The sequence below is a fragment of the Prionailurus bengalensis genome, chromosome A1 (assembly GCF_016509475.1).
Source record: "Prionailurus bengalensis isolate Pbe53 chromosome A1, Fcat_Pben_1.1_paternal_pri, whole genome shotgun sequence".
In the NCBI taxonomy this organism is placed as follows: domain Eukaryota; kingdom Metazoa; phylum Chordata; class Mammalia; order Carnivora; family Felidae; genus Prionailurus; species Prionailurus bengalensis.
Window position 1 is genome coordinate 129,337,194 of NC_057343.1, and position 288,358 is coordinate 129,625,551.

Genomic DNA, 288,358 nt, shown 5'->3' on the forward strand with positions numbered 1-288,358 from the left:
GCTGTCAGAACGGAGCCCACTTCAGATCCTCTGTCCCCCTCTCTCTGCTCCTCTCCCGCTTGTACTCTCACTTTCTCTCAAAAATAAACAAACGTTAAAAAAAACAAAGATTTTTATTTTAAATGGAGCTTTTTCATATAAACCGAACAGAATGCTTCAGTTAAGAAGGTTTCTTTTGTGTGTGTGTGTGTGTGTGTGTGTTTTCCATTACAGTGTTTCCTTAATTATAAAGAAAAGGCTTAATAGAAAGTGTAACAGCTTATCTCTGATGCTATTTTCGGGCTTGCTATTAAACATAGGTTTAGGGCTCTGTCAATAAAACGTGCATTTATTATTTCTGTTTTTTAAAACTAGGCATTTCATGTGTGTAACAGGAATGACTTCAGTTAAAAGTGGGATCAGTTTGAGGGAAGTGAACAATCAGGTTAAGTATTTTTTGAAACATGGTATGATACAAGCACCCTCCATATCCAAAATACACATACTGTTAGCCAGGACATGGTGGAAAGACACGTTGTGAAATGTAAAAAGCCTCAGAGAGAAGTCTAAGTACTTTTGTAATAGGGTCATTGATATCTACTGTCAATAAAGTCTGGACAAATATCAGTGGAATGAAACAAAAGTTTCAAGTGGAAGCCTCCATGAAGCTTTCATTATTTTTCCAATATATTCCGCAAATGTTAAAAAACAGAACAAAACAAAGGTTTAAGGTGGAGAAAAATACAAAGCAATAATTTAAAAGCCTCTTTTGAATGATTACAGTCAGGCCTGAATTAATGACCTCAAAAATTAAGTGCAAAATCTCCAAGTAAACAACAGAAATAACAAAGCAAATATTTACTGAGCACCTACTATGTGTCAGGTACTGTTCTAGGATTTTTTTTTTTTTAAAGGCAAGCAGGAAGGAAAAGATTATGAAGGAAAGATCAAAGTAGACTTTATATGCAACTAGGTAATTTAGAAAAGGGGAAAAAAAGGGAGGAGAAGCAACAACTAAACAAATATTAGAAGAAAATATCCCTGAGCTGAAAAAAGGATTGAGGCTTTCGATGGAAAAGCTTGTAAGAGGTCCAGGAAGTGGGCATCTGGGTGGCTCAGTTGACTGAAAGTCCAACTTCGGCTCAGGTCATGATCTCACAGCTCATGAGTTCGAGCCTTGCATCAGACTCTGTGCTGACATCTCAGAGACTGGAGCCTGCTTCAGATGCTGTGTCTCCCTTTCTCTCTCTCTGCCCCTCCCCTGCTAGCGTTCTTTCTCTCTCAAAATAAAATAAACGTTATTAAAAAAAAAAAAAAAAGAAGTGGTAGGAAGGCAGGGGAAGACTTATCAGATATCTTGATAAATTAAAGTACTCTAAGGATAAGGAGAAAGAAAATCTCACAGATGACAAGCTTCTAGCTATAATGAGTTCCCTACAAAGGGAAAACAAAGTGGTTTTGGAGTTCTCACTTGCAATAATAGGATCTAGAAGTGGACATAATAATTGCACACTAAAGAAAGAAAAGGGTTGCCACCCAAGAATCCTACAGCCTGCAAAATGATCATTTCCTCTGCTAGAGGAAAAGAAGATATTTAGTAACTACAGATATCATTCAATACATCACCTAAGGAAAATATAGTGCAGTTCACAATCTCTAGTACTATACATGTGTCCCTAAGTAGGGGAATGGCTGAAAAAAACTGTGGTACGTTCACAAGATGGAACATACAAGAATCACTTAGTGTGTTAAACTTTGCACCTGGGATTTGTTCTAAGACACACAGACATGGAAATGATTGTCATGAAGGAGAAAGTATATACACACAGATCCCTAGAATGAGGGGGCAAGGCACACCATGCCATGCAGTGCCGGATGGAGAAGGACCATGGCAAGTCAGGAGGCAGAGAGGGAGGGCAGAGCATGGCCCAAAGCCTTTGCTAGGGTTTTGTGGGAAGGAATGGATAAGGCAGGTAGGTACGGTGAATAAATTTAGGATTAGATAGTTTGAATAATTTTGGTGGTCTCTGGGCTATTGGGGTGGTTCCTAGTCATCTGCTTCCTGACCCAGGGGTGATTTAGGGCAGTAGGAATACTGCATTGGTGTTTGAGTTTGATAAAGGAGATGCTTGAGGGCATGGACTGTGGAATCATTGGTTTGTGTATCAAAGACTCATTCCCAGGGGAGTCAGTCATTTGCTGTCTGCGGGAATTAGTCTTGGAAGTGGCAATGTCGTCAGGAATGCTACAAATGCCAGAGTATCAAGAATGAAGAAAGTAAGAAAATATAATCAATACAGTTGCCTTGTGATGCTTTGGCATCATTATCAAGGAACTTAGAGGTGATGCTAGTGGAGGCTACAGTGTAAGTTGCTCTCAACAGTGTAGAAAACACTTTACTATGCTAGTAGAAAGGAGGAACACAAGTTGAGGTTTAAAGAGTCCTTGTTGGCCAGCCCTTAAATATATGTCCTATTTATGTGGCATTGGCTAAGAAAATTGATCTGAAATTCTTGTGGTCTATAACAGTATCTTGGTGGAGTTGTAAAGTATGTTAAAAGTATGAGATCTATACTTTTATCTATAAAAGCATATACCTGGGGCGCCTGGGTGGCTCAGTCGGTTAAGCGGCCGACTTCGGCTCAGGTCACGATCTCACGGTCTGTGGGTTCGAGCCCCGCGTCGGGCTCTGTGCTGACAGCTCAGAGTCTGGAGCCTGTTTCGGATTCTGTGTCTCCCTCTCTCTCTGCCCCTCCCCCGTTCATGCTGTGTCTCTCTCTGTCTCAAAAATAAATAAAAACGTTAAAAAAAATTAAAAAAAAAAAAAGCATATACCTATATCATGTGTGTGTGTGCGCATGTGTGTGTATATATATATATGTGTATATATATATATATATATATATATATGGCAGGTCCAGCAGTTATTTTGTTGCAGGGTATGATTAGTATGGTGCAGGGTATGATTAGTATGATTAAATGGTATGTTAGTAAAGTGTATGTAAAGATTTGTGATATTGTGTGTAACCAAGGGGAAAAGAATGGCTGTGTTGGTCATGGTGGGAGATGCAAAGTGAGAGAAGGAAAAAGTCTTGGTAAGTATGTGATCCTCTCCCCAGAGGGTTGAAGGATTTTTACTGTTATGAGGCAGGTGCCTCTGGGGAAAGCAATGATGTCCATTAATATTTAGAATGGCACAGACAGTAGTAACATTGACAAGATTTCTCTATGGGCATGGGAGGGTGGGAGTAGCAGGGAACAAAGAACATGGCTGGATCATGGGCTAAGCAGACAGTAAGCTCATAAACATCATGGGATCCCTACTATTAAAGGAAGAAAAGCAAAAATATCCTGTGTCCAATTTTTGCCTTAAGAGAGGCAGCCCATTGGCACTGCTGAGGCCAAGGTTTTAGTGCCCGATATGAAGTCATCTCCCAAGAGTGAGGTCTTGGACTGGGGCAATACTATCTAGGATGTGGAATGGGGTATCCTTTCCAAGGGGGTACTCACTTGATGTGATGTGGGTCTCAACATTTGCCATGTTTGGTTGAAACAATGGCTTATTTAGAGAATTTGGACCTCCAGATTGTGGTTAATTAATGAAATTAATGAAATCATGCAGAACAGTGATCTAAGACCAACAGTGAACAGTAAACAGTCAACAGTTGACACAGTTTTTGTTTTCTGGTAGAAGTTTAGGCTCAAATGAGTCACATATTAGATGAACAGCTCTCTGGTCCATGCAATCTGGTTAATGGGTCCCAGAAGAGTATGCGCCCTTGAAATGGCCTTTGGCCTTTCTGGGATAGGAGAATGATAAAAAATTTATAAAGATAGGCAAAGACATTATAAAAAGGGCCTCATAAATAATGAAATGTTTATATACATGGAGGCAAGACACATCTCCCTTTAAATATAGGAAAGGGCAATGGAAAAGTTTTCTAAGCTGGTGTGAGGTGTAATTTGGCCGAAGGGTCTTGAATGAAGAGGAGAATAAACTCTTGAGCAAGAAAGAGACCCTTCAGGGGTCCATTTACCTGAATGGAATTTGAAAAGGAGTTATTTCAGAAGGCCGTTATATCTCCCAATCAAACCAGCTATCTGGGACCAAGAAGGGACATGAAAGTTCTATTGAATACCTTTTCCAAAAGACTAGCATTGCATATTTTGGGGAGTAAAATGCACAGCTTGCTTATTATAAGTAGTGTCTATAACTCCTAAGGTAATATGGAATGTCTGGGCAAGGCATTGTATTGTGACCTTAATACAGCTGGAGATGTGTAATTGATTTAGATTTTGGCTGTGAAGCAAGAGAGTCCTAGAGTTTGCTTGTTTCTCCCTGAAAGGGACAATTTTTAGGCAATGGCCCAAAAGTTTATAACTAATGTGAAGATGAAACTACTGATTGGCTAGGACATCCAGCACTAAGATGACTGCATGAAGTTTGGCCAACTGTGTTGTTTCTTGGGCCCTGTCCTTTATTAACGGACATCTTGGCCAAGAGATGAAAAGCAGCAATATCCGCTGACTCCATCATGTATGACAGGTAGCAGTGCCCATTGCTGTTCATTCAGTTAATCCCAACTGTCTTCCCAGGTGGTCAAATGGTCTAGGGGAGGGGTAGCACTCTCCAACACCATGGCATCTGGCAAAGGACTGAGGATAGGGGCAGCCACCTTCTCCTGCAGGTGCATTATACCAGACAGCCCAGGTTTGGCTCCATCTTATCTTGAGGCCTTGGTAGCTATACCGAGTTTCCAGTGTGCCGTTTCCATGACCTAAAGAGTAACAGGCTGCTGGGTATGAAAGGTGACAGGTCTGCGAGAGCCTCTATTTCCCAGACGCCCTGCATATATTTATTTGTTGTTTTAATGAAGTATAGTACAAGGCTAAGAGGGGCAGTTTCTTGCATCAGAAGCCCTTGGGCAGCTTATGGATATCCTAAAGGTCCAGAGACTCCTGGAGGCATGACGAGAGGTTGCCTTTAGTGGAGTCCTTGAGAGCACTAATGGGAGTCCCTGTTGATTTTAATTTGGAAGTAAAATCTATAAGTAAAGAATATGTTGCTATTAGAACGCCAAAAGTACTAAATGTTGGAATGTATATCCTAAATGAATGTATCAAATGAGTCTCCTTGGAAGAGGATGCCATTAATGTAAGGTCATATCTGTGCTCCTGGAAAAAGGCGGATGCAGTTGAGATCTGGTCTACAGATTGTATGCAACGGAAAAGCTGTAGGGGTACCTTATGGGTAGCCTGGAAAAGACTCCTTATGTCCCTGTAAGGTGGCAGCAAACTACAGCTGAGAGGCTGTTGAAATAGGCACTAAACAGAACACACTGACCAACTCTATAAGAGCAAAATATTTACCAGTATTTGAATAGAATCAGTAATCCTAATATTTAGTATTGGGTATGGGGAGACCAATAGATGAGACCACAACACTAATGCTTATAGTAACCCATCATAAGGTGACCTCTTTATATTTTTGTTATACAAATTCTTCAGTATATTAATCTTAGTATATAAATTTTGGATTTCCAATTGGAGTATAAAACTTTCTTTTATTATTATATATGTATATATTATTTAATTACCTTTTACTTTCTCTGCTTGTATTTAAGGGCCTGCTTTTTTTGTTAAAAAAATTTTTTTTAGTTTATTTATTTTGAGAGAGAGAGAGCATGCCCAAGTGAGTGGGGTAGGGGCAGAGAGAGAGACAGTGAGAGAGAGAATCCCAAGCAGGTTCTGCACTGTCAGCATAGAGCTAGATGTGGGGCTCGAACCCATGAATCATGAGATCATGATGTGAGACGAAATCAAGAGTTGGATGCTTAACCGACTGAGCCATCCAGGCGCCCCTTGCTTTTGTTTTTATATCAGTAAGTAATTTAGGACCAGCACTGTGTTTGCTAGACTGGTATTTGCTTAGTATCTAAGACTGAAAGTCCCTGTTTTTTTCCCCTGGGCTTGTGACTACCTATAGTGGCAGTCATTTTTCCTTTGTTTTCTCCCTTTTTCAGGCTTTTGCCCTCTGAAGATTCAGTTTTCACTTTCTTTTTCTGGCTGATAAGAGGAAAAGCTGGGCCCAAGTATCTCTAGGCAACTTTTCCCTGGGATGGCCCAGTGCACAGAGTAATCAGTCCTTGCCTCACACTCCCACCTTTTAAAAAACAGAATCCTTTAGAAGGACTTGTATTTCTAGGCAGCTCAATTTTTTCTCTTTCTTTCTTTTTTTAAATCTTCTAAATGTTGTCCAATAAGCTCCCGGTGGTCTTGAGTGGTGTCTGTTGTGAGCCGCAGCGCCCTTGTCCAGGACGTCCCAATCAACCTTAGAGGAGCTACAGTCCACATCTTGGAGAACAATGGTGGCATCAACTTTACCTGTAACATTTTTTTGTTTTGAGCATGAGATGCTTTGCATGCTGATAAGCAGAATCTCTTAAGAGCTTTCCTTTCCTCCCCCTTTTCATTAAACAGTGTATATTTATAGAATTCCAGAGATGGGACCTCTTACAACCCAGTGGTTACAGGAACAACTCACTTAAGACAGCAGCAAGTGGATGCAGACGATTATGCCCTAGACACTAGGTACTTCCATCTCCATGACTCAGATGGCCTCACTGCTGGTCAGTGCTACCCAGTCAATGGATTCAACTCCCATGGCACTGGGAGGGTGGTCACCCCTAATCCCCTTCGGAGGGAACTTTCTGTCCTGGACTCCGGGTGGTCCACCAACGTGGGGAAATATATCAAGTGCTCCCTTTAGATTGGGATATCAGGGCAATACCCAACAACAAAAAAACAACGCAATGCAGAAGCCACCAAGCTGCAAGTGCACCAAAATCAGGGGTGCCCTTTCAGGCAGGGGCTACTGACTGTTAGATATAGTTTTAAGCCAAGAGCAGTTTGAGGGCATATCATTTCCATTTGGTGTCAAATCACCCAGCTTGTTGTGCCAACTGTGTTAAGATTTTTACGTGGGATTTGTTCTCAGCAGGTATGGTAAGATATACAGACACAGAGAAGATGGTCATGATGGAAGAAGTTTATACTCACAAATCCCTAAAACCAGGAGACCTGGCACACCATGCTATGCAGGGCCACAGGAGAAGGGCCAGGATTGGTCAGGAGGCCTCCTCTCAAAGGGAAGGGCAAAGAATGGGTCAAAACCTTTACTGGAATTTTTGTGGGAAGGATTGAGTGAGGCAGGGTAGGTACACCAAGTTTAGTGTTGGATAGTTTGAATAATCTCAGTAGACCGTGGCATACAAGGGTGGCCCTAGGGTGAATTATGGCAGGGAGAATATTGCCTTGGTGTATGAGGGTTGGGGATATGGACTCTGGATTGGTTGGTTTGTATATGAAAGGCAGGCTCCCAAGGGAGTCCTGTGTTATCCCTAGGAATTAGCTAGTCTTGGGAGAGGGCAGTGTCACCAGGATCAAGGACCCAAAGGCCAGAGTATAAGGAATACAGAAAACAACAAAAATATAGACAAATGCCTATTTATACCAAATAACAAGGACTCCTATGAGCTTTAACTGGAAACAAAATCAAGACAGAACTGTATATATTCCATTTTTGCAAAATAAAAATACTTCCCCATCTATATCTATATAGGTCCATATAGGATTGTAAAATGTGAAAGAACACACACACACATACTTGGTTAATAATGTGGACTGTCGTCAGGGATGGGGAGAGAGATGCTCATGTGGGAGGAGAGGAACTTCCATGACAGCAACAACATGCCAAACATCCCATTATGTAAAATTATGTTATAAAAAGATGCATGGAAGAATGGCCACCAAAATGTTAGTAGTAGTTACCTTAGGGTGATATGGTTCCAGGTGACTATTCAAAAGTCATTTGAATTATTTATAAGGAGCATGTATATTTATGGAACTAGAAAGAAGCAATACAGTTATTTGTGGCTTAGAGGAAGACTTCTTTTTAAATTAAAAAAGAAATTCCAATTTTAATGATAATTTAGCTGTCACTGGACAGTTAAGAAGAAAACAATACCCACACAAAACAGTCGCATTTTAAAAGTTTCATCAACAGAGACACAGAGGTACTCAGGATTGATGGTCATCCTTCCTCATCACTGCTGCTCCATGCATCTTCAAATGCTGGATTTAACTGTGATTTGGTTGTAGGCTAAAAAAGGGAAGGAAAAGGAAAATTTGATTGTCTTACCTCATAATTTTAAGCTCACAATAGTTATGAAATATATCAAATGAAAAGCAATTACAGTATTTTGAAAGTAAATAAAATTGTTCATTTAAAATAAAATACAATGTATGTGGGCATTATGAACCAAATTTGTGTCTTATTCTGCAGCTTTTACATTTGCTACAAGAAACACCCCACATACAATGTAAGGCAACGTAGCTTCATTTTAAATAGGCCAGAATTTATACAAATTATCTGTGTTTCCTTCAAAGTAGTCACCTTACAAACATATACATAAATGCATTTATGTATATACCATGATGCTGCTATGTTTCTGCACGTCTTTGGAATTATGTGAATAAGACAGCACATTAACATCATGTTAATGGATGCTAAGAATGGACTCAGGTCTACAGTCTGACCTGATAGCCCAAGATATTAATGTTGGCAACTTTTTATTATTTAAGTGGACTTGACTTTACAAATAAGCAAATATCCATATAAGGGGAATAAGATGTTCATCAAACTAAGTAACACCATCTTTGGTCCGAAGACCAAAGTTATTAAGTAGTGAGGTTTGTTTGTTTGTTTGTTTGTTTGTTTAGATAGCTGGTAAAGTAGCTCAGAAGTATATGAAAAATGTGTCAAAAATGGTAACATATTTGTCATCGGCATATAGGTTTTCCAGGGAGTTTTCTTTTCAAGATAACATGCATTTGGATGGTGTTTATTTAAAACAACAAAACAGGGGTGCCTAGGTGGCTCAGTTGGTTAAACATCTGACTCTTGATTTTGGCTCAGATCATGAGCTCATGGTTTGTGAGACTGAGCCATGAGTAGGGCTCTGCTGACAGTGCAGAGCATGCTTGGGATTCTCTCTCTCTCTCCTTCTCTCTCTGTACCTCCCCCACTTGTGCTTGCTCTTTCTCTCTCATTCAAAAAAAAAAAAAAAATATATATATATATATATATATATATATATATATAAAATAAAACAACAAAACATCACAGTATTCTTATAAGTTTAGAGTTGTACCTAATAAAAGTAATCAGCAATTAGAGGAATATTAATTATCTGTGACATTTCAAATCAATTCACTTTCTGAGGAAAGTTTTTGTTTTTATTTTTTTTAATGTTTATTTATTTTTGAGAGAGTGAGCAGGGGAGGGGTGGAGAGAGAGGGAGACACAGAATCTGAAGCAGGCTCCAGGCTCCAAGCTATCAGCACAGAGACTGATGCGGGGCTCGAACTCACGAACCGTGAGATCATGACCTGAGCCAAACTTGGAAGCTTGACTGAGCAACACAGGTGCCCCGTGAAGAAAGTTTTTCAATAGCAAACTTCCTATTCTGGGGCAAATGGCTCAAGGGCTTTAAGAAGGTCTCATTGTTTTTGAGTATCTGGGTATTAAGAACCAAATTTGTGTCTTATTCTGCAGCTTTTACATTTGCTACAAGTGTGTTCAGACCCCAAACCCAATAATGTATTAGCACCAAGGCTACTCTTAAATAATTTGAGATAGTGCCTTGTACAACATACAGCAATGTTTTATGTTAAGAGCAACCCCTGTGTCTAAGCATGCTCATCACCTTTTTGATATGATGACTTAGAATCTTATAATTTAAACAATGATAACAGTAGAAAAGTGAGCATTTCCAGTAAATTCCCCAAGTATCAGTCAGGATAGTTAGAAAATGACATATTAATTTAAGTATTCTTTATGGCTGTTAAAGCTATAGATCAGAATCTATTACTAAACCTAATGTTTGCTATTGTCACCATTATTAAACCTTATGTTGGCTATCATCACTTAGTTGTATAAACAAAATTCCATTATATCTCAAATGTCCAGATAAAAAAACTATTGCCAAACCTCAGCTATCTATCAGCAGTCCACTGATATGCAGTCAATGATTGTAACACACTGAAGTCTGTTCATTTATTTTTTCATACAAATGTTCACTGAATTTCCTATCTTCCTAGGTTTATAATTTAACTATTAAGTTAGGTTGTTTAGTGAGTGTTAATTTAAAGATGTATATCTCTTAACTATAGAGAACAAAGTGATGGTTACCAGAGGAGAGGTGGATGCAGGGATGGGTGAAATAGGTGAAGGGGATTAAAAGTACACTTATCATGATGAGCAATGAGGAATATATAGAATTGTTGAATCACTATGTTGTACACCTGAAACTAACATAACACTGTATGTTAACTATACTGGAACTAAAATTTAAAAAATAAAGATGTATTGTCCTTGGGGGTTAGGTGATTTCTTCTCCCCTACTCTATCTTTAGAAGTCTTTAACTCTGCCTTAGATATGTCCCCAAAATGTCCCTTAGTGGATAAGTCACACAAAGGTCATGCCTCCTAACTCTACTATGGAAGCCCAAGATATAACTTATTAGATATTTAAATTTCATTTGAAGACTCAAGAGAGATGCAAAATTACATTTTATTGTAAGTTATTGTTATTACAGTGAACAAAGAAGTGAAAATAATTATGTGAAAATTGAAATGAAATACTGATCAATTTTGATAAATACTGTACTAATACACAAATACTATAAATTTTACTGTTTATAGTAGTAAAGGATAATATAAATGCATTACAGTACTATCATTACAGTTACATTTTATTGCTAGAAACATCACAAATAAGACACACTTGTAATTAAAAGCTATAGTAGAAATGTTGTATATAGATATGGTACCCATATTATTGTTGACTCACAGATGCAGTATAGCTACCATCTATTATTTAAGTTTTCTCTATAACATCTGCTAGTGGACATCCTTTCCATGCTTGAACATATCCACCTCAACCTCACCAGGTTGCCTGTTCTACTGACAGATCGTTGTAAATGTTATGGAGATAGAAAACCATGATTTAGAGTGGATCTAGTCCAGGTCCAAATAATGGGAAAGGAGAAGAAAACCAAACCTTACATCTACCCCATATACACCTTGATATATTCTAAATTTCTCATTGGTCATTACTGAAAATCCTCTACAGACAGAGTACAGGGCTGTCTATGTCAGCAAGTGATTTTATAGTCACCCCTGAAAAACAGGACTTTGAACTATTTAAGTCCACTTATATGCAGATTTTTTTGGATAAATACAGTACAGAATTGTTCTGTTTTTTTAGTTTATTTTGAGACAGTGCATGGGAGGGGCAGAGAAGGAGAGCAAGAGAGAAAGAGAGTTCCAAGCAGGCTCTGCACTGTCAGTGTGGAGCCCAATGTGGGATTCAAATTCATGAACCGTGAGATCATGACCTGAGCTAAAATCAAGAGTCAGATGCTCAACTGACTAAGCCACCCAGGTGCCTCATACAGTACAATATTGTAAATGTATTTTCTCTTCCTTATGATTTTCTTAAAAGCATTTTATTTTCTCTAGCTTACTTTATTGTAAAAATACAGTTTATTATACATATACAAAATACATGTTAACTGACCGTTTTATGTTATGGGTAAGGCTTCCGATCAACAGTTGTCTATTAGTAGATAAGCTATGAAGGACTCAAAAGTTACATAAGGATTTTTAATTGCATGGGGGTGTGTGTCAGTATCTGAATCCCCCTGATTGTTTAGGGTCAACTGTATATATCTACAAAGTGGTAAATAAAACATCTATGTACTGTGTGACTATCAAAATAAAGTAAGATTCTTTAAAAATTTTTTTTTAATGTTTATTTCTTTTCGATAGAGAGAGATATAGTGTGAGCAGGGGAAGGGCAGATAGAGAAGGAGAGACACAAAATCCAAAGCAGGCTCCAGGTTCTGAGTTTATAGCACAGAACCCCACCCGGGGCTCGAACTCACGAACTGTGAGATCATGACCTAAGCTGAACTTGGATGCTTAACCAACTGAGCCACCCAGGCACCCCAAAATACAAAATCAATGTACAGAAATCAGTTGCATTTCTATATACCAATAATGAAATAACAGAGAAATCAAGAAATCGATCCCATTTACAAATGTACCAAGAATCATAAAATACCTAGGAATAAACCTAACCAAAGATGTAAAAGATATGTATGCTGAAAACTATGGAAAACTTATGAAAGAAACGGAATACACAAAGATATGGAAAAACATTCCATGATCATGGATTGGAAGAACAAATATTGTTAAAATGTCAATACTACACAAAGCAATCTACACATTCATTGCAATCCCAATCAAAATTGCACCGGCATTCTTCTCAAAGCTAGAACAAACAATTCTAAAATTTGTATGGAACCAGAGAAGACCCTGAATAGCCAAAGTAATGTTGAAAAAGAAAACCAAAATGGGAGGCATCACAATCCCAGACTTCAGCCTCTACTACAAAGCTGTAATCATCAAGACAGTATAGTATTGGCACAAAAACACATAGACCAATGGAACAGAATAGAGAACCCAGAATTGGACCCACAAGTGTACGGCCAACTAATCTTTGACAAAGCAGGAAAGAATATCCAATGGAAAAAAGACAGTCTCTTTAACAAATGGTGCTGGGAGAACTGGACAGCAACATGCAGAAGAGAAATTGGACCACTTTCTTACACCATGCACAAAAATAAACTCAAAATGGATGAAAGACCTAAATGTGAGACGAAACCACCAAAACCCTAGAGAAGAAAGCAGGCAACAACCTCTTTGACCTCAGCTGCAGCAATTTCTTGCTCGACACGTCTCCAAAAGCAAGGGAAATAAAAGCAAAAATGAACTATTGGGACCTCATCAAGACAAAAAGCTTCTGCACTGCAAAGGAAACAATTAACGAAACTAAAAGGCAACTGATGGACTGGGAGAAAATATTTGCAAATGACATATCAGATAAAGGGCTAGTATCCAAAATCTATAAAGAATTTACCAAACTCAACACCCAAAAAACAAATAATCCAGTGAAGAAATGGGCAGGAGACATGAATAGACACTTTTCCAAAGAAGACATCCAGATGGCAAACAGACATATGAAAAGATACTCAACATCACTCATCATCAGGGAAATTCAAATCAAAACCACATTGAGATACCACCTCACACTGGTCAGGGGGCGAAAATCAACAACTCAGGAAACAACAGATGTTGGCTAGGATGTGGAGAAAGGCTAACCCTCTTGCACTTTTGGTGTGAATGCAAACTGGTGCAGCTGCACTGGAAAAGAGTATGAAGGTTCCTCAAAAAATTAAAAATAGATCTACCCTATGACCTAGCAATAGCACTACCAGGAATTTATCCAAAGGACACAGGAGTGCTGATTCACAGGGGCAGATGTACCCCAGTGTTTACAGCAGCACTTTCAACAATAGCCAAATTATGGAAAGAGCCCAAATGTGCATCAACCGATGAATGGATAAAGAAGACATGGTTTATATATACAATGGAATACTACTTGGCAATGAGAAAGAATGAAATCCTGCCATTTGCGACAATGTGGATGGAACTAGAGGGTATTATGCTAAGTGAAATAAGTCAGTCAGAGAAAGAAATAGATCATGTTTTCACTCATATGTGGAACTTGAGAAACTTAACAGAAGACTTTGGGGGAAGGGGAAAAAATAGTTACAGAGAGGAAGGAAGGTAAACCATAAGAGACTCTTAAATACAGAGAACAAACTGAGGGTTGATGGAGTGGGGGTAAGGAGAGGGGAAAATGCGTAATGGGCACTGAGGAGGGCATTTGTTGGGATGAGCACTGGATGTTGTATGGAAGTGATGAATTACGGGAATCTACCCCCAAAACCGAGAATACACTGTATGCACTGTACGTTAGCTAACTTGACAATAAATTATATTAAAAAAATAAATAAATAAGCAAACAAACAAATAAACTTAAAAAAATAAAGTATGATTCTTGATGAGAGGTCAGATTTAAACTATAATGTAGCCACCTTATAGGTCTTAGGCAGGGAAAAATGGTTAGGAGTTATATAGGCTTGCCTTGACCATGACCAAGTTTCAGGAAGAGGACAAAAGGAAGGCAGAGTACTCAGAATATAAAAAAACAATCTGCCACTTAAATAATACATTAATCTATGCTTAAGATCATAAAACCTGTTTCTATTACCCAATGCCCTCCAATTTCTTATGGTAGCTAAATTCCTCCTCTATTTTGGATATCAGAAGAAATACCTCTAATATGTTGGTTGATAGGGAAATAAATCTAATCTCAAGGGCGGATTTGAAAGGAAACTGAAGAACAATCTGCTTCATGATTCTGGTATTTGGTGATATCGTAAACCTGTCCCTGATCCATAATGGATGGCAAAACAGGGATTCAAACCCAGTTACCAGTATTATTATTAGTTTACCTAAAACTGAAGACTAAGTGAGTGTGTGTGTATGTATGTGTGTCTGTGTTCTGTTGTGAAGCATATTACTGCACATTTCTTGGAAACTGCAGCATCATTTACTTGATAGCTGAGATACAAACACTTAAAAATATGAGTTAAATAGTAAATACACATGTGAGGAGTAGGGTTTGGTGAAGATGGACTTCTCCTGGGATCTGCATCATGATCACAGTCATGTGCTACCTACATTCACAGGAATCTTTTGAACTAAAGTTTTGTGAAAATAATCTTAGACATACCATTTTATGAAAATGATGTCTACCTTAAAGCGTATAAACAGATTTTAAAAGACAAGGTTTTTTTTTTGGGGCGCCTGGGTGGCGCAGTTGGTTAAGCGTCCGACTTCAGCCAGGTCACGATCTCGCGGTCCGTGAGTTCGAGCCCCGCGTCAGGCTCTGGGCTGATGGCTTGGAGCCTGGAGCCTGTTTCTGATTCTGTGTCTCCCTCTCTCTCTGCCCCTCCCCCATTCATGCTCTGTCTCTCTCTGTCCCAAAAAAATAAATAAACGTTGAAAAAAAAAATTTTTAAAGACAAGGTTTTATTGCTCTAAAACTTAAATATAAGGCTAACTTGTTTTTCGGGCATCTCTATTTGCTTTCCTACTTCAGTTTAATTTCCCATATGCAAAAATCCTTCTAGATGAGGAGTTCAAACTATCACTACAACTACACAGTAAGAAATAAATAAGCCACCAGAGGCAAAGACTACCTTCATAAATTAAGCAATTTAGTTTTCTTCTAATATCCTTTCTCCATATGTAAGTCATAGATTTAATTTATTTTTATTGTTTTCATTTGGTAAATGATTGTTATACTTCCTAACATAGGCTGTAGTGTTTTAACTTGCATTTAATGTACACAGTAATTCCCAAACAGCAGGACACAGCAATTAAATAATGCAAAATAAATGGCTAAACCAAAGTATTTGGCCATATAAGCTTGCTACAGAAGAGCATCCAGTCATTTAAAAGCAGCTGTACACTAAAACTAATCAAAGCCATAATAAACCAAATTAGACATGTGGTGAAATCTGACAATATCCATACAGCATTTGGCCAGGTGCTTGAAGATTCATCATTGTATTTTTCTTCTCTTTCATTTGGATTAGGGCCAAAAGAAAATAATTCACAGGCTTTCCACTGCAGTAACCAAAGCAGTTGCAAATTTAGGTATGAAATATATTTTTCAATAGCTGCTAAATGGCATCAACTACCCCCATAAAAACTCATTTCTATGTGATTTTGGAGAGTCATGTTTTCATAAAGGAACTAAATATATGAAAGATATTTTCAGAATTTTAAACTTGCTCTATCAATAACTTTCATCTCCATTTAGGATGCTTTGTTTTTATACTATGACTTGGTAAGATTAAGTCAAGGTGTTTCTAACTGAATTATTTATATTTTAATCTTTAAAACATTATATACATAAATGTTGGCTTTAGATATCTGACTTCTTATATCCTAAAACTTAAGATAAACAGGGATGATTAACAGTGCTTAGTAAAAGAATCTTTGGTGGGAAAGATATCACTTTTGGACAGCGTAATACAGAGTAAAAAAAAATACAGAAGCTACTACCTAAGACCAGGGAGCATGTCCTATTCATCTTTGTTTACGTACTGCATTTTTTAAAAGTTAATTAATTTATTTAGAGAAAGAGAGAGCATGCACATGTGTATGCACACAAGTGGGGGAGGGGCTTATGTGACATAGGGGTTGAAGTGAACATAGAAAAATCCCAAGCAGATTCCACACCATCGGTGCAGAGCATGATGCGGGTCTTCAACTCATGAACTGTGAGATCATGACCTGAGCCAAGATCAAGAGTTGGAGGCTTAATCGACTGTGCCATCTAGGCATCCCTATCTACTACATTTTATTCCCATGATCATAGGTCATATTTATACCAATTTATACTACTAACAGACTGCTCTTAGGAGTGTAAATTGGTAAAATTTGAGAGTGTGAATAAAGAGGCTTAAAAATGTTGTACATGGTAACTCAAGACATAAAATCTACTTCTAGGAATTTATCCAAATAAGCAATCAGAAATATAAACAATTTATGAACAGATATTTACCTTGATTTATTTATAATTATTAAAAGAAATGTATCCTAATATGTAAATATTTAAGTAAATTGTTATATATAGATGAAAGCATGCTATATTATTAAAAAAAATTTACAAAGAGTTATTAATGACATGGAAAAAAGACTCATTATTGAGTGAAGTAGAATGCCAAGTCCTATGTCCAAGTATATTAACTATGTTTAAAAAAAAACACATATGCATAGGGAAAAAAAACAATGAAATAAATGAAAGTTTTAATAGTAATTCAATTTTAGAAATTTATGTCATTCTTTCAATATTTTTCTGGATTTTCCAAATGTGTTATAACAGGCAAATTATTTTCACAGTCTGAAAACAGCAAGAAATACCTTAAAAGTCTCTCTCATATGAACTAAATTAATAAATCTACCTTCTTTATGATTTACAAGTCACTGTATAAGTTGTATAAATATGACTTACCTCATCATTATCAGGAACTGGTTCATATAAGGATGGAACCCAAGCAAGTATATTGCAGTCTCTGCTACCACTATAAAGTTCCTGTAACACAGAAAGGAAACGTGATTGTGGGTCAATTTAAAGCTGGTGCCAATCTGAAATGAACTACATCATTTAAATAATTAATTCTTACGTTAGACCATTTAGATTAATTGTATTTCTACTCCCCAAAGAAAGTGAGCTGATGCCCTTTGTTTGCTTACTTAAGATGCAGTAAAGCCGTGTTCTGTATTTTAAAATATTGTTAGGATATGTCAGAGCTTGCTAATGTGAAAATTTCACAAGAAGATTCAACAACCTAGTGGTTTTTATCAATCATAGTATTCATTTATTTCAAGTGTCAGAGTAGAAAGAGGAAAAAAAATGGAATTAAGAGTTTGTCCTTCTCTGCTAACAAATGAATTTTAATAAGGACATCAACAAAGAAACCATATGAGTTTCTAGCTAATAGGCCAGAAGTTCACAAAAAATATTATTTAGCTCATTATTTAGCTGCCTAACTAGCTACTGTTCAACAGAAGAGCTTTAAGAACCATATGCCATGCTTATTGAGAAGTTTCTTTTATAAGGGAAAGCTTGGGCTGATGCACAGTCTGTCAATGTCTTTATGAATATGCTGTTTACACACGCCTGAACAATGTTCATTCCCTTCCCCAAAAGAATTTAAAGAATGGGGTGCCTGGGTGGCTCAGTGGGTTAAGCATCCAACTTTGGCTCAGGTCATTACCTCATGGTTCATGAGTTTGAGCTCCATGTTGGGATCTGTGCTGACAGCTCAGAGCCTGGAGCCTGCTTCTGATTCTGTGTCTCCCTCTCTTTATGCCCCTCCCCTTCTCATGCTTTCTCTCACTCAAAAATAAATAAAAACATTAAAAAAATTTAAGAATTTAAGGAATGTCATATTGCTAGTACTAAAAACATTCCTATGGGGCAGTGAAATAGATACTCTCATATAAAGATGGTATAAATTGGCATGATCTTTTTGGAGAAGGGAATCTCAATACATGTCAAAAGTTTTTGTATGCATTTCTAAATTTTTTTAAACATTTATTTATTTTTGAGAGTCAGAGAGAGACAGAGCACGAGGAGAAGAGGGAGACACAGAATCCAAAGCAGGCTCCAGCTCCGAGCTGTCAGCACAGAGCCCAACGCAGGGCTTGAACTCACAAACTGCGAGATCATGACCTGAGCCGAAGTCAGTCGCTTAACTGACTGAGCCACCCGGATTCCCCTGTATGTGTTTCTAAGAAGTCATGCCAAAGACATGCATGAAACTCAAGGATATTAGCAGTATTATATTTAAATAACAAAATATGGAAATAAATGTCCAAGAGTAGGGTAACGGTTTATATATAAATTTATGTTGCATTCATAAGATGGGATATTATATAACCATTACATTTGCTTTTATTTTTTTTAATTTACATCCAAATTAGTTAGCATATAGCGCAACAATGATTTTAGGAGTAGATTCCTTAACACCCCTTACCCATTTAGCCCATCCCCCTTCCCATACCCCCTCCAGTAACCCTCTGTTTGTTCTCCATATTTATGAGTCTCTTATGTTTTGTCCCTCTCCCTGTTTTTATATTATTTTTGTTTCCCTTCCCTTATGTTCATCTGTTTTGTCTCTTAAAGTCCTCATATGAGTGAAGTCATATGGTTTTTGTCTTTCTCTGACTAATTTCACTTAGCATAATACCCTCCAGTTCCATCCACGTAGTTGCAAATGGCAAGATTTCATTCTTTTTGATTGCTGAATAATACTCCATTGTGTGTGTATATATATAGATATACACACACACACACACACCACATCTTCTTTATCCATTCATTCATCGATGGGCATTTGGGCCCTTTCCATACTTTGGCTATTGTTGATAGTGCTACTATAAACACTGGGTGCACGTGTCCCTTCGAAACAACACACCTGTATCCCGTGGATAAATACCTAGTAGTGCAATTGCTGGGTCGTAGGGTAGTTCTATTTTTAGTTTTTTGAGTAACCTCCATACTGTTTTCCAGAGTGGCTGCACCAGCTTGCATTCCCACCAACAATACAAAAGAGATCCTCTTTCTCCACATTCACCAACATCTGTTGTTGCCTGAGTTGTTAATGTTAGCCATTCTGACAGGTGTCAGGTGGTATCTCATTGTGGTTTCCATTTGTATTTCCCTGATGATGAGTGATGTTGAGCATTTTTTCATGTGTCAGTTGGCCATCTGAATGTCTTCTTTGGAGAAGTGTCTATTCATGTCTTTTGCCCATTTCTTCACTGGATTCTTTGTTTTTTGGGTGTTGAATTTGATAAGTTCTTTACAGATTTTGGATACCAACCCTTTATCTGATACGTCATTTGCAAATATCTTCTCCCATTCTGTCGGTTGCCTTTTAGTTTTGCTGATTGTTTCCTTCAATGTGCAGAAGCTTTTTATTTTGATGAGGTCCCAGTAGTTCATTTTTGCTTTTGTTTCCCTTACCTCCGGAGACAAGAGGCAAGAAGTTGAGTAAGTTGAGTAAGAAGTTGCTGTGGCCAAGATCAAAGAGGCTTTTGCCTGTTTTCTCCTCGAGGATTTTGATGGCTTCCTGTCTTACATTGAGGTCTTTCATCCATTTTGAGTTTATTTTTGTGAATGGTGTAAGAAAGTGGTCCAGGTTCATTCTTCTGCATGTCACTGTCCAGTTTTCCCAGCATCATTTGCTGAAGAGACTGTCTTTATTACATTGGATATTCTTTCCTGCTTTGTCAAAGATTAGTTGGCTATAGGTTTCTGGGTCCATTTCTGGGTTCTCTATTCTGTTCTATTGATCTGAGTGTCTGTTCTTGTGCCAGTACCATACTGTCTTGATGATTACAGCTTTATAGTATAGCTTGAAGTCCGGGATTGTGATGCCTCCTGCTTTGGTTTTCTTTTTCAAGATTGCTTTGGCTATTCAAGGTCTTTTCTGGTTCCATACAAATTTTAGGATTGTTTGTTCTAGCTGTGTGAAGAATGCTGGTGTTATTTTGATAGGCAGTGCATTGAATATGTAGATTGCTTTGGGTAGTATTGACATTTTAACAATATTTGTTCTTCCTCCATTACATTTGCTTTTTAAGAACATTTAACAACATGGGCAAATATTCAGTATCAACAGGCAAAAGGAGGATATAAACCAAAGAGTCATAGTGTGAGGGAAAAAACTAGATGGACCTTCCAACAGGTATGCTTTGATTTTTCATTGAAGTAACCCTGAAAAAATTTTAAAAAGGGAACGGTGGTGGAAGAAGTCCTATCCCAATTATGCAAACATTTCTAATAGTAAACTTTTTTCCTGCTCTGCTGGTGCAATTATTTTTTTTATTATTGTTCATCTCAAAAACTATTTGAAGCATGATACAATTAATATTTTTCTAAAAAAAGAGGAAAGTTTCTAGATAAAAGGAAAATAAGATAATAAAATTATTATAGGAAATATAAATGTAAAAATACTAAAGTAAATTAGATTTAGCTGTACATTATCAAACTTCCTAAAGGGAACAAAATTCTACAGACTGCATTGTTAAATCTAGAATATATAGTTACACTAATTGTGGATGATGCAAAGATATTTTCAAATGTTCAGTGCCCTTGATCAATTTAATTTTCTGAGAAGGCAAGATACACACACACACACACACACACACACACACACACACTCACACACACACACACACACACACACACATCTCTAAGGTAACTTGGTCAGATAAGTTTACAAGGCAATATGTTGTTAAGTATTGCCACACTGGTACAAAGGAAATTCTGTAGATGTTCAAAGAAGAGAGCTTACAAGAGATAGCACTTAAATTAGAATGACTAATAAAGACTTCAATTAAATGGAAAAAATTTGAAATACTGAAGTTTTGGGGATAAGTGTAGGTATTCATTTGGGAAATTAGATTAAAAAAAAAAACTCAACATGTGAGACTAACTTGACAACCAGTCCTGTCAATCCTCAACAGTTGAGTATATATTTCCTTTGAATAAAGAGATTCTCCTATACAATTACAATGTATCCAGCAAAATATAAAAATTCACCATGTATTACTGCCAGCTAATTCTTAGACTCCTTTCAAGTTTCACCAATTGTCTGAATAAATGTCCTTTATAGCAGAAGGGTCCAGATTAAAATCACATGCTACACTTGGTTGTGATGTCTTCTAACTTTCCTTCAGTCTGGAATAGTTCTTCACTCTCCCCATTGGCTTTCCTGGCATTGACAAATTTGAAGATACACACCAGTTATTTTGTGGAATGTCCTTCAAATTTTCTTGTTTCCTCATGCTTAAATTCAGGTGATGCAGCTTTGTCAGTACTATCATAGAAGGAATATCATGTAACTGGGTTACTAATTTTGATTATTTAATTAAGGTAATATATGTCAGGCTTCTTCAAGATAAAAGTACACATTTTATCTTTGCAATTAATATTTTGCAGGGAGGTACTCTGGGACTATGGCAATATCCCACTCCTCATTAGACTTCCAATTTATTAGTTTACTTACTTATACCTGAATGGATTCATGGATTCCTATTTTAGTCAGTGGGTAAAATCCGTTATTATCATTATCTATTTTGATGTTACATATATCTTGTTAGATTTTTATATTTATGATCGAATTACTATAAATATCAATTTTGTCTTCAGATAGTAAATTCTGTATAATATTTAATTTGGAAAAGGGTTCTGATGCTAAATAGATGCAAAGTATTATCCTATTTTATTTTTGAGACTTATTTTCCTTTTCAAAAATCCTAATAGATATAATGGGATAAGAGTTGGAAGCTTTCTGATATGGTGCAATGATTCAAATAGGAGTGCGCAACGCCTACAGAAATGGTATTAGGAGGCAACTTGCCTCAGGTTCCTGGGTGTCCCAGCTTGTCTCAGCTATCCCAGGAACTGGTGGGCATCAGTATCTTGGCACACTTCTAGTCTATTATAGGCACACCTGTTAGGAAGTTCTGATTTGGCGGAAAGCAATAATTTATAGTCAGGATACCCAGTTTAAAATCTTAGCTGTATCTCTATGTGGCTCTGCACAAGAACAGAGGTATAGTATTCTAAGAATTTCTTTGAATAGATAACCATGCTCTATGAATAATTACTTGCAGCTTGGGGCAAGTCATGTCACTTCTCTGGTGTTTTAGTCTTCTCTCAGAAGTAAAACTAAATTAGAGCAGCACTAATGACAAAAGCCAAAGTATGGAAAGAGTCCAAATTTCCATCAGCAAATGAATGGATAAAGAAGATGTGGTGTGTATATATATATATATATATATATATATATATATATATATACACACACACACACAATGGAGTATTACTTGGAAATCAAAAAGAATGAAATCTCACCATTTGCAACAATGCGAATGGAACTAGAGGGTATTATGAAAAGTGAAATAAGTCAGAGAAAGACAAATATCATATGACTTCACTCATATGAGGAATTTAAGATATAAAACAGATGAACATTAGGGAAGGGAAGCAAAAAGAATATAAAAACAGGGAGGGAGACAAAACATAAGAGACTCTTAAATACAGAGAACAAACAGGGTTGCTGGAGGGGCTGTAGGTGGAAGGGATGGGCTAAATGGGTAAGGGACATTAAGGTAGACACTTTTTGGGATGAGCACTGGATGTTATACATTGGGGATGAATCACTCGAATCTACTCCTGAAAACATTGCACTATATGCTAACTAACTTTGATGTAAATTAAAAATAAAAAAATAAAAAAGTAAAAATATTTAACTCTTACATCAGGATACTGACCAATCAGAAGAGATAATAGCCATAGAGTGAGAGCAGGGTCCTGAAGGTCCCTGTTAGTTGCTGGGCTGAGGTATAATCTAGGAGGCCTCAGGAGAGGGGGTGAAGCTAGAGGCCACCTAGGGGGCTTGGTGCAACAGCTCTTTAACAAACAGTGAGATATGTATTTGAATATTTTAATACTGGCTATTGGCATACTGATGTGTGCTGGCTGAAAAATAAGCACTGTGTCAGACACAAATTAAGTAATGAATAAACGATTAAGAGCTTTACCAGGTGATAAAATCCTTCCTAGCTCTAATAATCCATAATGTTCATTATATCAGTATTTAATTCTCATGAGCCTCAATTTCTTTACCTACAAAATAGGGAAAATACCAATATTCTTGCTCTATAAGAGACTCACTTAAAGGAACACAGGAGGTAATCTGCGCAAATATTCTCTGAAAAAAATAACCTGATTCCTTGGTAAAATGAAAGAAAAAGGTCAGGATGTTAAAACAAACATCCATAGGTTTTTAAGCATAGGTATTTAAGAAATTATGTAAATTGCATCAACTCAAAAGGAATCTGACTAGCCCCCGGCAGAAAATAAAAGAAAATCTGAGACAGATTCACATATACATAAATCAAGATACAAAAACTATATTTTGCGATTAGACACGTAGTATTACAGCTTTTCCCAAAAGACTGCCTGTAAGACATTATTTTAATTTGCTAGAGATTTTCATCTGCCAAATAAATGGAGCCCATATGCAGAAGAAAAGACTTATTTCAGTCAAGTTGCACAATATTATATTGACTCATACAAATATCCCATACTATCTAAAAATTTATCCTATATTATCCTCTATTACATAAACCCTAGTTCAAATGTGGATTAAAAGTATAATTCCTCAGACTGAAATGACAATTTACTTTTTTATATACAACTAGCCTAGCAAGCTAGCTAACTGAACATTTTAAATTCCCTTAAGTAACATTCTTACCTGGAAATGAGACTGAAATACACAGCAGTCAACACTTTTATAATGTCCCTTAAGCATAGTTATCTGTTCTCCTGAGTAAATTGTATAAACAGCAATGGTGCTACCATATGGCACGAAAACAAATTCTGAACTGCAGCCATCGGAGACAGTGAATTTCAATGCTTTTCTACTGTCATTACAAACTTTTCCATAGTTTACCTGTAGGATGTAAAATCATAGCATTACTCATTTCTTAAAGCTGAATTAAAAAGACAACAAAGACTAGAAGAAATATTTACTTAAAATATTATAACATACAACAGAAAGGGTTGTATTAAATCTAAAGAAAATGATCAATGTCCTAATAGAAACAAGGGCCAATGACATAAATGTACATTTCACATAAGAGGAAAATACAAATAGTAAAAAAAAAATCCACAAAATCAAATGTTAAGGCAGAACAGAAATAAAATGCAAATTAAGGCAACCTTGAATAATCATTTTATGATTTAGCAAACATTTCCAGAAACTATGAACTAGGGGTGCCTGGGTGGCTGAGTTAGTTGAGCGTCCGACTTCGGCTCAGGTCATGATCTTGCAATCTGTGAGTTTCAGCCCCACTTTGGGCTCCGTGCTGACAGCTCAGAGCCTGGAGCCTGCTTCAGATTCTGTGTCTCCCTCTCTCTCTGCCCCTCCTCTGCTCATGCTCTGTCTGTCTCCCTCTCTCTCAAAAAATAAATATACATTAAAACAATTAAAAAAAAAAAGAAACCACAAAATACTGCATACTGTTACAAGTGAGATAAACATGTTGGTGGCGCTGTAATTAGGCTATTTCTTCTAAAAGGCCAAACAATTTATTATGCAACAAAATACAAAATGTTTTTTTATGGGGGGTGGGGTGGGGAATCACCTTTTTATTTTAAAACATTTTTTTAACGTTTTATTTATTTTTGAGAGAGAGAGAGAGAGAGAGAGAGAGAGCAGGGGAGGGGTAGAGAGAGAGAGAGCAGCAAAGGGGCAGAGAAAGAGTGAGACAGAGGATCCGAAACAGGCTCCGTGCAAATAGCAGAAGGCCCGATATGGGGCTTAAACCCAGAAACTGTGAGATCATGACTTGAACCGAAGTCTCACATTAATTGACTGAGCCACCCAGGTGCCCCTATTTCAAAACATTTTTAATTGTGGTAAAGTACATACAGCATAAAATTTGCCATCTTAACCATGTTTAAGTGTACAGTTAAGTGACATTACATTCACATTCTTGTGCAAGCATCATCATCAATCTCTAGAACTCTTTCATCTTGCAAAACTGAAATTCTGTACCCATTGAGCAAGAAAGATATTCTTACCCTCTGACCAAGAAACTACTCCTGGGAATTTATCTTAGGGGAATAATTAAACAGCAAAAACCTATATGCCCAGAGGAATTCAAGGCAGCATTATCTAGAATGGCAAAATAACTAAAAATAGATGTAAATCCCTAATAATGTTATAACAAATCTTCAGTTTATATAGTAATTAAAAACCATAATTATGAAAATTATGCCGGAAATAAGGATAAAACTAATGTGTAAAAAAAGCAGAGAACACAGTATGTATACAACTGCAACTCTATATAAATAATTATGGATTTAGGACAATAAAAATTCTGCAACTATATGCCAAAGGTGCAAACCCAACAACATCCGCATCTCCTCAGCAATTGGAAACGCGAACTTTCAGCTCCTATCCCAATCCTACTGTACTAGAATCCTCATGTTAACAAGATCCCTGGGTGACCTATAGGCTCATCAAAATGTGAGAAGCTTTGGGCTAAAGAAATTGATAGTCAGGGGGCACCTGGGTGGCTCAGTCGGTTAAGTGTCCGACTTCGGCCTGGATCATGATCTCATGGTTCCTGAGTTCAAGCCCCACATCGGGCTCTGTGCTGACAGCTTGGAGCCTGGAGCCTGCTTCAGATTCTGTGTCTCCCTCTCTCTCTGCCTCTCCCCAAACACTCACTCACTCTCACTCTCTCTCTCAAAAATAAATAAAAAATAAACATTAAAAAAAAAGAAACTGATAGGTTTACTTCCTGCTGATAATTTAGATTTAGCAGTTTAGGGTAGGTATAAAATGAGTAGCTAATCATTTGAGAATTATGAGCATGAAGATCACCTATGTCTCCCTTTCCTATAGTTAATACTAGGGTTTAGACAGTAATTTACCTTTTCCTCTTTTCAGAAAGGTTAGTTGGGAGTGTGTGTGTGTGTGTGTGTGTGTGTGTGTGTGTATACTTCTATATTAACAAATACTGAGGTGCAAATGGACATGTGCTGATAATGTGTGGATACCACACTTGCCTCACCCACCTTCAGGTTCACATGTGACAGAGATGAGCATACACCTTCAGCTATCCCACCACAGCAGTGGCAAAATGAAACATTAGAATATTAAACTTATAGTCTGGAGACTTGGGTTGTAGAAACCCACTCCATTACCCAACCCCCCTGTCACCTTTTCTTTCTCTCTCTCTCTCTTTTTTTTCTTTTTTTGCCCATTATGAGTAATGATAATGAATGATTATAATGATAATGAATGATTATAATGGAGGCTAATGAATGATTTAGCCTCCAAGTTTCATTACTCTAATCTGTTAAATAGAAATAACATCATTTACCAGAGTTACTGTGAAAAACCAGATGAAATAACATATATGAGAACACCTAGAACATAAAGGTATCCAGTTAAGTCCCTAGATTTATTAATTCCTATATATATTTAAAAGTACAACATTCTCTCATTTGTGTCTTTGATCATATAGGTGCAATGGTTCATAGAATATAGTGTCATTCTACAAATAGTTGCATGTATAGAAGGAGTGTGGGGAAAAAAACCACACATCTTCTCAACTACAAACTCTCTGTTCCTGCTAGAAAAATTCTGAACTGCTTGACTGTGATGACCTTATTCACATTCATCAGATGACCTACCTAACTATATTCCTTCTCAAATATGAACTGGGAAGTGATGAATGAGGTACGAAGATTGAACCAGCTCTCTGACACATCTTTCTTCTTAGGTGTCCCTATTCCAAACCATTCTGCAACTTACTATCCCATCAATCTCCATAAATCACTGCTACGGTCAAATCACTTGTGGACTAAAAATTATCAATATTTTGATACATATTTTGATGATAATTTGGAATTACCAAATTTTCAATACCTGTGGAATAAAGTTCTAATAACAGGTTAAGGAAAGGAGGAATCTATCATTTACTATTGCTTACTATGTGTCATACATTATACTAGGTGACTGTCTAAAGTTCCCATTTTATGACTATGTATGCTTACTATAAAAAGCAATGTTTGATAAATAGCATGATGTCTATTATTATGAAAGTACTGTAGAGGAAGAGGCTACTTTTGGCTATGATGTGTTAAAGGTGATACATACAGACTTTGAAAAGATTTTGATAGGGGAGGATGATATGGGACTTTGGACAGGATGATGGCAAATCCAATTCCCTATCTTATGAATCCCTTTTATTGTTCCAGGAAACATACATCTGGTCACTAAATGAATACCTGTAGTGATACAGACTCCATCACAAGGCAGCTCATTTTATTATTAAACAATGATCAGCATAATCATAATAATGATAGGTAACATTTACTGAACATCAACATTTGCTGTAAATATCAAAGTGCTAAATGTTTTACATGTGTTATTTCATTTAATACTCAAAACAATACTATGAGATAGTCAGCATCTCATAGGTCTTTGGGCCAGCACATGACAGAATCAGAAAGTGAATCTAGACTACACTAATCAAAAACCACTATGCCACAATGTTGTAAATTATTCTTCCTTCATTCCACTAAGTGATGATCACAATGCATTCTAATATAAGTGAGCACTGGGTACTTGAAGGCATCTAAGCTAGACTAGAGGAGTTAAGGAGAAGTTGTGCCTGAGATGAACCCTGAAATCTGAGAAACAGGACAGGAAGGAGAACAGTATTCCAAAGCAAGGTCTGGAGTTTGTACAACAGAATGGAAAAGCAAGAGAGCAAGGTATTTTTTAAGACCTCTAAGTAATTCAATATGGACAGAGAAAAAAAATGGGAAAGTGGCAAGATATAAAGCTGGTGAGTTAGCAGATACAACTTATAAAGGCTTTGTGTGCAACAGGCAAAAGCATTCGGTTTTAATAACCTGTAAGCACTGAGGAAACAATGAAAGACTTCCACTGGGAGATAAATTTGGGACAAGTTAGAATGTTAGAGTAATTAAATGGAGTAATCATGAGGGCCCAGAGTGAGGCAGGAAGGGAAGACAGATATGAAAAAAAATGAAGAAGGAAGAACTAAGGAGATGTCTAATTGATTTAATAGGTGGGATAAAGAGCAGGGAAGAATAAAGGATAGATTCCCAGTTTTAGACATTGGTAATAGTGAATGATAATACCAGTATCTAAAACATTCAATACCAGAATAGCTACTATAAATTTTTTGTTCTTTTGCTGTGCCAAAAGCTGTCCCTCTGTAAATTTTCCCTATAAGTACTTGTTACGTTCTCTAAGGCAATGGTTTCCAGAGTACGGTTCACACACCTCAAGAAGCCTGCAAAATAATCCATTAAGGTATTAGAAGAAAACATGAGAATTTCAATTTTTAATCTCATTTTTATTAAAAATAAGAAATTAATCTTTAATTAAACCTAGGTTCACGGTAGTATTGTACAGAAGATATAAATAATAATATATCTACTAGAAGCATGCACTTATATATCTTTTTAAAATTAAAAAAATTTTTTCCATTGTTTATTTGGTTTTGAGAGACAGAAAGCATGAGTGGGGAGGGGCAAAGGGAGAGGGAGGCACAGAATCTGAAGCAGGCTCCAGGTTCTGAGCTGTCAGCTTACCTTAACCAATTGAGCCACCCAGGTGCCCCTGTCTTTTTAAAATTTAATTTTTTAAAAAATATTTTAAGTAAAAATTTCTTCACTTTCTCAGAATCCTTATACATTTAATACTGCTTATAATTTATCACAAGAATTATTTCCCAAAAATGTTACTCACAGCTGGATTGAAAGAGTGGAAAATGTGACAATGTGGTTTTTATATACCATATTACAAAACAAAAGCAGCAAAAGCTATTGAGGTAGGTCCAGAGCCTTTAGTCACAATGGGGAAGAGGATGAAAAGTATCTCTGAAGAAGCAGAGTATCTAATCCCCAAATCAAAAGTAAAGAAAATTACTCAAAGACCACATTAAAAAATAAGCTTCAGGGGCACCAAGGTGGCTTAGTCAGTTAAGCTTCCAACTCATGATTCTGGCTCAGGTCTCATAGTTCTTGAATTTGTGCCCTGAGTCAGGCTCCATGCTCACAGTATGGAGCCTGCTTAGGATTCTCTCTCTCTCCCTCTCTCTGTGCCCCTTCCCAGCTCTTTCTCTCTCAAAATAAATAAATAAACTTAAAAAAAATAAAAATAATAAAAAATAAGCTTCAGAATTTTCTGAAGAAAACAAATGTATTTACAACCTTAAGGTTAGGAGTAGATTAAATAAACTTTTCTTATTTAACTTATGTCTTTTTTCTTGATACTTATTTTTAAGATTTAGAAGTATCTACTGAAGAGCAAAAGGATAATGGAGATGTAAAAGATGAATCCCTCTTAAGAGCAAAAGGGAAGCAAAAGAAAAAACATAAAGATTTACCTAAAAGATAAAAAATACAGATTCAAAGGGGCACACAAACTCCAATGTTTACAGTACCATTATTAACAATAGCCAAACTATGGAGAAAGCTCAAACTGACTTTCCATTGACTGATAAATGGATAAAGATGTGGTACACACACACACATACACACACACATATACAGACAATGGAATATTACTCAGTCATCAAAAAGAATGAAATCTTGCCATTTGCAATGATATAGATGGAGCTAGAATGTCCTATGCTAAGCAAAATAAGTCACTCAGAGAAAGACAAATACCACATGATTTCACTCATATGTGGAATTTAAGAAACAAAATAGATATGAGGAGAGATGGGAGGAAGAGGAGAGAGAAACAAACCATAAGAGACTGTTAACAATTGAGAAAAAAATGAAGGTTGATGGAGGAAGGTGAGTGAGAGATAGACTAGATGGGTGATGGGTACTAAGGAGGAGACTTGTTATGATGAGCACTGGGTGTTGTATGTAAGTGATGAATTATTGAATTCATAAAAGCATACAATGGGTGAAGAGGTTATACCATTAAGAGTACTATCAAAGTATGTCAACGGTACAAATTCTATTGTTGCCAATGGACACAATCCATATATATCATTTTAAAACTAACAAGGGTCCTAATAAGGCAATATGATACAATAAAAATAGTTTATGGTATACCTACTATTTAACAGGTACAGTACTACTTTTGACATTCTTTTAGTATCCCTAAAATTATTGTTTAGGTACATAATAACCCCTCTTTACAAGATGGAGACACTGAAACTCTTACCATAGTCCTTCATAATGTCACCTTAAACAAACTGACTAATGTCCCAAATTACTAAATAGCAGGACTAAAACTGGTTTCCAATTCTGTCGGACCATTCTTTAAATATTTGAAAACAGTGTGTTTCCTCTGAGAATTGCTTTTCCTGGGATCAATCCCCAGTTGTCCTCTGAAGGTGAGTTTCTGGACTACTCTAGTCATCTTTTACTTACATCAAGTCAATTTAAAAATGTATTACATTCTAAACACACTATTCATGAAATGGACTTGCTAGCAAAAACCTATAAGGTCTGAGTATCATCTTCAAGGAGAGAAAATGGAATAAAATCATATTAACAATTTATATATATATATACTCAATACCATTTATACTTATCACATTCACCTTTGATGCACATGCCAACCTACCTTTCCAAAGTGACCCTATCACTTCTTCACTCAAAGGCTTTTAGTGGCTTTCTACTTCACCCAGAGAAAAAGCCTAAGCCCTTACAAAGGCCTCTAAGCCTATATCATCTGGTGCCTGTTTCTTCTGTTCCTATCTCCTATTGTTCTCCTCCTTGCTTCCTCTTTTTCAACACAAGAGCCTCTTAGATGTTCCCTGGGTATCCCAAGCATGCTTCTGCCTCACAGTCTTTGTATTTTCTTCCTTCCGCAGCCTGGAATGCTCTCCTTTCCAGTTATCTGATGGCGCATTCCTTCATTTCCTTCAGGCCAAATGTCATCATCTTCTGAGTGAGACATACTCTGACTGCCCTATGTAAAACTGCAACTCCAATCTCCCAATACTTTCTATGCTACTTGCCTTGCTTTGCTTTTCTTAATAGCACTTGCTACAGCTAAAAGTTTCTAGTCTGAGATATGATGCAGAAGCAGAAGTACTTCATAAAGCACATGAGAAATTAGCAATCTAGTGTAAATAATTTTGATCTTATAAATTATAATTTAGTAATAAAAGTGGTACTAAATTATAATTTAGTAATTCTCTGAAAGAGAATTAGTTAGAAAGGATGATTAAATAAAGAAATATGGAATGGGGCACCTGGCTGGCTCAGTTGGAAGAGCATGTGATTCTTGATCTTGGGGTCTTGAGTTTGAGCCCCAAGTTGGGTGTAAAGATTACTTAAATTAATAAATGAAATTAAAAACAAAAAAAGAAAAGAAAGCAATATGATTAATATCAATACCTACCTTAAAGCATTAGATAAATGCTTTAAAGGGTTTGGTAATTCATTGTTGCAATAGGAGTGGAACCTAGAGTCAAGTTCTGTTGTTTTTTAGCTGTTTTAACTCACACTAGTTATGTATCCATTTATGTCTCATTTTCTCATGTGTAAAATGGGAATTTTAACAGTAACTACTTTCATAATATTGATGTGATGATTAAGTAAGACCCTATATGCTTCAGCACATATATTAAATGTTAATTTTTATTAGCACAGTATCTGACATATAAGCTCTTAATAAATATTACCTACTACTATTACCACCAAATTACAAACTTATTAGCTTATTCTGAAAGTTAATGAACCACAGGCATACCTGGTAAGACCCACAATATAAATTTTAAAAAACTATTAGAAATTAAATACCAAGTAAGAATCTAGGACATTTAAAAGACATTTATTCTAATATTAAAGTACTATATGTTCTGGTACTATAACATTCATTTTAGGCTGTGTTTACAAGTCATATATAGTATAAAATTAGACTATTTAATCTTATAAGTTTAATTTATATCAATTGTTCTCAATCTTTTCTTCTCCAACATACCTGAGAGTTATGGCACACTCCCATTATGCACAGTGGCTCAGTAGAGCAGTAATTCTCCACTAAATGGGGAGAATGTGGTGGGAGGGTAATAGGGTGAGTTGTCTTGTGTCATTAGTTCATGTAATAGAAAAATACAAAAAGAAAACTGTGATTCAGAGATAAGAAAAAAGTTAAATCTACAGAAGAACATTAAGTGTATGTCACAGATCCATTTTTTCAATTTGTATTCAAAAGGTCGGAGATACTTAAAATCTCTTACTAGTGTGTTTTCTCCATTGGAACTATTCCAGAGTCTCATTCGATTATCCGTACCAACAGTAAGGAGGTGAAGCCCATCACTTGTAAAACATAAGCCATTAACTTTCCCATTATGAGCAGTGTTTGCTGCAATGAAAAATACAATTCAGTTAATCAGTTATTGTATTCAGGACACACGTAATGCTTCATGATACAGTTATTTAAACATATTAATATAGGACAACTCTCTGAATTGCTTAAAATATACAAGTTGATTATGTTTAAAATTATTCATCCCTGTGGATTATTTGAATACAATAAGCTATATAAATTAGAACCACAAAAATAGAGAAAAACAGGAAAACCAAAAAGGAAAATATATATTGCCAAATATAATTATATTGCCAAATATAATTTTTCTTAAGAGAGTAAGTAAGCTGTGCTATCAAACTCAATTAAATGCATAGCCTGACATTAAAATTTTAAATTAAACACTTTTCAAATTTCTTTTATACTAATTCTATTTTTAATCTAAAAATCACTCCATGGACTATTAAAAATCAATAATACTAGTATTTACAATTAAAAATACTTTTTTAAAAAAATGTTTATTTTTGAGAGAGAGAGAAAGAGAGAGCGCAAACAGGGAGGGCAGAGAGGGAGACATAGAATCCAAAGCAGGCTCCAGGCTGTGAGCTGTCAGCACAGAGCCCAACATGGGGCTCAAACTCATGAGGGGTGAAATCATGACCTGAGCCAAAGTGGGACATTCAACTGACTGAGTGACCTAGGCACCCCCGAGTTTTTTTTTTTAATGTTTATTTATTTTTGAGAGAGAGAGAAAGAGAGAGCACGAGCAGGGGAGGAGCAGAGAGAGAGGGAGACACAGAATCCAAAGCAGGCTCCAGACTCTGAGTTGTCAGTACACAGCCTGATGTAGGGCTCGAACTCATGAACCATGAGATCATGACCTGAGCCAAAGTCGGACGCTTAACCGATTGAGCCACCCAGGTGCCCCTAAAAAAACAAAAAACTTTAATAGGGAAAGAATACCTCTTCTAGTTTCAACCAAAATTTGTATTGCTGTCAAAATGACCAACTTTGAGAAAGCATAATTCTCAATAGCTTAATTTAATTACAAAGATTATTAAAACAATCATAAAATTGTATATAGTTCATTCTAAGATTTTTCTAGTCTGGAACTAATTCTGAATCAGAATTTTATCCCATAAAGATATTAAATTCTATCATAAAAATGCAACTGAGGCACTTTGTCACCTGGATAGCAGCTGACACATTTAACACAACTTGCACATTTTATTCTCATACAACAGTCCCAAAATGTTACTATTCCTTCAATTTACTATAGCTTCCTAAGGGGCACTGAATTTGTATTAGCTGACCTCACTGGAGGAAAAAAACAAAAGTAACTAATTCAGAAAAGTTTCTGCATTTGAAAATTTAGGAGATGAAATGTATCTTGAAGAAAAACAATCGTGATTTAGTTATGTACATTTAGAAATTGATTTACTATGAATGACTTTTGACTTTTTCTAAATCATAAGATTTATAATTTGTCAAGAGACATTAATTAGTTTTAATTCAAAATTTTCAATATAAACATACTATCATTGGCATGTTTCTATAGTGATGTATTCTTCATTACCTGATTCAACAGCTTGTGACTTTTTTCCATTATGCTGATCAAGAGTAAATAAACATCCTGATGCTCTCCTGACATCCCATAATTTTACTCTGCTGTCAGCACTAAGAAGAAATAAATGTTACACTGACATATATAGGTAGGACAGTGACTACTCTTGCACCTAACCTTTCCAGTATTATGGCACAGAGAGGTCTCGGTATATCAGTGCAAATATATTTGTATATTTGGGTTGTTGTATTTTGCCTTTTCATCTAATATTCAAAGTCAATAGTAGCAAAAGGCAGTGGAAAACATAGCAAAAAAAAAAAAAAGAAAAAAGGTAACCTTTTTTACATCACAAGGACTGAATTCTGCTGGTTTTTATGAGCATGTTCCTCCTCCAAAACTGGACAGCTTTGAAGCTGGTTCCTTAGCAAGTTTGTTACTACATCTTTTCTGTTTGTTATTCAAATGTTTTCTGACAATCAAGCAGGTAACTAATTTTACTTTTGTTTAAGAATTCATTTGGCATGAATCTGGTGTTTCCTTTTTTATGAAAAAATTAAGGTGGATAATGACAATATATTTATGTTTGGTTTCGTATACGCAAATCTATCTTTGCCACATATTCAAGAACTAAATTTAATGTCTCTCAGATATCAGACCCTTGTATTTATCTCAAGTAAGTGAAAAGAAAGGCAAAATACCATGATCACACATCAATTTCAGCTTCTTTTAAAGATCTGTATTTTTTTTTAAGTTTATTTATTTATTTTGAGAGACAGAGTTCGTAGGCAGGGGAGGGGGGAGGAAAGAGAGACAGACAGACAGACAGACAGACAGACAGACAGACAGACAATCCCATGCAGGCTCTGCACTGTCAGTGTGGAGCCCAATACAGGACCTGAACTCACAAACTGAGAGATCATGACCTGAGCCAACATCAAGAATCGAACTCTCAACCAACTGAGTCACCCAGGTGCCCCATCAATTTCAGCTTCTAAACTACACCTAAAGAAAATAAATTAGTTTAACTGATGCTATCATGTTCTCAAAAGAGACCTCAACAATATTCTAACCCATTGGGTTTATCCAAGCCCCTTTAATTAGAAAAAGCAATACAATGAATTTTATAGGGGTACTTGAGTGGCTCAATCAGTTAGGTATCCAACTCTTGATTTCAGTTCAGCTCATGATCTCATGGTTCATGGACTGAACCCCACATTAGGCTCTGAGCTAATAGCACGGAGCCTGCTTGGGATTCTCTTTCTCTCTGTCTTTCAAAATAAGTAAATACACTTAAAAAAAAAACCCTCAATGCATTTTTAAAGCCTATTTCTAACTTACAAATTTTTTTTTTTACATAGATACAAGGCTTAACTCTTCCTATAATCTTGATTCTTTTCACAGATCACCATCAAACCCAGCTGATTAGAATAGCAAGCAAAAAGCTAGCATTTCCCATTTTCAAAATGGTTTTCTTTCTTTCCAGCTGGAGAAGGTCTGCAATGGGATGAGTCTGAGGATTTAAGCATTTTCTTTTTTTTTTTTTTTAATTTTTTTTTTCAATGTTTATTTATTTTTGGGACAGAGAGAGACAGAGCATGAACGGGGGAGGGGCAGAGAGAGAGGGAGACACAGAATCGGAAACAGGCTCCAGGCTCTGAGCCATCAGCCCAGAGCCCTACGTGGGGCTCGAACTCACGGACCGCGAGATGGTGACCTGGCTGAAGTCGGACGCTTAACCGACTGCGCCACCCAGGCGCCCCTAAGCATTTTCTGAAACAGGTAAGATTTGGACATATCTGGTTCCTAATGCCGATTACTAGGTCCATTCTCATACTGATTCAAATTCCTGGTGTACTCTGAGAATTGAAAGCCTCTTTCTTAGCTTCCCTATGAGTTGAGGAAAACCAAACTAGGCATAAACAACAGAAATCCACCTTAGTATAGACCCACAACCAGCACCTAGCCCCCCACCTTAATACCTCATTAGCCAGCCTTCTTACAGCTACATCCTACACTTGTTCTACTTCAGAAAGCACAGATTTCTTTTTTTTTTAATTTTCTTTTAACATTTATTTATTTTTGAGACACACACACACACACAGAGGGTGAGCAGGGGAGGGGCAGAGAGAAATGGAGACACAGAATCTGAAGCAGGATCCAGGTTCCAAGCTGGGGCTTGAACTCACAAACCATGAGTTCATGACCTGAGCCAAAGTCAGATGCTTAACCAACTGAGCCACCCGGGTGCCCCCAGAAAGCACAGATTTCAATATCACATTCTGCAAACTATTAACAGAAGCTTCTCTGGGGACTAAACTGCTTGGTATAGGGTAGGCGGTTATTAAATATTAGCAAATTGAATCAACAAATAAATGTTGAATCAGATTCAAAATAATTCTGTATTAAAGGAAATGAATAGAAATGCTATTATTTTTAAATTAATAGTCTTATACTTTTGTAGAAAAAAATGACACGACACAGTTGTTTTATAGGTAATACTAGTAGATTTGCATTGCTACAGAGATTCTCTTGTTTCCTCTGACTTAAAAGGTGAGCACCTTCAAGATAGACAGTGATGCAAAGGAAGATTTCTTATGGTGATATGACATAAAAATTCAATTATTTTAAGGACCTAATTAACAAATAAATATGCATCTCATATAAATAGTGTTCTCAAAATTCTTATCATTAATTTTGAACTTTGAAACCAAATAATTTGCATGTTACCTTGCAGTTGCCAAGATATATTCACAACGTGGCGACCAAGAAACTGCCAATATTTCTTGTCTGTGACCTGCAAATACAATCGTATGAAATACTTTCTTGTCTGTGACCTGCAAATACAATCATATGAAGTACTATAAAATACTTGAAAAATCAAAAGATACACTGTAATTTAAATATGTCTGATTTTGAAGAAAGTAAACACTATTAAAAATAAATTGATATGATCATCACTTTTTCACATTTATAATAATCCGTTTAAATATTAACATGAAGTCTGTGGGGGCATTTCTCACACATAGTATCTTATTATAAATGGCTGGGTTTTGCATTGGAAAGGTCAGAGCAAGTGAGTATTTCTTTTTTAATACAGCTGTTAGATTAGAAAGTAAATGCTTTAATAAATGATAGATCTCAAGCTCATTTACTTTTATCTACAACAAAAAAACACTGCAACAAACCACTCAAGATAAACATTCTAGAGAATAAAAATGGTTTCTAACTTTTCAGAAAGTTGTAATAGAAAAAGTTTTCTAAATTCATGATTGTAAAAAGCATTTATGTAAAAAATTTTTTCTAGAAAGCACAGGTGATAAGTTCATAGGATAACTTCAGCATTTTAATTCACTTTTGCCTAAACGAACTATTCAAACTAGATATTTCATCTACCTTACATTATTAGAAATTCATTATAAATGTAAAACAAATGCTATCCATCTCACCAAGTTCTCTTGATATATTATGTGCTTCTAGAGATAAATAAAAATATATATATATCTGAGTTACATCCCATCTTTTCATTGTTTAGAATCAGATGGTCTAATGCTGATAAAAGTAGGAAAAATATTTAAATTAATATATCTTAACCAAAATGATTATTATACTGCCTTTTTCTAAAATAGTTGCAATGAGGGGAAAAAAAGTACCTAAATATTAGGAATATTTAGTTAGCCAGAACAATATTAAACAATGCTCTTAACACAAATGTACCAATATAAGTTTCATAAATATATATATTTTTTTAAATGTAGAAATAAGACAAGGTTTTCAGCCAGACTTTCCATATCCTTTGAGCTTACCCTATGGCCATTGTTTATATAAATGTCTCCTCAATAGTTCAGTTTTGTAAGAATAATGCACAGAAGGATCTTTATCTCCTTGTTGACTTTTAACAACTAGCACAAAATACATCAGTCATGTCAACCACAAAGAATACATTGTTAGTAGTGTTTCTTTTAATTGAATGGTTTACTCAAAGTAGTTGTTGTTTCAAATTAAAAAAAAAAATACCCTGTAAAATGTGGGAACAGGATCCAGACTTTAAGTCACAAAGTTGTACTTTGGGCCCTCTAGTACCGACTGTAAAAACAAAAACAAAAATGGTTTAAGATAATTTTATTATAAATCATCACCAAAAGGAAATAAGAAACTACTGTTATGAATCATGACATTTTCACTGCATCCATGTAGAAATCTAAAAAAAGTATGCTAAAGATATACTTCAAATCATTTTTAATGCTTATAATTAGAAAATTTAATTGCAGTTATACCTTAGTACAAGGAGAACCCTATTATTGTGTTATTTTTTAACATTTAATTTTGAAGTAATTATAGATTCAAGGGAAGTTGCAAAGATAGTACAGAAAGACCCTGTGTACCTATCACCCTTGTTGTTCCAATGGTTGTTATACGAGGTAAAACTATACTACAGTATCAAAACCAGGAAATTTGTATTGCTGCAATGTGTATGTATGTATAATCCTAGGCTATTGTATTATATCAAGTTATTTTTTTAATACCTTAGTTTTTCCATAGTAATGATATGCTTCCAATCAGAAACTCTGGACACAGACTGAGTGGACCTCAAAGACAAGTTAGTGTCCAACTGTTCTTCACAGATGAAACAGCTAACTGGCATCTTGAGGTGAAGATGTTCATGCAATGCCACACAAATAACAGAATCACAGGGACCTGGTATCTGATACCAGAAAAACATTTTTTCTTTCTCACACATGAGAATTCTTGTTGCATGTGCTTTCATAAAAATTGAAGTTTAATTTTAATAACAGTCTTAGAGTAAAGGAATAATTTCCATTTTTGCACTGTGTTGAATTTAAAAAGTTGCCAAAATTTGTTCATGTACAATCTTTGAAGCTTTGGTGGGTGAAAAGTAACTCCATAGGGAATAGAAATGTGCTTTCTTAATCTTTGAATCCTAGCCACTAGCACAGTGCCCAACTTACACAATAACTGTAAAACTGAATGTAAAAATGGCATATACTTAAGCTTTTTTCTTTTTTTAAAGAACTGTGATATTCACCTGGGTAAAAATGTCAAATCAGAAGTAGGTATTAAAAGGGAGCAAGTTTCAATACGTTGAAAAGCAAAAAAGGACAGGTACAAACCTGCTACCAAACAGTGCTTGGTGGCAACTGGAGACATATGATGACTATAAACTGTTTCTTCAAAATTAAATATATCTGCAGTCTGATAATCAAAAGACATTTAAAAAGTGTAAGTTCTAATTATAATCACAAAAGCAGTTAACTTTCTATTTACTTATTCCCAGATTATCAGTAATTTTTAAATGACTGTTAGCAATTTATTTGACTTAAAACATGAGAATTTTTTAAGTAAAAAACCTATTAATTTAATTTAATTTAATTATTATTCTTTTTAATGTTTATTTATTTTTGAGACAGTGAGAGACACAGCATGAGCAGGGAAGGGGCAGAGAGAGAGGGAGACATAGAATGTGAAGCAGGCTCCAGGCTCTGAGCTGTCAGCACAGAGCCCGACGCGGGGCTTGAACTCACGAACTGTGAGATCATGACCTGAGCCGAAGTCAGACGCTTAACCGACTGAGCCACCCAGGCGCCCCAAAACCTATTAATTTTAAATCCTTTGTTATTTATAACACTCTTGTCCCTTTAGTGAGAAAAATAGTCTTTTGGTAATAAATTCCAGACATTACGAAGACACAGCCAATGGCTCACCATCTTCTTCTCCACTCCATTCAGGGAAACTTCATAATATGTACACAGGTCATCTAGCCAGTATTCTGCCTGTCAGTCCCACACCCCAGACACCCTCATCACCTAGATTTGTTCTTCCTTTGAAATCATACATTTCATGTATGTCACGTGTGACCACAATCTTCCATCATTTTCAGCTTTATTTTTCCCAACTACTTCTAAGACACCGAAATAAAACCCAGAACTCCTATCAGTTCCTCTTGACTTTGCTTTTTCCCCCCTTCTTCAGCTTGGATTCCAAGGTTCAATTCTTCAACTGCCAATATCTTCAACTTCAACCCTGGATGACTCCAAATGTTTGCCTTCTCTGAACCTATATCCAGGACAATCTACACCAGAGGTCAGCAAACTTCTGTAATCAGCAGACTGTAGTATATATTTTAGGGTTTAAGAACTACTACTCATTTCTGTCATTGTAGTGTCAAAGCGGCCACAGACAACAAATATGTGTTGCAATAATGCTTTATTTTACAAAAAGAGGCCATGAGCCCAGATCTGGCCTATGGGCTACTTAGTAAGCTGACCTCTGCTCTACCCAAGAGAAAAGAATCTTCTAGTATGGCAAACTGGCATCACTATAAAAGATCATTCATCTCAACTGGGCTTTCAGTATTGACTGCCAGTCCTATCATATTATAATACTATTCCCTGCAATATTCATAGCTCTTTCAAACTTCTCCATTCTCCACAAACATGACCACTCGATCGACTGTAACCAGCAATCTGACCTTTTATTACAAAGAGAAAACAGGAAGTCATTCAATGAGAATTCTCTTAGTGTCTTATCAACAAACCTACAAACACATTTGCTTCCATCTATCCTTTTTCCTTCTTCATTCCTGTTATCATGGAAAAATCATCCTTTCTCATATTTAAAGTTACTATCCCCACGTGTGCTTAGATCCCCCTCACAGCTGTCAGAAATCTCGCTCTATACATAATATCCTCTATCTCCAAGATATCTATAAACTCTCCCTTCCTACTGGCTCATTCTCATCAGCATTTAAAAATATTCATGATTTGGGGCACTTGGGTGGCTCAGGCAGTTAAGTGTCCAACTTCGGCTCAGGTCATGATCTCATGGTTCGTGAGTTTGAACCCCACATCGGGCTCTGTGCTAACAGCTTAGAGCCTGGAGCCTGCTTCAGATTCTGTGTCTCCCTCTCTCTCTCTCTCTCTCTGCCCTTTACCTGCTCGTACTCTGTCTCTTTCTCTCAAAAATAAATTAAAATATTTTAAAATAAATAAATAAAAATGTTCATGATTCTTTTTTTATATATATAAAATGTTTAAATGTTTATTTTTGGGAGACAGAGAGGGAGAGAGAAGAAGGGAGGGAAAGAGTGGAGGAGGGGCACAGAGAGAGGGGTCACGGAGGAACCGAAGCAGGCTCCATGCTGACCGCAGAGAGCCCAATGCAGGGCTTGAACTCACAAACTAATCGATCACGACCTGAGCTGAAGTACGATGTTCAACCAATCGAGCCACCCAGGCGCCCCCATGATTCTTTCATCTTAAGAGTAAAACAAAAACCTTTCATTCTATATTCCTCCTAATTAATCTTTCTTCTTCAAATCCAAATTTTGGCCATCTTTGACTTCCTATCTCCCACATATTTCTCAACTCAGCACAATCTTATTTTTATCTATACTACTCCAATTCACACTACTCTTCCAGTATCACTGATACCTGCTGTCATCAAGCATAGTCTTCACCTTACCTAACCTGTCGGTATTACGAAACACAGCTGGATACTGAATTTTCCTTAAAACAATCTCTTCTGCAGGCTTCCATGATACAACATAGTCCTGATTTTCCTCTTACACTCTCTGGCCACTCCTCTTCATTGTCTTTTGCAGGCTTTTTTTTGTTCCTTTTCCTGTCTTATTAATCTTGTCTTCCTCATGGTTTTGTTCTATGTATTCTTCTCTTCAACTGCCACTTATATGGTATTTTCAGTGCAGACTACTTTCCTAAATAGCAGGAATCTATTTAGGATTATTTTCATTTGGATTTCCTATGAATACTTCAAATTTAACAAATCTAACATTTAACTCAACACCCACCTAAACCTTTCTTTATCTTAGTAAATGACAATATAATCTCCCCAACTGCCCAAGTTAGTGAACTTGAGGATCATTCTTTTTTTAAATAACAGCTTTATTGAGCTATAATTGACATACCACACAATTCATTCAAAGTATGTACTTGAGCAGTCTTTAGTATATTCACAGAGTTGTGCAATCATCACCAAAATCAATTTTAGAGTATTTTTATCACCCCAAAAAACCCAATTCCCATTAGCAGGCACTCCCCATTTCTCCCTACCCTCTGCTCTAGAAAACCACTAATCTACTTTCCATCTCTATAGATTAGCCTATTTCTTGACATTTCATAGAGATGGAATTATACAATATGTGGTCTTTTGCAGTTTTTCATTTAATGTAATGTTTTCTTTTGTCTTCCTTTTTTCATTTCCTTTAGCATAATGTTTTCTTTTTTCTCTTTCCATTTCATTTACCATGATGTTTTTAAGGTTCATCCACACTGCAGCATGTATCAGTACTTCACTTCTTTTTATTGCTGAATAATATTCTAGTTTATGGCTATCCGCTAATCAGTTCATGAACATTTCATTTATTTCCACTTTTTGGATATTTTGAACACAAACTCATTGTTCATGAGTTCGAGCCCTGCATTGGGCTCTGCACTAACAGCTCAGAGCCTGGACCCTGCTTCACATTCTGTGTCTGCCTTGCTCCCTACCCCTCTCCTGCTTGTATTCTCTCTCTCTCTCTCTCTCTCTCTCTCTCAAAAATAAGTAAATAAACATTAAATGTTTTTAATGAATAAGATTCTTGAATATATTCAACAGTATTTATTCAACTGTTACATGTTTGAACTAGGGATTCAACTGGCATGCAAAATAAACACTGTCCCTGCCCTATTGCAAGGAGCTTCAGTTTATCAAGAAAAACAAATGATTAAACAAGAAATAACAGTAAAGTCCAAAAGGGACTATAACAATGAAAGTGTACAGTGTTTTAGCAGGGCCACATAACCTATAGAGAATTCACAGAAGTCTTTCCAGAGCCAGTGATGCTCTGGCTTTTCACTGAGATGAAAGTTGATGAATAGAAATTGGCCAAGTCCAAAGAAGGAGGATGAGACTTCTAGTCGAGGGAACAGCATGAAGAAACTCTTTCGGGTAACAGTAAACATGACATTTTAAAAACTGAAAGATGCTAAGTATGACTAGAGTGCCAAAGAACAGTGGCCAGAGATAAAGCCAGAAAGATAGGCAGTATATGTATCATGAGGGACTGAGGGACCTTATAAATATTAAGTAGGCTGAATATTTTCTAGGAAAAAGTAAGCTTTTTTTTTTTTATTTAAAAAAAAAAATTTTTTTTCAACGTTTATTTATTTTGGGGACAGAGAGAGGCAGAGCATGTACGGGGGAGGGGCAGAGAGAGAGGGAGACACAGAATCGGAAACAGGCTCCAGGCTCTGAGCCATCAGCCCAGAGCCCGACACGGGGCTCGAACTCCCGGACCGCGAGATCGTGACCTGGCTGAAGTCGGACGCTTAACCGACTGCGCCACCCAGGCGCCCCGGAAAAAGTAAGCTTTTAAAGCAATGACAAAAAACAAAAAATGAAAACATCAAATTGGCATTTTAGATATGCTGCCAATTGGTTAGAAGGTGGCCAAGAGGAGGGTAAAGAGACCAGGTAGGAGGTTGCAGTAATCCAGCACAAGTCAGCAGATCCTGGTTTGCCTAGAGTAATGGCAATGGGATAAATAGATATGAGAGGTTATTTACAGAGAATTGACAGAAATTGCAAGTTGATTAGCTATCAGGACTAGTGAAAAATCAAGAATGGCCTCCAGGGAAATGCAAATAAAAACCACAATGAAATAACCATTTCGTTCGTATTAGAATTGCTGAAATCAAGGCAGACGATAAGTGTTGAGTAGGATGCAGATAAACTGGAACCTTCATAAATTATGGGTGGGAATATAAAATGTTTTGGAAAACAGTTTCTCAAGGGTTAAGCATAGACTTAGCATATGAGGCAGCAATTCCACTCTGTGGAAAACATAACTCCACACAAAACTTGCGCATTATGAACATTTGTTTGTAGTGGCACTCCAGAATTTTATTCATTTTTAAAGAACATGGCCTGGATACCGACATCTGTATTTTCTGATTTATGTTCCATTATGCAAAATTCTAAGAAAACTCAGAACGAGAAAAAGTTGTTCTCTATCCTAAAGTGTTATAGAGAAGACTGTAGAAAAGATATCCCTTTAAGCCATATCATATGCTCAAGCTAGAAAATACACTTATGGAAAACTCAGATGAAGTAAAGGTATGATAGATATGTAATTAGTGACAGGGACAGAGAATGTGGAGAAGGACAGTATCACACCTTCTTTATCTTTCTTTGTACCAAGGAAGAAATTATTTGTATAAGAATTTATTTCTTATTGGATACTTTCAAAGTTCTTGTTAATAAAATGCTTTGTCTATTTCAGACAGAATTATGAATGCATGAAATACTATTTTGAGTTGGCAAAAACATTTACGTTCTAAAGAAGTCAATGTTAATGAAAGAAAATGCAAACGTATGGCTTATTAATTTTAAAACAATACTGTTAACTGAAGTGTAACAAACATACAAAAAGTCTACAGATCATAAGTGTACAGTTCAATGAATTTTCCCAAAGTAACCACCACCTGCATTATAAGATAGAATATTATGAACATTACATTACTAGCACCCCTAGAAGGCTCTCTAGATCCCGTTTCAACCCTCAACAAGAAAGACAATCACCATACAGACCTCTATTAATCTAGATTAGTTTTGTCTATTTTTGTTTTTTTTGTTTTTTTGTTTTTTTAATTTTTTTTTCAACGTTTATTTATTTTTGGGACAGAGAGAGACAGAGCATGAACGGGGGAGGGGCAGAGAGAGAGGGAGACACAGAATCGGAAACAGGCTCCAGGCTCCGAGCCATCAGCCCAGAGCCTGACGCGGGGCTTGAACTCACGGACCGCGAGATCGTGACATGGCTGAAGTCGGACGCTTAACCGACTGCGCCACCCAGGCGCCCCAGTTTTGTCTATTTTTGAATAGGAGTTATATATTAGGCACTCTTTTGTGTCTGGTTATTTTTTCCAATGTTATATAAAATTCATACATTTTGTTGATAAAGAAGTGAGTGTACCCTTGTCAATGCTGGACACTATTCCAGTGTAAAATTAAACAGATTTCATTGGAATGTTACTGGACATTTGGGTTATTTCCAGTTTTTGGTTATCATGAACAGTGCTGCTATGCGCAATCTTATAAATGTCCCTTGGTGAACATACGTATGCATTTATATACTCAAAAGTATATCTTTAGGGTAAGAAGATATCCACATATTTGGCTTCAGTTGATAACAAATATGTGTACCAATTGTAATCTCATCAGCAATAGATACACTTGTCATTGCTATCAGATCCTTTAATTTTAGCCATTCTGGAGGGTATAAAGAGGTATCTCATTGTGGATTTACTTAAAATATCCAGGTGCTCAATTAATAAAGAGAAATGCATTTATTTATTAGCTATTTAGATACTCTCTTATTTGAAGTGTCTATTCTAATGTTTTGCATGTGTCAGATATATCATCTCCCACTCCATGGTTTACTTCTTTACTCTTAATGTTTTTTGATCAGTAGAGATTCCTAATCTTAATGTAGGTGAATTTATCAATTTATCTCTTTTTGGTTTAAACTTTGTTTTTATCTATCTTGAGTCATGAAGATATTTTCCTATAAGCTTTATTGTTATTATTTTTATTTTTACACCTGTCATCTACCTAAAATTGGTAGATTTCTTTTCTGTCTGGTGTGGGGTAAGGGTCAAGATTAGTTTTTTTATAGATACCTGGTTGATCCAGCACAATTTATGGAAAAGACCATCATCTTCACAATGCACTGTAGTGTTACCTGTGTCATAAATCAAATGACCGTATATGTGTGGGTGTGTTTCTTGATTATCCTGTTCCACTGTTTTGTTTTTCACTTGCAATGATCTCACATCAACTTAATTAGTGTAATTAATTTACAGTAAGTCTTAGCTGGTCACCTTCCATAAAAGAATCTGAAAATTTTTATTACAAGTGCATTGATTCTATAGATTCTTGGTAAAACTAGTATGTTTACAATATTGAGCCTTCTAATTCTTTTTTTTTTTAATGTTTACTATTTTTGAAAGAGAAAGACAGAAAGCAGGGGAGGGGCAGAGAAAGATTCCCAAGCAGGCTCCATGCTGTCAGCACAGACCCCAAAGCACGCTCGAACTCATGAACCACAAGATTATGACCTGAGCCAAAATCAAGAGTCAGACACTTCACCAAATGAGCTATCCTGGGACCTCTGTGGCTTCAAATTCTTCAATATGGCATATCCCACCATTTATTTAAATCTTAATTTCTGTCACTAATATTCTCCAGTGTTCTGTGTGGTGTTGAGTGGTCTTGAACACTTTTCAATTTTTTACTAGGTATATGATTTTTGATGCAATGGTCAATAATAATACTTTTGAAATTTCCTAATTCTTTGTGCCTAAAATTCAGAAATACAACCGACCTTGTATCCAGCAGCTTTGACAAATTTAGTCATCTTAATTTTAGTAATTGGCTAGAGATTCTTTTGGATTTTCTTTGCTCATAATCGTGTCATCTATGAATGACAGTTCAAATTCCTTTTCTTTCCTTCCATTGCCTTATTGTATTGCCTAGGACTTCCAGTATAATATTGGATGCAGGAGGTAATAGAGATAACTCAAAGGAAAAGCTTTCAATAACTTACCAACAAATAAAATGTTTGCCATAGGTGTGTTTTTTTTAAAGTAGATACCCTTTACCAAATTAAGAAATTTGTAAGTTAAGAATTTTTAAAGAATCAGGTGTATTGACTTTTATTACAAAGTATGATTTTTTTCCTCAACAAACTAAATATAGACGCAAAGTACCTCAACATAACAAAGAATACACACACACACACACACACACACACACACACACGACAAGCCCACAAGCTAACATTATGCTCACAATGAAAAGCTAAAAGTTTTCCTTCTAACATCAGGAACAAGAAAAGGATGCCCAATCTCACCACTTTTACTCAACATAGTATTAGAAGTCCTAGCCAGGGTAATGAAACAAGAAAACTAAGCAAAGAGAGGTGCGTGGGTGACAGAGGTGGTTGAGCATCCAACTCTTGATTTCAGCTCTGGTCATGATCTCATGGTTTGTGGGATCAAGCACAGAGTCTGTTTGGGATTCTCTCCCCCTCCCCGCTTTCTTTCTGCCTCTCCCTCTCTTGCATGTGTGCACACATGCATCCTCTTTCTCTCTCAAAATAAATTTTTAAAAAATTTTTCAAAAAAGAAAAAAACAGCACAGAAATTAGAAAGGAAGTTTTAAACTGTCTCTATTTGTAGATGACATGATAATATGTATAGAAAATCCCAAAGAGTCCATTGAGAAATTTTTGAACTAATAAGCAAATTCAGTAAAGTTTCAGGATATACAATCAATATACAAAAATCTGTCATGTTTCTATACAGCAATAATGAACTATCAGAAAGAGAGATTAAAATAATTCCATTTACATCTGCATCAAAAAGAATACAATACCTAGAGATAAATCTGACCAAGGAGGTAAAAGATACATATACTATAAACTATAAGATATTGATGAAAGAAACTGAAGACACAAATAAATGAAAGGATATTCCATGCTCACGGGTTGGAAGAATTAACATTGTTAAAACGTCTATACTACTCAAAGTAATCTGCAGATTAAGTAGAGGTGCTATCAAAATTCCGAGAGCATTTTTACAGAAATAGAAAAAAAATGCTAAAATTTGTATGGAACCATAAAACCCCAAATAGCTAAAGCAATCTTGAAAAAGAAGAAAAAAAGCTATAGGTATCATACTTCCTGATTTCAAACTATTTTACAAAGCTACAGTAATCAAAACAGTTTAGTATTGGCATAAAAACAGACACACTGATCAAGAGAACAGAATAGATAGCCCAGAAATAAACCCATGCATATATGGTCAATTAATTTATAACACGGAGCCAAGAACCTAAAATGCAGAAATGATAATCTCTTCAGGAAATGGTACTGAGAAAACTAGACAGTAACAGGCCCAAGAATAAAACTGGACCACTTTCTTACACAATACACAAAAATAAACTCAAAATAGATTAAAGACTTGAATATAAGACCTGAAACCATAAAACTCCTACAGGAAAACAAAGACAGTAAGCTCCTTGACATTAATCTTTGGGAGCTGATCTTTTGGATTTGACTCCAAAACCAAAGGTGACAAAAGCAAAAATAAGCAGGTGTAACTACACATCAAACAAAAAATCTTCTGTGCAGCAAAGGAAACCATCAACAGGACAAAAAGGCAACCTTCTGAATGAGAAAAGATTTGCAAATCATGTATCTGATTTAAAAATGGGCAGAGGAAGTGAATAGGCATTTTTCCACAGAAGACATACAAATAGCCAACAGGTACATGAAAAAGTGCTCAATATAACTAATCATCAGGGAAATGCAAATCAACACCACAGTAAGCTATCACCTCAAACTTGTTAGAATGGCTAATATCAAAAAGATAAGAGATAACAAAGGCTAGTGAGGATGTGGAGAAAAGAGAACCCTTATGCACTGCTGGTGGGAATGTCAATTGGAGCAGCCACTGTGGAAAACAGTATGGAGGTTTCTCAAAAAATAAAAAACAGAACTACCCTATGATCCAGCAATTCCACTTCTAGGTATATATCTGAGGGAAACAAAATCACTATCTTGAAGAGACATCTTCACCCCCATGTTCATTGCACTATTATTTTATTTATGTATGTATGTATTTAATACTTATTACAGCCAAGTCATGGAAACAACCTAAGTGTCCATCTGTGTATGGAGGGATAAAGAATATGTGGTATTTTTATACAAGGGAATATTATTCAGCCACCAGAAAGGAGGAAGTCTAACCATTTATGGCAAACAACATGGAAAGACAGAGGGAATTATGCTAAATGAAACAAGTTAGAGAATGACAATTACTGTATGCTATCACTAATATGTGAAATCTACAAAAGCTGAACTCACAGAAATAGAAACAAGTGGTGGTTACCAAGGTTGGGGGGGGGAGCAAAATGTGGAGATATTGGTAAAAGGTACAAACTTTAGACAATTAAGAAAAAGTTGCACAGGGAAAGAGATTTGAGGCAGGGAATATAACACTATCAAGATGTGATCAGAAGACAAAAGATCAATTTAGAGATAGCAAATAATTTAGGCTATAAAGAGGGAGAAGCTAAGGTTAAGGGAGTAGGGATTGAGGTTAGGGAGAACTTAGAGTGCCAGGCCGAATTTAGCCAAGGGAAATCCCTTGTGGGTTTGGGTAAAGACATAATGAAACCACATTATAATAAGGCTAATTTTGGGGTAGAGCTTACCATGGTAAATATGGGAAGCAATGTAATGCATTGGGAGTTCTGAGTAGTAGTCTAGATGTACAGCGTTGTTGAGAGAAATAGAAAAGAAAATGAGAGAGCATGAAGGAAGAATTGCTAAGATTTGAAGAGTACGTGGATGTGAGGAGTGATCATGTTCAGTATGAACATGTTATATTTGAGGAGATTACCCCACATTCAAGTAAGAGCGGTTCAGTAGACAGGTAGAGAAACATGGGACTAGAGCTTAGGGAAAAGATTAGCACTAGAAATACAAATTTAATAAAATATCACAAACACCTATTTTTTATTGTCTACCATTATTTAGTGTCTATCTTTACTAAGCAATATTAGTAACTTTCTTTTCCTTTAAGGTTTTAGGTCAATAGAAGATAAACCCAATTTTCTTCCTTAGATCACTAAACAATAGTTTTCAAATAATGAAGATAATAATAGTTCATGGTTTTTGCTAACCACTCTTCTGGGTATCTTACATATATCAATGTATTTACAACCATTCTATAAAGTAAAATCACTACCCCCATTTACAGATTTTCCTTCAACCTATTGAGCTAATTAAAAAGGTTTTAATATACTCACTTGTAAGGTATTTGTATCCCACACTTTCAGAGTTTTATCAAATGAGCTTGATGTGAACATGCCAGTGTCATGAGGATACCACTGTACAGTCTCCACACTGTATTTGTGAACATCAGGATGGTTTCTACAAAATAGCAATTAAACTTTAGGAATACTTGACTTAGGTGAGTTTCAAAACTGATACTATATTAACAAGTAGCAGTCTCAAGTAGGACAATATGAATGGCCACGCCTATATCACAGGTCTACATCCCAGCTGTCCAAAGAAGGACAATGTCCAGGCACTTCTACTTTCAGCCTTCTCTAGTGTATTGCAGAGGCCTGCTTCCCACTAAGGTTTATAAAATGGAGAACTTCCTATTTCTGTACTTGAACCTAGAGGAATTAGCTACACTGGACCTCTTCCTGGAGGGGGCAGTGATTTTTCCTTACTGGAAGAGATACCTATTCTGGTTTTGGATTTGCTTTTCTCAAATACCGCTTTATTAGTACTATGATTCTTAGAACTGTTGAATGCCTCACATAGATCCACAGTATCTCACACAATATTGATTCTGATCAAGTAACTTACTCAATGACCTAAGAATGCAGTTCGCAGATGTCTACGGCACCACTCTTTTGTAACCTATCAGCCATAGAAGCATGATCTGTTGAAGACTTAGGTTATGATATCAGCTACAATACAACATCTTTTGAGGGTGATATACTAAAGGATGCAGTATGTATTCTGAACCGGTGATCAACACGGTATATGTGTCACTTTACTAAACCTAAATTCACACAAACTGGCTGTTAAGTAACACTTATCAGACAATGATGGAAATTTGAACTCCAAGTAGGTATTAAAACCTGGAATTACTGTGTGAGATACCAGTATCATGGCTACATTTATAGACTTTAATTTTTAGAGATATAAACAATTATGAATGAGGGGTGCCTGGGTGGCTCAGTCGGTTGAGAGTCTGATTTCAGCTCAGGTCATAATCTCACGGTTTGTGAGTTCAAGCCCCACGTCGGGCTCTGTAAAGACAAGCTCAGAGCCTGGAGTCTACTTCGGATTCTGCGTCTCTCTCTCTCTGCCCTCCCTTGAGGTGCTTTGTCTCTCTTGCTCTCAAAAAAAAAAAAAAAAAAAAAAAAAAGAATGAAAAAATATGCTTCCGGGATTTGTTTCAAACAATACTCAGTGGGTAGGTGGCGTTAGAGATGAAACCAGATTCATTATGATTGATAACTGCTGAAGCTAGGTGATGGGTACCTAGTTCATACACTATTCTCTTCTTTTGTATATGCTAGAAATTTTCCATAACAAAATTAACAAACAAAAGTTAACAGAAGACTACTGCAATCCTATGCAGATAGGACATCATGGCTTCCGATTCCTTATGATGAAGGTTTGGATTACAATAAACAGTAAAGGACCTTAAGCACCTGAATGAATGAGAACATAAAGAAGGAAAGCCTTTAAGTATTAGTTCTGGCTTTGAGAAAGCCGCAAAAATACAACGGCTGTAGTGTCTACCCATAATTCCATTCTATGTCACATATAATTTATATATTTTAACTGATTTTCCTTTTCTTTCCTCTCTCTTACCTCCATTATTTCATATAAGTTAACTATAAACTGATCATATGTAAAAAGTGATCATACATATAAAAGATCATATGTAAAACTAGTGGAAAAATGGACATTATCTTGAACTGAAGCTGGATGTGGTAAGTAGACTGAGGATCTTTCGGGAAAGGGATGATTATATTTTGGTTGTGTAGTAGATACTTGCCTTTTTGGCTGCTTAGTGGATAGGTGGACATTTTTTAAAAGTTGGATCCAAACTCTTCCTATCTGGGGGACATCTCCTTTGTTTTACTGTCTTTACAGAAAGCTAGGGACTCCAGATATTCTCTTTCCCTTTCATTTGGCAGTAATGGCATCGACATGTGTCCTAAGCTTTCTCAAGCCTGCCTAGAACTCTAAAATTCCAGCTAGTAAGGCAAAACCCAGGGATATTTAACAATTATTCATCGTTGTGGAGTTAAGAGTCTGCGTTGGTGACATGTAGCAGAATCCAAACTAAATTGTTCCTGTGGTATGATCCTGACTGTTGTCTCCGCCATAGTTTCACTTACCTTCTGCTCATTTTTCACACTGATTCTCCCACCTTCCTACCAGTTACATGAGATACTAAGTATCTTTCCAATAAATTTCTCTTTAAAATAAGCAGAATTGACTTCTATTTGCTCCTAAGAATTTTGATGTATGCCAAGATTTTCTGGTTATAGTAAGACAAATCTTTAATGCAGCGATTACAAATAAAAGCTCATTTACATTTTAAATTTAATTTTAAAATAGGTCAGAATATTAAATTATTATCTTACTGTGAATGACCCGTTATTCTCATTCACATTTAATGAATACACACATTAAGTAACACAAAAATAAATATCAGCAATCTGAGCCACATTAACTTCATAAAATTTTTTAGTAAAATTATTTTGTACAGTTAGATTATAAAGTGTTTGAATATAAAATGCTACTTTAACTCATTTTGCAAACATGCTCACTGTATGCCCATTTACATTCAAAGTTATGCTTTTAAGGACAGAGATTGAATCCAAGAAGAATGTCATGGTAAAACAGAAGACTGACACACAAAGCATTTACTTGACTTTATATACCAGAAAGTAGATCACAGTTCCTCAGGATAACAGTAAATACATGTGGTATACAGGAAAATGAATTAATATGACTGTCTTACATTTTAAAATATAAGTGTTTTGGCTTTTTGTTTTTTGGGGAGAGTGGAGTGAGAGCATAAAATGGTGTAAATGGCCTCTTAGAAACCAAGTTTCACACTAAATGAGGTGTTATCTTTGTTCTGTACCAAGCGACCCTGTAACTATATTGCTTTACGGTTTTTAACATGCTTTTTAAAAGACAGTATTTCGTTTAAGTCCCACAAAAAACTTACAAGAATGAGAGGACAGGTATAATTATCTTTAAAAAACAATAAATAACCTGAAGTTCAGAGAAATAGTTTCCCAAATCTTTATTTTCAAAGTGAAGCACCAGAGCCAAGAAACAATTGTAAATCTCCTCCCAAATTTCGCATGGACTTATGTATCTACTCAAGTGCTTTGGGAACAGCATTAATACAGAATGGCTGTTGACATTAATGTTCATGAAGTTTTTCCTTTTGAAAGCATTTCCCCAATACCCATTCTCTCTGTTAATTCAAAGCTGTGCTCAATATTGGATCAGATACAGGTGACAAAAAAGAACTAAGCGGCCATTACGAACAAAGTACAATAGTCAGAAGACTAATGACAAAGAGAGGTATGTTAAGTTTGGCAGCTTTGAGTAAGTATGGAGATAAGACACTTGCGTGCAGGTGTGCATAGGTGTGTGTTTGGTGAGGGACTACCAGTACATTTACTGCTTCTATCCATTAATCTTTTAAACTTTCTACCCTATTAATATCAGTTGAAAAAATGTAATTCATGTTTATAATTAGCTGAAAGACTTATAAAAAGTCTTATGCTAAATGGTACTACAACTATAATGAGTTACCTGAGGTGTGCTATGTAGGTGTATAACAAAAATGACATAATCAGAAGTTTTTATATAAATTCCTTTTGAAAACTGATACCAAAGTTGTTTTGAGGAAGTCTCATGTTAAAAACAGCTATGCCTGAATTTCAGTTGTTATTTTCAAAAAAAAATGTCAAGGGATATCCATGTAAAAAATGTCATGTGAACAACCTGCTGGAGACCATCATATGACTGCTATTGTTATGGTTTGTATTTGATGCAAAAGTACTAAATTGTTTATACATTCATGAATTACATTTTTAATACACACCTGCCAACGGAACACACTGCTTTACATGTGTAATAAGGTTGTCTGCTGGAGTTCTCAAGGTCATAAAGTACAATCACACCATCTGAACCACCTGATAACATGCTAATAATAAAAAAGTGCACATTAATTTATCATCTTAGGTACCGCATTTACTTATTACATATTTTTGAAAATTAGTGATCTATAAACACCCAAAGGTATTATGCCCACAAATACAGAGTAAATTGTCATTAGCATAGACTTTAATAAACTAAAATTTCTCATTCTAGTATTTATAGAATGAATACAGAAAGATTCAATCTGTGATCATTTAAAGTTTATCTTTATAATTCCAAAAAGAATGGACAGTAGAAACAAGATGGCAAAAGATTTATCTTAATTATTACGAAGTCATTCTTAATGTCCTAATTAAAATTGTGCTAAAAGGAAAATGCAACCAGACAGACTAGCTGTTAACAAGGAACGATCTGACTCTAAGCAAGTTACTAAGCCTTTTAACTTTTGTGAAAAAGGGTGCATTTTCACCCAAATCATAAAGAAGTCGTGTAAGTTAAACACAAGTGAAGGTTTAGATGGCCTCAAAGAGATAAAGGATCAATAAATGTTAGATTCCTTCCCTCTATTATTTTTTTTTTCTTTTCTTTTTTTTTTTTAATTTTTTTTTTCCACATTTATTTATTTTTGGGACAGAGAGAGACAGAGCATGAACGGGGGAGGGGCAGAGAGAGAGGGAGACACAGAATTCGAAACAGGCTCCAGGCTCTGAGCCATCAGCCCAGAGCCTGACGCGGGGCTCGAACTCACCGGCCGCGAGATCGTGACCTGGCTGAAGTCGGACGCTTAACCGACTGCGCCACCCAGGCACCCCCCTTCCCTCTATTATTAAAAACACATTTACTCACTTCATTCAACTTTGAGCACCTGCTAGCATAACTGCAAGCAAGGCAGGCATAGTTTCTGTTTTTCCAGGGTCTACAATCTACCACAAAAGACAGAGAGATCTATGGACAAATAAAGTATTGCCACTTGTTACTCTCATTACTCATAGTCAAACCTCATGTTTCTGTCTCTCTACTTGTTCTGGCTCTGTAATTTTACTCTCTGGTAAATTCCTAGGAAAGGGCTAGTGAGTGCAATAGTCCCTGAATTCTTGTATGTTACTGACAATTTGTCTCTTCTTTTGTACTTGAAAATCAGTCTGGCTGGATATCCAATCCCTGATTCACACTATTTCCTTGAAGATCTCAGACAAGAAACTTCATTTCTTTGGTATAAAGCCCCAAATCAGTTTTAGTTAAAATATGATTTTCTTTCCTTTATATGTAGTTTCAGATCTGACTTATTTTAGGAAAGTCTTCTTGGATTATAGATTTAATATTGACTCTATTCTCCTTTGCGTTTCATCTCTGGGAATTCCTATTATATGGGATGCTGGCTATTCTTTGCCTATCTTCCAAGTATGTCCCTATCTCTTGAATCCTTTGTCTTTCTCCATTTCTTTTTGATTGTTAGAAATTTCCCCCTTTCTACTTTCTATTTCTAGGGTACTACCTCTTGTATTCATTTGCTTATGTACCTTACGCTTTAATTTTCATTTCTGAAACATTTTTCTTTTATTTATCATTTTTTCTTGAGTTTGTTCATCTCATTTACAAGTTTTCCTAATTCCAACTTGTTATTCTTTCACATCTTGTATCTTTTTAAAATGACTTTTAGCTAGTTTTGAAATATTAGGTTAGGGTTTTCACCTATTTTGTGGGTATATTTTTCTGGCACAACTACTATAAGGGTATTACTTAGTCCCTTTGCTCTTACACTAATTTTGAATGGAGTTTGATTTTAATCCTATTATTTTGCTCATGTTTATACTAAATTTTCTTCAACTTTCAAAAGGGAGGCTTGGTTTAGAATAATATTTACATTTTTTATCTCTAGGATGTCCTCCTCTTTTTTTATAAGATGGTTCAAAACATGGTAGCTCACTTTCAGAGAACTCTTGGTTCTATTCACCTCCCCAATTTTTACCTGGGCCATCTTTTTTTGTTTCTTTGGTCCCTCTAATGCTCAATTTGGATTCTATTCCAAACAGTTTCTCCTCAGTTTTGTCTTTTAGGAAATCTTAAGTTGATTAGGTGGAGAGATTACAGGGCCCAGACTGGTCCAGCCCCTTCCAGTCTTACTGTGAACCCCTTAATGATTGGGAGTATGTCATCCTCTCCAGTGTCATCCACTGTGGTGAAATTAGCTTGCTAAACTTTCAACTAACTCTTATTTTGGAGTTATCAGGTCTATTAGACTGGCTTTCATTGCCTCTTTCGACATACAATGATACGACACGGACCTAGTAGTTATCAGTGATTTGTTCCCACTCATCCATATTTTGTGGTTTGGGGGGATATCTGATCAATTATACTTGTTAGAAGTATTATACATTCATTTTTTTATGTTGCCCTCTTCAGTTTGTTATTTAACATGCAAGATAAGGATCTTGTGCCAGAAATGAACACAATTCTTTCCTCACTGAGAAAATCTTGCTACCAAAAATATCTCAGCTCATCTAAATTGTGTGCTTAGTGATATACTAAATTTACATTCTGGTACAAGCTCCTTATCTTGTACACCAGTTATAAAGGGTTCACAAGCCAGGAGCGTGTTCAAGAAGCACTGATTTATAGACTTGTTTTAAGAAAAATTCAATACCAATTTGTAGAACAATAAGGTTAATTTAAAAGTAGTTCTTCAAAGTTCTTTGCTGAGACAGTTCTAAAAATCTGGTCAATGATGGGTAGTAAAGAAAGACAGCAAGTAATGCCATGCTAATGTGTTCACTATAAAACTTTTGTAGTTAACTAAGTGTGTATATAGGAAAATATAACTTTTAACAACTACAAAATTAATAAAATTAACTTAGAAGAATTTAGAAGATATCAAAGAAAATTTGAGCTTCATAGAATTGTGTGCAAATGTACTTTATGCAACTGTACTTGTTAAAACATTATTTTCAGGTAGACTTCTTAAAATAACTCCTAACTTTGGAAATAAATCCTTCTTTATCAGATGTGTATATTCTGGTTTCGACTCTGGTTTCAGTGATATCACAACTCTCATGGTGGTTGGAAAATATTAAAAAGCATTTTGAACAAATTACATGTGCACTGGTTTTCTTGAGAAAGACATCAATATTTAATTTTCCATTAAACATATCTTTTTATTACTCTTTGCTGTCAAAAGGGTTTAATGCAAAAAACAAGTCTTAGCAAACATCTGAAATAGTTACAGATTTTTACCATTCACTGGGGAAAAAACTGTATTGAGAATCTTGACTTTTCTCAATATGCTCTGTAAAAAGACTCCTCAGCCTGTATTTTCCACATATTTTATGCACATATAATCTGTAATTTCCCATATTTCTCATTGACTCTGTCAACTGGTAGCCTACTAGCTTCATGTACTTCACAGGTCAGACAAGTGATCTCTATTCCAAATGGCTGGCTGGAGAAGCAGTACTTAGTATCTTTTCCACCAGCACCCATGACCAAAAAAAAAAAAAAAAAAAAAAAAAATTAGCTATCACTTACTGTTCATGTCATTATTTTATAAGCAAATAGCCCACAGTGGACCTTGAATGGGAGGTACTATGTTGCATGTGGAAAAGTTCAGAACAAAGGAAATAATTATCACAGATCGCCTTTTAGATTTAACCATGCGTTAAAGTGAGAATGTGTTCACTGTACGTGTTTCTCATATACTACTAGGTGGGACTATGACAAGTAGCTGAAAATAAAAAACAATTCTATCGAACCTATCTGGTTGATTTTAATGTAAATAGTAATAACACTTCATTATAATATAAAAATTCTGGGGTGATGTTATATGTAACGTGACACAACAAACCTTAGTTACTTTACAGTTGTTCTGATTACAGACCACATGAAGCTTTTTGAACTTTCTTGTAAAACAATGTGGGATCAAGAGGAGTTTTAAGTGGGTGGATGGCATGTTGATATCTGCATTTTTTAAAGCATCTGCTGCTGTGTGGAGAATGGACTGAAAGGAGTAAAAGCATAGGTGATAAGCTTTTGATTAATAGGAGTGGGGGCAACCTCTAATGATATGCCAGGTCCTATGCTAAGCATGTTACACATATAATCTCATTTAAATGACAACAAATTTGTAACATAGTTATTATTTTTGGCATTGCATAGCTAAGGCAACTGAGAACTAAAAGGGTTAGGTATGTTGCTCAAGGTCACTCAGCTGCCAAGTGGTAAAGACAGGAGGAGCTCAAATACAGGTCTGGATTTTTCAAGCTTAATTCTCCAACATATACTTTCACTTTTTATATATGTTTTCCCATCAGACTCCTTTAGAGTAGCAACTCTGTTTTTTCTTCATATTTGTATTTCCTTTACTTTTCTTTTCCCTTTCCCTCCTCTCTCTGCAGAGAGAGGAGGAAACAGGATCGGAAGCAGGCTCTGGGCTGTTGGCAGAGACATCATGCGAGACAAATGCTGGGCTCAGATTCACAAACTGAAATCATGACCTGAACCAGAGTATCGTGACCTAAGCCAGAGTCTGACCTTTAACCAACTGAGCCACCCAGGGCCCCCTTTTATTTTTTTTTTATTTAAATTTAAGTTGGTTAACATATAGTGTACTATTGGTTTTGGGAGTAGAATGTAGTGATTCGTGACTTATCAGTCAGACTTACCGGTGCTCGTCCCAACAAGTGCCCTCTTTAATGCCCATCACCCTTTTAGCCCATGCCCTTTCACCTCCCCTGCAACCATTAGTTTGTTCTCTATATTTAAGACTCTCTCATGGTTTAGCAACTCTATTTTAAAATGGCACTTAAGACACACAATCCAGCACTTAAAAGCCCTCTGCAATCAAAAAGTTTCAATGTCTGTTGACTTCACAATGAACATTCTCACAATTTGTGACACTGAGCCCCGCATCTGTCTCTGCACTGACAGCACAGAACCTCCCTGGTACTCTCGCTCTCCCTCTCTCTCTCTCTGCCTTTCCCCCGCTGGCACATGCACGGCACACTCTCTCTCTCTCTCTCAAAATAAATAAACGTAAAGAAAATAAAATAAAGTAGTCTGGAAATATTTACCTGGCAACATTTTAAGAGTGTAATGTTTTGTGCTTATTTAAATCAGTAATGTCAGATTTAAAATGCTACAATTTAGAAATTTTACTAATTTTTATGGAACCATTAACATAAGTAATCAGAAAGCAAGATTTGACTGCATCTCACTTTGACAAAAAATGTATAAGTGTAATAAACTTACTATCTTGCTTCAACAGGTTCAATGTCAAGGGTATTAACTCCACTGCCATGGATCCTTTCAATATCTCTGTCTTTGTTTAACTCCAGTCCCAAAACCCTTGAATAAAATATAAAAATGGAAAGGGGAGGGGGGAAGAAAGACAGAACAATAAAAAAGTAATTTAAACATTAAAAACGTCCTTATTTCACCAAAATTACACATATTGCAAAAATTGTAAGTAATGTTTAAATATTCTACCACACATTCAAAGATATTTACAGATTTTTAAAGACCTTACATGAATTTAAAAAATATCAACAGTACTAACACTTACATATATGGAATTTCTCCTGAAGCATTATTTTAAACTTCATTTAAAGGGTGTACTTTGAGGCACCTGGGTGGCTTAGTTGGTTGAGCATTCAACTCCTGGTATGCCACAGGTTATGATCTTCTGGTTTGTGGGTTCAAGCTCCACACTGGGCTCTGTGCTGTCACTGTAGAGTATGCTTGGGATTCTCTCCTCTCTCTCTCTCTCTCTCTCTCTCTCTCTCTCTCTCTCAAAATAAGTAAATAAACTTAAAAAGAAGCTTAAAAAAATAATGGGTGTACTTCATTAAGATATTTATAGACTGAAATGTTCATGAAGAAAAAGTTAAATTCTGGTATCTTAAACTTAACTGAGGACACCTAGTGGACAAAAGCTTAAATTACAGTATTTAACAAAAAAATCCTTGGTGTTTCTTATGCCTTAGGCAGAAATACATGATGAGGATGTTTAATTCAACAATTAAGCACATTTTTAAAAACACAATTAAATATCTATAAGTCAAAATAGTTAACAAGTACTCTTACAAATTAAGATGAATGAAATTTCTGATATTATCTAACTGTAAGCTATCCTTATTCTGGAGAGGATATTAACATTAAATGAGTTAATACACAGAAAGTGCTCATCACAATGACTAGCACATAGTAAGAGCCCAGTGAAGGTTAAATATTAGAATTTGTCTTAATCTGTTGGATGTTAAAGAACATTTACATTAATTTAACCAGAATGATTTCTAAATTCATTATTGATCAACATGATGCTAACTTACATGAAAATTTTTAGCCTAATTGGTAGTTTTATTTAAAAAAAATAACAATGCACACTGCTAGAAAAGATACAAACTGATACTTTTATGCACTCACAGTAGCAGTATTAGTAATTGTAAACATTTTGGTAACCATTTTAGCAATATCAAATGTTTGATTTAAAGATATACATGGATATGTTAACTTGAATTTAAATAAAATTTAAAAAATAAATAGAAAAAAATAAAGATATACATGTGGCTTTGTCTTCTGGAACAAGTTTAGCCTTAGGTTCAAATATCCAGTCTAACACTTACTGTTTGTCTGACCTTGATCAATAACAGTTACAGCTAATATTAAAAGCCTATTGTTCACTGACTCTGTAATTAGTGGTAATAGTAAGTGTAATAAGTGGTAACCTAGGTGGTAGGTTACATTATTAACTGCTTTTCCTGATTATAAAACTAAGACATAACTAATCTTCCCAAGGTCATACATCTAATAATTGGATGAACTGGATCTGAACTCTGATCCTTTTTCTCCAGACCATTATGCTGTTCTGCTATCTCTGAGATTCAATATTTCACCACAAAATAATTTTTCACATTTTCCATTGAAATTTCCATTTCTTCTTAAAATGTTTTTCTATTTGATGACTTTTCAGATTATATCATTAATGTGTGCTTCCTGTAACCAGTAAAATAATATACAAACATAAACAAAGGTGATCATCCCTTCCTTGAGTTCCTTTCTCTGAACAGTGAGAAATGTGGCTCTCATTATCATGAATATATTTCTTTGATCAATATCATTATATGTAACCGATCTCCTGTCACCAATATCATCCCCATCCCCAAAAAGAATCCTGCTCACCAGGCTTGGGCTTTGATTTCTACCTCCCCTAACACTCCATTGCCTGGGCTGGTCAGTCCCCACACTTAAGAGCACCTCCTCAACCTGGTTAGGGTCTGCATTATCACTTTAGACCAATCTAATCCCTGCCAGTGTATGGAAGCCTACTTCTGCCCAAACTAAAGACTTTAGGACTGAAGTTTTAATGAACTAAGAGGGGTTAAACGAAGGAAAGTAGGAGGGTAATGCGACAGGGAAATGAGGATATGGTGTGTGTAGATGGAGACAAGGTGTGCAAAAAGAGTTAATATAGCAGGCCAGAGACTGCTATCCTTAGAAAGGTCTACCTACAAGATTGGCTTTTCTCTGCTTCTGGGATTTCAGGAGGGTTCCCATTATTCCTGGATATGAATGGTTCTCTGTGCCTAAACTCTGTGGAGTAAACAAGGTGCATTGTGATGAATATCTGAGAGTATGGAGTTTTGCTACATGTTAGGAACATGCATGTTCATGCTAGGAATTTTGGTTCATGTTCTAAAAGAAGAGCTAAACAAAGTTCCTCAGACAGAAGGGAAATGATACAGGAAGGAAACCTGGGACATTAGGATTGAAGAGAGAGCAAAAGAAATCATAAATATCTAGGCCAATATAATAGACATCTCTCCTTACAGTATGCTTGACAGTTGAAAAAAATGTATAACATTGTCTTATGGGGTTCACAATATAATATGTAAAGACAACAATGGTGGAGGGTTAAAAGTGGTAAAATTTCTATATGCCAAATGAAGCAGTAAACTACAGATTCTAAGGAGAGAATGAAAGTGGGTATTTTATAATTCCTAGAACAATCACCAAAAATATCATATAAAGAGATGTCACAAGAGATTAATTAAAATCAAATATTAAATAATGTTTAAATAACCCCCCACCCCCCAAGGAATGTGAGCAACTAGCACACTCATCCACCACTGGTGGGAATGTAAGTTTTTACAAAACTACCAGTTTCTTAAAAAGTGAAGCATAGGGGCACCTGGGTGGCTCAGTTGGTTGAGCCTCTGACTCCTGGTTTCATCTCAGATAGTGATCCTGTGGTTTCATGGGTTTGAGCCCCATGTCAGGCTCTGAGCTGATAGGGTGGAGCCAGATGGGATTTCCTCTCTGTCCCTTCCTTGCTGGCGCTGTTGCTCTCTCTCTCTCAAAAATAAATAAATACGGGGTGCCTGCGTGGCTCAGTTGGTTAAGCATCTGACTTTGGCTCAGGTCATGATTTCACTGTCCGTGAGTTCAAGCCCTGCATCAGGCTCTGGGCCGGTAGCTCAGAGCCTGGAGCCTGCTTCCGATTCTCTATCTCCCTCTCTCTCTGCTCCTTCCCCACTCATGCTCTGTCTCTGTCTCTCTCTCAAAAATAAAAAAGAAAAACATAAAAATAAATAAATAAATACTTAAAAAAAAAGTGAAGCATATACTCTAGTCATTCAAAAATTAGGCATGGATCCAAGAGAAATAAAAGCACAAAGATATGTACATGTATCCACACAAAGATTTGTACATGAACATTCACAGAAGCTTTATATATAATAGCCAAAAACTAGAAACATTTAAATGTTCACCAAGAACTGAATGGATAGAGGCACCTGGATGGCTCAGTCAGTTGGGCATCCGACTTCAGCATAAGTCATGATCTCCCCGTTCACAAGTTCTAGCCCCCACATCCAGCTCTGTGCTGACACCTCAGAATCTGAAGCCTGCTTCGGATTCTGTCTCTCTCTCTCTCTCTCTCTCTGCCCCTCCCCCGCTTGCACTCTGTCTCTCTCAAAAATAAATAAACATTAAAAAAAAAGTGAATGGATAAACTGTTATATATCCAGAAAAGGCAATATTCCTTACCAATAAAAAGGAATCAAAAGGAGAAATTTCAAAATAATTATGCTCAATGAAAAGTCAGACAAAACATAGTTTCATTTATACAAAATTCTGGCATATGCACAGTAATATATGCTGACAGAAAGCAGAGGAGTGGTTTCCTGGAGCAGAACAGGATGAAGCAGGGAAAGAAAGAAAAGGAATTATGATGAAATTTTTGGCTTATGGATATTTGTTATCCTGATGGTAATGGTTTAAAAAGTGTATATGTATGTCAAAACTCATCAAACTGTTTTCTCTAACTAAATGTGCAGTTTATTATATGTCAAATATACCTCAAGAATGTTGTGAAAAAAACTGGGGTTAGGAATTATAAACTTTGCAAATCAGTGCTCATGCTTTTGTCTTTAATCATTGACAAGGAAGACCTTGAGGCAAATTAGAGTAGACATCTTTAAATAAAATATGACTATGCAGTTGTTTAGTTAAGCAAAGACATCACTTAATGAGGGGAATCTTTAAAAAGAAGCCCTACTTTAAATGCTTTATCTTAACTTAAATATACAAGCAGTCCTCACTTTGTACAATCTGCAAACTAAACAGAATTTCAGGTACCAGGATTTAGTTAAATACCAGACCCCCAACAATGTGGCTCAAAAGTCATTTACCGTATGTTACCCTATGTTAACCGTGACTAACAGCACAAAACACAAAGTTGGATACTACCTTTTCAGTCCAAAAATCACTACAAAAATAACATGCACATCATAGCTTGTGACCAATTTACATGACTTCTTTCAAAGTCTGTAGGTGGTTACTGTGCATTTGTTATTCAGTTCACACACAAACTGTAAATGTCTGTGCTTCTGAGATAATCCTGTAAGAAATTTTAGAAAAATGGGTAATTATAAGAGAGAATTGGCCAACAAAATGAAAGAGCACCAAAGAAACGCTAAGTGATAATGCTGGAAGTAAAACTTAAATGGACTGCAAATGGAAATACAGAAGAAATAGCTGACTGTGGAAATATTGACACTATGGCCACCTGACAAAGTCTAAAGAGGCACACTGAGGAAATCAATGCAGGTGAGTGAACCTACCCAAATAAATGATGAAAAGTGGTTGTGATGAAAAGGCTAAGGATGTCCTAGAGGAAACAACACTGGCAAAAACACTCACATTAAAAACAAACAAACAAACAAACAAACAAACAAAAAACAACCTCTCAGAGATATTTCACGACATTGAAATGCAAAGGATAAAATGTTCAAATCTGATTCAGACTTAGAAAGAATGATAATTAGGCAAGATATAGAGAAGATGCTCTACTTGTATTATAAGTTATACAATGAAAATATTCAGAGAGAGAGAGAGGGTGAGCAGGGGAGGGGCAGAGAGAGGGGCAGAAAGAGAGAATCCCAAGCAGACTCCCCACTGTCAGCACCAAAGCCTGACATGGGACTCGAATTCACAAACAGTGAGATCATGACCTGAGCCAAAATCAAGAATTGAACACTTACCCTACTGAGCCACTCAGGCGCCCTGTTTCTTTTAATTAAAACAAAAATTTTTTTTTAATGTTTATTCACTTTTGAGAGAGAGAGAGAGAGAGAGAGAGAGAGAGAGAGAGAGAGAGAGAGAGAGAAAGAGCATGTGCAAGACAGCATGAGTGGGAGAGGGGTAGAGAGGGAGACAGAATCCAAAGCAGGCTCCAGGCTCTGAGCCAGATGTGGGGCTCAAACTCACATACTGCGAGATCATGACCTGAGCCGAAGTTGGATGCTTAATCAACTGAGCCACCCAGGCACTGCCCCTGGTTTTTTTTAATATAAAGAGAGAACTGTAGTTCAAATTGTTTCTAATGTTTTACAGTAACGTGTACTAAAGGTTTACTGTTTTTTTCATTTTTTATGTATTTATGACTGACAATAAAAGGTTAGTGTTTGACAAAGAAATTTTAAATACCACAGAATAATAGTTTCTCCACCGATTATTAAAGTTACCTTTCCTAGGTTCAGGTAGCACAATTAGTTTTATAGATGTGCACCATTACAAAAAGAAAGGACTACCTGAATATTTATATGCCAATTGTCTGAAGTAGAATTAAATGTGCTGAACAGAGTGCCATATCATCTTTCCTTTATAAACCATACCCATAATTACATGATTCTATGATTTTCAGAGATTTCTGAAAATGTTTTATTAACTCATTTTATGATTTCAAGTTTTTATTGAAATTCTAGTTAGCTGACATATATGGTGACATTGATTACAGATGTAGAATTCTGTGATTTATCACTTCCATATAACACTCAGTGCTCATCACAAGTGCCTTCCTTAAAATCGATCACCTACTTAGCCCATTCCCCGCCATCTCCCTCCATCAACCCTCAGTTTATTCTCTATAGTGAAGAGTCTCTTATGGTTTCCCTCCCTCTCTATTTTTTGCATTTCCCCTATGTTCATCTGTTTTGTTTCTTAAATTCTAATGAGTGAAATCACATGGTATTTGTCCTTCTCTCACTTATTTCACTTAGCACAAAACACTAGCTCCATCCATGTTGTTGCAAATGGCAAGACTTCATTCTTTTTATGGCTAATATTCCATTATATATACCACACCTTCTTTATCCATTCATCAGTCAATGGACATTTGGGCTCTTTCTCTATAGCTTGGCTATTGTTGATAATGCTGCTATAAACATTGGGGTGCATATGCCCCTTCGAATCAAAGTAAATTTTGAGTTTTTACAGTCACTGAAATAAAACTTGGGTTCTTGGAATTATTGAAATAAAAAACTCTGGATATGTCTATATGCTTTTATTAGAATGGATCAATGAGCTGAGTAGGAATTGCTGCCTACCCTGCACTGACTGGGGTTGGGGACAAGGGGACAACAGTGGATGCAATATCAATCATGTTTAAAACTGATCAAAGATCAGCTTGCTTAAAAAAGATTTAATGTTTACTTATTTAGTTAAAATTACATGCAGTATTTGAAACATATTTTCCCATTCTAAAAGCATAATACTAAATATAAAGCTGATGCAACATTTTAGAATACAAAACACATAAATTGCTTCGTGAAAACAAGCAAAAGACTATTATCATGCATTACAATAGTTTATTATTTTTGTCTGTTTGTAATCGTGGTAGGACAGGATAGTCCTTTGCTTTTCCATACAAGAGTAAGCTTAGGAATGCTTTACTTCCTTCTAGATCTGGCTGCCTGTAGATATAGACCCTTTCCTCTACTGCCTTACTGCCAGTTTCATTAAATACAGTATATGATAGAAGTTTATTAATACTGTACTGTAGTCAACATCCACGTGAGCATATACAATGGTTCCCATGCAGAAAAAGATTACATTGAGTCAATAGACAGCAGTAATTCCATTAGTGATAGTGAGAGTCATCCTACACTATAACCCTCCTGTCTCGTCTCCCTCACACCAGCCACAAAGGTTTTCAAAGTGCAGGTTCATTTGTTTATTTTTCTTTATATTTTGTATTCTTTATTATTTCGTATTATAATACAATATCGTTATCATTTTTATATGAATATTTTTGGGTTGTGGAACAAATTATCTGAGTTTCCATGATTTCCTATGGGGAAATTCACTTTGATATGCAAGTGATTTGGGTTACAAGCATGTTTCCGCAATGAATTAAGCTCACAAACCAGGGCTTTACCGTAAATCTTTTGTTGTTTTAAGCTGCTAAGTTTTGGGGGTACTTTGTTACCCATCCACTGATAACTAATATAGCAGGTGAGTTCTTCTTTTGGGATATTAGAAAAAATCATATGTATCAGTTTTCAGTAACTAACTATACTCTGCTTTTCTCTTTAAAGAGAGAGTCGACAATTAAAAAGTCATTAATGTTGGCAGTTCCCACTTCTTTTCCTCTGTCATTCTCCAACTCACTAAAATCTTATTTTTATTCCCACAATTCTTCTGAAAATACTCTTCTCAAGGCCATCCGTGACTACCCTGCTGTTTAGATATAATGTATACTTTTAATTCCTCCTAATTCCTATTTCTTGAATAACACCATCCGCTTAATACAAACTCTTCTAGGCCTCTTTTCTCATGTCTTTTTTCTCATAAGGGTTAAGAAAACAATAAACTAATAAAAAAATAAATACATAATACAATTTCAGTATTAATAAATTGAATAGAGAGAATAATGGGATGGGGAACCACTGAGAGCAAAGAAGGGCGCTAGGGCCAGCAAACGACACATTTCATGGCTTCCTCTTTAAACAGTCTTCTTTTAGTGTACATGACACTTCATCACCCTGGTTTTCCTTCAACTCCTCTTTGAAGTCTTCTTCCGCCTAACTTTATTTATTTATTTATTTTAATGTTTATTTATTTTTGAGAGAGAGTGTGAGCGGGGGAGGGGCAAAAAGAGAGGGGGAGACAATCTGAAGCAGGCTCCAGGCTCTTAGCTGTCAGGACGGAGTTCAACATGGGGCTCAAACCCCCAAACTCAAGATCATGACCTGAGCTGAAGTCGGATGCTTAACTGACTGAGCCACCCACACACTCCCCAGCCTAAGTTTAAATGTTGATTTTTTGGGGGCACCTGGGTGGCTCAGTCAGTTAAGCGTCTGACTTCATCTCAGGTCATGATCTCAGTTTGTCAGTTTGAGTCCTGCATTGGGCTCTGTGCAGACAGCTCAGAGCCTGGAGCCTGCTCCAGATTCTATGTCTCCCTCTCTCTCTCTGCTCCTCCCCTACTTGCACTCTGTCTCTCCCTCTCTCAAAAATAAACATTTAAAAAAATTAAAAAAAAAAACACGTTGATTTTTCTCAGATTGTTTGTCACTGAACTGCCTTTCTTACTCTACCAATAGTGCCTAGGTGATCTCATTCCCACATCACTTCACATACTATCTCACATTAAAGATCTCTCAATTTTTTCTGAGCATCAAATATATATCATGAAGTTTGTCTTCCTCTCTCCAAGTCACAGGTTCTTCAAAAGTAATATGGGAGGGGTGCCTGGGTAGCTCAACCGGTTAAGCATCTGACTCTTGGTTTCAGCTCAGGTCATGATCTCATGGTTTTGCGAGTTTGAGCCCCACATCAGGCTCTGTGCTGACAGTGTGGAGCCTGCTTGGGATTCTCTCTCTCTCTCTCTCTCTCTCTCTCTCTCTCTCTCTCTCTCTCTCTCTACCCCTCCACCACTCATGCTGTCTCTGTCTCAAAATAAATAAACTCAAACAAATTTTAAAAAAAGAGAAAGTAATGTGGAAAAAATCAGTATGGGCAAAGTTACAGTAAAACTTGTTTCCCCCTTTGGAAAGCCCTATCTACATGAATACCATCATCATTCACCCTGCTATACAAAGCAACTATCTGGGAATCATTGTTGACGCCTTTCTTTTCACCATTTATTATATATCCAAACAATTTCCATAGCTCGTTGATTTTATTTCTTAAATATTTTTCATATATCCTCACTGTCATTGACCCAACCGCCGCTACTTCACTGGCTCAGGCTTCCACCTGCTCTCTCCTGGACAACTAGAACAGTTACCTAACTTGACTTTCGCTGCTTGCTCTCAATTTCAATCCACTCTCCAGGCAGAAGACAAAATCCAACAGGTGTCACCTTATTATCCTCTTCATACCTCTTCACCAAGCACACAAGGCTCTTCCTCACTGAACTCCGGACTACATTTCCAGCCAGCTTCATCTCCTGTCACCGCCCCCCTTGTCTGCTCTAGTCATGCTCAACTTGGTTCAGTTCTTGGCCTACACTCCGCTCTTAGCATAACGCTTGGCTAAAAGTGGGAGTTCACTAAGTATGTCGACTGACTGAATGAAGGAATCTTTGGAGAGTAGCTATTCCTTGGGGAGTGGAGAGAAAACGTAATGTGAGGGAGAAGGAGTAAGGTAAAACGAAAGGATTTTCGCCAGAACCCGAGTGCGCATCCACCTGCTTACAGGAATGTAAAGGGTATCTTATTTTCGTCGGCCGCAAGGCAGAAGAGATTAAAGGCGAGTATGGTGGAGGTAAAGTGATAATGAAGCGGGAAAGTGAGAGGCAAGACTCACATAGCCATTGGTCCAGATTTGAATGGGCTATTTGAGAAAAAAGTAAGGTTTTCTTTACCTCCGTGTGGACTCCGCTCTCCGGAGGCGAAGAGGGTCTTCCAAACCGGTCTGTCTCGCTGACAAAAACCCTAACATCCTGTCCCTTCACACCGGCTTGAACACCGGACGCCGCCATGACAGAGCGCGGAGGCTGTACCAGTGGGGTCTCCCATTGGTCAAGCCAGATGACACCCGACCAATGGTGAGCGCCGTTACTAGAAGGGCGTGAGGCTAAAGTGGGTGGGCGGGGTTCGCGGCTAGAGAGCTCGTGTGTTTGGGTCCTGGCGGATCCGTCTGAGATTCGCGCTGAAAGCCGTACCGACTGCATGGGTTGGTCTCAGGATTTGTTCCGTGCCTTATGGAGAGCGCTGTCAAAGGAAGCGAAGGAGCAAGTCGGCACAGACCGGTTCGGGAACAAATACTACTATGTTCCGGAATACAGGAACTGGAGAGGTGAGATGACAGCGAGCGCAGCGGCTGCTTGGTCAGTAAATAGGGGAAAGTGAGAGCGTCTAGTCAACTAATACAGTGTGCGACAGTTGTGATGTCATCTAGGGGGACAGCGCAAGTTCGTTCACCTCGCCAACCCCTTCACTCTGAACTTTGCGCCGCGGCCCAGTCGAGTGTGTGCCCGCCGTCCCTGGGTTGCAGTGCCTTGGTAAGGTGCGCCCCGCCGCGACCCGCGAGAGCACCGCACAGCATACACAGCTGTCCTCCCCACGCAGAGAGCCCACAGGCGGAGGACGCCCCAGCCCTGGTCCTGGTCTTTGGGCGACGCAGACAGGGACAAGTCCACGGAGGTCTTTTACCAGAGGGCCTTGGGAGGGCAGGAAAGTAGATTTTCTTCCTCTTGTGCTCTCCTTGCGATCAGGCCAGCGTTCTCTAACTGAAGCGGTGTTATCTTGAGCGCCTCGGCCTTTTCCTCTTGGTGTTTACCTTTTTCAGCCGCTCGGGCGCTGGCCACATGTGTCACCTTACTCCAACGTATCAGAAGTAGGTCTCTGCGCACCGTGAAGAGATTCTCACAAGGCTTCAAGTTACCTTCCCCACGAATTTGCACTCCAAAACCCTGTAGAGCTCACTTTAAGATCATTGCACTAGCCGTGGTGTTTCTTAAGATTCATACGAAGTAGTGGAGTTTGGAAAGTTAGGGGACGTTCCTGTCTGCTCAAATCCCGTCACGTAGCAGCCGTGATAACCTCTTCAGTGTTGTTCCATCATCGCAATGCGAAAGATCTCAGGTTTTGGGGTCGGATGGGCTTGGATTAGAATTTCAGCCCTGACACCTAATAGCTGAGGGAACACGGACGAAGTATTTGTCCTCCCAAGTCTCATTCTCCTCATCTGAAAGTTAGAGACGATATTAATGGTTGCATTGAGAAACACTAAGAATTTTACTAAATTGTGTTCCATTCATTTCCTTTAACTCTAGTCAAAAGGAATTACTTCTTCCTTCCTTTCTCTTAGAGCACATGTAAAGTGCTTTCCATGATTTATCACTCAAAGTTGTTTTGCCTAGCCTTTTTCTGTAACTTAGCATCTTAGACTTGTTTCCCAAGTGAGCTTCCAGACTCTCAGGGCAGGGAATATATCTTTCTTTCTTTTTTTTTTAAGTCCACAAAGAAACTACGTAGCATGTTGACGGTCTTTCTTCACAGACTGCAAGCAGAAGGAAAGATTTTTCTTTTCCATAAATTGTCAGGAACATTAAAGAAATATGCAGAACATCAGTTGACTTTTTTAAAGTATAATTTACATACAGTAACACTCATCCTTTTTGGTGTGTGGTTTTATGTTTTTTGATAAATTCATAGAGTCCCGTAGCTATCACACAATGAAGATATGGAATGGTTCTGTCACTTCCCAAATTCCCTCTACCCCTTAGAAGTTCATTCCTTCACCCCATAACCAGCCCTTGGCAATCACTGATCTGTTTTAGGTCCCTATAATTTTGCCTTTTCCAGAATGTTATATACATGAAATTACATAGGATGTAGTCTTTCAAGTCTAGCTTATTTCACACAGTATACAGTTAAGATTCATCCATGTGTCTGTAGTTGTTCCTTTTAATTGCTAAGTAGTATTTCGTTGATGGTTTACCACAGTTTATCCATTCACTACTCAAAGGACTTGGGTTGTTTCTAGTTTTTGGTGATTGTGAAGAAAGCTATAAACATTCACATACAGGATTTTATGTGAATCATTTTCCATTTTTCTTGTGTAAATACGTAGGCGTGAGATTGCTGAGTTGTGTGCATGTGTATATACCTTTATAAGAAACTACCTCACTTTTCCAAATTGCCTATACTATTTTACATTCCTGCCAGCAATGTTAAGAAAATTCTAGTTACACATCCTCAGTAGCACCTGGTATTGTCAGGTTTTTGTTGTTGTTATTACTTATTTTTATTTTATCCATTCTATTAGTTGCATAGTGGTGTGTCTTTGTGGTTTTGATTTTCATCTTCCTAATGACTGATAATGTTGAGAATCTTTTTATGTGCTTATTTGGCATCCACAGATCTTTAGTGAAATATCTGTTCAAATCTTGCGACCATTAAAAATACAGTAAAACCTTGGATTGGGACTAACTTGTTCTGCAAGTGTTCTGCAAGACAAGCAAAATTTCTAATAAATTTAACATGATAAATGAGTGATGCCTTGCAACATGAGTAGTACGTGATGCTGAATGTCACATTTTCACAACGCCAATGGTTCTTGAAATTTGCTTTGATATGCAAGTGCTTTGCGTTACAAGCATGTTTCTGGAATGAATTATGCTTGCAAACCAAGGTTTTGTTATAATTTTGTATCAACTTCATTGTATCATTTCAGTGAAAATATAATATCATTGAAGAAAGATTAAAATGTAAAAAATCATGTATTCTAAGAACATAATTAGTGAGTCAAGGTATATGTTGGTCTTTAACCATCTTATAACACCAGATTGTTTTCCAAAGTGCTTATACATTTATACTTCTATCAGCTTGATATTTCAAATTCATGTACTCTTGGTTGTGAGAAAATTAGGATTTTATTGATGATGTAGGAGAATCATTGTATGCTGCTATATGATATATCTGTGTCATTCAGTTCTTAGATATTTTAGGCCTGTGGCACAGATACACATTACATTCTCTCAATATCATTACACATTTCCTAAGCCTTCCACTGTAAATCAAGGGGAAAGATCCTTAGTTTGTTTTAAAGCAAGTTTTCAGAAAATGAATCATTGAACTTTCTTATTTCCTTTGTATAAAAGACAGCACTTTAGAGGTCTCCTTGAGTTTTCGTTGAATTGAATAAATTGTTGAGCATTTAACATGATCACTGAAGAGTATTTAAGAACTCTTCAGAGGAAATGACTTTTTTCTTTTAGTTCAGTTAATTAGTGTGGTGCCAGTCATTAAAGAACTACTGTATTTTCCACATAGGATATTATTTAATGAGAGCGAAGGTAGTTATGCAATTTAAAATAGATCTTGTACACCAATGTTCATAGCAGCACTCTCAACAATAGCCAAATTATGGAAAGAGCCTAAATGTCCATCAACTGATGAATGGATAAAGAAATTGTGGTTTATATACACAATGGAATATTACATGGCAATGAGAAAAAATGAAATATGGCCTTTTGTAGCAACGTGGATGGAACTGGAGAGTGTGATGCTAAGTGAAATAAGCCATACAGAGAAAGACAGATACCATATGGTCTCACTCTTATGTGGATCCTGAGAAACTTAACAGGAACCCATGGGGGAGGGGAAGGAAAAAAAAAAAAAAAAAGAGGTTAGAATGGGAGAGAGCCAAAGCATAAGAGACTGTTAAAAACTGAGAACAAACTGAGGGTTGATGGGGGGTGGGAGGGAGGAGAGGGTGGGTGATGGGTATTGAGGAGGGCACCTTTTGGGATGAGCACTGGGTGTTGTATGGAAACCAATTTGTCAATAAATTTCAGAAAAAAAAAAAAAAAATAAAAAAAAAAAAATAAAAAAAAAAAAAATAGATCTCTTGAGTATTGTCCAGTCAGTTGAATTTAAGTTTAGAATTTATTGTTGAAATTTTAACTTTTTAAAACGCATTTTGGCATTTCAGGAAAAGAAGATTGTGAATATAGCATTATTAGTTGGCATTTTTTAATTAAAAGATGTTAATTAACATATTTTTATTGAAAGTTTGCTTGCTTTATGGTGGAGTACTTAGCAAAAGAGTCCCCAAATAAACTTTGTGTAGAAATTTCCTTTGATGTTGCACCCTTTTTATTTATAGTATCTCTGCTTTTTTATCCATCTAGTTTCATTTATCTCATGTTTCAAAAGGAGTTTCTTCCTAAAGTAAATTCTTGTATACTCGATTCTGACTAGAACCTCTTTGAACCTTGTTTTATTATTTTCACCTTTATCTTTTGCACATTTATTAAAAATCTGCAGCCGGTTAAAAATGACAAGTTTATTACTGAAAGACTATTTTTGAGTTGTTAATTTGCTAATAGACATTGTGAATGTCCAAATTTGGGGAGGAAGATGAATATCATGCATAATTTGCAAAAAACAATATTTGAAGTATTGTGTTTGGCTCTGGATATCACACTTCAGGAGAGATCCAGAGTGTCCAGACAGAGGTAGTGAAAATGATGAAAATTTCTAGAAATCATATCTATGACTATTAGCTGTGAGTCTTGAGGAGATTTATCCTGTGAAGAGAAGATTTAGGAGTAGCTTCACATATTTGGAAGATTGTTGTACAGAAAAAGATTAGGCTCATCTGTGCAGACATTTAAATTAGAACTCAGGTCATAGGGGACATGTTTATCTTTTTTGTAAGAAATAACTTTCAGACCATTAGAGCTATGTTATAAAAGGAAGAGAGTGCCTTGTGTTTAATTGTAGCCGAGAGAATTTAGGGAGATAAGGAGCTGAACACATTTGATCAGCACCTTGAATGATAAATACAATTTCAGAAAGAATGGTTTAAGAGCATCCTTTGTCCGGGCTTGGAAGGGGTAGGAAATACCACAGACATTAGAAGGTAGTCCCATGCTAGTGGACTTCAGTGTAGAACTAGAGAAAGCTAGTGAGGGGATAGACAGGGTCAGATACTAAAACGCCTTGAATACTCTAAGTTTGAAGTTTGCACTTTATTCTGTAGCTGGCAGGTAGCCATTGAAAAGCTTGTGACATGATAAGAGCTGCTGGAGAAATAACTCCAAAAGCCCTGTAGAAGGTGAGCTAGAGGGGAGAGGGAGGAGCTGAAATACTATTTGATGGGAGCATTTCTAGATTGACCTTGATCCTGGGAAGAGCTCTTATGAGACTGAAGTGATGTGAATGGAAAGAAAAGTTTTGATTTAGCAAAACTTTTAAACTTGACAATGACTTAGACTGGTGGAAGGGGAAAGAAAAGATGAGAGGCCAAAGATGATTTTGTTTTAATTCTGGAGAGCTGGTGGATTGTGGTGTACTGATTCATGCAAATAGAGGCTAATAGGGACACATGCAAATAGAGAAGTAGGCTTTGGGTTGGGGGTGGTCAAAGAGTAAATGGAGTTTGTTTGTTATAATAGGACAACTGTATAATCAGGCAATTTTATATTCAGATCTGCAGCTCCAAAGATGTTACTGATTAAAATACAGATTTGGAAGCCACTTTTATATAGGTGATCATTAAAACTGTAGGGATGTTTATTCAAGCAGGGAGAGAGTAATAACAAGATCAGATTAAGAGACACGTATTTAGAAGTGCTATCATTTTAGTGGTTTCTCAGTCCAGGAGGAATAGATCCAAACTACCTGGCTGACGTTCATGACCTTTAAGTCTATCCTGAAAGTGACATTTGTTTATAATCTAATCTGTAGATCAATAATTTTGTAAGAAGCATAGATATTTATATTAATAGAAATCAAACCTGAAAGTTTACATGATTTTTACCAGGGAGTTGAATCAGATAATAGTTATTTACTTTTCAGCATTCAGAAAAAAATAAATTAAACTTGATTGAATACAGCCATTTAAGAGTTGTATCTAGTTTGTTACTGTTCATAATACTGAGTTTAGTTGATGTTCCCAAAACAGAATTGGTTGGGGGCCAAGGCAGGGATAGCAATGGGCAGTAGGTAACGTTGACGTCTTCTTTTAGAATCCAGGACAAATGTTTCATCAGACGTGGTAGCTAGATTTATTTTGGGGATACATTTTTAAAAACTGTATAACCCTCATTAGGGCTTTTTGCATAGTGAATTGTTATACTAGGCTACTAGCAGTGATTTTAAAATTGTCATATTTAAATAATTATGAAATAAATCTCTTCAAAATTTTATTAGAAGATTTTACATTCCAAAAGATTTTTTTCATTTTGTTCTCAGTTTTTTTAATGAAGCATTATTTGAACATTTATGAAACTTGTGAGCAAAGAAAAGTTTGTGCTAAGATTTTCATGAAAGCATTTTACTGCCAAATTATATTTTATATACTTTCTAATTTATATGGATACATTTAGACTCACATATTATCAGTGTGCTAAGTACAGAATTTATAATAACATTTCCTGAATTTTTTAAATTTTAGAGTGAGAGAGAGAGAGAGCGCAGGGGAGAGGGGCAGAGGGAAAGAGAGAGAATCTTAAGCTGGCTTCACGCTCAGCATAGAGCTGGATACAGGGCTGGATCCCACAACCCTGGGATCATGACCTGAGCTGAAATTAAGAGTCGGGTACTCAACCGAGCCACCCAGGCACCCCAACATTTCCTGAAATTTGTATTTCTTTTTTTTTTAATTTTAGATAGCATACAGTACAATATTGGTTTAAGGAGTAGATTTCAGTAATTCATCACTTACATACAACATCCAGTGCTCATCATACCACGTGCCCTCTTTAATACACATCACTCATCTAGCTCATCTCTCACCTACCTCTCTCCATCAACCTCAGTTTGATCTTTAGGAGTCTCTTGTGGTTTGTTTACCTCTTCCCTCTTCGCCCCCTTCCCCTATGTTCATCTGTTTTGCTTCTTAAATTACACATATGAGTTAAATCATATGGTATTTTTCTTTCTCAGATTGACCTATTTTGCTCAGCATAATACTTTCTAGTTCCATCTACATGCTTGCACATGACAAGATTTCATTCTTTTTGATGGCTGAGTAATAATTCCATTGTGTGTGTGTGTGTGTGTGTGTGTGTGTGTGCGTGCGCGCGCCACATGTTCTTTATCCACTGAGTTTTATATGTCAAGCTTTCTGGTTAAAAAAAAGTCTTTTAAATTTGTAGTTCTCAAATACTTTTGAGAAGCCAAATCAGAGGAAGTATACACCAAACCTTAGAAGTAGTAATTTTGAATTGAGGTTCATCAATCTAAAATTGAATTTTAATTAAAATTGAAGGATATTTTAGGGGGCGTAGGTGGCTTGGTTGGTTAAGATCGACTCTAGGTTTCAGCTCAGGTCATAATCTCACAGTTCATTGGATCACGCCCCGCACCGAGCTCTGTGCTGACAGCATGGACCCTGCTTGGGATCCTCTCTCTCCTTTTCTCTCTGCCATTTCTTTATGCATGCTCTCTCTCAAAATAAAGAAGCTTAAAATAAAATAAAATAGAATACTTTATATTATTTATATGTGTTTCCTTTTTTAAAAAGAATATTACAGTAGTTGGATTTTCTAGCCTGAAAATCATTTCTGTTTTATTTATCTTTTAGTTTATTTTTAACTGTCGAATTATGAAATATTCCAGACATATAGAGAAAAGGATAAAACAAACTTCCATGTACCCATCATTCATTTGCAACAGTTACCAACTCGTAGCTAAATTTTATTTTCTCCCTTTCCTCAACTCATCTTTCCTCTTATTTTGAAGCAAACACTAAACATGATGTTAATTTATCTGTAAGCATTTTAGTATATGTCTCTTAAACACAAGACTCCTCTTTTTAAATATGACAGTAAACCATTATCTCATATAGAAATCAACAATTTCTTAACATCATTAAATATACTTTTTGTCATATTTCTCTGGTTTTCCCTGGTCATGTTAATTTATTGATTTGTTTACTTATTTTTACAGTTTGTATAAATGTAGCACCAAACAAAATCTTTACATTATTATTGCTAATATGTTTTTAAGTCTTTTGTAATTTGTAGGTTGTCTTTTTATGTTGATAACCCCCCCCTTTTTACACACAGATCCCTGATTTTGGGGGAGCAAATGTATAAAAAAAATTAAAAAAAATTTTTAATGATGGCATTAACCCATTTATATTTGTTGTAGTAAGTGGTGTATTTAGTACTACTTCAGTCATCTTATTTTTTTTGCTTTCTGTTGTTTATGTTTTCTTATTTCTGACCACCCTCCTTAGATGACTTATGCAGCATAGCCTTCATTTTACTTGAAAGTGATTGTACCAAGTGATACCTGTGTGAATGCCATATGCCTATGTTTTCCCATAGGGCTCTGGTCAGATTTTTCTGGGAGAACTATACTGATTACTCAGAATGCTTTACTTTTAGCCCCTGCAAGTTGGAATCTTGAGAATGTCAATATCAGGTCAGATTTTTTTTATCACCTTTGATCTCAGGCCAGCTACTACCTTTTTTTTTTTTTTTTTTAAACCAATTTTTTTTGCCCTGTGCTTTCAACTCTACTAATCTAACCTTGGGGTTCTTTGACAACTAATTTTTGGGAAAATCTATAGAGATGCTTCCAGTGAGGCTTGTATGTCTGCTAATTCGTAAGCCAGTCAGCATTCCTAAGTTTGCCTTCCAATTCACCCTGTACCATTCATTAATTTCTCATGTGGCAAATACTTATTCAACACTGTTTTATGAAAAACATACCTGTTTTATGTATTTCATATCTATTTGCCTCCGTTTCTGGTCTTTTGATGGTACCTTTAGCTATTTTCCAGTGTGGCTTCATTCACCCCCCCACCTTATATTTTGAAAAATAAATGAAATAAACATAAATCAATGGCTATTTTATTATTTTTTTAAAGATTTTTAATTTCTACACCCAGTGTGGGGCTCGAGCCTAAAACCCCAAGGTCAAAAGTCTCATGCTCCACTGACTGAGACAGCCAGGCACCCCAATAGCACCCAGGCTATTTTAAACTGAAGTTTACATTTTTAATTTGTAATACAAATTAGAAACATTTTTTTCCTTCCATTTTGTTCTCAACTTACCATAGCTTCCAATCGTTTTAGTAATGCTCACATTAATGATAATTATCATTCATCATGTGCCAACTGTATTTCTCATCTATGCAACTCTCATATAACTAGGGATTATTATCCTCATCTTAAACATAAGGTGATTGTTTGATTTCTGAGTACTGAAATAAGCTACATGATACAGAGTAGGTACTCACAAAACAGCTGTTCAATGAATTGACATATTTATGGACCCAAATTATAAAAATAAAAACAAAGCAAGATTTTAAAAGCTACAGGAAATAAAGAAGTTGCTTTACAAAATCTTAAATCAGGTGATTAAGGTATATATATTTTTTATTTATGGTAAATGGCCAAATATTCTTCAGGAACTAAAATGGTCTCATTATAAATAAGAGTATCTTTTCCATAACTTTTCTAGCATGCTTCCGCTTTGGACTTAGCTTAGTCAGGGACCTTCCAAATTTAGTTTTATTGCTAGCCTCAAACTTCTGTTAAGATACCCAGTCTTGGGGCGCCTGGGTGGCGCAGTCGGTTAAGCGTCCGACTTCAGCCAGGTCACGATCTCGCTGTCCGTGAGATCGAGCCCCGCGTCAGGCTCTGGGCTGATGGCTCGGAGCCTGGAGCCTGTTTCCGATTCTGTGTCTCCCTCTCTCTCTGCCCCTCCCCCATTCATACTCTGTCTCTCTCTGTCCCAAAAATTTAAAAAAAAAAAAAAAAAAGTTGAAGAAAAAAAAAGATAACCAGTCTTATTTTTTTTTCTTTAAGGATGAAGTTACCATCATCTGAAACTTCAAAACCTGCATCATCTACTGTTTCATATAATTACAGAGTTGTGTTGTTTTTGATAATGTTGCCTCAACCTGTTTGTATTTAGCACTTAAATATACTAAAAACTACAGGCTCTGTGCTTATAGGCTCTGATCCTGGAACCTGTTTTGGATTCTCTCTCTTTTTCTCTCTCACTCTCTCTCTCTCTTTCTCTGCTCACACTCTGTCTCTCTCAAAAAATAAACATTAAAAAAATTATAGATATACTAAAAACTATAATGAATTAGTAATTGATTAAGATGTAGTTATTTAGAATCAGACAAATCAGATGGTCAGAATTATTGAATAAGATGTGTCTTGTTTCATTAGGTAATTGGAAGACTATGATACAGCTCTTTAATGTGGTATTTAGTCTAACATTTGGGAAATGAAGAAATTTCAGATTTTTCCAGCAGGTGGCAGCATTGTTTAAAATAATTGTAGGTTGCCAGTTTTTTCAGTATTTTTCTGTGAGCTGCTTTGAAGGAAGAAGGAAGAATCTTTTCTCTAAAATAATTGTATTTATACTTTTTCTTCTTAATAAACCCTGCACTACTGCTTTATAAACTTCTGTCTCTTAATACCAGGGTTTTAAAATAACACAATGGATTTTACCTAGTCATTAATGAACAATAAGGGGCAATTATATTTTGAAGAATTCATGAAGACTTAAAAAAATACATATAATTTTTAGAACAGGAAGCAATATTCTTTTTTATTTAAAAAATTTTTAAGTTTATTTGTTTTGAGAAAGACAGAAACAGTACGAGTTGGGGAGGGACAGAGAGAGAGATAGAGAGAGAATCCCAAGCAGACTCCCGCTGTCAGTACAGAGCCCAGCGTGGGGCTCAAACCCATGACCTAAGCCAAAACCAAGAGTTGGTCCCTTAACTGACTGAGCCGTGCAGGCGCCCCATAGAACAGTAAGCAGCATTGTATCTTGAGTTGTTAGAGATCACAATGTAATCATTACCATGGACATCATCAAATTGGAAGCTATCCTCAAATGTTTTACGATACTAACTAAAACAAACTTTCTGTTTAGGGATATCTAGAAGAAGTTGAACTTACTTTAAAATACTTTGTTGAGGGGTGCCTGGGTGGCTCATTCACATAAGCACCTGCCTCTTGATTTCTGCTCAGGTCATGATCTCACTCTTTGTGGGATGAGGCCCCACTTCAGGCTCTGTGTTGTCAGTGTGGAACCTGCTTGGGAGTCTCTCTCTGCCCCTCCCCTACTTGTGCTCACACCTGCTCTCTCTCAAAATAAATACATGTACTTTAAAAAATAAAATATTTTGTTGAATATAAGGTAATAATTATGAACTTTTATATAGGTTTTCTCAGGGTCATCTGAAGGTTGAACTTTTAATTTTCTGATCTTCATTTTAATATTTCACTAGTTAATTGTGTTTTCCTCTGAGATTATTTCAGTTGCTTACTGAATTCCCTACTTTTGCATATGTATGCATGCCTGTACACTTAATTGTATTTTGGTGAACAGAGAATACCAACATTTTCCCTGTAGTCCTTGAGTGCATTCCCATCTCATACCAGCAGAACCACATCTGTGTAATACTTTCATCTAAGAGAAAAACAGGAGGTTGAAATGTATTCACAGTCCTACCTGTCATTATTTTATACTGGCTTTAAAATGAACTTAAGCATCCTTAATCTTGAATTCTGCTTTTCCCTAGCAGGGAAATAGGGGATTTTTTTTTTTTTTAGCTGAAATGGAAACAAATAATGAATGAGTGACTAGACTACATTATATCTGTTTCTAAGTGAGGCTTAGTTATGTAAGAGAAAAGAAGCTTTGAGGATTTTATAATTGCTTTACGCTAAGAGTAGTAATGGCAGTAATGATAATTAGTATTAAATACTGTGAATTAGGCACCATTCCTAGCACTTGTCACGATTCACTGTACTTGTGGAAGAATTATAAAAAATAAAATAATATATCTTTTGTTGATTTATCAAGGTTATTTAGTGATGAACTCCATTTGTATTAAAATACTCGTGCAAAACCCAGTTTCTCTGTATCAATGTAAATCAGATGAAACTGTTACTTTTCTTACTTAGCCCTCTCCCTTTTCAGAGTACTACTCAGTTCAGCAATTCATTTCAGCTGCTATTTTAAGACTTTCTAAGTGTTAGTTATTCCACAAAAATTACAAAATTGAGTTGACATGCTTGCTTTTGGAAATGACAGTTGAATGGAGTTGGATAGAGAATTATCTTCAGAATCACAAGCACACTTCACTATATCATTGTTAGAATAAATTTCCAAAAAAAAATGGCTTTAGATTACATATATTTTTTTAAATTAGTTTTGTGATTTTAACACTGAAGAAGCAATTTCTTTCCTTTTATCTATTGCTTTCGAGGTAACTGGTGTCTCCATCTTGTGGTCCAAGTGACAAACTGCACTGTTTGCTAGAGATTCTAAAGAAGCATTTCCCTCAGCTTTTATCATGTAAAGTTTATTTTCTATGCTTTGTTCATTAAAAGCATAACTCTTTTTTTTCAAGTTTTTATTTAAATTCTAGTTAGTTAACGTACAGTGTTACATTAGTTTCACGTGTGGAATCTAGCGATTTACCACTTACACACAACACCCACTGCTCATCACCAGTGCCCTCCTTAATTCCCCTCACACATTTAACCTGTCCCTCCACCCACCTCACTTCCAGCAACCCTTAGTTTCTTCTCTGTAGTTAATCGTCTGTTTTCTGCATTGCCTCTTTTCCCCCCTATGTTCATCTGTTTTGTTTCTTAAATTCCACATGAGTGAAATCATGGTATTTGTCTTTCTCTGACTGCCTTAGTTTACTTAGCATAATACTGTCTTTCCATCCACATTGTTGCAAATGGCTAGATTTCATTGTGTTTATGGCTGAGTAATATTCTGTTATATGTGTGTGTGTGTGTGTATCACATCTTCTTTATCCATCAGTAAATGGACATTTGGGATCTTTTCACAGTTTGTCTATTATTGATAACGCTTCTGTAAACATTGGGTGCATGTATCCCTTCGAATCAGTATTTTTGTATGCTTTGGGTAAATATCTAGTAGTGAAATTGCTTGATTAAAATTTTTTTTTTCAACGTTTATTTATTTTTGGGACAGAGAGAGACAGAGCATGAAGGGGGAGGGGCAGAGAGAGAGGGAGACACAGAATCGGAAACAGGCTCCAGGCTCTGAGCCATCAGCCCAGAGCCTGACGCGGGGCTCGAACTCACGTACCGCGAGATCGTGACCTGGCTGAAATCGGACGCTTAACCGACTGCGCCACCCAGGCGCCCCTGAAATTGCTTGATTATAGGGTACTTTTATTTTTAACTTTTTAAGGAGCCTCCATACTGTTTTCCAGAGTAGCTACACCAGTTTGCATACCCACCAACAGTGCAAGAGTGTTCCCCCTTCTCTGCCTCTTAACCAATACCTTTTGTTTGCTGTGTTAATTTTAGCGATTCTGACAGGTGTGAGGTGATATCTCACTGTAGTTTTGATTTGTATATCCCTGATGGTGAGTGATATTGAGCATTTTTTCATGTGTCTGTTAGCCATCTGGATGTCTTCTTTGCAAAAATGTATATTCGTGTCTTCTTCCCATTTTTTCAATGGATTATTTTGGATTTGGATGTTAAGTTTTATTCTTTATATATTTTGGGTACTAACCCTTTACCAGATATGTCATTTGCAAATGTCTTCTCCCATTCTGAAGGTTGGCTTTTAGTTTTGTTGATTGTTTCCTTTGCTGTGCGGAAGCATTTTATCTTGATGATATCCCAGTAGTTCACGTTTGCTTTTGTTTCTCTTAGCCTCCAGTGATGTATGTAGTAAAGAAGTTGATATGGCCGATGTCAGGGAGGCTGCTGCCTGTGTTCTCCTCTAGGATTTTGATGGTTTCCTGTCTCACATTTAGGTCTTTCATCCATTTTGAATTTATTTTTGTATGTGGTACAAGAAAATGGTCCAGTTTAATTCTTTTGCATGTTGCTGTCCAGTTTTTCCAATAGCATTTGTTGAATAAACTGTCTTTTTTCCATTGGATATTCTTTCCTGCTTGTTCTAAGTTTAGTTGACCATATAGTTGTGGGTCCATTTCTGGGTTTTCTACTCTGTTCCATTGATCTATGTGTCTGTTTCTGTACCAGTGCCACACTGTCTTGATTACTACAACTTTGTGATACTTCTTGAGTTCCAGAATTGTGATGCTTCCAGATTTGCTTTTCTTTTTCAATATTGCTTTGGCTATTTGGGGTCTTTTGTAGTTCCATACAAATTTTAGGATTGTTTCTTGTAGCTCTGCAAAAAAAAAAAAATGCTGGTAGTGTTTTGGTAGGAATTACATTAAATATGTAGATGGCTTTGGGTAGTATAGATATTTTAATAGTATTTGTTCTTCAAATCCATGAGCATGCAATGTTTTCCCACTTCTTTGTGTCATCTTCAGTTTTTTTCATCAGTGTTTTATAGTTTTCAGTGTACAGATAATTTACCTCTTTGGTCAGGTTTATTCCTAGGTATCTTATGGTTTATAGTACATTTGCAAATGGGATCGATTCCTTGATTTCTCTTTCTGCTGCTTCATTATTGGTGTATGGAAATGCAACAGATTTCTGTATGTTGATTTTTGTATCCTGTGACGTTGTTCAATTCATGTATCTGTTCCAGCAATTTTTGGTGGGGTCTTTCAAGGTTTTCTACATACAGTATTATGTTGCCTGCAAATAGTGAAAGTTTGGCTTCTTCCTTGCTGATTCGGATGCCTTTTATTTCTTTTTGTTGTCTGATTGTTGAAGCTAGGACTTCAAGTACTATGTTCAAGAACACTAGTGAGAGTGAACATCTCTATCTTGTTCCTGACTATAGAGGAAATGCTCTCCGTTTTTCCCCATTGAGCATGATACTCATTGTGGGTTTTTTGTATATGTTGAAGTATGTTCCAACTATCCCTACTTTGTTGAGGATTTTTATCATGAATGGAAGTTATACTTTGTCAAGAGCTTTTTCTGCATCTATTGAGAGGATCATATGGTTCTTACCCTTTTATTAAGGTGGTGTATCACGTTGATTGATTTGCAAATAGCGAACCACCCTTGCAACCCAGGAATAAATCCCATTTGATCGTGGTGAATGATTTTTTTAATGTACTGTTGGATTAAATTTGCTAATTTGTTGAGAATTTTTGCATCCATGTTTATATGGAATATTGGCCTGTAGTTCTCTTTTTTAGTGGAGTCTTTGGTTTTTGGAATCAGGGTAATGCTGGCCTCATAGAGATGAGTTTGGAAGTCTTTTTCCACTTCTGTTTTTTTGAATAGTTTGAGAAAAATAAGTATTAACTCTTCTTTAAACGTTTGGTAGAATTCCTCTGTGAAACCATGTGGCCCTGGACTTTTGGTTTTTGGGAGATTTTTGATTACTGATTCAGTTTCTTTGCTGGTTATCCATTTGTTCCAATTTTCTATTTCTTCCTGTTTTAGTTTTGATGGTGTATATATTTCTAAGAATTTATTCATTTCTTCCAGATTGTCTGATTTAGTGGCATGTAATTTTTCATAACATTCTCCTATAATTGTTGTATTTCTGTGGTGGTAGTTGTTATTTCTCCTTTCTCATTTGTGATTTTATTTTTTGGGGTCCTTTCTCTTCTCTTTTTGATAAGTGTCTCTAGGGGGTTATCAATTTTAATAATTTTTTCAAAGAACCAGCTGCTGGTTTCATTGATCTGTTCTATTTTTTTGTTTCTATATCACTTATTTATGCTTTAATCTTTTTTATTTCCCCTCTTCTGCTGGCTTTAGGTTTTGTTTGTTTTTCTTCTTCCACCTCCTTTAGGGTGTTTGAGATTTTTCTTGCTTCTTGAGTTCAGCCTGTATTGCTATATACTTCCCTCTGATGACCACTTTTGCTGCATCCCAAGGGTTTTGGACCATCTTGTTTTCATTTTCATTTGTTTCCGCATATTTTTTTTAAATTTCTTTGTTAATTTCCTTGTTAATTCATTTATTCTTTAGTAACATGTTGTTTAACTTCCATATATTTGTGGTCTTTCCAAATTTTTTCTTGTGGTTGACTGCAAGTTTCATAGTGTTGTGGTCAGAAAATATGCATGGTATGATTTCAGTCTTTTTGTACTTGTTGAGGCCTTATTTGTGACCTAGTATGTGATCTATTCTGGAAAATGTTCCATGTGCACTCAAAAGGAATGTGTATTCTGTTTTTTTTAGGGTGGAATGTTCTGAATATATCTGTTAAGTCCATCTGGTCCAGTGGGTCATTCAGAATCATCATTTCCTTGTTGATTTTCTACCTAGATGATCTGTCCATTGATGTAAGTAGGGTTTAAAGTCCCCTAATATTAGGGTATTGTTATCAATGAGTTCCTAAAAGCATAACTTATTAAACAGACATTGATCCAGTCTTCCCTCTAGGGCTTTGCTTAGAAAATTATTTTCTCTCCTCTCCATGTGTTTTTCATATTTCTCTTTATTTGCTTTTCACACTTACAGAGGACAAAACACACTCAAAGAGACCATTTGAAGTGACCTGTTTTAAGAATGAAATGTTAATAGAAAAAGAGCTATTGTGGGGCGCCTGGGTGGCGTAGTCGGTTAAGCGTCCGACTTCAGTCAGGTCACTATCTCGCGGTCAGTGAGTTCGAGCCCCGCGTCAGGCTCTGGGCTGATGGCTCAGAGCCTGGAGCCTGTTTCCGATTCTGTGTCTCCCTCTCTCTCTGCCTCTCCCCCGTTCATGCTCTGTCTCTCTCTGTCCCAAAAATAAATAAACGTTGAAAAAAAATTAAAAAAAAAAAAGAAAAAGAGCTACTGTGATGGTGGTAGTGGTGGTGTTGTGTGTGGGTACCACAGAGGAAAAAGTTTGATTAGTTTTTTATGTTGAAAATGAAACCTAAAATCTTCAGCACAATTCACTATATAATTTCAAGTGTAAGCTAATTAACAGAATTGATAATTCATCAAATAATGATTTTTAACAAGGTTTTTCTGACAAAATTATAATAGTACATTATGCCATCCTTCATTTCACATTTGTCTCTTTTAGTAGGATTAGTAAAAGTGTTATTTTTGTAAAATTTGAGGACTTACTCAAATTTTCTAAAGATTTATTAATCTTTGATTAATAGTCTATTCATAATGACCTTTCATGTTTTAATCCTTATTGGTCTATCTCAGTACCTCAGTTAGAAATTTTTTGTGTGATTTTACATCACTTTTATAGACTTCGTGAAGCTTTCTGTTTCAAGATTTGTTATTTCATGTTGCTTTCAATTAATGCTGTATTTGTAAACTTTGGAAAATTAGGGAAACCAACATACAAATGAAGAAGTTGCCTTGAAGAGTGAGTAGAAATTCAAATACTGAGTAAATCTTTAAATGTGGACCAATAATATAAGTTTATATAGTGAGTATTTTTATTTGTGTGGAAGCTATTGCTTTCCTATGTGTACTGGAAACTGCACTTACTCTGTTAATAAATATACAGTCAGTGAGGACTCCAGGACTTAAATACTTTGGCAATGTGCTTTCCCCTCACTGGCAAGATTTTTGAAAATGTAGCCAGTGTACTTATTTTAATTCTGATATAGAATTCACCATGCTCTAAGTATCGAACTTTGTACAATATGCCTTCACTGTTTTATAGGTGATGGCTTTTGTAGACATTTCCCTAACTCTGTGTATTCTTCTGGACAGTGTCCAGATTGTATCAGGTGTTCAGGAAAGCGAGTTTATCCATTAGACTGACAGTTAATGACTGAGTGCCAGGCACAGCTGTAGGCATTTGAAATGTATCAATAAATTGAATACTAAAAAATCCATGCCCTTATTGATTTAACATTGTAGCTAAAGGCCTCAGCTGACAAAAAACCTAGATAATAAACAAATTACATAATTATTCCATTGTGGTAAGTGCTAAGGGAAAAAAAATAAATTGGGGTAAAGAAATCAGGAGTACGGGAGGTAGGGAGTAGGTTGAAATTTTAAATGGAACAGTTAGGGTACCTTCATGGAGAAGGTAGCATTTGAACTGAGATGTAAAGGGGTAAGGAAGTCAGCCAGGTGGATGGATATCTGAAGCAGGAACACACAGGTCAGATGGAGTAGTAGTGTAGATTAGCTTTTACTCTGCATAAAATGGAGAGTTATCCTCAGCACTTATGTTAGTGCTTAGTTTCCTTAGCATCTGATAAACTGAAGGAAATAAACTCCACAGGGTAGGCTCTGGTTTACCTTACCTCATTTCCTTTCTTGCTGTGCTTCTGCTGCTTCTCTCTGTTAAGCAGCAGAAGAGTAAAGAGAAATGTAGTGCCTTTGAGAGTATAGAAGCCCTCGAGATGGTTTCACTTTAAATCTAAAAGATTTCATTTTATCTCTAAAATTTGATTTTCTTTTTTTAAGATATTATTTCTGAGGCCTTCATTTTGGCATATGAAATGAACCTACATTTAGTGACTGTTCACAGCAATACCTCTTTTTTTCTTTTCATTTCTTTTTTTTTTCTTTAGGAATCAGATACATTGTTCTATGCCTATGTGCTGTATCTAGGAAGGCAGATGGTATAATAGAAGGAGAAATGGACAATGCATAGAAACTAGGGCCGCTTTTTGCCGCTTTCATTCATCTCTTGAGTAGTTAGCGAACATTGTCTCTGCTGGAAATGTGTTTTTAAAATTAATAGACTTTATGTTTTAGAAATATCATTTCCACAAATTACTGAATGAAATATTTTGAGTACTTTGGTTAATGATCAAGATAATAAGTAAAACAATAAAAGCATTTTTAAATTTGAAAATACTTTTCCTGCAATACTGGAAGTTAGCATACATTATCATTGAAGGTCAAAAGTAAAGTTAAGACCCACTGAGATGTTCAGTATAGAAATAGGTTATTTAAATTTTATGTACACTTTAGTGTAACTTTTTTCAAGTTTGTTTTTGAGAGAGAGAGAAAGAGAGCAAGCATGAGTGGGGGAGGGGCAGAGAGGGAGGGAGACAAAGAATCCCAGATGTGCTCCCTGATGTTAGCGGGGAGCCCGATGTGGGACTCAAACTGTGAGATGGTGACCTGAACCGAAATCAAGAGTCAGACGCTTCACGGACAAAACCACCCAGGCACCCCAATGGAACTTTTTAAAATAACCAACTTTTATCAGAGCTGAGATACATGCAAAAGACTTCAAATCTATGGTAAAACTTAATGTAGATGCAGGAAATGTGCTTTTATTCAGCAGACTTTTTCATGTAATTGTATTTTGTTAATTACATGAATTATGGAATATAAAATATAAATGATATTTGGAATACATCATTAGTTGGTTTTTATCTCACCTGTATTTTTTGTATTTCCCAAAACATTTTTGCCCTCAAGACTTCTGTCGACCACTCAACTGTCTGTATAAAAGAGTACATAGCATACTCCTCCCTAAGTCCATTTTTAGTAGAGCCACCTTATATTTTTCCTCCATGATTCTTACAGGGGTATTTTCCCCCCGAATCTGAGATTCACTTACTTGATCTTTAAGTTTTCCACATGAAAGCATTGACTTTGCATTTGTAGTTTTCCAAAGAGCAACTTAAAAATAATCTAGTGTAATAAATAAATAAGTAAATAATCTAGCATAATTTTTATTACGTATTTCTGGGGCGCCTGGGTAGCCCAGTTGGTTAAGCTTCTGACTTCAGCTCAGGTCATGATCTCATGGCCCCCCATCGGCTCTGTGCTGACAAATGAGAGCCGGGAGCCTGCTTCGGATTCTTTGTTTCCATCTCTCTCTACCCCTCCCCCGCTCGTGCTCCCTCTCTTTCTCTCTCAAAAAATAAACATTAAAAAAAAAAAAAGTATTTCTAAGTTAAACAATTCCTGAATTTTCTTTCTTTACTATCTCTGTTAAACACTGAAAATTAAGTCGGGTAGAAAATTGGAGTTAAAATGTTTTTATTCTGATTTTATTATATCAGAAACCACATGCGCAGCTTGAATAAGAAAGATAAATCATTAATTCATTTAAATTTTTAAATTTGTGTGTCTCTGTGTATGCATGTGTGTCTAACTTTAAGACACTATTATTTCCTTCCAGATATGAATTGTAAATGGAGAGCCTTTTGAATGGCTACTTTTATTCATTTATAGATGAGGCACCTAAGGTCTGAAATAGATTGTTGCTGGCCCACAGCTCCTAAGAACTCAGACTATATTTTTCCAGTGTGTTTAACAGAAGTGATCTTCAGAGTGATTTAGTAGTATGCCAACTTTTTATTAGTATGCACCACACAATAAATACTTTACTCTCTATACCAATTAAACTTTATTTACTTTCATCGTATATGTAAGTATATATTTTGCTAATATATAAATACTAATAAATACATAAACATAGATTTATAAAATATATAGTTATATATGAAATGTAAATATATATAAATTTATATTATATATACACATAGACACACAACACCACATATCTACAAATATATACCTTTTCATCTGCCTTTCTTTTTAAAATAATCTTCTGTTTATCAGAACCAAAACAAGCTTTATAGCTAGTTCAAGAAACCATGAAATCAGCAAGGTTTTATGATGGAAGCATTGACACATACCAACAATAGTAGCCCAGTACTGTATTATGACTATGTGGCACAGGTTCATTAGCACAAAGGATTGGTGATTGCAGTATAGTTTCCAATCAATCTTTTGAAACTCATAAAAATGTGTCTATGGCCCTGTCTTGCAGTATTTCTATAATTGTTTCTGACTCCACTAAGATGTTTTCATTTGGGCACAATAGCCAAATAAGGAAAATAACTGAAACATTGGAAATACTGTAAAAACAATTGGTTGAGCTATAACTAAGGAAAATGGGTCAAAGCCAGTGTCAGATTTTTGAGAGCTGTATATGTATTTGTCTAGTTCAAATTCGGTATGATGGAAAGGCTGCCAATATTATAGTTAAAAAACTTAATTGAGCTCTCTTTGGATACCTTAATTTTGATTCATAAATTGATGACAAATCTTGATAACCTGTTGATATGACATTAGAGTTTAATTAGAAAATAAAAGAATTGGGGGAGGAGCCAATATGGCGGAACAGCATGGAAGTTTTTTTTGCGTCTCTCGTCCATGAAATACAGCCAGATTAACACTAAACCATCCTGCACACCTAGAAAACTGATTTGAGGATTAACACAACAAGCTGCACAACCCAAACCACAAAACTCAGCAGGTACATGACGCAGAGTGGTGAACTGGGGAAGAGAGAAGCTGCAGAGGGCAAGGACTTGTTTTTGCTTGTGGAGAGAGGACACAGACGGGGGAGAGTTCGGGAAAAGCACTCCCCCCAAAAACAGCTGGAGAGTGAGGTGGGGTGTGAGGAGAGTGGGGTGTGAGGACTCCTAATGTATGAGGACTTTAAGATATAAAACGGATGAACATAAGGAAAGGGAAGCAAAAATAATACAAAAACAGGGAGGAGGACAAAAACATAAGAGACTCTTAAATAAGGAGAGCAAACAGAGGGTTGCTGGAGGGGCTGTGGGAGGAGTGGATGGGCTAAATGGGAAAGGGGCATTAAGGAATCTACTGCTGAAGTCATTGTTGCACTATATGCTAATTAACCTGCATGTAAATTTAAAAAAATAATTTAAAAAATTTTAAAAATTAAAAAAATTAAGCACAATTATTTACAACTAATTTTATTTTTTCCTTATTTTGAATTATTTTAATGACCACCTTTTATTTCTTTGAGTCAATAAAATCTTTTCAGGATCTCCATTTCTATTCTGGCCTTTATAGTGCTGGGATTCCTTTCTCCTTATATTTTTTAATTGCATGCTTGTGCAAGAACAAGATTTTGAAAATGTCTAAAATAGCAGCCTCTAAATTAGGTATTAGCATCTTGGAGAAAGGTTTATTTTCTGGCCACCTGCCAACTGTCCTGCTAAATTATTGGCAACCAAGTACTTAGTGTGACTCTCTGTCAATAAATGGCACCCATATGTATCTTTTCTTTTTTGGAATTGTAAAATAGTCAAATATTAACACTACATAGTCTCAAAAATGAGTCTGGGTCGGGTGTGGAGCCAGCAGAATTAAATTTGTAGCTACTGCTTAATTTTTGAAAAAGATATTCAGGAATATTTTGGGCAAATATAAACTTGAATGAGTGAATAAAAACAACAACAACTCTAAAGCTTTAGTTTTAATAAGGGCAATCATACTCATTAACATTTAACTGTGTCCTTGAAGAAACTGATACCAAAGGAACAAAAAATTAATTGATCATTTTTTTAAACTTCTAGTATGTATCATTTCAGAGAATCATTCTTATATATCCTTTTTTTGAAAATTATGAAATAATTGAAAACTCCAAATAAATTGTTTTAGCAATAAGAAATCATTGCTGTTTTGGAACTTTTAGTATCTTGGTAATCTTTAAAAAATATTTCTTTTGTTTAATAAGTATGTGGAATAGGCTTATAAAGTTTTATTTTCTCTCAATATGCTGAAAACATATATTTGATCTGTGAATAGGCATGAATGTTAGAATCACAGACTTAACAGAGGCTTTGGCTATTAATGTGTAAACCATAAAAATGTAACAGGCTTGACTCATGTGTACGTCCAAGGTTATAGTTCCTGTGACTCAAATCTAATCTCTGTGATCTTCCTTTCTCTGCAGTGATCCCCTTTTTCTCTACTTCTAGAATTGCACACAGCAAGTTATCCCTTTCTCTGGCTTTCTTGCGATAACATGACCTAACTGTCTAACATTCCGTAACAAAGCTTCATAAGTCCCGTAATTTTTTTTTTTAAGGCTTGATAATTTATTGTTAAGACTAGATTTTCAGTATAGGAGACCCATTGTATTCAGAGATTGATGATGTAAAATTTTGAGTATTTGAGTACACTGTGTCAACTTATGTTTTCAGTGTACTATGAAGTACAAAGCCACTTATGACAGAATAAGTGAAATTGGAGGTTAAGACTGCATGTTCTTAATGTAGATTCTATGTATTTAAAACACTAGTAGACCAATTGAAGTTGAGTGAAAATAATGGCATATTACCTCAGATCGATAAGGAACAAAAGATCTCAGAAATATTTTTCACGTGACAGTCTATGTGTACCCCAGTAGATACTAATGTAGGTTGATAATATTTTATTTTATTTTAATTTTTATTTTTATTTTAAATGTTTATTTTTGAGAGAGAGCGAGTCTGAGCAGAAGACAGTCAGAAAGAGGGGGGAGACATAGGATTCAAAGAGGCTTTGTGCTGAGAGCAGTGAGCCAATGTGGGGCTCAAACTCACAAGCCATGAGATCATGACCTGACCTGAAATCAAGAGTTGGACACTTAACTGACTGAGTCACCCAGGTGCCCCAATGAGATAATCTTTAAAAATACAGTGTCCCTTTGAAGGAGTAAAGCTCTCCACCCCCGTTAATTCTCACTTTCTATATTGCTTTAACTGTTAAAGGTAAGAATATCGAAGAGAAGTTAAGAAGAGAGTTGATTTAGAAGGTTATGGACCGAGGAGATCTTCTCTTGCTTGTAAGGCTTACCGCATGAGTTGGAAGACTTCTTAGATACAGAAGGAATGAGGAGCCATAAAATCAAGGCGGCATTTGGGAAAGGAAGGAGAATGATCAAGGCAGACATTGCAGTTTTGTTGAGAGTCCAGGTGATGTCATTCTGAAAATCACCTTTCTCTTTGACAGATACAATCTTCTATATGTCCTTTCAGGGTCTTAGGTCCCATCTGAGACCTACTGTGTCATAGTCTCCATTTTCACAAGATCTATAGGTGATTCACATGCACAGTAAAGTTTGGGAGTCACTGCTCCAAACGACTGATCTGTGAGTTAAGCAAGCTTGGTTAGTGTAGATAGCAGCTCTTCTACTGTCCACATCACCCTCCTCCCTCCCCCATCCCTCTGTGACTCCCTTCATCTGCCCCTTTAATTTTATCTTCCCAGCCTCTCTAGACTTATTTTTCAGCTCAGTGTTATATATCATTGGTACTTCCCTATTGAGACATGAAGAGAAAGAAGAGAGGAAGATAGGCTAAGTAGTATAGCACTAAAAAGAGGTTGGTGAAATAAGTAAAATTTCCCTCTTATATTACCCTCGTCATCTACCCTATGATTTATTAGATGGCAGAAGATATTTTATGTACAACCCTTCAGAAGATATTCCCTATAATCCCAGAGAGACTCTCATGCAAGGAGGTGAGATCATTAGATCCTGGGACAGTCTGGAGTAGAGCTTCTGCCTGATAGTATTCTCATAGTACCTAATACATGGGCTGACATCTTCCAGCCAGATGACTCATTCTACTGTTCTTAAGTGTTCTGCTTCTCTGGCTGTTATGAGGAAAGAAGCAGACGTCTGATATCTCATGAGTAAATTTCAGGTAGCATCTAATTCTAATGGCATTTTTGGCACCAAAGAGGCTTCCCCCTCCCTCTTAAAAGTAAAAATGATGGATATTTGCATGATCATACCATACTTTTAAAATTTATGACTCTCTGCCTACCTTTTAATGTCACTATACTGTGAATTGTAAATAAATCCATTATTAATGGTGTTCATTGTTGAGAACAGTGGACTTAGTTGATGAGGGCCAACTAGGTTATATTTCAGCTACTAGAAGATTAGAGAGAATAAACTAAAACAAGGAAAAAATATCCTATTCCTTCTGTAAAATGTGGATAAAAAATAATTCCTAAGATTTTCTTTTTTAAAACTGTCTTGAAAATTAGTCTCGGAAGTAGCTTCAAAAAACATCTTTGGGAATTACATAAAATGGCATTCTACCTTTCCCTTCTTTCATTTGTTCATTTCAATGCACTATTTCCTGAATTAGTAAATCTGAGAACATGAGTGTCATTTGCAGCAAACATCAAGCATTCATAAAATTTCTAATTAAATCTTGGCAGTGTTTCCATCTGTGGGGCTACTAGTAATGACCGCAGATGCCTATAAGGGTGTGAAACTGGCCTCTTGGTCGCTTGGCCCAGGTTTATTAGGTATTAGTAACAAGTGATACAGTTCTCCTGAGAGTAGAAGTCTGTGCCTTCTTCTTGTCACTTTTTCTTCTTTTACCACCTTTCTGCTCCCAGTGATGATGTGGTTGCTATTGAGAAAGCATGTCACCAGCTAGTGGGAAACATTAGATCAAACCAAAGATTTTAGGGCATTGTTTCTCACCCAAACTCTTTTGTACTCATACTTTCAGCCCTCAGAAAAATACACAATTTAAATGGATAACTGCAAACCAGTGGAATAGAACTGAGAGTTGAGACATAAACTCATACCTCCATTGGCCAATTGGTTGACAGCAAGGGTGCTAAGACGATTCAGTGGGGGAAATAAGAGTCGTCAGCAAAGGGTGCTGAGACAATTAGCTCTCCACATACGAAAAGAATGCAGTTGGACTCCCACCACATAACAAAAATTGACTCAAAATGGATCAATCGTCTACATATAGGAGCAGTGGATTTGTAGATATGACAATGAAAGCACAGTTAACAAAAGTAAAAAAATAGATAAAATGAACTTCATCAAAATCAAAAACTTGTTTATCAAAAGATATTGGGGCACTTGGGTGGTTCAATCAGTTTAATGTCCAACTCTTGATTTTGGCTCAGGTCATGATCCCAGAGTCATGAGCTCAAGCCCCGCCTTGGGCTCTTCACTGAGCATGGAGCCTGCTTAAGATTCTCCCTCCCTCCCTCTGCCCTTCTCCCCTGCTCGCATGCTTGCTTTCTCTCTAAAAATAAAAATAAACTTAAAAGAAAAAAAGGATACTCTCAAAGTGAAAAGGCAGCCTGTAGAATGGGAGAAAATGTTTGCAAGTCATATTATCTAGTAAGGGTCTAGTATCCAAAACAGATGAGAAAAATGTAATAACTGCATTTTTAAATGGGCAAAGGATTTGAATAGACATTTCTCCAAAGAAGATATACAAATGACCAACAAACACGTGAATGAATGCCAAAATCATTAGCCATTGGAGAAGTGTAAATCAAAACAATGAGTTACCACTTCATACCCACTAGGATGGCTATAGTCAAAAAAATGAAAAAGTGATGGCAGAGATGTGGAGAACTAGAACCCTCCTACATTGCTGGTGGGAATGTAAAATGGTGTGGCTGCTCTGGAAAAGAATTTAGTGGTTCCTCCAACAGCTAAACATAGAATTACTATATGACTCAGCAATTCTATTTCCAAAATATATATGCAAAAGAACTGCTACAATTGCAAATACTTATACACAAATGTTAATAGCACTATTCACAGTAGCTAAAAGGTGAAAACAACCCAAATGTTCATCAAGCGATGAATGGAAAAACAAATTGTGGTATATCCATACAATGGAATATTAATCAGCCAAAGAAAGGGATGAAGTCCTGATACATGATACAACATGGATAAACCTGTGAACGTAATAATGTTATGCTGTATAAAAGAGGCCAGACACAAAAGGGCACATATTATATGATTCCATTTGTATGAAATAACCAGAAGAGGTAAATCAATTGGAAGCCATTTGCTGGAGCAAGGAGGAGGGGAGAGTAGGGAGTGATTAATAGTTACGGGGTTTTCCTTTGGGGTGATAAAATGTTTCAAAAGTAGATAGAGGGGATGGTTACACAATATTTCAAATGTACTAAATGTCATTGAATTATGCACTGTAAAGTAAGTTTGTCTTATGTGAATTTCTCTTTCTTTCTTTCTTTTAAAGTTTATTTTTAAGTAATTTCTGCACCCAATATGGGACCCAAATTCACCACCCCAAGATCAAGAGTCTCATGCTCCTCTGTGTTTTAAAATTTCAAAGTATAACTAGTTACACTAGAACACAGAGATAATGCTTTCAAAACCAGCATCTTCAAATACAGTGTATTTTGGGAAATGTTTGCTGTGGAGTCAGAATACTTTATCCTAACACTATTTGGAGAAAGTTTTCCAAAAATTAGATATCCTTTTATTTTGTTTTGTTGTATTCTGTGGTGTTTGGTTTTGTTTTTTGCCTTTTACAAATCAAAAAATCTAATAGTCTTTACAGTTCCAGATTGAAAGAATTTTTTTAATTTTTTGGGTGGTATTTGCATAATTGTTTTGATAGGAAAAATTAAAAATGTTAGAAGACAACATGATAGAAGAAAATATTTAAATTGTTATAAATGATTACTGGAGTATAATAAAATCTTTACTGTGTTGAGGATCCAATGCTTAACTGAGTGTGTAATGTGTCAGCCTTGACAGTGTGCTAATCATGTGTCCAACAAAAAAGATGAACAAAGGGATTAAAAGAGCTTTAGTCTCTAGTGATCCTTTTCAATGAGGACTGAATAGATTGAATGTTCATTTGCCACATATGGTTTCATTAATAGCACTTCAGCTTTTCTCTGCCCCATTTGAGGCTTTACACTTAGGGAAGTGAATCCAGCCTCCCATCAGACTTGCCAGTTTCCATATGTACTCTTCTAAGGTTATTTTTCAACACTTTCTAAACCATGTTAAGAAATGCTTTATTCATAAAGAAGCTTATTGCATGATTAAAGTCAATAAATGTTATCCTGATGTTGTGTTTGATAAGAAAACATACAGATATTAAAATAAGAATCTTAAGTATCTATCTCAGATGACAGTGAAATGCAGTTAGTCATGTACTTAAAAGGGGGGAGATGCCTGGCTGGCTTAGTCCGTAGAGCATGTGACTCTTGATCTCGGGTCATGAGTTCAAGCCCCATATGGGGTGTAGAGCCTACTTAAAGAATGCAATTAGAGGTAGACTTAACCTGAAATGAAAACACACTGCTTCCTTCAGGTTAGCCCTGTTGGCTCTCTTTCTGCCCTCACTTAAGAAGACCTGTGGATTGGAAATTTTCACCTGGCTCCTTGGTGATAGTTCATCAGCCTCCTCTGTTAGACCCATAGCCAGTGACCACTGGAGATGAAACACTTGAATGCATAAAATGTTTTGTGAAATCTTTTGTGTTAGGTGACCTATTATATTAAGTCTCCTACTAATAAAGGAATGATTACAGAATGACAATGAGAGATGCTGATAACGGAGAGTGGATAATAGCCTGCCTGGAAACCACAGAGCAGCTTATGTTTAAATAAGAAAGAGAGCATCAGAGTGAGTCAGAGGAACAAAATATGATTTCTGGTCCACTTCTTTCTCTTATTTTGCTGTGAATCATTACCATATTATACCATGGCCTTTTTCTAGCAACAGACTCTCTTTGGGCATCCAGCCACCACATGATACTATTCCTGAAGGTTCTATTCTTATTCTCCTTCCTTGGCAGAAACACCCCAGGGAGGGAGCCAACTCGAGTTCCCCTTTCCCAATTACCTTCTAACTATTTCTCCTATCCCACATTCCCAGCTATTCCCCTCAAGGCTTTTCTCTGTCTAATAAGTCCAGATGGGCCCAACCTCCTTATACTTTTACTTTTAGGTTATATTTGTCTTTCTATATCTTTAATGAGCTCTGTTTCACATTTGCCTGTGTTTAAAAATGATAGGGAAAATGCAAAGAATGACTTCCCTATGCAACTTTATTTCTGAAGGGAATACCATTTTGAAGACCGTGCACCAGTACAGACTCATAATTCGTTGTGCCCAAGATACATACTCTCCATTAATATTTTGTAGGGTTGCACTGAACATAGATTTCTCACCTGTGCTGTTTGAGTAGTCTTATGAGACATAATTCCGTTGGTCTTCAAGATAGTGAATCCTTATTAAATATAGTTTGATTGGAACTCATGTCTGATAAAATATTATATCACTTTAAATATTTACTGAAATCTCATTACCTTGTGATAAATGACTTAATAAATAAAAAGTCAGAATTTTTATTATGTAAGTATAAAATATTTTTATTTAAGAGATATTTTCCCCTTTTTTCCCTAATTTATCTTTAAGGTACTGACCTCAAGATTTATTCTGCTGACATCCTCAAGCATCATTTTCCTAATCACATCTTAAACAGTCACCAGTCACCAAGAGTATTGCTGGCCCAGTGCGAACTGAGATTGTAGCTTAAAAACAAAACAAAATACAAACCCTGCTTGTTTACTAACTCTGTGACTGGTATCTTCCTGTTTTCTCTGCAGCTGGACTAAGGATTTGGTGACTTGGGAAAGAGTTGAAAGGGTTAATAGGAAGACTGAGGTGCAAGTATAGGATGTTGTAAACCTCTGCATGGATCAGCTCTTAGCAATGAGCAGGAGCTGGCTAGGAAAGCAGTGACAAAGTACCAACCAGGACAGTATTATCAGCAAGTGGTATTGGAACTTATTTTTGAAAAAAAGAAGTTCATGTCTGCCCCATTTCCTTAGTTCACAACCCTTAAGATCAATTATTAACTCTAAGTTATCAAATAGATTTCCTTTTAGTTACCTCTTGTGTGAGTCCTCTCCAATCATAGAATAAGATGAGGAATGTATTTTAGTTTAATATATCACTCACTTCTCTGTCAGCTCAAGCAAAGAGGGTATTCAACCCTAACACCTTTAGAGTCTTAAGTAGTCATTTTTTTTTATTCATTCTGATTTAAGATTACAGAAATCTTGAAAATGTGACTTTATAATTCAGAATCTACCACATTTAAATCAATGTATAAGTTCAAGGGCATTGGAATCAGTATAATTTATGGTTCTTTTTTCATCTCAGCATGAATAACTTCAAATTCAGTGAAGTGTTGTTTGGCTTTTCTTACCCAAATGGTATACTTATCTGATTCACTTCAATAGTTGCCTATTTTCCCTTTCAGAAATGTCTGTTCTCTCACCAGGAGACTAAAACATTGTGCAGATGTACAGTTGGATACAATGATGCCAATATAATATATGCACTGTTCAATAATTTATTTTGTATCTGGAGTGATGCATCTGTTTCTTTCTTGTGGGAGGGGGTTTGAGCTTCATTTCAATGTCATTCTAGGTACTGGTCCAATTCTTCCATCCAGTTAACCAAAAATGAAAATTTCCATCTGTTCAATTGCCATTCAGAGGAATGTTTTATCTCTGAAGCACATTATGACAACTAAAATTGACAGCATAATCTGTCTGATTTTTTCTCTTTTATTTCCTCTTCATATTCTCTTGAGCTTTAACAAGAGAGTATTCTTTTTTATAGCTGCCTAAGATTATAGGACTTACTCTTTCTTCTCTCTAGTAACTGTAGACCAATAGAGCATGAATGGCTGTCCACTATTCACTGCTTTATTGTGTATTTTTTTCTGTCCATTAGTGACCCTACAGGAAACATACTTGTTAGTATGCTATTAACAGAACAATGCAAACATAGCATTCTTTTCTATCAGAGTAAATGTCTGCCAGTACTATTTGGCATTCCATTGAACACAGACTCTTTCCAGTTGACGTTTGGAAGGTACAGTTACAGGCTGATTTTTATTGATCATTCTGTACTTTAGGAAATTGGCTAAGGGAGCCTTTGGAATATACTGTCTCTAAAATTTTTAACTCTTTATCTAAAGAACTGAGAATATTGCCTTAAATAGGTTTTGTTGCTGAAATGGCAGAAAAATTTCTTTATTCATACTCTAAATTAGCAAAAAAATATAGTACTTTCTGTTTTTGTATCAAGTGGAGTTTTTAGGTGCAATAAATTAAATAAGGTCATATTCCTTAAATGAAGGGTTATATCCTTGGAGCAGCACGATCAGATTAAAATGACTATTTTTTTTTATTTTTTTTAACGTTTATTTATTTTTGAGACAGAGAGAGACAGAGCATGAACGGGGGAGGGTCAGAGAGAGGGAGACCCAGAATCTGAAACAGGCTCCAGGCTCTGAGCTGTCAGCACAGAGCCCGACGCGGGGCTCGAACTCACGGACCGCGAGATCATGACGTGAGCCAAAGTTGGCCGCTTAACCGACTGAGCCACCCAGGCACCCCTAAAATGACTAATTTTCATAACAGTATAAAAAAGGTGTAGCAATACACTAAAACTTTAGCTATACTGAACCTGGAAAACATATTATTGTAGATTACTGGGTTTCTTTGAAATGTTTACACTTTTAACAAACATCTTTGATACCCTGCACCCTTTCTTGTTTTCTTGAAGAGATTGTCTGATGTTACATTACAGTAATGCCCACCATTATTCTGTCCTGTGTAATATTTGTGCCTTTGTGGCCCTTTTGAGGTATACTGGGCTGTTTGCATTTATGCTATTTTTCCTACATGGCCGTGTTCACTAAGTTTTTGTGTCCTTATTATTTTTTTTTTTTGTCTTTTCCCATGGTGGCTTACTGATCTATTTTTTAACCTTCCTTTGTCTCATGTAGCTTCTTATAGCAAACATGAATTCCTGTGGATCCAATCAGTAAGTTAGAGTACTGTATTCCAGTGATACTGTATGCTACCCAGTATAAAGAATAATACTTTAAAACCAAAATTGGTGTTTTCTTATGGTATGAAGTCTTTTATATAATGGATGGCCAGCTGTAGACCACTCAATATATGAAGTATTTCAAAATCTCTGATTGTGAAATCCATTGGAATATCACATAAGGGAGTAAAAGAGCTCTCTTGAGAGTGTTAAACATCAGAACTAAAGAATTCCAGATCTTAGATGTTTTTTAGTTGTATTAATGAGAAAATCCACACATTTGTGTACTTTATGGGAGGCTGAGTAAATTTAAATATAGTATTTGGGATATCTTCATCTTAGAAATTCTGTTAAACTGGTATTGGTGTCTCTGCTTTATCAGGAGTGCTTTAATTTGTCATAATCTACCTTTACAGACAGTTTTCTTGGGGGAAATATAACTAGCATCTTAAACTTCTCTCCTTAATCACCTAAAAAATAAAATAAAGGAAAGGAAGGGAGAAAAATAAAGGAAAAAAAGAAAGGAAGAAAAGAAGGGGGTAAAATTTGGAGTCAGGTTCCTGCCTTAACTCAGTCTTATGGGAAAAATGAGTCATATAATAAGGGTAGGAAGAAATTGCTCTGAGAATTCAGGAGTTGTATGAACCATTTCTTTCAGTGCTGGGGAAGACTGAAAAACAAAAACAAGGTCTGGTTCTTGAAAGCAAAGTAGGAATTTTTTAAATGGAAAAAGGAGAGTGGGATTGTGGAAGTCTTCTAGGAAAATGGAATGGCATGAATTGGTTCTGAACCTACAGATACATACTGTTTTTGTTTGTTATTCTTGTACATAAGAACTTTGAGTATGAAATCTAATATGTTATTGTATTCAGTGAGTATGTATTGATAACGTATTTTACATGTAGCAGTGAATATGCAGGATACAAAAGTAAGTTGGATTTAACTCTGTCCTCATAAGCTGTATGACATAGTTGACAAATTCTAAGGATGGGTAGCCAATCAGACTTGGATTTCTCTACAAGCTCAACCACTAAGTGCCTGTTTGGTTGACTCACAAATATTTATGGTGCATCACCATGTACTAGGTATTGTTCTAAGTGCTGGGATATTGTGATAAAAAAGATACAAAAGGTACATGTTCTCTCATGGCATTTGAATATTTCCCTTCACCTGTGATATAATTGACATACAATATTGTGTAAGTTTAATATGTACAACTTGGTACATGTTGTACCCATATATATTGGTACCCATATATATTAGCAAATTATTACTACTGTAGAGTTAGTTAATGCTTCTGTCACATCGTATAATTACCTTTATGTTTTTGTATGTGGCGACAGCGTTTAAGATCTATTGTCTTAGCAATTTTCAAGTAAATAATATAGTATTATACTGTAATACTACAGTATTGTTAACTGTAGTCACCTTGTGGTACATTAGACTCCCCGAACTTACTCATTTTGTAACTGGTAATTAGTACCCTTTCACCAACATTTCCCCCATCCCCTACTCCCTGATAGCCACCATTCTGTTTCTGTGAGTTCAGCTTTTTTAGTTTCCACATATAAATGAGATCACGCAGTATTTGTCCCTCTCTGTCTGACTTACATCACTTAGCATAACGTCCTCAATGTCCATCCATGTTGTTGCCAATGGCAGGATTTCCTTCTTTCTCATATACTCTATAGTATTCCATTGAATATATATACACCACATCTTTTTTATCCCTTTATCTGTCAGTGGACAGTTAGGTTGTTTCTGTATCTTGGCTATTATAAATAATACTTAAGTGAACACGGGACTACAGATAGCTCTTTGCAATATTCATTCCATTTCCTTTGGGCAATCCAGAAGTGGGATTGCCAGATCACATGGTAGTTCTATTTTTATTTTTTTGAAGAATCTCCATACCTGTTTCTACAATGGCTGCACCAGTTTGCATTTTAACCAACAGTGCTCAAGCCTTCCCTTTTCTCCACATCCTCTTCTAATCTTGTTATCTCTTGTTGTTTCGATAATAGCTATTTTAACAGATTGAGGTGTCATACATTTCTAATTTTAATAACAAGAGACAGAAAATAAACAAATATATAAATAATATTCTGTCAGATAATGAGAGTGCTATGAACTGGGATATGTGATTTAAAAAAAAGATAGGGACAGGACCATTTGGATTTTGCTTTTGATTGAATGATCATGAAAGGCTCTAGAATGGGAATAGATTTCTGTTCTTATAACACAAAGAAGGCTTATAGCTGGACTCTAGTGAGCTAAGGGTAGAGTCATATGCAATGAAATCAGAGGTAGTATGAGGCCAAATCAAGTAGAACTCATTGATTATGGTAACAAGTTTGGTTTTTATTCTAAATACATTTGGAAGCTATTTTAAACAGGGAGATCTGATATGATTTGTCTTTTAGCTTTTTAATTCTTTAAAAATAGGCTTTTTGTTTTATAAAATTTGAAGTACAAAATGGAAGTAGAGAATGAGTTGTATACTATTTGACATATTTGTTTAATCTAGATGAGTAAAAAAAAATTGGTACTGACTACTAATCTCAATGTTCATAGTGTCTTTCCCACTGGACTGAGTGCTCCTTGAAGATAGATGTTATACGCTATTCATCTTTGTATCCCCAGCACTTTAGCTTGCTAACTGGCACTTTTACAGGTGTGTAACGTTGTACCTATGGAATATCACATAGGGTCTAAGTAATCAAGTACCACCCATCATGGAGAGAGATACGCAAACAGCTATCTCAGACCAAAGACGCATACATAAGAAGTTAAGGATTTTCTGAGATAAGATTTGTTACCCACAGCATTGAACCCAAAATAGTCCAGTCAAGCTCTTAGGTCAGCCTCATTCCAGACCCTGTAATAATACTCCCATATCACTATAAAATGTCCTGTGCATCCAGAAGGACTTGTACATTTTATTCTTTTCATTAGAAGAGTGGATTTCACACATAATTGATCATTCCTGGGGAATGTCTAGGGAATGTACTGGAGTATAGGTGTTACCATCTGGTTAGTTAATACTATAATAAAATCATGAGCTTTTATGTACTTAAATTCAGTGATATTTTGGTTAAAGCATTTGACTCATCAGAGCTTCCAAAAATACTAGAAACACTAAGTCTCTGGTTTTGAAACAATACAGTAGAAAGAAGTTGTCAATCATTTAGTTCCCAAGGAATTGATGTTTGTATTTCTCATACCTAGTAACTGCTATTACTAGGAACAGTCTTTGTAAGAAAGATTAACAAGCATGTGTATACATATAGCAAAGGTACTTATATACATTTTTTTAATAACACTAAAACACGCAGAATACTTCATTTATGCCTTATTCCTCTTGATGTTCAAAACAACTTCTCAAGATCATAGGAAAATTGCTTAAATGCACTGAGTCCTTTTCATTACCTATAAAATGAGAATGATTCCACCTATCTGGAAATGTGAGCAGTAAGGATATATGTAAAGGGCTTAGTATGTAGTGAATGATCAATAAATGATAGTCAGTATGATTATTATCACTGTCATAATTATACTTCTCAAACATTTGAGGTCTTAGCTAGTAAATAACAGAATCAGCATGTGAATGTAGGTCCTTCTCATTCCAAAGCTCATGTTCGCCTTTTTCCACTGTTGTCATTTTCGTAGAGGCAGATCATATTAAGAGAATTGCAGTGAAAATAGCATCGAAAGATAGGTTGCATTTGTAACATCCATCGTGTTTTTATATGAACTGCTTTCCCTATTTGATCAGTCTTTCCAATTTTATTATTTATTTCTCTAAGTGTGTCTTCTATCTGACCTTCTAGAAAACTAAGAAAGATTGACAAGCATGTGTTTACAGATAGCAAAGGTATTTATGTACATTTTTATTTAATAACACCTGAAACTTTATGGTCTTCAGAATACTTTGTTTAACCTTATTCCTCTTGATGTTCAAAATAACCTCTCAAGATCTTAAAAAAATTGCTAAATTCACTGAGCCTCAGTTTCATTACCTATAAAATGAGAATAATTCCACCTTTCTTGAAGCTGTGTCTTCATACATTATCATTTCTCGGTGTCATGTTCCCCCCCACCCTGGTTTTTATTGGTAATCCATGTCTATTATCATTATCATCATCATTTATAGTGATTCCTTATATTTTGTTAAAAGTCTCTAGCAGTATGTTCAGATTGTGGTATATTTTTAGATGTTACAATATAGATGTTGCTGAAATCAATAAATTTGGGAAACAATTTATTCAATAGGGCTGTATAGGTTATCTAGCAAAATGCCTATCTTCTTGGAGCTTTTTATTTGCCATTGTGCACTAGGAATCTCCAAGGGGGAAGAGGGTTTGTAGTGAACATCATATATATGTAACATCCCCTAAGTTAATTTAACCAAGGAATCCTTTTCCCCTGCTCCATAGAGTATGTCTCGAGATTAACTTTTTTTGAATAAACAGATCTACAGCAAGGATTGTCTGCAAACTCTGGACCCATTATATCATTATTGGTTAGGGTGCTTTAAATTCCATTCCTAGGTCATACCCCAGTCCTAGTAAACCAAAATTTGAGGGAAGTGGCTTAAAATGTGTCATAGTTTTTCTTTTCCGATCCCATTAATAAACAGACTAATTGGAACTCTGTTTTTAACTATTGACTAGTCTTACTTTACATCTTCTTCAAGCTGTGGCATTCAATCCCATGACTTCAGTACTCTATTGTTTTAAAACATATTGGATCCGTTTCTGTTCTTTTTTTAAATTTTTTAATGTTTATTTTTGAGATAGAGCATAAGTGGGGGAGGGGCAGTGAGAGAGGAAGACAAAGAATCCAAAGCAGGCTCCAGGCTCTGCACTGTCAGCACAGAGCCCAACGTGGGGCTCAAACCCACAAACCGTGAGATCATGACCTGAGCCAAAGTCGGACGCTTAACCAACTGAGCCACCCATGTGCCCCTATTTCTCCTATTTTCTGATTCTGGATACTTAGAGATAATAAATTTTCGAACAGCCCCAATCAGATGCTTTATGGTACCTCAGCCTTCTCTTTTTAAAAGTGAAACTAATTATTCCCCTCCTAAAATAGTCCCCCAAAACAAATGATAAAACCCCCTCTGCTGCTTCTTTAGTGTTCTCTTTCTAAGTAAGTGATGCCCATCCCCAATCTAGATGTCCAAGTGAGAAACCTAAGAATCAGGCCTAACTCCTCTTCCTGACTCCCAGTATTCCTTCAGTAACCACTCCTGTCATTTATATTTTCTAAGTAGCTCTTGAATCCTTCAGTTGTATCCTTAGTAGTTCTACTCTAGTGTAGCCCTCTGTTAACTTCTCTCATGAACTGCAATTGCTTCTTGGTTTTTCTACCTGTAATCTTGTCATTCCTTAATCCAGCCTCCACACTACAGCCTTACTGATATTTCCAAGTTTCAAATATGGCTATATGCTTTTATCAGTGACTTCATACTACCCTTAGGATTAAATCCAAGCTGTTAAATTTAAGAGATTTCAAAGGATCAGGGCCCTGATTCCCTGACAAGCATTATCTCATTCGACTCTTCCCCTTGCTCTCTAGTGTTCGTCCACTCGAGATTTTTCCATTCCTTCTCTGTGTATCATGCCAGGCCTTTATACATGTTTCTCCTGCCTCTAATGGTCTACCCCTTCTCCAACTGTCCTTTCTACCTCTAATCTTTGCATCTAGCTAACTACTCATTCTTTACTTTTTGTTTAAATACATCTTTCCCAAGGAGACCTGCCTTATTTTCTCGTTCAGGTAGAATCATATGCTGTATCTTTTTGTACTTCCTTCACCACCCTTCATTGTTACTACCTATCTTATTGTAGTGGTTGTTTTTCATTGTGGTTGATGCTGCTATTTACCTTCCATTATACATTAATCACTTCTTTCTTAGTAACAAAAACTCTCATTTTTAACTGGACACATTGCCACATACCAACTGACTACATTCTCTCTTTTCCTTGATAGCTAGATTCGGCCATATGATTAAGTCTTGGGAAATGAGATGGAAGTTGAGTATGACTTGCATGAAGTATCATTACAGGGAAGATGCATGTTCTTTGCCCCTTCCCCTTTCTTTTTCTGCGGAATAGCCTATGAATGTGCTGACTGGCTCCTTGAGTTGGCATACTGGGTCATGGGATGGCACTGAGGACAACAGAACAGTTGCGTAGAAGGGGCCTGGATTCCTTATGACTGCACTTTATTACCATTATGAGCCCTGGCCTCCTGGCCTCCACGTTTACTTATGTGAGAGAAAAATGAGCTTCCATCTTGTTTAAGCTAGTGTTATTTACCTACTTCCGTATGTGTTTTTACTCTCTGATGTAGCTATTCTTCATGTGAACCTCTTGTGTTTGGATAATTTTGTACCTTATAAATCTTACTGAGAGGCAGGGCCCTTTCACAGTAGAAGAGCTGTATACTGATTTCCCCAGTTTCCACTGTAGCTGGGATATAGATGTCTGATCAAGATTCAATCAACGCAGAGTATTTGCCCCACTTGTGGCTTGAGTTAGTGATACAAACAAATGGAGGCAAGAACGAATTCTTACCGGCAGTGGTCGTGGTTGAAGCATGCAGCAGTAGATCTTTCAGGCTGGCGGGGCCATCTGTTGTTTAGTACCAGTGAGATAGGTAGTGCCAATTGTTGCAGCTAATGCTTGCTGGTGGCAGCCCTGAGGTCTTCACTGGACTATTTCTCTGGCATCACTTTCCATGATTTCCTCCCTCTTTACTGAGTTTCTGAGCCTGTTTCTTCAGCTTCCCAGCAATTCCATGAACTGTCTAAGATTTTCTTTCTGGTTTAAACAAAGGTTTCTGTTGCATGTGGTTAAAATCCTTGAGTGAAATAGTCACGACTGGTCTTCCCTAGCAGACTGTAAATTCTGTGAGGGCTGTCCTCATCAGTATGTCCTCACAGTGCCTACCATCTTAATTTAATCTTAATGGGCTCAGTGCCTGGCACATTAAATAGGTGCTTGGTGTGTGTGTGTGTGTGTGTGTGTGTGTGTGTGTGTGTGTGTGTATTTATTTATTTATTTTTAGTAAATCTATGCCTCTGATCTTTACTTGCTTACCTACCCTAGTAATTTCATTGTAGCTCCATTAACCAACTAAAATCACTCCTGGTAAGATGACTACTAGTACTCTACTTTCCAAATCTACTGGATACTCTTCAGTCTAGCTTGATTAACTTCTTTTAAAACTTGTTCACAGTATTCCTTGCTGGTTCTCATTTTAACATTTTCACTACTTTTTCTTCATGTTTCTGAAGCTATTCCTTGTTACCTGACAGCTCTTGTATCTTACTGTTCCCCCACAATTCTTTCTTGAGCTCACCTACTTCTGTGCATCAGTTCCTATACATGATGATGACCTCCTAACCTTATCTTCCACCCAGACCTCTCTCGTGAGCTTCAAACCACTATATTCATCTGGCTCTGTAGGATCTCTCCATCTGGATATCCCACAAACCTCTCAAATTCAACATGTCTTACATGTCTGAAATTAAACAAATTTTGTTGTGCCTCCCCAACAGACAGATAATATAGATAGGGCTATTATCTAAGTTGTTTGCTTACTCTGATTCTCAGCAAATGAGCTGAAATATGTATGTGTAAATTCATAGTTAAAATTTGTTCTGAGATATTTTTCTTACTTTAGTCTCATACTTTCTATTTTTACATTAGTGTAATATTAAGACTTTTTATAATTTCCAAAATTCTGTTTAGTACCATGACTTTAATATTGAATATAGACACAAATAAGAATATATTTTAATATTGCATGTTGAATAGACTTAAATGATAGAATACATTTGCCATCTGTATTTGTCTATCTTGATAAATTAATTACATTTTAAACAATTTTAATTTACCATTTTTATTTAATACAATTTTTAATCTTTTCAAAGTAGAAAGAGTATCTTAGTTTTCAGAAAAAAATGTAACATAAAAAATACAAAGAAATGGTAGTCATTGAAAAAATAGCCAAACTTAGTCATATTTATTTGTTACATAAAAATTTCATTTATAATCTTGCTTAATTCACTTTGACACTGTCAATTAAGTGTTACGAAAATCATAACAGTAATTTGCTTTAACAAAATTTGCATTTTCCTTGAACTTTGAGTAACAATCATGTAAACAGCATGACAGGGCAGTTTTAGTTAGAAACCTCTTCAGCAGTTTGCTTACCTTATAAGAAAAACGTCTTCTTCATGTGGGGAAATTATTAAGCTGCATAAACAAATAAAAATTGGTTGTTAATGTTGCAAACATTCCAACAGAGAAATTGAGAAAATTATTGAAATTTTCTAGGTAGGTTTTTATATTTAATCAACCCCAGAAAACAGCGGATGCATAAAAGTATGTTAGTGCAGTTTTGTTCATTTGAAATCCTTAAGCTTAATTAGATTTTTTCAAACGCTTAATTTATGGAAGAACAGTAAGGTTTTGTTTTTTGTTTTTTTTTGGTTTTTTTTGGATTTTAATTTTGTTTAATGTCTTTGTTCAGAGGTACATAAAAAGAAATTTTTCCCTTTATAATAATTTCTTTCAACTCTTAAAATAAGTTATATTAAGGATTCCTTTTGTTGATATAGTGATATAATGCTATGTGCCTTTACTTGGATTATATTAAAGCTAATGGATTTATTCCTAACTAGTTATTCTTTTCTATTAGACATCTGCTTGAATGTTTGAAGATTCTGACAAAGCCAGTTTTTAAATTCATTGCTGTGAATATCATGACAATCAATATGCTTGTGTAGTCATGTATTCTATCGACGGTTGCTTATATATTACCTAGCCAAGATATCTTTGGTCTTGCTTGTTCCCAAGGTTATCTCTTCCTTTTGTAGAGTTAGGAATTTGTGAGGGTAAAATTAGCATTCACAGGGTAGTTTAGAGAAAACAAAGCTAGAAATTTGAAAATGTACTGAGAAGTTTCTGTGCTGTTTGTATAATTTATGTGTATGTCAGGTACAAAGCATCTTTATAGGTATTCTGTTTCATACACCTGACCTTGGGACACTTCCAAATGGAGATTGTTGAATTTGATTGTACTCTATTTCTCAATTTTTATTTTGGCATAATTGTCATTCTTAATTGAGGCTATTTTGGAAATGCCAAAGCTGATAAACTTCCTATTACTGTTAATTACCCACCTAACAGAGCTTAGGTTTTGTATGTTTTAGCAAAATGTTAAATTCTAACCATCTACAAGGATAAGAGAACTTTTTTGGATGTGTTTAATATTTATTGAACACCCATGATATACATATTAAATAAGAATGCAGATTCTTTGTCCTCAAGTTTCTTTTTCATTACTTATTGAGACCAAATTGAAGTAAAAGAACCATATCACAAACAACGCTGAGTTTTAGGACATTTTATGACTTTGTTCTAAACAGATATGCTTAGGTAAGAACTATTAACTCTCAAAGTATGTAATTACTAATGGTAGAATTTTTTAAAAATTGAATGACTGAACCAATATATATTTACCTGATATTTAAAATTTTTAATTACTTTAAAATGTTACTAAATACAACACCCAATGTCTTGTATTTCTATATTTAACAGGAGAGTCATGGAAACAAATGATTGTTTAAATTTTTTTTTTTTTTTGCCTTCTTGAGTACTCAGAAATCTTTCCACATTACTTCACAGCAAATTCTACATGTCACACTAGCAATCAGTGCGGTAAATTTCCAAGCTTTATTTAAAGGATGATTTAAAATCTGAAGGGAAGTGGTTAAACAGTTACAGTAATTATGGATTATATTTCAGTAATTAAATATATTACTAACATTTTTTTAAATGATTCATATAGAAGTAAAAACAATTGACCTTTGGGATTCAGTAAAGATCTCTTTTTACATAAAGGTAGAAAAAGATGGAAGGAAGCAGGGGTAGACAGTGAGATGCTATGCAAGTTGGAGAAGCAAAAGACTGAAATTACATAACTATATTTTGGGAGAAATAGAACTAATTTCAACAAAATCCTGTTGGATGATTGCTGTGGTTTCATGCATGTTGAAATTATATAATGACATTTCTGGTAGGTGGCAGCCAAGTAGCATGAAAACTAGTAGCTATGCGATGGGAAAACTATGGATTAACTGTCAGGAGGGAATTTGAAGCTTTGTTCTTTTTTGACTCATTTTACATTCTGCCACACTGGTACATTCTGTCTTGATGTGATGTATTTCTTATGGTAGAGATAAATGCTTGAGCAATTACCATGGTTTCCCCTGCGGTCATGGTAGGAGTCTCTGGGACAGTTCTTACCCCAAAGCCAGAGGATCCCAGAACAAATGGTATTTTGTTTTTTAATCAACTAAATGCCACCTAAGATGGCTGAAGCTTACAGTTTTGCATATGAACAGCGATTTATTAGTCTATATTATAATAAGGGAGTTTGAGTTTAGGAGCCAGTGCTATGTTGGAAAGATAAAGAATGACATTGGCTCTTAGCTCTATGTGTTTTTAAAGGTTGGTAGGTTGCTTGTGCCTGGGTACCTCTTACTACACTTCTGATGTACCTGGGATGTCTAGCACCTGAGTGCCTGGCCACTCTTGATAAGAATCAGTATTGTCCCAAAGAAAGTACTTATTTTTATCTCTCCATCCCCCCTTTGTTGTTTAAGAGACTCAGCATTTGCCTCAGATCATCAGTATCTTCTTTTCTCTATTTGTAGCTCTTCCTTGTTTACTTTTCGATAAGGTGGGGTTAGGCATGAGATAGCTTACGATAAATAGTAGGTTCTATAAGAATTGATTATGTCCTAATAAAATTATTTTGGAATAGCACAAATTCATATTAATGTTATGTTGACATTGTGTTTTGGGGCAAGATAAGAACCTCATACCCAGAGAATTAAGCATAGGGGTCCTTTCATGTCAGTGAAAAATCTTTGTAGAACCTGCGAATTAAAATGTACTCTAATAGATTATTGATTTGGGTTTTCTTTGGGCATACTGGTAATTTGTTATGAATTGACTTTTGCTAAATCAAATAACTGTAGAATTTCTTGGATTAAAATAGATGTGTGATTTTATGTAGTATTTACAGGTTTTTCAGGGGTGTACTGGAGCCAGCTTGCACTGGCTCATGAGAGCGGACTGTTAACATTTCAGGAATTTTGTGTGCTGGTTGTTCAACACAGACATTATTCAAAATTAAATCATATAAAGTTTTAATTAAGAAATACTCAAATACCCAAAATTCATTACTTCCCAATTAATTGACTTCATTTTACTATAGTCTATGCCCTTGATGTTATTTATGCCTATTGTATATATGGGGTAGAATTATTATACAATGGTGGGCTACTGGGCTTCTCTTTCTAAGTCCATGTTCCATGTTAGTAGCTTGAACTTGGTAATGGTGGAGTATTTCTACCACAGAAATGGGCAAATGCTACAAATCAGTGCTTGATACATTATTTTATTGATTGCATGTACAGTGATGGAGAAAATAATAATGCACATTGTATCTGTGTCATTATAGTCTCAATAGCACAAAAATTGAGGAAATATTCTTTCAGTGTCTAAAACTACAATCCAGTCAACATCCTTGGAATTATACTCAGGCAGTTTTTAAACATTTATCAGCATGCCATTGGTATAAATTTATCAAACCTTGTTAATTTTTTTGTTAACAAATTAGGATTTAACGTAAGTGTTTTAAATTTAAGCTACGCAAATGGCAATAAAATGTATTTTTATTCATCCAATATCACTTGGTTCCCAGAACATGAGATATAGTTATGCATTTGTAATAAAAACCTAGCTTGTAGTTTTCTTAAATTTTATTTATAATAAAAGCTGGCTTGTAGTTTTTTAAAATGTTAATATCCTCTGCAGCCTCTGTTCTTCTTAGTAGAAGTTCTCTAAATGATCAAAGTAACAAAAACTTTAAAAAACAATGACAACAACAAAAAAAGTGAGTTGTATCCTAGAGATTGTGATTCCATGGATTTATGGATGGCCTAAGAACCTGCATTTTATAAATCTCCTCTGATGGTACCAATCATTAGCCAGGCCTAAGAATCACTATATGACTATATTTCCAATGCCTTTTGAATACTTGAAGATCTTTTACTTGAAAGAAGTAAAATAAAAAAGAAAGAAGCAACTTGAGCAAATTATATGCTGTTTATCTTTTGACTTTAATGACACTATTGTGTATCTCATGTGGTGCTGTTAGAATATCCTGAGCAATATACTTTGAAGATCTTTTTAGTTCATCACTGTTTTTTATTGTTGTTTTTTGTTTTTAAGTTTATTTTGAGGGAGAGAGGGAGAGAGCAGGCACACAGGCCCATGTGTGCATGGGGAAGTGGCAGAGAGAGGGCAATAGAGAGAACCACAAGCAGGGCTCAATCTCACAAACCTTGAGATCATGACATGTGCCTAAATCAAGAGTCAGATGCTTAACTGACTGAGCCACCCAGGAGCCCAACTGTTTTTTTAAGACTTTTTAATTTGTAAGTAATCTCTGCACCCAATGTGGGACTTGAACACACAACCCCCAGATCAAAAGTCATGTGCTGTACCAACTGAGCCAGTCAGGCTTCCCTAGTTCATTACTAAGTTTTATCCAAAGAAAGTATCAGTACAAATGAAAAGAGTCTGAAGATTTGTTTTCTTGTCTCGACTCTCATTTTAGGGTTCTGTTACCTTGCTTGTGTAATTCTTTCTTTTTAAAAAGTCTCCTTTGTCTCATTCATTAAATAAGGAGATTAGACTACATAATCTTTAGGATGGAAGAGATGATTGATTAAAACATTACCTTTTATTCATAGGGATTTATTTATCACTTCTGCTTCTCTGTCCACTGAGTTATCTTATCCCACAAAGAAAATTGCAATGATTGTAATTTATCGCTTTTACTTGTTTCTTTCTCTGTGTAATGGGGATAATGATAGTACCTATCCTCATAGTATTATCTTGCAGTTTCAGTGGGCAAATTTGTTAGTGTTTAAGAGAATTTGTGGTACAAAGTACAAGCTATATAAATATTAGCTGCTATTCTCTTTTCCCATCTTTTTCCTACCTCTACTTTCCCTGGAGGGTTGATGGTGAGGGTGTACCCAGTCCCTACTAAACTACCACCTTTTTTCTTCTTAACAAGTAGAGTAGTAAGAAATATTCTTTAAAGGTGCAATACATGTCAGTAAGTTTTTAACAAATTATGAAGAACTTTAAAGTCTCTTAGAAAGATTTCTATTTCCAGCAACAAGGCAGACAAAAACCTCAAAAATTCTCCTGCCACAAAATGTTCATTAGTACTGAATAAAACATAACTTAAAAAAAAAGTCTACCTTAGCTTTCAATAGAGTCAGGAAAATATCTGAGAGGATAGATACCCGCATATTTCTTTTTAATAAATGATTTTTACATATATTAAATGAGATTGGCTTTCTTTTTCCTTTCTTGAACTGGCCTCCTCTGAGTTTAGTATCAGATTATGCTAGCCTCTTAAAAAGAACTGAGTCATTTTCCCTCTTTCTCTGTTCTCTTGAATAGATTGTAAGATGGGTTATCTGTTCCTGTGTGTCCTGGAAAATGTACTTGTTAGATTTTCTGGGCTCAGTGGAGTTTTTGTGTTTTTTTTAAATTATTTTTCATTTATTTATTTTCAGAGAGAGACAGTGTGCATGGTGGAGGGGCAGAGGGAGAGGGAGAAAGAGAATCCCAAGCAGGCTCCCTGCTGCCAGCACAGAGCCTGATGTGGAGCCCAAACTCCTGAACCATGAGATCATGACTTGAGCAGAAATCAAAAGTCAGACACTGACTGAGCCATCCAGGTACCACTTCAGTGGCATTTTTTAAAGGAAGATTTTTGAAAATGAATTCAATTTCTTTAACAGTTGCAGCTTCTATTTAGTATTTCTACTTCTTTGATCCATTTTTATAATTTATGCATTTGGAAAATTGGTATGTTTTCAAATTTATTGACACAAAATTGTTCATTATATTCTCTGATACTCTTACATATATTTGTAGATTTTTTAAAGTTTATTTATTTATTTGGGGTGGGGGCAGAGAGAGAGGTAGAGAGAGAATCCCAAGCAGGCTCCATGCTGTCAGTGTGGAGCCTAATGTGGGGCTCGATCCCATAAACCATGAGATCATGACCTGAGCTGAAATCAAGAGTTAGATGTTTAACCAACTAAGCCAGCCAGGTGCCCCTATTTGTAGTGATTTAATATTGTTTATATATACTAGCCTTTTATTTATTTTATGATGTTTATTTATTTTGAGAGAAAGAGAGCATGAGCAATGGAAGGGCAGAGAGAGAGAGAGGGAGAGAATCCTAAGCAGGCTCTGTGCTGTCAGCAGAGAACCCCATGCACAAACCATGAGATCATGACCTGAGACAAAATCAAGAATCAGTACTTAACTGACTGAGCCACAGAGGCACCATTATACTAGCCTTTTAAAACTTAACCAATTAATAACAAATCTGTCTATAATTCTTTTAAAAGACCCAGCTTTCAATTTTATAGTCTCTTATTATTTATTTATATTTCATTAAACATTAATTCTCTTGTTATTTCATATATTTTACTTTATTTGTTTTCCCTCCCTGTTGGTGTTATTTTTATAATTTCTTAATTAAATTTTAGGTAATTTTTTGTCTTGTTTCATGACATATTTGGGGGTATATGTTTTCCTTTAATTAGGATCTATCCCTCAATACTTGGTACATTATATTGTGTCTGATAAAGTTTTAACTATCTTATAATTTACATTGTGAATTCTTCTTTGATCCGTGGTTTCTTTTTAATTCCTAAATGTATTAGGAACCTTAGTTTGGTGTTGTTTTTATTACTGATTTCTCATTTCTAACTTTATGGCAAATGTTAGTTTCCTATTCCAGTTATAATAAATTACCACAAATTTAGTGGCTTAAAACAACAGAAATTTATTATCTTATAGTTTTCAATGTCAGAAATCCAGAATCATTCTCTCTGGGCTAAAATCAAGATGTTAGCAATGCTGTGTTCCTTTTGGAGGCTCTAGGGGAGAATCTGTTTTCTTCTTTTTTCTAGCTTCTAGTGGCTTTTGACTCCTTCCATCTTTAAGTCTCTTTGACTCTTATACCTCTGCTTCTACATAGAGATGGCCAACAGATGCATGAAAAGATGCTCAATATCACTCACCATCAGGGTAATACAAATCAAAACTACAATGAGATATCACCTCTCACCTGTCAGAATTGCTAAAATTAACAACACAGAAAACAACAGGTGTTGGAGAGGATGTGGACAATGAGAACCCTCTTACACTGTTGGTGGGAATGCAAACTGGTGCAGCTACTCTGGAAAACAGTATGGAGGTTCCTCAAAAAGTTAAAGATAGAACTACCCTATGATCAAGTAATCACACTACCAAGTATTTAACCAAAGGATACAAAAATACGAATTTGAAGAGATAACATGCACCCTGATGTTTACAGCAGCATTATCAACAACAGCCAAATTATGGAAAGAGCCCAAATGTTCATTGACTGATGAATAGATAAAGAAGATGTGGCATATATATGCAATGGAATATTACTCAGCCATAAAAAGATTGAAATCTTGCCATTTGCAGAGACATGAATGGAGCTAGAGAGTATTATGCTAAGTGAGATAAGTCCGTCAGAGAAACACAAATACCGTATGATTTCACTCATGTGGAGTGTAAGAAACAAAACAAACTATCATAGGGGAAAGAGAAAGGAAAACCAGGAAGTAGATTCTTAGCTATAGAGAACAAACTGATAGCTACCAAAGGGAGGTGGGAAAGGGGATGGATTTAAAAGGTGATGGGGATTAAGGAGTGCATTTGTTGTGATGAGCAGCGGTGCTATATGGATAATCACTAAATTGTATACCTGAAACTAATATTACATTGTTAACTAACTAGAATTTAAATAGAAACTTAGAAAAAAAACCCAGAAAACTCTGCTTCTGTCATTCTATCTTCTTCTATGACTCTTGTGCCTCCCAATGTGATTACATTGGGTCTAGCACAGTCTTCTGGAAGCCCTTAATTGAATCACATCTGCAAAATCCTTTTGCCATGTAAGGGAACACAAGTTCCAGAGATTAGTACCTGGACAGCTTTGGAGGGCCATTGTTCTGCCTATCACAGGCACTATGGTTTGAGTATGTTCATATGGCATACACTCTTTGGTATTTGTCAAGATTGTCTTTGTTTTCTTAAGATTCCACATGTGCTTGAGAGGAATCTAGTTGTGAGTATGTAGTTCTCTGTAAGATCATATTTACAGGATCAAACTTGTTAAGAATATAGTTTATAACTTCTAAATCTTCACTAATTTTTGTTTCTTTAGTAGATTTTGAGAGATACCCCAAGTATATTCAATATTAGTATGTTTCTACTTGTAATTCTGTCAATTTTCTATCTGCATTAACACTGCTATGCCAACTTTACTTTGATTAATGTTTGACTGGTATCTTAATCTCCATTTACTTTCTGTGTTGTAATGTTTTAAGCAAATCTCTTATATATAGCATATACATGGATTTTTTTAAACGTTCTGAGAGTATTCAGTCTTTCAAGAGATGAATATAACCTTTTTATTTATTATTTACTATTTTATGATGTATTTAGACTTATTTCTATCATTGTGTTCATGTTTTCTCTTAATCATACCTTTACCTTCTTCTATTTCTGTCACTTCTGATTGATAAACTTTATATAATACCTTATCCCCAACCTTTCCTCCTTTACTATTTTGGATGTTACACATTTTTCTTCTCTTCCTCAGTATTACTATGCTTGGTTGACTTAGCAAACTCTAAAGATGGTATCTCCATTGAGCTTCTTGGGAAGAAAAAAAAAAAGAACTGAAAATTTTAACTTTAAATACCATTCTCTTTTTGCACCTTCTTTTTATTCTGTATCTGTTTCCCTTTACTTTTAAGGGTCTTGTGTATTAGAGTTCTTCAGAGAAATAGAACCAACAGGAGAGAGAGATCTATATTAAGAAATTGGTTTGCACAGTTGTGGAGGCTTGGTTAATTCAAAATCTGTTGAATAAGGGAGCATGCCAGAGATCCAGGAAAGAATTGTAGTTTGAGACCAAACAGTTTCCTGACAGAATTCCTTCTTTTTTTTTTTTTTTTTTAGTTAGTCTGTTAGGACCTTCAGCTGATTGGATGAGGCCCACTCACATTATGGAAAGTATGCTTTGCTCAAAGTCCACCAATTTAAATGTTCATTGCTTCCAAAAAATATTTTCATAGAAACATCCAGAATATTTCACCAAATACCTGGGCAACATGGCCTAGCCAAGTTGACACATAAAGTTAACCATCACACCATCTACATTAGTTTGTTGTTACTATTAAGATTCTGTGCTTATTTAGCTTTACCAATATGTTTACTTGTATCTTTTCACATCATTTATTTTTTCACTTACTCTGCTTTATATGTCTCATTTTCTTCCTTTAACAGATCTTTCCTGGTAGTCTCTGGAAGATAAATTCTGAAATTTTCTTTTGTCTGAAAATGTCTTTATTTTGCCCTCAAATGTAAATGATGGTTTAGCTAGGTGTAGAGTTCTTGATTCAGATACCTATTTTTCACCTCTTTGAAAGTATTATTATGTTGTTTCTAGCATTTTCTGTTTGTTATGAGACATTTACCTTCAATCTAATTTTCTTTTCATTATAAGCAATTTGTTCTTTTTTTTTGGCTAATTGTTTTTAGAGATCCTTTCTTTGTCTTTGATTCTTGTGTTTTCATTACAATTTATAGATTTCATTACAATTTATAGATTACATATAGATTTATTTTTATTTATCCTGATTTTTGCCTTCCTGGATCTGGGCAAGTGTTCCTGTGGCTCATTGGAAAACTATCTGCCATTATCTTTTCAAATATTTTGCCTTTCCCCCTTCTTTCTACCATTTCCTTCTGGAATATCCATTAGAGATATAGGTTGTCTTCTCTATATCTCTTGAGGTTTTCTTTTTTCTTCAATGACTATTTATTGAGTTTCTCTTAGTTCTTTTAAAAATAATTTAGTTCTTTTGTTGTATAGCCAGCTTTTTCATTGTGGCTTCTCTTTTTCTTTTTTTAAATCTGTAATCATCCTATATATTCTTTGGTTTTAGTCATTTTCAGATTATTGTATTTGTAGTTTTTGGAGGCTAATTTGTTTTTTGCATCAGCTGAAACTCTCCTCTCACGGTGGCTTCTTGAAGTTTTAGTTTTTTATTATGAGCTTATCTTTGGTAGGGATTATTTCTTCTATGAAAGTCCATTGCAGTATGTGAGTATTCCTATAGGGCTATTTATATTTGTCTTCTGGATCCTTAAAGATTTCAGAGGTCTAGGCAGATTTTGTCTTGTTTTTTAATTTATAATGTTCACATCATGCAAATTGTATAAATTTGAAAACCTCACATACATGTGATACTCCTCTAGAGTTTTTGATTTTTTACTAGTGACATTTTCCATATCTCATTCAAGTCCTTAAAGTAATGACTGCCCTCCTTGCTCCTTCTCAAAGTTTATGGGGCACATTTTTTCTAGTTTTTCTTTCTTTTTTTAAAATTATTTTCAATGTTTATTTTAGGGAGAGAGAGAGAGAGAGCATGAGCAGGGCAGAGGCAGAGAGAGATGGAGTCCCAGAATCTGAAGCAGGCTCCAAGCTCCAAGCTGTCAGCCCAAAGCCTGACACAGGGCTTGAACACAGGAACCTTGAGATCATGACCTGAGCTGAAGTCAGATCTCAACCAACTGAGCCACCCAGGTGCCCCCTACTTACTTTTTCATTAGCTGCTCAATTCTTTGGTACTGTGAGCTTTATGCAAGTGCTCACCAGCTAAAGGTGTGTTTTTTTCCCCGGACAAGAGATTTTAAAGCTATATTTCCAAGCCCTCAGCCCTTAGAGCCTAGAAATGGGTCTGAAACCCTATGGATTGCCACTGTCTCAGCTCAAGCTTAAGGCTCTGGCCTTGGATGTCTATTTGTTTCCAGCACTTGAGGAATTTTCCTTTTTAAAAAATTAACAATGTATTACTTTTAAAAGTATTTTATCTACCATTTCTATATGTTTACATCAGAGAAAGCTCCTGAACATCAGCTTAGACTACTTGTTGTAAGAATTGTTTGTATTTTTTTAATATTGATGAAATTTGATTAAACTTTAATGTCCTTACACTTTAAGAATGTTGATTTATTTTCTATATTAATAGTTTTTTAGCAGTCTCTTTTGAGATTCTTTTAAATTCTTCCAATAGTGGGTTTTTTTAAAAACCTGTTCTTTGGTATGTCTGTACATAATTCAGTAAGTGTTTTCCAAGTGAAAATAATTTGTGCAGTTTGTTCTGGGTGGTCTGGGTGATTTTGATTAGATTATTTGCTTTAGGACTTGTGCATATTAGAGTTAGACCTAAAGACTACCAGACTATAAAATGATGATGATGATGGTAGTAGTAATAATAATAATAATAATAATAATAATAATAATAATAGCTTCTGGCACTTAGAAAGCACCTAACTCTCCTACTAATCCTGTGGTATAAAGTATCATTATCACCTGTTTTGCTGATGAGGTAATTGAGACATAGAGAAAGTAATGTGCTCAAAATCACATGGCTAGCAAGTGGCGGAGCTGGATTTGAACCAAGTCTGTCTCCCAGGGGCCTGTATTCTTAATGATTATATTTTAACTTTTATATCCCATTGAGAGATACCATTCATTATTGCTACATCCATGCTTAAAATCTTCCATAAGCCCCCTACTGCCTTTTGGGTAATGTTTAAATAAAATATTTTAACAGGGCATTCATAACTCTTCCTGACTTTACTCCAGCCTACCTATTCTACCAAATCACATATCACCCCTATTCTCCATCTCCAATTACTAACAATTTTCCAAAGGTACTTTGCTGTTTCATGCTTTCATGTTTTTTATTTTATTCTGCCCTCCGGCTAGAATGTGTCTTTCTTCCACTTCTCCTCTGGCTGACTTCTCTATGCTCTTAGAAACTATGACTCTTCCTGAAAGCTTCCATACTGCTCATGAGATAGTAGTCTCTCTTTAGTGCTCTCGTAAATTTGTCCTCTCTTAATGTACCCATTTATAGTACTTATTTGACTAAGTTTTAATAAATGATTTTCTTTACTCAATTATACTACTTCCCGAGGTAAAGGACTGTTGTTCTGTACGTTTTTGTATCTTATGGCCAGGCAAAAACAACCTGGCACATATGAGATATTCAGTAAATGTTTGTTGAATGAATGAATGAATGTCATTTCAAGACTTGTTTTACAGATCATCTGTAAGGTTTGCTTAATGCAGTGTCTTAGTGAATTTTTAAATAGGGTTATGAATTATTTTGTAGTAACATTACTGAAAAGATGTTTGTAAGAATAAGAATGCAAGTCACTTAGTGAGTTTCTTAAGGTATCCTTTTTTAACACAATGGTTTTGCTTATTTAGGTGTAAAGTAACATAGGCTTCATAACTGTGCTTTATTTAAGAGCCGTTCTATTTAGCTATTCAGTTAAAGATGGTTCTTTGGTGAAAAAATTAACTCAACTTTAAGTATGTATTAAGAATGTCTAGTCTAGGGGCAACTGGGTGGCTCAGTCTGTTGAGCTTCTGACCCTTGATTTCGCCTCAGATCATGATCTCAAGGCTTCATGGGTTTGAGCCCCACATTGGGCTCTGCTGTGACAGTGTGGAGCCTGCTTGAGATTCCCTCTCTCTCTCTCTCTCTCTCTCTCTCTCTCTCTCCCCCACCGTTGCTGTCTCTGTCTCTCATAAACTTAAAAAAAAAAAAAAAGAATGTCTAGTCTAGCTGCTGTAATTCTTTGTTTAATATTTTTACTCTTGGCAATATTTAATGAAAATATGTTGCTAAACTTGAAGTTACTAGTAATTATTTTGTGACTGCAATTCATTTATGTACTATCTTGACATTGTATATAGAAACATTAATTTTACCAAAGCCCTTAGTATTATTCACCACCAAATACAGAATGAATGAATAAATGAATGAATAATAAATAAATAAATAAATCAGATAACCATATAGAATAAATAAGTCTCTTAGTGAAAAAACTTTTTGAAAACCTGTATCAAATATAGTAATGGTTTTTATATCCTAATTTTTATATAATTGTGTAGAAAATATAATTGTTTAAGGTGAGAGGAAATATTTTGTTTCATGGGTTTAAAAAGAATTTAACTCTTTAAATGGCATGAAGGGGATAAGAAGAGAAAATTACTTGTTTCAGCCTGATAGGCAGTCTATCTAGGCTAGCATTATTTTCCTGCAGCTGAAATTCAAACATGAGGAAATTGCAGAAATTTACAATTCAATGTGTGTTTCATCAGGGAGAAATCCACAGATTGTTTTGACACTCAGTTAGAAATTCAGCATGAAGATGGACGTCTCATGAAATTTGCAGCTGCTGATTGAATTTATATTTCCATAAAGGCCATCAACAGTAGCAGCCTGCAGGGGAAGAGGGGGGAAAAATGACAAAAATCGTGAGGCTAGCATTTTTCCTCAGCGTTATAGTGGCAAATTACTGGTAATAAGGGTTTACACTGACCAGGATTAAAGAAAAATATAGACAGCCAGAAGGGAAGGACTTCTCAGTTTAATTGATTTTAACTAAATATGTCTACATTTGATATCTAAATATGTGTTTAGTCATATATAGAAAATGTAAAATGGACCTAAAAGTCAGTTGATTCGTCTTTACTATTTAAACAAGAAAAATAAGGTAGTTCTTGAGGTTATAGAAGGTTTTATTGTGTAAGTTATTTTCATAAGAGCCTCTCAAGATAGAAGATAAGTTTTATAGGAACACAATACAAGCTTGTTTTCTATAAGATTGAAAAATCATTTCATGTTCTTGCAAGTAACCCACAATTCACTTTTTGAGAATACCAACTCATTATTTTCAGTATTAAAAAAATTTCTTGAATGGATAGCCAAGTAACAATCACAGATAACAAGTTGCCTTTTCAAGGAAATTATTTTATTCTCATTTTAAAGTGTTATTTTTTTTAGCAAAATCGACAAAAGGTTATTTCTTTTGTTTAAAGCTTATCTTGTAGAGATTTCATATTGTACATGATTTTAAAATATTCATGGATTGTGGGTGAACTAAAGGATTAAGAATGTGTTCATTGTTCTTGCAGAATTCTTTGTCTCTGTGGACGGTGTGTGCTTTAACCTTAACAGGATGCCCTCAGATGGCTTTATTTGAAAATTAGTATTTGCACAACTGTGTGTAAAAATAATGCCCTTACTAAGAAAAAATACTATATTTTGTTTAAGGTTATACAGTTTAAGTGTAAAAAGTGAGATTATTACCCAGAAAATATATGCATAATTGTTAGTCTTTATTTTGCTTAACATATTAGATTTTTTAAGAGTATAAGAACATAGAAAGTGATTCCAGTTAGTTTTGTTATATGTAATTATATTTGAGAACATCTAATATATCTATCTTTTAAACTATTCTAGTTTGAGAAGAACTGTATGCATGTCTGGTATCTGTGCTTTGAATGTACACAAGGACATTTTTCAGAGTTTCAGAATTTAGATGTTAAATAAGCATCTTCAGGTTAGAAAACAAGAATGTTCTTATTCTCCTAGGAGTCTATGATGCTTGCCTTTTTCAACATAACTTGCAATTGTTTTACTCTCTGTTACCAGAACTTTCCATTTAAATACATTTTCGTTTCTTGTGCATTCATTTACAAACCAAAGAAAATTTTGTGAGAGAAGTACCACTGCATCCGGTATATGAAGGTTATAGGTATTTGGGAAAGCTATTTACTCATTTGTGCTTTTTCTTCACTGCATCATTCTGGCATACACGATTTTGACTTCCCTGGTTTTTTTTTTTTTTCTTCCTTTCCCTCCCTGCCTTCCACATTTGAGGACTTACTATTCCCAACATTCTAAAATATAGGAGCTTAACAAATTACCTCTTATTAAAAGTAACTTTTTCTTTGTTTTAAGTTGCTGTCAATTCCATCACCCAATCCAATCACAGTATTTGTATTTGCTCTTTTGGCTTCTTGTCACTGTCCATGTGTATTTTCTTTTTATACATGATATGTAATTTATCTTCCTTTATTTATTCAGCAAATATTTATTGACTGGCATCTATGTATCAGAGACTATTTTAGGTGCTGGGGGCACAATAGTAAACAAGACAAAGCTCCCTGTCTACTTGCATGGAGTTCGTATTTTAGTGAGAGATATAGACAGTAAATAAATGAATATGCAATATAATGTCATGTAGAAATATGAAAAACTATAAAGCCAGGTAAGGGATGTAACAGAATAAGGATATGGTAACAATTTTGTAAGTTCCAAAAGGATCTGTCTGAGGATGTGCCATTTGCAAATACAGCTGCGTAAAATAAGGAAGCAAGCAGTATTACAGAGTTCTACTTAATTCTTCTTTATGTAGCATGACCCAAATTGCATGGAATACTGTTTATTTATTTATTTTGATTTACAAAAATGGAATCTTTATATTCACCTTTCGTTGGCACTTGTGCTTTTTACTTAACAGTTAAGTCAAGACCGTCACTTAGTCACGAGATAGAGACCTAAAGCAGTTCTTTAAATAGCTGCATATATTTTCATAATATGGATATACTACAGTTTAACCTTTGATTAATATACTGGTCATTTGAGTTGCTACCAATTTTTTTCACTACTACTAAAAATGCTCCAGTAAACATTCTATACAAATATCCTTTCATACTCATGCTTCTACATCTCTAAGATAAATTCCCAGAAATAGTATTGCTGTGACAAAGGATATGTGCAGTTTTTATTAATAAATATTACCAGAGTACTTGCCAAAAAGGTCTTGACAACTCACATTCTTCCCAGCAATGTAGGTGAGTTTCCTCTTCTCCACAGTCTTAACTAGCACTAGGTAACTTTGTACTATGTTTTATCTGTTACCTCTGACTTTTTTTTAAGTTTTTATTTAAATTCCAGTTAGTTAATATACAGTGTAATTAGTTTCAGTTCTACAATATAGTGATTCAACACATCCATACAACACCCGGTGCTCCTCACAACAAGTGCACTCCTTAATCCTTATCACCTGTATCACCTATCCCCTACCTACCTCCCCTCTGGTAAACATCATTTTGTTCTCTATAGTTAAGGGTCTGTTTCTTGGTTTGCCTCTATCTTCCTTTGTTGTTGTTGTTTTTTTCCTTTGCTCATTTGTTTTGTTTCTTAAATTCTACATATGAGTGAAATCATACGGGATTTGTCTTTTTCTCACTGACTTACTTGGCTTAATGTAATACTCTCGACGTCCATCCATATCTTTGCAAATGGCAAGATTTCATTTTTTTATGGCTGAGTAATATTCCATTGCATTTATAAGCCACATCTTTGGCTTGAATAAAGTATCCTTGAATCAAGGATTAGGGTTAGGGCCAGTGTTAAGGTTAGGGTATGTACCTGGTATCCTGCAGTACAATGACATCTGCAGAGGGTTAGTTTTAGGGTTAGGATTAGGGTTAGTGGTTAGTGGTTAGTGGTTAGGGCTTAGGAGTAGGGTTAGGGTTAATGTTAGATTTAGGGTCGGTACCTAATATCCTGCAGTTCAGAGACTTCTCCAGAGAATAAAATCGCAGACTTCTGCTGGGTGAGAATAGATAATGCAGCCATCTACCAAACTGAAGCAAAGAGGGGATTTGGGGCTATAAATACTTTTTAAATAACTATTCAGTTGACTTTTCTGTTTTTATCTCTGTCTTCACTGCTTTTAACCCATCTGTCATCTATCTCCCTGATGTTCAGTCTGTGTGTACTCTAGGCATACAATTTGGAACAGTAGAACAATGTGCTAAGTCTTATAGAACTATACAGACTATTTTTTAATGATCTTAACATGTTTAAGTATATGTCTTCACCTACTCTGACCCCCAAAACTTCACTAGCACAAGACCTGGCACACTGTAGAAGGGAAGTCTGGGTGCTTTCAAAACCAAATATACAAGATATTTTGATTGCCTGGAAGGTTGGATTATCTATGCCATTAATTTATCTTTGTCAGGACAGATAAGAGTTCACTACATTTAAAAGGTGTTACCCAAAAGATCAAACAAATTCTTTTGTTGACACTATTTGTCTTTGGGATTTAAGCATGTATTTTCCTTATATTGCACATTACTGTGATCTGGACACGGTTATTATATTTGTCAGATTGTTGCTGGCTTGTGTATGCATTTCTTCTGGGTCTGAAATCGCATATCTATTTTAGGCCTGTCCTCTGAAATTTTTTGAGTAATGTTGATATTTTATTGGGCAGGTGTTTTCACCCCAGTATACGATATGCACTAGTGAGCAGAGGTCAGGGAGGCGAAAGCTGCTTGTTATTTGCCAAGATGTTTGTTACAGCCATATAAAACTGTATTCCCATTTTCAGATTTAAAGTTTAAACAAAGTGCATCCTTGTCTCAACCAGTCTCTTCATTTTAGAGTCTAATGTTGAAATGTCCCTTTGCTATCAGCTAGCCCAATATTCTTTTCACAGCCACCCACCCAGAAGGTAATGTTTATAGTATATCTTGGTTTCTGCCATTATTTATTCTTCATGAGAACTCCAGCAAGAGCCTGCATCACTATAAATGTAGTATGCATTAGCACCTGGACTCTAGAGAAAAGGGAAAGTGTGATCCTGATTCAACCCTGCTTGACAGAGATCATGTCTTTAAATGGTAGATCTCAAAGATTATTCATTCTCACAAGTGCAAAGAGCCAGGTGGTATTTCAGGTTTTTAATGTAGGACAGGTTTGAGGGTCTTTGGAGTTGGTTTTAGTAGTGTGGGATATATTGGAATCTTACGTGATATGCCATACTGTCACTGATAGGTAGTTAGGGAGGACATAGTGATTAATCCAGGAGAGTTCTGACAGAATTTTGAAAATATGGGCTGAATGGAAATGACAAGTAGGGAACTTTATCAACTCTTCAAATTAAGTCTGAAGTTGTTTTATACAGAGTAACCAAATCTCTTTTGCCTTCCTGTTGCCTGTTTTCCCATTCCCTGTCTTATTCATTCTTATCATTTGAATGTGATTTGAGAATGCACTGCTCTTCTATGGTTAGAGATTGATATTTTGGTTTAGAAACTGAACCTTGGTTCAGTTTAACCTTCAGTTAAACCTTCAGTTTAGAAACTGAAACTTGGAATAAAACTCTTCCAAGCTCTAATATCAACAAGAGACCTCAGCTTTTAGGTCCTTTATTGAATCTTACTCTTTAGTTTGGACCACTTTTCTTTTTAAGGTATCAGCTTCTTGGGTGCCTGGGTGGCTCAGTCACTTAAGCATTCAACTTCAGCTAAAGTCATGATCATGCAGTCCATGAGTTCGAGCCTGGAGCTGCTTCAGCCTCTGTGTCTCTCTCTCTCTCAAATAAGTAAATAAACATTTAAAAAAAAAATTAAGGTATCAGCATTAGATTTTTTTATGTGTAAAATCATTGATTATGTTTTCCTTCATTAACTTTTCTTTCTTAGCATTTTCAAATTTTGAAGTGTGTCTCAAACTATTTTGCTGAAAGTCTAATAGATAAAATTCACAAATAAGGAATATTATATCTAGATGGTTTAACAATTATTTTTTTTTCTATTTTCCTATTGTTTTCTTCCTCTTTTCTTTTTTCCCCTTTAAATTAGAATACTTACTAATAATCTTATTTGAAGATTACTTCTAATTCCCCAGATAATTGATGAGGTCTCTTGTTATAGCAAAGGCCAAGCAGTATACATAATATAACCTTTTTATTTTAAACTAGAACATTAAGATTTTCCCTGAACCTACTTCTACCAAACCCCCATTTCATCTTTAGTTACCATTATTCTTTGCCTTAGGTATGCCATTTCTCTGTCTCCTTAGCTCCTTTCCCTGACTGCCCTACCATATTACCATCAGCTCGTCTGGTTAGTTCCTTTGGCTCCTCTTTTATTTAAAGTTAGTTTTGTACAGGCCCCTTGTTGATAGCCATTATCCTTATGAGCCACTTCAGCTCATGTAAGAATCATGGATATGGGTGCAAGTTCTTTGCCACTCAGCATCCATTAAATAACCATTGTTTTTTCACATAGGTAACTTGTAAGAAATTGAGTTTATATAGGGCTTCTTTTTTCACCTTACTGGTTATACTGTATGAAGACAGTCATGTAGATTTTTTAATGTCATCTTTCTATGACAGTATATAATTAAGCTATTATAGTGATGTGGAAAATGTTAAAGGCATCATTTCAAGTGGGGGTTTTATTATATATTATCCCTCATGATATGGATCTGATACCTATTTTGTGATATAGATTTAATTTTTATCACAGAATTATTTATGTTTTCACTTACTGAGATGTGTAATTAGTAAACCTAGAACTCGGTAAGATACTTTTTGAATGATAAGTATAGATAATTCCTTTATACATACAAATACATTTATTTCTATACTTGTTCAACAGAAATTCATATTCTCGCTATGATAATCTTAAACCCTCATGAGATAGAATTCTTTCTTTCTTGGGAAAAGTTTGGGCTCATATATATTTTTAAAAGTCAGAGCAGAGGTATAGCGAAAGTATACTAAGAGGACCACTTGAAAGGAGTTTTAACTTCTTGCAAAAAAAGGAATAGGGAGAGTTTAGACAGAAAGAATGTTTTTATATTTAACTCTACAGAAAAAAGTATACATAAATAAATTTGTGCACATATGCACACTCATACACACACCTGATTCATATTATAAATTAATGGCTGAGGTCCTCATTTGTTATATCAAAAGGAGAGTGAGACTTCTACTCATGGCCTAATTCTGATTATCAAGGAGAAAATTTATTAGTAAGGTAGAAACTTGAGAGCATTCAATGTATAATTTCAGAGTTTATGATAGCCAAGGAAAGTAGTGTTTTGGGAGTTACATGTGTATTCTATCCTATACATTAAAAGTAGAAGCTTCACAAAGCTCTGCAGGAAAAATAGATGTTTATGTTTCAAAGAGAATGGAAAGATCAACAAAACAACACAAAACATTGTTCACAGTATATATGTTAATGATTCTGATAAGCAAGAAATAGAAACTCTGCTATAAGGAGTGCTGTAACTAGAGTTTTAAAAGGACAAGTTCACAAAAGTACCTATAACTGTAGCCGTAAGCAATGTGATGGCAGCAAGTGAGGGGGCCTGATGTGTTCCCACATAGTCATTAAACACATACCAATATTTTTGACACATCATGTATATAATAATTGTCTAAGGCATTTAGAAACAAATTTTAACAAAATGGCATAGTTAAACTATGAATGGAACATAAAGCCAAGGACATTGCTCATACCAGTAAAATAATACTAGAAGGGCTAAATCTCAAAAAGAGAGATGAGATTTAAAAAACAATTTTTTTTAATGTTTATTTTCTTGAGAGAAAGAGAGCGTGAGTAGGGAAGGGGCAGAGAGAGAGAGAGGAAGACACAGAATCCGAAGCAGGTTCCAGGCTCTGAGCTGTTAGCATAGAGCCTGACACGGGGCTTGAACTGACAAACTGTGAGGTCATGACCTGAGCCGAAGTTGGACGCTTAACCAACTGAGCCACCCAGGCATCCTGAAATTTTTTAAACTCTGAAATAACACAAAATGGCTGTCCACCTTTGTGTAGGAATTTGTGTGTGTGTGTGTGTGTGTGTGTGTGTGTGTGTGTGTATTTGATTTTTCTTAAATAGGTAAATATTTGTGGATAACAGATATGTTCTTATTTGGTAATATACTATAGTCTAAATATCAGTATTACATAGCCACAAAAAAAGGCTAAAAAATTTTGAAGCATTAACATTTCATAAACTTAACCCCTGCTTGAGAAGACAGTGTGTTTTTAATGGATGACAGAGAGTTATGACAACTATATTCCTTTCTTTTGCTCCTATTTTTTGAGGACAAGTACTTTTAAGCTAAAAATATAAAATAAGCAAAGGCAAGAGGGGACGTAAAATACTCAGCAAATCTAAAAATGGCCCAAATTTTTGGAAACACCATTCTTTGTACTTTGTATTCTCAACCACAGGACAGCCCTTTCTGTCCTCTTCACTGCCACACCAGGAGGCACAGGATATGGGCCTGCTCCTGAGATCTTGTCTGGAGTTAGAACTCCTCAGATCATCATCAACTCATTTGATTGTCATCTTATTCTTAGGTTTACTTTAAACTAAACAAATAAAAAGAATGCCTTCAAGAGGTTTTTTTTTTTTTCTGTTGGTCAGTGATGTTATTGTTAAGGCATATGTTTTCATTGCTAGTGCAACCTAGAGCATATTATTGGTCTTTACTATAACTTGAAATACTGAAATTTTTCATAAGAAAGCTATAATATCTAAACAGACATTAAGAATCAGTGGTGTTATTTAAAATACAAAATTTTCTCAGTAGGAGATACTTAGTTTCTGTAATAGGTAATTAATAAATAAACCACAGAATTCAGTGTCTTTTTTTTTTAATGTTTGTTTATTTTTGAGACAGACAGAGCATGAGCGGGGGAGGAGCAGACAGAGAGGGAGACACAGAATCCAAAGCAGGCTCCAGGCTCTGAGCTGTCAGCACAGAGTCCGATCCAGAGTTCAGACTCCCAAACCCTGAGATCATGATCTGAACCAAAGTTGGATGCTTAACCGACTGAGCTACCCAGTCGCTCCAGAATTCAGTGTCTTATTATGAATGTTGATTTCTTGAATAAAGTAACTCTCATTTATATTTTCATGTCTTGGAAAAAAATTTTCAAGGTTGACAAGGGGAAAAGAGAGCTGAAGCCTTACTTGGGATAATTTTAAGCGCTAGACCTGCAAGAGGCATATATATCACTCCCACCTGAATTCCACCAACCAGAACCCAATCCTATGACTGCCACCTAACTGCAAGGGGTCCTGGAAAATGTAGAGGAGCACATGCATGTTTGGTGAGCAGTAACGTACCTGCCACAGATTATTATATTCATTTAGATGAATGTTTATTGCAAACTATGCATGTGACTCTTCCGGGCACAGGGGTAAATAGAACGACAAGTAAATCATGATTTCTTACCTCAAGTGGATCGTAATTCAAGAGTCATTGTAGATCACTGCTTGTTTATAGTTTTAGACTTTAAAACAAATCCTTTGCTTATTCTTAGTATGAGGCTAATAAGTATTTTTTTTAAAACAGCCAAATGAGTTGTATCTATCATCTATGTCTCTTAGGATTCAGGCAAGAAACAGAGGCTATGTTTAAATTAAGTAATAAAGGTACTATGTGAGGGTGTGGGCAGGGTCTCAGAGGGAAACCACTGAGGTGGTGTAGGAAACCACAAGTCCAATACTGGAGATCTAACCACATCTCCGAGCTTGAAAGGGTGAGGAAAGAAGTGGTTTCTGGGACTTCAAGTTGTGACTTTGGGATAAGGGAGACAGCCAGCTTATTTGACCTTGCAGGGAGTGAGCCAGCAAAGTAAGTTCTCTGACCTTATTCTCTTCCTTTCCTCCAGTCTCTCATGGTATTCTCTATTATCTGAATCCCAATGGAAGACAGAGAGCAAGGAACCTGTTGATGTAATCCATAAAGGTCAGCTTTCTGGGGCAGAGGGCAGAAAGGTGGAGATATCTGGAGGGGTAAAAAGCACACTGTCCTAAAAAATTTTGTCTCTTTGGTAAATATTTTCAAGGCCTGTTCATTGCAAAGCTGTAAGTACTATAGGGTGTGTACAAAAGCTATGCCTTTTCTTTCGAGGGCCTTGCTGTCTAGTTAGGGAGAAGAAATCACAAACAAAAACTAAATTCAGAGGCAAGTTTCTAGAAGGTCTGTATTCAAGCAGTGATTTAGTGCTGCGCGGAGCATTAGATGAGGAATCATTGATGTAGTTCAGAAGAGGAAGAGATTATTGCACTCTTGAAGTGTTAAGGAAGGCTTGTGAAAGAACCAGAATTTGGCTATGAATGGGTTGACGAGTTTTATAGACAACAACAAAGTAATACATAAACATAATTTGCTCAGGGTATATAGTGAGTGTAGAGTGTAATTGAAGGTGGCAATTCATACAAAAGTTAGAGGTAAGTTTAGAAATAGTTTGAGGTGAGACTTTAGAAAATCATGACGAGCAAACTGAGAAATTTATGCATTTTATAACCATCATAGTTTTCTGAGAGAGGTTATAAGGTGTTTGTGGTAAAAAGTGTTCTGCAGTGAAACACATTTGGGAAATGTGTACTTTCCCAACCTTGTATATGTGTAATGTATATTTAACATATTAATAGATCATGAAATCTTGCTGTACAGAACCCACTTTTTTGTTAAGCTACATTTGACAAGAGAATACACCCTCTTCCCTTTTTAAAAAAAATTTTTTTAAGCTAAAACATGTTAGAATCTTGTGAAACTCTGGTATTGTATAAACTGTGTTTTGGGAAATGCTTCTGTAGGTAATGGGAAGCCTTTGATAGTTCTAAAAGAGTTATGACATGAATAAAAGTGTATTTTAGGGAAATTTGCCTGGAAGTTTTGTGCAGAATGGATTGGGGTGCAGATGAAGTTGAATGAAGGGGGTGAAATAGAAGTTACTGCTTCTGCAATAATCCAGGCACACAGTGCTTGCTAATCTGAAGTCAGTGGTAGTAGTGGCTGTAAAAACTGCACACTTGGGAGAGGCATTAGGGAAGAAGTGACTCAGTGACTGAATGAATATGGGAGATAAGAGGGAAGGAAGAGAACGTCAGGCAGAGAAATGGAAAGAGGGAAGCAGGTGTCAGGAATGACACAAACTAGGACTTTGAGGCCCAAATCTTCCAGTTCTGTGTTTGTTAAACTGCACTCAATAATGTACACAGACCATTAAGAATAAGGTAAAAAAGCATTTGAGAAGTTTGAGTGACAGCATACAAAGGGCAACATAATGCCTGTTCTGGAAGTGAGTTTAAAAGAATATGTCCTGGAAATAATTGAGCATGATGATGGTCTCAAAACTGGTTGTGATTCAGAGAGCAGAGTTCTAGCCAAGCTAGGTTGATGGACCAGACCACGGGGATTATATATACACAGCCAATTCACACTATATTTATTGGTCATACCTGTGAATTTAGATTTTTTTTTTCACTCCCTTCTCCACCAAAAAGAAGAATTTTGGCACAGAACCAGGTTAGGGTAAGAGCCAATTGTATCTTGTTTATTTGAGGTTGTGTTAACAGTGATAACCTAAGAACATTGTTCATTCTTATCCCATGTTCTTAACACACTTCAAACCAAAATCATGTTAGCAACCAGCTGCTGGCCTAATGTGTATGTAGAGCCACATCCTAAAGGAAACTGGTGTTGGACAAAGAGAGGGATACTGTGTAACTCTCTTAAAAAATATGTGTTACTGAGTCAGAATTAATTATTTGAAAAGGGAAAAACCCAGCAACGACTCTGTAGCATTGTTTTGGGAACTCATATATCTTAATTGGTACTCTTGTTGCAGCTGTAACTTTTTTTTCTTTTCATTTCATATGCTCTCTGTCATTTGCCCATATCTCTTCTGTGCATGAATGCTTTTTTCTTTATCTTCTGATATTGTGTTTTTATTTATGGAAGACAAAGTACAGTGTGATGCTTCTTTATTACTTGCTAAATTCCTTGTTTACATGCTAAATCCCTATTTTAATGTAGTTTGGGGATAAATGTACTGAAAATATTCACTGCTTATATTTTCAGTTTTGAATTTATTCATATTGTGACAGTAATTGGTAGAAAACTGTTTCTCACAGCTGACAGGCCAAAAAAAAAAAAAAAAAGCTTAGGGACAAAGCTACCACATGCCAGGGTGCTGAGGGCCCATCAGATATTTAAAGAAGTGGCATTTGTACTTGCATTATTTAAGCTACTGTTGAAGAAGAGATGAGAAGAGACCATATTTGTAGCAAGCATATTATAGAACTCATTTTCTGAAGAATCATGTTTTTGAAGAAGGTATAACATCTATCAGACATTTTATAAAGCACACAAAACAAATATATAAAAGTTCTTCTCAAAAAGAACTGGAAACTGTGAATGCTATGGCATAATTTTTTTTATTGTAAATCCCCCAAATTGAAACAAATATATCTACATCCTAGAAATTAGTAATTAAGACCAAATTTCAAACCAAGTGTTGGTGAATAATTTTATCATTTTGTATCACAGAAATACTCTTTGGTAAACACTGTTTAAAGATGCATATTTAACTTCTGTTTCGCCAATTAACTCAGATCATTAATTATCAGAGTGTGATTTGGTGGATCTGGGACATCTGATGTCTTTAAGAACACCTCAAGTGACAGAATAGCTGCTCTTTGGCTTTCGTGATGATGGCTCTATTTCTGTTCTTTTTTTGCAAGTATGAATAACTCTGTTTAATAAAAATAAAAGAGCAGTTCACTGATGTCTCATCACAGAGAAAGCCAACCTTGCCCTTCATCCTGATGAGATATGCTGGTGTAAGCAGGAGTGATGAAACAGTCCTTTCTAGTTCATTTTGTTATTTTTAATAGTACATGGGTGAGATTTCAAAGAGCCATTGATGTAGATCAGGACCCAATAACTTTTTCGGCCTTTGAGGATATTCTATTAAATTGTCTAGCTCCATTGTTAAAGTGAGGATTTGTACAATGCATTTAAGAACATTTAAGAAGTAGCTTAGTTGTCCTCCTTCTCTGGCTTTAACTATGAAACAGATTGTAAAACACTTCAACCTGAAGTTTACAGTCTGACAAATTTTTGTTTTGCTTTGCTTTTTTGTTTGTTTGTTTTGCTTTTTTTTTTTCTTCATTCATGGTCAATGTGATGGGTTGAATAGTGTCTCCCAAAAGTTCATGTCTGCCCAAAATCTCAGAACCTTTTGGAGATAGGATGTTTGCATATGTGATTAGTTAGGATAGGGTCCTGATGGATTAGAATAGGCCCTAAATCCAATGACTAGTGTCTTTATTAGAAGAGGAGAGGGCATACAGAGTCATACACAGGGAAGAAGTCCATGTGAAGATGAAGGCAGGGATTGGAGTAATGCAGCTATGAGCCCAGGAATGCCAAGGATTGCCATCACCACTAGAAGAGGCAAAGACAGGTGTCCCCTGGAGTCTTCAGAGGGAGCATGGCCCCTGCCTACACCTTGATTTTGGACTTCTAGCCTCCAGAGCTGTGAGAGAACAAATGTCTATTGTTTTAAGCTACCCAGTTTGTGGTACTTTGTTATGGCAGCACTAGGAAACCAAGAGAGTCAGTATTCCTAAACATTCTTCTGCAAACTTATATATTGCAGCTTATTTTCACATACTGATATTACCCACGAAGTCCGTGTTTTCACTGCAGAGCCTGATGCGTGGCTTGAACTCACAAACTGTGAGATCATGACCTGAGCCGAAATCAAGAGTCGGAGGCTCAACCATCTGAGCCGTCCAGGTGCTCTAGTAATACTTTACGTAAATAATTTAAATCAGTTTTCAACATTGGATGTTATTCTATGCAATTCAAAGACCTAGGAAATCAATACTGAATATCAATAGTAAAATAAAAACAGTTATTAATGATATTCCATATGAATATTTACAAAAATGAAGCCACAATTAATGCAAATCTATTATAGATATATGTGTGTGTTCACATACACATATCTAAAGGCAAGAATTATTGAATACAAAATGATTCAAGATTAAAACGCGTGTTTTTTTTTTAATTTTTTTAATGTTTATTTTTGAGAGAGAGCAGGAGCAGGGGAGGGGCAGAGAAACTGAAAGTAAAAATCCATATATTAGCAAGTAGATTTGTCACTAATATGCTGGAATCATTTTTTATAAAAGTATTTGTACTTTTTAAAAAAATTTTTTTTAATGTTTATTTATTTTTGAGAGAGAGGGAGAGACAGAGCATGAGCAGGGGACGGGCAGAGAGAGAGGGAGACACAGAATCTGAAGCAGGCTCTAGGCTCTGAGCTGTCAGCACAGAGCCTGATGTGGGGCTCAAACTCATGAGCCATGAGATCATAACCTGAGCTGAAGTTGGTCGCTCAGCTGACTGAGCCACCCAGGCAACCCAAAAGTATTTGTACTTTTAGACTTAACTATTATTCTAGATACCTCAAATGAGCCCAGTAACCTTGATAGCACTATTTTAGCCATAAGAGATTATCTGCCTTTTGTTTGAAATGTATTAGTCCTTTATAAACATATAATTCCATGATTGTAATTTAAATTTCTCTTATTTTATTTTTTTAATGTTTTTATTTATTTTTGAGAGAGAGAGAGTGAGAGAGAGAGAGAGAGACAGAGTGTGAGCAGGGGAGGGGCAGAGAGAGAGAGGGAGACACAGAATCCAAAGCAAGCTCCAGGCTCCCAGCTGTCAGCACAGAGCCCAATGCAGGGTTGAAATCATGAACTGTGAGATCATGGACCTGAGCAAAGTCAGACACTTAAGTGACTGAGCCACCCAGGTACCCCTAAATTTCTCTTAAACCTAAGTGCTTATTATTAGTGGACCAGTTACATGAATTATGGTACATATATACAATGGGTGCTTCTGTAAAAAAATAATGAGGATATGCTTTATGTATTAATATGAAAAAATCTATTATAATTACTAAATGAAAGGAAAATTGCAGAACAGTTTATAGTATAAGCTATTTATGGAAAAACAAAAGGGGGGATCATATGTCTGCGTCTTTGTCTATAATATACATACATACATTTATATTGACTTCTGTGTGCATAAAAATAATTTCTGGAAGGTTGAACTAGTAAAGGGAGGTTGCCAGTTAGTTGTATGTGTGTGCTGGATAGGAAATCAGCAGATAGGACATAGGCGTGAGGGAGTTTTTCACTGTATACCATTTTGTACTTTATGTTTGAACCATGTGAATGCACTAGGTAGGTAGGTAGGTAGGTAGGTAGGTAGGTAGGTAGGTAAGTAGATAGATAGGAAGACAGATAGATAGGAAGAATATTCTGTGTTTAAAAGTATGCTTGTGAATTCTGCTTTAAGAAAAACCCAGTAAGTGGAAACCAACTTTAAAAACAGTCCCATTTAGGGATTGATATGAATTAATCAAGAAAATATATAGAGCATCTCTTGCATGTAAATTGCCATATTAGACATTGCTGAAGCTACCAAACAAAGTGTAAGGACAAAGTGACAACCTTTTAAAAGTGTGCAGTGATTATGTTACAAAAATATTACTCGTTTTACAACAGGATTCCATGTACTGTCTCTGAATCATGATATGATTCTAATTTCCCTCCTGAGTCTTCCAATCAGTAAATGAACTTTGTGGTTCTTCCAAGTTTTCTGAAGATGTAGTTTCTCAATTTCATATCATCCTGGTTACTTTTCTCCAGTTGTTCTTCACTGTATCAGTGTGCTTTGTAAAAACTCAGCATCAAATGTGAAAATGAATGCTCTGAATTGGTGTGAGTAGCTCTGATTACAATTTTTACAATTTTGTTAGCATTTGGGATAACTTTGTCAAACTACTGAAAACTACCAACCATTTAAACTCAGTGCTCTGCCATTGGGCAGGAAGTATTCTAAGTAGATCACTGCCCTATAGGGCAGCAAAAGTAGCATGCAGTTTTATTCCAGAAGGTTTACTCATCTGTTCTGTGAGACTATCTTACTATTTTATTGTGAGACTTGATGAAATATACCTCCTATGTAACCCTTTCGTGTCTGAAACACAAGACCTTCTGGCAGTTTCTCTAGTTACCCAACTCTGTTTTCCAGCATCTGCCCTTGAGTTCCATTCTGGCTGATTTCACCAGTAAACCTGGCTTTCTACCCCCATTGCAGAAGATCTGAGCCATAAAACCTCCGAACTTTCCTATTGTGAAGAACTAGTTGAATAGGCTTTTAGATTAGATGATCTTGGCTCATCAGGTATACCGTTCAGTTTCAGAAGCTTGGATGCAAATAAATCTCCTATAGTATGCTCATATGTTTATTTGAGCTTTTGCAATGATGTATGCTTTGTGGTCATTAGAGTCTTTTATATAATTTTAACCACTTGGTATTCAAAAGGCAAACATCCTAATGCAGTAACTTCTTTCATGGGGTTTAATATTTTATTTCTATATTTTCCTAGTCACAATTTTAGGTGAAGGATTTTCTGTCTTTTAGCTCCAGGTCATTTCTTCAGAAAAAAATTTCATGTGACAAGAGCAGTGGTAAAAACGTAAAAATGAAGCTCTTTAGGTTGAATTGCAGGGTTTGATGGAAGAAAGAAGGGGTTTCCCTGGAACTTTTTCTCTCTCAAGGCAGTCCGTGAAACATTTTCATGGAATGCTTTATGTTTAGTTTTACTTCTATTATTGTGTTCAGAAAAATGAAATTGACAGAAGTTAGATTGGCCTTAGGACAACCTTAGGAGAATCATTTTAGAGCTTTTGACTTTTTAGGATAGTGATTTTGATTAGCAGCAATTTGGATACTTTTTTTTATCTGACCTCATTTTCCTTATCAAGGTGTCTTCTTGTCTGTTGAAACATGTGGCCTTTCTTTTTGATTTGTTAACATTATTCCTTGTATCCCATACCAATTCTGTGTATTCTGTGGAAATAATTATCCTTAGGGCCTAAATATCGGTAATAAATTCAAAATGGCCCGAGCAAAAGCCATTTATGAGTAGGAAGATGGCTTCCTTATGGGTAGTCTCTTAAAGACAGATGTATTTACCTAAATAAGAAATATTTTTGCAACTCTGGTAAGTGCAAATCTGGGGAAATTGTTACCAGTGTTTATACTTTGGATGCCAACACTTTATTCTTACATTTTTTTAACCTTTAAATTTTTTCTAATTATAAAAGTAATATAATATTATAGAAATATTTCATAAGGACAGGAAAAGTCCACCACAATACTTACTCACCCTCCGGAAATAACCACTTTGCAACTTGGAGTATATTTATATCAGTCAGGATGGGTAACTGGCATGTCATAACAGAAGAACCATGAAATTCCAGTTAATTAACATGACAGACATTTCTTTTTCCCTGGCCTACCCCAGGTTAAGTGTGAGGGTGTTGACAGTTTCCAACTGATGGAAAGATTCCACCATATTGTAACTGCAACATGTGGCCTCTTCAGATACTTTGGTAGGAGAGAAGAGGTTTAGAGATTATTTTTACTAGCAATTACATTTTTTGGAATAGCAGTGAAATGTGGTACTTTAGCTCACAGCTCATTGCCAGAGGCCCATCTTGAAGGGTACAAGGAAGTAGAGAGGAGCACTTGATACGGGTGAACGATAAGAATCCCTACAACAGTATTATTGCCTGTTTTTCTCTGTGCTGTTGTCTGTATTTTTATCTAACAGATGAGAATATCTTTTTGATCTACATTTCTTTAATTATTAGTGAGGTTGTGCATATTTTTTTGCCTATTTATATATTTATGTCGTATATAAAAAACTATTAATATCCTTCATCCATAGTTTTATCAGTTCTTCCTTTCAACCTATTTGTATATTAGGAACATTCAGACCTTTGCCTTTCATTTCATTAAACATCTTTTTTTTCTCCAGTTTTTTCACGTAGTCTTTTGACTTTGTTTGATGGTATTTTTTGCTTGTCAGCCTTTTATTTATTATTTTTTTAATTTTTTTAACGTTTATTCAATTTTGAGAGATGGAGAAACAGAGTGCAAGCGGGGGAGGATCAGAGAGAGGGAGACACAGAATCCGAAGCAGGCTCCGGGCTCTGAGCTGTCAGCACAGAGCCTGACGTGGGGCTCAAACCCACCAACCGTGAGATCGTGACCTGAGCTGAAGTCAGAGCCTGATGCGAGGTTCAAACCCACAAACTGTGAGATCGTGACCTGAGCTGAAATCAGATGCTTAACCAACTGAGCCATCCAGGCACCCCGCACGATTTTGTTTTTATGAAGAAAATTATACAACCCTTTTCTTTAAAGTTTCTGTGTTTCCTCTCATCCACAGAACAGCCTTTCCCAGTCCAGGATTATTTGTATAATCCACTCATGTCACTTTTATATCCAAAATACTAAACTTCAAATAAGGCACCCCAAGGATATAAGGTTTGTTTTTCCCAGGTGCCAGGGGCTGTTTTGTGGATTCCTCTGCACATTTTGATTCCTCACACTTGCCATGTAACCATAGTCTCTGATAACCATTATCCTATTTATGTTCTTATCTGTTACAACATTTCTTCTGAAAGACACCATGTTAGTATGTGTTTTGTGAAGGAACCAGAATTTACCACAATTCAAGATCACCTTGTAGCTTAGCAATTTATAGAACCAAAGTAGTGTGAGCATCCCTCCATCATGCCTGGCAAAATAAACCATTCACTCTCAGCCCACACTGTGAGGATTGAGGGTGGACAACATGATGGTCTTCTCTACTCTGCTCTCTGTACTTTAATTGCACCCCAGATAGGAGAGGACACCCCATGCTTGGGAAGGTAATAGTACTGCCAATGTTAATTAGCCCTAAATTGCATTTATTTCCCTCTCCCACTTCCACAGCTATTTCTCCTTTCTACCAACTTCTTGAGCTGTTTCTTTGATCCTGAAGTCCCTAGAGCTTTTCAGGCAGAAGTATGGCTGCAGTGCAGGGTGCCAGGCTCATCTGAACATTGTGTTTCAGGACTTCCCCTTGCCCACGCTTCCCTGTTAGCAGCAAAACTGCCAGTTCTGAAACATGACCTTATACTCTGTGATCAAAACCTGACTTACGATGGTCCTCCTACTCCCAGCAGCCCCACAACCCCCTAGAGAGAGCACTGTACAAATCTGTGTTGCTTTTGTTTTGAGGCCTCATGTGATAACCTGAAAGTCCTCTAAGTTCAGTATTAAATCCTCTGTTTAGTTTGTAGTATGACTTTTAAATAACAATGTACAGAATAATTTATAATAACAGTAATAACTAATATATGTAATACTTACTAAGTTCCAGGCACTATTCTTAGCAGTTTATGTATACTAACTAACTTTATCCAGTGATCCCATTTTATCTTAGTATCCCTATTTTATGTGTAGGGAAAGTGGGGTACAAGGAAGTTACATAATACTAAAGAATATAAGCTGGTAAATTTCAGAGCCAGAGAGTCTCCTTCCGTAGTCTATGTTCTTAACCAATTGCCTATACAGTAAATATATATATATATATATATATATATATATATATATATTAAGTTTATTCAGCGTTTGTTTTTCAGTTTAGTTGGTGTCAGAGCATTCCAAGGCAATCTTACCTATTTATAGGGACCTGTAAAGTTAGTGCCTCAACTATTGGAAGTGAGGGTTGACCTCAGCCATTTCTGAACTAACTCCTAGTGTGTGCTAGGTGCACACTGCCTGTGGACCTTAGTGTTGCAGTAACCATTTTCCTCTCTTTCTCTGATGTTTCATATTGTTGAAACATGGCAAGCTTGTCTTTGTCAAGTAGGATTATAACCAGCCACAGAGCCCACAGCCTAGAAATGAATCAACCCAACTAGTCCAAGGATAATATGTCATCCATATAGGGCTTCCTGCTGAGATATTTAAGGCTGGGAAAAGTAAAAGGGGGTAAAATGGAGTGTTTCGGTGATGCTCTGAATGCCTAGAGTTAGCTTAAGTAGCCTTCATCTAAGGGTGTGTACTATCACTATGGTGAAAGCCTTTCTAGCCCTATACCAATGATTTTTATCATGCTTACTTCATGGCAGATAGAATAAAAGAACAGAGAAAATTTACTTCCAAAGCAATTTATTAAACATGAAGTGAAAAAAATCACGAGAGACTTGTTTCTTTTCATATTTTTCCCCTTCAAAATTGCCTTCTTATAGTTGACTAATGAATTCATTTCTCTTTCATATCACAAACTTAAGTGTGTCTCTGAATAAGACCCAGTGTCTGATTTTTTTTAAGTGCTAATATGTACTGGAACTAAGTTCAAAAATTCATCCCTCTTCCCCCCTCCAACCCACCCCCCTCAAATTCATTCCCTTGCTTCTTCCTTCTTTTTACAATTTGGGAAGTTTTGAAATTATGTTTGGATGGCTTTCACTGAGGAGATACGTTTGCTTGTTTATCCATTTTAAATCAAGAAAAAAACACAGGTCAATATTCATATCATTTCTTGGCAAATAACTCAGTTGTCAAATTATTTTCGTGTCCTTGGTTTGGTGCCTACTCATATTAAACTTTTTGAAAGGGAGATTGAGTTTAAAATGTGGTTGCTCTTTTTTTTTTTTTTTTAATTTTTTTTTTTAACGTTTTATTTATTTTTGGGACAGAGAGAGACAGAGCATGAACGGGGGAGGGTCAGAGAGAGGGAGACACAGAATCTGAAACAGGCTCCAGGCTCTGAGCTGTCAGCACAGAGCACGACGCGGGGCTCGAACTCACGGACCGCGAGATCATGACCTGAGCCGAAGTCGGCCGCTTAACCGACTGAGCCACCCAGGTGCCCCTAAAATGTGGTTGCTCTTTAATCAGTAGGTAACCTCGAACAGTTTCAAAGGTATGGATAGTTTCTGTTTTTATGTGAAGTGAAGAATGAGACATTAGAGTTATAAAATTAAGATTCTTGTTGAGTAAGCAAATTTGCCTAAGGATAGGGGTAATGGAAATGCTTGATAATTTGCACTGAGAGGTGAGAGTTGTCACAAGCTGTCTCCCAGGCAACTAACTCTCTTGAAGCCATTATACCTGGGCTGATCACCTTATTTCCTAATCTCAGTAAAGTTCATCTTAATCCTAAACACTTCGGGGCGCCTGGGTGGCTCATTTGGTTAAGTGTCCAACTTCAGCTCAGGTCATGATCTCATGCTTCTGTGGGTTTGAGCCCTACGTCAGGCTCTGCTGACAGATGGGAGCCTAGAGCCTGCTTCAGATTCTGTGTCTCCCTCTCTCTCTGCCCCTCCTCTGCTCACACTCTGTCTCTCTCTCTCTCTCTGTCTCAAAAATAAACATTAAAAAAATTTTTTTAATAAATTTTTTTTTCAACGTTTATTTATTTTTTTTGGGACAGAGAGAGACAGAGCATGAACGGGGAGGGGCAGAGAGAGGGAGACACAGAATCGGAAACAGGCTCCAGGCTCTGAGCCATCAGCCCAGAGCCCGACGCGGGGCTCGAACTCCCGGACCGCGAGATCGTGACCTGGCTGAAGTCAGACGCTTAAACGACTGCGCCACCCAGGTGCCCCTAAATTTTTTTAATAAATTTAATCCTAACCCCTCAATAAGAATTTTTCCCAAAACATGTTTTTTTCCCCTTGAGATTATAATAGAGAAATGTCATTGCTCATTTTTCTTTGTGATCTAGACATTACTCATCTTTTTACTAGAAGCAATCAGGCAGTGCAAAATACCATCTTTGAGAATCTAAGAGCACCAAAGTTTGACCATAGTGGATTAGAATGGGTGATTTGAGAGGTGAGTGGTGGCAAAAGAACCCTCACAATCAGGTCCATTTTTTTAGGCTTTGTGGTTTTGTCTCAAGTTGTTTTTGACACAACATACATGGTAAAACCATCCATCCCTGTCATTTGTGGAAGCCAAGGTATATTAAAAACCAATATTCCTTAATCTCCCAAATTAGGCATTTTGTATTTATACCAGAGTTTTGTATTCTTTGTAATATTTATATATAGAAAGGATTTTAATATGGCAACTTCAAAGACCAAATACATCCTGTGGATTATGGCCCTTATTTATATACTATTTGAGTCAATATATTCATGTAACCTTTTATTTAAAATGGTATAATTAGATCACAAGAGGACATAGCTCACCCTTACTTGGCATGAAGAGTTTCCTTTAATAAAACCATATTTAAAAAGAAAAATTACTTCCAGGTAAAAATTGGCTTTAGTGCATGTAATTTAGGATCTAATCAAGTACTAAAAAGTTATTTAGGGAATAAGACATTGATTTTTATCTTCCATGAGTGCTAGCTGTGCTGTTGATGGGAAGTATTCACATTTTTGTCACATAAAGCGTTTTAACTATTTTGGTTGTATATTGGTTGATACCACAAGGTAGTAGAAAATGTATGTGCACAGTCTTTGAAGTCCTATAGACCAAATTAAAATTCCATTTTCCCTACCAACTAATTGTGTGACCTTGACCCAAGTTTATTTTGGGACAATCCTATGTTTCTTCATCTGTAAAATGGGAATAATAATACTAAGCTGCTAAGTGGAGATTAAAAGGAATAATTTAAGAAAACCACCAGGTACCATGCCTTAAACCCTGTATCTATTTGATCCCACAGTTTAACCTGTTTCACCTTATAAATCTCTCTCTGGATTATTGTGGTAGTCTGGTATTCCATTCCTGTCTTCCACTTCACCCTCAAAGTGGCCACCAGTGATTCTTTTAAAACACATCTTTGAACCTATTCATCAGCTACATTATTAAATTTGCCAGTGACTCTCTGTTGTGTCAAGGAAAAAGTCCATGTATCTTGTCATGGCATTCTTGGGCTTTCCAAGATCTGATTCCACTATCTCTTTAATCTCTTTGATCCTGCAGGCCTCACAGGTGAGGAATTTGCCAGGTGAGAGAAGCCCTGAATCACAGGCTTGTTGCCTTTATATATAGTTTTAGTCTGTGTTGGTGGTGCTAGTGGTAAACTATATCTGCTCACATAATCTCCTGTCTTCCTGTTACCAAAAAGTACTTTTCTTGCGGCTTTAATATTAGTAAATTACTTTAGTATTTTATTCCTTCCTATGTTGTTAGACTTGTGTGAGGTTTTAATGCAGTGCCAGTAGCAGAAACTAGCCACAACTCTTCATGTTGTAGCCCTTGTCCTTGGGAATCTTTAAATGCCAAATGCATATGAGGATTTTTTGCTAATTGAGGTAAAACTCACATAACATAAAATTAACCAGTTTAAAGTATACCATATGGTGGCGTTCAGTACATTCACATTTTTGTGCAATCCTCACCCTTGTCAAGTTCCACAACACTTTTTGAGGATATTTTTAACCTAATGCAGAAAATTTTTGAATGAGTGCTGAAAGAATAAGGCTAAGAATGTTAAGGATTGGCCTGATGATGAGCTCCTCTAGTAGGATCTCCCAAGTTTACAAATTCTATAAATTATATGTATATAAATATTTATTTACATTTATATAATAAATGACACATAATATAAATTTACCATCTTAACCACTTTTAAATACACATTTCAGTAGAGTTAGGTACATTCACCTCACTGTGCACTAAAGTGCCCAGAAGTCTTTTCATGTTGGAAAACTGAAACTCATCAACTTAACAGTTCCCCTCCTCCCTCTTCAGCCCCTGGCAACCACCATTTTATTTTCTATTTCTATAAATTTGACTGTTCTGGGTACCTCATATAAGCAGAATCATACAGTATTTGTGTTTTTGGCTTTCTGTGACTGGCTTATTTCACTTAGCATGATGTTGCCAAGGTTCTTCCATGTTGTGACATGTGTCAGAATTTCCTTCCTGTTTAAGTCTGAAAAATCTTCCATTGTATCTATTTACCACTTTTGTTTATCCATTTATCTGTCACTGGACATTTGAGTTGTTTTCACCTTTGGATGTTGTGAGTAATGCTTCTCTCTGAATGTGGGTGTGCTAATGTTTCTTTGAGACACTTCTGTTCTTTCTGTTCTGCCAGAAGTGGAATTGCTCGATCATAGTGTTAATTCTGTTTTTAACTTTGAAGACCACCGTATTGTTTTCCATAGAAGCAGCACCATTTTACACTCCTACCAACAGTGCACAAGGGTTCTAATTTGTCCACATCTTGCTAACACTTGTCTCATTTGGGGATTTTTGGTGTTTTTTGTTTTGTTTTGTTTCATTTTGGTTTGTTTTTTATAAGAGCTGTCCTCATGAATGTGAGGTAGAGTCATACATTTTAAATTAAACTCTGATACAGAGGGACTTAGGATGAAAAATGTCCAGTCTCATTTAGAGATTGTGGCAAAAGTCTAAATTTGAAAACTTGTGCTATGTGACCCTTTTCTCCTTCACTGTACCTCAAATGACAGGCCTCGAGTAAGGCTTATCACAGCTTAAGAAGTCAAGAAGTTAGAAGCAGTAACACTGATTGGCAGTAAGAAATAACTAAGTTATTGTGATGTGGTGGAATCTTTTAAAGTCAGAAAGCCAATCTCAGTAGGACCTATGTAGGTTGAAGTACAGTATACTATTTTACTTATTTATAATTAGCATGAGATCCAAAGAGAAAAATGAGTACACAAAGGGTTTTATTTACTAAGGCAAGGGAAAAAAATATGTCATTTAAAAATTATTAAAGTGGTCAGACTGGATGGAAATATTTCTTATCAAAGCAATTGGCTTCATTTGTCTGAAAATGCTGTCCTATGGATTAGCTGATTTTTCATTGTTGCCAAAAAGGTGACATACTGTTTAAAGTAGCATATATTCAAGTGCCTAGAAACATTTCACCATCTTCTGTGTAAAATCCAATTGTCTTTTTAATTTTCCATTTTCTGGAATGATATCTGAAATCACTGTTTTCCTCCTCCTTTACTTTTATAACTCCTGTTCGATGAATAGCTCTTATAGAAAGTTTCCCATTTCTTTATACTCCACAATTCTGGGTCCCTTATTTTTTCCTTTGTGGTATCATGGCAGATAGCATTTTCTCTGTTACACTTACCTCCCTGTATTGTAGTGATTCTTAACCATCTAACCCCCGAGACCACCAGTGTGTCTCAGATCAGAGACAGAGTTGTTGCTATCATGCTGCAAAGTGTACATAGCATACATCTTGGTAAGCCTCTGGGAATGTGAGGCCGTTACATTGTCTGATATGAGTCATCATGAAAAGAAAAATACTAGGACCATTGAACCAGACTGTGACCAACTTGAGCCTTCTTTCTTTTACTCCCATGTATAGAGCAGTGTTTGACCTAGGTACTCAGTGTGTGTATGTATACATGTGCTTATATAAATAAATATTTATTGTATTTTTAAAATGTATTTTAAATGTTTGTATTTTAAAAAAAAATTTTTTTTAACGTTTATTTATTTTTGAGACAGAGACAGAGCATGAACAGGGGAGGGGCAGAGAGAGAGGGAAACACAGAATCTGAAACAGGCTCCAGGCTCTGAGCTGTCAGCACAGAGCCCAACGCGGGGCTCCAACTCATGGACCGCGAGATCATGACCTGAGCCAAAGTCGGATGCTTAACCGACTAAGCCACCCAGGCGCCCCAAAATGTTTGTATTTTTTAAAATGAGTAAACACTAAGATGAAGAATTTGGATTTTCTTTTTAAGAAAAATATATGCATTGTGGAATTTTAAGTTTTGTATAGGAAGAGTGATAGAGTTGTGATACACTAAAGCTGTTATAAAATCATTCTCTTCCTTCTTCCAGAAGAGATACGAGGTTGAAGATTCAAAGACAGAGGTATAAAATTGCAGTGAAGGGAACAAGTAAAATCAGGGTGAGGGAAAAGTGGACCCAGATATGAGGCTGTAATGTAAACTACAATTACCTGCACATTTCTCAGAGTGGACTGCAAATGCATCTCTGAGCTTTGTAGCAACCAACTCAGAAAGAGACAGCCTTCCATCATGTAAATAACTATTGTGAAGGAACAGGACTATTTTTGTTTTGTTTTGTTTTCCAAAAAGAAACATAGCCTCATTTTGCTTTTATTCTTTAAAAAATACACATTTCTTTAGGCATCTGGGTGGCTCAGTCAGTTAAGCATCCGACTTTGGCTCAGGTCATGATCTCACAGTTTGTGGGTTTGAGCCCTGCATCAGGCTCTGTGCTAACAGCTCAGAGCCTGGAGCCTGCTTCAGATTTTGTGTCTCCCTCTCTCTCTGCCCCATCTCCACTCATGCTCTCTCAAAAATAAATAAACATTAAAACATTTTTTAAATTAATAAGAAAGTACAAAATCTGTTGTTAATTGCCCCACCAGAGATAATTTTGGGCCACACTCCTAACTTCTCAGTAATCCAGAGACAAGAACAGTTGGTAACACAATTTGTGCTAAGTTACATTCCCAACAGCATAAGAACTTCTTAATTTTCCTGCACCCTCTGTAACACGGGGTCACTGTTGGTAATCTTTCTTAGTCCTATAAGAGAAAAATGATACTGTTATTTTTCTGTTATTCTTAGTACTGAAATCTGATGTAACTTCTCCCATAGTTTTTACAGACTTTACTCAATATAATTAACAAGTATCCCTGACGACATCTTTTGATAGATTTGATATGTTTCCTTCTGAAATACTTTTTTTTTTTTAATTTTTTTTTTCAACGTTTATTTATTTTTGGGACAGAGAGAGACAGAGCATGAGTGGGGGAGGGGCAGAGAGAGAGGGAGACACAGAATCGGAAACAGGCTCCAGGCTCCGAGCCATCAGCCCAGAGCCCGACGCGGGGCTCGAACTCCCGGACCGCGAGATCGTGACCTGGCTGAAGTCGGACGCTTAACCGACTGCGCCACCCAGGCGCCCCTGAAATACTTTTTTACAATAGCTGATTTTTAATTCAGTCACAGTCTTTCTGGGGCCAGTATGATATGGCCTGGTATTCCATGTCTTTGTTGAATTTTATTTATCCAGCAGTATATTTGTAAAGACTGCTAGCTTTCCACCAAAATCCACTTTCTACTTCTTCATGGACACACAGCTAGACTACATTTAACAAGTTTCCTTTTAAATTAGGTGTGGCTGTATGACCAGGTTTTCTGTAGTGCATTGTAACTGGAAGTATTGTGAGTCACTTCCTGGCCTAATCAGTAAAAATCTCCCTTTGTTTCTCAGTGCTCTTTCTTCTTTCTGGCTGAATGAAATGGCAGTGCTCAGGGAAACCCTGGAAGTCAGCTGTGGAAGATGGCTGAATAGCCTTCAGTCTGAATCCTCATATGACTATGTTGGAAGAACTGGCCTACCTGAGCATCCACCCAGGACGCTTACCTAAGAAAGAAAGAAATTTCTCATTTAAGCTACTTAATTTTGAGTCCATTTGCTACCACAGCTTAGCCTACCCTAACTAATAGAATATTTTAGAAAATATAACTGAACAGAAATTGAATTAGATTCAAGTGCTCAAAATCATGAGGATATGTTGTATCTATCAGATGACTCTACCTACCTTCACATTAGTTTTATTCATATATAGGTTTTCTCCACACTGTAGAATTTATGGCCCCAGCAGTTTGAGGTCTGTCTGGTCTTTATAACTTAGGATCCTTAGAGGTTGAGAGTCTTTCCTGGATGCTCCAGCAAAATTTGTAGGGAAATGCTGATTGGCCGAGTGGTGTCATGTGCCCAGTCCCTTTTTTGTGATTAAAGGTTTGTAATACTACGTCCAAATTTAGTTCACATTCCCACCTCTAGCTGGAGGGGTAATAGCATCCCCTCAGGCCCACCCACACCCCGCCAATCTCAGTGGACAGAGGAGGATCACAAGGAATGAAATAGTGAATGGTTCCCCAAAGAAAGGATTTCTAAACATAAAGAAAAGACATCAGAATACAGTGTGGTTACAAAGGTTTTTTAGTTAATATAAACATGAAATAAGAGGGGCCTGGATGAGAGTGGTGGTGCAAACATTAAAATAAAAGGAACAGATCAGAGTATATTTTTGGTGTTGAAAAGTTGGTACTGTTGGGGAGGGAGCTAGTAGTAAAGTCAATTTATATTTTTAAAAAATAGTCTTAAGAATTTTCACTTGTGGCTCACAGCTCCTCAGGGCAGCGGCTGCTGCTTGGGTGCAGAGGTGAGTGAGCTGTGAGCCTAGCTGGCTTGCACAGAGCCATGGCCCAGCACCACCACCCCACTGCCTCTCATGGCTTTGCATCCCAGATGCAGTGCAGGTGCTGAGTCGCCCCTGCCAGAATGGTGGTGAAGTTTTTCCCCAGGCCAGAGAGTGCTCTGGAGTTCCTGGGACCAAGTGTTCATAGCCTTATGGGAATGGTACCCAAATCCCTATAGCAAATGTGTCTTGACAGAAGACACAGTGCACCTGCAGGTGACCTCTGACCAAAAGCTCCTATCCTAGCATCTCCTGACAGAGACCAATAGGGTACCCTGCTGGGCCCAGTGACTGTTTCCTACCAGTGTTGCTCACTCAGTGTACATCCTAGAGGATTCTGTTGTAGAACAGCAGAACCAGACTGACCACACCCAGCTGACGGTGGAGGAGGAGCAATGTATTTGCTGTGTGAATTCTGATAAAAGCGACTGGACTGAAATCCAGCAGGAAGCATGGGTCTCTAGCTTATTTGGTGTCTCTAGAACTATCCACAATCGTCCGCCTTTTCTTCTTTTGCCAGAAATTTGGCCTTGCCCAGTTCAGAAGTAGTGTGGCTAAGATTGTGAAAGGATTTCAATACATCTTGGAGCTGCACAGTGAGACCCCTTCCAAAACCCTTGGTGAGACAGCCAAGGAAGCCAAGGAGGAGACAAAGGAGAAGGCACTGGCAACTATAAAGAGGGCTAATGACCTTGCCAGCAAGGCAACCACCAGGCAGCAGCAGTTTGTGTGGCTAGCCCAAGCCCTGGTGCAGTAAGACACCTGACCATCTGGCTCAAATCCCTGTGCCCTTTATACCTTATACTTTATTATCTTTTTAAGTTTATTTATTTTGAGAGAGAGAGAGTACATGCACACATGTGTGTTTGTGTGGGCGGGGGAGGGGCAGAGAGAGAGGGAGGGAAAGAATCCCAAGCAGACTCCATGTTGTCAGTGCAGAGCCCAGCACAGGACTCCATCCCAGGAATGGTGAGATCATGACCTAAGGCCACATCAAGAGTCAGATGCTTAACTGACTGAGCCACCAGGTGCCCCACCTTGTACTTTATTAAGTCAACTTCCAGGGAACCTGGGTGGCTCAGTCAGTTAAGTCTCTGACTCTTGATCTCCACTCAAGCCATGATCTCATGGTTCATGAGATCAAGCCCCATGTAGCTGTTAGCGCAGAGCCTGCTTGGGATTCTCTCTCTCCCTTTCTCTCTCTGCCCCTCCCCTGCTTGCATTCTTTCTCTCTCTCTCAAAATAAATAAATAAACTTTTTAAAAAAAAAGATTAAAAAAAAGTCAACTTCCAAAATTTTTTTCTCATTTGTGATATAAAACATAGCATTTGTCAACCTAAACATAAAAATGTAGTGTTAAGTATATTCATATTGTAAAACCAACTGAAGTTTTTAAATTAGGAAATGAGTAAAATGATAGTACTATCAAAGGATTTCAGAGATTTGAAAGGAAAAGCAGTAGAAGATAGGGAGAGATGGATTTCATAACTACTGATGGAACAGGCAAGATCATAGTTTTCCAAAGTCTTGGGGAGCCAATAAAATAGTGCTGGAAAGATGATTTGCAAGGCAGGAATATAGTTAACAGTGAGGAGAAGGTCATACACCTAGGCACTGAACATCAGCATTAGACAGGTCTCAGAGTATGGGAATAAGGTGTGTCTTTTTACCAAGAATAGCCTGTGTCTAGGCAGGTAATAACAGTTAGTTATAATATTTATGAGCAGTGATTGGTCTTTCCCTGCCTTAAAAAATTGGACTCAAATTAGGATTTCAGGAGAAATTTCTAGAACTGAGATGCAGGGCATAGACCAAGGGACAAAAACACTTTGCTACTTAATTGGTACCAGCAAGAAAAGTGACTTCATAGTGACCAATTTGCTTGAGCAATCATACATGTTTCTCCTGCTTCAGCACAAAATTTCCTCAAATGGAAACTTACAGGGCTTACCATAAAGATAGGACTTTAAGGATTAGATATTAAAGACACATTACAGGAAGATATAGAACTCTCTATCACAGAAGCATAAGGACATCCAAGTAAAGCATTGCTTCAAATGAAAGTTCATGATTAGAGCTCATTAAGTGATTAGACTTATAGATGTTGTCCTAGAGATAAAAGTCAAAATAATTGGAGCTGTTCCCACCTGTATCACTGGTGTAGCTTTAATGAGCCACTGCAAAATAGCAATGGACCTTCTCATTATTATCAACAAATATTTGAGTGTTCCCCTAGCGTGTAGGGCAAGATCCAAATTCCATAGGACAAGGCAGATGTTTATCAACTCTGAAGACGGGAGGGAAATATTTGAAGTATTGCTTTGTATTAGCATTCTTTTATTTGCCTTGGAAGCCACAGTGAAAGACTTAATACTTCTATATGTTTTAGTATTATAACAAGTTTCCAACCTACAAATTACTTGAATTCCAAAAGTTCTATGTAAGCAGCTCGTTTAAATTCAACACATTTTCCATTGAAATTGTGTTATAAATGGTAGTTAGTTTTCATAATAGTTCACATCCCTTTTAATCCACAGTTCATGTGAATTGCTGCACATTAGCAAAAACACATACTGGTTAGCAATGGAATCAAGAGAGATGCAATAACTCTACAGGTTTTAAAAGGAGAGATGGAGAAAAAATATGTATATCTGTGAGGAAAAAAATTGTTTTCAAATAGATTTCACTCAGCTGAAAAATTTTAGATCATGACCTGAGCATGATCTATTGGATCATCAATAGGTAAGCATCATCTATTGGATCCCTTTGCAGCCAATAGATGGTGCTGTTGTCACACAATAGTTGGGTTGCTCTTAATTCTCAAGACAAAGGGAGGTTGTGGGAAGTATATGCAAAGTGGTTTTAAACTGTGTTGTTAAAGGAAGCAGAAAAAAAAATAAGAGAGGCAGTATGAACTTGGTTATATGTGGATGATATCGACACATCAGGTTTTGTAGCAAAGAAGGTGACTCTCCTGGTATATTTTCTTAAATTTCTGTGTGAAAATTAGATATAATTGAAAGCACACCTTTTCTTATCCATAATATTTTCTTTGAGATTTAGTTTACTCAATGATTAAAAATAAAGATGGTTGTGAGAATTAAACAAGAAAAAAGTGTCTAGTAAGTGTCATACATATAATTGTTGCTCAACAAATATGTTTCTGTTTATATCCTAAATGAGCCAGATATAATTAATAAACTACAGTAACATAATGTTATTGATATATTGCAAAATTAGACTAAAATAGAGGCACCTATGTGGCTCAGTCAATGAAGCGTTCACCTCTTGATTTCGGCTCAGGTCATGATCTCATGGGTTCGTGAATTGGAGCCTCATATTGGGTTTTGAGCTGACAGCATGGAGCCTGCTTGGGATTCTCTCTCCCTCTCTCTCTGCCCCTCCCCTGCTTACTCTCTATCTCTCAAAATAAATAAAAATAAACTTAAAAAATAGACTAAAGTATGTGATCTCTGGAATCTTATAAAGAAGTAGGAAAGATGTTAAGCTTTGTCATTTATTGCTAAGAATAAAAAATTTTTAAGGCTGATTAGTTCATTCTTTTGTTGGTAAATATCCTGATATGCATTTACCAAGTACACCCTTGCGTAGATGTAGTCTACTTTACACACGATATATTTGGAGACACCCATCTTAAAGTAAGATTACCATTTTGCAGATCTTCACTATTTGTGACTATAGTCTTAACCTTTTTGAACATTGGTGGAAAATAAGAAATAAGTAGGGAAAAATAGCAGGATGAATGCTCTTTATTGCAACCTTCACAAGCAAAATAGAACCAACCTTTCCTTTTTATGCTTCTATAGCCTTCCTTTTGGTGAAGTCACAGTTTATTAGCAAGCCTCTCTGCCAAGAAAACTGAAGCAGAGAGCGTAGGTAAAATTTATGTCATCCAATTTTATTAGTTATTAGCCAAGGTAAAGTTTTATTGTAGAGAAAGTTAAAACTAATGACTAAAAAATGGGATACTATAAATAAATTTCTCTTACTAGAATTACTTTATCCTTTCCTTTCCTAACTGTCTTTTCATTGCTCAGGTTGGTCTCAGACTACCTCATTTTCTCCCTCTTCCCTAGATCCTCTAGGTTTGACGGGCGGAAGGAAGTAGTTGAGAATGCCTGTCCAGTGAAGGCCTGCTTCCTTGAGGACCTGTGAATCCAAGAATTCTTCCTCTGTCTTTTCTATACAGACATTTTTCTCTCTTCCTAAGGACTTCTTGCTCCCAAGTGAGAGAATGATTTCTCGGTCAACTCTTCTTGTCTAAACACTGGAAGCAGACCTTAAGTCATGCTCTAGCCTTAAATCATAGCTCCACATGTGAATGTGAAGCAGGCCTTGTATTTCCTTGGGCTGTGGAATTGCAGGGAAAATCCTGCATTGTCTTCCACCTGATTACTTAGGAGTTTGTGACAGATTCTTTGATAACTCTGTGACAAACAGGGGTAGAGAAAGAAGCAAAATACATGATGGTCTTTCTGCCATCCATAAGATCTTGGTTTAGTTTAGGGAACCAGTACATGTTCTTGAATGCATTTCACAGTCTCAAAAGTGTGATACTGGGTCTGAATCCAAGATTTTCACAGGGCTCCTTGGAGCTTGAGGAGTGTGAGTAGGTTGCCTTCAGGGAAGGGAAGGGGAGAAAAGATGAAGTGGTATTGTGGACCCCTGCCTCAACTATAGAAGCTCTGCTTTGAACAGTTTCATAAATTCAGCCTCTGCTGAAGATATTTTTAAAGAAAAGAGTTTGAAAATTATTGACCCTTCAACCTCTTAACAGCTGAAACCAATATTATACTCAGGAATCTGGTTCACAATTACTGGGGTAAGTTCCCGTTAAGCTGATGAATATCACAGTTCATTAGATGATTATGTGATTTCTTTATCAAAATATATTTCTATTCATTAATGATAAGTAGTGCCTGATGGTAACTAAATTAAACAGATTAATGAAGGGTATTACTAATTTCATGGATTAATAAATAAATATATATATTTTTAAATTAAGACTAATGCACCGCAAAATGTACTCTATTTATTTTCACTGAATTAGCCATATTTGAAACTGTCATATAGTCTGTGAATTAGTAGCTAATAGTGCAATCTGTGACTCTTTTATGATCTTTGATAAAATGACCAAGTATTACTTGATTTCTATAAAACTATTTGGATCTAGAAATCAATCAAATAATCAGTCATATCTTCTATATTTCAAATCTGAAAATAAAGTTTGGGGTAAGCCCAAGCTTTACAAGTGATCTAATTTTGTAATTATCTAAATTCTAATAATATTTGCCACTGTTTGTTTATTCTTTTAGTTTCTCTTTTTACCTCCCTATTGATATCCCCATTTGTTCAAGTTAGACTCTCAAAGTGAAAATCAAATACAGTACTTAATTATATTGGTTTATACTTAAGTATGTGTTAATTTTGAGAGGAGAAAATATTACCCCTTTTTAAGGATGAACCAGATTGGAATTTGCTTGCTTTGTATAGTGATTGTCACTAAAAATAAAATGAGTTTTCAGTCATAAATTTCCTCACTGGTCTTTTTAAAACCTGGAATTTCCATATGATATATCTTAAAGCATATGTGATTTAGCTAAACATTATTTTATTTTATGTTTTTTATGTATTTATGTATGTATGTATTTATTTATTTTGAGAGAGAGAGTAACTCCAATAAGTTACACATTGGAGGTAATTTAGCCTTACAAATTCTTAAAAAGAATTGTAGAATATATTAGGTGAAAAAAATACTTTGAAAAACTGATTTCCTACACATCAATCAAAACCTAAAATGGCTGCATATCTTGTATTTCTTCATGGAATAAACAGTCATGAATCTATCATTTGAATTTTTCCTTTTTAATGTTTACCTTTTTTGGAGCAAATGTAATTACAGCTGTACTTTTTCTCAGGGTTGAAAATTCCTTGCGGTTTGGAAAATAAATGATTTTTACACAAAAATGTTTGATTCCCACAACAATAGGAAGTAAAAGCAGTAAAATGCTAGACATTTCTAGGACCCACATGCTTGATTTGGGGATGCACTCAGAAAACCTATTTAACTTTTTATTGTAAATCATCCTAGATTAATGTAATAGATTATTCAATATATGTTTGTTGGCTAAATAACATATTTTTAGAACTTGAAGTTTTTGTTTATATGTAAGATTGTTAGGGAACACTAGATAAGAGTTTGTTGTTCAAGCAGAAAGCACAAGCACAAATTTGCATTAGGTACATCTTTTTTTCTTAAATTATGATATTCTTCATATGTACTTTCAAACTTCACTTTTGTAAATTGTATTTATGGCTTTTAAAAATTAATGAAGTCAGATTTAAACAGTTTATTTGGGATTTTCTAAGATAGAAGCAGAGATTCCTTATGGGAAACCTGTAAGTATGGAGAAGCTAATAAGATTTTATTTTATTTTTTTTTCTTGTTCTTTTTTTTTTTATGAAATTGATTGACAAATTGGTTTCCATACAACACCCAGTGCTCATCCCAAAAGGTGCCCTCCTCAATACCCATCACCCACCCTCTCCTCCCTCCCACCCCCCATCAACCCTCAGTTTGTTCTCAGTTTTTAACAGTCTCTTATGCTTTGGCTCTCTCCCATTCTAACCTCTTTTTTTTTTTTTTTCCTTCCCCTCCCCCATGGGTTCCTGTTAAGTTTCTCAGGATCCACATAAGAGTGAAACCATATGGTATCTGTCTTTCTCTGTATGGCTTATTTCACTTAGCATCATACTCTCCAGTTCCATCCACGTTGCTACAAAAGGCCATATTTCATTTTTTCTCATTGCCACGTAATATTCCATTGTGTATATAAACCACAATTTCTTTATCCATTCATCAGTTGATGGACATTTAGGCTCTTTCCATAATTTGGCTATTGTTGAGAGTGCTGCTATGAACATTGGGGTACAAGTGGCCCTATGCATCAGTACTCCTGTATCCCTTGGATAAATTCCTAGCAGTGCTATTGCTGGGTCATAGGGTAGGTCTATTTTTAATTTTCTGAGGAACCTCCACACTGCTTTCCAGAGGGGCTGCACCAATTTGCATTCCCACCAACAGTGCAAGAGGGTTCCCGGTTCTCCACATCCTCTCCAGCATCTATAGTCTCCTGATTTGTTCATTTTGGCCACTCTGACTGGCGTGAGGTGATACCTGAGTGTGGTTTTGATTTGTATTTCCCTGATAAGGAGCGACGCTGAACATCTTTTCATGTGCCTGTTGGCCATCCGGATGTCTTCTTTAGAGAAGTGTCTATTCATGTTTTCTGCCCATTTCTTCACTGGGTTATTTGTTTTTCGGGTGTGGAGTTTGGTGAGCTCTTTATAGATTTTGGATACTAGCCCTTTGTCCGATATGTCATTTGCAAATATCTTTTCCCATTCCATTGGTTGCCTTTTAGTTTTGTTGGTTGTTTCCTTTGCTGTGCAGAAGCTTTTTATCTTCATGAAGTCCCAATAGTTCATTTTTGCTTTTAATTCCCTTGCCTTTGGGGATGTGTCGAGTAAGAGATTGCTACGGCTGAGGTCAGAGAGGTCTTTTCCTGCTTTCTCCTCTAAGGTTTTGATGGTTTCCTGTCTCACATTTAGGTCCTTTATCCATTTTGAGTTTATTTTTGTGAATGGTGTGAGAAAGTGGTCTAGTTTCAACCTTCTGCATGTTGCTGTCCAGTTCTCCCAGCACCATTTGTTAAAGAGGCTGTCTTTTTTCCATTGGATGTTCTTTCCTGCTTTGTCAAAGATGAGTTGGCCATACGTTTGTGGGTCTAGTTCTGGGGTTTCTATTCTATTCCATTGGTCTATGTGTCTGTTTTGGTGCCAATACCATGCTGTCTTGATGATGACAGCTTTGTAGTAGAGGCTAAAGTCTGGGATTGTGATGCCTCCTGCTTTGGTCTTCTTCAAAATTCCTTTGGCTATTCGGGGCCTTTTGTGGTTCCATATGAATTTTAGGATTGCTTGTTCTAGTTTCGAGAAGAATGCTGGTGCAATTTTGATTGGGATTGCATTGAATGTGTAGATAGCTTTGGGTAGTATTGACATTTTGACAATATTTATTTTTCCAATCCATGAGCAGGGAATGTCTTTCCATTTCTTTAAATCTTCTTCAATTTCCTTCAGAAGCTTTCTATAGTTTTCAGCATACAGATCCTTTACATCTTTGGTTAGATTTATTCCTAGGTATTTCATGCTTCTTGGTGCAATTGTGAATGGGATCAGTTTCTTTATTTGTCTTTCTGTTGCTTCATTGTTAGTGTATAAGAATGCAACTGATTTCTGTACATTGATTTTGTATCCTGCAACTTTGCTGAATTCATGTATCAGTTCTAGCAGACTTTTGGTGGAGTCTATCGGATTTTCCATGTATAATATCATGTCATCTGCAAAAAGCGAAAGCTTGACTTCATCTTTGCCAATTTTGATGCCTTTGATTTCCTTTTGTTGTCTGATTGCTGATGCTAGAACTTCCAGCACTATGTTAAACAGCAGCGGTGAGAGTGGGCATCCTTGTCGTGTTCCTGATCTCAGGGAAAAAGCTCTCAGTTTTTCCCCGTTGAGGATGATGTTAGCTGTGGGCTTTTCATAAATGGCTTTTATGATCTTTAAGTATGTTCCTTCTATCCCGACTTTCTCAAGGGTTTTTATTAAGAAAGGGTGCTGGATTTTGTCGAAGGCCTTTTCTGCATCGATTGACAGGATCATATGGTTCTTCTCTTTTTTTGTTGTTAATGTGATGTATCACGTTGATTGATTTGCGAATGTTGAACCAGCCCTGCATCCCAGGAATGAATCCCACTTGGTCATGGTGAATAATTCTTTTTATATGCCGTTGAATTCGATTTGCTAGTATCTTATTGAGAATTTTTGCATCCATATTCATCAGGGATATTGGCCTGTAGTTCTCTTTTTTTACTGGGTCTCTGTCTGGTTTAGGAATCAAAGTAATACTGGCTTCATAGAATGAGTCTGGAAGTTTTCCTTCCCTTTCTATTTCTTGGAATAGCTTGAGAAGGATAGGTATTATCTCTGCTTTAAACGTCTGGTAGAACTCCCCTGGGAAGCCATCTGGTCCTGGACTCTTATTTGTTGGGAGATTTTTGATAACCGATTCAATTTCTTCACTGGTTATGGGTCTGTTCAAGCTTTCTATTTCCTCCTGATTGAGTTTTGGAAGAGTGTGGGTGTTCAGGAATTTGTCCATTTCTTCCAGGTTGTCCAATTTGTTGGCATACAATTTTTCATAGTATTCCCTGATAATTGTTTGTATCTCTGAGGGATTGGTTGTAATAATTCCATTTTCATTCATGATTTTATCTATTTGGGTCATCTCCCTTTTCTTTTTGAGAAGCCTGGCTAGAAGTTTGTCAATTTTGTTTATTTTTTCAAAAAACCAACTCTTGGTTTCGTTGATCTGCTCTACAGTTTTTTTAGATTCTATATTGTTTATTTCTGCTCTGATCTTTATTATTTCTCTTCTTCTGCTGGGTTTAGGCTGCCTTTGCTGTTCTGCTTCTAGTTCCTTTAGGTGTGCTGTTAGATTTTGTATTTGGGATTTTTCTTGTTTCTTGAGATAGGCCTGGATTGCAATGTATTTTCCTCTCAGGACTGCCTTCGCTGCGTCCCAAAGCGTTTGGATTGTTGTATTTTCATTTTCGTTTGTTTCCATATATTTTTTAATTTCTTCTCTAATTGCCTGGTTGACCCACTCATTCGTTAGTAGGGTGTTCTTTAACCTCCATGCTTTTGGAGGTTTTCCAGACTTTTTTCTGTGGTTGATTTCAAGCTTCATAGCATTGTGGTCTGAAAGTATCCATGGTATAATTTCAATTCTTGTAAACTTATGAAGGGCTGTTTTGTGACCCAGTATATGATCTATCTTGGAGAATGTTCCATGTGCACTCGAGAAGAAAGTATATTCTGTTGCTTTGGGATGCAGAGTTCTAAATATATCTGTCAAGTCCATCTGATCCAATGTCTCATTCAGGGCCCTTGTTTCTTTATTGACCGTGTGTCTAGATGATCTATCCATTTCTGTAAGTGGGGTGTTAAAGTCCCCTGCAATTACCACATTCTTCTCAATAAGGTTGCTTATGTTTATGAGTAATTGTTTTATATATTTGGGGGCTCCGGTATTCGGCGCATAGACATTTATAATTGTTAGCTCTTCCTGATGGATAGACCCTGTAACTATTATATAATGTCCTTCTTCATCTCTTGTTACAGCCTTTAATTTAAAGTCTAGTTTGTCTGATATAAGTATGGCTACTCCAGCTTTCTTTTGGCTTCCAGTCGCATGATAAATAGTTCTCCATCCCCTCACTCTCAATCTAAAGGTGTCCTCAGGTCTAAAATGAGTCTCTTGTAGACAGCAAATAGATGGGTCTTGTTTTTTTATCCATTCTGATACCCTATGTCTTTTGGTTGGCGCATTTAATCCATTTACATTCAGTGTTATTATAGAAAGATACGGGTTTAGAGTCATTGTGATGTCTGTATGTTTTATGCTTGTAGTGATGTCTCTGGTACTTTGTCTCACAGGGTCCCCCTTAGGATCTCTTGTAGGGCTGGTTTAGTGGTGACAAATTCCTTCAGTTTTTGTTTGTTTGGGAAGACCTTTATCTCTCCTTCTATTCTAAATGACAGACTTGCTGGATAAAGGATTCTTGGCTGCATATTTTTTCTGTCTAGCACCCTGAAAATCTCGTGCCAATTCTTTTGGCCTGCCAAGTTTCAAAAGAGAGATCAGTCACGAGTCTTATAGGTCTCCCTTTATATGTGAGGGCACGTTTACCCCTTGCTGCTTTCAGAATTTTCTCTTTATCCTTGTATTTTGCCAGTTTCACTATGATATGTCGTGCAGAAGATCGATTCAACTTACGTCTGAAGGGAGTTCTCTGTGCCTCTTAGATTTCAATGCCTTTTTCCTTCCCCAGTTCAGGGAAGTTCTCAGCTATTATTTCTTCAAGTACCCCTTCAGCACCTTTCCCTCTCTCTTCCTCCTCTGGGATACCAATTATGCGTATATTATTTCTTTTTAGTGTATCACGTAGTTCTCTAATTTTCCCCTCATACTCCTGGATTTTTTTATCTCTCTTTTTCTCAGCTTCCTCTTTTTCCATAACTTTATCTTCTAGTTCACCTATTCTCTCCTCTGCCTCTTCAAGCCGAGCTGTGGTGGTTTCCATTTTGTTATGCATTTCGTTTAAAGCGTTTTTCAGCTCCTCGTGACTGTTCCTTAGTCCCTTGATCTCTGTAGCAAGAGATTCTCTGCTGTCCTGTATACTGTTTTCAAGCCCAGCGATTAATTTTATGACTATTATTCTAAATTCACTTTCTGTTATATTATTTAAATCCTTTTTGATCAGCTCATTAGCTGTTGTTATTTCCTGGAGATTCTTCTGAGGGGAGTTCTTCCGCTTGGTCATTTTGGATAGTCCCTGGCGTGGTGAGGACCTGCAGGGCACTTCCCCTGTGCTGTGGTGTATACCTGGAGTTGGTGGGCGGGGCCGCAGTCAGACCTGATGTCTGCCCCCAGCCCACCGCTGGGGCCACAGTCAGACTGGTGTGTGCCTTCTCTTCCCCTCTCCTAGGGGCGGGATTCACTGTGGGGTGGTGTGGCTCGTCTGGGCTACTTGCACCCTGCCAGGCTTGTGATGCTGGGGATCTGGCGTATTAGCTGGGGTGGGTAGGCAAGGTGCACGGGGGCAGGAGGGGCAGGCTTAGATCGCTTCTCCTTAGGTGATCCACTTCAGGAGGGGCCCTGTGGCAGCGGGAGGGAGTCAGATCCGTTGCTGGAGGTTTGGCTCCGCAGAAGCGCAGAGTTGGGTGTTTGCGCGGAGGGAGCAAGTTCCCTGGCAGGAACCGGTTCTCTTTGGGATTTCGGCTGGGGGATGGGCGGGGGAGATGGCGCTGGCGAGCGCCTTTGTTCCCCACCAAACTGAGCTCTGTTGTCAGGGGGCTCAGCAGCTCTCCCTCCCTTTGTCCTCCAGCCTTCCCGCTTTCCGAGCAGAGCTGTTAACTTATGACCTCCCAGACGCTAAGTCGCGCTTGTTGTGGGAACACAGTCTGTCAGGCCCCTCCGCTTTTGCAAGCCAGACTCGGGGGCTCTGCTTGGCCGGCGAGCCGCCCCTCCGCCCCGGCTCCCTCCCGCCAGTCCGTGGAGCGCGCACCGCCTCGCCGCCCTTCCTACCCTCTTCCGTGGGCCTCTCGTCTGCGTTTGGCTCTGGCGACTCCGTTCTGCTAATCCTCTGGCGGTTTTCTGGGTTATTTAGGCAGGTGTAGATGGAATCTAAGTGATCAGCAGGATGTGCGGTGAGCCCAGCGTCCTCCTAAGCCGCCATCTTGCAAAAAGACTCGCTAATAAGATTTTAGATAATCCATTGAACTAGTTGGCCATTTTACAAATTCTGAAAGCTTATCTAGAAGGCCTCTTTAATGGTTTTTAAAAAAGTATTACCTGCTGAGACCTGCTGAGATAGTATTCCATGCTCATATAAATATATGTAGAATATGTCAAATTATAGAATCATCACATTTTCAAGCAGAAATGCCTCATTTGATCACTATAGGAAAATAGTAGCTTATGATTATGAGTAAAATGTTAGTTTTTAACTGGATATCTGTAATGATACTGTACGCAAACTTTGTAAATGCTGATTTTAAAATCTTAAATGGGAAATGCTTAACGGTGTAAGTTAGTAAAAATGCTTAGGTTCAAATTCTAGCTGTACTACTTTAATTGGCTATGTACATTTGGATAAGCTAATCATCCAGTGTCTTTTTTTCCTCATCTATAAAAGATGTTTTAAAGGCAAGAGATAATATATGGAGACACATAAATACTTCCTAACATAGCAGGCTCTTAATAAGCAACTTTGGTTGTAATAAGTAACTTTGGTCAAATAATACTTTAAGTCATATGTGAAAATGACTTTCAGCTTAAGAATTCTTAGTACTCTTAACTAAGGTTTTTTTTTAATTTACAATGCTTCAGCATAATAAGGTTAAAATTCCCCAAATCTAACCAATAGAGTATGTGGTTCTTGTCTTTCAGTAGCCCTCACTTTCATGTATTATGCACCAACACTTCTAAGCCTCTTGTTGTATGCAAAATTCAGTCTTTTATATATCACCAGACAGACTGATTTAGAAATATCACCTGGTTGCACTGATCACTGCCACTGGGGTAGAGGGCCAAACATGAGTCAGACAGAGAGGATCTTAAACTTGGCCATCTTACCACCATTTCTTCAAGCCAGAGGCTCTTGTCAGGCATCAGAAAAGTCTCAATCTTGTTTATTTGCAGGGGGAGAGCTATCTCAGAGATGTGTCACCTCAACCCAACCTCTTTTTCCACCCCAAAGTCACCTCCAAATGCATTAGTCTCCCCTTGCACTGTCCCACCTGTGGGAAATATTAGGCTGGAAGTAGACAGATGGTTGGAAACATCACCAAGGATTATGTGCTTATGGGTCACAACCAATATAGGCCTCCACCTTTAATTTGGTAATGGTAGAAGAAAATCCTGCCTCCATTGTGATAGATACCTAATGAGTTTTGAAGCTTCAAAATTTAAAAATTAAAGTCTGCCCAAATATCTTCCCTTGCCTATGAGGATGCATTAGGGAAGGAGCAGTGGTCTAGAAAAGGAGAGATGCCTAAGCCTGCTGTTTAATTCTTCAGGAGACTTGGTGTCACCTGCCTGTGACTGGCACCTGTCAAGGGTCTTACCTACAGGGTAACTAAGACCATAGGATGACAATATTTATAGGTACCAAATTAGAAATTTTGTAATTCCTAACACAACCATCTTTTAATATGTAAGTCTTGTTCACCTTTCAGATGTGTAAGAACACCCTGTTTGCAGAGGAAAGGGGAATTATTTCCAAATAAAAACAAAACCAAAATCCTCTTCCATTATGGATGCTTACTGGAGCTCGTCTTTATCTTTATGGTTACAAAATGATGGTATTTCAGCTCTGGCCCTTGTTCTATACATTTATTATTCAGCACTGTGGTAAAGCAATAGCTCTTTTATCTCCCCCAATTTATTTTTTTATCCATCTATTTATCTATATCTTTTAGTGGTTTGGCTTTATGGATTCCTTTGTTTTCCTAGTAGAACATTTAGTTCTCAAGCATTTTGGTCTCAGGATCTCTTTCACTCTTCACAATTATTGACAGAGCTTTGTTTATAAGATATGTATTAATATTTATATTGAAACTAAAACCAAATTTTTAATTATTTTAATATTCTTTAAAATTAAAACTAGTAAACCTATTACATAAAGAAAATATTTTTTGTTGTTTACATAAAGAATATATATTTTATTTATTTATTCATTCATTCATTCATTCATTCATTCATTCTTTTGAGAGAGAGAGAGAGTGTGCACACACATGCCCTGGTAGGGGCAGAGGGAGAGGAAAAGAGAGAATTTTAAGCAGGCTTCACACCTAGGGCAGAGCCTACTGTGGAGCTCAATCTCAGGACCATGAGATCATGACTTAAGCTGGAATCAGGAGTTAGATGCTTAACTGGCTGAGCCACCCAGGGGACCCCCCAAAAATATATTTTTGATCAGAAATAATGATACATACCCAAACAGAAACATTTAGAGAAAGGGGTAGCATTGCTTTATGTTTTACAAATCTCCCTGATGTCTAACTTAAGAAAAGATAGCTGGATTTTTTCATATCTGCTACTTTATTCAGTCTGTTGGTATATCACATACATGTAGCTTCTAGAAAACTCTATGTTCACAAAGAATGGAAGTGAAAAAGGCAAATAATGTTCTTAGTATTGTTACTAAAATAGTGTTGGCCTCTCATTCCCTTTAAAAAGGTAACATATTGTTGGGGTGCCTGGATGGCTCAGTCGGTTGAGCGTCCGACTTTGGCTCAGGTCATGATCTCACAATTGGTGAGTTCAAGCCCCACATCAGGCTCTGTGCTGACAGCTCAGAGCCTGGAGCCTGCTTCGGATTCTGTGTCTCCCTCCCTCTATCTCTTCCTCACTCATGCTCTCTCTCTGTCTCTCAAAAATGAATAAACGTTGAAAAAAAAAGGTAAAATATTGCCATTTCTGCTATCTTTAAATCCATATACCACTGACCATTATGATCCACTTGGATTCAAACTTTTGTTTTGGCTGGTTTTTAAAAATTTTTTTATTATTATGTTTATTTATTTTGAGAGAGAGAGAGACAGAGTACGAGTGGGGGAGGGGCAGAGAGAGAGGGAGACAGAATCAGAAGCAAGGTTCTAGGCTCTGAGCTGTCAGCACACGCCTGACATGGGGCTGGAACCCATGAGTGTGAGATCATGCCCTGAGTCGAAGTCAGACCCTCAACCAACTGAGCCACCCAGGTGCCCCTGTTTTGACTGTTTTATTAAAGCTGTTGTTTTACTATTAATTAAATTAAAGTAATTAAATATAGTTAAAATTGTGCATTGTTTTACATAATAATCCTCACTGAGCTCCAGTGTCAATTGTTTATTGTTGTATTAGGACTTATTAAGCCAATACGTGTATTAGATTAATGTTTTTGTTATCAAATTAATTTTTAAATGTAAATTAGACCCTAAAGTTTTTACACCTGTCCAGGTACTTAAATTTGATCTGTTTGTAAAGATGGAAATTTTTTGCTGTGATAAGTAGGATTATCTTTACAACTATTATATGAAAGCATATTAGTACAAATAAGTGTACAATTTGTGTATAATTTCTTACTCAGTGAGAGGGATAGACTTCATTCCCAGTTCTTAAAAATTATGGAAGTAGGACTTATTACAAAGAATGGAGTAGTTTTTTTTGTTTGTTTGTTTTGTTTTAAATTTTTTTTTCAACGTTTATTTATTTTTGGGACAGAGAGAGACAGAGCATGAACGGGGGGAGGGGCAGAGAGAGAGGGAGACACAGAATCGGAAACAGGCTCCAGGCTCTGAGCCATCAGCCCAGAGCCTGACGCGGGGCTCGAACTCACGGACCGCGAGATGGTGACCTGGCTGAAGTCGGACGCTTAACCGACTGCGCCACCCAGGCACCCCAAGAATGGAGTAGTTTTAAAACAATTTATTTGGGGGCAAGAACTTACATCTGATTACAAAAAATTTATTCAATAAACTAATAGCCTTATTTTGTATATGTAATTTTTTATATATCTTTGATGTCTTCTATTTATAAATAAGATTTTCTCAGCAATTATCAAGGACTTAGCTAAACTAACTCATGTGTTACTCTGTCTTTTCATTTATACACAAATAAGTATTGCTTATGATTTTTAAAAATCTTGGGAGACCTTAAATTGATAGACCTAAGACCTAGGAGATAGGATGTTATTTTTTTTTTATCACAGACATTGAAATATACTTGTATTATATATGCCTTTAGTGGTGGTACTGAGACTGGTAAACCTCTTTATCCTCTTCTCTGCTAAATTTTTTGATTTACATTTAAAAGCTTGTAGAACACACACCTACCTTCAGAAGACAATTTGTTAGCATTTTGTGTTTTAGATGGTAGTTTTCCTTTCTGTACTTGTGATTGCTAAAAGGACATATATCTTCATATTCAGATGAGAGCTATATGAAGGCACAGGTATTTTGATTCTTCCAAACATTTTAAAAATTGTCATGTAAACATACTTTAGTGTATGCTAAACTTATGATAACTTTTGTTATTACCTGCTTATATATATAGATACAAATAGCATTTTAGTAAAGACACTTAGATATTTTGAGCCTCTACTATGAGAGTAATGCACCTCTCATTGTTACAGGCTCCTTTTGCTCTGACTCTTGTCCCTACAACTAGGCTTTACTGCTAATACCTTGACTTACTGTTAATTTATTGGGTAAGGAAGCAAAAGGTTAGTGCCTTTTATAAAACTTGGGGAAACTCTGTGTTAAGATTAAATACCTTGATTCAGTGAGTCCATAATGAAATGCAGAATTTCCCTAACCACATACTTCACAGTTATTACCTATTGATCGCTTGTCCATGAAATCTCAGCCTTTCACTTATTATTACTAAGGCAAAGGAAATAGCACTAGTCACTCATTCTTCTTAGGCTATCCTTTTGTGGCTTCCTTTCTCCCGCATACTCACTCCGAGGAATTTCCTTGGTCTGCAATTGAAGGAATTTTTAGCTGGTAGAATTTCAGGCAGAGATTTGCAACAAGGTCATTTTGCTTAATTATGTCATTCAGTCTATTTAGCATAGTGTAAGGTTGGTCATGGAGTGGGAAGAGAAAGTAGTATTTTGTAAAGGCCAGATTTCTCTCCCTGACTAGTGTAATTATTGTTAAGCCATGCTCCTCCCCTTATACTTATTCACCATGGTCTTCTCTGTTTCAGCTTGCATTCCCTGAGTAGGCAGGCACACTCACTAACTTTTGGGAATTACCAACTTCACCTGGTTTCCCTAGGCTCAAAGGCTCACTGAGAAGGGAACATGTTTTGAAACCACCAGTTTGACAAAGCTGCTTTGAAGGATATAATTGAGACTGTGGAAACAGAAGAAAATACCAGATAGTTTTATATCTTTTATGTGAACCTAAAATACCTGTTAATAAAATTTTTATTATTGAGATAAGTAAGCCTATTGCATTCTCATCCCATCCCTGATTCCTCTACACCTTTTTCTTTACTGCTCCATTTGCTTTCTTGTTTCTACACTGCTACCATCCTGTACCAGTGTGATCTCACATTCGTAGTTCCCCAGTTTTTGCCTTCTTAATTTAGATCCAGTAAGAGGTAATCACTCACATAGGTCATAGAATAGAACCCATATGTTGGTTCCCTTGGGTTTGCCAGTATACTGTGGCAGTGGGATGGCAGCAGGATCTTGTGGTTCCTTACATAGTAGGGGGTGTGAGTAGCTGTTCCCTTGGGCAGTCATAGCAGCCGCTGGCACCTCTAATACAAATACTTGTAGAATTTGAAGGAGTTGAACACTGTTGATTATTAAAATGGTTTTTTGTATGTATTTGTTTTTGGCCATTTGTGCCCTAAGATTAATTAGTTCCTTTTTTTGTTTGTTTGTTTGTTGTTTTTTTTTTTAATTTTTTTTTAACATTTTTATTTATTTTTGGGACAGAGAGAGACAGAGCATGAACGGGGGAGGGGCAGAGAGAGAGGGAGACACAGAATCGGAAGCAGGCTCCAGGCTCTGAGCCATCAGCCCAGAGCCTGACGCGGGGCTCGAACTCACGGGCCGCGAGATCGTGACCTGGCTGAAGTCGGACGCTTAACCGACTGCGCCACCCAGGTGCCCCAGTTCCTTTTTTTTTTTTTTAACAAAATCTACATTTACTCTACCAAAATTAATTTTGCATGCTATGGTAGAAAATTTTAAATTTTTGTAGTAAGTTTAGAATTTGCTTTTTCTTTTAAAAAATTTTTTTTATTGTTTATTTTAGAGACAGAGAGTAGAGCACAAGCAGGGTTGGGGCATAGAGAGAGGGAGACAGAATCTGAAACAGGTTCCAGGCTCTGAGCTGTCAAGCAGAGAGCCTAACATGGGGCTCAAACCCATGAACTATGAGATCATAACCTGAGCTGAAGTCGGACGCTCAATGAACTGAGCCACCCAGGCCCCTAGAATTTGCTTTTTCTAACAAAACTAACTCTAAATGGAATCTCTTCTTTGTCCTGATAATTCTTTTACCAAATAAGGAGGTGTGAAATATCCAAAGAGAAAATATTACTTGTAGTAACTACTGTGTCATGACTTCCTTTAAAAATAATGTAATCACTTTTGTCTTGTAGGACAGACTATTCGAGAGAAAAGAATTATAGAAACAGCAAGTAAAAGAGAAGTCGACTATGAAGTAGGGGATATCCCAACAGAATGGGAAGGTAAGTTTGTGTTTTTACTAGTATCTTCTGGAAGGCAAATTGTTTATACAAAATTAACAGAAGCAGGTATAATTATATGTTTATTCTTTTTACAAAAGTTTTAGTAATCCAAATCCATGACCATTTTTAAAGATATTCCATTTCTTTAAACATTGTGAAGGTGTCACACTTTAGTAAGGAAACACATATACAGTGAAAGGAACTTTTTAAAAAAAATTTTTTATGTTTATTTATTTTTGAGAGAGAGGCAGAGGGTGAGCAGGGTAGGGGAAGAGAGAGAGGGAGACACAGAATCCAAAGCAGGCTCCAGGCTCTGAGCTGTCAACACAGAGCCCGACGTGGGGCTCAAACCACAAGCCGTGAGGTCATGACCTGAGCCAAAGTAGGAGCCCAACCGACTGAGCCACCCAGGCGCCCCCAGTGAAAGGAACTTTTAAACATTAGCTGAGCTGGTACTAGGGTGAGCTGAGCAAAGCTCCTATAATACAGACTTGACAGAGGCACTCACTTTCATGTGCTGACTGTGCAGTCGCACACTCCCAGAGTTCAAATATTGTTTCTGGCACAGAATACCTACATGAACTTGGGAAAGTAAATTCATTCTTCTCAGTCTTAGTTTACTCTTTCATAAACTGTGAATAATACTTGCTGTTACCATCTGGAATATTTGCTCAACTTAAAATGACCCTGTTAGCTCATCCTCTGTTAAGACAAGGATGGACACTTGATCCCTATCAGGACTTTGGAATTAAGAAAAGAGACCAAAGTGAGATATAACAGTAGCAGTCAGTCTTTCAGTATGGCTGGAACAATAACATATGATTATGGGTAGTTATCTTCAATCTACTATCTAAGCTTTGTTGCAGGAAAAGCTGATCTATTAAGAAGAAAATGGAAACCAGTCTGCAAAAAGAAATAGTGAGACAGAATGTTTCCTAAGTTTCCTGAAAGTTTCCAGTCCTCTCTTCGATTTCTATCTAAATGTAGTTCAGCTGCACATCTGCCTTTGAGTATTAGTGCTACCCCATATCCTTGTTCTAAATTTTCCCTTTTCCCTTACCAGTTCTTTGCCTAGTACCTGACACATGCTAAATGTTCAGTAAATATATATTGAATATGTGAAATCCAGCTTGAATTAGCTTTTGTTATTTGCATCTAAAAGAGCTTTACCTAGAATACCAATATCTATCTTTTTCTTTCTGATTATACCAATATTTATTTTATATCACTTATCACTTACCCAGTATTTACTTGTCTACTTGGTATTATAATCTTGTTTATAATCATTGCTGTTTATAATCATTGTTTATAATTATTACATTGTGTTTTTTTTAATTTTTTTTAACATTTATTTATTTTTGAGACAGAGAGAGACAGAGCATGAATGGGGGAGGGTCAGAGAGAGAGGGAGACACAGAATCTGAAACAGGCTCCAGGCTCTGAGTGTCAGCACAGAGCCCGATGCGGGGCTCGAACTCACGGACCTCGAGATCATGACCTGAGCCGAAGTCGGCCGCCCAACCGACTGAGCCACCCAGGCGCCCCTTAATTTTTTTAAATGTTTATTTATTTTGGAGAAAGAGAGACAGAGTACAAGAAGGGGAGGGGCAGAGAGAGAAGGGATTCAGAATCTGAAGCAGGCTCCAAGCTCTGAGGCGCCAGCACAGAGCCTGACATGGGGCTCGAACCCACAAACTGTGAGATCAAGACCTGAGCCGAAGTCAGATGCTCAACCGACTGAGCCACCCAGGCACCCCATGATCATTATAATGTTTAATCATCACAACAATCCTATGAGGTAGACACTGTAATTATACCCATTTAATAGGGAATCTAAGGTCTAGAAAGATTAGATATACTGCCTATGTTATACGGCTACAAACTGCAAACAGTAGACCTACTGCATCCTGGCAGGTGAAGCATACTCTACTTGTGATAACTATAGGCATTAAGTTACTTTTATGCCAGTATATGAGTATAAATATTTCTTCAGGATTGTCTTTTCTGTTTTACCTTATTACCTTTGAAAATATCAGAACTATGAGAAAAGAACATAAAAATGGGTAGAGACCAGAGATTTTTTGAAGAAATGCAGAATATAAACTGACAACTTCTAGCAGCAATAATTGAGATTTTTTTATTCTAACAGACTTTCCAATGTTATGAGCTACATTCACAATTCTTAAATAATGCCTGTACCTCCTTATGAGTCTATTTTATCATTTTTTCCAAAAATAGTATAGAGTTAAAATGTTTATAAAAATAGAGTTACAAATAAACAAATAGGCATTGACTCATTTTTCAAAAACTTTGAGACTTTCAAGGAATTAAAATGAAGTTCTAATGATTTTTTTAATGTTTATTTTTATTTTTGAGAGAGAGAGAGAGACAGAGACAGAGCACAAGCTGGGGAGGAGCAGAAAGAGAATCCAAAGCAGGCTCCAGGCTCCAAGCTGTCAGCACAGAGCCCAACACGGGGCTCGAACCCATAAACCATGAGATCATGACCTGAGCCGAAGTTGGATGCTTAACTGACTCAGTCACCTAGGAATCCCAGTTCTAATGCTTTTTATGGCTTTGTCCTGATCCAGTAATTCAGCATAAGTATCTTGTGAATCTTACCCTTAACATAAATGTATCAACCAAACACTGAAAATAAAATTATTCTTATAGTGGTACGTATCAATTAAATGTAAAAAATAATTCCATACCATGAAAAAGTAAAGTAAAATAAAATAAATACACAACACACTATATTAAAAAAAAGAAAGGAAAGAGAAAGAAAACTTTTAAAGTAAATAGTGTCAACACCAAATGAATCTAAAGTATTTTCAGATCCAGATGAATATTTGTCAGTTATTAGTAGAGTAGCGGTCCCCAAAATGTATGGGGGATACGTGTTAGATGGATGCACTCTTCATTCATTCATTCTTTTAGTAAATATCTGTGGCGGACCTCTGCATTCATAGAGTTTACTTTCTGGACTGGGAGAGTAGGTGGGAGAAAGACAATAAACCAGACAAATAACTACATAGTATGTTAATGGCCACAGAAAATAAAACACGAGAGAGGAAATAGGGAGTGTTGGGGAGAGTTTTGCAGTTTTAAATACTGTAATGAAAAGGCATTACTGAGGAAATGACTTGGAATAAAGGCAGAAGAAGGAGCTGGTTATGCAGATAAGTAGTAGAGGAGCATTCCTGGAGAGTGAGTGCAAAAGCCCTGAGGCAGGAGCATGCTCAGATGTTTAATGAACAGCAAGGAAGCCAGTGTGATTGGAACAGAACCAGAGGGAAATTAATATATGAAGTTAGAAAAGTAAGAGTATACCCAGTCTTGTAGGACCGTATAGATAATTTAAGGACCCTGGCTTTTACTCTGAGTGAGATTGAATGCCATGGAAGGTTTTGAAAAGAGTAGTCATATGCTTTGTTATATTTAACAGCATCACTCTGGCTGCTGCACTGCAGAGACTTAAGAGGGCACAGGCAAAACATGGAGACAGGAGGCTCGTAATAATTTAGGCAAGGAGTAACTGTGACTTGAACCAGAGTAGGGGTGGGAGTGGGAAGAAGTAGTCGCATTCTGGGTCTTGTAAAAGCAGACCCAGTGGGATTTGCTGATAGATTGGATATGAAATGTAAGAGAAAGGAGAGCAGTCAGTGATGCCTTTTAAGCTCTTGGCCTCACCTGGAAAAATGGACTGTTTTTTCTATGCTATTGACTCTGAGGGCAATCCTGTGGGAGGAGCAAGTTGGGGCGGGGGAAATGAGATCAATTTTGGAAATGTTAAGTTTGAGATATCTATTAGACATCGAAGGAAAGATAGTAAGTTGTATATAAGCCAAGAATTTAGTGGAAAATTTTGGGCTAGAGATAAAATTTGGGAGTTGACAGCTAATAAATGGTGTTTAGCGTTGGGAGACTGGATGAGTTCACAAAGAGAATAAGTGTAAAGAGAAGATGAGACGTTCAGAGACTGTCTTGTCGACTGCTCCAGGGTTTAGAGACAGTGAAGACAAGAAAGAAGTAGCCAGAAAAGGAGAAAGAAGAAGAAGGAGGAGGAGGAGGAGGAGGAGGAGGAGGAGGAGGAGAAGGAGAAGGAGAAGAAGGAGAAGAAAAGCTTCATGTGCTGGAAGCTAATTTTCAAGGAGGATGGTTCAACCATTTAATGGTTCAATCATTAAATGAAGCTTGAGAATTAATTCTTTGCTTTAGGAACAAAGGACTCCATGATCCTGCCAAAAAATAGTGTGTAGGGTGTTAGGAACAAAAGCCTGATAAAGAAAGGATAGCAAAAGAATATTTGGAGGGAATGAGTATAGACAATGCTTCTGAGGAATTTGTGTGTAAAAGGGAATGAGTATTGAAGCAGACACTGGGTGGGAAAGTAAAGAGAGCAATTTTATGTTTTATTGTTTAAAATTTTTTTGATGTTTATTTCTTTTTGAGAGAGAGAGAGCCAATGCAAGTGGGGGAGGGACAGAGAGAGAGGGGACAGAGTATCCAAAATGGACTCCACGCTGACAGCAGAGAGCCCGATGTGAGGCTTCCACTCAGGTATTGTGAGATCATGACCTGAGCCTAGTTCAGACGCTTAACTGCCTGAGCCACCCAGATGTCCCTATGTTTTGTTGTGTGTTAAAGATAGGAGAAGTAACCAAATTATTTTTTTCTAAGAATAGAATTTAGTGATTCATCACTTACATATAACACCTAGTGCTCATCCCAACAGGTGTCCTCCTTAATGCTCCTCACCCTTTTAGCCCCTCTCCCCACCCAATCACCCAATACTCTGCCAGTAACCTTCAGTTGGTTCTCTGTATTTAAGAGTCTCTTATGGTTTTTCTCCATGTCTGTCTTTATATTATTTTTGCTTCCCTTCCCTTATGTTTATCTGTTTTGTTTCTTAAATTCCACATATGAGTGAAATCATATGGTATTTGTCTTTCTCTGATGGACTTATTTCACTTAGCATAATAATCTCTAGTTCCATCAACATTGTTGCAAATGGCAAGGTTTTATTCTTTTTGACTGCCAAGTAATACTCGTGTGTGTGTGTGTGTGTGTGTGTGTGTGTGTGTGTGTGTGTGTACACCACATCTTCTTTATTCATTCATCAGTCGATGAATATTTGGGCTCTGTCTATACTTTGGGCTGTTGTTGATAGCACTACTATAAAGATTGGAGTGCATGTGTCCCTTTGAAACAGCACTCCTTTATCCTTTGGATAAACACCTAGTAGTGCAATTGCTGGGGCGGAGGGTAGTTCTATTTTTAATTTTTTGAGGAAGTTCCATACTGTTTTCCAGAGTGGTTGCACCAGTTTGCATTCCCACCAGTGGTGCAAAAGGGTTCCTCTTTCTCCGCATCCTTGCCAACATGTGTTGTTGCCTGAATTGTTAATTTTAGCCATTCTGACAGGCGTGAGGTGGTATCTCATTGTGGTTTTAATTTGTATTTCCCTGATGATAAGTGATGTTGAGCATCTTTTTATGTGTCTGTGAGCCATCTGAATGTCTTCTTTCAAAAAAGTGTCTGATCATGTATTTTGCCCATTTCTTCACTGGATTATTTGAGTTTGGTAAGTTCTTTATAGATTTTGGATAGTAACCCTTTATCAGATAAGGTCATTTGCAGATATCTTCTCTCATTCCTTAAGCACTGCCTTTTAGTTTTGCTGATTGTTTCCTTCATGGTGCAGAAGCTTTTTGTCTTGATGAAGTCCCAATAGTTCATTTTTGCTTTGGTTTCCCTTGACTCTGGGGACATGTCAAGTAAGAAGTTGCTGTGGTGGAAGTCAAAGAGGTTGTTACCCGTTTTCTCCTCTAGGATTTTGTTTTTATGTTTATTTTTGAGAGAGAGAGAGAGAGAGAGAGAGAGAGAGAGAGAGAGAGAGAGAGAAAGAGAGAAAGTGAGAGAAAGTGAGAGAGAGAGAATATGTGAGCTGGGAAGGGGCTGAGAGAGAAGGAGACACAGAATCTGAATCAGGCTGCAGGCTCTGAGTTGTCAGTACAGAGCCTCATGTGGGGCTTGAACTCACAAACCATGAGATCATGACCTGAGCTGAAGTCAGACACTGAACTGACTAAGCCACCCAGGTGTCCCTCTCCTCTAGGATTTTGATGGCTTCCTGTCTTACATTTAGATCTGTCATCCATTTTGAGTTTATTTTTGTGTATGGTATAAGAAAGTGGTCCAGGTTCATTCTTCTGCATGTTGCTGTCCAGTTTTCCCAACACCATTTGCTGAAGAGACTGTCTTTTTTCATTGGATATTCTTTCCTACTTTGTCAAAGATTATTTGGCCGTACATTTGTGAGTCCAATTCTGGGTTCTGTATTCTGTTCCATTGATCTGAGTGTCTGTTCTTGTGCCAGTACCATACTGTCTTGATGATTACAGCTTTGTAATACATCTTGAAGTCCAGCATTATGATGCCTCCAGCCTTAGGTTTCTTTTTCGGGATTGTTTTGGCTATTCAGAGAAGTAACCAGATTTTTAAATAATGATGGGGAAGAACCAACCAAAAAGGAAGCATTAATAATGCAAGAGAGAGTGACCTTGAGGTGAGATGGAGTCTAGTACATATGTGAAAGAATTGGCCTTTGACAAGAGCATGGAAAGTTCATCAGTTGTAATAGCAAGAAAGTAGAGTATACAGCCATAGATACAGATAAGCACATAGATGTGATGGTGACAATTTGTGTAAATTCCCTTTTGATTCCTCCAGATGAAGCACAGAATGGTTAAATAACTTCCTAAGTACAAACAGCAGCTGCAACCAAGATTTTAAACCAAAATATCTGTCCCTAAATCTTTACTCTTCATACTATATTGCCTACCTCATTGCATACTATGCATACTATTGCATACTATATTGCCTACCTCATTAATAACCTGGCTAATTCTTACTTACTCTGAGTTTTAGAGCACACATTGAGTTCCTTTGGAACTCCTTTCTGACCCCACCTCTCACCCCTAGTGCTATGTGGCATGCTTCCCCCCCTCCATCTCACTTTATGGCTTCCCAAACATTAAACTTAAACCACTGTAGATTTTTCCATGTTACCTCATCTACCTCCTCTCCCTAGACTAAAATACACTTTAGGTTACAGTTCTTACTGTGTTCATCATTGTAGTCTTAGGGCCTTGCTCAACACTTAACATAAAATAAGTGCAAGCTCAATCAATATCTGTTGAATGAATGAATTTTAAATTGAAAGTACATAAGGAAGAGATATTGGGGAGTTCTGCTGACTTGCTATAAATAGTCCATTTTGAAAAGAAACACACACAACAGCACGCCAGAGCAATTAGTTCCAAACGTATGGAGCACTTAGACAAAGTTTTAGTTATGGGAGATAGTATAGTGCTAGCTGTCCAACAGTCTTACAGTCTCAGGGAAGCTTTTGAGTTTCATCCATGGCTTAATGGATAGTTCTTACATAGAGCCTCTCAAAATCTCTATCCCCATAATTCAGATGACATTTTAGCTTCTAGTTTTGTTTCTTTTGTGTGTGTGTGTGTGTGTGTGTGTGTGTGTGTGTGTGTGTGTGGTTGTTTTTGGTAGCTTTAAGCTTGTTTGATATTGACAGTAATAAACATTGATGAGGACCCTAAAATACATGCCAAGTAGTGGGAAGAGACAGAAAGGCCCTGATCCAGCATTTCTTTCTGGTAGAAAGTTAAACTTTACTTATCAGACATATTTCTTAAAATATAAGAATAAAACCTCATAATAAGGTTAGGTAAAAATTACTTTTTAGATACATTAGACTAAACCTGTCTAATTAACACAATTAATAATGAACATCTCGGTATGTGATATGCACTTGTATTGCTTTAGTATTATTAATAATTGTTTAGCATGCTTTCTTAGGTTACAGGAATTCCCCACCAAACACTTTCAAAATGAGCTTCATAAAATAATGGCCAGGACATAATATTATCCTCATCCCAGCATCAGAAGACCTAGGTCCTTAATCATTTGGGGCAAATCATATTACCTCTGTGTTTTTCATCTGTAAAATTAAAAGGCTCTATATATGTCTGGTGTTCTATGATTATATGACTCTAAAAGTGTTTCTAATCAACTTATGCCCCAGCCCAGCATCTGGACCTACTGTTGAACCAAATTGTTTGGCTGGGAATTACTGACAGTTCTTGGTGGTCTTCATCAGGTGATAGGATAGCTATATGTATTAGTGATCCACTGCTGCATAACAAATTACCCCAAAAGTCAAAGATCTAAAATAACAAGCTTTTATTATCTCACAGTTTCTGTGGATCAAGATTCTAGGCATGGCTTACATGGATCTTCTGGCTCAATGTGTCTCACAAGGCTGCAGTCAGTGTGTTGGCCTGGGCTGCAGTCATCTCAAGGCTCCTCTCAGGAATCATCCACTTGGAAGCTCATTCACATGGTTATTGTCAGGCCCTAGAGGATCTACTTCCACACTCACTCAAATGGGTATTGCCTGGCTTCATCTTTCCTGGCTCTTTGACAGAGGGCCTTATTTCCTTGATAACTGTAGCTTTATAGTTCTTGATATCAGGTAATGTTAGTCTTACAACCTAATTTTTCTTCTTTTGAAGATGTTTTGGCTATCCTATGTCCTTTGCATTTTCAAATGCATTTTAAAATGATCTTGGTAATTTTTGCAAAAATTCCTCCTAGGATGTTGGTTGGGATTGTGCTGAACCTATAGATCACTTTGCAAAGAACTTCTGACCCCTGAACATTATATTTCTCTTTATTTAATTTGGGCCTTCTTTAATTTCTAAATGATAATTTTTTAATGTCAATTTTTGATTGTTCATCATTATTATTATATAAATATGCAATTGGTATTTGTATATTGATCTTGTATTCTATGACTTTGCTAGGCTCAGTTATTAGTTATAATAGCTTTTTTGTCAATTTAATCAGATTTTATACCTAGAAGATCATGTTGTCTATGATTAAAGACATTTTTTCTTTCTTTCCAACCTGGATGCCTTTCATTTTTTAAATCTTATCTGCTTGCACTGACTAGGATTTCCAGTATACTGTTGATTAGAAGGAATGAGAATGGACATTCTTGCCTTGTTCCTGATATAGTATTCTTTTTATACATTGTTGATTGGTTTATCTAAACTTCTGTTTAATGTTTTTATATCAGGGTTCTTGAGGGATATTGGTTAGTAATTTTTTTTTTCTTGTAACATCATTGCTTGGTTTTGGTGTCAGGATAATGCTGGTCTCATGAAATTAGTTTGGATATATTCCTTCTTCAATATCCTGCAAAACTTTATGTAAAGTTAAAATTATTTTAAATTTTTTTTAAGGTTTATTTTTGAGAGAGAGAGAGAGTGCACATGTAAGTGGGGGAGGGGAAGAAAGAGAGAGATACAGAATCTGAAGCAGGCTTCAGTCTCTGAGCTGTCAGCACAGGGCCTGATGCAGGACTCAGACCCATGAACTGTGAGATCATGACCTGAGCCAAAGTCGGACTCTTAAGTGACTAAGCCACCCAGGTGCCCTGAGTTAAAAATTACTTTAAAAAATATTTGATAGACTTTGCTATTGAAACCATTGGGGCCTGGACTTTTCAACTACAAATTAAATTTATTATATTCAGGATAGTCAGGGTGTCTGTATCTTCTTGAATGACCTTTGGTAGCTTGTTTCTTTTAAAGGGTCTGTCCATTTCATCTAAGTTTCCAAATGTTTTGCATAAAACTGACCATAATATGTCCTTATCATCCTTTTAATATCTTTACAATCTATAGTGATGTCACTTCTGTCATTCCTAGTTGTTATGGCTGAATTGTGTCCCTCCAAATTCTACGTTGAAGCCTTAACCCCAGCACCTCAGACTGTATTTGAAGACTGCATTTGGAGATAGGATCTTCAAAGAGGTAGTTAAGCTAAAGTAAGGTTTTTAGGATGGGTCTTAATCCAATATGACTGGCATCCTTATAAGAAGAGGGGATTAGGACACATATATATACAGAGGGAATAACATGTGAAGACACAGGGAAAATACAGCCATCTGTAAGCTGAGGGGAGAAACCTCAGAAGAAACTGACCTTGCTAACACCTTGATCTTAGACTTCTACCTTCCAAAATTGTGAAAAAATAAAAATAAATTCCTATTGTTTAATTGCCACTGAATCTTTGACACTTTACTTTGCTCTCGCAGCCCTGAAACTAAACAGCAAAATAATATATTAGTATTGAGTATGTTTATGATTGAATTTTATTTCCTACTGTGGGTTATCAACTGTATCTCTGTTTTGTTACTTGCATGTCTGCTTTTGGTTTTGTAGACCATATCTTGACCATATCTATCTTTATATGATGTTTGCACTTCATATAGAGTATAAGAACCTTACGAAGGTGTACTGCCATTTCTCCCTTCTAAGATTTCTGTTTTTGTCATATATTTTAGTTCTACATGTTAGAAACTGCACACTACATCATTATTTTTATTTAAATAGTGAACTAACATTTAGATAGACTTAATCAATAAGAAAAATATGACATATTTAATTCATATTTTTACCATTTCTAATGCTCTTTATTCCTTTTTTGTAGATCCTGTTTTCTATCTGCAATCATTTCCCTTTAGTATCTATGCCTTCCTTTAACATTTCTTTATATGTAAGTCTACTGGCATTAAATTCTCTCAGCTTTCATGTCTGAAATATATTTTTAAAGGTATTTCTCTGGTGGGGCACCTGGCTGACTCAGTTGGTGGAGTATGTGACTCTTGATCTTGGGGTCGTGAGTTCGAGCCCCATGTTGGGTGTAGAGATTACTTAAAAAATAAAATATTAAAAAAAAAAGATATTTCTCTGGTTCTAATGTTCTAGGTTGATAGGGGTTTTTTTTCCTTTCAGTAGTTTAAAGCTACTTTACATGCTTTTTTTGTCAAGAAATCTGTTGTCCTGCTTTTCTTTATCCCTTTGTATGTAACATCTATTTTTTTTTTCTTCTGGTTGTTTCCAAGTTACTCTTTTTTAAACTGGTTTTCAGCCATTTGATTATGATGTGCCATCATATAGTCTCTTTTGTGCTTGAAGTTTCGTGAGCTTCTTAGCCTTATGGATTTATAGTTTCCTTTAAATTTAGAAAAATTTCGGGGTGCCTGGGTGGCGCAGTCGGTTAAGCGTCCGACTTCAGCCAGGTCACGATCTCGTGGTCCGTGAGTTCGAGCCCCGCGTCAGGCTCTGGGCTGATGGCTCAGAGCCTGGAGCCTGTTTCCCATTCTGTGTCTCCCTCTCTCTCTGCCCCTCCCCCGTTCATGCTCTGTCTCTCTCTGTCCCCAAAATAAATAAACGTTGAAAAAAAAATTAAAAATAAATAAATAAATAAATAAATAAATAAATAAATTTAGAAAAATTTCGGCAATTATTTCTTCAAATACTTTTCTTTGAGTCTCTTTCCATCCTTCCTTTTGGGAACTCCACTTACAATAGTAGGCTATTTGAAGTTGTCTCACAGTTCACAAATGCTCTGTTCATTTGCGGAGGCTTTTACTCTTTGAGTTTTATTTTGTATGGTTTCTCTTATTGTACCTTCAAGTTCACTGATCTTTTCTTTTACAGTGTCAAATTCCTACCAATCCATCCAGAGTATTCCTCATTTCAGGCATTGTAGTTTTCGTCTGAACAAGTTTGATAAGGGTCTGTTTTATATCCTCCATGTTTCTACTTAACCTCTTCAATCTGTCCTCTCTCTTCTTGAACATATGGAGTACAGTTATAACTGTTTTAATGTTCTTGTCTGCTAATTCTACCATCTGTGTCTGTTTTTAGTTGGTTAGTTGTTTTTTTTTCTCTTCAGTATGGGAAGTATTTTTCTGCTTCTTTGTTTGCTTTGCAATTTCTGATTGGATGTCAGGCATTTTAAATTTTTGCCTAGTTGAATACTTAGATATTTTTATATTCCTATCTATATTATTGAGCTTTGTTCTGAGACACAGTTAAGTTACTTGGAAACAGTTTGATCCTTTCAGGGATAATCTTTCAAGATTTGTTAGGTAGGACTGGAATGGAATTTAATCTAGAACTATAATTCTGTATTGTTGATGCAAGTTGTTGCTGAGCACTCTCCTCTGCCCTGTCAATCATGAGGTTTTCCACTCTGGGTGCTGGAAATTAACATCACTCTTGCTCCTGTGTAAAATATGAATACTGTTCCTTCTGATCTTTTCAGGTGGTTCTTTTCCTGGTCTTAGAAGTTTCTCACTCACCTGAACTCATTAGTGCTCTGCTGAATACTTGATAGCGGCCCCCCCACCAGTCTCCAGAGTTTGCTCTCTTTGAAGCTGTCTCCTGTCTGATAGTCTATCCTGTGAATTTTAGTCACTTTGGTCTCCCTAGACTCCCAGCTCCATTTCCATAACATAAGTAGTATTGTGGATTTTAGCAGGATCCCCCTCCCCATGCAACAGCCTGGAAACTCTCAAAGGAGTAAGTGAGGCAATTGTAAGGGTAACCTTTGTTTGTTTGTTTGTTTGTTTGTTTGTTTTTTAACATTCTGAAGAGATCACTGTATTTCATTACTTGATGTTCACTGTTTTGAAAATTGTTGTTTCATGTAATTTGTTTCTCTTGTTCCATCTTGGCTAGAAGCAGAAGGCTGCTTTCTTTCAATTCGCTTAATGCATTTGAAATCCATTTATATATTTATATGAATCAGCAGTTTATTCCTTATTATTGCTGAGTAGAATTTTATCATATTGATATACCAACTTACCCATTCACCAGCTGCAGGACATTTGGGTTGTTTACACTTTATAGCAATTATAAGTGGAACCACTATATAAATTAATATTCCTATTTAGGTATAAATATTTGAAAATGAATTTTCATTTCATTCAGGTAATCATTTCATTCAGGTGGCATTTCTAAGTCATGTGGTAAGAATAAATTCAACTTAAACTGCTAAACTGGTTTTTAACGTCTATACCATTTAGCTTTCCCATTAATACTACATGAAAAGCTACAGAGGCTCCTCATCTTCCCTAGCCTTTAGTGTTGTCAGTGTTACTAGATTTGTGCTGTAGTGTCTCACTGTGGTTTTAATTTTTATTTCTCTAGTGACTGGTCATGCTAATCATCTTTCATGATATTTGCCATCTGTATATCTTCCTTGCTATAGCGTATGTTCATATCTTTTTGCCGACAAATTTTTTATTTGGTTGGGTTTTTTTTCTAATTGTTTACCTTGGAGGGTTCCTTACATATGCTCAATACAATTCCGCATATATGTGATTTGCAAATATTTTTTCCCAGTCTGTGACTTGTTTTTCAATTCTTTTGACAGTGCCCCTTAGAGAGCACACATTCATAATTGTAATGAAGTCCAATTCATCATTTTTTTTCTTTTTATGTATCATCATTTTGGTGTTACAAGAAAATTTTGCTTAACCCAAGGTCATGAATATTTTCTCCTGTGGTTTCTCCTAAAATTTTATGGTTTGGGGCTTTATATCTACATCAGTGATCATTTTGAATCTATTTTTTGTGAATGGTATAAATACAATTTCATTTATATGGATATCCACTTTTTTCCAGTATTATTTTTTATCGTGTTAAAATGCACATAGCATAAAATATACCATCTTACCCATTTTTAAGTGTACAGTTCAATGATATTAAATACATTGACCTTACTGTGTAGCCACTACTAACATCTATCTTCATATCTCTTTTCGTCTCATAAAACCAACTCTATACCATTAAGCAATAATTCTCCCATTCTTCCTTAACCTTACCCAGCCCCTGGCAACCATCATTATACTCTGACTTTATGATTTTGATTACTCTCCCAGAACTATTTTTGAAATGACCATCCTTTTCTCACTGTTTTTGCACCTATGTCAAAAATAGGTTTCTATATAGGTGTGGTCTATTTCTGTCTTCTCTATTCTGTCCATGGATCTATGTCTGTCCATTTCTCAATGCCACACTGACTTGATTACTGAGACTTTGTAGTAAGTCTTGAAATAGGTAAGTTGAATTCTCCAACCTCTTTTTCAAAATTGTTTTGGATACCTTGTTTTGGATACCTTGGACCCTTTTGTGAGTACGTATGACTTTTAGTATCAACTTATCAATTGCTACCCAAAAATCCTTCCAGAATTTTTACTGGGAATGCATTGAATTTATAGATCAGTTTGGAGAGGATTGAGCCTTCTATGAACACAGCATATTCTCTCCTTAGGTCTTCCTTCATTGTGTCATCTGTAGTTTTTAGCTTATAGATCTTGCACATATTTTATTAAAATAAAACCTAAGTGCTCCTTTTTTAATACTAGAAAGCTTAGCATTTATTCATTAAAGCACACAGGAAATCAACTCAATTCAAATAAAATGATATTGTACTAGGATTCCAGCTTACTCTTTGGCTATGTGTTTATGGGAATAGCAAGATCTGGATACAAAGCACAGACAGACACTGCCATCAGACACAGATGAAAGCTACACACATTATAGCAGCTGTTCCTAAATGTTAATTTTTAGGGGCTATTGCTAATTGTTTTTTATTTCAACTTCACATTATTCATTGATAATACATAGAAATACAATTGATTTTTGTATATCAACTATGTATGTACTTTACCCAACTTTGCTAAACTCATTTATTTTAGTTTATATTTGGGGGATCGTCTACATAAACAATTTGTATTCTTTCTATTTACTCTATTCTAATGTATTTTTTTCTTGCCTTCCTTTCCTGACAAGGACCTCCATGACATTGATGATTAGAAATACTGAAAGTGGGAACGCCTGGGTGGTTCATTCAGTTAAGCATCCAACTCTTGGTGTCAGCTCAAGTCATGATCTCATGATTCATGAGTTTGAGCCCCACATCTGGCTCTGTGCTGACAGTGTAGAGCCTGCTTGGGATTCTCTCTCACGCTCTCTCTGTCCCTCCCCTGCTTGCTCTCTATTTCTCTGTCTCCAAATAAATAAATAACATTTCAAAACGTAAGTAAAAAAATAGTGAAAGTGAACAGTCTTGCCTTTTTCTTAATCTTAGAGGGAAAGCATTCAGTTTCTCGCTATTAAATTTAATGTTAGCCAGAAATTTTTATGTAGATGCTTTCCATCAGATCAAGAAAACTCTCTTTTCTTCCTAGATTGCTGGAAGTTTTTATTATGATTGATGTTGGATTTTCTCTTTTTTTTTTCTGCATTTATTGGCTTGAATTTTATCGTTATTCTTCATTCTATTAATATAGTTGATTACATTGATTTTCTTTTTATTATCTCTCGCTTTTTTATTGTGATAAAAGATACATGACATAAAAAGTTCCATTTTTGCCATTTTTAAGCACATAGCTCAGTGGCTTTAGGCACATTTACACTGTTGTCATTGTCAACACCATCTCCAGAACTTTTCATCTTCCTAAACTGAAGGTCTTTACCCATGACACAGTAAGTTCCCATTCCCTCCTCCCCCTCCACCATGCCTGACAACCACCATTCTACTTTCTGTGTCTATGAATTTGACTACTCTAGGTATCTCATATAAATGGAATCATACAGTATTTGTTGTTTTGAGTCTGGCTTATTTCACTTAGTATAATGTCTTCAAGGTTTATTTATGCTTTAGCATCTATCAGAATTTCATTCCTTTCTCAAGGTGAATAACATTCCATTTTCTCCATATACCAGATTTTGTTCATTTGTTCATCCATCAATGGATCTCTGGATTATTTCCACCTTTGGGCTATTGAGTAATGCTGCTGTGAACATGGCTGTACAAATACCTGTAGATTTAAACCTAATTATGTAAATAATTGTGGTAAACATCAATGGTCTAAAATCTCCATGTAAAAGGTTGAAATTGTAAGAATTATGTAGAAGACAACTATGTGTATCAAACAGTGTAACCTAGTTGACAATTATAGAACATTACCCTGAGAAATTGTAGAATTCATTTTTTTTCATTTTATTCACCTTGATAGGTCATAAACTCTTGCCAAAAATTTTGGAGGTGGGAATACTTACTTATCTACTCATTGTGTGAGGCCAGGTTTACCCTGATACCAACTCTTGTCAGAGACAATAAAGAAAAGAATACTATAAACTAATATCCAACATAATCATAGATGCAGAAATCATTAACAAAATATTAGCAGACTGCATCCAGCAGTATATAAAAAAGGGCAATATGCCATAATGATGTGGAATTTATCCCAGTAATATAAGTTGGTTTAACATTTAAAGATCAACATCGCCCCATTTCCCCCATCTCCCACCCCTGGTAGCCACCTACATTCCACATAAAAATGAGATCATGCAGTATTTTTCTTTCCATATCTAGCTTATTTCATTTACCATGTCTTCCAGATTTCATCTGATATTGTCAAAGATGGCAGGACATTCTTCTTTTAAGACTGAATAATATATTCCATTGTAAATATATATATATATACACACACACACACACACACACACCATTCTTCCATCAATGGACATTAAAGTTGTTTCCTTATCTTGGCTATTGCCAATAATGCTGCAGAGAACATGGGAGCACAGATATCTCTTCAAATAATGATTTCATTTCCTTTGGATATGTATCCAGAAGAGGAATTTCTGGATCATATGGTAGTTCTAGTTTTAATTTTTTGAGGTAACTCCATACTATTTTCCATACTGGCTGTATCAGTTTACATTCCCACCAAACAGTACATAGGGTTTTCTTTTCTCCACATCCTTACCAACACTTATTATCCTTTTTTTGTTGTTAAAACTATTTATTTATTCATTCATTCATTCATTCATTCATTCATTTGCTTATTTATTTACTTGAGAAAGAGAGAGCAGGGGAGGGGCAGAGAGAGGGAGAGAAAGAATCCTAAGCAGGCTTCCCACTTAGCACAGAGCCGGACGTGAGGCTCAAGTCCACAGTCCTGTGACCACGACTTGAGCTGAAATCAAGAGACCCTCCACTGACTGAGCCACCCAGGCACCTCTATTCTTTGTCTTTTGATTATAGCCGTCCTATATGAGATGGTATGAGATGGTATCTCACTGTGCATTTCATTTGCATTTATATTCAACTTTTAACAAAGAAGAAAAATCATAAGTTCATATTAGTACAGAAAAAATATTTGACAAAATTCACCATACATTCATGATTAAAAACTCTCCACACATGTGAACTGGGAAGTTCCTCAACCTAATAAAGGATATTAAGAGGAAAAAGCACTTACAAGTAACCAACCTCATATTCGATTGTAAAAGAACACTGTCCCCCCTAAAATTTGGAACAAAACAAGGGTATCCTCACTATTTTTATTTTATATTATCCTGGAAAATTCAAGTAAGTGCAATAAGGCTAGAAAAAGAAATAAAATGAATTCAGATAGGAAATGACAAAGTAAAAGCCTCTTCACAGATGACATAATTGTGCATAAAGACAACCTCAAAAAAATCTATAAAATAATGAATTCAGTAAGTTTTCAAGATATAAGGGCAATATGTTAAGACCACTTATCTATCTACATTTTATTACCAAACAATTGCTAAATGAATTTTTTTATTCTGTCACTTAAAATGCCATTAAAAACATGAAGTATTTAGGGATAAAGTTACAAAAATATGTCTCTACAACCTGTACATTGAAAAATGTAAAATATTGCTAAGAGAAATTAAAGGAAACCTAAATAAGTGGAGAGATACACATTTTTTGTGGTTCCGAAGTCAATAGTTAAAAGATTTTATTTGCCTAAATTTGATCTGTACATTTAGTGCATCCCAAGTCAAGATACTAGTAAATTTTTCTTTTTAAAATTAACATGCTGAGGGGCTCCTGGGTGCCTCAGTCGGTTAAGCGGCGGACTTCGGCTCAGGTCATGATTTCGCGGTCCGTGAGTTCAAGCCCTACGTCGGGCTCTGTGCTGACAGCTCAGAGCCTGGAGCCTGTTTCAGATTGTGTGTCTCCCTCTCTCTGACCCTCCCTCATTCATGCTCTGTCTCTCTCTGTCTAAAAAATAAGTAAACGTTAAAAAAAAATTAAAACAAAAAATTAACATGCTGATCCTAAATTTTGTATTAAAATGTAAAAGGATCTAGGATACCTAAAACACTTTTTTTTCCTTTCAAATTTTTATTTAAATTCTAGTTAGTTAACATACCATGTAATATTAGTTTCAGGTGTACAATTTAATGATTCGTCACTTACATACAACACCCAGTCCTCATCACAACAAGTGCCCTCCTTAATCCTCATCACCTATGTAACCCCTCCCCCGGCCCACCTCCCCCCGCCCCGTAACCAGTTTGTTCTCTACAGTTAAGACTCTTTCTTGATTGCCTCTCTTTTTTCCCTATGTTCATTTGTTTTGTTTCTTAAATTTCCACAAATGAGTGAAATCATATGGTATTTTTCTTTCTCTTATTTTGCTTAGCATAATGCTCTAGTTCCATCCATATCCTTGCAAATGGCAAGATTTCATTCTTTTTGATGGCTGAGAAATGTGTCAATTATTGATAATGCTGCTGAAAACATTGGGGTGTGTGTATTCCTTTGGGTCAATATTTTTATATCCTTTGGGTAAATACCTAGTAGTGCAATTGTTGGATCATGGGGTAGTTCCATTTTTAACTTTTTGAGGAATCTCCATACTGCCTAAAACACTTTTTAAAAAGAACAGGGTTGGAGGATTTAACTTTAAAAAGCTACATTTTTCAAGACAGTTTAATACCACTATAATGATAGATATAAAATTAATGGAATCAAACTGAGAGTCCAGAAGTGTCCCTACATTTATATGGTCATTGGAGTTTTCAATGGGAAAAGGAAATTCTTTTCAACTACTGTTAAATAGTTGGATTTCCATATGAAAAAAAATAAACTTTGATCTTTACCTCATATTAAATCTAAAACTTAAATTGAAATTGATCACAGACCTAAATGTGAAAGTTAAAGCTTTTAGAAGAAAACATTGGACTAAATCTTTCTATCATGGCATAGTCAAAGAATTATATAGGACACCAAATATAAAAGAAAAAATATGATAAGTTGGACTTCATCAAAAATTTTTAAACCCTCTTTTTTAACAGATAACTCTGAACAAATGAAAAGATGGATGAAGAGAAAATTTGTGATACATATGTGACATAAAACTTGTATCCAGAATATGTAAAGAACTCTCACAACCCAATAATAGGACTAGCATCAGAAGTTAAAAAGAAGATATGTAACATCATTAGTTATCAAGGAATGCAAATTAAAACCATAGTGAAGTACCACTACATACCACTGACTCACTAGAATTTAAAAGATTAACAATACAAAGTGTTAATGAGGATGTAAAGCACCTGAAATGTACATAAATGTTTGGCCAATGTGTAAATGGTACATCTGCTTTGGGAAATAGCTTATTCTTTATAAACTTAAACACACTCTTACACTATAACCTGGAAATCTGCTGGGTATTAACCCAGAGATATAAAAACGTAGTCTACCCAAACACTTACTGAAAGTTTTCATAGCAGCTTTATTCATAAAAGCCCAAATTGAAAGTTCCCCAAACACCTAAGAAAAATCAGTGGATAAACACATTGTCATTTTCTATATAGTGGAATACGACACAGGAATAAAAAGAATGAACTGCTGCTGTGCTTGCTGTATTTATTTTTTATTACTCTGCATCAGTATTACCACAAACTTAGCTAAAAACACTACATATTTATCATCACCCGGTTCCTGTGGTCTTGAGTCCAAGCCTAGATGGGTTCTCTACTTAGGGTCTCACATAGACTGCAAACCATGTCAATAGGTATCATCCAGGGCTGCATTCTCATCTGGAGGTTTGAGTGTGGAAGGATCCATTGTTCTACTTGTGTGGTTATTCACAGAATTCAGCTCCTTGCAACTATAGGACTGTGAGCTTCAGTTTTTCACTTAATGCTGGCCAGAGACCACCCTAAGCTCCTAGAAGTCACTGAAAGTTCCTTGCCACATGGGATTCTTCAACGTGCCACCTTTTCTCTTACAGCCAGCAAGGGAGAGCCTCCAGTAAATGGATGCTGTAAGCTTACATGACATAATCATGCACTCGTAGACATCCCATCACCTTTGCCCTCTTATCATAGTTAGAAGTACGTCACAGGACCTGCCTTTACTCAAGGGGAAGAAGCCATACAAAGGTGTGGACATGAAGAGATGGGGTTTGTGGAGGCTACCTTAAGAGTTTGTTCTCTACACACAGTTACATGGATGAACTTTAACAACATTATGTTGAGTAAAATAAGTTAGATGCAAAAGAGTGCATACTGTAAAATTCCATTTATATGAAACTGTAGGTAAGGCAGAACTCATCAACAGTGACAGAAAGTGTAGCACTACCTGGGAGCTGTGGATGGATTGGGGTGGGTGTTTGCATGTGGTCAGAGATAGGAAACTTGCAAGTGATGGAAACATTCTATATACTGATTTGGGTGCTGGTTAAAAGGTTGTAAACGTTTTTCAGAATTCATGGAATTGCACACTTAAAATGGTTTCACTGTATTGTTTATAAATTATATCAAACTAAAGAGGATTAAAGAAAAAGAATAGTAATAAGCTTGAGTACCCCCAAAATTTTAACTTAAATATGCCAATTAAATCTAATAATGTCTTTAAGATATGCTCAAGAGTCAGTAATCTGAAAGTGACTCATTTCATAATATATCACTTGAAGAATTTTCACAGTTAAAAAGTAGGGATTCTTGTTTTTATAGATTTTTATAATATATATATACCCAGAGCTGGCAAAGATCATTTTTTAAAAGATGAGGCTTTATTATAGTGTTGTCTTCTCCTTGAGCGAATTAAACAACACATATTTCTAATGTAGTATCTTTTAGATGCAGACTCCTCACAAGCTTTCCATAATTTTAGTTCTGAATGATCACCTCCTGAATCTAGTGATAAATGTTTCATTTACCTTAACCCCTGTTGGCACTGCTTCTAAAAGTATATTAGCCGTTTCCAGTGCTTATAGAAATTTGAAAAATGTATGCTTCACGAAGTATTTTCCTGCTTGCTTCTTCTAGTCCCTTTTAGTGATTAATGGGAACTTTAATTTGCATGCTCACTTTTACGCTTATTATAGTGTGTTATGTTCCAATAAGAGTATTAAAGTTCAATGAAAATTTCATGCATACTAATGAGAATGCAGATGAACACTGATGAAAGAATGCTAGGATCTTAAGACATAAACTTTCCAGTTATCTTGCTAAATTCTATTCAAACAATGGTTACATTATAATGAAGACTGATACAGAATCCACCATACAGATATAATTAGCAATGGCAGAATCATCATATAATTTATAATTGGATCGAGGTTCAGTTCCAGATTGTTATGAGGATAAAAAAAAAGAAATGTAATGATTTGATATTAATGCATATTTTTATTCTTCCTCTTCCTAACCTTTGCCAACCTTCAGCAGGATATTTCCTTTGTTGCATAGAGTGATTGGGAAAGTTAGGGATGATTATATAAATGAGTGATCACATTGAATATTTCCAGCTGTAACCTTTATTGGATACATAGCAGTAAATGGTCCTCAACCATCATCTCAAGAACATTTCAAGTATCTGGTTATTGTAGAATTATACAAATGTATATCAGCACTTGCATTTATTTATCAAGATAAAACTAAGATCTTTTTCCTTGAGCCATTTAAAACAAAGTTAAAGGAAGTCCTATATCTTTCCTTAGAGAATAGTGTGTCCCATGAGGGTAACTAATCTAGGCAGTACTTAATACGTTATCTGAGTTATACTGCATTCTTCTGTGCATGAATTTTATAAACTTATACAAAACAAACTTTAGAAAACACGTATCAGAGTTTACTCAATCTATTAATTGAGGGATTTTTTTGAAAATTATTTAGATTCTCTTGAAGTATTTTTCTTATTTTAACCTTACAAAGAAACTGGAAATGTTGTTTTATGGACTTACTGATAAGACAGTTTGTTGTTTTAAGTTGTTTTTCTCATGGTGGTAGTAAGTATGCATTGTGCCGTGATACTTTTCCAGCATGATCTAAAGCCAACAGTATATGTTCACAAACTCTGGAGTACACGGTCTTCATTAGTAAAAAGTGTAACAGTTAATAATGATTTTTATTTTAGATATTATGAAAGTGTTTTTGAATCAGGATAGATCGTTCTTGATATAAGGCTTATACTTACTGGTTGCCCTACCACAGGGGTTGGCAAACTTTCTTTAAAGGGCCAAGTGATAAGTATTTTAGACTTTGTGGGCTCTACAAGTGTGGCTATGTGCCAATAGAACCTTATTTACTGACAGTGAAATTTGAATTCTATGTAATTTTCGTGTGTCATGAAATAATTATTCTTCCTTTGATATTTTTTTCAACCATTTAAAAATGTAAAACAAGTTACAAACAGAATTTGACTCTCAAGTTGTGTCGTTAGCCAACCCCTGCCCTAGCAGTTGATTTTTCTTAATTAACTTTTTAATCTAATTTAAAACTGAAGATTTACTGCTTAAAACCTTTTAGAGGTATATGGCTTATGTTGAATTATTTTATAAGAAGCTCTATCCTGGGGGGAAAAATGCCGATAAATAAAGCTAAGTAACTTTTATTTTGACCATAAGAAGGCAGTTGAAAATTCCATAAAGCACTCATTTCCTTGATTGCACAGAGGAATCTTGCTATTGCTAAGCTGGGTTTTCTAACACAGGTAAAAATCCCATTACAGCAAATATTTGTGTAGTGGAAATATTTTATAGTGGAAGTATTCGTTCCACAGCTGTATTAAGCACCTACTCTTTTGAGGCACTTAGCCGGTAGAAAAATAAATCTCCCATGGATGCATCTTGCTCCTGACAGCCTTACAAGCCTAATAAGGAATATAAAATCTGTACAACTTGGGGCTAGAAATGGACCAAATAGGAGTGGAAGCTAATGAGAAAGAGAACGCAGGGGCGCCTGGGTGGCTCAGTTGGTTAAGCATCTGACTTCAGCTCAGGTCATAATCTTGCGGTCTGTGAGTTCAAGCCCCGCATTGGGCTCTGGGCTAACAGCTCAGAGCCTGGAGCCTGCTTCGGATTCTGTGTCTCCTTCTCCCTCTGTCCCTCCCCCACTCACACTCTATCTCTCTCTGTCTCTCAAAAATGGATAAATGGTAAAAATAAATAAATAAATAAATAAAAATTAAAAATTAAAAAAAGAATAAAGAGAATACAGAGAAAAACAACAGGGGTAGAAACTCAGAAGTAGGAGTAGAGAAGATAAAACACTGGAACTATATTAAAAATACTTATATGGGATTAGTGCAAGGCCGACAATTGAATGTTGCTCATTGTACCCCAATAACCATTCAGTACTGGGTTTGTCTGGAGGACAGTTCCTGCCTGGTGCTGTTGCTTGGATGACAAAAGGCAGGCTGGTGGAGCTGGTCTGAATAAAAGGTAGCTGGTAAACAGAGCTCAGGTTTTAGAGCCATTTTAACAAGGAGTTGATTCCCAGGCTGTTGAGTTTAGGCAGATTCCTTAATCTTTCTGCAACTCAGTTTCCCAAACTGTAAAAAGGGATCAGCAATTCTTATTTTCTGACTTGTAATTAAGAGTGCAACCTTTTCTTCCTAGTTTTGTGTTCTTTGCTTGTTGCTTACTGAAATTTGAGAGGCAGCTTAGTAGAATGTGGATATCTTTTGGAACTAGAAATGGGGACAACTCTGGACTCACATGCTACCATTAGTACTTACTGTATAAATTTGAGACAGTTATTTAATTTCTCTATTAAATAAGGATACCTCACAATTTTGTAATGAAAATTAAATCAACTAAAGTGAGGGGCGCCTGGGTGGCTCAGTCAGTTAAGCATTCGACTTCGGCTCAGGTCATGATCTCACGGTTCATGGGTTTGAGCCCTGCGTTGGGCTCTGTGCTGACAGCTCAGAGCCTGGAACCTGCTTCAGACTCTGTGTCTCTCCTCTCTCTGCCCCTCCCATGCTCATGCTCTGTCTCTCTCTGTCTCTCAATAATAATAAATAAACGTTAAAAAGAATTAACTAAAGTGATCAGTTTTCTACTTTTTAAAGACCAAATTCCTACAGTATATTTTCTTGATATATTCTTATAGTCCAAGCTGATACTATTGCTCTTAGGGTTTTTTTTCAGCCTATTTTAAAAAATATAGCTGTGTTGAATTACAGAGATAATAATAAATAATAATATTAATAATATTAACTTAGACTTAATGCTTACTGTATGCCAGGCTCTGAGCTAAAAATTTGTATATAATTTCATATACTTTTCACAACTGTTAAATGTAGATATTATTATAATTTATATTTTGCAGATTGGAAATATGATGCTTACAAAATTAAGCAGTTTGCCCCCGATTACACAGCTAGTAAGGGATGCAGTCAAGATTTGAACCCAGAAAGGCTGATTCTACTCTCCTAAACACCATCTTCCATGTGATTCATATACACTTCCCTTGAGGCAGCTGGCCCACTTGCTTCCTGTTGCTACAAACATTGTGCACTCAGTGGAAATCAGGCACTTATCAGGTCTGAATTTGGAAATGGAACTGCCTTTCTTTATTGAACTCCCTATGCTCTTGTATTTTTTCAGGACACAAATCATTACCTGACATCATATATTTGTGTGTTTGTTTTCTGTTCCCCTTCACTAGTATATATTTTGCAGAAGAGGAGAAAATTCATGGTTAGTCCCTCCTTACATGTCCAGTGCCTAAAATAACATGTAACAGGTGCTCAATAAATATTTGTTTTATGCATGAATGAGTGAAGTGTTTGTGCAAATTATCAAAAATTTACATTTAAGTATTATTTGTCTTTCTAGCTTGGATTAGAGGAAAAAGAAAGACTCCACCTACGATGGAGGTAAGAATACACAACAAAAATATTCAAATAGCATGTATTTATAATGCTGTGTTTCTCAGTTGGGAGTTTACATGAAGCCTCAGAATAAATATTATGCATCTTCCCAGAGTGTTCATTTTACTCCACAGACAAGAATTTAAAACATCTTTATAATAAATGCACAAGTTATATAATATAACATTCAATTCACAGGAATTTTAAAATGAAAAAATACAAATGCAATACAAAATAAAAATATTTTTTAGAAAGTTTAGACTTAAAGCAGCTTACATCAGGATGTTTTGCCTGGTTCCTGGGAGCTGTGTTCTGCTATGGGTGCTTTGGTGGAAAAGTCTGAGAAATACTGAATCTCATGGTTCTATCCAAATCATCCTGTGCTTATTTTTCCCTCAATTTTATATCAAACGTAAAATGTTATAATTTTATATACATTTAACTCTATCATATCTGAAGAAACCTTAAAATATACAATTAGCATGTAACATGGAACACTCAGTATAATAGATGAATTTTTATTTTAAACTTTAAAAACAGTTTTGGCAGCACAGAGAATAAAAAGTATAGCATTGCTGTGGTGTAGTATTTTTAAAACATAGTTATTTCATAATTTTTATTTTAAAACAATAGCCTAAAGTGTTCTAAAATTGTTTTGTTAGAATTAAATGTATTCCATAAGAGGAAATTTTCCAAAATGATTAGTATACTGCCTTCTCCTTTTCTTGTGTTTAGGACCTCCCTCTTCTTTTCTCTCCACTTTTCCTTCACTACTACAGCCCTGATGACAACAGAAATGTTGCTCCACCAGTCAGGCCCCACTTGTTGAGAAGTGGGGTACACCAGGGCAGAACTCATGGTGACCCATAAATTGACATACATATGCTCCATTTCTCCTGTACTGACCCCATCAGTGTTTGTCAGGCTGGGCTCTGAACAAGCTTATCTCTAAGCCCATTTATAGCTTTGTATGTTACTTCCACTTTTGCCCTGCCTTACTCTTGTCAGATCTTTCTAATATCTGTGAACCTTGGAAATAAAAGGGAAGAAAAAGTCATTGTGATTCAAGATTCAGAAGCATCCCCAGTGGTTTGCAGTGCTAGGAATCATCAAGGAGACCTTACAATTCCTCTTCACTTGGCCGTATTAAGACTTCTTATTCTCAGAGCTAAAGCAGTTTCTTCTAACCTCAAAATTCTGAAAGCCTTCTTCCATGGAAACATTGATGTGCAAAGTGATTAGATGAAGGCACCTGAAACTATTAGAGCTAAGACACCACCCCTGTAAATTTCAAGTAATCCCAGCATTTCAGACAAGCTCCAATCAGAACAGTGAGACCAAGTCATTCTATCCATGATGCTCACATTCTTGAATATCGGAATAGGAGCCTTCCCTTGCATCTTTTCTAATGTATTATCAATGTCATCCTTCTTTATGCTCTTCTGCATCCTCCCCACCACACACACACACACACACACACACACACACACACACCCTTTCCTCCCTCTTGATCTCTTCCATTGTGTTTCAGAAATTTCTGTTTCTTTGTTAGCAATTTATCCTTAACTTTTAATATTTCCTAGGAACTTTCTCTACCACAAAACCTCAACTGAAATCTGCCTGTGTCTGAAAGATAGTGAGCCTCCTTGTGTTCATTTTACCACAACCCACAGAAAGAATATGGGTTCAACTGTTTCTTTCTTTCCCTTGTCCCTTCCAAAATATTCTTTCATTTCGTGAACCTAGGGGAGAGTAGTAACTTTGTGACCTAAGTATGTTTTTCTCCACCTATTTATAATTTTTATCTCTCCCAACCTCCAGGCCACTCCCCACCCTGATGGTGAAGATGAGAACCAGACTTAGAGACTTCTTCAATGCCTTCCCAAGTCTTAGCTGTTCAGTTTTTTTTTTTTTTTTACTCCATCCACACTAATATCCATACCTCAAGTGAACAACCACTAATGTAGCCACACCTTAGTTCTTACCATCACCAAACACCATTCTACCACTACAGTTTGTAAACTCTTAAATCCCAGATTCTACATATGTCCGGTTAAGAGAAGACTACTTAATTTAAAGTAAGACAAGTTTACAGAAAGCCACAGGAATTAAATATATGGCTTAATGGGTTATTATAAGGTGAATTCCACAAGGTCAGAAATAGAACTTTGTCATCTAATCCAGAATCATGTACTCTGTCATAGTACAGCCTCCCCCAAAACCAACCCTGAACCTTTTGCAGTAAATTTATATAATTTTATCACCCAAATGTACATTATAGTTTAGAGTTTTACATTTTGTAAAAACTTCATATTTGATTTAAATCTCCATCAATATCTGTGGTTCTCCTCCATCCCTTTTATTTTCTTATAAATTTGTCTGTTGAAAAACCCAGCCTATTTGACCTGTAGATCTTGCCACAGTTTAGATTTTGTTGATCTTATGTTATTCATGTTAGTTCACGATGTTCCTCTGTCCTCTGTCTTTCCTTCAGTTTGGCACCTGCATCCAGAAGCTGGCTACTCATGTTTGATCTTTTTGTCAAGACTGTAGAAAATGTTTGGCAAGACTATGGGAGAGCATATCTGGTTGTTCCTCTTTTTGTGATTTGCACAGTTGCTTATGCTTCATACCTATGTCACTTCATTGGAAACAACCTCCTAATCTTGCATGTCTGTTAAAACTAGTTAGTTTTCAAGATGCTATCAGTCATTTGAGCTCTCTACGTTTTTTTCAAATCTCTTAGTGAATTCCCACCCCCAAATAGACTTCTGTCTCTTCTACCTGTACGCTACGGCTAAAGGTTAGCTAGTAACAATTAGAGTGCCATTTACAGTAGTGTCAGAAAATATTAAATACCCTGATATAAATTAAGCAAAATATATGCAAGACATGTACACTTAAAACTACAGAATGCTGTTGAGAGAAATTGAAGAAGACCTAAATTAATGGAGAGAAATATCTGTTCGTGGGTTGGAATATTTAATTGCTAAGACGTTACTTCTTCCAAACTGATCTGCAGCAGCAAAGCTTATACTTTATCATGCATCACCATCACCAGGAAGGCTTGTTAAAACACAGATTGCAGGTCCCAGCCCCAGAGTGGTTGATCCACTAGGTCTTAGGGTGAGGCTTGAATATTTTCATTGCATCAAGATCCTTGGTGATACTAATGCTGCTGGGCAAGAGCCCATGCCTTGCAAACCACTGGTGTATAGAGTTAGTCAAATAAAAATCAAGTTAAAATTCCACCAGACTTGTATAAATCAAGATATAGATGAATTCTAAAATATATTTGAAAATGCAAAGGCCCTAAAGTAGCTGAAAGCAATCATGAAAAAGGAGATTAAAAATTAGAGAACTTACACTGTCTGGCACTAAGACTTACTCTAAAACTGTAGTAATGAGGTACTGGGATAAGGATATATAAATAAATGAATGGAAAAGAATAGAGAATCCAGGGGTGCCTGGGTGGCTCAGTCGGTTAAGCGTCCGACTTTGGTTCAGGTCGTGATCTCACAGTTTGTGGGTTTGAGCACCACATTGGGCTCTGTGCTGATGGTTCAGAGCCTGGAGCCTGCTTCGGATTCTGTGTCTCCTTCTGTCTCTGCCCCTCCCTCACCTGTGCTCTGTCTCTCTCTGTCTCTCAAAAATAAATAAATGTAAAAAAAAATTAAAAAAAAAAAGAATAGAGAATCCAGAAGTAGACACCATACAGCCAATTGGCTTTGACAATGGCACCAAAGGAACACAATTACAAATGGAAAGCCTTTTCAACAAATGGTGTAAGAATAACTTAATGTCCACATGGAAAAAATAAAGATCCCTACCTGACATGTGCCAGTATCAATTCAAGATGGAACATAGACTAAACATAAAAGCTAAAACTTAAAATCCTTCTAGAAGAAACCATAGTGGAATATTTTCACAACTTTGGGGTAAACAAGAGATAGAAAGTGCTATCCAGAAGGGAGAAGCATTGATCATTTGAACTTAATCAAAATTAAAACTAAGCTTCTCAAAAAATAACACTAGCAAAGCAGTAAAGTGGGAGAAAATAATCACAGCGTATGTATTTGACAAGACTCGTATCCAGACTATACAAAGAACACCTCAACTCAATGATTTAAAAGAAAAGAAGGCAACGCTAATAAAAATTGGGAAAAAATCTTGAACAGTCACTTTATAAAATACAAGAATGAGCACTAAGCCTATGAAAAGATACTCACCATCTCTAGTCATCAGGGAAACCACAATGAGATGCCACTCTACTAGACACACAAGAAAAGAGCTAAAATTCAAAAGATTAACAATAACTAGAGCAACCATACCTTTCATGTAGTACTGGTTGTTGTAAAAATAATGCAACCACATTAAAAAACTGGCTGTTTTTTATAAAATCAAACACATCTACCCTCTGACACCAGTTTTTTTTCTCCTGGCCCCTTTCAAGTCTGAAGGAATAAATAGGCTTATTTCTTGGGAAGCTCTGTCCGAAAGAAGGTCTAGTTGCCTGGCAGATCATGAATGGCCTCCTGATTTGTGCCCAGCCCACGTTTTCTTACTTTCCTCCTTCTGCTTGTTATACCCACTCAACTCTACAAGAACTCCCTACTGTTTCTCAGGTTTCCTGTCTTTTCCCTCTCTCATCAGCTGGCACACTTCTGCTTGTGCTTAGTTCCCTTTAAAGTTCTTTGATGGGATTCTTTGATTCCCTTTAAAATTCCTCGACTGTTTGCTCAACTTTTCATCGCGTAGAGTTAATCGCTCCTATCTAATTAGAACTGTACTGCCATGTACAGCTGTGTAGCTCTTTGAGTTCAGTATTATAACTCTGTTTTATTTTTCCATCTTTCTGACTATAGTATGAGCTGTATGGCACAAGACATATTTGTTTGTATGTCACAGATACCTAACACAGAGCCTGATTAATTATTTGATAAGCTTTTGTTGACAGAATTGGAAATCTCATTGCCATGTAAGCGTATTCCATGGTCTCCATGCAGAGTTTGAATTTTCAACAACCCACTGTAAAATGACCTGATAAAACTGAACATATTTTGAATTTGAGCATTGCCTGTACTGTATTGTTACCGTTGGTTGCCAATATAGTAAAGCACCTATTCGTCAGTGTGGTACAAGTTGAATTAATATTTCACAAAATTAATGAGGTAGACTTTTCCTAGTGATGACCATATTCTGTTTGAAGTCACGTATAGCAAATATTTTTAAATATTTCTTCTTCTTTCATACTGACAGAACAGTAGGAAACAAAGTTTTCTGTTGTAAAAAGTAAATAAATGTATTGCCAAATATTGACAAAATACATGACTCAGCAATAGGTTTACAGACACTAGAAGAAAGCTATAATATTGGACCTCACCTATTTCATTTTTAATACATATACTCCATAAAAAAAGGAAGAGAAAATTCTAGAAGCCAGTAGAAATGGAGATGGTGATGCTGTAGTCAAATGAAAGGTTGGGGTAGCTAGGTGGGATAATACTTAACAGTAATTCATTTACTTGACTGTGTTCTCAGATGTGACCTAGAAGCTCCAAAGACTCACTTTTGTCCATGTCCAAGCCATGATTTGGCTCTAAAAGATATCACAATGACTAAAAGATAAATATGTGAGTTTGAAATAGTTGCCAGAATTCCAATCTGTTAATTTACAATAGAAATTCAATTAGCACAGGAAAAAACAGTAGGTTACCTGATAAGTATGACATTAGGATAAAGGGAGTTAAGTAAAATAAATGTTTAATTGCATCAGGGCTATAACTGCCTGTTGTGTCCATCTCACAATAGGGATAATCTGACCCATAGGAATGGAAATATTTAAATAGAATTGGCCACAGTTCCCAACATCTGTCTCTATACTAGGAATAACCTTATGATTTGGAATAGTAAAAATTGCCATGTGCTGGTTGAGGCTTTTGCTTTCAGGGATGCTGTTTTTATGGACTGCCAGCATTTGTCTCTGTGATCTCTTCTTTTCTTTGCTTCCCCATTCTGACTGACATGTTATTTCTTTTGCTATTACAGTGGTTACATTATGATCAAATGTTGCTGACCCTGCAGATGTTCTTTCGTTTATTCTTTTCACATCGCTGTTCTGGCCTGTAAGATGTTGATCTTACAGTTCAATTTTCAGAAAAAAAATCTTATTTCTGAATTCTTTTTTTAAGGTTTTATTTTTTTTTAATTTTTTTTCAACGTTTATTATTTTTGGGACAGAGAGAGACAGAGCATGAACGGGGGAGGGGCAGAGAGAGAGGGAGACACAGAATCGGAACCAGGCTCCAGGCTCTGAGCCATCAGCCCAGAGCCTGACGCGGGGCTCGAACTCACGGACCGCGAGATCGTGACCTGGCTGAAGTCGGACGCTTAACCGACTGCGCCACCCAGGCGCCCCTTAAGGTTTTATTTTTAAGTAATCTCTACACCCAACATGGGACTCCAACTCATGACCCCAAGGTCAAGAGTCACATGTTCCACCAACTGAACCAGCAGGTGCCCCTTACTTCTGAATTCTTGAGGCCCATTTCACCATTGTCTCCAAGTAACTGACACTTATTGCTTGAGTTCTCAGTACCCAGTATTATTATGTTCATTTTAGAAGTTACAGAATTGAAATGTCTTTTAAAATGGATATTTTGCATATGTAACCCCACTTTCCTGCTGCCTTAAATTGCAAAGATGGATTTTGGACCCCTACCTCAAACCTCACACTCACTTCTGGTTATGAAGTGGAAATGGATAAGAAAATTGCAACATGTTCATATAGTAGGTTACAGCATGATTCATTAAAAATAAATAAACTAGGGCTGCCTGGGTGGCTCAGACGGTTAAGCATCCATCTCTTGATTTTGGCTCAGGTCATAATCTCATAGTTTGTGGGTTCCAGCACTGCATCAAGCCGTGTGCTGACAGCATGGAGCCTGCTTGAGATTCTCTCTCTCTGCCCCTCCCCTGCTTTCTCTCTCTCCCTCCCTCCCTCTCTCTCTCTCTCAATAAATAACCTTAAAAAAATGAATGAACTAGAGCTGCATTTATCAATGGGGATAAATCTCAGAAACATGATGTCAAACAAAAAGAGCAAGTTACAGAAGATTTCATACAGTACAATACTATTTATATAAAGTTTGAAAGCAAGGAAAGATTAATGGATCATCAAGTAAAGTTAGCAAGTTAAACTCTGAGTTTACTTTTTCTTTGCAAGCCTAATGAAAACAACAGCAAAGGGATTTGTTTTAAAAAGCATAAACCTACAAGGTCAAAGAAATTGAAGAGACAAAAACAGCAACAGTGTTTTAGAAGCTGGAAAGCAGATGAACAGGTGGTAACAGATTTAGCAAAATGGAGAATGACTTCTCATCTGGCAGAGAAGAAAGCCCAGAAGCAACCCGGTTTATATCACAGAACCTCAGAATGTTCAGTAATTGGCAGTGCCAGGAAATTCTAAAAGTGGAGTTGAGGCTGGTGCTAAAAACAGTAACTTAAGAAGCAATTAGATGCTAACCAGTAAATTGTAGGTGCAATAATAGAGTTGGAAAATCACCATTTTTCAGTGATCATTGTAATAGCTTATTCAAGGAAAAATTATTAGTGGGTGCTATAACCCTTGGGTCAAATTTTGTTGGGAAACACAATATTTACATGATCTCAGGGCACCTGGGTGGCTCAGTTGGTTATATCTGCCTTCAGCCCAGGTCATGATCTCACAGTTCGTGGTTTCAAGCCCTGCATGGTGCTCTGCACTGACAGCATGGAGCCTGCTTGGGATCCTCTGTCTCCCACTCTCTCTGCCCCTCCCCCGTTCTCTTTCTCTCTCTCTCTCTCTCTCAAAAATAAAATAAACATTTAAAAAAGATATTTACATGATCTCAAGGTATCTCCCAACAGATTGCTTATTAATTACAAAGGGAAAAAAAAAGTATACTTAGAGTAGACAAATCTAGTGGATACCACCTTAAACAAGTAGGACAGACTTGATATGTGTTCCTCCTTGTATAATGCACTGAGAATAAGGTAATATTTATGTTGTATTTCTTCAGATACAGAATCCTCATCTAATCATGAGGCATGAGGGCAAAGCCAGAAAACCTAAATTGGAACACATGTCATTAAACACCAGATGGGTCATGTTAGTGTTATGAACAACAAAGAAAGACTGATTAACATGACAATTAAATGTAATATGTGACCCTGGATTGTGGAAAAAACTTAGCCATAAAGGACAGTATTGGGGTAGTTAGTAAAATTTGAACATGAACCATATATTAAATAATAGCACTGTAGCAGTGTTAAGTCTTCTGGAAAAAAAAAAAGAGAAGGATGCTATTAAATTCTTTTTGTGAAAGTCTGAAAACCCAGCAACTTCTCTCCCATTTGAAAACTGGGAGTTTATTTATGGAAAGTTTATTTATTTATCCAGTCAAATTTGAGTGAAGAGGTACCAGTCAGAAAAGAGAGTGATTAAATGAACATATACTTACTGAACTTAACAAATGAGGTTGAGTTATAGCTAAGTACATTGACAATAAACAGAATTTACTTATTATTTCCAAGAAAAACAGAACTTAGGTAGGAAAAAGAAAAATCCTAGTATACTAGATAACTTACTTGTTATAGTGTTTATTCATAATATAAATATTGAATATTGATCTATAACTATTTGGAGAGTATTTGGTCTCAAGAAGGATGAGGTAAATCCTCACTTTCTTTTTTTTTTTAAGTTTATTTTGAGAGAGAGAGAGAGAGAGAGAGAGAGAGAGTAATTGGGGGAGGGGCAGAGAGAGGAGGAGATAGGGAATCCCAAGCAGGCTTCAACACTGTCAGTACAGTGCCCCATGCGAGGCTCGAACTCATGAATCATGATATGGTGACCTGGGCTAAAGTAAGACACTTAGATGACTGAGCCGCCCAGATGCCCCATAAATCCTCATTTTCAGTAATAAGTCAATATACAGTACTTAAAATTGGAAAGTAAAGAAGTAGTAACACAAAAACGTTTTTAGATATTGTGGAGGATTTAGGAACAGAGTCTTCCTTTATAGCTGTCAGTTTCTCAGCTCCCTTGTTTGGCCTGGGCCATAACCAGAAGCATCATTTGAAAGCATATCATAAGTATTTTAGAACAATGTAGCCCTATAAATTATGTGAACATATAATTTTTATTTAAAGAGAAGAATTTTGAAAAACATATGTGATGCTGTAGATGAGAGGTAGCAAAGTTTTTCTTCAGAGCACCGTATAGTAAATATTTCAGGTGTCGTGAGACACGGTCTCGTTGCTCCTGTTCCTAACTCTGCCATGGTAGTGTGAAAGCAGTTATAGACTACATATATGAGCGAGTGTGGCTATGTGCGGTGTAACTTTATTTATAAAACAGGTGGTGGGTGGATCCTAGTTTGCTAACCGCTCCTACTGATGACTGGTTTTCAAATTGGGATACCTCTACCCCTGAGAACACGAAGATGTCCAGTGGGATATGCAGGTATGTATGGCCTTAAAGAAATTAATTTCCGTATTCTCTCTTTCCATATGTCATCTTTCCTAAAAACGATCTGAGAACTCTTTCTGGTCTGCCAGTTCTCCTTTTTGACATCTTTCGTAATCATCTGTCTCCCGCTTTTCAAAAGAAAAGCTTACCCCTTGTCCTTGCTAAATCTTACTGTGGTGCATTGCCTTGGGGTTTAAAAATCTCCAGGGCACCAAACAGAGACTACTGGAGAGTGAATTTCTCCTGAGGGATAGTCTCTTGAGACTAAAGCAGAGAAATCTTCAGTAAAAATTACTGAACGGGGCAGCACATTATTTCAGCCAGCTGACAAACTCATGGCAAGGATCCATGCCTTCTAGTTTCTTTGTCCACCTAGATAACCATTTATCTATCTTAAAATTAAAATCCACAAGTGAGAAAGTTGTCATAGAGACACATAATAATACATTTATTTGAATTTAAAAATTAAGTTAGATTTCTTCTGACAGAGAAGTCAGATTTGGCTGATTGGGTTTGACAATGAGGACTGGCTTTGCCAATTAAGTTATATGGCTATATTTTCCGTAAATTGAGTAAGTTAAACTGCAGCTCCAAGGCTTTGACAAAAACATACTTAGAGGATGTATTCAATATGCAATAAACTTGAAAATACATCTTGTGCCATTATTTAAGTGTCAATTTAAACGTGCAAGATGGTACATAGTTTTCAAAGGTCTTAGGAGATAAGTGTGCAAAACAAAGTAGGAAATCACTGCTGCTGTTGTTTATGGGTATATAAACATGCAGTGGGGTGCCTGGGTGGCTCAGTCAGTGTGCGATCCAGCCCTGCATCAGGGGGCTCTGTGCTGGGCATGGAGCCTGCTTGAGATTCTCTCTCTCCTCCCTCTGTCCTTTCCCTGCTTGTGCTCGCACATGTGCTCTCGCTCTCTCTCTCTCTCTCTCTGTCTCTCTCTCAAACCTTAAGAATAAAGATGTAATAAAAGTATTAAAAACATGCATGAGGGGCACCTGGGTGGCTCAGCCGGTTAAGAGTCCGACTTTGGCTCAGGTCACCATCTCACGGTTCGTTTCCTGAGTGAGAACCCCGCGTCGGGCTCTGTACTGACAGCTCAGAGCCTGGAGCCTGCTTCAAATTCTGTCTCTGTCTCTGTCTCTGTCTCTGTCTCTTTGCCCCTCCTCTACTTGCTCTCTGTCTCTCTCTCAAATATAAAACATAAAAATAAATAAATAAAATAAAATAAAATATAAACACATGAAAATGATAGACAAGAAATTGAGAGTAGTTGTTACCTCTGGGGAAGGAGAATGTTGGGGGGAGGGGTCACAGAGTGTTTTATGGGTCATATCTGTAGTGTTTTATTTCTCAAGCTGTATGTTGGTCATATCTGTACTGCTTTATCTGTAGTATTTTTAAAAAAAATTTTTTTTCAACGTTTATTTATTTTTGGGACAGAGAGAGAGAGAGAGAGAGAGAGCATGAACAGGGGAGGGGCAGAGAGAGAGGGAGACACAGCATCAGAAACAGGCTCCAGGCTCCGAGCCATCAGCCCAGAGCCTGACGCGGGGCTCGAACTCACAGACCGCGAGATCGTGACCTGGCTGAAGTCGGACGCTTAACCGACTGCGCCACCAAGGCACCCCTATCTGTAGTATTTTAATTCTTAAGTTGATTATAGCTATAGTATTTTGTTTCCTAAGCTGCATATTGGGCACTTAGATATATGTAATATTATTAACTATATTTATACACTTGAAATATTTTATTAAAAAATAATACAATGTGTGGAAATTAAGAAACAAAACAGATGAACATAAGGGAAGGGAAGGAAAAACAAAATATGATAAAAACAGAGAGGGAGGCAAACCCTAAGAGCCTCTTGAATACAGAAAACAAACAGTGTTGTGGAGGGGTACTGGGTGGGGGATGGGCTAAATGGGTGATGGTCATTAAGGAGGGCACTTGCTGGTATGAGCACTGGGTGTTACATGTAAGTGATGAATCACTAAATTCTACTTCTGAAACCAATATCATACTATATATTAATATGAATTTAAATTAAAAAAAAGAATACAATGAAACCTTGTAATCGTATATTTTAAGAGAACGTGTTGGGTTCCTGATACAAAAATAAGATATTTAGAATAACCTGAAAAGTGAAATACTTGAAATTCTAAAATACTGAAGGCACTTAAGAAGTTATCATAGCAATATGCATAAAAAACAATCATCGTAGCTTAAGTTTTGGGATTCCTTGTTAAAACCTGAATGCTTGTATATTTTTATTATTCATTTAGTTACTTAACAAGCACCTGATATGTGCCTAATAGCTAACATAGTTTCCTTATAGATTTCTGTTGTACATACCAACCTGTCCTAGACACAAACTCTATTCAGTTATGTTTAGATTCAGTTTTTAGTTTTCTTTTTATTTCCTCTGCAAAAGTCAATTAGTCTGATTCTTTGAGGTCGCAAGGGAAAAACATTCACATATTGCCTTCAGAAATTAGATTTTATTGCAAGTTTACACAGGGAGCATTATGTATTCAGTTATGTAGTCATTCTGGGATCTTTGGTTTCCCAGACTGGAAAGGATATATCCTTGAACTTGATCAACATCCCATTCTTTATTCACCTACAAGCATTTCTATCTCCCCAAAGAAGATGTATCTGGATGGGTTGACCACCATCCGCAGTGAAAAGTTCCGTCGAGTGGAGTTATGCCAGTCATTTCACCTCCCTCATGCCTAAAACTGTGTGCTTCTTTTGGCTAGACACAGCAACTCCCCATTCAGGAGCGCCTGAAGCCCTGCAGTTTATACCTGCCAGTGGAATTATTGCACACTTCTATGAGTCTGGCATGACCAGAGTTATGACTTTACTTGGTTTATCATCCTTTATTTGATTAAAAAATTAATATAACAATGTTACTGGGCACCTGGGTGGCTTAGTCGCTTAAGCATCCGTCATCAGCTCAGTTCATGATCTCATTGTCCATGATTTCGAGGCCACATTGGGCTCTGTGCTGACAGCTCAGAGCCGGAAGCCTGCTTCAGATTCTGTGTCTCCATCTCTGTCTGTTCCTTCCCTGCTCATGCTCTGTCTCTCTCTTTCTTTCAAATATAAACATTAAAAAATTTTTTAATAAAAAATTAATATAGCAATTTTAAAAATAGAAATAGTAAAATACCCCAAATCATATAGCTGGTTGCACAATTCAACTTTAACAAGTTATTCATACATTGGTATGTTATTTTAATTTCGGTATACTTTTTATTTTGTATACTGACTTTTCACTTAACTATCATAATAAATGAATAAAAACAAGCACTTGAAACTCAATGGCATAACACTTAGAAATGACTTTTCTACATACCTTTTTTGGTATTGACCTCTAGCTTTGTAAAAAAAGGTGATATAAAATTTGCCATGCTTCCCTAGAAAAAATGTGGTAGGAAATGAAAGTAAATCTTGAGCATTTCAAGCTTGTCAGAGTCTATACTCAACCATAAGCTAGTGTGTCTCCCTAACTGGAGGTATTTATTTATTAACTGTGCAAGAAATTTTTATGCTAGTTTGTGTTAATTTTTTTGGTTTTCCAAATATTGATTTTAAGTAGGTCTTGCTAAACATTATCTCAAATTTCAAGCATCCCACCTTTCTTATTCTAAAAGGATTGCTTCTCTTTTTTTAATGTTTATTTATTTATTTTGAGAGAGAGAGAGAGAAAGGGGGGGGAGGGGCAGAGAGAGAGAGGGAGAGAGAGAATTCCGAGCAGGCTCCATACTGTCAGCACAGAGCCTAATGTGAGGTTGGAACTCACGAACCTGTGAGGTCATGACCTGAGCCAAAACCAAGAGTAGACGCTTAACTGACTGAGCCACCCAGGAACCCCTAAAAGGATTGCTTCTTAAATGCCTTCTTACACAGCCGAGGTCTGAGTTTGAGCTTCATTTATCCTTAGCACATTTTTTCCTTCTATTTTGACCTTTTATCTGACTTTTAAAGTGCAGAACATAACAGGGTTTTTTTAAGTTGTATATAAATAGATTGATATTATTTATTATTTTTAGATATGCTTATGCTCAGTGTCTTATGAGATTCATCATAACTTACTGGGTGCATATTAAAAACTATACAGAATTTGTTCTGAATAGTTAACCTTCTGAGTCACATCATCAGTTACTAAGGCAAGTCCCATTTAGGTGTTAAAACTGGGCTTACACCCAGTGAAAAATGGTTAAGGGAGTTAAAATGAGGTCAGGTTTGTATTTTTTTTTTAATTCACACCTTTCTCGGTTATCTTACCAAAACAATTTCTTATGATATTCCTCTTATTCTTCCATGTTGAAGAAATAATGATTATCTTCACAATCTAAATTTCAAGAAAAATAAATTGCTACTGATTACTTTTATCAGATGTAAATTGATTTCTTTAAATAATGGTGTTTAGGAAGATTATATTGGTTTTATTTGTGGTGTACCCTCTAGGATATCAAGCCACTGTTGATTGTCACAGTTAGGCATGCCAGATTTTATTCTCAAATATTTATTATGACAGTGACAAAATACTGTACTAATTTGCTAAGTGTATGTTGTTGCTATGGTAATAAGAAATCAGACATTTTTTATAACTTTTCTGATATACATATGTTCACTGTGTTTCATGTATTCAAATATACTTAATCTCCTTCTCAAATATCACATTCTGTTGCCATTGTGATACTTTTTTTTTTTTTTTTTTTTTTTTTGCTGGTTTTCTACAACATGAACAAACGGATGTGTCATCTAGGGCAGGGTTTTTCAACTTATGCAATACATTAGTGGGTTGTGAAATCAACTTAGTGGGTTATAAGTATTTTTTCTTTTTAATAGAGTAGAAAAAATATACAATAGGAAATACTAATAGTATTGTTTTATGAAATTCTTATTTCACATACGCACATATGTTCATGTACTGTATTTCTTATTGTGGTGGCTTATTTTTATGGGTCAACTTGAGTAGGCCACAGCACCTGTAGTCAAACACTAGTCTAGATTTTGCTGTGAAGGAACTGTTTAGATGAGATGAACATTTAAATCAACAGACGTTGAGCAAAGCAGATTACCCTCCATAATGTGGCTGGGCCTTATCCAATCAGTTGAAGACCACAAGAGAAAAGAGACTGACCTCCTCTGAGAAAGAGGGGATTCTGCCTGCAGACTCCTTTGGACTCAAGCAACATTAACTCTTCCCTGGGTCTCCGGTCTACCAGCCTACCATGAAGATTTGGACTTCTTAACCTCCACAATTATGTGAGTCAATTCCTTAAAATTAATCAGTCCCCCTCATATATATACATATATCCATACATATATATATAAATACATACATACACATATATATATATATATAAAAATATACACACATACATTCATACACATGTTACTGGTTCTGGTTTTTTTTGACAACCCTAATATACTTACTAAAGGTCATAGTACAAAAAGTTGAAAATTACTAATCTTGACAGTAGTTTTTTTAAAGCTTATTTATTTATTTTGAGAGAGACAGACAGTGCAAGTGGGGAAGGGGCAGAGAGAGAGGGAGAGAGGGGAGAACCCAAGCAGGGTCCACACTGTCACCACAGAGCCCGAGGTGGGGCTCTAACTCATAAACTATGGAATCATGACCTGAGCCAAAACCAAGAGTTGGCCACTTAACCGACTGAGTCACCCTAAATCTTGACAGTAGTTTTTTAACCTAGTGAACTGGTATGTGTAAAATGCTTAGCCAATGTGTAGCTCAAAATAGATATTAAATAAGTGATAGCTGCTGTTATTTTATAATTTTTACTTGTTATTAAAGTCCATAAGAATCCTAATTTGATGAGAAGTTATATAGAAATATTTCTAACTTATCCACTCATTTAAACTCTTTTTTTAAAGGACTAATCTGTGTTTCAGAATAATATTTGGTATTTTGAACGTTTGCTCTGTAGAAATTATCATGAAATTTTCTACTTTGTTTCCCTTTCCCCATTTATGTGGTCTATGAGCTCCCTATATTTTTTTCCACCATAATATTCCAAACAGTTCAATATATTTGAATTTTTGAAAAGATAGTCTTTGTCTGTAATTCAAGATTATTTGATATTCTCAATCTCAATGTACTAAGGGACAGGCATATAAGAAACTGTTATCACATACTTCTTGAGCCCTCCCTCACATGCTCTTGTCCTGCTTTACTCCAGCCTAGCTGCAGCCACCATCTGCCTTAGGTATAATCTCACTACAGCTCTGCTGAGTAACTTTAGCTTTCTACTTTGACACTGTAGCATGGGATGCTTGTGGGGAGTCAGTCTGGAAATGTGAGAGGATTAACACACCGGGTAACCCTTGACCCATGAGGGATAGGAACTAATGGATAAACACTCCCTGTCTGCCCCTTGGGCAAATGGGTCAAGCACATTGAAACAGTTCGGACACATTCAACATTATTCCTTAGAAGGTTCCAGCAGGAATTGGGTCCCAATGTCCAGAGCACTGAACAGAGCTTACCTCTGTTTGTTTTTCTTCCCTGTTTTACTCTTTCCAGTATATTGCTCTTCTTCCCTGAATCACTTGTTCAGCATCAGCTTTATGAAAACCAAAATTGTTGTCTTAACAGACAAACTGGAGCCCAAAATTGAAATTGTCAGTAGCTAGTAATTAAATTCAGCAGGCCAACTGATTTTGTAACATGAGTGCACATTGGTCCTGTTGGCACAAAATGATATGTCTTTAGAAATATTAAAGAGAGGGACACCTCGGCGGCTGTCTTTTGAGCATCCGACTTCAGCTCAGGTCATGATCTTGCATCTCATGAGTTCAAGCCCCACATCAGGTTCACTGCTGTCTGTGCAGAGCCTGCTTTGGATCCTCTGTCCCCCTTTCTCTGCCCCTCCCCCACTTATGCTCTCTCAAGAATAAATAAAACATTAAAAAAAAAGAAATATTAAAGAGAAAGAGTGTATGTATGTCTCTCAGATGTACTTGAAAATTTTGTGACCCAGGAGCATCTTAATGGGATGAAATTCTGTGGTGTCATTCAGTACTTACCCAGGTACTTGACAGACCCTGAGATTAATTTTTCAACAACAGCTTGACTTGGCCTATAAGTATAATTGAAGCTTAACTCTGGAAGAGTCTAATGATTTTCTATCCTAGTAAGAACCCTGATTGTATTTTTCTAGTTTGATAATAGAGTGGCCGTCTTACTGCTGCCCATTAGGGATTAGAAGCAGGCATCTCCTCTCCATTTGAAACACTGCTAACAAACTGACGCTCTGCAGAAGCATGCCTTAGATTATCTAACGTCTTGATCCTTTCAAAAGTATGGCTGAGGGAAATTATGTCTAAAGAAGATCTTCTAGGATAGAACTTCCCAGCTGCTGAGCCAGACTTCTATAGAGATGTGCCCACAATACTGATGCTCTTAGTCCTCCAGTGGCCACTTACTTCCTGTTGTGAAAAACCTGGGGAAGAACTACCTAAGACCTCAGTGTGCAATCGAAATATATTAGCCACATATTTAACTTTAAATTTTCTAAGAGGCCCATTAGAAAAAGTAAAAAGAAATAAGTGAAATTAATTTTAATAATGTATTTCAGTTAGCCCAGTATATCAAAATATTATCAATTCAGTATGTAATCAATAAAAAAACTAGTTAGTGCGATATTTTATATTTTTAATGCTAATCTTTGAAATCCAGTATTTATCCTACATTTATAGCCTATCTTTTTTTTTTTTTTGTAAGCATATATTTATTTTTGAGAGAGAGAGACAGAATCTGAAACAGACTCCAGGCTCTGAGCTGTCAGCACAGAGCCCAGTGCAGGACTTGCACCCACAAACTATGAGATCATGACCTGAGCCGAAGTCAGATACTTAACCGACTGAGCCATCCAGACACCGCTACACTTCTCAGACTAGCCACATATCAGGTTGTCAGTGACCACCAGCGACCACCATTGAACAATGCAGATCTAAGGGATGTACTAGCCACCTAGTGTATCAAGTGAAATCATCCAACATATAGCACCCCCATCTAAGTTCTAGCCTTTATATTTTGGGCTTTTGATTAATAAGTAAAAAGTCTGGAAGATAATCACTTCTACATCTGTTTAAAAATGATTACTGAAAATATTGGTCATTTTGCTCTTTACCTCTTATTTAAGAATTATTGAAAACAAACTCTTCCTAGATGCGTCTACAAAAAAAAACAGAACAAACTTTTTTTTATCTCTCAAAGAATAAATATGTTTCCTTTTATTAAGTAAAATGAGTTATATAAATTGTTTAGCCTCTTGCCCTGGCTGTTAGGAAGTGCAGAGTAAAAGGTATTGTTAAATTACAGTAACTTTGTTAACTACATTAACACTTGCAGTTATCATATATCCTTTTCCCCATAGTTTGGCTTTTTAAACAACTTTTTTTTACTTTTTACTTTCTTTTAATGTCTTCATCTTTTTTAACAACTTTATTTTACTCCTTAAAAAACAGAACCACTAGGGGCGCTTGGGTGGCTTGAGTCAGTTAAGCATCTGAGTTCAGCTCAGGTCATGGTTCATGAGTTTAAGCCCCGCATTAGGCTATCTGCTGTCAGTGCAGAGCCTTTAGATCCTCTGTCTCCCTCTCTCTCTCTCTTCCCCTTCCTTGTTTGCTCTCTCTCTCTCTCAAAAATTAACATTAAAAAAATAATAGTTCATATTTAAAAAAACAAACCAGAATCCCTAGATTCATTGACTAAGTGAATACACTCTGGATAGGAAGAGAAATATATGAGCTTACGCTGTTAAATGTACTAATTTGTGGTACTTGTCAGATGGTCAGATGTGCAGATTTCAGTACTAGAGTGGCATAATTGCAATGGACTTTACTTCACAATGATAATAAGGAGCTATGGAGCATATACATTACAGAATAAAGGCAGGAGGCAATTTCTCTGCTGAAGTGATGGGAGAGAGGGAGGGAAGGGAGGAATGAAAGAGATGTAGATATAATTAAGAGATTTATTTATTTCAGAGAGTTGCCTAACATAGCTGTGGGAGCAGACAAGTCAGAAATTTGCAAGACAGGCAGGTAGGTTAAAAATTCTCAAGCAAGAATTGATCCTGCAGTCTTGAGACAGAATTTCTTCTTCCTCAGGGGACTCCTAGTTTTGCTCTTAAGGCCCTTCAACTGAATGGTTGAGGGTCACCCAAATTATGAAGAATAGCTCTTTTACTTAGAATCAATGGTTCATAGATGTTGCCTGCTTTTACAAAATACCTTCACAGCAACACCTAGGTTAGTGTTTAATTGAATAATTGGGTACTATGGCGTAGCCAAGTTGATACATAAAACTAATCATCACAGTTGATAATTAGTGCTTTTATTCTGATAGTTTTTAGTTACATTTTTTGTTTTAAAATCTATTGGGCTTTCATCTGAAACTAATAGAACCTTGTGTGTCAGCTATACTCAAGTAAAAAAAATTGTTTTGATTTTTTTAAGAAAGATTTTTTTAAATGTATTTTTGAAGGGGGGGGGGAGGGCCAGAGAGAGGGATAAACAGAATCTGAGGTAGGCTCCAGGGTCTGAGCTGTCAGCACAGAGCCCGCAGGGCTCAAATTTGTGAACTGCGAGATCATGGCCTGAGCTGAAGTTGAACACTTAACCACCTGAGCCACCCAGGCACCCTGAAGGATTTCTTTTAAAATTAATGTATCTAAGGGGCACCTGGGTGGCTCAGTCAGTTAAGCCACTGACTTTGGCTCCTGTCATGATCTAACAGTTTGTGGGTTTGAGCCCCATATCAGGCTCTGTGGTGACAGCTCAGAGCCTGGAGCCTGCTTGGGATTCTGTGTCTCCCTCTCTCTCTGCCCCACCCCTGCTTGCGCTCTGTCTCTCTGTCTCTCAAAAATGAATAAACGTTAGAAAAAAATTTTTTTTAATAAATTTATCTAAATAGTTGCTCCTTGGTGGCTCAGTTAATAAAGCATCCAACTATTGGTTTCAGCCATGATGTCACAGTTGTGACACAGTTGTGACATGGAACCACATTGGGTTCCATGCTGGACCTGGAGCCTGCTTAAGATTCTCTCTCTCTCTCTCTCTCTCTCTCTCTCTCTCTCTCTCCATGTTCTTTCTCTCTCACTGTCTCTTAAAAAAAATAAAAATAAAAAAGGGAGCTCCTGGGTGGCTCAACCAGTTAATAGTCTGACTTCAGCTCTGGTCATGATCTCATGGCTCATGAGTTTGAGCCCTGCTTAGGGCTCTGTGCTGACAGTTCAGAACCTGGAGCCTGCTTCTGATTCTGTCTCCCTCTCTCTCTGCCCCTCCCCCGCTCACTCTCTGTCTCTCTCTGTCTTAAAAATAAACATTTAAAAATTTTTTTAAAAAGAATTACCATTTTAAAAATAAAATAAAATAATCTAAATAAAAAAATAAAAATAGAATACACTAGGTTCTGAAGACTCAGGAATTTTGATCTTCAAATTCCTGCCAGGAAGATAGGAATATGCACCAGTGGAAAAAATTCTACTCACAAGAGTATGATTTATCTTTTAGGTACTAGTATTTGGGCCATGATAATTTGAATTAATCTTTTATTTTGTTTCTTTTTAGTTATTAGCATATTTTACAATTTGCAATTTCCTTAAACAAGAAACAACAATGAACACATTAATTGGTGTTTTACCTGCAGCTCTATTTTCCAAGGCAATTATTTCTCAACTTAGGTAAGATTCTATGTCTTTAATATAACTACCAATGTGAGAAAATTTTTCTGGAGTTCAGATTCTTACTGGAAAATGAGAGACTTATAAATTTGCACATATTTGTAAAATTTAAGAACATTATCTTTTACTGATAAATGCTGCTGGCTAATTAACCCTTGGAGACCTTAGTTCAAACAGGTTATCACAATTAGCAATGAAGGTGTAAGTGTGAATCTAATTAGTCACTTGGCTTAGCCTCTTTCTCAGTTAATATCATGTTCATATGCTTTGCCTTTATAAACACATTGTATGAGAATTAATTTAAAAAAGAAAATCATAAAATATACCATATCTTCCTGACTCTGTTATTTTTTAAAGGAAGGGAGTATGCGTGTATTAAAAGATATAATAAAAGACTTGAAGGAAATGCAAATACAAAATGGTTTGGGTGGTGAATTGATTTTCTTCTTTATTTTTTATGTATTTTATGAATTTGATACATAAAGTAAATATTTCTCTATAATCAGAAAATATTTAACTTTTAAAAAGGAAATTAAGAAGGCCAGCTCAGTGGTTTCTAGTGATCTGACAAGTGGTGCCAAAGGACACAATGAGGAAGAGCCCACCATAATACCTACCTTTGGCCTTTGGGATTGTTCTTGACTTCCTAAATTTAATACTTGTCTCTCATGCATAATTTACCTAAAATCTTGAGGTTGTTTTATTTGCAGCCTTAAGGTAACACGTGTTCTTTGTTACCACCACAAAAGTCATTTCAGGTCAACAAATATTTATAAAGTGCTGCCATGTTCTGCTTACCAGATAATTAACGTTTTTCCTTTGTTAATCTAACAAGACTGTTTTCATAAATTAACTTTTCCTCTTTCTTTCATTATCCTTTTATATACTTATTTTTTCTGTGTCTACATCTTTGAATGACTTTTGTTTCCAGTTTCTAAACATTTTTATTCAAATGTTGAGTTATGGAAGAATTTCCATTTTGGACACATTACTCTCTTATGATAGTTCCCAATTTTTATTTTTATTGTAATTAATAAATCTTTCAACTTAAGCTTTCTCTAAATAATTAGTAATATACCCTATCTTTGACTTAGACTGTCTAGACCTGTCTAATGTAGACTATCAATCCAATATAGTAGCCAGTAGCCACATGTGGCTATTATAATTTGAATTAACTAAAATAAATGTCTCTTTTTATTCAAAAGTCATGTGTTTTTATTTGTATTTAAATTTGAAAGACGTTAGTTTAAATAATCGATTGCTTTTCATCTTCAATGTTCATACATTGAAGACACACACCATAATAAAGTGTTTTCTGAACTGCACAATGGATATAAGGTGAAATGTTAAAGAGGAAAATAAAGTTTTTTGTCCTGTATTCTTTCAAACTATTTCTAGCTTTTCTACGATTATCTGTTTTAACAGTCTCTCTTCTTTAGACAGGGAAAAAGTGTTATTTTAGTGAGGACTGATAAGCATAACAGTTCAGTAATTGCCCCCCCCCCCAACAAAGTTAGGCTAATTGCATTATCTGTGGCCACCAAATTACATGATGGATTATCATAAAAACATTTAATTTCATATGTATTTGTTGAAAATAACCTCACTAATAAAATTTTCTTTCGAGTGAATTCCAAATTCTTATTACCAGGTGGATATTTTTGCCAAGAAATTTATATTACATACTAATTTAAATGCAATAATTATAAAAGCCATAGAATATTATTATACTAGAGTATTTGTTCAGAAAATTCCTTTGTGTATTGGAAAAATATTTGCATGTAATAAGTCCGATAATATAATATATTCAGTGAAGGTTAGTACATTGTATGGATTCACCTAAGAAAACATAACATTGCCTCTCACTTAAAGAAACAAAAGTATTTAGTGTGCCTGGGTGGCTCAGTCAGTTAAGCATCCGACTTCGGCTCAGGTCATGATCTCATGGTTTCTGAGAAAGAGCCCTGCCTTGGGCTCTGCGCTGACAGCATGGAGCCTGTTTAGTATTATTTCTGTCCCTCTCTCTCTGCCCCTCCCCTGCTCACTCTCTCTCTCTCTCTCTCTCTCTCTCTCTCTCTCAGTCTCTCAAAATAAACATTAAAAAAAATTTTTAAAAAGAAACAAAAGTATTTACAAGTAAATGATAATAGTAGAATGTAAATATTTTTGCCTATAGTACAAAAATATAACTCAGCTTTTATTCCACTTAAATTTGTGTATTAGACTTTGAAACCCTTATTTACAGATACTCTTGAGAAAAAATTCCCAGGTAGAAATGTTCCTAATCCCTGCCACATTTACAGGTATCTTAGTCTCAAAGGAAAGAGACATTCTTAAGAATTATCCACAAAAGTGTTCATCTAACCTGAATACCATGAAGCTTTTTACTGTGAGAATGAAAAGGTACCAACTGATGACTTTGAAGTGAACTCTTTTATCTAGCAAGTGGCAAAACATGCTATCCTAAACCTCAGTTTGTGTCCTTGTTAGCTGATACTATTCAAGGAATTGACGATCACTATTGCTAAAGGTTGTGCCTAAATATCACTTTTTTGAAACAAATGATTAATTACTATCATAGAGAATATCCATGGAAACTAAGTTACAAGTTTTTAACTTTTTGGGTGCTCTGGCATAATAACATGCCTCCTTTTATCCTAAATTAGTATTGTCACAGATCTTCATTTTCAAAGTAGGTTAATGGTATATTTTGAAACAATCAAGAATTCTCCAGGTAGAGTATGTAGATGCTGGCTTGAATGTCATAAAAGCAATATTGCATGTTCTTGAGCCAGAAGAATTTCCTTAAATATCATAAATAACTTGCCTGATACCCTCATGCAGTTGCCATAGTTGTCATACTGCAGTGTTCAATTAAGTCTAGCCCAAGATTTCCTGACCAGTCTGTGTGCAGTGATACCTGATTTTGATGCATTTGTTTTGGAAAAGTGGTGAATGTGATATACTTTCCCTCCTTCTGCATTACTTTTTAGTGAAGGGTCAGTTCAACAGACTTTACTATTCATTTAATCTTTTAGAAGGAACGTTATAATAATTTAGGAGTGTCTATTCTATGCTAGATGTTGGAGGTGTAGTAGAAAATATACAGATGACCCAGGGAACATAGTAGGCTTCTTGGAGGTATACTCTAGTGGAAAAGATAGACATGTTACACATACCAAAAATGGATCATTGCAATTTATGAAAAGAGCTCTGAAGGAATAAACAAAGATTCTAAGAAAAAAATGACAAGGACAGCTCTCTTTAGATGGACATTAGGGAAGCAACTCTGTGGAGGTATTATTTAGGCTGACACCTGAAGGGTAAAAAGGAACAAGGAAGGTGAAGAGTAAGTGGCATGACACCAGAACCAGATACCATAATAGAAAAATTGACAAATTTGACAGCATAAGAAGTTTCTACTTTTTTATAAAAACAAAATCCGAGACAAATTTAAAAAAGAAACCAAAGACTTGGGGGGAAATTTTAAAGTATATGACAAGGATTTTTTTTTATTGACATGTGGGAAAACAGAATTTTAGAGATCAGTTTTCCAAATACATGGGAACCTTTTGATTCCAGTTCTGAGAAGATATCCTAAAGAATGATTGGCAAATGTGTAAAAATTTTATACAAGGATGTCTAGAGTATTGTAAACATCCATCTGTAGGGGATTAAGTGAATAGATTATGTTACCTCTGTACAATGGAATATTAGCTACTATGCAGCCATTGAGAAGGTTAATATACGTCCATATTTTTACACAGAAAGATGTCTGGAAAATATTAAGTGAAAGGCAGTTTATGAAACAGTATGTATAGTGCATACCATTATTGTACTTTATCAATAATTATAAATATGCATTTATAAATGAGGTACATTATATTCATACTGTAAATGCATTTATATATTTAAAGAGAAGCCTATATTGATATACTCCAGACTTTTTAACAGTGGATATGAAATTATAAGACTTACCTTTTCAACTTTAGGGATTTCCCTTTAAATTTCAGTATTTGTTTCAAGATGTATTACTTTTGTAGAAAAAAGAAAAGTAAAGGGCGCCTGGGTGGCTCAGTCGGTTAAGCATCTGACTCTTGATTTTGGCTCAGGTCATGATCTCATGATCTTAGTTGTGAGATTCGGCCCGCATCAGGCTGCATGCTGGGCATGGAGCCTGGTTGGAACTCTCTCTTCCTCTTCCTCTGCCCCTCAACTGCTTGCTCTCTCTCTCCCCTCCTCCCCCCCCCAAAAAAGTGATTTTCATTTTGAGAAAAAAAATAGCGTTTGAAAGGAGCTAAGAAAGTTCTGTTTAATCCTTTTTGTAAATACTGTGACATTAGTTCAAGTGTCCTGTTTCTTAGGAAACCCAAAAGGGCAGGCTGATTAAATGAGAAGGATATAGAAATAGCAGGCAGTCATCTGTTTACTTATATTCAGTAGAGGTGTTATTTGTTGGTATCTCTTCCTACTAGAAGTCAAGCCTCATGAGATAAGGGACTAAGTTTTGTTCCCTGCCTTATCTAGAATAGCACCTGGCTAAGAGTAGGTGCTCAATAGTATTGAATGAATGTGTGAAAAAGTGAAAGAAGGGGCTCCAGCCTAGGTCTCTTGCAGAGAGCCTTAGGAAGCCCATTTCCTTCTTTGCTTTTGACTTCCTTTTGCCTTTGTTCATCTTTCTCAGTGATCATTTTGCTGCTCTGCCCCACCAGTTCCCATGAGAATTCTCACCCACCTTGTTTCTTCATCTTCCTGTCTCTGTCAATGCTGGGATATCCCTGAGCCTCTCTTTTTATCCTGGCATCAAACCTAAAGGAAGCCTGACTCCTAGGTGACCACGGATGCCCACTTGAGCTTCCTTCCATTTGCTTGCTCACCTGTTTGCCTGACCTCTAGAACTCACTCTACAACCCTAATTAATATTGTAGCCTTTTCATTTCCTCTTAGGAGAAAAGATGTTACTCTGGTGCCTCCCTTTCATTGTCCCTCCTTCCCTCAGTGTCATTTCGGTTGGTTTCATCAGCTACTACTCTGCTGGGAATTCTCCCCTGCCTGTAAGTGTTACTCACATTGCCTAAAGTGGATGTTACTGTTACTGCTGGTGTAGTGGTGGTGGTTGATGTGACTGCTGTAATTCTAGTTGGTCACATGGTCACCTTCTTCCACCCCCTGCCACTTCCCATCCTTTCCCATGCCCATCTTCCTATTTCTTCTACCTTCTCCCATCCTGTAATGGGAGGGGAAGTGCTTGGACTCACTGTCTTTGGAGTTGGGAGGAGTGGAGTCCTGAGTTCCATTTGAAGTTACTGAGGGTCACTTACCCATCTGCCTACCCACAGTACCTATATCTCTTTGGGGAGGCAGCACCAGCAGGTCCCTCTAAGATGCCAGCAGTCTGTTTTCAAATTTTATTCAGTCAGAGATGCTATGGATGATGTATTATGATTCTACCACGTATTTTTTTATTACATATATGTTACACTGTGGTTCATTGTTATCCTAGGAAGGGAATATAAATATAACTTTTTTTCTCTGGGAAAAAATGGCTGAAGTCCAAAATAACTGACCGATTATTAAACTTTCTTACCTTGATGCCTTCCAAGGTTAGGAATTTTGCATTTGGGTAGTGATAAATATTTTAAGTCAGATACTTACTGGTTGACAAAAGGTACACAAAGAAAAATGATTTTTTCTTAACTTTCAAAAAGACAAACAATCATCTCTGCTAATTAGTTTTATTTTTTTCATTCATTCATTCATTCATTCATTCATTCATTCATTCATTCATTTGCCTGTTTAATGTGGCCACTCAAGGCCTGGGCGGAGTGGAGAGTGCCCTGGAATTGGGCAGACAGGCAAGGTTGCAGGCCCAGTTGCAGGCCCAGGGGAGGATGACAGGTGGTGGGGGCTGCCCCAAGCACACACAGGAGAGTATCAGAAGGGTGGCTGGGGCAGGCACAGAGCCAAATTTATTCATTCCACAAATATATATTGAGCATCTGTTACGTGCTAGGCATTGTTCTGGGTACTGAGTGTGGGGGAGGTTGAAAGGGCAGTCAAAAACCCTTGCCCTTATAGACAGCAAAATATATATGCATATGCCCTCTGCCTTAGCAATCTAACTTCTAGAAATCTACTCAGAATTATCTGGTGAAATAAGTAATTAATCATAATTCACAGAGCTATTTGTAATAGCAGTAATAAATATGGCATGTTGAAAGACTAGAAACCCAAATGCCTATTAATAAGCCATTATATGCCACACAATGAAGACTGTCTGCTCAACACACTCTCTGTAGCTGGGAAGCAAGTCTTGTCTTGAAGTGGGAACTGATCAGAGTATCTCTATCATATGTGCCATGAGCAAGTTCGGGTTTTGTTCAAAGGACCCATTAATGTGCTGTAGCAGGAAGTGGCATGAAATATTGGTGGTTGCTATGTGGACACTGAATCATAGAGGACGAAGGGGACCTATTAGGAGATCGTGGTCTAGGCAAGAAATGCTGTTGACAAGGAAGATGAAGAGAACTGCACAACTCAAGATACACTTTGGGGAAAGAATTGGTAAGATTTAGTGCCAGGTGGAGGTAAAAGGTAAGGGGAACATAGGAACAGTTTTGCTAAATGTACACAATTGTGTAAGGAGGCTGATTCAGCTGCTGCTGACTCAAGTGCTGCTTCCCACCATGAGTGCTGCTTTCCCATCCCTGCAGCCTCTTTGTCCTCCCCATATTGTGCCCACCGGTGTGCATTTGGTATGTCAGGGAGGCGTAGTTCACTCTCAGGACTGCCAATTAGCTGGATGCGCCTCTTTGTATATGTGCAGTGGGGTGTCACCTTGGAGTCTGTCCATGTCTTAGCATGTGCAGAAACGGAACAGGATGAGGCCTAATTGAGCTGGGCCAGAAGTCAAGGCAACACTGTGTTGGGCAGCACTATACTGCTCCCAGCTGTATGCAGTGTGGGGCTCCTGAAAATTGTGTAGGGCAGGAATGAGTAGTGGGAAGAATGTGGTAGAGGCAGACACTTCTGACCCAAGCGTAGGTCAGTTGTGTGGCCCTGAGCTAGTGCTCTGAGCCTCACTGGTCTTAGATGTATTTAATTTAAAATGTCCACTAGACATCCAAATGAAGACATCAGTTAGATAATTGGATAGTCTATAATGCTGGAGGTTGGAAAATAGTCAGGCCCAGAAGTATACATTTGAGATTTTTCAGCCTATATAGGCAGTATTTAAACTGATCAGATTGGAAAAGATTACTTAGGCAGAAGAGTATAGAAAAAGGGGTGTACCTAGAATTGAGTCCTGACGCCCTTCTGTATTGGGAGGTTTAGGTGAGAAGGAGCTAACACTTTGATACACGATATTTGGGTATTTTACAGACATCTCAAAGCCAGTGTGTCTAAAACAGAATTCCTCTTCTTCTCTCTTTGCTCCCACAGTTAATGGCATTTTCCGTCATCACTGTGTCGTCGTCAGAGACTGGAGTCTGGTTCACTTCCAGACTAGTTCACCTGGTCTGGTTCACCTCCACATCCTTGGTGACCAAGACCTTTCTCATTCTGAATATTTTAATAATCGATCTTTTCTTCTCCATCTGACTACCCTTGTCTTGGTTCCTGCCATAATGACTTTTCAGTTGCCTTTCTGCAGTAACATCCTATCTGATTTCTCTGTTCCCATCTTGCCTCCCTCCAGTCTATTTTTTACAATTGCCAAAGTCATTTTTTTTAATATGGTATAAACATGTAAGTCTCCAGCTATCGTTGCCAGATTTTGCAAATAAAAATACAGGCCCCTCATGAAATTTCAGTTTCAAGCAAACAATGAATAATGATAGGGGTAAGTATATCCCATGCAATATTTAAGAATTATGTATACAAAAAAATTATTTATTGTTTATTTGAATTTCAGATTAACTGAGCATTCTCCTCTCGTATCTGGAAATCCTACTTTTGTTTCACAGTCAAAATATTTCACCATGGCTTTCAGGATAAAAGCTAAATGTCCCAATATTGCGTTATAAGAGTCAGAATATTCTTACTCCTGCATGCCATATGAACTGTTTGCGGTGTTCTGAATTGGCTGCATTGCTTCATTCCTCTATACCTCTGACAATGTACTTAGCTCTTCCCAGCATGCCTCCTCTCTTCTCAGTTCTCTGGCTCACTCCTGTTGTTAAGACTCACACATCACGCCCTCTGGGAAGTCATTTCTAACCCCCTCCTCCTCACTCTGTGGATACTGACAGGAACACCAGCTTTCCTTTTGCAGTCCCATAACAGTAGTTGCTTAATATTATCACGAAATTTATCATATTATAATTTAATTAATTTTTAACCTCTCTTCCTTAGATTGTGAGTTCCTTGAGTTTGGGCTAACAGTTGTGGCTTCTAACTCTGTCCTCCGCACAGAGTGGGCTCTCAATATCTAAATGAAACCAGCAAACGAGTGAATGAGGACATAGGAAACAACCCGTAAGCATTAGCCACAAAATTGACCATTGGTGTTCTCTATCTTGACTCCTGCATTAGCCAGCAGCTTCCTTTGTATATCTTCCTCTCTCAACCCTCAAGTAAGCTCCTTAAGAGTAGAAGCCAGGTTTTGTTCTCTGTAACCCCAGGCCCTTGAATTATAGGTGTTCATATATATTCATTGAGTGAAAGAAAGAATGAAAAACAGCTGAATGAATGATGTATCTTGCAGGGCCACAGGTTTATTGTCCCTTGCATCAAAGGACAGTACCTCTGCATTAGGTCCTGGGGAAGGTAACCTCCCTCCATGGTTATCACATGTTTGATTCTGTAGTGCAGACCATAAAGGTGGAGCTGCGGGCTTCTCTAACTCTCTCTTTCTCAGCTCCTTTCCTTCCCTCCCTCAACCTAGGAGAGAACTCTTTTCTCCCTACAGCAGCCAGCATATAACAGCTCAATACGTGTTAGCAATCATTCACAGATGGAGCCTCCTCTTTTCTCCTGGGCTCCAGCCTCTGCCATTTTTCTCCCACGCTAGGAGCCTAGACCTGAAAAGCCCTGGAGACCTGACATTGCTTCTCTCTCAGGGATAATGGGCTTCCCCTCTTCTTACACAAGGGAGCAAGGTTTTCTTTGTCTCCCACCAGGGCAGTGCAATTAAATAGGACTAAAGTTAAGGGACTCTAATTATTTTTTTTATTAATGTTTAACTGCTAAATTTCTTTTTCAGTTAAGTAATTGTATCTGTATGCTCAAAGGTCTTTTTTTCCATAGCCATGAAAGTTCATTTATTTTATTAAAACAATACCACCTGCAAAACTATTAATGACGAGCTCTGTGATTAGTTCATTCTAGTAACATTTTGAGATTTAATAACTAATCTGGCTCAAGCTCAAAGACAGAAAACTCAATGCCAGAAATTCCCAGCCAGCAAGGAATATAAACAAATCTTGCAATTGTCCTCTCAAATAACAAGAATCATTGAGATCCACTTCTTGCAATTAGAAATGTTTTTTAAAAACGCAGGAGAAAAGTTCAAGAAAGCATGTCAAAACAATACAACTCAGTCTGCATTTTCATTATTGTAATTGATCAAAGTCTGTTTGCAATAGATTTGAATGTGAATAAATTAAATGTGACATTGATTTGGCAGAGGCACACTAGTGATTGGCAAGAACACATAGCACGAGCAGCTTCTGCTGCAGGAGAACTTGCTTGGTTGTTGTTTCATTTGAATAGATTTCTTAGCAATGTGGTGCTATCATACTAACCTAAGCTTTGTCATCTATTTACCCTTTTGGTTTCTGATCCCATCCAGCCAAGAACCAATCATTTTTTTTTACTAATCTAAATGCCTTGGGTCTGAATACAGAGTACCTTTTGGTGACCTATGTACCTCCCTGCTTTTTTTCTCTTCTCTCTTTTATATATTGAAAAGGGGTGATCTAATAAGTTATTATTTCATCCTGGCAGTTCAACTTGTAGAACTAGAAAATGTAGTTTAAATCGACAATCTAGCAATATTTTCAAGCTTAGACATTGCTATTGCATTTGTTAGGTCTGAATTATAAGTATGTTACAAAAATGACACTATAAAAAGGATATTCAGCTTAGAACATTTTGAAATAGTTGTACACCAAATTCCTGTTAAAATTATGTTGATTGTGAGGAGGGGGAAGGAGCATATTCTGGAAGGCTACTTTCTGGATGAGACCATTTTATAGGAATCAAATGTGTAAGGTTTGGGGACCTGGAACATACTTTCTGCCAGATTTTCACTTACAACGTATTTACTAAATCTTTTGTCTTCTTCAAAATATTTTTCTAAGGCTGACTCAAAGGCAATATACTCATACTTTTAAAGTTTTTATATTCATTCATCTAAAAAATACTTAGTATGTATAGTTTCAAGTATGGAAAGAAATTAATGGAGCTGTCAAAGTCAAATGTATTTATATTATATATAGCACATGTGTGGCAAGAGTTGAAAAAAATGTAGGGATTGGGGAGATGTAGTTAGCAATTTAAATATTTTAGAAAGTTGATCTCTTTCTAAGACCAAAACTTACATTCAATGTTTATCTTATGTGCACTTTGAAAAGTATATGCCTAGATCCAGTAGTTATTAAAGTTATAGTTACATTAAGCTTTTTGCCACAAATATATTACTAATTTACAATTTCAAATTAACACTTTTAAAGACTTTAATTTCCTTTTTTGGTATGTAACATGATCATTATGAAATAGCCATGCTTTTATTCCCACAGAAGACTTAAAAAAAAATCTAGTTACATGGCCAGTTTTATCATTATCTGTAAGACTGACTCCTGCGTCTTTGCTTGCTCTTGAATAGAACAAACCTTCTAAGAACTGTTTCATTTACTTTAAATTGTATTTAGATTTCATCTTGAGATGGGTTTTGTGCTTCAGTTTGAACATAGTTATATATGGTGTACTTGGAATTCACAAGTACTTGAAACCAAATGGAGACCATTTATAAATGATAAACTCCAGAGAAGTGTGGAACCAGAGCATCAAAGAATAAATGGGTTATAATATGTATATATGTATTGTGCCTGCCTTTTTTCCTAGCTGGATTCATAGCACTTTTAAAATAAACATTATATTTCCCTAATAAAAGACTTACCATTAGCTCTATTCCATTTCCAGATCCATCTATATGAAACTTATCAAATAATTTTGAAATCTATTATTATGGAATTTTATATTTAACATGCATATGACACCATCAGCATTGTATATATATTTAGAGAGTTTTACTAAAGCACTCCTTGATAGAAGAATTCTCAGTTGAAATAGGGTTAGGGGATTAGATCTCGAATTATATCATTCAGTTTTATTCATACATATGGCACCTACAAAGGAATTTAAAAATACAAGTGATATTTTTATATATCTTAAATTAGTAGTAATGGGTAATTTGTACCTTGCTTACTAGGTATATGTGTAAAAACAGGTAGCACTCCTAAGATGTTTTTGAATGTATGTTCAGATCTGTATCCACATATTCAATTCCATTTAATAATGTAGACTCAGAATTGTTTATTTCCACATCTCTGGTCCAAGTGTGGACCCAGAGTTGCAGAATGATGTAGATATCTGAAAAATCTTTGGGTAACCTTTTTTTAGCTCACTTGGATATTTCTCAGCCCTTCTTTCCCCAGTACTTGTTGAATAACCTAAACTTTCTTGTAGCCAGGATAACTTCATCAGGGATCACCTATGGTCAGCTCTCTCCCTTCTCTCAGATACAAGAGTGCAATTGCAGGGTTCAAGTTGACATTGCGGTTTGCTTAATCTCTCCCAAGGCATCATGACAGAGACCTCTAGTCCTAGCCTGCCATTTATTTTACCTCGTTTTTATATCCAATATGCCATTCTGTTACCTAACACTTCCCACAGGTATAATTGTATATTAGAGCTGATTTCTTCACTATCTTGGAAAATTCATGTATACTAGAATTTGCCTAAGACACTATATGATTGGAGTGGGATTATATCCTGGGTATGGTTTATGAGTGAACTGTAAGTCACCTTGTTAGTAGATTGCCTTGTCAAGTTTTTTGTCTGTATCTTATTAATTAAAAGAAATTTTCAGTCTTTTTTCATTACCACACTTAGCAATTTGCAATACTGAGTACAGTAGTCCAGCTCACAAAAGAGCTCTTAAGCAAAGTTTAGCAAAGAAGTGACACTGAAAAGGGCTTCAACTACATCCTTTCTGGGCTTGAGTTCACATCACCTAATTAATGAATGGTATGCAATTAATAACCATTAACTTGACTATGCTACAAAAACAGGGATGAGCTTTTTTTTTTTTTTAATTTTTTTTTTCAACGTTTATTTATTTTTGGGACAGAGAGAGCCAGAACATGAACGGGGGAGGGGCAGAGAGAGAGGGAGACGCAGAATTGGAAACAGGCTCCAGGCTCTGAGCCATCAGCCCAGAGCCCGACGCGGGGCTCGAACTCACGGACCGCGAGATCGTGACCTGGCTGAAGTCGGATGCTTAACCGACTGCGCCACCCAGGCGCCCCAGGGATGAGCTTTTTAAAGGCATCCAGAGCCTTTCCTTTTTCTTTTTTTAAAGGTACACATTTTTTTTAATATTTATTTTTGAGAGAGAGAGATAGCACAAGCAAGGGATGGGCAGAAAGTGAGAGTGGGGATACAGTATCTAAAGTGGGCTCTGCACTGACAGCCGCAAGCCTGATGCAGGGCTCAAACTCATGAACTGTACGATCATGACCTGAGCCGAACTTGGACGCTCAACCAACTGAGCCATCCGGGCACCCCAAGCCTTTCCTTTTTTTTTTTTTTAAAGTCTTTTCAGTGTAATCCTTCACAAACAATAGTAATGCACAATATACATAGAAAAATACATGAATTCAAACACTGAAAGCTTTTTACAACTGAATTTGTTTCTTTTCCCATTGTCAAGGCTCTTTTATAAAAGCTAATTTGCTCTAACTGAATACCCTGCTGCCTGTAGAAATGAAGGAGATTGTCAGAGAATAGTCATTCATTAACAATATATTTAGAGAAAGTTCTGAAATAACATATTTTGATATAGCTCATGCCTTGTGGAGTATGGGTTCTTCCTCTTCTTCCTTGAGATTAGTTAAAAATTATATCCTTCGGAACTTCATTCCAGGGGACTCTTGGATGTGACCCTCTCAGAATGGGGTTGACCTCATGCATGACTTTCTGATTGTCAGCTCCACTGGGCTCAGCCTCAGATGGAGGAGGGCCATTGTTGATATACTGCTTCAAATCCCAGGTCAGGGAAGTGCAGTCAATGGTATAAGATATGGAAGGCTTGGTGGACATACACTCTTTGTTGGATGGGAATAGAGAGGGAATGAAGCATTGTCTACCTCCTACCTAATGGTATTTATTAATTTAAGGGCTGCATGCTTCTGTGCCTTCAGGCTGTCCTGCTTATCAATTTAGTGGTAACTGGTATCTTTGCAAGCCTTGAGAAGTTGTTTTGATGAGGGTGCAATCATGATAAGCCTCAAAATCTATAGCAATAGATTCATGGACAGTGTGATGATGCTCTTCATGTGCTCCAGGAATTTATAGTGGGTGACATAAAGTTCGAGGGCACCAAGCACCTAACAGGGTGTCTACAAAACTAACATTTTTCCATACAATGATGTCTTCCATTCTGGTCATTTCTGTCACTATTCCTTCATTTATGTAGGTTCACATTTTCATCTGTATCATTTTCCTTCAACCTGAAGTACTTTCTTTAATGTTTCTTGTAGTAGGGGTTTGTGATAAATTCAGCCTTTGTCTGAAAATGTTATTTTGCTTATATTTTTGAAGGATATTTTCACTTGATAAAGAATTTTAAGTTGACAGTTTTGTTATCTTTCAGCACATCCATTGTTTTATACCTTGTATTCTTTCTGATAAGAACTCAGTAGTATTTATTTTAGTTTCTTCTGTAAATAAATCTTTTTTTTTCTGTAGCTGATTTTAAGATTTTCTCTTTACCATTAGTTTTTAGCAATTTGATTTTGATGTGCTTTGGTTTTGTATTTCTCCTGCTTGTAGTTTTTTTGTTTTGTTTTGTTTTGTAGATTTGTTTTATTGATTTGGAATATTTTTACTCATTATTTCCACCCCTTTCTGTCTCTTCTCTGTGACTCCACTTACATGTATGTTAGACTGCTTGATATTGTCCCACAGCTCACTGAGGCTCTAGTTCAGCTTTTAAGTTTTTTTTCTCTCTCTTGCATCAGTTTGGAGTTTCCACTGCCTTGTTTTCAAAGTTATTGTTCTTTTCTTCTGCAGTGTCAAATTTTCTGTTGGGCAAGTCCATCATATTTTTCACCTAATATATTTTTCACCTGTATAAGTTCCACTTGGTTCTTTTTAATAGTTTCTATTTTTCACTTTATGTTCACTTTTATGTCTTAGAATGTATTTATAGTAGCTGTGATAAAGTCTTTGTATTTACCACCTAATTAATGAACAATTTCTATCATGTTTGGGTCTGTTTCTGTTGACTGGCATGGTCACACTTTCTTTCTTCACTTCTTGATTGGATGATGAACATTGAAATAATGTATTGCTTACTGTCTGGGTTTTCTTGTCCTCCTTTTAAAAATGTTGAGTTTTGTTTTGGAGTACTTGAAATTACATGTTAATCAGTCCAAACTTTTAGAGGCTTATTTTTAAGTTTTGTTAGGGTTGATCTAGCAGTGGTATCAAAATAGGCGCTTCTACAATGATGAAAATGTTTTATATTTGCTCTTTCCACTTGAAATGTGTCTAGTGCAATTGAGGAACTGGATTTATTTTATTTTAAATAATTTAAATAACAGTGTGTGGCTAGTGGCTATTGTATGGTCCAATGCATGTGTAGAGTCACCTCTGCTCTCATGCCAACTTATCCTTACTCCTAAAGAGTGATCTTTGATCTTTCAGAAGTGTTTATATATACCGAATGCCCTGTGTGTTCAGTGAGGCATCTCTAGCTGATTAGAACTTGAATGTCTTTTAGTCTCAGGCAGTCTCAAGCAGTTGTTCAGTTTATAGCTCCTAGTATTTACTCTTTAACCAAAAATTGACCTTCCTGGCCCTGTATTATCTCACCCTACCCTCATACAGCTTAATACTCAGCTGTACACTCAAGTGGTCCCCTCTACAGATTTCTAGAACTTTTTCTGTGTATATTCTGGTATTCTGCCTCACAAATTCTGGCCTCCTCAGAATCCATAAACAACATCTCTCTAGCACAACAAGACCACCAAATCCTGCTTGGGTTCACCCATTCTGTGCAGAACCCCATAATATGCCTTGGAAGAAAGCTCAGGTAATACAGCACTTACCTCATTTGTTTCCCTTCTCTCAGGGAGCACCATACTGTACTACCACTTGTTTAATATCTGAAAAGTTTAGTATTTTTTGTTTGGATTTCTAGTTGTTTACGGCAGAAAGACTAGTGTGGTACCAGTTACTCCATCTTGTTCTCAAGCCAGTAGACTGTGTTTTACTAACACCTCTATTCTCAACCCAGTGATAATTGTTGCTGCCTTTGTTGGAAGCTGTAACACATTAAAATGTTGAAGATTTTTCAACCCAGCAAAATCACAGATTCTGTCTATTTATTCTTCATAAGAATAGCAACTGATTTGGGGATTCTGCTATTTACAAAATTTCCACAACAAATAGTTATTCAATGTTTGTTACAAAATAGTTAAAATGTTAAGTACTTACTTAAACAGGGTATAAGTATTGAAGAAACTTTATTTCTTCTCTGAGATGAGAAAGAAGGTGAATATAAATTTGGTACATTTATGTTTTTAATAAAATGGAATAAATAATCCACCTGTTAAGCCACTATTTAAAGTCCACTGTTTAAGGAAGATGGCGGCGTAGGAGGTAGGAGGACGCTGGGCTCACCATGTCCTGCAGATCACTTAGATTCCACCCACACCTGCCTAAATAACCCAGAAAACCGCCAGAAGACTAGCAGAACGGATTCTCCAGAGCCAAGCGCAGACGAGAGGCCCACAGAAGAGGATAGGAAAGGCGGAGAGGTTGTGTGCGCTACACAGACTGGAGGGAGGGAGCCGGGTCATAGGGGCAGCCCGCCGGCCAAGCAGAGCCCACCAGTCTGGCTTGCAAAAGAGGAGGGGCCGGTCGGAGTGTGTTTGGACAGCAAACGGGACTTAACATCTGGAGGTTATAAGATAACAGCTCTGCTCGGAGAGGGAGGGCTGAAGGACAATGGGAGGGAAAGTTGCTGAGCCCTGGGAGGAGAGAGCTCAGTTTGGTGGGGAACAAAGGCGCTCGCCAGCGCCATCTCCCTCGCCCATCCCCCAGCCAAAATCCCAAAGGGAACCAGTTCCTGCCAGGGAACTTGCTTGCACCTCGCAAACACCCAACGCTGTGCTTCTGTTGATCCATCCCTCCGGCGGGCCTGACTCCCTCCCAGTGCTGCAGGGCCACTCCCGAAGCAGATCTTCCAAGGAAAAGCGAGCTGAGCCTACGCCTCCTGCCCCCGTGCACCTTGCCAATACACCCCAGCTAATACGCCAGATCCCCAGCACCACAAGCCTGGCAGTGTGCAAGTAGCCCAGATGGGCCACACCACTCCACAGTGAATCCCACCCCTAGGAGAGGGAAAGAGAAGGCACACACCAGTCTGACCATGGCCCCAGCGGTGGGCTGGGAGAAGACATCCGGTCTGACTGGGCCCCGCCCACCACCTCAAGTTATTCAAGGCAGCACAGGGGAAGTGCCCTGCAGTGCCGCACCACTCCAGGGACTATCCAAAATGACAAAACGAAAGAATTCCCCTCAAAAAAAAGTCCAGGAAATAACAACAGCTAATGAACTGATCAAAAACGATTTAAACAATATAACAGAAAATTAATTTAGAATAATAGTAGTAAAATTAATTGCTGGGCTTGAAAACAGTATAAAGGACAGCAGAGAATCTGTTGCTACAGAGATCTAGGGACTAAGGAACAGCCAAGAGGAGCTAAAAAATGCTATTAATGAGCTGCAAAATAAAATGGAGATGACCACACCTCGGATTGAAGAGGCAGAGGAGAGAATAGGTGAAGTAGAAGATAAAATTATGGAAAAAGAAGAAGCTGAGAAAAAGATTAAAAAATCCAGGAGTATGAGGGGAAAATTAGAGAACTAAGTGATGCACTAAAGAGAAATAATCTACGCATAATTGGTATTCCAGAGGAGGAAGAGCGAGGGAAAGGTGCTGAAGGTGTACTTGAAGAAATCATAGCTGAGAACTTCCCTGATCTGGGGAAGGAAAAAGGCATTGAAATCCAAGAGGCACAGAGAACTCCCTTCAGACGTAACTTGTCGACCTTCCGCATGACATATCATAGTGAAACTGGCAAAATACAAGGATAAAGAGAAAATTCTGAAAGCAGCTAGGGATAAACGTGCTCTAACATATAAAGGGAGACCTATGAGACTCGTGACGGATCTCTCTACTGAAACTTGGCAGGCCAGAAAGGAATGGCATGAAATCTTCAATGTGATGAACAGAAAAATATGCAGCCGAGAATCCTTTATCCAGCAAGTTTGTCATTTAGAATAGAAGGAGAGATAAAGGTCTTCCCAAACAAACAAAAACTGAAGGAATTCATCACCACTAAACCAGCCCTACAAGAGATCCTAAGGGGGATCCTGTGAGACAAAGTACCAGAGACACCGCTACAAGCATGAAACCTATGGACATCACAATGACTCTAAACCCATATCTTTCTATAATAACATTGAACATAAATGGACTAAATGCACCAGCAAAACACATAGGGTATCAGAATGGATAAAAAAACAAGACCCATCTATTTGCTGTCTACAAGAGACTCATTTTAGACCTTCAGATTGAAAGTAAGGGGATGGAGAACTATTTATCATGGTACTGGAAGTCAAAAGAAAGCTGGAGTAGCCATACTTATATCAGACAAATTAGACTTTAAATTAAAGGCTGTAACAAGAGATGAAGAAGGGCATTATATAATAATTGCAGGGTCTATCCATCAAGAAGAACTAACAATTATAAATATCTATGCGCCGAATACAGGAGCCCCCAAATATATAAAACAATTACAAACATAAGCAACCTTATTGACAAGAATGTGGAAATTGCAGGGGACTTTAATACCCCACTTACAACAATGGACAGATCATCTAGACACATGATCAATAAAGAAACAAGGGCCCTGAATGATACATTGGATCAGGGGACTTGACAGACATATTTAGAACTCTGCATCCCAAAGCAACAGAATATACTTTCTTCTTGAGTGCACATGGAACATTCTCCAAGATAGATCACATACTGGGTCACAAAACAGCCCTTCATAAGTATACAAGAATTGAGATCATACCATGCATACTTTCAGACCACAATGCTATGAAGCTTGAAATCAATCACAGGAAAAAGTCTGGAAAACCTCCAAAAGCATGGAGGTTAAAGAACAACTTACTAAAGAATGAATGCGTCAACCAGGCAATTAGAGAAGAAATTAAAAAATATATGGAAACAAACGAAAATGAAAATACAACAATCCAAATGCTTTGGAATGCAGCGAAGGCAGTCCTGAGAGGAAAATACATTGCAATCCAGGCCTATCTCAAGAAACAAGAAAAATCCCAAATACAAAATCTGGGGTGTCTTTGCTGCTCTGCTTCTATTTCCTTTAGGTGTAAAGGAAATAGAAGCAGAAGGAAATAGAAGGAAATAGAAGCAGAGCAGCAAAGACACCCCAAACCCAGCAGAAGAAGAGAAATAATAAAGATCAGAGCAGAAATAAACAATATAGAATCTAAAAAAACTGTAGAGCAAATCAATGAAACCAAGAGTTGGGTTTTTGAAAAAATAAACAAAATTGATAAACCTCTAGCCAGGCTTCTCAAAAAGAAAAGGGAGATGACCCAAATAGATAAAATCATGAATGAAAATGGAATTATTACAACCAATCCCTCAGAAATACAAGCAATTATCAGGGAATACTATGAAAAATTATATGCCAACAACTGGACAACCTGGAAGACATGGAAAAATTCCTAAACACCCACATACTTCCAAAACTCAAACTGGAGGAAATAGAAAACTTGAACAGACCTATAACCAGTGAAGAAATTGAATCAGTTATCAAAAATCTCCCAACAAATAAGAATCCAGGACCAGATGGCTTCCCTGGGGAATTCTACCAGACATTTAAAGCAGAGATAATACCTATCCTTCTCAAGCTGTTCCAAAAAATAGAAAGGGAAGGAAAACTTCCAGACTCATTCTATGAAGCCAGTATAACTGATTCCTAAACCAGACAGAGACCCAGTAAAACAAGAGAACTACAGGCCAATATCCCTGATGAATATGGATGCAAAAATTCTCAATAAGATACTAGCAAATCAAATTCAACAGCTTATAAAAAGAATTATTCACCATGATCAAGTGGGATTCATTCCTGGGATGCAGGGCTGGTTCAACATTCGCAAATCAATCAATGTGATACACTACATTAATAAAAGAAAAGATAAGAACCATATGATCCTGTCAATCGATGCAGAAAAAGCATTTGACAAAATTCAGCATCCTTTCTTGATAAAAACCCTCGAGAAAGTCGGGATAGAAGGAACATACTTAAACATCATAAAAGCCATTTATGAAAAGCCCACAGCTAATATCATCCTCAATGGGGAAAAACTGAGAGCTTTCCCCCTGAGATCAGGAACACGACAGGGATGTCCACTCTCACTGCTGTTGTTTAACATAGTGTTGGAAATGCTAGCATCAGCAATCAGACAACAAAAGGAAATCAAAGGCATCAAAATTGGCAAAGATGAAGTCAAGCTTTCACTTTTGCAGATGATATGATATTATACATGGAAAATCCGATAGACTCCACCAAAAGTCTGCTAGAACTGATACATGAATGCAGCAAAGTTGCAGGATACAAAATCAATGTACAGAAATCAGTTGCATTCTTATACAGTACTAATGAAGCAACAGAAAGACAAATAAAGAAACTGATCCCATTCACAATTGCACCAAGAAGCATAAAATACCTAGGAATAAATCTAACCAAAGATGTAAAAGATCTGTGTGCTGAAAACTATAGAAAGCTTATGAAGGAAATTGAAGAAGATTTAAAGAAATGGAAAAACATTCCGTGCTCATGGGTTGGAAGAATAAATATTATTAAAATATCAATACTACCCAAAGCTATCTACACATTCAATGCAATCCCAATCAAAATTGCACCAGCATTCTTCTTGAAGCTAGAACAAGCAATCCTAAAATTCATATGGAATCACAAAAGGCCCCGAATAGCCAAAGGAATTTTGAAGTAGAAGACCAAAGTAGGAGGCATCACAATCCCAGACATTAGCCTCTACTACAAACCTGTAATCATCAAGACAGCATGGTATTGGCACAAAAACAGACACATAGACCAATGGAATAGAATAGAAACCCCAGAACTAGACCCACAAACGTATGGCCAACTCATCTTTGACAAAGCAGGAAAGAACATCCAATGGAAAAAAGACAGTCTCTTTAACAAATGGTGCTGGGAGAACTGGACAGCAACATGCAGAAGGTTGAAACTAGACCACTTTCTCACACCATTCACAAAAATAAACTCAAAATGGATAAAGGACCTGAATGTGAGACAGGAAACCATCAAAACCCTAGAGGAGAAAGCAGGAAAAGACCTCTCTTACATTAGCTGCAGCAATTTCTTACGTGACACATCCCCAAAGGCAAGGGAATTAAAAGCAAAAATGAACTATTGGGACTTCATGAAGATAAAAACCTTCTGCACAACAAAGGAAACAATCAACAAAACTAAAAGGCAACCAATGGGATGGGAAAAGATATTTGCAAATGACATATCGAATAAAGGGCTAGTATCCAAAATCTATAAAGAGCTCACGAAACTTCACACCCGAAAAACAAATAACCCAGTGAAGAAATGGGCAGAAAACATGAATAGACACTTCTCTAAAGAAGACATCCGGATGGCCAACAGGCACATGAAAACATGCTCAACGTCGCTCCTCATCAGGGAAATACAAATCAAAACCACACTCAGGTATCACCTCACGCCAGTCAGAGTGGCCAAAATGAACAAATCAGGAGACTATAGATGCTGGAGAGGATGTGGAGAAACGGGAACCCTCTTGCACTGTTGGTGGGAATGCAAACTGGTGCAGCCACTCTGGAAAACAGTGTGGAGGTTCCTCAAAAAATTCAAAATAGACCTACCTTATGACCCAGCAGTAGCATTGCTAGGAATTTACCCAAGGGATACAGGAGTACTGATGCATAGAGGCACTTGTACCCCAATGTTTATAGCAGCACTCTCAACATTAGCCAAATTGTGGAAAGAGCCTAAATGTCCATCAACTGATGAATGGATAAAGAAATTGTGGTTTATATACCCAATGGAGTACTATGTAGCAATGAGAAAGAATGAAATATGGCCCTTTGTAGCAACGTGGATGGAACTGGAGAGTGTGATGCTAAGTGAAATAAGCCATTCAGAGAAAGACAGATACCATATGTTTTCACTCTTATGTGGATCCTGAGAAACTTAACAGAATCCCATGGGGGAGGGGAAGGAAAAAAAAAAAGAGGCTAGAGTGGGAGAGAGCCAAAGCATAAGAGACTCTTAAAAACTGAGGATAAACTGAGGGTTGATGGGGGGTGGGAGGGAGGGGAGGGTGGGTGATGGGTATTGAGGAGGGCATCTTTTGGGATGAGCACTGGGTGTTGTATGGAAACCAATTTGACAATAAATTTCATATATTATAAGTAAATAAATAAATAAATAAATAAATAAATAAATAAATAAAGTGATTTTTTAAAAAAATCCACTGTTTAAAAAGTCACCTGTACCCTCTTCTATTGTCTTATCATTGCCCAGCAGTCCATTCTTGTGCAGTCCTTAGAACATTGAAGAAGACAGCATTGTTGTCTTCATTTTACACATGAGGAAACTGAAACACAGAGAGGTTAAGCAACATTGATGGGGTCACATAGCTAGTACATGGCCAAACTGGCATTTATATGCAGGTAGTCTTGCTTCAGAGCCCATGGTCTTTTTTTTTTTTTCATGTTTTTATTTAAATTGTAGTTAGTTAACATACAGTACAGTATTGGATTCAGGAGCAGAATTCAGTGATTCATCACTTAAATACAACACCCAGTAGAGCCCATGGTCTTAACCACAAACTTTCAGAAAGCCTATCAATGTGAACAGTATACAGATGAGTACTTGACATGTAAATATTTATATATACACAGTCACTTCATTCCCATTTTCAGATAAACTGAGATTGAAAAAAGTTAAGTGACCTTCTTGGTGTCCCAGCTAGTAAGAGGTATTTTGGCATTGCAACTGTGTTTCAGGGACAGCGAATGTGTGGATGGTCATCAGGGTGCTATTTTTTTAAATGAAAATGTGTAATATTGGAGACAACAGTAGGTCTGCTCATTAAGTAAATTGTGGTACAATGCAAGTGAAACAACTATCTTTTTTTATGTTGAAAAATACTGTGAGGGGAAAAAACCAGCAAATAGGGGTGCCTGGTTAAGCACCTGGCTCAGGTCTTGATCTCACGGTTTGTGAGTTTGAGCCCCATGTTAGGCTCTGTGCTGACAGCTCAGAGCCTGGAGCCTGCTCTGGATTCTGTGTCTCCCCCTCTCTGTCCCTCCCATGCTCATGCTCGGTCTCTCTCTGACTCTCAATAATAAATAAATGTCAAAAATAATAATTTTTTTAAAAAGCAGCAAATAAAAGGATTTTTTTTAACATATAAACATTTATCTGAAGGAAGACCTGTTTGCTCTTGGTTTATCTCTACACATTGAAACAAACATACTGTTTTTATTGATGAACATATTGAGACGTAAGGTGTTGTTCAAAGGAAATATAAGGAGGAATTCTTATTTTATTGTAATTTCTACTGTAAAATAGGCTTTATTAAAAATGATGTTTATCTTTAAGTGCAAAAATTCCTATTTTTTCTACCTAAGTACTTTCATTTTATCTATTACAAATATTTACAAAACTAGATTTCCTTTCATACATGATTTATGTTCTGTTTAATTTTCCTGGAAGCCGTTAGGAGGGGTCTGGTAAAAATTAGTTTTTAAAAAAAGAAAAAAGAAGTAAATTCTTTTCTAGGAGAAATTATAATCTCCATGTTTTTCAACTCTGAAATTTTTCATCTATCTTCATATGTTAAAATAATTAATGTATTCATATTGGCTTTTTGTTTGCCTAGATGGCTATTGTTGGCAGTTAGCTTTGGCTCTCTCCCACTCTAGCCTCTTTTTTTTTTCCTTCCCCTCCCCCATGGGATTCTGTTAAGTTTCTCAGGATCCACATAAGAGTGAAAACATATGGTATCTGTCTTTCTCTGAATGGCTTATTTCACTTAGCATCACACTCTCCAGTTCCATCCACGTTGCTACAAAGGGCCATATTTCATTCTTTCTCATTGCTACATAGTACTCCATTGGGTATATAAACCACAATTTCTTTATCCATTCATCAGTTGATGGACATTTAGGCTCTTTCCACAATTTGGCTAATGTTGAGAGTGCTGCTATAAACATTGGGGTACAAGTGCCTCTATGCATCAGTACTCCTGTATCCCTTGGGTAAATTCCTAGCAATGCTACTGCTGGGTCATAAGGTAGGTCTATACCAAACTGATTTGGTAGAGTAATGGTGAATGAAGAGAAATGTGAAAACAGAGCAAAAGAAAGAACAGCTCTCTGCCCTCAGTTTTCCTTTATGCAGAAGCTAGAGGCTTATGCCAGCTGGAAGACTGCAGCAGTAGAGCTGAGGTAAATAAAGCAGGCATGGGCAGCTTCAGGCCATGTCACTGATCCTCTTAAACCAAAACCAAACAAGCTGCATAGGAACTTCTCAGTAGCGTTTTGCTACCTGTGGTTGGTTAATAGTGTAAGTTCAACCCTGTCCCGTAGCTTTCATTCTGCTCCAAGAACTTCCATGAAGACACAGTAGGTCACAGAGGGTACTAAAGTGTATGGAGATGTGGAAAAGTATTTTTGTCTACTTCCAGTATCTCCAGTATCATATTGAGAGATTTCCTTTTTTAAAATTTTTTTTTAATTTTTTAATGTTTATTTTTGAGAAAGAGAGAGAGAGAGAGACCGAGTGTGGGTGGGGGAGGGGCAAAGAGGGAGACAGAATCCCAAGCAGGCTCCAGGCTTTGAGCTCCCAGCACAGAGCCTGATGCGGGGCTCGAACTCACAAACCCCAAGATCATGACCTGAGCCGAAGTCGGATGCTTAGCCTACTGAGCCACCCAGGCACCCCAAGGGAGAAATTTTCTTTGTGATGCATCGTCACTTCACCTGAGAATTCAACAGGATGCTTAAAAATCTGACAACTCTTGGGGCACCTGGGTGGCTTAGTGGTTAAGCATCCAACTTTGGCTCGGGTCATGATCATGCAGTTTGTGTGTCCGAAACTCACGGCAGGCTCTGCGCTGACAGCTCAGAGCCTGAAGCCTGCTTTGGATTTTGTGTGTCTGTCTCTCTCTGTCCCTACCCTGCTCATGCTCTCAAAAAGAAACATTAAAAAAATTTTAATGTGTGTGTGTGTGTGTGTGTGTGTGTGTGTGTACATCTCACATATTCTTTATCCATTCATCACTGGATGCTGCCACAAACATCGCGGTGCATGTACCCCTCTGAATCTGTATTATTGTATCCTTAGGGTAAATACGTAGTAGTGCAATTGTTGTATCATAGGATACTTCTATTTTTAACTTTTTGAGGAACCTCCATTCTGTTTTCCAGAGTAGCTGCACCAATTTGTCAGTGTTGTCAAATATTAGTTTCATTATCATTCAATTTTTTTCATACATAACATATATGTTAAGGAAATTTTTTAAAATACAGATAAGCAAAAAGAACATTTAAAAATATTACCCATTTCAAAGGAATTAAGATAGAAGAGGAAGAAGGAATCAGTAAAGATAAAAGATGTAATGACTATATTTCATCTGTTTTTAAGACGCACATCTTTTCAAATTTTAACAACTCTGAAATGAGGATATGTAGAGTTTGCCCTTTTTAGTGGGATATGTAACAATGATGCTTCTTAAATCTAAAATTCAGTGTTTTGATTGTATTCAGTGAAATACAGTAATTTGGGGGTATAGATCTTTCGAGGTAGAATAGCAACTCTTAGGGACTGAACTGCATTGTACAAATAGCTTGCACTGATTTGAGGAAGCATTTTTTTTTATTTTTTTAAATGTACATCCAAATTAGTTAGCATATAGTGCAACAATGATTTCAGTAGATTCCTTAGTGCCCCTTACCCATTTAGCCCATCCCCTCTCCAACAACCCCTCCCATAACCCCCAGTTTGTTCTCCATATTTATGGGTCTCTTCTGTTTTGTCCCTCTCCCTGTTTTTTATATTATTTTTGTTTCCCTTCCCTTATGTTCATCTGTTTTGTCTCTTAAAGTCCTCATAGGAGTGAAGTCATATGATTTTTTGTCTTTCTTTGACTAATTTCACTTAGCATATTACTCTCCAGTTCCATCCGTGTAGTTGCAAATGGCAAGAGTTCATTCTTTTGGATTGCTGAGTAATACTCCATTGTGTATGGATAGATAGATAGATAGATAGATAGACAGATAGATAGATATAGATCTACCCCATCTTCTTTATCCATTCATCCATCGATGGACATTTGGACTCTTTCCATACTTTGGCTATTGTGGATAGTGCTGCTATAAACATGGGGGTGCATGTGTCCCTTCATAACAGCACACCTGCATCCCGTGGATAAATGCCTAGTAGTGCAATTGCTGGGTCGCAGGGTAGTTCTATTTTCAGTTTTTTGAGGAACCTCCATACTGTTTTCCAGAGTGGCTGCACCAGCTTGCATTCCCAGAGGAAGCCTTTCTGAGAGTGCCTCTCTGCCACTGGTGTCTGGGGCATGCGAAACTCTGACTCCATCCTCCTCCTCCTCCTCACTGCCACACCACCCCAGAACAGAAAGGGACACAGATGGGACTTGGGTCTGGCGCTTTAGGGGGTGGCAGTAGCATCCATGCTTTAATTCCCACAGAAAAAGATTGGTAGGAGCATCTTTCTGAGGCCATCGTCACCTTCACTTCATCTCCAGCAGAAAGTGCAATCACTTATCAGTTGTGAGCCAGAATATAGCTGCTAAGCTTAAGATCTTTGAGAGAGTGACTTATGCTCTTGTGTAGTATTTCATGTTAAGTAGTTTCACTTCTTGGGTAGTAAATATTTTTATTTTATGGTCCTTCACACCTTATTATGGTATATGATGGCAGAGCTGTTTAATTCAAAGAACACTGGTATATTATCAGATAGTTTTTTTTTTTCAACTTTCCCTGTGCCTATCTATATATTATTTAAATGTAAAAGCAAGTATCATATATATACATTTTTATTGGCTTTTTTATTTTCATAAAACCTATTAGTTTTTATTTAGTTTCATAAAACCTAATTCTTCTAATTAGAAATTTAATAATTTCTTTCATTAATATATATATGCAGGAAATCCTAAAGAATGAAAAAAATAGAGAAGTCGTTAAAAGGAAAAGCCAAGACCTTTATGAAGAGGAAAAACTCCTTAGCAAAGAGAACGAAGAAATTTTGGCTCCACCAGTTCAGACTCAGATCAAAGGCCATGCCTCTGCTCCATACTTTGGAAAGGAAGAACCCTCAGTGGCTCCCACCAGCACTGGTAAAACCTTTCAACCAGGATCCTGGATGCCACAAGGCGGCAAGAACCCCAATCAATGAATGCACTGTGGTAATACTTCATTTGTATGTAACTTTTTTAACAATAAAATAAATAAAGATTACTTTGTTATTTTCTGACTGTACAATAGTTCCCTATCCCAGTAAGCTTAGAATTCATTTTTAGTATGCATAAGAAATGTGAGGTTATGAACTATAGAAACCTTTTTTTAAGATTTTTAAGTTCTCTCTCCACCCAACGTGGAGCTCTTTTTGCACACTACTGACTGAGCCAGCCAGGTGCCCCTAAACCTGACTTCTTTTAGACTTAACTCCTTCATTTTCTTTAGTCATCATTCTGTTTATTAATTTGTCTGTTAAGATTGCTCCCTTGAGAAGGATCCTGTTAAGATTGCTCCTTTGAGAAGGATCCTGTCACTTTAAATGCTCAGTACATTTTGGATCCTTATGATCATTTAGGAGCCCTAATGTATGTATCATGATAGAAATAAGGGTAGTTAGTGAGCTCTCCTAAATTACCCAATTAAAAAAAAAAAAGTGAGAAGACTGCTTGTAAGATTCTAAAGGATTAATAAAAAACATGATCTTGGATTATGTGAAGGCCAAGAAAATTTAGTTGAGAAATGGATATGAAAAAAAAAAAAAAGGCCATGATGAGTGGATGAGACTAAAACTAGCTTATGGCAGGATTAAGGTTGGCGTTTGAAGTGAGGAATTAGGACCAATACAAGTAGCCAATCTATCGCAAAAGTCTTTTTTTTTTTTTTAATTTTTTTTTTTCAACGTTTATTTATTTTTGGGACAGAGAGAGACAGAGCATGAACGGGGGAGGGGCAGAGAGAGAGGGAGACACAGAATCGGAAACAGGCTCCAGGCTCCGAGCCATCAGCCCAGAGCCTGACGCGGGGCTCGAACTCACGGACCGCGAGATCATGACCTGGCTAAAGTCGGACGCTTAACCGACTGCGCCACCCAGGCGCCCCGCAAAAGTCTTAAACAGAGAAATGGTACAACTGGAGTTCTAGGAGATTAAAAATTATCTGAAGAAAATGAAACATAGGGTTCTGAGCAATTCCAGTGACAGTAGGGATTCTAGTGGCTCGTATATTGAAGAAAAATGTAGACAGGTGATGTTAAAACACTCATTATCATACAAAAGTATTTTTCTAATGTTTATTTGTTTTGAGAAAGAGAGAGAGAGAAAGAAAATGAGTGGGAGATGGACAGAGAGGAGAGAGAGAAAATCCCAAGCACGCTCCACCCTGTTAGCACAGAGCCCCTGGGGCTCAATCCCGTGAACCAGGAGATCAAGACCTGAGCCACAACCAAGGGTCAGATGCCTAACAGACTGAGCCATGTAGGCTCATATATACCTTTTATTATACAAAAATATTTTTGAAGGGTCAAGTTTTCTGAAGTGCACAAACAAGTTTTTGTTGCTAATACAGAGTTCTTCTCTGTGTGTGGCATTATAATAGATGCTCAATAAATAAGTACTGAATAAGTGATCCAAATTTCAATGCTCTATAAGGAAATCCTTGGTTAAGTATTTTAACAGTGAATTCCTAAAAACACATAGGTTAATATTTTTATTTAATAGAAGGTAAAAAAAATTAATTGCTTAAGAAATAAATATCAGAAAAATACTTTATAAAATGTAATATTAAAACAAATAATCAAATGTAATTATGACATAGTTATTGAATAACACAAAAGCCACTTGGTGATAATACTAACATTCCAGCAACCCTGTTAATATGAGGTTAACCATTCTGTCTCTATATCATTACAAAGTAATGTTACATTTTACCATAGAGGCAAAAAAGGAACTAGCCACCACGCAATATAAAGAGGTAAAATTTATAGTACAATTGATTATAATTAAGATGTTCTTGAGTCCTGGGTTACAAGAAAAACTGCAAATTTTCTAACACGCTAGAATATGTCTACTGCCAAATTCCTATTAGCTTATTAAATGTATTCCATACGTCTCTTTTTATAAATGTTTGCCTTATAGTTTGTAAATATCTTAATGTTATGACAGAATTTACATTAACTTTAATTTTTGTTTTCATTTTAAAAAACTTGTTTTATTAACGACAGAAAACAAACTGATGTTTACCAGAGGGGAGATGGGTGGGAGGACAGGTGAAATAAATAGGTGATGGGAATTAAGGAGGACAGTTGCTATGATAAGCACTGGGTGATGTATGGAAGTGCTGAATCACTATATTGTACGCCTGAAACTAATATCACACTGCATGTTAACATAACTAACTGGAATTTAAACAAAAACTTAAAAAAAATACAAAAAACTAGGGGAGGCATAAAATAAATAAATAAAATACTTGTTTCACATAAGCAGCAAAAGAAAATCTTAACCAGAAGTCCTTGTGGGAAAATACCTGAGTATGACACTGGCCCACCATTTTTGGTAGAGCACACTTTTTTTTTAAGATTTTATTTTTAAGTAACCTCTACATCCAATGTTGGGCTTGAACTTACAACCCTGAGATCAAGAGTCACATGCTCCACTGAGTCAGCCAGGTGCCCCTGGAGCATGCACTTTTAAAGTGATTTCAAGGGGTGCCTGGGTGGCTTAGTCGGTTAAGCGTCCAACTTCAGCTCAGGTCATGATCTCACGGTCCGTGAGTTCGAGCCCCATGTCGTGGTCTGTGACGACAGCTCAGAGCCTGGAGCCTGCTTCGGATTCTGTGTCTCCCTCTCTCTGATGCTCCCCCGTTCATGCTCTGTCTCTCAAAAATAAATAAACATTAAAATAAATAAAGTGATTTCAAGAAGTGGAGATGACAGTTCTAGTAATACATCCAGACTCTTCCTCAAGACTAACATTTTTTGGATATCTGGTGGCAATGTCAGATGGCAAGGGAACAGAGCTGTATGTCCTACATAAAAACTGAACCTAAAAACCTTGGCCTAATTCAAATTACCTTTCTATGCAATCTTTTCTATATTTGGCTTTTATGCCAGACACATGCAAAGCAGAATTAAAGTATTAAATATTAGTTTGTCTGCCACATTTTGTATTTTAAATTGTTATATTTTGGACACTCACAAATTTTGTTTTAATAAACATGTCCTTACTGCTTCAAGACCAACTTCAACCCTATGCAAAGTTTTTTTAATTCCAAAAGTAAAAATGTTCCAAGTGTCAGATATACTTCAAGTGCTTTCTCAGAGGTAAATCCTTGATTTCCCATGCATGTGCTACACATGCAAACAGCAGATTTTTGCCTGTTAAAGTATAGAAAATGTGTTGACTATTGGGGTTAATCATATAAATCTAGCCTATCAGCTATGCCTTGGATATGTGAAGTTGAAAATCAATAAAAATGGAGGAAAAAAACTTTCCCATTATCTGTTATTCTTTTCCATTCCTACTTTTACTGATATCTGGCTATCATTTATTTCTTAATTGAATCAGCCTTGAGCCAATACCTTATTTTTTTAATGCTACCTCATTAACCACACTATTTAAAATGTAATCTGATCTTGGGGCACCTGGGTGGCTCAACTCAGTTGAGTGTTTGATTTAGGCTCAGGTCATGATCCTAGGGTCAAGGGATAGAGCCCTGCATCAAGATCCACGCTGAGTATAGGGCCTACTTAAGATTCTCTCTCTCACTCTGCCCTTCCTGTACTCTCTCTAAAATAAACCTTGAAAATTTTTTAAAAACAAATAAATTGCAACCTGATATCACCAAACAAAGCAAAACAAAAAACAAAAATAAAATAAAGTAAAATGTAACCTGAATTTATTTAGAACAGGCTTTCTCAAAGTGTTTATGTTCTCTGGGGAAAGAAACAGCAGTGAGAAGTCTATGATAGTCAAATTAAGTTAAAAGCTTCCAAGAAATCGTGTAGGAATAATCCTAAATTTTATTTTATATTTCCCAAACTGGTGGTATTTGAAAATGGAATGTTTTAATGTTTGAGAAATACATATATTTGTGTGAGTGTGTGTATGTGTGTGTGTGTATATATATATATATATACATATATGTATATTCCACATATATTCCAGATATGAAGTAAATCAGAGTGATACTATAACCAACTGCAATATAAAGACAATCATTCCTTAATAGGAATCAGTAACAGGATATGAGATGAGGTGTTAAGTGTAAGGAAAGAAGGAATGGGTCAGGACTTATTAATAATAATGTATCTCAACATTAGTCTTCCGGCTCACACCTTGGTAAGCTTACTTCATTTGCTTTACTAGAATTCCAAGAAAAAGAAGTAAAAAACACTGTACCAAAAAAGTATATCTGATCTAGTAATACCACACTGAAATTCATCACATGCATACCAAGGATCAAAATCTGACACACCAACTTTTGTTTTTGGTAAAATATCTGTCTACAGGCAGGCTGTGTTTTTCCCAAAACCAGCCATAAAAAGGTAACTGATTAGATCAGCTCTCAAAGCTTAGGAAACAACATAATAGACAACTTTTAAAGGAAGTATTATGGCTAATAGTAAATGGGATTCTTTCATCAATAGTACTATTTGTTGCAGTGAGAGAAGATTGATTGTTCTGAAGAATCCGAACCCTCAAAATACTCTGTTTTACATCCCCCCAAATCCCCCACATACACACAAACATAGACATACATATTATGAAACCCTGATCTCACATATAAAAAAAGGTCCCATAAATGTTGGGAAAAGCTAAACCTGAGGAAACAAATGGCATATGCCAAACAAATACAAAATTGGCATGTGTTAAGACTTTAAAAGAAATTATAGAAAAAAAAGATTTCAGTTAAATATCTTTAAATTGTAATGAGAACCAATGAAAACACAGCTTTAGTAGGTAACTGAGAATTATGGTGAATAGATCTTTTGCTGCAGTACTTTTACTCTAAAATGTGACCGACCATAAGGAAGACTTATGGGCTCTGTAGATCCAGGAGGGCCAGTAGATCTACAGAAGCATTTTTTTCAGTTTGAATTGCAATGGTAATTCTAACTATTAAAACTTCAGTGGCAATAAAAAGGTCACTAGATATCCTAGATCACCTGAGTAATATAATGAAACACTGGAGTGGCAATATGTTCATTACACTGGCACCACATTAGAACTGACAACCTAACGTATAAAGTAGTACTGTTCAGACCAGCCCATCAACATTCTCAGGAGTCCTTAGGTATTTGTAGTTGAGAAACATTGTCCTCAACTTTTGTAAGTATGCTTTTAGCTATAAATGAAATTCATAACCCTTTGAAAAGTCATCTATTTTTAATTACTGTATTATTATTAGCCCCCCTTAAAAAAAAAAAACAGGACCTTTTTATAAAAAAGTATCAAATTTATTTCAATATCTAGTTCCATTTTTAAACTAAAGCTGGTGGACAATTTTTTATAATTTAAAATTCATTATCAGAGGGGAGGAAAACATTAATAAGCTATTATATACTGACAGCAAATAAAATTACTGGACTATGCATTTATAAAAGCCTGTTTAATAGTAAAAAGTTCCAGTTATCTACTTAACTAAAGGAAAGATCCTTTAGCTCTTTATTTCTAATTTTAACACATATCTCATTTTGACATAATTTACCTTTTTCATCTAATTACTGGTATGATGACCAAAATTTTTCCAAATGTTAAACCTTTCTTTACCACTTAGGAATTACAACTTAACGATTACTTTTTAAGAATTCCTTAAAAGAAATTTGAAATTTTAATTTTCACCATGAACCTGTTTCATCAGAAAGTAGAATATCACTACTAGGTAAGTTAAAACAAAGAATGGAAGAAAAACAAAAAATGGCATCTATATAATGAGCAAATTATCTGATAAGACATTTTAACTACTTCACATTTCTACTTAGCACAAGAAAGAGTAAACTGGTTCCAAGGTAACACAAGGTTTGGCATTTTTACTGCAAGCTTTAAATCATAGTGTTATTCTACTCAACAAGACATCTCTAAGAAAATGGCAGTGTTCATAAGTACAAAAACTTATATCTGGTAGGTGGTATTCTATATAGTCAATAAGAGAATTCTTTATAAAATTAGATTTTTAAAAATGCAGAATGTCTGATAATTATCTCAAGGGCTAAAATGAGAAAATGCAGAACACAAAAAGTCATTAGTTAATATGTGGCTTTGAGAAAGCCAGAAATGACTCTATTCCAAGAAATAAGCAATAATGATAAAAGATATAATATACTATATGCCTTTTAAGCCAAAGCACACTTTTCACCTCAGGACAGTTTTGATTTTTACATTCTTAACTCCTTTTGTCCAGAAAGGGCCCCATTCTAAGCCATTATTTGAAAAGAATTCATAATGCATAGTCATTTCTCTCCACAGGATGTTTTCGTTTCAGTACATAAGCTGCAAAACGGCAAATGACTAAGTCAGTTATAAAGAATTTATAGAATAAATGCCAATTTACAATAACTGTCAACAGACTTCTACACCAAAGCCTAAAAGTTGCAGTAGTAGAGGCCACAACTAACATGATCCTTCCATGTGCTCAGACTTCAGTGACTACAAATTACTGTCATAAAAATCAGAAAAGAAACCTCAGTGGGTCCTTCCAAAGCTGCTTAATTTTCCAAGTGATTTTTCTCTGGTTATAGAGCCTGTTCATTCCTTCAATCCTTCTTTAGTCGTTTAGCTTTTGCAATATTTTCTTGACGTTTTTGTTTCTTCTTTTGTTCCTTTTCCCTGGCTTCAATCATCTTGGCCAATTTCCAGGACAGTACAGCACTTGCTAGAAACAATGGAGTAAGGGCCAAAATAACCGTTGTAAGGAAGCCATACGGGTCCTTTGCAGCCCATTCCACAACATACTCAGCCCAAGCCTTTATATCAAACATCTTGGTAGTGTCTTCGGAAAGGGGAGGAGGGAGGCAACGAGAGAAAAGACTATGTGGTTAATCAAATTTTGAAAAAGTTACATCATACAATCAGTTAACTCAGAATTCCATTTTCACTCATTAGTTTGTTTTTAAAAAGCATTAAATGTACTATTTTAATAAAGACTGATATCTCCAGTTAAAAAAAACTAATCCAAGTATGATAACACTTAAAAGATGTAAAGTTAAAGATAAAAGTAAAAACCACGTGCAATCTGCCACAGGAACTACGCATTCTTGATAGTCAAGACACATTTTATTAGCAGTCGACTTTTGTAAGAATTTTGAGTTTTAAACACTCATTCCAGACAACAGCTGAATCCTGTCTGTCATTTTTGGACAAAACCTTAGTACTTTTATGTACTAATTAACAAAAGTACGAATCATCAAATTTGGTGTTTGAAAAGGACAAACCATGGAGTACATGAAAGGCCAGGAGAAAGAGAGGTAATGAATGGCTGTTTCCAGGAATGAAAAGGAGAAGCTATGGGAGCCATGAAAATATCTACATTCATATGCAAAGAAATAGGAGCAAAAAAGCCACATGCTATTTTATGTACTCTTTTGGCTCTGAGGACTCCTACTTGAGGACATAATTTAATAAAGGAGAAAATTACCCACAACAGGTGCCATGCATTTTGTTCCATTTTGAGTCGGTATGGGAGGGCCATCTGTTAAGGAAGGACGGTGTGGATCTGAGTGGCATTTTCTATTTTGCCTCACAGGCTTTTCAACCTTTCATGTTTGGGTCAACCTCTATTCAAAGGTGAGAATTAGAACACTTGGGTAGGAATGGGTGTATATACATCCACAATTTCAGCTGGGATTTAAAAAGTCATCTACCTTATGCTTGAGTAGTTATTTCCAACTTTGTCCTGCGATTATTAGTGAGCCAATTACAATTTCAGATGACCCTTGCTTGTCTTCTTCTTCTTTAGCTCTACCATATACTTGTGAGAGAAGATTTAAATTCTATATACTGGGTGGGTTGAAAAGAACAGATAAAAGAAAAAATGTTTCAGTTACAACTTTCAGGATAATTTGAATACAATTTCAAATGGAGTTACTTCGAAATTCTATGTATGCAATCTATAAAGGACATATTAAAATTGCCTGGCACATCAAAGACATTGAATATTTATTTCCTCCTAATGTGAAGAAAGAAATCATTACTACAACTGCAAACACCCTCTAAGAAAATCCTAATTACTGGAATAATTACAAGCATTTTACTACATTACTTCAAAAATAAAATTATTTATGAAGCTCACTGGCATATTAAAAAAAAATTACAGCATATCCATTCCTAGGTCTTGAACTTTTTTGTCACTAATTTATAGGGCTAGGTACATAATTACAAAATCAAATACCTCGCTTTATTCTTTAACGGTTTTGGGGTCTATTCTACAATTCGTGTTCTTTTCAGAAAACCACCACAAAATACAATCCCATCATTCAAGAAAACTACCACCGGTTTTAATATCCTTTCACCGGTCTATTCATATATTTTCAATAGAGAACACTAATTAAAGTGACTCTAGAATATTGTTAAATATTCTAGCTTCTGTCCCCTACCCTTGAATTCGTAGGCCCCAACGTACACAAGAGGTCCATCTGTTTCTTCAGCTTCTCCAGCACGGTAACGAATTAACTAAGGCAAGCGAAAGAACTTTGCAAAAAACGAGGCACGCGGAAGTAAAGGACATGCTTTGTGGCAAAGTTTTAGCCATTAACACAAAAAAGTTATCGTCCATAAGCCACCAAGGCTCCCGTGCACTTCAATTTCGGACCCAAACGCGCGCGCCTCCCACCCTTGGAGGAATAAATATTACTCCTCTTCCTTGCGTAAGGGCTCCACCGGGCTTGCTCTCTAAACCAGTGCTGCGCGGCTCCCGAAGCTGCAAATGATGGTATTTCACGCCATCACAAGCCCCGTCCACCCTTGTTTCCCCTTGCTCATTCTTGCTGCCCCTACCTCACCCGGCCGCCGGCCCCAGGGGGCCACGTTCAATCTCCCCTCGGCCTCGGCGGGCACTGGCCCGGCGGGTCCCGGAGAGCGGGTGGCCCCCGGGAATCCTGGCTCAATCCGCCAGTGCAGTGGCCGCCGCCTCTGGGCCGTGGACAAAACAACTGTAGCGGCCGCCACCACACCCTCCGCATCACGGCCGGGACTTCGGGTTCGGACCCCTACTCCCAACTCACCTCCAGGCCGGAAGCAGAAAGGCGGAAGCCGCAGCTTTCCCGTCCCGCCCACAGGCCGGCCCCAGCCCGCAGTGGGCCTGAGGAAGTCGAGGGGCCAGTTTCCGGCTGCGCCATTGTTGTGTGGGTCCCGGGACCTCGACTTCCAAGACTCGCGGGGGCGGAGAGGCGGGGTAGGGCGGCGCACTGCTTACGGGCGAGCAGCAGGTGAGGCCGCGCGGGCTGTGTGGCTGCGCCCTGGCTGGTCTCTGGCCGGGAGCCGGAGTCCCGCGCCTCCTGCTGGGATGAAGGGGCGACCGTGAAGGCGCAGGTGGGCTCAGGCCTTCAGAAGCCGGTCCAGAACGCTGAGGGCCCTCTGCCTTTGCCCCCGATGCCTGCCAGGGGACAGGCCCCTCCAATGCTGGAGCCACACCCTTGATGGAGGGCCCCGGTGGGTGAGGTCTGTAGCTCCTGGAAACAGACCCAAGAGCGGCGGCAAGAAAGGAGTTGGTCTCCACAATCCGCCCAAAGCCAAGGTGAGGGTCACACAGCGGCTATTGAAGGATTCTGGCGAGTTTCTTCTCTTGGGTCACACCCACCCCTTGCCCCTCTCGTCTTCTGGTTGGACAATAGTTAAAGCCTCACCTACTGGAGACAGTGAAGCAGCTGGACCTTGGTGGATCCACTGAAGCTTGTTACTAAAGGAAAATGCAGCCATGTGTGTGAGGAGGGATTTTTGTTGTTTGTTTTTAATTTGAGAACCTAACTCATTTCACATACACACACAAGTACACAAATGGTCGATACTTGCCCAACGTAAACTTGATAAATAAACTGGGCATAGAGTTCCCACAGAGATATTTGTTCTTTCAGTACACAAATAAAGGGATTCAAAAGTCAACAAGCAGATAGAGTGAGTTTAATATTGTCTTCTAGTCTACAGGAACTGAGAGATTAATTCTCGTTTGGTTGCGAGCAAATGTGATTGCTTGCCCTGAACGGCTCTGTTTGACTACCTCTGCGAATGTTGCAAGACCTCTTCACTTTTGTGTGCCAAATAAAGCAGGTTTTTATTCTCGAAAGACTATAGCATGTTCTCTTTAAGGAGCAAGCTGTGACATGTATAAATAGATATAACAACAGTAACTATTATTTACCAGGGAACAGGCTTTTGGCAAATAATCTAGTGATCTGTAATACTGTTCGTTGGGCATATGTTAATGTTTGTATGTTGTATTAGCAGCAGTTGTTTTCTTACTCATTCTTGTTTGAAAACTTGGCCGATGGTTTCAAAGCTTGTGCTGCTTGGACCTAGCCTGTACCTGTAGTAGCCAGAAAAAGCAGACTCAGTCACTGGATTGTGTATACTGAATACTTTACTTGCTGGAGGTAACTATGTGATTTCTAAAAACTTGTTCAAAAAGGAATTCCCGGATGGGGTCAGATCGTATTTTAACATCCTTCACTCGAGAGGCCAAGATGTGTTTGTTTTGTTTACATCTTGTATACACAGTATACCCAATTATTGCCTTTCCAGTGGTTTGCTCTGCTGCTTCCCTTGTAAAACGCATAAGAGTCTTGGGTTGCAAGAAAAGGTGCGTAAGAAAGAAAGAAGCTTCCGTTCCCCTTTGGTTGTAGTATAGACCATGCCTTCACAGCTTAGTGCTACTGATCTGGTTTTCAGTTCCAGGACAGGATGTAAGTAAGCCCAGGAATAGCATAGGCGTTCCCACAGCCGAGCCCTTTACTGCAACCTACATCGCGTTGATGAAAGGTGGCTTCAAGATTGGTTCAGATACTGTGGACTATTTTCTGTAGTGAGGAGTGGAAGCCTGTGAGTTCAGTTTCACAGGCCTGGTCTCTGCTGATCTGTATACACTGATAAGTCACTCTGAGCCTGTTTCCTCTTCTTTATGTGGACAGTGTACTAGGTTGTCTCTGGTGTTCTTTCAGCTTTAAAATTCTGTCCATTGGACTGAATTTGGCCATTTTTCTAACTTGTGATTCATAAGCAGCAACAAAACAAAGAATTTAGTGGAAACATAGCCAATTTTCTTAAGATCTTATTTATTTGGAAAGATCCTGAATTGGGCTTTTATTCTTTCTCAAATGTCTTTTAGACTGCCAACTTAGAATAACTAGGAAATAAGCTCTGCTTGTATTTATTTTTAAGAAATCTTATTCATGAACCAAATTTTAAAAACCTTACACTATTAAGGAGGGTTTGTCTTTACATAATTCCTGTGTAGTGTATACACCACCTTCCCTATTCACATTGTTTATTGTTCTTGTATTTTGAAAATGGAGCATTACAAAATTTTAATCATTTTTTTCTTTTTTCTCTTAAGGTAAATCCTACTCTCATTTGTTTACAAAGTCTTTTTCTCTTGTATGGTATAAAGTCGCATTTCACCTGGACTCATGTCAAATTGTGAATGGAAAAAAAATGTGAATGGGTAAAATCTGAGTAAGATTCTGTTATAATAATATACACTTGACTAAAGATCTTGAGAATTTTCTTACCTGTTCAACATTTTGTGCTTATTTATCTTCACATATTTGACTTAATTTGATGAAACTGGTTTCTTCCCTAAATTTTATTTTGTGAGTTTTTCCTTTCATTGAAACATAATTAAAATACATGTCTTAAAATGCACACTTACATGATTTAAAAAGTAATCAGGTATTAGCGGTACTTGCAAGATCATACTGAAGAATAATAATTTCTCAAAAGCTATTTATTGAGTGATTACTATGTACCAGGTACTGGTCTAGATGCTTCATATCTATTATCACTAATCCTGAGACTAAACAACCCCAAATGATAGTATTCTTCTACCCATTTTACAGATAAGGAATCAGAGACCTAAAAAGTAGAGCAGGATTCTAAACACATCTGGCCAAAATCCCAGCTCTTCTTTAATATCCAAAGACTTGTCAAAAAGTACTGATTTCATAAAATGAAAGTACGTGTTTTGATTCTATAATTGTTAACTGACGATCACAACTAAAATTTTTCCGTACTTCAGAATTTCTTATTGCCCAGGTGGTGGCAGCATGTCTCAAAGAGCTAGTGTGGTGCAAAAGGTTCTCTTCAACCTTGCCAGTTGATTTGTCTCTTCATCTCACATACCTGATCTCTTTCAACCTCTACTTCTCTTTTGGGCTTTCACTACTATTAGACCTCTCCCTCAGTAATTAACTCCATCTTCCATCTTCCCTTCAGTTTCATCTTCTGAATAGGTCCTATTCTGCCCGTTTGCTTTCAGCCTGTTTTACTTACAATGCATCGCAAGATTTCTATTTTTTAGAATATCCATGTAGACCTAACCCAAGGAATTTTTTTCAAATATTGTTATTTTTCACCCATTGTTAAATATAGTTTGGAAGAAATGCATACTAAAATAATGAGCTAATATTATAAAATACTTGCTTAAATGAGAAGGCATATGTCTTCAACTTCTCAGATACATGAATTAAGGATGTAATGAAAACCTTTTATAAGATAGAATTAGTCTTCAAATTAAGAACAAGAACATTCAGGAGGGAGCGGTGCAAGGTTGTGTAATTCAGAAGGAATGCATATAAATATATAGCAGAATAACTAGTTAAACCTATTTTGGCCCCAAATTGCTTGGGACATTATTCTCATCTTTGCAGGGCAGACACTACCTCCTCACAATAGCCCTCTTTACCTCTGTCACTTTAATTTTTTTTTCATAGCACTCCAGTCTGACAACTTGTTTACTGGTTTGTCGTCTGTTTTTCCCACTAGAAAGTAAGCTATGTGGGATCACTTACATTGGTACCTAGAATATTGTTTTGAATAATTGATTCCAAGATGTAGCATTGCTACCTACAGATAAAACTGTTTTATTTTAATTTGTGGTTTGTACAAATCATGAAATAACCCAAATCCTGTGAATTTGTGAAGTCTGTATTGAAGTACCAAACACTTGTATGTTTTCAAGGTAATAAGGGATGCCCCATTAAGAAGAGGCCTAAAGATTAGTAAATAAGGTGTTTGGAGAAAGGTAAAGTAATTGTGATTATCTTGTTAATGAAAGAACACTAATTGCTTACTAATTTCCGAGTATGTAAAAATACGTATAAGGAACATGGCAGAACATCTTCATTGATGAGATAGAAGGAATTGGTCCTAGATTGTAGGTGCTAAGATTTAAGATAAGAGCAAGCTGGAATAGAGATCTCTGAAAATAGGGCAAAAGTGTATTTGCAGACTAGATGCCCTCTCTAGATATTTTCCAACTTCATTATTCCCAATGCAGATTGCAGGAGAAATACTTAGATTAAAATAGCAGATACTTCTCTCGTTTATTATTCCTTGCTGCCCATGGCCTCTTGCATACATTTTAGAAACATTCATTACACTTGAGCACAGTAGTCAGTACAGATAGTTACATATTGCTGCTTTGGGTAGTTGATAGAACTTTTTCTAACATAATACTGAAATCTGCTTTTTTAAAACTGAAACTGTTTACAGTTCTTTGTCTTCAGAATGTATTATACATGTGCTTGCAGCAAACTAATACCTTATAGTTGGAGGGCATCCTTTTGGAAGCTTAAAATTTCCAGTAAATCCTCCTGAAGCCTTGGATTACAGTGCTGTTGAAATTGTCAGATTCTAAGCTTTGCTGCTGAATCTAGAGGTTTCAAATTTTAGGCCTGTCCCTAAATGAGGTAATTGTATTAGGCATGTTAAGTTAATTTTTATTTCTGTGCTGGGGTCTTCTAGCCATTAAATAAGAATTGCTATCCCAGTTGGGAAAACTAATCCATGTGTCAGAATCTTTCAGTGTAAAAATGACGTTTATGGCAAAAGTAACCCTTAGCAATACCACCTTCACTGGATAGAATTTAAAAAAAATTTTTTTTCAACGTTTATTTATTTTTGGGACAGAGAGAGACAGAGCATGAACGGGGGAGGGGCAGAGAGAGAGGGAGACACAGAATCGGAAACAGGCTCCAGGCTCTGAGCCATCAGCCCAGAGCCTGACGCGGGGCTCGAACTCAGGGACCGCGAGATCGTGACCTGGCTGAAGTCGGACGCTTAATCGACTGCGCCACCCAGGCGCCCCTCACTGGATAGAATTTTAATGAGAAACTTTCACCTTCACCTAAATAAGCTTCTTGAAGTAACCATATAAAACATTTTAACCATATTTGCTATATGATAATGTCAGGGACATTGTTCTCCATGTCATGTAGTACCCTTTATATAAAGTCCCATGTAAGATATTTTACAATGTGATTCTAAAAAACTTTTGAAAGCCACTTTTTGATAGTAAGAGGTTTGCCTCTTTGATTGGACGGTCACAAAGCTCAAGAGCCAAATTTGAAGTTCATTTTTAACATCAATTCTGACCTGCATTCTTCCATTTCTTTTTAAATACATTTTTTTCCTATGACAAGTATTATAGATCTGTAGTTATTGTATTTGTTAATGTAGTAAGGTAAGTCAAGTTCTTGGTGAACTAAGGGACAGTATAGTTTGCCTTTTTATCAAGTGCTAGTAAGTCAGACTTAAAAAAGACTTCTGATATGTAACAAGTAGTTATTTGCTAGTAAAATTCTTTCACTGATTCTAATTATAAGTCTGTTTTAAAATCTTACAACCATATCTTTCAAAACTAGAGAATATAAGAAATCATTGTTTGAAATCGCATCCCAAAGTCTAATGCTAAAAGCTAGTTTGTACCTTTAATAGCCCTCATAGTATAGTGTGTATATTTGGAATCTAGTTTATAAAATAAACAAAATTTACTTGTGCCAGGCTATAAATATATATGGTTTATGTTCTCTATACCATCACTTACAGACATCTCCTACTCCCAAATTCATAAATTGCTCTTGCTGAGTTTACAGTTTGTGTTTTTAGGCTTTAAGTCAGGAAACGAAACAGTCTAAAATCTAAAAACTCAATTCTGATTCACATATGTACTCTTGAAGTAAAATAAATAATAGTGGTTGTGTATGAGTTTCTAGAGGGTTTGAATTTGGAGTTTTTCTTCATTTTTAGATTTGGCCTTGATCAACTAATTTTCCATTCTCTGTAGTCAGATAATAATACCTGCCATTATAAAGAAAGTTGAACCAGGGTGCCTGTGTGGCTCAGTTGGTTAAGCATCCAACTTTGACTCAGATCATGATCTTACAATTCATGGGTTTGAGCCCTGTGTCAGGCTCTGTGCTGACAGCGCAGAGCCTGGAGCCTGCTTTGAATTCTGTGTCTCTCTCTCTCTTTGCCCCTCCCCCGCTCCCACTCTGTCTCTCTCTCAAAAATAAGTAGACATTAAAAAAAAGTAAAAGTTTTGGGGCGCCTGGATGGCTCAGTCGGTTAAGCGTCCGACTTCAGCCAGGTCACGATCTCGCAGTCCGTGAGTTCGAGCCCCGCGTCAGGCTCTGGGCTGATGGCTCGGAGCCTGGAGCCTGTTTCCAATTCTGTGTCTCCCTCTCTCTCTGACCCTCCCCCGTTCATGCTCTGTCTCTCTCTGTCCCAAAAATAAATAAACGTTAAAAAAAAAAAAATTTAAAAAAAAGTAAAAGTTTAAAAAAAAGTTTGGACCCATATTCTTTTGAGATTTTTTTCATCTCTCAATTTTAATATTCTATTGCAGGACTATACTGCAGTTGTAGATTTTGTATTATTAATGACCATAGGTGTATAAGATTCTGATTTAGTCTCTAGTTCTAGGTTCATATTTGATTTCATGATGTGGAGCAAAAAAATCATTTACTATTTCTCTGCCTGGGTTCCCATGTCCATAAAATAGAATTAAGAATACTTGTTTTTTGCAACACTAACTAGTTAATGAATAATTGTGTGGTATCCTCTTTAGAGAAGGTTGTAGTCTGTAGAAACCATCTATAAATTGATTGTTGGAGCTTACACAGATTCCCAGCGAATTATGTTATAAATAGTGGTTACATTCATTTGGCCTGTAAATGCCTATTTGACACACAGTATAAGTGGAAAGAGTGCCTTTGCATAAAGATGGTAGGAGATAATTTTCAATACTAGCAATAAAGTAGTAAAAATTAAATGAATTTTTGATTGCCTTATACCACAGTAAGGTCTTACTTATACCAAGTGATGGAAAGTGGATTTACCTGAGTCCATATTTCCCCCAGATTTTTACATCCTGGAAGGTATGAATGATTTGTCAGCACTTTTTGACCATCTTACCACATATACAGGATGATACATCTTATTGTATAGGCAGGCCAGGAATCACTGTTGCAGCTCTTTTCAAGTCGGCTAACCTTTTTATACCATAGGAAACTAAAGCTGCATATGGGTCTATAAATTATTCATGTGTGTATGCAATGCATGCAGAATATATTTGTATACATTAATCTGTGATGTGCCCCTCCCCCCACTTTATATATGTAGAAAGATGTACAAACTCTTTTTCTTTTTTAATTTTTTTTTAATGTTAATTTTTGAGAGAAAGAGAGCACGAGCATGAGCAGGGGAGGGACAGAAAGAGGAGACACAGAATCTGAAGCAGGCTCCAGGCTCTTAGCTGTCAGCACAGAGCGCGACACAGGGCTCAAACTCATGAGCTATGAGATCGTGACCTGAGCCAAAGTCAGTCGCTCAACTGACTAAGCCACCCAGGTGCCCCTGAAGTATAGACTCTTTAGAGGAAGGCTCGTGATTCTTACCAGTCTGTTCCAGCCTGCCATATAAATCTTCTAGCGTGATAGAAGACCATTTATTTCAGACCTCTGCAGTTCTAAGAGATACCTTCTTTGGGTACTGGTTGCGGTACAGACTCTGGAACCAAACTACCTAATTTGAATTTCAGCTCTTCCTCTTGTTAGGATCATGAGGCTACTATGAGAATGTACCTCACAGACCCCCACTGCAAGGACTTTAAGTGACCAAGGATCCCAGCTGCTATGCTCTGAAATCCATCACTGTATTTGTGCCAAGACCTTACTTCTTTCACAGCTCAATGACTGAGCATGGCAGAGATACTAAGGCCCATTTTGGGGAGACACAGCCTCCTCTGATGGCCAACAGGGACACAAGGACTCTCCCATCACTTTGCCAAGCCTTCTTTAGGCAACATGGCCCTCTAGAACCCTTCCACTCAGTCTTCCTTCCCTCTCTCTTTCACTTAGAGTCAGACTTGCATCATGATGTGACATTTCACCCAGTCTTCCTCGCTCCCCACCTCCCGATTATCTCTCATAGATATTTACCCAATAAAAATCTTACATATTTAATAACATCTTTGCTGCTGGGATGGTAAAATTGAGATTTGGAAATGGCTCATCCATCTCCTGGCCTGAAGGTGCCACCCTGATTGGCAATGAGCTTCTGGCATAAGGTTAATTACTAAAGATTTCACCAGTGTTGATATGGTGAATTTGAAAAATATGGGAGGAATAGCATCTACAAAGACAACAGAGTTGGCCGATTACTGTAAGATTGTATAGTAGCACTGCAGAAGGAAAATAGAAATAGCTGTTAACAAACCATGAGTACCTAAATGTCAGATCTGGAGGGCCCCTGTGATAGTCTTTATCGCCTGTAGAAGGACAGAGTCTGTTGAACCACTTGCTGAAGAGCTAGCCAGTTGTTGGAGTCACAGAGCTCCAGAGGTATTTGAGCATTTAGGTAACCTGGTATTTAGGTATCCTGGTTCTGTTAATGTGAAGGTGGGAAAATCTAGAATCCTAAACATAGGATGGTGTCATCCTGATAGATGCCCCTGCTCTTCCCTCTGGAACCTTAGGGCTTGCAAGGTAGCCCTTCTCTAGTAAGAACTAGCTTGTTTGCTCTGCTGGAGATACTACAGAAGCCTCTTGGCCATAAGGCAATAGCCCTCCTCCTCTCCCCACTTTCTCCTTTCTTGGCTGCCAAGTGACTAACTAACCAGTAACCAGGTCAATAACTGGGTTAACTCTCAGCAAAGTGAAAAATGTCTGAGTTGCACTGGCAGCCTGTGTAGGAAGGAATAAAGAGGCTGAGCAAATGGGCATGCTGGAATGGATACATTGCATAAGGTCAGAAGATCTACTGGTGGCTTGTACTCCACGAGAGGACCATTCACCCAAGCCCATGAGGAGAGCACTGGTGAGAGAGGCATCATCAGCATCACTAAGAAGTTTGGTGGTAGCTCTCCTCTGCTGGCCTGGCATAAAGGTAAGAGAAGCAGCCACAGAGCTGACTCATTAATGTCCACGGGAATAATCAGCCCTGAAGTAATGAAGCCAGTGGTGTTGCTTAACTGCCAGAAGCTAAAAGGTCACAATTATCATAAGGCCATCCTTAGATCCAAAGGACCTTGACCCACAAGGAGTTCTAGAGTCAGCTAAAACAGCCTAGTCTCCCTAGGGACAAAATAGATGGGCAGTCCTTGAGGGTGCTGATTAACATCTCTTACCCTAAAAAGCAAGAATGGATGAACAGGAGGCCGAGGGCAGTGACAGCAATAAAAAGTCATGATCCCTTACTTAGTTCCCAGACCCGAAACAATTTTTAGATCTAGAACAGAATATGTGGATGGGTCCCAAAGAAGAACCCTACCATACCATGGAAACTACGTAAATACATGACATTTCTCTAAAATGGCTTTATGGCTATCTGAGTGACTCTACACCAGGGAAAGAGGAATAATCAGGTGTCTTGAGGACTTTTGGTCATAGGATTTGTGTTGATGTCGGCATCTGCAGATTTAAAGCAACATCACAGCCTTCCTGTTATAATGGGCACCTACCAGACCAGGTGTACTGCCTAAACTTAGTCTCACAGTGGGCTTCAAGTGCATAACAAGTATTTATGTGGCAATTGGAGTAACTGCCACATTGGATCCCTGGTCTGTGGAGTAGGAGTTCTAGTGGGGATTGCCAAATGGAACCTTCTGAAACTACACCCCCCCCCCCATCCCTCTCATCAAGATAGTAAATCAGGCTCAATATTGTATTTGGGGGGAATAATGAAGATGAGTGCCAACATTTAAGACCTAAAAGATATGGGAGTGCTGGTCCCAATTCTCTTTCTTTAATGTAACAGTCCAGCTCCTAAATAAACTGGATAGATCCTGGAGAGTTACTATGGACTACTGCTGAGTTAACCAAGTAATAACTCAGCACAGCTGCTGTTCTATGCTGGACTCACTGCTAGAACAGATTAGTAAGGCCTCAGATACATGGTGTGTCAATGATTTGGCAATGTGTTTTCTTCCATTCCAGTTAGAGAAAAGAATCAGAAACAGTTCACCTTAACAAAGAACAGTAACACTTTTCATTTAGACTGAGTTTTTCCTCAGGGCTGTGTTAACTCTCCCATCCTCAGTCATAATATAATAAAGACATATGGACCACCTAAATAACCTCATGACAGTACACTGGTCCATTTTACTGAACATCACGTGGTTGGGCAGATTCACAAGAGGTGGCTACTAAGCTGAACATATCAGTAAGATACGTGTACCCTAGAGGATGGGAGATAAACACTAAGATTGAGAGACCAGTCACTTTAGCAAAGGTTTAACCATCAGGGGAATACAGGATATCTCCTCCAAAGTGAAAAATTGCTGCCTCTTGCAGCCCCTACAGCAAAGAAGTAAAACATTTTGTAGGCCTCTTTTCCTTCTGGAGACCAAGCATTCTACAACTAGGAATAATACTGTGGCTCTTCTACCAAGAAATATGGAAGGCTGCCAATTTTGAATGGGGCCAGGGCAGGAAAGTTTCCTGCAACAGTTTCAAGCTTCAGTGCAAGCAGCCCTGACAGACACTTGCAGCATGTGATCAAGCAGACCTTAGTGATGTCAGTGGTGGGGAACAATGCAGTGTGGAATATGGCAAGTCCAGTTGGGGAATCGTAATAAAGGCCCCTGGGATTCTGGAGTAAGGTCATGCCATCTGCAGCAGTTAATTGTAGAGCTATTGACAAACAGCTCTAGTCATGTCTCACTGGGTTCTGTAAAGGCAATGCCTGACCGTGAAATAGTTAAACCTGCCCCTCCTCCAAGTCCCTATTGGAGTGAATGACTGATTTTCTAAATCCATCATTCCATCTATGTTTATTAGTTGACACTGTAATAAAAGGAAGTGTTTTTCTCTGTTCATTTATTTATTTTTAGCAGATGGACTTGTGGATTCTTGGTTAACAGATTAAATCCATTACTACCATTATTTTGATGTTGTAATTGCCCCACATTTGCCCACTGGAGCCCCAAAACTTTCCCTTTGTGTGTTAGAAGCCCCAGATGTGTCACGTACCCAACATAATTTGAGTCCTTTTGTGCTTTTTGATACAGTCAAATATTCCAGGTTCATCTTATACTTTCCCTGGCCTAGCCCTGAATCAGCCATTTTTGCAAGGAGCCCTGCTTTCTTTTCATGGAAAATGGTATTCAGGAACCAAGATCTGAGTGCTGGGTTTGCTCATGCTGCTGCTGTGTCATTGCTTGTGGCCCCTCTTAGCAGATACGTACATATACAAACAGCTGTATTTATACCTGTTAAAAACCATGAGTTTGTTTTGATGCCTTCAACTGCAGTCTATCACTCCTTTCTATTCTTCCCCTTTTCCTTATTTGTAATTCCCTTAACAAAAATAATTCTGGCTGCCATTACCTTTAAAGTATAATTTTACTCATTTGCTCAAGGCTGAAGTACACAGAAGGTAGTTCTAGAATTGCTATTTCATAGTATCTTGAAAAGAAAATTTACAGGTGTTTAGGTGACCTATCTGTTTACAACCCCTCAGTTTGGCAGCTGAAAAGTCATCTCATAAGTAAGGTTAATGAATTCAAACTAAAGCCCCAAATAAGTGTGTCTAGGTCAGGAGAACTGGATGGCTCAGGGGGGTTTGTTAAAGGGCTATAGAGCTTCAACAGTCCAGGTTAGTAGCTTCAAACTTCATGTCTGCTGTAACTCACATAATAGGTGACACAGAAATGTTTCTGTTGGGTAATAGTAGTTGATCATGGCTTTATTTCCTAGGTCTTAGTAAGTATAATCATGGCACTAAGAATTGGTGCCTCAGCTGAAGGAAAGGACAGATTTCACCGTCGAAGGTGCAGTTTAATCTTTTTTAAAAGCAAATTGCAGGGGTGCCTGGGTGGCTCAGTAGGTGAAGTGTCTGACTCTTGATTTTGGCCCAGGTCTTGATCTCACAGGTTTGTGAGCTCGAGCCCCACATCAGGCTCTCCAGTGACAGTGAGGAGCCTGCTTGGGATTCTCTGTCTCCTTCTGTCTCTCTGCCCCTCCCCCACGCATGATATCTCTCTCTCTCTCTCTCTCTTTCCTTCCCTCCCTCTCTCACTCTCTCTCTCCCTCCCTCTCAAAATGAATAAACTTAAAAAAAAAAAGCAAATTATAATAGATTGTTCTTAAGCTTTTCCTGCCCATGCACAAAGCACAGTTTCTCAGTGACATCTTTATAACACTGTATTACAATTATATCCTTTTTAAAAATCACATCAGGGTTTATGATCTAATAGTTTAAAACAAATATTTAGGAGATGACTGAAGGAAAAAGGTGTTATTAAATGCAGTACTCTTAATCTGGAGGCTAGCACTCTACACCAAAACCTGGGGGTGAGGTACAAGGTGATATAAATTAAGTTTAGGATTTTGTGTAAATGTGCTGTCGACATCAGACTTCCAAGTATGCAGATCATTTGTGCTTTGACACCAGTTTCTTTTTGTTTTTAGTACTTTGTATGGTTTTGCTAAATATTATTAAGCAGTTTCAACTTTCTACCTTAGCCCTTGAATGGTAAGCAGTCTAAAGACAAATGGATTCTTCTGTAATGATAGTATCTCTCTGAGGAAAGCTTAAATTTTGGTTATTAAGATCAGTAATCAGTGTTGTGCAGTACATTACCTTTTTTCCTCTAAAATGAGAGGTAAACTTAAAGTTTATTACTCTCTTCAGCTTAATGTCAGTATGTTAATTTGCCTGTTTTGCTTGGTATTATACCTTTAGATTTACTGTTAACTGCCCTTCACTAAAAAGAAATTATATGTTAAATCCTCAAAGTATCCTGTTTTCTGTGAACTTGAATAACTTAGGAAAAGAAAGGGGCATTTTTAATCTTGGAAAAGCACATTGACCTAATTCATAAGGCCTTGTGAAGGCTGTTATGCAAACTGACTTGCCTTGACATTATCTTGTTTAAAAGGCATTAAATGCATTAAGCTAATGCATCTACCCTTAGATAATGAAAGAAAAAATATAAATTTATTAAAGAGTACACCTGTCAGTTTATTTTTAGTTCATCTCGATCAGTTTTACAAGAAGACCAATGACATGCGTACTCCTAAGTTGAAGACAATCTGGTTCAGATTCCTATAAAATAGGTTAATTTTTAAGTCAAGTATCATTAAACATCTGTGGTAGGCAGCTTTAAAGATAGCTCGCAATGATACCCACTTGCTTATATCCATTCCTTTGTTTTATTCGCTCCTGTTTAGTTTAGCTAAATCTAATGACATGCTTTTGATTAACAGAATATGGTAAAAGCAACAGGATGACATTTCCAAGCTTAGGTTACAGAAAGATTCTGGCTTCCATCTTGCTCACCCTCTCTTGCTTTCTCACTCTCTTTAATGGAAGCCAGTTGCCACATTGTGTGGTGCGGCCCGAAGAGGCAGGGATATTAAGGAAGTCTTTTACTAACTGTCAGTGAAGAACTGAATCTTACCATAACTGTGCATGAGCTTGACTACAAGCTCTTCCTCTCTGTCAAGACTTGACGATGACGGTCCCAGCTAACACCATGAAAGCAGTCTTACGAAACAACCCTGGGTGCCACTGTGCCAGATATACCTGACCACAAGAAACTGTGCGATAATAAGTGTTGATTGTTTTAGTTGCTAAATGTTAGGGTCATTTATTACTCAACCAGAAGTAACTAATACAATGTCCTTTAAAAAAATAAATCACAAAAGACCCTCAAACTTTGTGTTTTCTGGTAAAGCTTTAACTGGCATTTCCAGACCAATGATTTAGTGCAGTGGTTTTCAACCACTGACATTAAAATCACCTGAGGAGTTTAAAAAAAAAAAAAAACAAACTTCAAATCCCTGGGCTTCACCCCTAGAAATTCAATTTGAATTGGTCTGGGATGCGTCCAGGCCTCAGTCTTTTTAAAAGTTCCCTAAGTAATTCCAGTGAGTAGATGAAGAATCACAGATTCAGTATAAATTGACTTAGTGAAGCCCCCTCTGGGTGGCAGCTGTACAAGCTGTAACATTGGGAGCTGGAGCTCACTTTTCATTTGTAAGTTGGAAGAGAAGACAAACAGGTAAACAATGACAACAATGTGGCAAATGTTCCAATAAAGTTATGTACAAGATAATATAAACACAGAAGAGGAAACACCTAACAGCAGTGATAAAGTCAGAAAAGTTTTGACAGCAAGTTATTCTGGAGCTAAATGTTTTTACATTCTAGTGACCTAGAATCAGAAATGGAAGAATGGGGGCACCTGGCTTGCTCAGTGGGTGGAGCATGTGACTTGATCTCAGAGGTGTGATCTCATTGTGTGTAGAGTACTTAAAAATAAAGTCTTTAAAAGAATCATGGAGAAATAAACATTGCAGGCAAAAGAGTACAAGAGTAAAGGCTCAAAGTTTTTAGAGAATAAGCAGGGCTGTGGTATGTTCACATTTGACTAATAGGGCAGGATAAATCCAGAAGGGTAGGGGGAGTGTTGACAGAACTCTAAATTAGGGATATGGAGACCAGTTAGGATGATGACATGACCTGCAGCGGTAGCAGAAGGGATGAAGGGAAGGGGGGGATTAATTTGCTAACCAGGATATATAACATATAAGACTGGAAACATGCACCGAAATGCAAAGGGAGGGGCCCATGATGACTCCTGGGTTCTGGCTTGGCAACTGTGTGGGTGGTAGACTGTAACTTTGGCAACAGATATGGGGGAAGCAAAAGCAGAACACAGAAGGAAATGAACAGTTCAGAGTTAGATCTAAGTTTAAAGCTTCAGAAGAAACAACTGGTTGCAGTTGGCACTAGAAATGAAAAGCAAATTGCCATGTGACTTGCCAAAAGAGCACATCCTGGGGATGATTTTTGTGTATTTTGAAATAATTGAGAGCATAGCTTCTGTTTGGTCTCCATGTGTTTTGGTGCAGTCAGCTCTTACTAAGACAAGAATGATCTTGAGAATTTCACTAAAGCAAAGAAACCTTTAAAATTGTACTGCATAATCTGTGTTTCACTATTTTTGTCCACTGACTACAGTTCACTCACACCACATTCTTCTCCTTAGGTGCCTTTGCCCCTCTTCCTCCTTAGGGTAGTGATGCCTTGGTTTGCCCAACTATTATAATTTTGAACTGACATCAGATTGCATTGTGCCCTGAAGTGGAAAGGGTTTGAATAGTGGCGTCCCACATCCTCATTATGGTCACTTTTTTCCCAGTTTTATTGAGAAATAATTGACCTACATCACTGTGTAAGTTTAAGGCATACAGAAGTTGGTTTGATTTACATATTTTGTGAATTGATTATGACAATAGGGTCAGCTAATGTCCGTCTTCTATAGATACAATAAAAAGAAAGAAAGAAAGAAAGAAAGAAGTTAAAACTTTTCTCATGATGAGAACTCACAGGATATACTCTCAAAAATCTTTTTATTTTTCATACAGCAGTGTTAGCTACAGTCACAATGTTGTACATTGCATCTCTAGTATTTATTTATCTTATAACTGGAAGTTTGTACCTTCTTCCACTTTCCCCTCCCCCTACTCACTGCATCTGGTAACCACAAGTCTGATCTTTTCCATGTTTTTTTTTCTTTTTTTTTAAATTTATTTTGAAACAATTTTTTAAATACGAAATTGATTGTCAAATTGGTTTCCATACAACAGCCAGTGCTCATCCCAACAGGTGCCTTCCTCAATGCCCATCACCCACTCTCCCTCCCTCTCACCCATCTTTCTTTCTTTTTTAGATTCCACCTACAAGTTGAGATCATACAGTATTTGTCTTTCTCTGACTTAATTTCATTTAGCATAATGCCTTCAAGGACTATCCATGTTGTCACAAAACTGGTAGAATCTCCTCACTTTTTATGGCTGAATAATATTCCATTGTATGTATATACCACAGCTTCTTTATCCATTCATCTATTGATTGTTTCCATGTCTTGGCTATTGTACATAATGCTGCTGTGAACATGGGGGAGAAGCTATCTTTTTGAGTTTGTGTTTTTGTTTCTTTCTTCTTTTGTTTCTTTTGTTCTTATATTCTCAAAAGGGAAACCGATGGGTGTTGTAGTTCTATTTTTTAATTTTTTTGAGGATCCTCCGTATCGTTTTCCCTAGTGGCTGTACCACCTAACAATCTTATCAACAGTGCACATGGGTTCCTTTTTTTTTCCACATCCACGGCAACTTTTGTTACCTCTTTATTTTTTGATGATGGCCATTCTAACAGGCATGAGGTGATACTTCATTGTGGTTTTATTTGCATTTCCTTAATGACAGGTGATGTTGACCATCTTTTCATGTACCCATTGGCCTTTGGTATATCTTCTTTGATGAAATGTCTATTCTGGTTCTTTGCCCATTTTTTAGTTTATTTGGGAGGTTTTTTGCTATTGAGTTGTATGAGATTTTTGTGTATCTTGGGTATTAACCCTTTATCAGATACATGGTTTGCAAATATTTTTCCCCATTCCATAGGTTGTCTTTTCACTTTATTGACAGTTTCTTTGGCTGTGCAGTAGCTTTTTGAGTTGATGTAGTCCCACTTGTCTATTTTTTATTTTGTCACTTGCGCTTTAGGTGTCATATTCAAAAATATCATTACCAAAATCCATGTCAAGATACTTTATTCCTGGGGCACCTGGGTGGCTCAGTCGATTAAACATCCGATGTCCACTCAGGTCATGATCTCGCAGTTTGTGAATTTGAGCCCCTCGTAGGGCTGTACTGTCAGCACAGAGCCTGATTGACTTTGGATCCTCTATCCCCCACTCCCTGTGTGCACACTCTCTTTCAAAATAAATGAAAACATTAAACAAAAAAAGATGCTTTATTCCTATGTTTTCTTCTAGGAGTTTCAACTAGTTTCCTAGCTGCCCCTGCTGAGGGTTTCACATTTAAGTCTAATCCATTTTAAGTTAATTTTTTTGAGTGGTCTATGATATGGGTCCAGTTTCATTCTTTTACATTTGAATATCCACTTGTCCAGTACATTCATTGAGAAGACTGTCTTTTCTCTGTTGAGTATTCTCAACTCCTTGTCAAATATTAGTTGACCATATTGGTCATTTGTTTTAATTCAAAGGAGCAGTACATTTGGCTCAGCACCTCAGTCTGTAAAACCTGTAACCCCGTGTATTTCAGAGCGAAGTTACATGTTGTTATTTTGAATCCCTGACATTTTTGAACTTTTAAAACTAAATTCTTTCTTCTCTAGTCTAGACAACTCATTACCACCTCCCCCCACTCACCTCCACCTCCCAGGAAGCAGAGAAGCCACAGGGAAATACAAGTGAATCTTCCTGCGAAAGAAAGGGTTGTACTTTGTCTCATCATCAAGCCTGCCTTGGGGCTGGTGTAAAAAAAAAAAAAAAAATGCTGATGTCTGCATAACGTGTATCTCTTAAGTAAATCAAACCTGTAATTCAGCTTGGCTGCCTCTAAGTCATTTTGATTCCTGCCAACAAGAACATTAATGAACTTAGTATCTCCACAGGTTTATTCATGTGTAAGATCCAATTCCTTATTCCTCTTCCTTTTTCCAGCAGCTGCCCCTTTCCATCTGATAAAGTGGAAAGCTCGAATAGGTCATACAAATCCAGATCATCACTTAAAGCCAGATTTTTGTAGGCAGTGTTCTGTAATTCTTCTGTCTGATTTTATTTTATTTTTTTTTTAATTTTTTTAAACTTTTTTTTTAATTTATTTTTGAGACAGAGAGAGACAGAGCATGAACGGGGGAGGGGCAGAGAGAGAGGGAGACACAGAATCGGAAACAGGCTCCAGGCTCTGAGCCATCACCCCAGAGCCCGACGTGGGGCTTGAACTCACGGTCTGCGAGATCGTGACCTGAGCTGAAGTCGGACACTTAACCGACTGAGCCACCCAGGCGCCCCACTTCTGTCTGAATTTAGAATGGCAAACAAAGTTTCTAGGCCTTGGATTTGAAAAAAAAAAAATCCATACACTAGTAATTATTGTCATGAAGAAATAATTTATGAAATTTTGGTTATTCATGCCTTTATCTTTCCTGCTTCTATTTTCCTTTTGACAATAATGAGTAATTCCATTATGTTATACTTTTGCTTTAGGGTCTTGGTTTACCTCCATGGATATACAGTTGGGATATGCCACATCAAGTTGTACTTCGGTAGATTTCCCCAAATGGCCTGAGACTGATATAGAAAGTATGCTAAAAAAGACATGAACCTAATTAGTCAAAAAATTTTAAGATAAAAATATAAAAGAATATATACCATTTTCCCCCAAATTTGTCTACATGTTAGAATTACTAGAAGTCTCTTTAAAATCTCAAAGCCCAAGCCACACCCGGATCAATTCCATCACACTTTTTAGCAATGGAATACAGGCATCAGTAGTGTTTTGACTCCCCAGGTAACTCCAATGTGCAGACAAGCTTGGGAACCACTGATTTAGACAGCTGTTACCTCGTGATTGCAAGAAAACACAGCTGTGGCTTCTTCCTGGCCTTCTGTCCTAGCCGTTGGTGGGAGATTCTCTGCTTTCCAAGTTCTCTATCAATTTTGTCAACTTTGAACCTTAAACAGGGGGACCAAATGTGAGGGAATTCAATCATTGAAAGGCAACAATTAGCTGATTAAAAACCACAGATGGATATGAAATACATGATTGTAATTTCTTTTAAGTTATTTTTATTTGGTGCAATTTTACCTGATAGCATAGGTTTTATGTCTCAGATTTTTCTGTTCCATTTCCAGACACAAAGCTTCTTACACAGCTAGTTTAATGAAACTCTGGTCCACTGGAGTGACATTTTTTTTTCATGCTTTCGGTGATTGTTTTAGAATTCCTTCTTTAAGTTAGTCAACTTGAAAATACTTAACCCAGAGTGGGTATGCATTGTCTGAGAATTGTCTCTTTTCCTTGCTTAAAGAAACAGTTTGACACAAAGATAAGCATTTAAAATTTTATTTTCTGCATATACACAGCACATTACTTATTTATATAAACAATCACTGGCTGCCCAAAAACTGAGGGAAGCTTAATTTTAAATATAGCAACAACTCTTTACTCATTGGTAGTGAATTTACATGGTTGACACCCTTTATCAAAACTCAGAACTCCAACAATTGTACAAAAATCACCATGCTGGCCTATAAAATTTTAAAGCAATATTGTAACCCAATAAAATAATGGTTGTGCTGTATGCCTATATGTATCTTGAGAGAGATTAATTAAAGGAAGTAAAATTGCAATTGAAGCTGTTGGATAGTTAAAATTATCTGAGTAAGTGTGATCTTGACTTTAATGAATTAACAAGTAAGCTTCTTGCAATAAGTATTTAATTAATTTTAAACCATATTTGATTTAGAAACCATTTATACTTAATTTCTGGTCTAGTGTTCAATTAAAATTGTCTGTAATATTCACAGTCTCTAGATCCTGTTCTTGCTTTGGTGATCTTGGCTGCTTGGTCACTGACTACTGCTGAGCAGTGGGGAAAGAAGGCCTATGGCTGTGATCTTCTAATTCCTCAGATGTCAGGGGAAAATCCTCAGGGAAAAAGTTAGCCTAGAAAATGCATGGTTTCTTTCCCTCATGTTTTATTCTAGAAGTAATCGCTTGGGAGAGGTGGTAGAAACAAATGAGAACACATGTTTGTCATTAAAAACAAAAGACTGAGATGTTGCAGTTACTTTTCTACAATCACTTTTTTTCACCAGAAGACTTTGGATAAGTCATTATGGAGAAAGCTAAGGATCCCTGCGTTGTCTTGAAAGCACACCAGCTGGGAAATCAGAAGGCCTGGGTTTGAATTCCAGTTACTCACAAATGTAAGGTAATACTGTTATCCCTCCTCCGTTAAAACACTTTCTTCATATATGAAGTTTACATTTTGTCCTAGAACATATTTTCTTCTCCATTAAGAAAAATTATATTCTGTACTGTCAGTTTTTATTTCATTGTAAGTGAGGGCAGTCATGGTATAGATGAGGCAAATGGTAACTAAACCCAACACAGTGAAATTTGACTTTGAAATAAGTCTTAGAATTTATATTTGTTTGTGAGTCATGTTTTGGGGAACCCTAATTCACTGTCACCCATCACCAATAATAGTGATGTTGGGAAACAGGAGTTATGGCCTACAACTCTTATATAATGTTCTTACAGTATATAGTTATATTTGGGGAAATATCCTTTGACCCATACTATTTTTGAGCCATGTAATGAGCTAGAATGTAGATAGTACTTAGGTAGAATACTAGAATAATGCAACTTCATTCTAAGATTGCTTAAAAAGAAATGCCCATTTTCCTTCAGTGTTTATCTTTGCCAGGAGAAAGAGAGACAAATAATTATTTTGCCTTTAAGGCACGGATTCTGAGTGTTAGATTAAGTAGACAGACTGTTGACCACATGTGACTTAAGCAGTATTGTTGGTTATTTTACCAAACACTGGATCATCATTTGCTTTAAGAAAGCTACACTGTGGATAAACCTTTGCTAGATCAAGAGTAACCTGCATTGTCTTCTGTGTTGTTTCTACTACAACATTACTTGGTGGTATTGACTTTGAAAAATGAAATTTATCTTCTAAGAGCACAGATCAGATTCAGGTATTCTTAAATATAAAACTGATTTTGACTTCCCCAAGAACTATTGAATAATAATGATGCCAGTTGGGAGAATAAAGTTGCCATATAGATTTTTCTGTGTTCCTTTCGGTAAATACATTCTGGAGCATAGAGGTGGGCATTTCCTTTCAGTAAATACATTCTGGAGCATAGAGGTGGGCAATTGGTCAACCCATTTTCTTTCTTGTATGATATGTCAGAGTTTGATAATGTCACTTTGTTAACCAAGATTTGTAATGGGATCAGTGCTGAAAGAGGCTTTGAGGATATCATATCACCAGTATTTAGGTGTCATAGGTAACATAGATTAAACATAGGTAACATAGATTGAAAGGTAACACAATAGCTATTACCCAACTAATTCAGGAGCATGGGTTGATTATTGGCCTAACTCCAGTGAAATAACTTATAAGCGGACATGGCTGGGTTCGTTCAATTTGTGTGTGTGTGTGTGTGTGTGTGTGTGTGTGTGTGTGTGTGTGTTTCTGAGGAAGCAGACATTCTAAGATTAGAATCAACATTACTGGTGGATGCAGGAAAACTTAAGAGTAGGCCATTAGGTGTAACATCAAAGTAAAGCTGCTTCTGTGTCACAGCTGTAAGGACAGAATGATGCTCCGTTTTTTCTCAAGTACTGCTTCTGCATAGTTGTATCGGCAAGTTCTATCAATAAACAAAGGAGAGACTAAGAATATATACATGCAATTCCACCATCAGCCAAAAAGTCACATAAATCTTTCACATTTTCAAATAGCATTCATGACAGGGAATAGTATTCTTTAGTGAACTTCTAAACCCTTATCTCTTCCATTTTTTAAACTCATTTGAGCTTTTAATACTCGCTCAGCAGAAGAGGAAGGGAACAAGAAAAGTCTGTACTGAATCACGATGCTTTTTTTCCCTTGTAACCAATAGGTTTTAAAGTGTGTATATTATACACACACATATATGTATATATTATATGTAGTTAATATTTAGCAAAGTAACCCATGGGTTTTTTTGGAAGTATTTTACTGTGAAGTGTAATATTCTTAAAGTGATAACAGTAGGGCACCTGGGTGGCTCAGTCGGTTGAGCATCCAACTCTTGTTTCTGGCTCAGATCATGATCTCATGGTTTGTGAGATCAAGCCCCTCATCGGGCTCCACACCATCAGTGGAGATTCTCTCTCTCCCTCTCTCTCTGCCTCTCTCCCCGCTCATGCTCTCTCTCTCTTTCTCTCTCAAAATAAATAAACATGACATCTGCAGTTTACAAATAGTTGTAAGAATGAACACCCCTTGTAACTGCCACCCATGGTTGAAGAAAAAATATGTGGAAAAATTTGACCAGCATGCCAAAAGCCCTGTGGGTCCCTTGACAATCACAATCTTCTCCCCACACTTGTCCTTTCTTCTCTGAGATAGCTCTTGCTTTACTTTGTAGGCAATCGTTTCTTTGCTTTTCTTTATAGTCTTACCACTTGAGTGTGCAGCCATATGCACCAGATACATCTGTATAGTTTAGCGCTGTATGTTTGGCAACTTTTTATAAATGAAATCATACTTGATATATTCTTTAGTCTTGCTTCTTCCATTTGTCATCCATGTGATTGAATGTAGCTGTCATTTGTTCATTTTCATTGCTTTGTAGTATTCTGTTGTGTAAATGGACCAGTTTACTTATCCATTCTTTTGTGTTGGATGTCTGGACTGCTTGCACTTTGTACCCACCAGATAATACTGCTATGATGATTCTGTGCTATCTCCTGGTGCATGTGGACATGTATTTCTGTTGGACATCGTTCTAGTTAATAAATATTAGTGATGTGACAGTGGACAATGAAACTATGTTTTTCTGGAAGCAAATTTAGTGAGCCAGTAATTTAATGAAGGGGGAAAAAACATTATTTTGGTTATTTTAAGGTGGTAGGTGCTATCTAGACATAGAGATGGCCACTTCATCCAGATAAATAAAAAATAGAATATCCAGGATTTTACCTTTTGTTTAAGATTTGTATCTATAAGTATGTTTCATCAAGAAAATAAAACATTTTAGTTTTCAAACTACCTCTAGTATTATTTCTAGAATTCTAAAATTAACAGGATGAAACAGAGCAGAGAATGTATCTTACATTTCTTTTATTTTCTTCATGAAGACCATGGCACTGCTAAAAAGATGTTAAGTCCCCGCTAAATATATATTTCCTCTTTGGCATAAAATTATTTGTATAAATAGGTATAATTTGCAAGGGACAGGCCCCTAAAAAGGAGACAGGAGTAGGTTGGTTTAACTTAAAACTTTTTCTGTTTCTAAAGACTCTTTCCTGGGGCGCCTGGGTGGCGCAGTCGGTTAAGCGTCCGACTTCAGCCAGGTCACGATCTTGCAGTCCGTGAGTTCGAGCCCCGCGTCGGGCTCTGGGCTGATGGCTCAGAGCCTGGAGCCTGTTTCCAATTCTGTGTCTCCCTCTCTCTCTGCCCCTCGCCCATTCATGCTCTGTCTCTCTCTGTCCCAAAAATAAATAAACGTTGAAAAAAAAAATTAAAAAAAAAAATAAAATAAAATAAAGACTCTTTCCTGAAACAGAAAATAATAGTTTGGATGAGTCAATGCAGTAATCTGCTTTCTCCATAATTTGTCTTACTGCATTCATCCTTGTCCTAAGTACAACTAATATTAGCATATTTCTGAGGTTTTTTTAAAAAGTTATAAAATGGGCCTTTGTTTGCCTTTCAAACAATACAGTAAGATGCAAGAGTATCACTTCTGATAGTCCTGTGCTTCAGAGCATATGTATTTTAGGACTTCTTCTGATTTCACCAGTAAGGTCCCATCATGGTAAATTGATATCAGTATCTTCCTGTTTTTTTTGGGTTCCATTCCAGAGCTTCAGTGGAACAGTCAAATATGTTTGTCATTCTATCCTTGGTTAGCTGAAGTCTTGTTCCTGTTTATATGAAATGACCATTGGGCTAATGCAGTTAACACAAACACTTCTAAAAACTATTCCGAGTATTGAGGAAAAGGCACTTTAATTTAAAAATTACTTATCCAGGATCCAGGCTGGGAGAAACACTTTCTTGAGAATTCAGCATGCTACCCACACCGCAATTCATTTTGCTGCTCTGCTATAACAAATGTGTTTGAATTCTTCTTTGCAATGAAAAGATTCTTTTGTCTTCCTTAGGGATTGTAACTTTCAAAAGGTGTTCTTAAATATATTACTACCTTATTTAAACTATTTGCTTCCAAGATGTGTAGTACTTTGCACGAAGAATAAGTCACTGATCCCTTGGGCACACAAAAGGAAAGTGCTCTTCTGCGTTTCCCATTTTATTTTGTTTTTCTGTGGTAGGTTTATGACTTGATGCCCAGCTTTTTTATAGATTCACCTCTCACAGGACACAATTCCCTTTAATGTGTTTTCCATGCTTATAGAAAGAACCAATGTGTTAGTGTCTTAGTCTGTTCAGGTTACTATAACAAAATATCATAAACTGGGTGGCTTATAAACAACAGAGATTTATTCCTCACAGTTCTCAAAGCTGGGAAGTCCAAGATCAAGGCTCTGGCAGATTCACTGTCTGGTGAGGGCCTGCTTCCTAGTTCATAAACAATTTTCTTTTTGCTATAACCTCACATGTCAGAAAAGTGGGTCTCTCATAGGGCACTAATCCCACTCATGCAGTTCCGCTCTTATGACCTAACCACCTCCAAAAGGCCTTACCCCCCAGTACCATCCTCTTAGGGGTTAAGATTTCAAAAATGTAGGGGGGGACACAACCATTCAGACCATAGCAGGTAGCAATCACCAGTAGAAATTTCATTTTTACCATGTGGCTTTCTCTTGGTATATGGAGACAGGCCTCCTTAAAGTGCTCCTTGAGTCAAGCGAAAGTGGTTTTCACTGATGTCTTGGAGATTTAAAAAAAAAATTGACAATTTATTGTTTTTATTAGTCTGGGATAAACATTTTAGATTGTTCTATGAAATTAAAAGATATTAAAATCAAAGAATTAGGGAAGTTGCTAAGAAAAGTTGCCAATTTCTCTGTTGATGGTATAGAGTTGACTTCCTATGTATAGGAAGGTCTGTGAGTAGAGGAATGCCATGATAAAGGTGGTGTTTAAGGGAGACTGTACATGAGCACCTGGGTGGCTCAGTCACTTGAGCATCTGACTCTTGATTTTGCCTCAGGTCGTGATCTCATGGTCATGGAATTGAGCCCCGCGTCGGGCTCCATGCTAAGCCTAAGTACGTACATAAAAATAAAGGAGCCTGTACAGCAGCAGGCCAGAGTCAAGAACATCTGCCCTTCCATGAGGTTGTCCCAGACTGCTATGACCTTGCTGGATTTTGAGTCCCTGTGAATAATTATACAGTAAATAAGAACAGATGGGTGGGTCAAAATAAAATGCTTGTAGCAGCAAATATAGAATAATTTATCCTGAGAGGAAAGCAATGGTTAAAATTCACATGAAGAAAAAAATCTTGGATATGGTATTTTCTGTGGAGTTAGAACTTTTAATAAGTTAATGTATTTTCTTTTTTTTTTAATTTTTTTAATGTTTATTTTTGAGAAAGACACAGAGCACAAGTGGGGGAGGGGCAAAGAGAGAGGAAGACACAGAATGTGATGCAGGTTCCAGGCTCCATGCTGTCAGCACAGAGCCTGATGCCGGGCTTGAAACCACAAAGTGCAAGATCATGACCTGAGCCAAAGTTGGCACTTAACCGACTGAGCCACCCAGTCGCCCCTATGTTATGGTACTACTTGAAGGTACAAGAATATCCTTATATTTCAAAGGATTCTAGGGGCACCTGGGTGGCTCAGTTGGTTAAACCTCCAACTCTTGATTTCAGCTCAGGTCATGATCTCAGGGTCTTGAGTTTGAACCTGGAGTCAGGCTCTGCTGACCCCGTGGAGCCCGCTTGGGATTCTCTGCCTCCCCCTCTCTCTGCCCCCCACCTCTCTCTCTCTCTCTCTCTCTCTCTCTCTCTCTCTCAAATAAACATTTTTTTTTAAAAAGATGCTATTGTTTTATGGAACAGAGTTTGGGAAACACAGAATTAAAATATAGCATCATGTATTTGGGTTAGAGGTTATTGAAAGAATATATACTAGCAGCGTGTCACAAGAATGACTATGAGTCTACTTTTGCATATCCCCAGGAACAGCACACAGTTGTCTATATTTTACTCCATCTAAAACTATGATTCTCAACAAAGGCTTCCCTTGACAAGGTAGTAGCAGAATCTCAGTTGGATTTTGTCAAATGCTTTTTTCTGCATCTGTTGAGATGATCATGTTTTTCTATTTTATGTTTGTTAACATGATGAATTCCAGTGATTGGTTTTATAATGTTAAGTCAACCCTGCATTTTTGGGATAAATCCCACTTGGTTGAGGTACTATCCTTTTAATATATCATTAGATTTTATTTACTAAAATTTTGTTTAGAATTTTTGCATCTATGTTTATGAGGGATATCAGCATGTAAGTTTCTCTTACTGTCCTTCCTTTGTTTGATTTTTGGTATCATGGTAATGCTGGACTAACAGAATGAGTTGGGAAGTATTTCCTCCTCTATTTTCTAGAACACTTTGAGTAGAATTATTATTATTTCTTCATTACGTGTTTATGAGAATTTACCCTGAAGCCACCTGGACTTGGGATGGTCTTTGTCAGAAGGTTTTAAACTACTATTTCTTTTTTTTTTTTTTTCAACGTTTATTTATTTTTGGGACAGAGAGAGACAGAGCATGAACGGGGGAGGGGCAGAGAGAGAGGGAGACACAGAATCAGAAACAGGCTCCAGGCTCTGAGCCATCAGCCCAGAGCCCGACGCGGGGCTTGAACTCACGGACCGCGAGATCGTGACCTGGCTGAAGTCGGACGCTTAACCGACTGCACCACCCAGGCGCCCCTAAACTACTATTTCTTGAACAGATACGCAGTTTATATCATTACCCTCAATTCCAGCGCAATAGCACAAAGTCTTATTTTAGTTTTCATCTTTTTCACATTTTGTAAGTCCCTTCTCTGACAATGAAAAATCTGTCTCCTATTATCTTTAATATGTTAATTTATTAGATTAACTTCCCTGTCTGTAATAGCCAATCTCCCCTTGCCAGTGTTGCCCCCTTCCCCATGCAAATGCGCTCTTCGTCCCATTTGGGTTCTGACACCCTCCCAAGGTCACAGCTGCTATCTCATCCTCTAGCCCCCACCCCATGTGGATGCCTTCCTCACCCCACTGAGGCTTTGATGTCTGTGCCAGACTGCCCTGTTGCATAGACATCTCCTACTTTCTCTTCTCATGCACTTGTGAAATTATTCCTGCCAACTGAGTCCATTTTATTCCATTTAAATTCCATGTTGTCTGGTATATAATTGGAAATTAACAAATGCTTAATAAGACTAAAAAGAACGAAATTTTTAAATGGATGCATGGTGTATCAACACTCTAAAAAAGGTGTTACTATTAACAGAATTACCAGAGTTCTCATTCTGGCTTTGCTGTTGACTAATATGTAGCTATGGATGAATTAAATAAACTTCTCTGAACTTCTGTTTCCTAATTTGTTAAAAGGGATGAGGACAGAAATAATTACAATAATGATGATAATGGCACATGATGCCTTCTATGTACCTGTGCTAAGTACTGTGCTAGTACCTGTGCTAAGGACTTGACATCTAATCTTCAAAATAGTCTTTTGGAGGAAATACTATTATTATATTCATTTTACCAAATAAAAAGCTGTTATTTGAGGGAGGTGCCATTATCTTCCTCATTTTCAGATGAGGAAATGAAGCACACACACAAAATATTTATCCAAAGTCATATAGCTAATAATTGGTGGCATTGGAATTTAGCTACTATGCCTTCAAAAAGCAATAGTGCCCAGCACATATGAAAATTCCTAGTATGTAGTGAGCTCCAGTAAATAATAATCCATTTAATGTGTAAAGTGATTAATTATAATAGCTCTGAATCACTATTGCCAGGTCTATGACATAGGAAGAGTCATGATACTACCCAATAGGAGTGGGGAGGATAATCCATTTTTAGCTTGAATACAAATTAGAAGTAATTTTTCTTCCTAGGCAGAGTTTAAAATCCACTCTATTTATTCTAGATTGGTAAAGCAGACATTTTTATGTAGAAAGAAGACACCGGCTCAGAAATAGGTTATGTGCTTTAATCTAAAAGGAAATTTAAGATGAGGAAAGATGTTTCCAGTCAATAGAAGATGAGAAAAAGAATTAATGGTACCCTGGAGATAAAAGAATAAACAAAGGACATCAGAGCTGGAGAAAGTAGCCCAGTGGTTGCAAGGAGAACAATGAAGACTTGACAAGCATCTATCATTCCAGTTCAGCATTTAATAACAGCCCTAAGCCCACATATCCATTAATGTTGTGATGAATCTGTGAACTTGGCATATGATAGTTGCTCAGTATATGCTTGGTGAATTGATCTGACAATCCTTTAAAAAGCTTAAGTTGAATTTCCAGTAAAAGATACAAACCTAAAATAAAGGGGAGAACAGGAAGGAAAACAACACTGTCAGAATTTTGGAGGCTGAAAAGAATATAGTTATTGACTTAGCAGACTAGAGAAAGCAATCCTAAACTGGCAGTAAGGAAAGCTGAACAGAAACTTAATTTACATTGCAAGATCCCCCAAGACACAGGTATCTCTGGAAGGCAAGGGTGAATATGGGGTTAAGGCTTCTCTGACAGCGTGTTAATGAAGCAATTATTCTTTTATTCCTTTCCCACTTTGCACAGCAACTTCCCTTGACCTTCTCAGCTCCCAGACTGCTGGCTGTCAACCAACATGCAGCTGGCAGAAAAATAGAAATCTTCTCTGGGGGAGAGAAAAGAACTAAGATCCTGACATCAGGAAGTCCCCAAGGACCAGAACTAAGATCTTGACATTGAGAATCTCACAAGGAATAGGCCCAGCCAGATTGCCCCATAAGGAAGACTACAGTAAGCAAGCTACACATACATTTGCAGAGTTTCTAATCCGCTTTCTGGTGGACAGGTTTTGGTTTGAGCAAACAGCCAGGGAATACCAAAAGGACAAGGAAAGGCTCTGCTATGAGTGAAAGGTTGAGAAAATAAGAGAAGTTGTTATATTCATAGAAGAACAAGGTATTAGGTTAAAAAAAAATCAGAGAACAAAGAAGCATTTGGAAATTAAGATAGCAGATACGCAGGAAGTTTGCATGAAGTAGAAGATCAATACAGAAGGTAGAATTTAGGAAATGTGTCAGAGAGTACAATAAAGAGACAAAGATACAGAAAGTAGGAGAGAAAAAATAAGAAAATAAGACAACCAATCCAGAATATTCAATACCTAAATAATAGGGCTTCCAGAAAGAGGACACAGAGAAAATGGAGGGGGAGAAATTATAGAAAGGAATTCAAGAAAATTTATCAGAACCCAGCACAGTGGTCTAAAATAGACCCAAATGTATCCTAGCATGACATTTCAAAGCACTGGGGAAAAAGAGAAAATCCTGTAATCTCCAGAGGGATGGGGAAGAGAGGTTCCATACCAGAATCAAACATAAGAATGGCCCCCAAACTCCTCAAAATATAATAGAAGCTGTAAATCAATGACCTTGTCTTCAAACTTCTGAGTTTGAAGTTTGAAAATCATTTCCAATTTCAGTTCCATTCCCATCCAAAACTGTGAGGGCAGAATAAACATCTTTAGGGGCGCCTGGGTGGCTCAGTCGGTTGAGCACTGACTTCGGCTCAGGTCCCGATCTCGCGGTCCGTGAGTTCGAGCCCCGCATCAGGCCCCTGTGCTGACAGCTCAGAGCCTGGAGCCTGTTTCCGATTCTGTGTCTCCCTCTCTCTCTGCCCCTCCCCCGTTCATGCTCTGTCTCTCTCTGTCTCAAAAATAAATAAATGTTAAAAAAAAAAATTAAAAAAAAAAAAAGAATAAACATCTTTAAAGCACCCCTTCTCAGGAAGCTATAGGGGGGTATGCTCCACTAAAACAAGGAAGTGATGGAAGAGTAAGACCTAGGATCTAAGAAACAAAGGAGAGTCTGTAGGATGGATTGGTTGGAGACATCAAAGTGCCATTGGTACCTAGAAAGCAACATGTCCAGGATGGAACATGACAGCATTCCTGGAAGGATTTCTTCAGGAAGTCGAAATTGATGGATTACCTCATTTGGATATCTCAAGAGAAAACTTGTACACTTTGGGAAGGATTTGAATTAAATTAGAAACATCTCCATAAAGAAGTGAGCAAATGTATAAAAGGACCATTGTTAAATTCAGAGAAAACTAAAAGTGCAGGGCGCATTAAGATTAAGAATTTGTACTCATCATAAGCAAATGAAAAGGCAGAATCTGGAGGAGATATTAATAATACACAAATGACAAATAATACCAAGAATATATAATGAACTTCTAAAAAACATGACAAACAACCCAATACAAAATAGACAGGAAATCTGAAGAAGTATTTCACAGAAGAGGAAATTACATATGGCCAATAAATGCAAAGAAATGGTCAGCATTATTAGTGAACAGGAAGATGCCAATCAAGACCACAATGATACAGCCATTTCTTTGGCAAAAATTTAAAAGACTAATAATACCAAATGATGGGTAAGATGTAGAATCATAAAATCTTTTTTGTGTTGCTGGTGAGATTAAAAAATAAAAATGCGGGGCGCCTGAGTGGCTCCTTCGATTGAATGTCCGACTTCAGCTCAGGTCATGATCTCACATTTCGTGGGTTCGAGCCCCACATTGGGCTCTGTGCTGACACCTCAGAGCCTGGAGCCTGCTTCAGATTCTGTGTCTCCCTCTCTCTCTCATCCTCCCCTGCTCACATTCTGTCTCTCTCTCTCTCTCTCTCAAAATTAAATAAACATTAAAAAAATAAAAATAAAAAATAAAAATACTTTGGCATTACCTTCCAAAGTTGGGGGAGAAACAAACAAACAAACAAACAAAAACATACTCTGTGACCCAGCAATCTTCTTTCAGGTGGAAAGTTTAAAACATATAAAATAAGAGAAATGTACCAGAAGTTTCATCACAGCACTGTTAAGCAAAAGCCTGGAAACAACCCAAAAGCTGCCTGTCCATGAGACTGGATGATAATTTACAGCAGTCAAAACAAATAAGTGTATGAATGAAACTCTATCATAAGATTTCATCATAAGTGAAAGAAGTAAATTTCAAATGGTATATACATCACAATGTACTTTATATAAAATTTAAATCAAAAAATATCTGTTTATTTATTAGTCATATATTCATTTACTTCTGTTGTCATGGTTATCCTAGAGATTATAGCTTATATCCTCAACAAATTAGTACTTTTATGTTTTCCTGGACAATTCAAAGATTTTAGCACTCTTAAATCCCATTTATCACCCTTCTTGCTTATTTACCATTGTTGTCATGTGTTTTAATTTTCTGTTTTTATCCCACAAAACATTGTTACTGTTGTTTTCTGCAATGAGGGTTAACTTGGTTTACCTACGTATTTATCTGGGTTTTTGCTCTTCATGACTCCCTACATTTCTGAATTTTCCTGAAATAATTTTCCTTCTTCTTGATGAACATAGTTTAACCCTCTTAGTTTTTGTCTGAAAATGTGTTTACTTTACTTTTTTTGATCATTACTTTTTTGGGGAATAAAATTCTAGATTGGGACTTATTTTCTTTTTGCACTTTAAAAGTATTGTTTCACTGTCTTCCAGCTTCCATTGCTCTTGTTTTAATGGATATTCTTTTAAAGACATTCTTTCATTTTTCTCTTGCTCTTTGTCCTTGGTGTTTAGTAGTTACACTGTGATGTGTCTAGGTGTGGGGGGGGGAGGGAAATGGAGGCTTGGTATCATTTTTAGAAAAATTCAAATAATTATCAAATATTATTTCTATCCATTTTCCTTCTCCCATTTTGTGTTCTCTATATTTCTTACAGAAAAAAATCTATAAGAAAGAGCGGAAAAAATACTCATTTTTCTTTTCCTTGTTTCATTTAAGATGTTTTTATCTGAGTTTTCTTCCAATTCACTAATTCTCTTTTCAGCTGTGTTTAATCTGTAGACCCCTGTTCACTGGGATCTTAATATAAATTACTGTTCTTAAGTTTTACAATATTTTTATTCTTTATTATAGCTTTATTTGTTTACCAGAATTTTCCTTCTTATCTTTTATTTCTTTGAACACATTAAGCATAATTATTTTAACGTTTACATCTGGTAACTCCCTTATCTTGATCCTCTTGTGTCTGTTGTTTTTCTTGGTTTTTTATGATGTTGTCATACACGTGGTAATCTTTGATTGAATGCCAGGCATTTTAAATGAAAGCTTATACAGATACTTTGAGGTCTAAGATGAAGTCATTTTACTCTAGTGAAGATTTGAGGTTTTTTTCCAGAAGACTGCCAAGGGCATTGGCAATATGAGATCACCTTAATCCCTTAAAGGATTGAGAAAATTTCACCTGAGCTTCATTCTCTGTAGGAGCTGGTCTATTTCCAGTCCACTCTTTACCCCTATGAAGTTAGCTTTAAGTCATCTCAATCTAAAACCTGGGAGATACATCCTCCTCCTTGGCAAGCACTGAACTCCAGTTTTGTCCCGTTGGCCTTATGAGTCTACCAGCAGCTTTGCTCAGCCATTCAGTCACCTCTCCCAAAATCAGCAGATGACTAAGGGGAATACAGCCTCAAATTTCTGGCTTTCCTCCCTGGGTTTCTTCTCCCTGATCAGGAATTCACATGATCTTTGCTGTCTTGTTATCTCTCTGATAATTTAAAGTGTGTGTGTGTGTCTGTGTGTGTGTGTGTGTGTGTGTGTGTGTGTGTGTGTTCCTCAAGCATTTCAACTTGCTTTTCCTGAAAGGGTTGGTCCTAATTACAAAGTTTACCTCTAAAATTAACTCCCAAGAGATACTTTTATCTATTCTCTCTGTATATCCCTTTATGTAGGAATACATGTAGATGCAACAAAGTTATATAAAAATGAAAATAAGGAAGTGACCAACCCAAGATTAGGACTATGGTTCATTCAGATAAAGAGAGACCAAAAGATGAATTGGTTGTGGGTGGGGAGAACATTGTTAGTTACAGGTTCTTCTCACACCTCTAGCTTTTGTCTCAGGTGTCATTCAAGGGAGCTAATCACGTTAAAAACAGCTAATTAAATAACTAAACAAAAAAAGACCATGCATAACCCAGTGACATGTGTGTCATGAATCATAATGAATCCTATTCTGTGTACCTGGGATTTAATTTAAAAAAGAAAATTATGTAGGAAAGAAAATAAAATCATAGTATATTATGTGACACAGAGGGGGATAATATTTAAGTACTGAACAGGGATCTAACTGAAATTGTGGCAGGCTAAAATTGAGGATTTTTTTTTCAATATATGAAATTTATTGTTAAATTGGTTTCCATACAACACCCAGTGCTCATCCCAAAACGGTGCCCTCCTCAATACCCATCACCCACCCACCCCTCCCTCCCACCCCCCCATCAGCCCTCAGTTTGTTCTCAGTTTTTAAGAGTCTCCTATGCTTTGGCTCTCTCCCACTCTAACCTCTTTGGTTTTTTTTTTTTCCTTTCCCTCCCCCATGGTCTTCTGTTAAGTTTCTCAGGATCCACATAAGAGTGAAAACATATGGTGTCTGTCTTTCTCTGCATGGCTTATTTCACTTAGCATCACACTCTCCAGTTCCATCCATGTTGCTACAAAGGGCCATATTTCATTCTTTCTCATTGCCACGTAGTACTCCATTGTGTCTATAAACCACAATTTCTTTATCCATTCATCATCAGTTAAACTTGAGGATTAAAAGTGTGTGTTTGTGGGAAAATAAAGGCCAGAAGTAAAAGATAACTAAATCTTCATCTTCTGTATTGGGAAATTAATACATAATGCCTAAAATTAAAAAGTCACAAAATGATCAGATTCTCTGGAACTAAGAAACTAAATAAGAATCTGCTGCAAGAGTTCAAAATGGTTGACTGGAGGTGTGATAGTGGGTTGGGAATGAGAAATTAAATTGGTATTTATAACAAGGATTTTAGAGCTGTTTGTTTGAATTGGTTTTTTTTTATTTTTTTAAATGTTTATTTATTTTAGAGAGACAGAATGCGAACAGGGGAGAGGCAGAGAGAGAGAGAGAGAGAGAGAGACAGAGTCCGAAGTAGGCTCCAGGCTCTGAGATGTCAGCACAGACCCAGCATGAAGGTTGAACTCACAAACCATTAAATCATGACCCGAGCTAAAGTCAGTCACCTAACTGACTGAGACACCCAGGCTCCCCAACTGTTTAAATTGTTAATAAAGTCTGTAACTTTGGTAAAAATTAAAATTAAAAAAGGATTTTCATAGCTAATTAAAAATATAAGAGATATGTAGTAGAAAATACTAGAAAGTAATACTTGAAGATAGTTTGCCTAAAACTTAACCATATCGGTGGATTTATTATTTCAACCAGTTGGCTTTCAGCCAATTCCTTTGCCATTTTCCACATGACAGGAAAGAAAGAGAGAGAAGGAAGGAAGGAAGGGAGGGAGGGAGGGAGGGAGGGAGGGAGGAAGAGAGTAAAAGCTTTAAAAAGTATGTGCTGTTCATCTGCAAGGATTTTTATAAGATTGTTATGTGTGTAGCCCTAAAGTTCTGAAAAGAGATTACACTTTTATTTGGGAGTCATGAGCTAAAAAGACAGCTTAGGGGCACCTGGGTGGCTCAGTCGATAAATGCCTCTTACTTTGGCTTGGGTCGTGATCTCACAGTCTGTGATTTTGAGTCCCACGTCGAACTCTGTGCTGTCGGCTCAGAGCCTGGAGCCTGCTTCAGATGCTGTGTCTCCCTCTCTCTGCTCCTCCCCTGCTCATGCTCTGTCTCTCTCTCTTTCAAAAATAAATAACTATTTAAAAAATTTAAAAATAAATAAATAAAAGGCTTAGCTCTTGTGCTGATTAAAAGGGAAAATTCCATAAAAATAATTGAAAACATACTATTTGATCAACTGAAAACTAGAAAAGTTATTGTCCACATGATGTGACATTATTAAGTACTGTGAAAAATGAGGATTTCTGCAAAACTGAAAAAAAAAATCCTGTTATTCCCTTCTGATGGAAAATGTACTTTTGTTCAGGCAAGTTTATTAGTTGCCTAGGCTGAATTTTTGGTTCTGTGTGCATTAGTCATAGACTGTGTTTTGTCTTCTAGTTACTATGTATCAAGCTTGGCACTGAACTACAGCCCTCCAGATCCTAGACCTGAGGATGAGGCACAGCACAATTCAGAAGTCTTCTTTGGCCACTGATCACACATCCAATCTGAAACTGTGCAAGTTGAGCACAGAACTTTAGCCTTTCTATACTTTAGTTTTGCCAACCCTAAAATGGGAGTAACCGTTCTAGCTTACCTGTTATGGTTGCTCCAAAAAGGAATTAATGTGATTGTCAAAGACATCACCTTAAAACAACAACAACAACAACAACAACAACAAAACTAGGGGCACCTGGGTGGCTCAGTCAGTTGATTGTCCAACTTACACTCAGATCATGATCTCGTGGTTCACGTGTTTGAGCCCCACATAGGGCTCTGTACTGACAGCTCAGAGCCTGGAGCCTGCTTCAGATTCTGTATCTTCCTCTCTCTGTCTCTCCCCAGCTTGTGCTGTCTTTCAAAAATGAATTAAAAAAAACAAAAATAAACAAACAAAAACAATTTGGTTGTTAGTACAATATGCAGAAAGGAAAAGTGAAGCTGAGTTTCATATCAAGGCAGTAACAGGTTTGTTTCTGTGTTTCAGTGTCTCCATGAGTAGGTATCATTTCAGGAAAAGGAATGAACCTTGTGTATTATGTAAATAAGCACATACATGTTTTTAAATCTTGTGATATTTACTAGATACTTGTTATCTACTAGCTCTGTGTAAACTACAAAGTGTCTGTATGTTTTTGTGTTGATATATCCACAAGTCCTAATTCAGTTTTTTAGGTGTAGCCGAAGAACCAACTACATTGAGCTGCCACCAAAGTAAATGAATATAGAACATGTTTTGCCAGTGCTATAAGCACGGAATTGACCAGCCCCATGACATTTTTTGGTTACGTTTGAGTGACCATATTTTGAGTTATAAGGCTAAGCAACCTCATGGCCATAAAAAGTTCTAACACTCCCACCCTATTAGATATTGCATTTATATCTAGCTTATTCATTTCTGCCTCCACATTGGGTAACTAAGGAAACAATGATGTCACTGCTCAGTGTGGTACTTACTAACTTCCCTATTTAGGCTTATGGTTTGGGAAGCCAACAGCTATTTAATAAGTCTCACCTCCACCTCTGTAATAAATTCATACAACTTTTATTTTTCTAAGGGGAAAATAGGGGAAGCAATACCATTCTGTATGTATTGTTTGGAGGAAAATATGTATTCCAAAGTGTGCTGTTCCTGTAAAATCATCTGTGCATTGGCAGCAGAAGTTTTTTGATAGATATTGACAACATTGAGCCAGTTGGGGGACCCAAATTAATGCTCCCCTTAGGTGCCATGCTCCTTTGAACATTTGTCCTTCAACTGGCCACCCTCCTTTCTTTACCTTCCACCTTACTTTTATCTGGAGAAGCTGGCTTTCCATCTTGGTCTTCTTCCTAGTAATCTTTCCAACTGCATCATGTTGGTAATAGAAAGTTTCTAGAAATAAACAGTACCCAGATACAGCCTGGGCCCACTGCTCCCCAAATGGAATAGAAATGAGTTAGCATTCTTTTCAGTTAAATAAATACATGGGCACCCAGTACAGTTCAACGATCATTTGCCTAATATATTTGTGCTCTTAGTTTCCAAAATTATTTCACTTCTCCCTTTTCCTCAAAGTTGCTACACCCTCTACTGCTTTCTTTCAGCCTCTGACCTGACATTATAATTCATTGAGAAAACTGAAGCAACCAGACATAAGTTCGATCATTTCCTCACCATCAAAAGCATCCAGCTTCTCTACCTCCAAACCTGTCTTTCCCTACACTTCCATGAGTGAAGGCTACCTGTTCCGGCCAAAGGCCAGCCTGACACCTGGGAGGTCCTCCTCCCTCTCATTCCCAGTTTTCCCCTCTCTTTCCCTCTCTTCTGGGCATTCTCATCATCCCCATGGTCTGCTCTCTCCTGGTTTTAAAAAGCCTTACCCTGACCTTACCTGTCACTCTAGCTATTGGCCCATTTCTCAGTAGTCACTGGCAAATGTGATGTATTTCAGATTGGAGAGTCTCAATTGTGTTGAATGCTGCTGAGAAGTCAAGGGTCCACAGTTCGGAACCCTTGAGAAGGCATCTTCACTTCACTGTCTCCACTTCCACATCTCTTCTTGTCTCCAGCCTCCCCTCACCAAGCTTCTGTCCAGTCAGTTTGCTGATGCTGCTCTTATAAGGGTTCCTAGGAATCCCATCTGTCACATCCTGTGTACCCTTAACTTTTTGGCACCGTTCGGTACAAAAGCAGGGCCTGAGACAAAAACTTGCATGCACTCGTTTGTTTGGGGAAAAGATTCCAGGGAGCTAACATATAGATCACAGAGAAGGAGAGAAAGCCGACACGGTTGTGTTCTGGGCTTGGCCATGGTTATAGGTGACTGATGCAGCTGGTGCTGGATTCAGAAGACCTTGACTTACAAGACCTTGAAGAGTCTTATAAAAATATGCCTCAGAACTGTTTGTCTGGGAGACGAAAGAGGAAGCATCAGATCCCATCCCCTCCAGCTCACGGGTGAGACCCCACATATGTTATCTTTCCAGTCCCCACTAAGTGCCAAGTAGGTTTCCACTCCGCGGGCCAGAGAAGCTCCAGGGAAGGAGGAGGGAGGTACCGGGTTCCCACCTCATGCAGACGCTATCTGGCTGTACCCGCATGAAGCCTTCAAAGCCTCTGTGGGACTTGTCATTGCAACAGTGACTGGCATAAACACTGGAGCTGAGAAGATGTAAAGGAGTCACAAGCTTCCTGACACCACATTTATCAAGTACCTGTCATTGTATTTTCTGATTTCTCTGCTTCACATCCTAATGTTGACACTCCCCATGGCTGTATACTGGAGCTGCTGGTTTTTAAAAGTCCAGCCATTTCCTAGGTGACCTTATTCATCCCCGTAAATGTAAATATCATCTATTTGACTTCCAAATCGAGACCTAGAACTCCAGACTGGTGTGTTTAATTGTTTGCTTGTCTCATTCCATCTCATCATTTAGGCAATTATTCTAACGTTAATATCCTTCTTATCATAATGCATATCAAGAAATAGACTCTGAAGGCTTACCATGTGCTTCTGTAACCCTGTCACTCCCCTGTACTTACCTCTAGAAGTAACCACTCTACAGACTATATTTATAGTAACCAGTATTTATGATGTTATCACCTAGGTGTCCATCTTTAGACTCTAGTTTATGCTTGTCTGAAATTGTTTTTAGTTTTTAAATCACTTTTATAGAATTTATTATTTAGAGCCATTTTAGATTCACAACAAAGTGGAGTAGAAAGTACAGAGTTCCCATATACCTTCTGGTCCCCAACATGCACAGACTCTCCCACCATCAGCATCCCCCACCAGAGTGGTACATTTGGTACAATCACTGAACCTACCACATTGATACATTGTAATGACCCAAAGCCCATAGTTTATATTAGGGCTTGCTCTTGGCGTTATACATTCTACGGGTTGGCAAAAGCATATAATGACAAACATACAGCATTATGGTCTTATACAGAACAGTTTCACTTCCCTAAAAGCCCTCTGGGTTCCACCTATTCATCTCCCTCCTGGCAACCACTGATTTTTGATTTCTGATTTTTGATTTTTGATTTTTTTCTGCTTTCCTGGGTGGACCCAAATACCACTGAGTTGTTTGTTTGTTTGTTTGTTTGTTTGTTTCTGGCTCCATAGTTTGGCCTTTCCTCGAATATCGTATTGTTAGAATCATAGACTTACAATCTACATGGAATTGATGTGTTCATGATGTAAGGTAGAAGTCAAGATTCACTTTTTGTCTGTGTGGCTCTCCGGTTGATCCAGCCTTTGCAGACTGGCTTCTTTCACCTGGTAATATCCACTTAAGTTTCATTCATGTCTTTTCATGGCTTGATAGCTCATTTGTTTCTAGTGGTAAGTAATATTCCATTGTCTAGATGTACCACAGTTTATTCATTCCCCCATCGAAGGACATCTTGGTTGCTTCCAAGCTTTTTGCATGAATATATTGATATGTTTTTGCATTTCCTCACAATTTAAAGGACCTGGGCAATTTTGACCTGTAGTGTTTTTAGCAGTCTAGATTTTCTTCATGCCATTTATCATGTTCTTTTTCTATTGTATTTCTAGTAAATTGGGTCCAGACACTTGACCAAACTCGGGTTAGATCCCTTTAGTAAGATTGCATGTGGTTTTCTTGTCTCTCTTTTGTAATGTTGTCCTTGTCTAGATATTTTAATTCATAGGGTTA

At 36.8% G+C, this 288,358-nt stretch overlaps 3 protein-coding genes, 1 non-coding gene and 1 pseudogene across 11 annotated transcripts; 2 read left to right on the forward strand and 3 right to left on the reverse strand.

The window, feature by feature from the left end:
• Window positions 1-7,469: 7,469 nt before the first annotated feature.
• Window positions 7,470-69,092, reverse strand: ERCC8 (ERCC excision repair 8, CSA ubiquitin ligase complex subunit). 2 transcript variants are annotated; one of them, XM_043590923.1, is made up of 12 exons: window positions 68,950-69,092; window positions 59,052-59,147; window positions 53,755-53,856; window positions 49,898-50,021; window positions 39,133-39,214; window positions 38,018-38,086; window positions 36,731-36,797; window positions 34,016-34,116; window positions 32,372-32,496; window positions 23,863-24,060; window positions 17,040-17,120; window positions 7,470-8,140 (listed from the first exon to the last, which is right to left on the reverse strand). In XM_043590923.1, the coding sequence occupies exons 1-12, from the start codon at window positions 69,024-69,026 to the stop codon at window positions 8,072-8,074; spliced, it is 1,191 nt and encodes a 396-aa protein (XP_043446858.1). In that variant the 5' UTR covers window positions 69,027-69,092; the 3' UTR covers window positions 7,470-8,071. The 2 variants fall into 2 exon arrangements, with proteins under 2 accessions (XP_043446858.1, XP_043446867.1); XM_043590932.1 differs by lacking the exons at window positions 53,755-53,856; window positions 68,950-69,092.
• A 62-nt stretch (window positions 69,093-69,154) lies between these two features.
• On the forward strand, window positions 69,155-240,079 carry NDUFAF2 (NADH:ubiquinone oxidoreductase complex assembly factor 2). Its single transcript, XM_043590945.1, has 4 exons — window positions 69,155-69,383; window positions 167,958-168,047; window positions 192,889-192,929; window positions 239,748-240,079. Exons 1-4 carry the CDS (start codon window positions 69,257-69,259, stop codon window positions 239,994-239,996), a joined length of 507 nt encoding a protein of 168 aa, XP_043446880.1. The 5' UTR covers window positions 69,155-69,256; the 3' UTR covers window positions 239,997-240,079.
• Window positions 69,475-149,901, forward strand: LOC122496059 (annotated as a pseudogene).
• Window positions 182,403-182,537, reverse strand: LOC122496741. Its single transcript, XR_006300921.1, has one exon. It is a non-coding gene; the product is annotated as a small nucleolar RNA SNORA23 (small nucleolar RNA).
• Window positions 240,080-245,344: 5,265 nt separating the features above from the next.
• SMIM15 (small integral membrane protein 15) lies at window positions 245,345-252,356 on the reverse strand. 7 transcript variants are annotated; one of them, XM_043590958.1, is made up of 4 exons: window positions 249,054-252,356; window positions 247,695-247,830; window positions 247,469-247,522; window positions 245,345-246,823 (listed from the first exon to the last, which is right to left on the reverse strand). In XM_043590958.1, exons 3-4 carry the CDS (start codon window positions 247,482-247,484, stop codon window positions 246,588-246,590), a joined length of 252 nt encoding a protein of 83 aa, XP_043446893.1. In that variant the 5' UTR covers window positions 247,485-247,522; window positions 247,695-247,830; window positions 249,054-252,356; the 3' UTR covers window positions 245,345-246,587. The 7 variants fall into 7 exon arrangements, with proteins under 7 accessions (XP_043446893.1, XP_043446916.1, XP_043446900.1 ...); XM_043590981.1 differs by having other exon boundaries at window positions 248,427-249,068; XM_043590965.1 differs by lacking the exon at window positions 249,054-252,356 and adding an exon at window positions 248,827-249,051.
• Between the last annotated feature and the right edge of the window lie 36,002 nt (window positions 252,357-288,358).

Excerpts from the sequence above, each read along its gene's own strand:
- ERCC8 (XM_043590923.1), bottom strand. The coding sequence starts at position 69,026 with ATGTTAGGGTTTTTGTCAGCGAGACAGACCGGTTTGGAAGACCCTCTT. Across the intron at positions 53,857-59,051 it reads GAACCTGTTGAAGCAAGATA|CATGTTATCAGGTGGTTCAG; the intron begins GTAAGTTTATTA and ends TTTTATTATTAG. Across the intron at positions 32,497-34,015 it reads GTCACAAGCTGTTGAATCAG|CAAACACTGCTCATAATGGG; the intron begins GTAATGAAGAAT and ends TTTTCATTGCAG.
- NDUFAF2 (XM_043590945.1), top strand. The coding sequence starts at position 69,257 with ATGGGTTGGTCTCAGGATTTGTTCCGTGCCTTATGGAGAGCGCTGTCA. Across the intron at positions 69,384-167,957 it reads GGAATACAGGAACTGGAGAG|GACAGACTATTCGAGAGAAA; the intron begins GTGAGATGACAG and ends TTTGTCTTGTAG. Across the intron at positions 192,930-239,747 it reads AGACTCCACCTACGATGGAG|GAAATCCTAAAGAATGAAAA; the intron begins GTAAGAATACAC and ends ATATATATGCAG.